Genomic DNA, 254,389 nt, shown 5'->3' with positions numbered 1-254,389 from the left:
ACTGAAATATCCAGGTACTCACATTGGGACTAATCAGGGAAACAACCCACAGAAAACAGGGAAAAGCAAGGCAGGACAACAACTAACCTATGGGTGACACAGAGCCAAGGGAATCTCTCCTACCTAGGGAAGGTGTGAGTAAATGTATGACCCTGGGAACTCGTGCTTTCTCACAGATCTTTGCAACCCTCAGGTCAGGAGATCCACTCGTGGACCCACTCCAGGCCTTCAGTCTGACACATAGAGATATGTGGAGACCCGGCAAAGCAGCCCACAGGCATGTGCAGAGACCCAGGATCCCTAGATACTCGGGCTTTCCAGGATCCCCAGCCAAAGTAGCGGCAACTCTGGCAAAGCAGGAGGTTAGACCCACGTACATACCCCTAGGAAACAGGCCATATACGAGGGTTTGAGCAGCAACACTCTGCAGGCCCCACTTCCAAAGCACCTCACAGGATAAAACCACCTTCTTTGGAATTCCAGCTAGTTACCAGTCCTTGGTTTTACAGGGGGCATATTAGCAAAGTATTTTTGGTGTAGATTTCTCTATCTCTCATCCGGTAGGTACTGCTTAAGCATAATGACCAGTAGATAGGCTCTTGCTCAGTCATGTGGTTCCTCTGTATTTACTCATGATTGCAGCTTTGCTCCCTCTCATTGCTCTGAAATTGTGGGCTCCTCTCTCACATGCTGGCAGCAGATTTTGGTGTAGCACTTTCAGGCTGTACACCATAGCTCTGGGGCAATATCAGGCTTAATGTTCCCTTCCTAGCTTGGAGGCATGAAGGGAAGGGACCTTAGAAGTGATTGTGGCAGCAGTCCTTTTACTGGTCTCTTGGAGCTCCACCTTAGGGACATGCAAAGGCATTATTACTTAGTATGATTGAATGGTGTGGCTACACTGTGAGCCTAGCTGGGGGTGCCTTGCCTGGTGGTAAATGGTGGGATTGGTATCCAGGGGAGACAGATTAGCATCTTATTCTTAATGGCAACTGAAGCTTGTTGAAGGTATGGTTAAAACACTTTGGGTCTTTGCTGCTTTCCTTGTTTGAGGGGAGCAACTGCAAGAGCAAGAGGTAATTAATTCCCTAATTAATTAGGGAATGCAGGGGAGCACTCAGTTATCTCTTGGAGTTGGACTTCAGAGAAATGCAGCACTGTTGTTACTGGAAATATTCAGCTATGGGGTGTGGCAGTTGCTTTGCTGGCCCAGGCTGTGGTCTCCACTTATTAAAGAGTGAGGGTTCAAGAGCTCACATGAGTAAGAAACTGGGGTGTTCTCCATATAGTTACTGTGGTGTGCTGGAAGCTTGGGTGAAGGCCCCAGGCTCTTTGTTTCTTCTTCAGACTGAGTGCAGGAGGGGCAAAATCATTATTATAGCAGTAGTAGAAGGACTGTCAGTTGCTTCTGGAAGCCCATTCCCAGGGAAACAGAGAGCCACTACCAGTTTGTATGCTCATCCATGGGTAGAGTGGCTCTTCTGCAGTCCTGAGCCAGGGGTCTTGCTTTGTGAAGGATTCAGGGTGGAGGTTCTCAGGGAAGCAAGGCTGGACTCCTCTCCTTATGCTGGAGCAGTGTCCTTGAGGTGCCAGCAGATCATATACACCCTTTGCTGTTTCCCCTGACTAAAGGTGGTTACACTGGTACCACTGCAGCTACAATGGTACAGGATATGGTAGTTATGACTTATGTCTTGAATTTCCTTCTCAGAGAAACATACTGTCATCTCTTGCTGAAGTGCTCAGGTGGGTGCAGGGTAGTTGTGCTGGAGTCCCAGGTGGGGAGACCCCACCCAGTGAGAAAAGTGGGAATGGCAACCCACATGGGAACACTCCAGCCACTTATCCATGGGGTGGCTATGCTGTGCTGGAGATCCACACCACTCCCTAATCACCATGTACAATCTAGAGCCTGAAGACTAGTGGCAAAGGCTGTGACACAGTGAAAAAGGTGGCTGGCCTCTCCATCTGGGAACTTCATCCCCAGAAAGTGCAGACCTTCTACCAGCCTGAGAGCCCCAGTGAGGGGTGGCTCGAGTCCTAGTTTTGAGGATCCCACCCAATGAGAAAAAGTAGGATCAGGGACCCATATACAAAAAATATAAAACATCTGACCCCTTTTCAGTGAGATGGCTGTGCTGTATAGGGGATCTGTGACATTCCCTAATTACCTCTTGCTCTCCAAAGCCTGAAAGCTATAGCAGTGGAGTATGTGATGCCACAAAAATGGTGGCCATTCTGGCTCTCTGGGATCTTCTTCCCAGGGAAGTGCTACCAACACAAGAGCTTCCATGAGGGTGGCTGGAGTCCCAGATCATGGTGTCCTGCTCCATGAGGAGATGTTGAACATTTGCACCACTCTCTAATTACTGCTAGACCCTGAAGGCTATAGCAGCAGTGGCTGTGAGACATGAAAAATGAAGCTTAGTTTGGTTGGATATAAAGTTCTTGGTTGAAAATTATTTTCTTTAAGAATGCTGAATATAGGTCCTTATTCTCTCCTGTCTTGTAGGGGTTTTTTGCTGAAAGGTATTCTGTTAACCTGATGGGATTTCCTTTGTATTTCACCTGCCCCCTCTTCTCTAGTTACCTTTAACATTTTTTCTTTCATTTCAACCTTGAACAATTTGATGACTATGTGTCTTGGGGATGATTTACTTATGTGGTATTTCATAGGGGTTTCTGAATTTGAATGTTGGCCTCTCTCATGAGGTTGAAGAAATGTTAATGGATAGTGTCCTGAAATATGTTTTTCGAGTTGCTTGCTTTTTCTCCTTTTCTTTCAGGGATGCCAATGAGTCATAGATTTAGTCTCTTTACATAAGCCCATGATTCTCAGAGATTTTGTTCATTCTTCTTTACTGTTTTTTCTATATTTTTGTCTGAGTTACTTTGAAAAACAGGTCTTCGGCCAGGTGCAGTGGCACACATCTCTAATGCCAGCATTTTGGGAGGCCAAGGCAGAAGTATCAGGAGGCCTGGAGATTGACGCCATCCTGTGCAACATAGTGAAACCTCATCTCTACTAAAAATACAAAAATTATCTGGGTGTGGTGACATGCACCTGTAGTCCCAGTTACCTGGGAGGCTGAGGCAGGAGAATCACTTGAACCCAGGAGGTGGAGGTTGCAGTGAACCAAAATCACACCACTGTACTTCAACCTGGCAGCAGAGCAAGCCTCTGTCTTAAAAAAAAGAAAGAAAGGAAGAAAGAAAGAAAAGAAAAGAAGGAAAAAAGAAAAAAGAAAGAAAAACGGGTTTTGAGCTCTGAGATTCTTTCCTCACCTTGGTCAATTCTGCTGTTAATGGTTGTGATTGTGTACTGAAACTTTTGAAATGAGTTTTTCAGTTCTATTAGCTTAGTTTGGTTCTTTCTTAAAATGACAATTTTGTCTTTGAGCTCCTGTATTGTTTTATTGTATTCCTTAGAAAGATTCCATTGGGTTTTTACTTTCTTGTGAATTCAGTAATCTTTATTTCTGTTCATATTCTGGATTCCATTTCTGTTATTTCACCCACCTCAGCCTGGTTAAGAACCATTGCTGGGGAACTAGTGTGATTGTCTAGAGGTAATAAGACATTCTGGATTTTTGAGTAGCCAGAGTCCTTGCACTGGCTCTTTCTCATCTTTGTTGGGTGATGTTCTTTCAGTCCTTAAAGTTGCTGTCCTTTGGATGGGTTTTATTTTATAGTTTTACCTTCTTTGATGCCATTGCAGGTTTGATTGTGGTACAAGTTAGATTCAGCTGACTGCCTTCATTTCTGGTAGATTGGGGCTGGGTGGGGGGCGACTGAGACTCAGGCAGCACTCCTGAGCTGTATGCTCTAACTCTGAGGGGATGATATCAGGTCCCCAGCTTTGTTATCTGTCCCCTCAGGTTTAGGAACCTGATGCATCCGATGAGTAAAGATGTTCCTGGGCTGCCGGTCACAACTCTTCTAAGCTTGGTGTCAGCCAAAGTGTTTCTTTGGGTGGTGGAAGCAAGATCTATTCTCATTTGCATGTGCCAGCACCACTGACAGCATACTGAAGTGCACACTAGTCAGTTGGGGTCGGGCACTGGAGTGTCTGGGGCTGCCAGCCTCCACATGAACACTGGCAACAACAGTGGAGACAGCATAGGGAGGAGGGCATGGAGGGAATAAAGGGGGATGAGATCACAGACATGTTCACAGCCTACACATATGAGAAAGCTGAAACTCAAGACATCGGGCAACTCTACCTCTATGGCTTTTCTGAGCTTATTTCACACTTCAGTTCTACCAGAATGGTTTTGCATGCTTCCATTGGCTCCACAGTTCTGGGATGTTGAGGGTGGCTCTGGCTCTGACCCCACTTTATGTTCAGCCTTGCCCTTGTGGGAGGTCTGAGTAGTGGTTCTGTCCTGAGACAAGCCTCTCCCTGGGCCCCCCAGATTTTCAGTACATTCTTTGAAATCTAGGTGCAGGCTATTATGGCCCCACAGCTCTTGCATTCTGCACTCTAAAATGTTAGCACCACGTGGACATAGCCTAGGGTTATCTCTTGCACCCTGTTGAGATGTATTTGGGTCCACTTGTGCCATATCATAGTGCCACAGAGATTTATGGCTTGTATCCTTTAGATCAGCAAGTTGAGTTGTACCTGAGGCCACATGAACCACAGCAGGGGCTGCTGAACAATGCTATGCCAGGATACATGAAGTAGAGTCCCGAGTCATCCCTGGGAAACAGAGATGGAGAGTGAAGAGTGTTCTGAGATCATCTCATAAAATCTTTCTGTCCTCCTAGGCCTCTGGGCCTAGGATAAAATGGACAGCCTCAAAAATCTCTAAAATGCCTTCAGGGCCATTTTCTTGTTGTCTTGATGATTAGCACCTAGCTCCCTGCTATTCATGCTAATCTCTACTGAGCCACACCTTTCTTTTGTTCTCATGTACATCCCGTTTTCCTCCTTACATGGCCAGGCTATGAATTTTTCAAATCTTTCTGTTTGGCATCCATTTCAATTATTTATTCTGTCCATAAATTATTCTTTTGCTCCAGCATCTCATTGTAAGTGGCCAAAAGTCAGTATGCAGCAGGCTGAATGCTTTACTGCTTAGACATTTCTTCTGTCAGATATCCTAGTTCATTTTTAATATCAGTCTACCACAAAGTCCTTAAACACAGACAAAATTCTTTCAAGTTGTTTGTTACTATATAACAAGGATAGCTTTACTCCAGTTTCCAATACCTTGTGCCTCATTTCCATCTGAGACCTTCTAAGAATAGACTTTACTGTCCACATTTCTATCAGCATTCGGGTTATGACTCTTTGAGTAATCTCTATGAAGATTCAGACTTTCTCCAGTCTCTCATAACCTGAACTTCTATCAAGATTACCCTTAATGTTCTATTTATGGCAACCCAGGTTTTTTTCTAATATGTTTCTTCAAATTCTTTCAGTTTCTACCCATTATCTAGTTCCAAAGCTCTTTTACATCTTCAGGTATTTATTTTTATTTTAAGTTCTGGGGCACTTGTGGAGGATGTCCAGGTTTGTTACATAGGTAAACGTGTGCCATGGTGATTTGTTGCACCTGTCAACCCATCACCTAGGTATTGAGCCCAGAATGAATTAGTTATTTTTCCTAAAGCTCTCTCTCCCCCAACCCCAACCCACAGTGTGTGTTGCTCCCCTCCCTGTGTCCAGGTGTTCTCATTGTTCAGCTCCCACTTATAAGCAAGATCATATGGTGCTTGATTTTCTGTTCATGCATTAGTTTTCTTATGATAATGGCTTCTGGCTTCATCTATGTCCCTGCAATGTTCATGATCTCATTCCTTTTTTTGGCTGCATAGCATTTTATGGTGTATATGTACCACATTTTGTTTATGCAGTATTTTTTTATTAACGACAGCCCCACATCCTGGTATCAGTTTTCTGTTCTAATCAATTTTCTGTAGCTGTAACAAATACCCAAGACAAGGGAATTTGTGTTTAAAAGGTTTATTTTAACTCACAGTTCTGGAGGCTGGGAAGTCCAAGATTGAACAGTTTCATCTACTGGACTACTGGTGAAGGCCTCATACTGTGTGATAACATGGTGGAAGGAATTATAGGATGAGAAAAGTGCACTGAGAAGCAAACTGAACTTTATATTAGACTAATTCTTATGATAACTAATCTACTTCTGCAATAACTCATTAATTGATTAATCCATGAATGGATTAATCCATTCATGATGGCAGAGACTTCATGGCCCAATCACTTTCCCATGACACTACTCCCCAGCCCTATTACATTTGGGAATAAATTTCAACTGTGAGTTTCGTAGGGGACAAATATTCAGGTTCTAGCAGGTGGAGTTTAGGCATTCAAATTTATTCTTTTGCATGTCAATATCCAGTTGTTCCAATACCAAAATGGCAGTTAAAATGCTGTGCTTTGCCTATTAAATTCTCTTGGCATCCATGTTAAAAATCATTTGACAATATATTCAAGAGTTATTATCTGGGCTTTTCATTGTATTTCATTGGTCTACATGTCTGTCTTTATATTTTTATGCCTATATGTTTTGATTACTGTAGTTTTATAGTAAGTTTTGAAGTCAAGAAGTATGAGTCTTTTCAATATTTTGGTTTTTTTTTTTCAATATTGTTTTTGCTATCTGGATTCCTTAAGTTTTGATATTAATTTTAGGATGAATTTTTGTATTTCTGGAATAAAACATCATTGAGCATTTCATAGAAATTGCACTGAATCTGTAGATAACCTTATATTGTAAGTAGTATTGACATCTTAATAATATTGCTTCCAATCTATAAAAATGGGATATCTTTTAATCTCCTTATGTTTTCTTTAACTTCTCCAGTAATGTTTTGCAACTTTCATTGTAAAAGTCTTTGTCTCCTTGATTAAGTTTAGTCCTAAGTATTTTATTGATATTTATGTGAAATTGTTTTCTTAATTTCCTTTCCAGACTGGAAATTGCTAGTTTATAAAAATATCTTCTGACTTTTTTATATGATGATCTGGTATCGTGCACCTTTGCAGAATTCATTTTTAGCTTTAATAGTCTTTCTATGAATTCCTTAGTATTTTATATATATATATATATATATATATATATATATATATATATGATTATGTCATCTGCAAATATACCTCCTTTTTTTCCCCATTTTTAATGTCTTTTATTTTTCTTCCTTAATTGTTCTTGCTAGAATGTCCATCACAATGGTGAGTAGCAGTGGTATAAGCTGTCATCTCCATCCTGCTCTTGATTGTTCATTGTCCATTTTTACAATTAAGCATAATTAGCCATTGATGTGTGAATGCTCAATATCAGTTTCAAGAAATTTCCTTCTGTTTTTATCTTTTGGGTGTTTTTGATGAAAGAGTATTGGCCTTTGTCATATACATTTTCTGCATCAATTGAAATTATTCTTTTTTTTCTTTTCTATTATTAAGGGGGTGCATTATAATGATTGAATTTTGTATGTTGAACTATTTTTACCCTTAGATAATTTCCACTTCTTCATAATGTGTAATTGTTCCATAGATTGCTACACTCAACCTATTATAAATTATTTTTAGGTTGTTTAGTAGCATTTTCCCATCAGTTTCTGCATTTTTTCCATTGGAAGGTTTTTAATTGTTTATCTGCTTTTTAAAGCTGTTTATAGATGTGTTCAGATTTTAAAAAAAATTCTTCCTGAATCAATTGTGGTAGTTTGTACTTCTAGAAATTTGTTCATCTTATCTTGGATACATAATTAATTGGTATAAATTTCTTATACTATTCTTCTTTTACAAAACAAATTTGTGTGCATTTGTGATTTACAAGTAATGTTTTGAGATACATGTGCCAGCATACCTAATTTTATTGCACTTTGCAGATATTGCACTTTTTACAAGTTGAAAGTTTGTGGCTATTCTTCATCAAGCAAGTCTTCCCATATTTGAGTGCTACTGCAAGTAGAACTATTTTGTCATTTTGTTTTCCAGTTGTTTGCTGATAATACTTAAGAATATAATTAATTTGTGTATATTGAATTTATAATATGCAACATTGTTAAATTCTATAAGTTCTAGTCTTAGTTTCATAGGTTCCTGGGTATTTTATTGGTAATGATCATAATATCTGCAAATGAAACAGTTATACTTCTTTCATGTGTGACATTCTTTTATATTTCTTGTCTTTTCCTCTTTCAAGTGTCTTTCTCTTTTTTTCTTTTTTTTTCTTGTTTGATTAAACAGTCTAGAAAGTCAAGTAAAACATTAAATAGAAGTTACGAGAAAAGGCTTCCTAGCCTTGGTCCTAACCTCAGGGGAAAAACCCTCAGTCTTTCATTAATTATCATGTTTTCTGTAGGATTTTGGTAGATGCCCATCAATATTTGTAATATTTATTCTTTCTTTGGTGAATTTTTTTCATGAATATGTACTGAGTTTTATCATATAAATTTTTGGCATCTATTGAAGTAATCATGTGCTTTTTCTTTTTTAGCTTGTTAATATTATTAATCACAATGTTTAAATTTCAAATGTTAAAACAAACTTGCATTTCTCGAGTAAACTCAAGTATATATTATCATTTTTATATCTTGTGAAATACAGTTTCATATAATTTTCTACTTTAAAAATGTTCATGATTATTTTGTTATTAATTTCAAGCTATACAGATGTGATAAACATGTTTTACAGATATGCTTCTAAAAATTTTTATGTGTCTCAAAATAAATATGTCTTAGGCTTTAAAATATTATTGCATCCAGTGTTTGTAACAGGTGGTTACTACTTAAAAAGAACATTCTTTCTAAAGGGCAGGATGCACACATATCATAAAATTCCCTCAACATTTTGAAAATATCTTGCAATAATTTTTTTATGATAGCTTCATTGAGCTATGTCACATATTGTAAACTAATCCATTAAAATGCACAATACTGTTTTGTATTAAGTACAATCACAGGATTGTACAATCAGTACTGTAACCTGATTTTACAATATTTTGGCTCCCCATAAAGGAAAGCTTACATCCATTGAGAGTCACACCCTATTTCTCCTTCAACACTCACACACTTACCACCAATCAAGCCCTAGGCAATGACTAATATAATTTCTCTATCTACATATTTGATTTTTCTATATATTTTATACAGATAGAATAGTACAACGTGTTCTTTTGTGATTTATTTCCTTTATTTTACATAAAGTTTTTAAGGTTCAACCAAGTTATATCAGTAATAAATTAATCTCTATTGATTACCTGTATTGAATAATATTGTTTTACTATATTTTGTTTATGCATTCATCAGTTGATGGACACTTTTTTGGCCACTATAAATAATGCTGATATTAATATTTGTGTAGAAGTTTTCATGTGAACGTATGACTTCATACCTATTGGGTCTATACCCGAGTGGAATTTCAGGTGATACTATAATGATATGTTTCAATTTTTAAAGAACTGCCAAGTAGTTGTCTAAACCGACTGCAGCATTTTATGTTGCTACCAGCAGTGCAAGTGGGTTCTACTTTCTTCCCATCCATCCCATCACTGGGTATTGTATTTCTTTTTGTTATGGCCATCCAAATGAGTGTAAAGTGGTATTGCATTGTGATTTCCATTTGTATTTCTTTGGTATGTAGTAATTTTGAGATTTTTTTCTTTGTAAAGATTTTTATATCTTCTTTTTAGATATGTCCATATGGATCTCTGTACATTTAAATATTTGGTAGTTTATATTGCAATTATTGAGTTCTAATCATTTTTATATATTCCTGACACAAGTCCCCATATATTATACACACACACACACACACACACACACATATACACACACATACATACATATATATATAATTTGCAAATGTTTTCTTTCATTCTAATGGGTGCCATTTTACTTTTATGATAATTCCCTTTGTTGGACACAGGTCACTAATTTTTGTGAAATCATATATATCTAATTATCTTCAGAGTTTCTCTTCTATTGGATTTTAGCACCTTATCTATAAACCTATTCCTTACTCAAATAACACAAAATTCACAACTTTGATAATTTAAAAGAGTTTTATAGTTTTAGCCCTTACATACATGCCCATGTTCCATTTTCACTAAAAGCATATATGTGGTATCAGGTAAGGGCTCAACTTCATTCATTTGCATATAGATACCTAGTTTCACTAGCACCATTTTTAAAAAACTACTCCCCCCAACCCGGACTAGATTGTCTTCAGAGCATTTAGAATATTAATCGACTGGAATGGGAAAGCTTATATTTGGACATTCGATTATATTCTGTTTACTTAAGTTACATCTTGTCTTTGTTACTGTAGCTTTGAAGTAGTTTTGAAATCAGAATATTGAGTGGGTACTCAAACTTTGCTTTTTCTCAAGCTTATTTTTGCTATTTTGGTGCCCTTAAAATTCCATGTAAATTTTAGGATCAGCTTGCCAATTTCTGCAAAGAAGCAATGTGAAATTTTATTAGGGATTGTTTCAAGTCTGTATATCCTTGTAGGGTGAATCGCCATCTTGAAAATATTGACTCTTCCAATAAATGAATATAAAGTGTCTTTGCATTTGTTTAGGTATTTTTATTCCTGTAAACATTAGTTTGTGGTTTCCAGATGATTGGTTTTTAAGTTCTTTTGTTACATTTATTCCTAAGTATTTTATTTATTTTGATTGTGCTGTAAATGAAACTGCTTTCCTTAATTCAATTTCTGGATTGTTTGTTGCAACTGTATAGACATACACTAGAATATTTAATGTTGAACTTACATTCTACAACCTTAAAAAATTCATTTATTATATCTAAGAGCTCTTTAGTCAATTTTTTATGGTTTCCTGCATGACAGATTCTGTCATTATAAATTAGAGAAGATATAGTTTTAGTTTTCCCTTTCCAATTGGCATGCCTTTTATTTCACATTTCTACAAATTTATCTTAGTACAGACACTAGTATAATGTAAAATAGAAATAATGAAAGCAGACATCCTTGTCCTGTTCCTGAATTTAAAGTAAAACATTCAGTTTTTTTTTTATCATTAATGATGTTAGCCATGAGTTCTCTGTATGTGAAGAATGACAATAGTCATTTCTATTTGTACTATGATGGCTAATTTTATAATGAAGGGGTTTGGATATTGTTATAAGTCTTGCCTACATGCGTTTAGAGGCACATTTGGGGTTTTTTTTGTTGTTATTCTATTGCTATGATGTATTACATGAATTAATTATCAGATATTCAGCAAAAATTCATTTGGCATTTTATATGCTGCTGGATTCAGTTTGTTAGCATTAAGTTGATGATTTGTGCATCTGTATTCAGATGAGATACACATTTGAACATTTGATGTAATAACTGATTGGTTTTAGTACCTGTTTACTATGGGGCTCAGGATGAATTCAGAAGTCTTCCTTTCTCTTCTAAATTTTGGACAACTTCTTGAAGATTTTTCTGTTAATTCTTCACGTGTTTGGTAGAATTCCCCAGAGATGCAATCATAAACTGGGTTTTTCTTTATGGAAAAGTTCTTGAGTACTGATGAAATCTCTTTATCTCTTATAGGTATATTCAAATTTTGTACTTCTTAAGTTAGATTCAGCAACTCGTGTTTTTCCAGGAATTTGTTAATTTTATCTACATTATCTAATTTGTTGACATACAATTGTTTTTAGTTTTCCCATATAATCAGTTTTATCTTTCTATGGTCTATAATATGTTGTCAATTTTGATCTTTTTAAAGAACCAACAATTGCCTCTGATCTTATTATCATTATTATTATTATTATTTTGAGATGGAATCTTGCTTTGGTGCCCAGACTGGAGTGCAGTGGCTCAGTATAACTTCCAACTCCAATGTTCAAGTCATTCTCCTGCCTCAGCCTTTTGAGTACCTGGGATTACAGGTGCTTGCCACCATGCCTGGCTAATTGTTGCATTTTTAGTAAAAAATGGAGGTTTCACCATGTTGGCCAGGCTTGTCTCAAACTCCTGACCTCAAGTCTTCTCACTGTCTTGGTCTCCCAAAGTGCTGGGATTACAGGCATGAGCCACTGCACCCAGAAGCTCTGATGATTTTATTTATTGTTTTTGTAATCTCTGTTTTATCTATATATTCTCTAGTCTATATTTTCTGCTTTATGTTTAATTAAGATTTACTTAGCTCTACTTTTAGTGCCTCAAGGTGTAAAGTTAGATTATTAACACGACATTTTTCTTCTTTCTTAATGTAGTAATTTAAAGGTATAAATTTTCCTCTGAGCTCCTAAAATTTTAATTCTACACCTTTTTTTATGTGGTAATTGTTATACATTACATTTTCATAGATTGTACACCCAATAACATCCATTTATATTTATTTTATATCCATCTGTCCCTAAAATTATTCAGAAAAAAATGTAAAACTGGAGTTACAAAATAAAAATACAATATCAACTTTATTTTTGCTCATATATTTACCTTTACTAGAAAATTTTATGTTTTCACATGAATTTGATTTATTGTCTAGAATTCTTTCATTTTAATATGAAGGACTCTCTTCAGCATTTTACATAGGGCAAGTGCAATGGTAATGACCTAGTTCAGCTTTTGTTTTTCTGTGAATGTCTTAATTTCTTTCATTTTTTTGAAGGATAGTCTTACTGAACATAGAATACTTAGTTGATTATTTTCTTTTCTTTCAGCACATTAAATATATCATTCCACTGCCTTCTCAACTTCAAGGTTTCTGCAGAGAAATAAGCTAGTTATCTTATTTAAGATCCATTTACATGATGAGTCTCTTCTATTTAGCTCCTTTAAAGATTCTTTTATTGACTTTACATGTTTTGATTATAATATGTCTCATGGTGTTTATTTGAGTTTATTTTATTTGGATTTTTGAGGTTCTTAAATTCATTGATTCATGTCTTTCATCAAATTTGGCAAGTTTTTGGCTGTTTCTTCAAATATTCCTTTGCCCATCTCTCTGTTCTCTTGTTATAATTCTCATAATGAATATGTTGGTCTGCTTGATGGCATCCTACAAGCCTCTTAGGTTCTGTTCACTTTTCTTCATCTTTTTCTGTCTACTCCTCAAACTCAATTTCAATTGTCCTATTTCAAGTTCACTGATTATGCTTGTTTAAATCTACTTTGAATAACTTTCTTTCATTTATGGCAGTTTTTTTGCTTCACAATTTTTATCTGTTTTTATAGTATCTATCATCATTGATATTCTAATTTGGGTCATACAATATTTCTCTAATTTTATGTAGTTATTTTTCCACATACTTATATAGCTCTTTATGCACATTTAATAGAGTTATTTTAAGTCTTTTTTTAGTAGATCTACTGTTGACTGCCTCAAAGATAAATTTTCTCAATTTGTGGTGTTCACTTGGATAAAGAAAATGTGTCACATATACGCCATGGAATACCATGCAGCTATGAAAAAGAATGAGTTCATGTCCTTTGCTGGGACATGGATGAAGCTGGAAGCCATGATTCTCAGCAAACTGACACAGGAACAGAAAATCAGACACCTCATGTTCTCACTCATAAATGGGAGTCGAACAATGAGAACACATGGACACAGAGAGGAGAACATCACACCCTGGGGCCTGTCAGGAGGTGGGGGCCAAGGGGAGGTAGAGCATTAGGTCAAACACCTAATGCATGATGGGCTTAAAACCTAGATGATGGGTTGATAGGTGCAGCAAACCACCATGGCACATGTATACCAATGTAACAAACCTGCACGTTCTGCACATGTATCCCAGAATGTAAAGTAAAATTTTAAAATATTTAAATCTACAAAACTATTACAGCCCCAATTCTTCTGTTAGATCTAGCTAAAAAAATGTAGTATATACATACATTATTTCTTTCTGGTTTTTAATTTTTATCTGATTACTAGCTTAGTGAATCTTTTATACCTCTTTCAAAAGGTGATAATCTCTTCCCTTGACCACCTTGCTATCAGTCACACATAGATAACTATCTAGGTATAATAGGCAAACATCTCCTTTAGGACCACTCCTGCACTACATGGTACCTACTTATTGTAGAAATTATTACACCCTCAGGATATCAGGTAAATAAAGTCTTTAGTTAATACCTACTACATGCCTTAGTGGCGGTCTTGGGGTCTTTCTTTGCAGAAACCAGTATAGGTTTAAACAAGCTTGGGATTGTTTTACAAATTGTTAAATATAAGTATGGTAATTTTTTTCATTATGTTTATATTCAATGTGTTTCTCACTGAAAATTTTGATGTCTAAGGTTTTGCAAATTAATCTTGTATGTAAAACAACATGAAGTAGAGACTAATGTAGTAATAATCGGGTATTTTATGTGATTAGTCATTTTTATAACTTTTGGAACAAACTGCTCATGAAAATTATTTTTTAAATGACTAATTTGTAGTTGATTAATCTGGAGCAAATTGTTTTGAGCAGAATCTTGCAAAGTTTTAAATAAATATTATCTAAATGTGTTCAGATAGAAAGCCAAATCAGCTGTGTAAACTTGCCTGTACTCTGTACAGGTGAGAATACAGATTAATAAGACTACTATAAAAATACTCAAAATAACACGTGACAGTCTGAAGATAATTCATCCATGGTTGGTGTGGTGACTCCACAATTACAGACTTGAAATCCTTTTATCTTGTTGCTGAAATGTCTATTTTAAGTACTTAACCCTGTCATTATATTGTAAAGGTAGCCACAGGCGATATACAAATGAATGAGTGTGTTTGTATTCCAATAAAACTTTATTTTTGAAAATTTAAATTTAAATTTTATATAATTTTTAAATGTTATGAAATATTGGTTTCTTAACTTTTTTAACCACTTATATATGTAAAAATAATTATTTGCTCTCTGATCGAACAAAAACAGATAGTAGACAAGCTTTGACACTTGAGCCGTAGTTCACTGGCCCCAGCTCCAACTCTAATAGCTCAGGTTATCATCTTAGGTTGGATTCCACTTTATGTTGTCAGTATACTTGTTCTAGATTTCTGAGGGTTCATCCTTGTTTTCCAAGGACATTGCAATCTTATCAACTTCACAATACTGTCATTGCATGAGATTTTCTTATCTGAAATACCTTGATGAGGTCTCTGGCAGTGGGCATGTATTTCATGTACTTTAGGCTGAGACTGCAGTTTCATGTGGGTTTACCTTTTAATTCTTCCATCATTTTTGTCTCTTGTTACCAGTTTTAATCAATATTTATATGCCAGTCGTTGTAATTTTATTTAATACGCAATTTTCTCACAACAATGAGAATAGTATGAAATTGGTACTATTATCTCTATTTTGCCTATGGGGAAACTGAGGCACAGAAGAGTTAAATAACTTGAGTTAATAATGCAGACCTAGGATCTAAATCTAGGCTGCCTGGATCCAGAGTCCCTCTGCCTTTCTAAACAACCTTGGTGTGTTGTTTTCCTAAATAAGAAATGTAAGAGTATTACCCTCCAAATCCTGAAATATTTATGTCAGCCACACAGGACACCTCCTTCCTGTACAGCTAAATTAGTATCACCATTGTTTTTGGAGACCTAAGATTCCTGATTGAGGTATTCCTATGCTGCAATGTCTGTGTCCCATATTTAATTAATTAATTTATTTATCAAACAGGTCTTCTCATTGCCAGACATTGTTTTAAATGCATTATACATATTGACTTGCTTAATGTAACCTTTACAACAAGCAATTAACAGAGGTAAAAGGTCTCAAATTTGTAAAGGGCAGAGCCATATTCCAGCCAAGGTAGCATGTCTTTGGTCGCTGTTCTTGATCTTTCTGCAAGATCTGAGTCTCTTTATTTTTTATTGACATAGATTTCTGTGTGTCTTGCTTCAGGGACTTTATGACTCGTCACAAGAAATTCTTGACCTTGGTTGGTTCTGACATGGCTACAACATGCTCTTTCTGACGGGAATGCACAGCAGAATATCAGGTTCTCCTAAGCCCTGTGACAATCATAGAGCACGTAAAGCATAGGTTTTGTTTTTAAAAAATCTCTTTTGGTGTGTATATTCTTCTTGTTTAAAGTTCTGAATTGATATTTGCACAGTGCTATAATCTCTCTCATGAAACAATACCTATTTTCAAGGCTACAAGGTAGTGTTGTAATCATAAGGTTTTATTTTATACACAATTCCTTTTTAATTATTAATTATTATTTTCCTGTTGTTTAATTATAAAAACAACACGTACTCATTTTAAGAATTCTAATAATACAGATCTGTGTGTAGTTGTTGGTGAAAAGTCTCCAGTTTCTTTCATCCCTTTACTTCATAATATCCAGCATAATGCCATATAAATAGACGAAACACTCAGCAGGCTTATTCGTCATTCACTGGCCATGGTGATTTGAGGGTTAACTCTAAGAAGCACTCTGTCCTTTTCAGCGGACTGCTACATCCGGGAGAAAAGCCCCATTGCCTGGGAAACTAAGTCACGTGAGGACCTGGGGACGCTAGGTGCCGGAAACTGACCTGAGCTGGGGCTTGTGCTTTCAGTGGCTGTTGGGGCGCCTGGTATGCTGACATCAGGTAAGCGGACTGCCTCGGGAAAGGCTTAAGGACATGAGACCAGCAGCCTGAACTGGCTGGGGCGTCAGAAAGGCTTAGATCTTGTGGCCAAGAGTTCAGACCGAGGCAAAGTGGAGAGTGACCTGCAGTTGGATGGCGGTGACTGCGTGGTAAGTTGTATTTGAACACCTGGCAGGAGACAAGAAGTGGGGATGAGTTAGGACTCATCCTCCCTTTATTTAATAATTTGCCTTTTTCCGGAAGGAAGAAAGACCAGCTAGCATGACGCCAGGGGTAGGAGTGCAGGAATGAGAATAGGTGTCTGGAACAGAGCAAAGCGGGAGGGGGACCCTGAGGTGCGAATTCTGTTTCCTTGGATAGCTTTTCCTTATCGTTTTTCTCTTTCTCTCACCCTTTATGTCCCCATTATTCTGGCTCTTTCTCTTCCTGGTTACGCATTTTCATTGCTCCAGATCCTTAATTTGAATGTAAACATTTTGGCCCCCGATCCAGTTCTCTGTTAACTTTCCTGGTATTTGTGATTTCGTATTTGGTAGTGTAATAGAACAACTATAGTTAACAATAATATATGATATATTTCAAAGTAATTAAAGGCAGAATTGGAATGATTCTAACACAAAGAAATGATAAATGTTTGAGGTGATGGATATACGAACCACTCAGATTTGATTATTACACGTTTTATGTTCTAATCAAAATATCACATGTACCCCATAAATATGTACAATTCTTATGTATCCATAATAATTAAAACTTCAAAAACGTTAAAAAAAGGCAAAAAATCAAAAGAAGCTATTCAAGCATGGTGAGTAAACGTTAAAAAAAAGTCGCCGCTTCACTAATAAATGCACATGAGAAAACAGAATAGCAGATTATGATTGACAAGGTGATAAAAAGATTGTTTATGCCCAGTGTTGTGCAGAGTTTGGGGAAACTAGCACTAAATTACAGTATTGTTAAGTGTGTAAATTAGTATAATCATTTATTGTTAGGCTATTTGGCATATGTAACAAACTTGAAAACCTGTCACGCTTTGACCTAGAAATTCTACCCTTGGGAATTTTTTTCAACACAATTACTACTGAAAATACACACAGGCATGCACAAATGCACATAATGTGTCAATTGCAGCATTACTTGTAATAGAAAACTTTGGAAATAATCTAAATGCTCATCAATAGTGAATTGGTAAAATAAACTGTGGTATAACAATATGATTGGATAGAATACACGCCTTTTAAATGGCACTGACTTGGTGCCTGCAAAATAAGTTACAAAATAGGTTTTCTACTAGTAGTCATAATATTGTCAAATGTTTCTTTACAGTATATGTTCATACATACTTCTATATGAACAGAAAAAAATAGGAAATTATGAACAAAACAACTAGCAATGGAAATATCTGGGTAGTGGAATTGTAGCATCTGTTTTTCCTCCTCTCTTTGGCTTTCCTTCTTACCGTCCTTCCCCAACTTTCTATCTTCTTTATCTTATAGATCCATGTACATTTATTTCAACATTAATTTTTGTACTCCAGATACTATTTACTTTCTTTTTTAAAGTTTTAAATATTAAGCAAAACACAAAGCTGTAAAGAAAAATTCAAACAATACCATTGTAGCCTTAGCTCAGTTTAAAAAGTAAGAATTTGATCAATGCAACTGAAATGTCCTGGATAGCCATCCTTAATTCCATTACTACAGTCATGAACTTAGTGTTTATTTTTTCTATGAATAATTTTTAAAAATTTTTTACCACATGTACATTTATATCTCAGAAATATATAGGATCATTTTACTTCCTTTAAAATATAAATGGTATGCTGTATATATTCTCAACTTGTTTTTGGTCAAAATATGGTTGTTAGCTTTATCTATGTTGATTACTTTTAATAACAGTTAATTTATTTTCCCTGATGTATTGTTTCTAATGTGTAATTATACCACAATTTATTTTCCAATTTTATGAATGACTGCTTTGGTTGTTTCAGTTTATAATACATGTATTTATGTTAATGGACATTGTAATGCATTTCCTTGCTCTATGAATTATTTAATGAATTACTTTGCAAAACTTATTTCACTATTTTTGAGGCAAGGTCTCACTCTGTTGCCCAGGCTGACGTGCAGTGGCACAATCTCTGTTCACTTCAACCTCTGCCTCCAGGGCTCAAGCAATCCTACCACCTCAGCCTCCTGAGTAGCTGGGACTACAGCATCTGCCACCACACCCAACTAATTTTTGTATGTTTTTCTAGGTACAGGATTTCACCATGCTGCCAAGGCTAGTCTCAAAATTCTGAGCTCAAGTGATCCATCTGCATTGGCCTCCCAAAGTGCTGTGATTAAGTGGCATAAGCCACCGTGCCAGGCCCAGCAGTACTTCTATTTTATCAGTTATAAAATGGGAATAGTGGCTGCCTAATTCTCAGGATATTGTGAGGCATGAATGAGGAAGCTATGTAAAGGGTTTGAACAAATTAACTTTCAACGATTGCACTCCTTTCCCATCTTCCTGTCATAAAAGAGATGACTTTGGCCTAAATTGAAAAGCATAACTAGCATATATATTTTTATTTTTTTAATTTTGATTTTTTTTTTTTGAGACAAAGTCTCCCTGTTGCCCAGGCTGGAGTGCAGTGGCGGGATCTCAGTTCGCTGCAGCCTCCGCCTCCTGGGTTCTAGTGACTCTCCTGCCTCAGCCTCCTGAGTAGCTGGGATTACAGGCACCAGGCACGCACCACCATGCCTGGCTAATTTTTTTTTTTTTTTGTATTTTTAGTAGAAACAGGGTTTCACCATGTTGGTCAGGCTGGTCTCGAGCACCAACCTTGTGATCCGCCTGCCTCTGCTTTTCAAAGTGCTGGGATTACAGGCATGAGCCACCACGCATAGCATGATTTTTATTTTTATGTATACCTACTAGTTGTATGTATTTATGAGGAAAGTTTGATATTTTGATACAAGCATGCAATGAATAATGATAAAATCTGGGTAACTGGGATATCCATCACTTCAAACAACTATTTTTTTATGTGTTGGGAGCATTCCAATCTACTGCTTATTTTGAAATGTACAATAAATTATTGTTAACTATAGCGGCCCTATTGTACTACTGAACACTAGACTAGATCTTCCTTCTATCTATCTGTATTTTTGTTCTCAGTAACCACCTGTCTTTATCTCCCCCACCCAACTACCATTCCCAGCCTCTGGTAGCCACCATTCTATTCATTACCTCCATAAGATGAATTATTTTAGTTTCCATATATGTGTGAAAACATGTGACATTTGTCTCTGTTTGCTTGGTTTATTTCACTTAACATAATGTCCTCCAGTTCCAGCTATGCTGTTGCAAATGACAGGATTCCATGATTTTTTGTGGCTCAATAACATTTCATTGTATACATATACCATATTATCTATATCCATTTATTCATTGATGAACATCTAGGTTGATTACCTATCTTAGGTATCATGTATAGTGCTGCAATAAACCTGGGAGTGCAACTATCTGTTCAATAACAAGCATAAAGATCTATTAGAAAAGTAACAGCAAGAAACAGCACGTACCCAATGATGTTATTTATGGGCTTCAGTGTTTTATGCAGTGAATTGTAGTACCTGGTTTACTACATGTTAGCAGATGAAATATAATAGTAACTTATTTTTGAGGTAGCGTATATGTGGTGGCACACATAGAAAATGTTTTTCTTTACACTTTTCTTCATCTTAAAAATACATCTTTAAGGTACATAATAAACTGTTTTAAAAAATTCTAGGTTGGCAGTCACAAGGTGCCTTTTAGTGAGGTATACAATACCTTTTATGAAATATTCTTACCAGAAAGTTCATTGAAATCTGGTCAAGTCTGTAAATTTAATAATTTATGGGAAATGCAAAGTACAGAATTACATGACAAATGACATCATTGGATCCAGTCATAAAAATCCAGCCTGTGGGAAACTCTGCAAGGCAGATATGGATTTTTAGACAAATACATTTAAATAAAAAGACAGGGATTGAAGTAGTTCAGCACATCTACAGATTAAAAGAGAATTAAGAAGTGTATCAACCACTTGCAATGTATAAAAGCTTATCTGTATCCTGATTTAAGCAAGCATATTGTTAAAGACAGATAAGACATTGCTAGTGGCAATGTAAGCTAGTATAATGCTTTCAAAAGCATTGCTTCTTGGTCCTCTAAGTGAACAAAGCTAATAAACATACATATTTATACACCCACAAAAATATCCACATCTACATTTATTTCTATATCTATCATATCTATGACTAACAAATAATACGGCTTTATCTTTTGGCTTACCAATACCATTTCTAAAAATTTTCCCTGTAGATATACTTTCTATATATATATATATATACTTTAAGTTCTCGGGTGCATGTGCAGAATATGCAAGTTTGTTACATACGTAAACTCATGCCATGGTGGTTTGATGCCCCCATCAACCTGTCATCTACATTAGGTATTTCTCCTAATACTATCACTCTCCTTGCCTCCCAACCTTCGACAGGCCTCAGTGTGTGATGATCCCCTCCCTGTGTCTGCTTGTTCTCATTGTTCAACTCCCAATTATGAGTGAGAACATGTGATGTTTGTTTTCTGTTTTTGTGTCAGTTTGCTTGGTATGATGGTTTCCAACTTCATCCATGTCCCTGCAAAGGACATGACCTCATCCTCTTTTATGGCTGCATAGTATTCCATGGTGTATATATGACACATTTTCTTTAACCAGTCTATCATTGATGAGCATTTGGGTTGATTCCAAGTCTTTGCTATTGTGAACAGTGCCACAATAAACATATAGGTGCATGTGTCTTTATAGCAGAGTGATTTATAATCCTTTGGGTATATACCCAGTATATATTAGGTCAAGTGGTATTTCTACTTCTAGATCCTTGAGGAATCACCACACTGTCTTCTACAATGGTTGAGGTAATTTACACTCCCACCATCAGTGTAAAAGCATTCCGATTTCTCTACATCCTCTCCAGCATTTGTTGTCTCCTGACTTTTTAATCATTGCCATTTTTACTGGTGTGAGATGGTATCTCAGTGTGGTTTTGATTTGCTTTTCTCTAATGATCAGTAATGAGAAATGCATATCAAACCTTTTTTTCATACATTTGTTGACTGCACAAATGTCCTTTTTTAACAAATGTTCATATCCTTTGCCCACTTTTTGATGGGGTTGTTTTTTTTTTTCTTGTATATTTGTTTCTTTGTAGATTCTAGATATTAGCCTTTGTCAGATGGATATAGTGCAAAAATTTTCTCACATTATGTAGGTTGCCTGTCCACACTGATAATAGTCTCTTTTGCTATGCAGAAGCTCTTTAGTTTAATTAGATACCATTTGTCAATTTTGGGTTTTGTTGCCATTGCTTTTGGTGTTTTACTCATCAAGCCTTTGCCCATGCCTATGTCCTGAATGGTATTGTCTAGGTTTTCTTCTAGGTATTTTATGGTTTTAGGTTTTATGTTTAAGTTTGTAATCCATCTTGAGATAATTTTTGTATAAGTTGTAAGGAAGGGGTCCGGTTTCAGTTTTCTGCATATGGCTAGCCAGTTTTCCCAACACCATTTATTAAATAGGGAGTCCTTTCCCCATGGCTTGTTTTTATCTGGTCTGTCAAAGATCAGATAGTTGTAGATGTGTGATGTTATTTCTGAGGTCTCTGTTCTCTGTTCTCTCTTCTGTTCCATTGGTCTATATCTCTGTTTTGATACCAGTGCCATGCTGTTTTGGTTATTGTAGCCTTGTAATATAGTTTGAAATCAGGTAGCGTGATGCCTCTAGTTTTGTTCTTTTTGCTTAGGATTGTCTTCACTATGCAGGCTCTTTTTTGGTTCCATACGAAATTTAAAGTAGATTTTCCAATTCTGTGAAGAAAGTCAGTAGTAGCTTGATGGGGATTGCATTGAATCTGTAAATTACTTTGAGCAGTATGGCTATTTTCACACTAATCATTCTTTCTATTTATGAGCATGGAATGTTTTTTCATTTGTTTGTGTCATTTCTTATTTCCTTGAGCAGTGGTTTGTAGTTCTCCCTGAAGAGGTCCTTTAGATCCTTTATAAGTTGTATTTCTAGGTATTTTATTCTCTTTGTAGCAATTGTGAATGGGAGTTCGCTCATGATTTGGCTCCTTGTCTGTTACTGGTGTATAGGAATGCTTGTGATTTTTGCACATTTCCCAGAATGAATCTGGTTTTATTGTGGTGGATAAGCTCTTTGATGTGCTGCTGGATTTGGTTTACTGATATTTTATTAAGGATTTTCACATCGATGTTCATCAGAGATACTGGCCTGAAATCATTTTTTATTGTGTCCCTGGCAGCTTTTGGTATCAGGATGATGCTGGCCTCATAAAATAAGTTAGGGGGATTTCCTCTTTTTCTATAGTTTGGAATAGTTTCAGAAGAAATGGTACCAGCTTCTCTCTGTACCTCTGGTAGAATTCAGCTGTGTATCCATCAGGTCCTGGACTTTTTTTAGTTAGTTGACTGTTAATTGCTGCCTCAACTTCAGAGCTTGTTTTTGGTCTACTCAGGGATTCAACTTCTTCCTGTTTCAATCTTGGGAGGGTGTATGTGTCCAGGAATTTATCCATTTATTCTAGATTTTCTAGTTTATTTGCATAGACATGTTTATAGTATTCTCTGATGGTAGTTTGTATTTCTGTGGGATCAGTGATAATATCCACTTCATCATTTTTTATTGTGTCTATTTGATTCTTCTCTCTTTTCTTCTTTCTTAGTCTGGCTAGTGGTCTATTTTGTTGATCTTTTCAAAAAACGAGCTCCTGGATTCACTGATATTTTGAAGGGTTTTTCATGTCTCTATCTCCTTCAGTTCTCCTCAGCTTAGTTATTTCTTGTGTTTTGCGAGCTTTTGAATTTGTTTGCTCTTGCTTCTCTAGTTATGTTAATTGTGATGTTAGGGTGTTGATTTTAGATCGATCCTGCTTTCTCCTGTGCACATTTAGTGCAATAAATTGCCTTTTACACACTGCTTTAAATGTGTCTGAGAGATTCTTTTGCGTTGTAGCTTTGTTCTCATTGGTTTCAAAGAACATCTTTATTTCTGTCTCATAGGATCAGGTTGTTCACTTTCCATGTAGTTGTGCAATTTTGCATGAGTTTCCTAATCTTGAGTTGTAATTTGATTGCACTGTGGTCTGAGAGACTGTTGGTTAAGATTTCCATTCTTTTGCATTTGCTAAGGAATGTTTTACTTCCAATTATGTGGTCAATTTTAAAATAAGTGCAATGTGATGCTGAGAAGACTGTATATTCTGTTGATTTGGGGTGGAGAGTTCTGTAGATGTCTGTTAGGTCTGCTTGATCCAGATCTGAGTTCAAGTCCTGGATATCCTTGTTAATTTTCTGTCCCATTTATCTGTCTAATGTTTACAGTGGGCTGTTAAAAGTCTTCCACTATTATTGTGTTGGAGTCTAAGTCTCTTTGTTGGCCTCTAAGAAATTGCTTTATGAATCTGGATGCTCCTGTACTGGGTACATATATATTTAGGAAGTTAGCTCTTCCTGTTGCATTGATCCCCTTACCATTATGCAATGCCTTTTTTTGTCTCTTTTGATCTTTTTTTATTTAAAGTCTGTTTTATCAGAGAGTAGGACTCCAACCCCTGCTTTTTTTCTTCTTCTTCTTTCCATCTGCTTGGCAAATCATCCTCCATCTCTTTAGTTTGAGCCTATGTGTGTCTTTGCATGTGAGAAGGGTCTCCTGAATACAGCACACTGACGAATCTTGACTTTTTATCCAATTTGCCAGTCTGTGTCTTTTAATTGGGGCATTCAATCCATTTACATTTAAGGTTAATATTGTTATGTGTGAATTTGATTCTAACATATGATACTAGCTGGTTATTTTGTCCATTAGTTGATGTAGTTTTTTCATAGCATTGATGGCATTTATAATTTGGTATGCTTTTGCAGTGGCTGGTACTGGTCATTCCTTTCGATATTTAGTGCTTCTTTAAGGAGCTGTTGTAAGGCAGGCCTGTTATTGACAAAACATCTTAGCATTTTTTTTTTTTTTTTCTGTAAAAGCTTTTTTTCTCCTTTACTTATGAGGTTTAGTTTGGCTGGATATGAAATTTCAGGTTGAAAATTCTTTTCTTTAAGAATGTTGAATATTGGCCTCCACTTTCTTCTGGCTTCTAGGGTTTCTGCAGAGAGTTCCACTGTTAATCTGATGGGCTTCCCTTTGTGGGTAAGCTGACATTTCTCTATGGCTGCCTTAATATTTTTTCCTTCATTTCAACCTTAGTGAATCTGACAATCATGTGTCTTGGCGTTGCTCTTCTCAAGGAGTATATTTGTGGTGTTCTTTGTATTTCCTTAATTTGAATGTTTGCCTGCCTTGCTAGGTTGAAAAGTTCTCCTGGATATATCTTCAAGAATGCTTTTCAACTTGGTTCCATTCTTCCCATCACTTTTAGGTACACCAGTGAAACATAATGTTTGGTCTTCCACATAGTTCCCTGTGTTTTTGAGGCTTTGTTCATTAATTTTCACTCTTTGTTCTCTAATCTTGTCTTCTCACTTTATTTTATTGAGTTGATCTTCTATCTCTGATATCCTTTCTTTGCCTTGATTGATTCAGCTATTGATACTTGTATATGCTTCACAAAGTTCTCGTGCTATGTTTTTCAGCTCCATCAGGTCGTTTTTCTTCTTCTCTAAACTGGTTATTACAGCTAGCAATTCGTCTAACCTTTTTCTTTTTCTTTTTTTTTTTTTTTGAGACGGAGTTTTGCTCTTGTTACCCAGGCTGGAGTGCAATGGCGCGATCTCGGCTCACCACAACCTCCGCCTCCTGGGTTCAGGCAATTCTCCTGCCTCAGCCTCCTGAGTAGCTGGGATTACAGGCACGCACCACCATGCCCAGCTAATTTTTAGTATTTTTAGTAGAGACGGGGTTTCACCATGTTGACCAGGATGGTCTCGATCTCTTGACCTCGTGATCCACCCACCTCGGCCTCCCAAAGTGCTGGGATTACAGGCTTGAGCCACCGCGCCCAGCCTATCTAACCTTTTTCAAGGCTCTTATCTCTCCTGCATTATGTTAGAACATACTCCTTTAGGTCAGAGGAGTTTCTTATTATCCACCTTCTGAAGCCTACTTTTGTTATGCCGTCAAACTCATTCTCCTTCCAGTTTTGTTCCCTTGCTGTCAAGGAGCTGTGATCCTTTGAAGGAGAAGAGGCATTCTGGTTTTTGCAATTTTCAGCCTTTTTGCACTGGTTTCTCATCTTTGTGGATTTATCTACATTTGGTCTTTGATGAGGATGACCTTCGGATGGGGTCTCTTGAGTGGACATCTTTTTTGTTGAGGTGAATATTGTTCCTTTCTGGTTGTGTTTTCTTTCTAACAGGCCCCTCTGCTGCAGATCTGCTGGAGTTTGCTGGAGGTCCACTCCAGACCCTGTTTGCTTGGGTATCACCAGTGGAAGCTGCAGATCACAATGATTGCTGCCTTTTCTTTCCTCTGGAAGCTTCATCCCAGAGGGGCACCCACCAGATGCTAGCCAGAGCTCTCCTGTATGAGATATTTTTCAGCTCCTACTGGGAGTTGTTTCCAAGTCAGGAGACATGGGGTCAGGTCCTACTTGAAGAGGCAGTCTGTCCCTTAGCAGAGCTTGAACACTGTGCTGGGAGATCTGCTGTTCTCTTCAGAGACATCAGGCAGGGATGTTTAAGTCTGCTGAAGCTGTGCTCACAACCACCGCTTCCCCTACATGCTCTGTCCCAGGGAGTTGGGGGGTTTATGTATAAGCCCCTCATTGGGGCTACTGCCTTTTTTTCTGAGATGCACTGGCCAGAGAGGAGGAATTTAGAAAGACAGTCTGGCCACAGAGGCCTTGCTGAGCTGTGGTGGGCTCCGTCCAGTTTGAACTTTCTGGTGGCTTTGTTTACACTATGAGGGGAAAACTGCCTCACCCCACCGAGATCAACCATCCCAGGTTAACCTCAGACTGCTGTGCTGGTAGCGAGAATTTCAAGCCAGTAAATTTTAGCTTGCTGTTCTCTGTGGGGGTGGGACCAGCAGATCCAGACCACTTGACTCCCTGGCTTCTGCTCCGCTTCCAGCGAAGTGAAGGGTTCTGTCTCACTGGCATTCCAGGTGCCACTGGGGTATGAAAACAAACAAAGTCCTGCCACTAGCTTGGTGTTTGCCCAAATGGCTACCCAGTTTTGTGCTTGAAACCTAGGGCCCTGGTGGCATAGGGACCAGAGGGAATTTCCTGGCCTGTCCTCTGTGTAGACCATGGGAAAAGCACATTATCTGGGCCAGAATGCACCATTCTACCCAGTACAGCCTCTCACAGCTTCCCTTGGCTAAGGGAGAGAAATCCCCTGACCCCTTGCACTTCCTGGGTGAGGCGACTCCACCCTGCTTTGGCTTGCCCTCCATGAGCTGCACCCACTGTCCAACCAGTCCCAATGATACAAACCAGGTACCTCAATTGGAAATGCAGAAATCACCTGCCCTCTGCATCAGTCTTGCTGGGAGCTGCAGACCAGAGCTGTTTGTATTCGGTCATCTTGCCAGTGACCTCTGTAGATACACTTTCAACAATACAAAAATGAATATGCACATAGTTATTCAGTGAATATGCAACATTGTTTATAATTGCAAAATGTTGGAAACAACATAAATACCTGTATACACTGTGACACATTCATATAGTAGAGTGACATGTAGCTGTAAAAAAGAAAATGGAAGATCATTATGAACTGGTATGAAGTGATATCTAGAACATATCATTAAAAGTGTTGAAGGCAAAAGAATATCTGTAATATATTACCCTTCATGTGATAAAGGAGGTGTAAAAATAAACACATATACCTGCTTAATGTGCAAAAGACATACAGGAAGCTAGAGACTTAATGAGAGGTTACCAGTAGTTAGTGTGTATGGGGTGCAAAGAATGAGAGAATGAGAATGGGGTGGTAGAAAATAGGGGGAGCAACAGCTCTGTGAATATACTTTTTTGGTGTAGCTGTACCACATAGAGCCATGAGAATGTTTCCCATACCCTCCAAAAATAAATAATTAAAATAAATCATGATTTAGGAAGAACCAAAAGTCCAATGCAATTACAATTGAACCTAGCTATGTTACAAATGAGTAATAAAACCACACTGAAGGGAGTGGGGAAGAAAAAAAATTTAACTTAAGTAACTGTGGAAAATATTATTAAGAATGCATATTGGAGGCGGGTGGATCACCAGGTCAAGAGATCAAGACCATCCTGGTCAACATGGTGAAACCCCGTCTCTACTAAAAATACAAAAACATTAGCTGGGCATGGTGGCGCGTGCCTGTAATCCCAGCTACTCAGGAGGCTGAGGCAGGAGAATTGCTTGAACCCAGGAGGTGGAGGTTGCGGTGAGCCGAGATCGCGCCATTGCACTCCAGCCTGGGTAACAAGAGTGAAACTCCGTCTCAAAAAAAAAAAAAAAAAAAAAAAAAAGAATGCATATTGTAAGGCTAAAGACAATAATAAATGTACACAGCAATTGTACTCTACTGAAGAAAGTTTTTTACAGTGGTGTGTGTTAACAATTTTATAATTACTTAATGGGCATATTAGGACTGAACAAATGTTGTGAGTAATAAGATTCTTCTTACTATTAAAGAAAGGAGTTACAAACAAGGGAAAGGGCAAAGGCTAAAATGAACTATGTGAATTAGAATCAGAGATATCAGTATAAATGTGTGTGTATATATATGTATATGTTGTATGTATCTATATATAAATATAAATGTAAGAACACTATCAATATATAAATATGTATATATTAATGTATATATAAATAAATGTAGATGTGGCTATTTGCGTGGGTGTATACATACATATATTTCCTAGCTTTGTTCACTGAGAGGATCTAGAAACAATGACATAACATTATCTTTGATCATACTTAAGGCCTGGATTGTGGTTTCTAAATATATTTTTTTTTACGATAAAAGGAATTAGGGCTTTTTGGAGTCATGGTTGATTTCAAGCCTGGGGCAGTGGGAAAACTAGTGAAATTCTAATAAGATCTGTAGATTTGTTAATAGTACTCTTTCAATGTTAACTTCCTGATTTAAGTTATATTTTAAATTATGATCCTACAGATAATATTAGGAGAAACAGAAAAGGATATTCAATAAATTTCTGCACTATTTTTTACAAAATTTTTGCAGTTTTCACCTAAGACAAGTTATCTCAACATTAAAAGATTTAAAAATGACTATTGGGTATATCTGAACACTGGCTATGTGATGATATTAAATAATTACTGTTAATTAATTTTTACTGGTGATAATAGGATTGTGGTTTTTAGAAATTATTGTCTTTAGAGATTAATTCAGAAATATTTACATATGGAATTATATGAAGCATGAAATTTGCTTGGAAATAATCAGTGTTGCCTAATGGGTCCAGGGATAGATGAATTCATAACTGTGAAGTTCAATAATGAGTATATGGGGGAGTTTGTGATTATTATTCTCTCTAGTTTTGTATGAGTTAAGGATTTCCTTTAATAAGTTAAAAAACTAATTTAATGTAGAAAACTGGAAAATTGCAGAAGAGTGTAAGTAAATAAAAACCATCTATAAATTCTCTAAATATATATAATCAGTGCTACATTTTGATGTGTGTTGGTGTATGCATGGGGGGTTGGTGCTCAACATTTGTTCTACCTTCTTACTATAACTTCAGGCACTTCAGGAAAAAGAGTTGAAAGTACAAACTCAAGTCAGATTGCCCGGGTGACAGTCCCATTATTGCCATTTACTAGATGCTTGATGTTAAATAGAGTACTTAACTTCTCTGAATCTTAGTTTCCTCACTTATGAAATGAGAGTAATACTGTATGCTGTCACAACCAGTAAATACTGGTTGAGTATCCCTTATCTGAAATGCCTGGGACTAGAACTGTTTGAGTTTTGGATTTTTTTTTCTCAAATTTTGAAGTATTTGCATTATACTTACCTATTCAGCATCCCTAATCCAAAAATCTTAAAAGGTGTGAATCTTAGAATTGAGGAAAAATGGCAGCACCTACCTCACAGGTTTTTTTTTTTTTTTTTTTTTTTTTTATGACAAGTAAATAAGTTTATAAATGCAAAGTGCCAGGCATGTGAGTATTCAGGAATTATATTACCATTATCATCCTCATTACCATCATCATAATCATTAATATGCTACTGAAGAGTGCTCATGCAGGCCTGTCTGCATTTTTGTCACTTTCAAGAAAGAAAACAAAATTATATGGACCTTGTTGGGGATTTAATAGCCATTACTTTCAGGAGATAGATATTTTTATAATATTCTATGTTGATAACATATAAGTATGTTCATTGCAGCATGGTTGGTAGAAGCAAAAATATGTGACATAGCCTAAATGCCCACCAACAGGAAATAGTCAAATACACTGTGGAGATATTCCCACTGCAATACTATACAATGTTGCAAGAGAATGAGGGAAGAATAAGTAATAGTAGTGTAGTGACATGGAAATATGTCTGTTATATTGACTAGTAAAGAAAGCAAGTCATAGAACCAAATGTATAGTCTGGTATCACTCAAGTAGGATAAAGCTCATTTATTTGTGTGTATGTTCAGACAGATAGATAAATATGTTCCAAAAGTTTAAAAGTGGTTGCCTCTGAGGGATAGGATTCAAATCAGAGGGAGTTGAAATGAGACTTTAAGTTTTTCCCCTTGTATATCTAGGTATGATTTGATTTTTATACTATGCATTATTTTGTATTTAAAATACAATTTTTAAAAGTTGGGCATGGCATTTTTTGAGAGTATGTAAATGTACTCAATACATTTCCTTCTAAGTAATATCTGTTCTTTTAGCATCTTATTATAGGCATGTTCCATGAAAATTAAGAAGGAAAAAATAAAGTTTAAACACTATATTTTTGTCCTTTACAAATTGTGAAGTCCTTGTAGCCAGCACATTGTTGTTGGTTTTCATAGCTGTTAGGCCTGCTTACAATGGCCCAAGCATACTATTAATGTAGCAATATATTACTGTCATTACTTTTAATTCCATTTGTCTCAATGCAGGATTTGATAAAGCATGCCATAAAAATTAGGGTCTTCTACATTAAAGTGGAAAAACAAAATTCATTTCTAGTGATAGGGATTTATGACAATTTACAAGTTACATATGACCCACAGAATAGTTTTTAAAATGTCTTTTCAAATAATTCATTGTGAAATTTGAGCTCCCTATATTCCCATTCCTTTAAGTTTATGACTCCCATATGCCTCACAGGTATATATCTCAAAAGTATAGTTTGTACCATCAGAGAATACTGTAAACACCTCTACATAAATAAGCTAGAAAGTCTAGAAGAAATGGATATATTTCTGGACACATACACCCAAAGGGCTAATATCCAGAATCTACAAAGAACTTAAACAAATTTACAAGAAAAAAAAAAACAAACAACCTATCAAAAAGTGGGAGAAGGATATGAACAGACACTTTTCAAAAGAAGACATTTGTGCAGCCAACAAACATGAAAAGAAAGCTCATCATCACTGGTCATTAGAGAAATGCAAACCAAAACCACAGTGAGATATCATCTCACACCAGTTAGAATGGTGATCATTAAAATGTCAGGAAATAACAGATGCTGAAGAGCAGGTGGAGAAATACAAACGCTTTTACACTGTTGGTGGGAGTATAAATTAGTTCAACCATTGTAGAAGACAGTGTGGCAATTTCTCAAGGATCTGGAACTGGAAGTACGATTTGATCCAGCAATCCCATTACTGGGTATATACCCAAAGGATTATAAATCATTCTACTATAAAGACACATGCACACATATGTTTATTGCAGCACTATTCACAATAGCAAAGACTTGGAATCAACCCAAATGCTCATCATTGATAGACTGGATAAAGAAAACATGGCAATATGTAACCATAAGAAGGATGAGTTCATGTTCTTTGCAGGAACATGGATGAAACTGGAAGCCATCTTCTCAGAAAACTCACACAGGAATGGGAAGCCAAACACCACATGTTCTCATAAGTGGGAGTTGAACAATAAGAACACATGGACACAGGGAGGGGAACATTACATCCTGGGGCTTTTGGGGAGGCTGGAGGATTAGGGGAGGTATGTTAATAATAATTTTAAAAGTGTATTTTGGTATGAAGTCTTTTTCTAGTCATCTCAACCTGAAGTGGGACTTTACAATCTCCCTCATGCCCACACATGAAGCAGATAATTTTTATGTATTTTAAATCTAAACTTGAACAGTCTGTTCTTTCAGTTCTCAATATGAATGTAATACATAATTTCTAAATATATTCTAAAATAAGTATTCCATGATTAGTATTATGGTATTCATTTTCGTTATTTTATGCTTTGAGAACAAATAGCCCCCAAAGCTCAGTGATTTACAACAACAAAGATTTGTTTTTTACACACATTACTTTTTAGCTCTGGAGGTGTTCCATGTATCATTTTCTTTTCAGGATCTAGTTTGGAGGAGTCCACCAGTCTGAGACAAGCTATTTGTATAATAAAAAGAGAAATGATGGAATCGGGCAATGTCTCTTAAAACTTAAACATGACATATGTCAATATCAAGCTTGACATCCACAGGGCAAGAAACTATAATCCTTTTATGGGGAGAGGTGACAAATAATTGGGAACATTAACACAATATACTGCAATGATATTGCCACATTATAATAATTTTGAAACCCAATATTTTAAATATATATGCCTTAATATAATATGAATATATAAATAATAAAAATCATTCCAGAGAATTATATAGTATTTCAAAAGGAACTGTATGTTAGAAAAGTACCAATCAAATATATTTTGTCTATAAATTTTATAGACTGACTTAATTAACATGATATAGTAATTATTATTGAGTATTAGTAATTATCATTACTCAGATCAGTTAAATGAAGATGATAATTCAGCCATTTTTCAAAATATATTTCAGATATTTTTATCTCCTATTTATCTCTGAACTAAAATTATTCCTGTGTATTAATATCTATTTAATGGGGTTTGAGGACAAGAATAATTACTCAAGAAACACCATGTTAAGAGCAGGGACCTTGTTTTTAGTTTTTTTTTTTTTTTTTTTTTTTTGGAATATTTCAAATTTACAGAAAAGCCAAAAGGAATAATACAAAGAATATGTTCAACAGATTATACCATGCACCAATGAACATACTCATCATGGGATACTACTTACCAGTTGCACATTGCTAATCTGGTTAGTCTTGGCTAATCCACCCAAAGGTTTTCTGAACATATATATGGCCTTCCCTTTTTGGAAAATGTAGAATTTTCTTCATCTGAAAATTCCTCATCATGCATTATTCAGAAAGAAGAACTTTTTTTAATGTTTACTTTAGGTTTAGGGGTACATGTGCAAGTTTGCTATATACATAAATTACATGTCATGGAGGTTTGGTGTACAAATTATTTTGTCCCCCAGATAATAAGCATAGTACCCAATAGGTAGTTTTTCAATACTTACCCTCCTTTCACCCTCCACCCACAAGTAGGCCTTAGTGTCTATTCCCTTTTTTGTGTCCATGTCTGCTCAGTGATTAGCTCCGACTTACAAGTAAGAGTATGTAGTTTCGGGTTTTGTGTTCCTGTGTTAGTTTCCTTAGGAAAAGAGCCTTCAGATCCATCCATGTTCCTGAAAAGGATATGATCTCATTCTTTTTTATGGCTGCATAGTGTTCCATGGTGTACATATACAACATTGTCTTCATCCAGTCTAGTACTGATGGGTATTTAGGTTGATTTCTTGTCTTTGCCATTGTGAATAGTGCTGCTGTGAACATATGCATACATGTGTCTTTCTAGTAGCGTGAATTATTCTTTGGGGGGATATATACCCAATAATGGTGATTGTTGGGTCAAACGCTAATTCTGTTTCAAGTTTTTTGAGAAATTTCCAAACTGCTTTCCACACTGGCTGAACTAGTTTACATTCCTAGCAGCAGTGGATAAGTGTTTCCTTTTCTCCACAACCTTACCAGCATCTGCTATTTTTTGACATTTACTTATAGCCATTCAACACAGCATGTTCTCACTCATAAGTGGGTGTTGAACAAGGAGAGCATATGGACACAGGGAGGGGAACATCATACAGTGGTGCCTGTTGGGGGGTGCGGGACTAGGGAAGGATAGCAGTGGGGTGGCGTGCTAGGGGAGGGATAGGATTAGGAGAAACACCTAATGTAGATGGTGGGGTGATGGATGCAGCAAAGCACCATGGCATGTGTATTACCCATGTAACAGACCTGCAGTTTCTGCACATGTACCCCAGAACTTAAAGTATAGTACAAAAAAAAATTATAGCCATTCCAACTGGTGTGAGATGGTATCTCATTGTGATTTTGATTAGCATTTTCCTAATGATAGTGATATTGAGCATTTTTTATATGCTTGTTAGCCACATGAATGTCTTCTTTTGTAAAGTGTCTGCTCATGTACTTTGCCCACTTTTTAAATGAGGTTAATTGCTTTTTTGCAAATTTGTTTAAGTTTCTAATAGATGCTGGATATTATTATAAATGCTGGATATTATACTTTGCAAATATTTTCTCCTATTCTGTAGGTTGTTTGCTATGTTGATAGTTCATTTTGCTGTGCACAAACTCTTTAACTTAATTAGGTATCTTATTATTTTTTTGTTGTTGTTTTTGTTGCAGTTGCTTTTGGCATCTTTGTCATGAAGGCTTTGCTGGGTCCTATGTCCAGAATGTCCAGAATGGCACTTCCTAGGTTATCTTTCAGAGTTTTTCTAGTATTGAGTTATACATTTAGGTTTTGTCAAAAGCCTTCTCTGCATCAATCGAGATAATCATGTGGTTTTTGTCTTTGGTTCTGTTTATGTGGTGAATTACGTTTATGGATTTGCGTATGTTGAACCAGCCTTGCATCCCCAGGATGAATCCTACTTGATCCTGGTGGATGAGCTTTTTGATATGCTGTTGCAATCGGTTTGCCAGTAATTTATTGAAGATTTTTGCATCTATGTTCATCATGGATATTGGCCTGAAATTTTCTTTTCTTGTTGAGTCTCTGCCGGGTTTTGGTATCAGGATGATGTTTGTCTCGTAAAATGATTTGGGAAGGATTCCCTCTTTTTGGATTGTCTGGAATAGTTTCAGAAGGAATGGTATCAGCTCCTCTTTGTATGTCTGGTAGAATTCAACTGTGAACCCATCTGGACCTGGGCTTTTTTTGGGTGGTAGGCTCTTAATTGCTGCCTTGACTTCAGACCATGTTACTGGTCTGTTCAGGGTTTCGGCTTGGGAGGATGCAGGTGTCCAGGAATTTATCCATTTCTTCCAGGTTTACTAGTTTATATGCATAGAGTTGTTTGTAATAATCTCTGATGATGGTTTGGATTTCTGTGGAATCTGTAGTGATATCCCCTTTATCGTTTTTTATTGCATCAATTTGGTTATTCTCTCTTTTCTTTTTTATTAATCTGGCTAGTGGTCTGTCTATTTTGTTGATCTTTTCAAAAAACCAGCTCCTGGATTTATTGATTTTTTGAAGAGTTTTTTGTGTCTCTATTACCTTCAGTTCTGCTCGGATCTTCGTTATTTCCTGTCTTCTGCTAGGTTTTGAGTTTTTTTGATCTTGCTCCTCTAGCTCTTTCAATTTTGATGATAGGGGTGTCAATTTTAGATCTCTCCTTTCTTCTCATATGGGCACTCATTGCTATATATTTTCCTCTAGAGACTGCTTTAAATGTGTCCCAGAGATTCTGGTATGTTGTGTCTTCATTCTCATTGGTTTCGAAGAACATCTTTATTTCTGCCTTCATTTCATTGTTTATCCAGTCAACATTCAAGAGCAAGTTGTTCAGTTTCCATGAAGCTGTGCGGTTCTGAGTTAGTTTCTGCATTCTGAGTTCTAACTCGATTGCACAGTGGTCTGAGAGACTGTTTGTTATGATTTCTGTTCTTTTGCATTTGCTGAGGAGTGATTTATTGCCAATTATGTGGTCAATTTTAGAGTAGGTGTGATGTGGTGCTGAGAAGAATGTATATTCTGTGGATTTGGGGTGGAGAGTTCTGTAAATGTCTATTAGGTTTGCTTGTTCCAGGTGTGAGTTCAGGTCCTGGATATCCTTGTTGATTTTCTGTCTGGTTGATCTGTCTAATATTGACAATGGGGTATTAAAGTCTCCCACTGTTATTGTGTGGGAGTCTAAGTCTCTTTGTAAGTCATTAAGAACTTGCCTTATGTATCTGGGTGCTCCTGTATTGGGTGCGTATATATTTAGGATCGTTAGCTCTTCTTGTTGCAGTGATCCTTTTACCATTATGTAATGTCCTTCTTTGTCTCTTTTGATCTTTGTTGCTTTAAAGTCTATTTTATCAGAGATGAGAATTGCAACTCCTGCTTTTTTTTGCTCTCCATTTGCTTGGTAGATCTTCCTCCATCCCTTTATTTTGAGCCTTTGTGTATCCTTGCATGTAAGATGGGTTTCCTGGATACAGCACACTGATGGGTTTTGGCTTTTTATCCAATTTGCCAGTCTGTGTCTTTTGATTGGGGCATTTAGTCCATTGACATTTAGGGATAGTATTGTTATGTGTGAATTTGATACTGTCATTTTGATGCTACCTGGCTGTTTTGTTGGTTAGTCGATGCAGCTTCTTGATTGTGTTGATGCTTTTTTACCATTTGGTGTGTTTTTGGAGTGGCTGGTACTGGTTGTTCCTTTATATGTGTAGAGCCTCTTTCAGGAATTCTTGTAGAGCAGGTTTGGTGGTGATGAAATCTCTGAGTGCTTGCTTGTTCACAAAGGATTTTATTTTTCCTTCACTTATGAAGCTTAGTTTGGCTGGATCGGAGATTCTGGGTTGAAAGTTCTTTTCTTTAAGGATGTTGAATATTGGCCCCCAATCTCTTCTGGCTTGTAGGGTTTCTGCTGAGAGATCTGCTGTAGTCTAATGGGCTTCCCTTTGTGGGTAACCCGACCTTTCTCTCTGGCTGCCCTTAGCATTTTCTCTTTCATTTCAACCCTGGTGAATCTGACGATTATGTGCCTTGGGGTTGCTCTTCTTGAGGAATATCTTTGTGGTGTTCTCTGTATTTCCTGGATTTGAATATTGGTCTGCCTTGCTAGGTTGGGGAAGTTTTCCTGGATAATATCCTGAAGAGTATTTTCCAGCTTGGAGTCATTCTCTTCATCACATTCAGGTACACATATCAAACGTAGATTAGGTCTTTTCACATAGTCCCACATTTCTTGAAGATTTTGTTCATTCCTTTTTGCGCTTTTTTCTCTGTTCTTGCCTTCTCTTTTTATTTCATTGAGTTGATCTTTGGCCTCTGATATCCTTTCTTCTGCTTGGTCAATTCGGCTGTTGAAGCTTGTGCATGCTTCACGAAGTTCTCGTGTTGTATTTTTCAGCTCCATCAATTCACTTATATTCCTCTCTATGCTGTCCATTCTCATTAGCATTTCATCCAATCTTTTTTCAAGGTTCCTATTTTCTTTGCGTTGGGTTAGAACATGTTCTTTTAGCTCACTGTAGTTTCTTACTACCCACCTTCTGAAGTCTGATTCTGTCATTTCATCACCCTCCTTCTCCATCTGGTCTGGTTCCCTTGCTGGTGAGGAGTTGTGATCCCTTTTATGAGGAGAGGTGTTCTGGTTTTGGGAGTTTTCATCCTTTTTGCACTGGTTTCTTCCCATTTTTGTGGGTTTATCCACCTGTTGTCTTTGTAATTACTGTCTTTCAGATTGGGTCTCTGAGTGAGCTTCTAGTTCGTGGATGCTGAAGTTACTTCTTTGTTTTTTTTTTTTTTTTTTTTTTTTTTTTTTTTTTTTTTTTTTAAGCTTTCCTTCTAACAGTCTGGCCCCTTTGTTGTAGGACTGCTGAGGTCCTCTCCGGGCCCTGCTTGCTTGGGGATCACCTGCAGCAGCTGCAGAACAGTAAGGGTTGCTGCCAGTTTCCTCTTCTGCTATCTTTGTCCCAGAAGGATGCTCGCCTACTGTCAGTTCGTTCTCTCCTTTATTAGGTGAGTCTTTGGATCTATGGGGGTCAGGGAGCTACTTGAGGAGACAGTCTATCTTTTATTGGGGCTTAAGTCCTGAGTTGTGAGCTCCGTCGTTCATTCAGAGCTGCTGGGCAGTTACGTTTAGGTCTGCTGCAGCTGAACTCATAAAGCACTTTTTGTTCCCAGGTGCTCTGTCCTAAGAAGTTGGAGCTTTATGAGTTTCCGTTGCACTACTGCCTTTTTTGATTTTTCTTTCAGGTCTGACCCGCCCAGCTAGCAGCATGCCTAGCCACTGCCTGCCCACAGGGGCTTTGCTGAGCTGCTGTGGGCTCTGCCCAGCTGCCCTGAGCTCTTCCCTGCAGTCCTGTTTATATGGGCGTCGTTAGAACTGTCTCGGCAACGGTGGCCCCGCCTCTATTATGGCGGACTCTTTCTGTTGTGGCAGGTTGTCTCGGCAACGGTGGGTTGCCTCGGCAATGGCGGCCTGCCTCCGTAGTGGTGGAGAGTTTCAGTAATGGGGGAAGCCCCTCCCCCACTGAGCCGGACCATCCTGGTTCAGCTGTGCTTGGTTTGAAGGGCTCAACCCAGAGGGTTTCCAATTACTGTTTTTGTTTTCGTTGTTGTTGGGAGTGGAGGGGTGGGACCAACCGAGCCTGATCACCTGGCTCCCTGACTCAGAGTCTTTTCTTTTAGGTTGAACGACCCCGCATTCCAGTTGCTTGTTGAAAAGGTGCCGGGATCTCCCATGCTGCGACTCACTGAGTCGGCTCAAACTGCGGCGCCGGCTCCTGGCGGATTTTTTGCCTAGGAATCTCCTGGCCTGGCTCGCTATTTCAGCTGAATGGGCAACTCTGCCGTCTCAGGGCTCTGATCGCCAGCTAAGAGGGCTCCCAGACCAGTGGCTTTTGTATGGAGAACCGCAGCAACAGGGTGTGGTCACAGCAGCCGCGCGGGCCAAATCAGCCCCATGGGGGCCAAAACAGCCGCACCAGCTGGGACTGCGACGCTGGCAACCCCTCTGCCTGGGTATCTCCTGGTCTGTGGGCAATAAGAGTTCGTCTGTAAATGCGGTGTCCACTCACCCTCTGCACTTTCACTGGGAGCTGAAGTCCTGAGCTGTTCTTAGGCGGCCATCTTCCCAGCATCGCAATTAGCTATTTACATTCAGAATGCTGTGATTAATGTATTTGGAGTTTTTTTTTTTTTTTTTTTTGCTATTTTGTATTATATTGAAAGAATTATTTTGTTAATTCTTTTCAGTACACAGAGAAGACAAATACTTGGTAATCTTTAGGAGGACAGGATGGATGGCCATCTTTCTGATCAATCTATCCTTAGGGCCAAGAATAATATCTGATTCATGATAAATAGTATCTGACTCAGGAAGTATTGTTGTACTGAACAAATGAATAAGTATTTATGCATTTTGCCTTTAATCTATAATTCAGCAATTTAGAACAGTAGTGAAATGCTCAGTTTAGTACAATAAGTGCATCTTATAATGCTTTTTAGTACAGAAGGTTTTAACAGTTTTGAGTCACTGAAGCAAACTTTTAGCAAAATACTATCTAGTGTAAGTTTCGTTGAACCAACCTGAACAGGCCATCAGACTAAGCTCTGAATAGCAAGTTATTTATATATTAGCAAATTTTTAAATATTATAAAATATTGAAAATCTCTAAACCTTGTGGATATTTTAAATTTTAATTTATTTAAGAAATACAACATCTGTGGGCTGGCTAGGCACTGCAGATAAAGATGAGTAATCTGAATAAGCTAATGATGTAGCGAGATCAGACATTCAGTACCAGGTAATAGGTGCTACAACTGAGGTTTGAACTTAGAGATGTCAACCCTTGGAGCTGGGTTATGAAGGATAGCTAAGATTTAGTCACTAAAATGAGGGAAGATGTCACAGGCAGAAAAAATAATATTTTATTAGCCCTGACTTGAGAGAAAGAATGACATATTTTATAAACAACAAGCATTTGTATAGCTGGATTTTAGATGACAGGCAACTGTAAAAGAGAATTAATTAGACTTAATATATTATGTTCAGGCATTTGGATTTTATTTATCAGAGCTTAGTGAAAATAACTCTACCTTTGTCTGGTATATATATTGGGTTACCATCACAGATTATTAAAACATCAAAGTCCCATAAAATTACTATCTAATTTTACTCCATTAATTTTGTGGATGTGAAAAAAGATGATCAGAGCAGCTAAGTGACTTTCTGAATATAACACAGTGAAATCAAGCCTAGAGCCCAAGGAACTGAATTTTAAAGAATCCTCTGTATGCACTTTCAGAATAGAGAAGGTAAACTCTAATTGAAGTGAAATTATTCCCAAGCTGATTTCATACAAGACTTTGAATTGGTAAGGTTTTATTGTTTAGAAGCATAGAAAATTTGACTATGTTTTCTTACCTTATGCAGATATAACCGTTTGAAATTGTAAGACATAAAATATTTTAAACTTGGGCTCCTGGCATTTTCTCCCTGCTTTAAATTTGTCTTTCCAGGGGAGCTGAAGGAGATGTTGAAGACATCGTGAGTTCAATTAGCTAACTGGATCCTTCTGTGATTAGTTCACTTCATTTTCTGTCTGAGGCTCTGACTGTCCCCTTGACATTGTATTGACACAGTCTCCATTATATCATATCTCAGGCTCAATAAATTGAACAAAAATACCATTTTATTGGTGGATTTATAGGAATAATCAACATATCCCAGAATCATTAGAAAATACTTACAGTTGGAATTGTAAAGGATTGATATTTTACAGAAGACTTTGTTTACTGTCTCTCTGGGTATTAGGAAAAATCCCTTAAAATGGATAGTTTGTCCTGTCTAAAACCTTTGCTTTGTTTTCCCCTGTGACTAATTTCTTGAGGTCATTTTAGAAGGCCTGATCCTTATAATTGTTAATGAAATATTTTCAATGTATATGTAATTGTGTATTGATAAGAGTTAAATATACATATGGAATGCCAATTTTTGCTAAGAAACTTTGAGATTAACTGGTAACAGCAGATGTTAGGAGTGCTTGCCTGTAGGTAAAATGTGAATGTTTTAAAGTACTCAAATTTACTGTTAGCATGAGTATCTAAAATATGTAAAAGTGATTGGCTCCCTGCTTCCCTGGATCCATATTTTTTCCTAAATGTTAAAATGTAAGCTGCCACTGTGCTTCAGTTAAAATGGGGGCAGTCACTTTAACAGAGCCTTGTGTCCTGATTGCAGTGACATGTGACTGATGTACTCCAGCTGGTGGGGCCCTTGCCGTCTCACGCAGGGAAACATAACCCAGAGGCTAGAGGTTCTGGATACACATTCTCCTTGTTCTCTACCTACTGTGCCAACATTCAGGATTAAAAGTGTGTGGTGGTGTGTTTCCTTCTAAAATTCTCTATCTCTTCTTTGGGAGTCTGGAACTTAAAGATGGCAAGTATTAGAAAAATAGAGTATATTTGCTTTCATCCACTCAAGATTTAATACAGAGGAAACTTAATCTTTATACATTTAGCTTGCAAGTAACTCTAAATGGATTCCTTTGAGCTAGAATTGGCAGCTGTGTACTGATATGTAATGGAAGCATATGTACCTTAAAGAGGATTTAGAAAATAATCAGATTATATGAGAAATATGTCCATTAAACAAAGTGAAATTTAACCATACATCCTGGGTAGTATTTCATGAAGTAGAAAGAAAACATTGTTGAGAGGAGACCAATATAGTAGCATAACATCTTTTACAGAGTAAACTTTTTAGGTAATTATTATAATCACTCTTACTAAGGAAGAGTAATCAGACTTAACGTTCTCTTATTACTCTTAAGTAAATTCTAGTGACAGCACTAAGGCCAATGGCGAACAAGGCAAAAAATACCTAGTATTGCAATATATTTTTTTTTTCTTATCCTTTCTTCTCTTCATTCCATGAATCTGAGCTACATTGATCTTATGGAATAACATGATGGAGTAATGAGGGTCATTATGGAAGCCACAATTTATTGCTTAAATCAACTTAGAGCAGAATCATTGCAGGATTTGCCAATGTCAATATCCATGTCTTTAGTTACTGTATATTAAGTTACAGTATCAGTGTCTTTATTTCAAGTATGGAAGAAAATTCAGCTGCAATTGGCTAGAAAACGAGTTGTATTGGAAAGAAACTGTAGTGACAGGCAAATGGAAGAAGTTTCTCTGCCCCCACAGATACCAGCTGAAAAGTGTTAGCATGAGCAAACGCTCCTATCTGATATTATATGTTTTCCTTTGCTCCCAGGTGAGGCCCTGCTGTTTTGAAAAAGTTCTTTTCTCACCCTTGTCTTGCATACATAAAAAAACACTGCCTTTTTTTCTTGACTGTCCAGAATTATTGATACTGTTTTTAAAAGGCTCCTTGTCCCCTTAGTTTTATCTTTAAAGGCTTTCAAGCTATTGGCAACTATACCAAATTTCCTATTAACTGGTAGTATAAGATATTGTTCTGTAATGCAGTTTTTTTGCAAAAAGAAAGAAGTTTAATCTTTGTGGAACTGAGACATTGATTAAATGTTCCTGAAGACATTTATGATACAGATATCCAAAAGTAATACTCAGATTAAAAGCAACTCACCACTAATGAAATCTGGATCGAATGTTTAGTTTGTTTTCAATTTAGAATTAATATTAATGTCGCTGCTGCTTCTCTCTAGATATTTTTTGGTCAATTAAAATTACATTTGTTTTGCCTTTCTCACTTTTTAAATTAGGGAATATCCCTCAAATGGGTATGTGCCAAGGTGAATATGATCATGTTTGCAAATAATCAGGGCAGTTGTTTTTAAATTATTGCATAATATGATCTAGAAAATTTCTTTATCGGTACAAAAATATATACTTGGTCTAGAAAACATTGTCAAATTCATTGTTGTTCTCAACTGTCAAAGAGTCTAAGTTCTACTGAATTCTGCTGTGTATGTCTGGATCTACACATAGCAAAACTAGCTTAAACAGGATATACTATTCTTGTTTCATCTTACATTTCTTTGGTTTCCACACAGGAAAAATAATTTTTATATGTTCTTTGATAACTACCTTCCGTCGGCAAATCAACTTCTGTTAAGTTATTTTCCATTGCTCTAGCAGCCCTTATTGACATTCAGATATTCTGTTGTGCCAACCATTTTTTAGGAAGCCTCCAATTGTATGCTATAATTAGCAAAAAAAGAAAATGCTCCCTTAGAACTTACAATTGTCATGTTAAAAGAATAAACTGAGATTCCAGTTTGTAAATTAACTTTGTGGATAGGGTGTACATGAATACATTTGGGGTTTGATCACAATAGCTTGAACAAAAACACAAAAAAGTTTGTTTGTTTTGTTTTGTTTTTTACAATGCAAAGCTGAGGACAAAATTAAAAATTAGAAAATCAGTATCTATGTAGTTAAGCCAACCCAGTTAAATTTTGCTTATCTTGGGTGATTGTGTGTCATACATACTATACGTCCAATACTGCTAAATACCGAGGGTGCTCTGGAAGTACAGAACTTCTGTCTCATGGTGTTTATATTCTAGTTAGGAAGTTTAAGCACTTAGACACAGCAACTAAATGCTAATATATGTGATAAATAAGAACTATAGGAATGTAGAGAAGTGAAAAACTCCACCTGAACTTTAAAAATTGTACAATCTAAATGCTCATTTTATGCTTAGAAACATTGAGGCCCAGAACTGTTAAGGGACATAGCCAGGGTCACACAGTTTTTTAGCCTCACAAAAGAAACTGGAATCCAGATCTCCTGGCTCATTCCAGGCTTCTTTAAACTAGAGACATCTCCTAATTTAAGTCTCAGTTATTTCTTTGACAATGATTTTTCAAGTCAAACCTTAAGCGAGATGCTTATTTCTTGAAGGACTAAGTAATATTTTGACATAAAATTGCTAGAAACCCATTTAACACAGTGAAATATCAAACTAGATAATGAAAATTAAATAAGACATCTATAGTCATTTACAGATAATTATTAAATACACAAAATCAATTAGTGTAGAAAAGCTGCTTATGTTTCTTTTCTTAAAAGGCCTGGTTTGACTAGCCAGTTGTTGAGGTGCAAATTAATAATCTTTGTGGCATTAGTTGTGTCTTTTTTTGTGAATCATTTTAGAAAGTTGGTCTGAAATCTTACTAATTCATGGGTTTATAACTTATTCATGCAGTTAAGAACCTGGTGTCTTTTAACTAAGGTAACCAAGTCCTCATTTAAGCAATTGAAGAAAGTATAGTTTATAAGAATATTGTTCTGGTAATCTCGGAGGCTAGTGTCAACCATTTAGGAATATCGTTTAAAGTTTATCTCATTACCATTCAAAATAACTACAGATTCATCTGTCCTTTGAGTACATTGCTCAACTCTCCTCCAATACACATTTTTCTTTTTTTTTAAGGAAAGGCCTGGGGAATGGCATCATGGAGAGACTCGAATAAAATGTCGATCCTTTCATGGTCTGCTTCAGTCTGCTTTTGAAAATCCTCTAAAGGATTATTTCAGTTTGCCTTTTTTACCAACCCAGTGGCCTTGCCTTCTGACACCAGCATGTGAATTATTGATATAGGTCAGAATATGCAGGCTCATAAGTTCAAAGAGTCAGATCATATTCTTTTGCAAACCTTACAGAATCTTAAAACTGGTCAGGGAAGCCTTTGATAACACTCTTAAAATCAGTTTTTGCCCAGGCCAGGCGTGGTGGCTCATGCCTGTAATCTCAGCACTTTGGGAGGCCGAGGCGGGCGGATCATCTGAGGTCAGGAGTTCAAGACCAGCCTGGCCAACATGGTGAAACCCCATCTCTTAAAAAAAAAAAAAAATCAGTTTTTGCCCAAGGGGTATTATTACACTAACCTCTTCCTGTATATTACACCTTGAAAGAGGCTGCCAGAATAGAAGTTTCAGGGAGAGGATCAGAGACATGGAAAGTTTCTTCAGGTACTAGTGCTAGAAGAAGAGCTAACTCAGAACAGGAAGGTTCAGATAAAGGAGAATGTGAAGATGCAGGAGTAGGAGAAGAAGGAGCACTTAGAGGTGAAATGGAAAATGTGTTTCTAAAGGCAATTGTTTCTTAAAAGAGACTTCAGAGTTTGAAGCTTGATTTCCCATAATTTAGGAGCTTTTCAAAAGTGACCAAGGTCGTATGTTTTGTTTGAAGTATGCTTCTTATGAACATCACTCCTCTAGATGTCACCCAAGAGTTATGAATAACTTTCTTATGTATCCTGGACTGTTTCTAACTGCCGGGTGGCAGCAGAGTACTCAACATATGTGGGCCGGTCCCTCATATTATATCCTAATGGAAGAGTGAAAAAGGAGTGCATAAAGAAGTTCTTCTGATGGAGACGGCCCCACGAGGCTACTTCTTGTTGCGTCATGGTTAGTGACCCTGACACCTTCATGTAGTCCTCAGTCACCTGAAGCCCACAGATGGGTCAGAGAAAGAAAATCACCTTTATTCTTTCGGGTAAGAGAACTCACCCTCTACACTTTTCCATTAGGAACTAACAGGAATTTGTCACAAATGAAAAGGTAGATCTGCATTTATAAGCAACGGCTGCAATATTTAAAAGCATGCTATTAAAATAAAACCACCAGTGCCCATCTTTCAATACCTTGACCCAGACCTCACTTCGTGGGAGGTAGAAAACGCTGAAGTTCTCTGGAGAGCTCTTGCCTGACTATGTCCCAGACCTATCATGAGTCAGAGGCAGAATAGTCAGTTTTGTTTTTGTTTTGCGTGTAACCCAAATATCTTACGTTTAGGGTAAAGATGGAAAAACTCAATTTTACAAAGTGAGGGCTGGAAAGAACACCTCAAGCAAAGTCCAGATCTTCCACCAAAATGTGGGAAGGACCAGATTTCAGTAGGCCTCAACACTTCACATTCAATAATTTCTCAGTCAAAACAAATCAAGAGGTTCAGAGCTAACCAAATGCTGAGACTAGGAGGAATGTCAGATGGTCAGGGGTGTGTTGCTCTGAATCCTACTACCAGCACCAGATATGTCACCCTAAAAGAAAGAGGATGAAGAACAAAATAATATTGAAAGAGATAATTTCTGACAAAGTAAGGACAACTGCCAGGAAAACTCAGACCCAAATAACCTTGAATATGAGCTCCATTTAGCCTTTGTTACAAGCAGGTTTCTAAAGGCAAAGAAGAGGGACTGGAAATTCGCTGATACAAAGCTGTTTGTCAGGAATTCTCTTTGTTTTACAGACATAACATTGATTAGTGATTGGTGATACATTGTTAAGCTATAGGGCATAGGATATAGTGTATAGTGCCACATTATTAGGGTAATTCATAGCTACTTGTGGCAATACCAAGCAGTTTTAATAGATGAATACATGGCTCAAAAGGGGGGAGTAGGATGTGATTGTTGTATTACTTTAACGCCTCTTTGAGTCTGATAATTTGAAAGAGCTACATTCTTTTACAAAAGTGCTCTCCTTCAGTGGGCAGGAGCATATTGATGAGCAGATGGTGGGCAGGGTTCATGTAAAGAATAGTGATGCTTGGTGTTACTGTGTTTTATTTCTCTCCATTCCCACTCCTATGTCAAATTCTTTGATTATGATCATTGAAATTAAACATAATTCTTTCAGTAGGATTGTAGGTCTTTCAGAATTTCTCTGCGTTATATAGAGCTTGGTCTGATCTTTAACTCCACCCCTGCTTCCCTTTCTGAGATAGCATGAGGTCTTTAAGGGCTATTTCTTATTCCTTACTATGCCTAAGAAGTTCCTAGAATAGGCAGTTGCATAAAGTTAGGGCCCCATCAGTGTTTGTTGAAATGATTTACATGTTTTCCACGAGGATAAAGCAAGGTGTGAAAAAAATAGGAAAGTAATAATGGAAAGGTGGTCAGTGAACAAACATCTACAGGAATAATGGCATTAGAGTGAAGCTGGTTTTGAGAAAATTGAAATAGTAACAGAGATTAGAGAAAATTATCAAGGGAAAGAAAAAAGAAACTGAAGAGTCTGAAATCAGTTGTGGAAGATCTGTGAGAGTAAGGATTCATTGATTGTATGTGATGCATAATTTCAGCTTTTTTCATTTTTTTTAAAAAATTGGCAGTTACAATTTAATATTAAATATTCACAGAATAATCAGCTGTGGATTGTAACATATGTAAAAGTATCTTTCAGGCTGGGCATGGTTGCTCATGCCTGTAATCCCACCACTTGGGGCAGCCGAGACCGGTGAGTCACCTGAGGTCAGGAACAAGACCAGCCTCACCAACAGAGTGAAACACCAACTCCACTAAAAATACAGGACGTGGTGGCACATTCCTGTAATCCTAACTAATCGGGAGTCTGAGACAGGAGAATCACTTGAGCCCGGGAGACGGAAGTTACAGGGAGCCGAGATGGTGCCACTGATCTCCAGCTCAGGCAACTTAGCAAGACTCCCTCTCAAAAAAAAAAAAAAAAGTATCTTTCAAATGCAAATTTTAGGAGAAAAAATATTTTTCTACACAAAAAATAGACAGATTGCAATTATTGGTGTTTAATTTTTTATAAGACTATTAAAATAACTATATTCAATGATGTGGTATGCCTTTAACATATTTTACATGAGTTTCAGAAAATGATTTATGGTTTGTAGTAGAACAAATAATGACTTCCAAAGATATCTAGGCCCTAATCCCTGGAATCCGTGCATGTTCCCTTGTAAAGTAACTGAGACTTTGCAGATGTGATTAATTAAAGGATCTTGAGTTGGTGAGATTATTCTGAATTTTCTGAGTGGGCCCTGAGTAAAATTATAAGTGTCCTTATAAGAGGAAGGCAGAGGGACATTTGAGACAGAAGGCAGTGTGTTGCCAGTAAGACAAGATATTATTCTGCAGGCTTTGAAGACAAAGGAAGGGCTTACTAGCTAAGGAATGCAAGGAATGCAGCTCTGAAAGCTGCAAAGGCAATGACTTTTATCCCCTAAACCCTCTAGGGAAAGTGTGGTTCTGCCTACATTTTGATTTCACTCCAGTAAAGCTGATTTCAGACTTCTAACTTTCAAAACTGGAGGAGAATAAATGTGGATAGTTTAAGTCACTGAGTTTGTGTTAAATTATTAGAGCAGCCATAGAAAACTAATACATAGTCCTTTTAGTTACTGTTTCAATTATCCCAGAATCTCTGAGATATTCTTTGAAAGTGGCTTTACTATAGAAATACATTATCTATCTATAGCTTGCTATTAAAATCTTAAATATAATTCCTCAAAAATTCTGTGAAATACATACTTTTTAGACTTATGTAATCTCTTTGAAAACATAATTTATTCTTCTATTTTCAATCTTAAATATCTTGAATATGTAAAGATTATCAGTGACTTTTATTACTTTTTACCACATTTTAAAATTAATAAAAAATACAAGCATAACAGTTTATATGTAATAAAATGTATCGAAACTTAATTTGTGTGAATACTATAATACCATTACCTAATCTGAAGAGTCCTCTCTCTCCAACTTCAATTTGTCCTTACAGAAAGGCACTAATTTAAGAAAGAAAGAAGAAAAAAAAACTTTGTGTCAATGTATGTAATGAACTGTGGTAGAGAAACAGGAAAATAGAATGAGAATAAAGAGTAAGGATGTTAAAGTAGCTGCAGTTTTTTAAAAGATAATTTTTAGGCCGATCGCAGTGGCTCACGCCTATAATCCCAGCACTTTGAAAGGCAGAGGCTGGCAGATCACAAGGTCAGGAGTTTGAGACAAGCCTAACCAAAGTGGATAAACCCAGTCTCTACTAAAAATATGAAAATTAGCCAGGTGTGATGGTAAGCACCTGTAATCCCAGCTACTTGGGAGAGGCTGAGGCAGGAGAATCCCTTGAACCCTGGAGTCAGAGGTTGCAGTGAGCCCAGATCGTGCCACTGCACTCCAGCCTGGGTGACAGAGTGAAACTCCATCTCAAAAAAGAAAAAGAAAAATAGGCCTCTTGCGGTGGCTGACGCCTGTAATTCCAGCACTTCAGAGGCCCAGGTGGGTGGATCATGAGGTCAAGAGATTGAGACCATCCTGACTAACATGGTGAAAGCCCATCTCTATTAAAAATACAACCATTTAGCCGGATGTGGTGGCACACACCTGTAATACCAGCTATTCGGGAGGCTGAGGCAGGAGAATCACTTGAACCCAGGAGGTGGAGGTTGCAGTGAGCCGAGATCATGCCACTGCACTCCAGCCTGGCAACAGAGCAAGACTCTGTCTCAAAATAATAATAATAATAATAATAATAAAATTAATTAATAATAACAATTTAAAAAACTTATTTTTGAGGATGCCTCACAATGAATCATGGATATAAATAAGGATAAAGTTTCCAAAAAGGTGAATTACATTTTGATAGGTCAAATTTTAGCTATTATCTATTTACATTATGTAATTGGAAGTGCATACTTGTTTTTAGTAAAGTATTTAGTAAAAGATGGAAATAAACATTAGTTACCTCATATTTTCTCATGACTAATTGAGAATACTTCTCCCAACTCTTTACACCTTAAGCCATGCTCTTGGAAATAGAGCAAGAAAATTTCACCCAATTTCTTCTTTTAAAATTTTCTAAGACCTTTATCTCCATAGTAACAGATAAATTTATGAACTTTTAATTTTTTATTGACAAATAAAAATTGAATATGTAGTATACAACATGAACTCTTGTTCATAGTGGAATGGCTCAATTGAACTTATGTATATATAAATAAAACCAGATGTATCTATATACATCTAATTATTTTTTGTGATGAGAACACTGAAAATCTACTATATTAACAATTTTTAAGAAAACATTAAGGCCATGTTAACCACTTTATATAATAGATCTCTTGAACTTATTCCCCCATCAAGTTGAAATTTTGTATCCTTTGAAAAACATTCCCCCAACACCCAGTCCCAGTAACCACTCCAAGTCTCAGGTAATCATCATTCTACTCACTACCTACATGCATTCAACTCTTTTGAATTCTACATATGAGTAAGATAATGCAGTATTTGTCTTTCTGTGCCTGCCTTATTTCACTTTATATAATGTCATCTGGGTTGATCCATGTTGTCGCAAAAGAAATAATTTCCCCTTTTTTAAGGCTGAATAGTATGCCACTGTGTGTGTGTGTGTGTGTGTGTGTGTGTGTGTGTGTGTGTGTAATACATTCTAATATATATAACATATTCTTCATTCATTTCTCAACAGATACTTAGATTGATTTCATGTCTTGGCTGTTATGAATAATACTGCAATGAACATGAGGATACAGACATCCTTTTGAAATATTGATTTCATTTCCTTTGTATATACCCAGAAGTGAGACTTCTGGATCATAAAGTAGTTTTATTTTAAATTTATTGAGGAACTGATTTCCATAATGACTGTACTAATTTATATCTCCACCAACAGTGTGCAGAGGTTATTCTCCACATCCTTGTGAACAATTCTTTCACTTTTTGATAAGACATTCTAAAAAATGAGAGGACATATGTAATTGTGGTTTTAATTTGCACTGCTATGAGGACTAGTGATGTAGAACATTTTTTTCATATGCATGTTGGCCATTTATATCTCTTCATTTGAGAAATGTCTCTTCAGGACCTTGTACCATTTTTTATTTACTGTTACTTTACTTTTTAAATTTATTTATGTTTGTGTGTACATAGTAGGTGAATATATTTCTGTGGCACATGAGATATTTTGATACAAACAAACAGTGCATAATTATCACAGCAGGGTAAATGGGATATGAATCATTTAGGTATTTATATTTTCTTTATATTACAAACAATCCAATTATACTCTTTTAGTTCTTAGAAAATGTACAATAAATTATTGTAGACTGTAGTTACCATGTTGTGACATCAAATACTAGATCCTACTCATTTTATTTAGCTTTTTTTTGTAACCATTAACTTTTGCACCACACTACTCTTTCTGTCTTTCTGTACTGATTGTTCTACTCTCTATCTTCATGAGTTCAATTGTTTTAATTTTTAGCTCCCACAAGTAAGTAAGAACACAAGAAGTTTGTCTTTTTGTGCCTGGTTTATTTCACTTAACATAATGATGTCCAGTTCAATCTAGGTTATTGAAAAGGACAGAATCTTAATGTTTTTATGGCTGAATAGTACTCCATTGTGTATATTTACCACATTGTCTTTATATATTAGTCTGCTGATGGACACATAGATTGCTTCCAAATCTTGCCTATTGTGAATAATGGTACAATAGGCATAGGAGTGCAGGTATTTTTTCAATATACTGATTCACATTCCTTTGGGTATATACCTTACAACAGGATTGATGGAACATATGGTAGCTCTACTTTTAGTATTTTGAGAAAATTCCAAATTGTTCTCCATAGCTCTGTACCAATTTATATTCCCATCAACAGTGTATAAGTGTTCCCTGTTCTCCACATCCTCATCAGCATTTGTTATTACCTGTCTTTTGGCTATAAAGCATTTTAACTGGGGTGAGATGATATCTCATTGTAGTTTTGATTTGCATTTCTCTGATGAGCTGTTATGTTGAGGACCTTCTCATATACCTCCTTACCATTTGTATATCTTCTTTTGAAAAATTCAGATCTTTTGCCCATTTTTTAGTCAGATTATTAGATTTTTTCCAGTAGAGTTGTTTGAACCCCTTGGATATTTTGATTATTAATCCCTTGTCAGGTGGAGAGATTGCAAACATTTTTTTTCTCCAACCTGGGTTGTTTCTTCACTTTGCTGATTGTTTCCTTTGCTCTGCAGAAACTTTTTTATTTTAACGTGATCCCTTTTGTCCGTTTTTGGTTTGGTTGCCTGTGCTTATAGGGTGTTACTCAAGAAATCTTTGCCTATTCCAATATACTGGATAGTTTATCCAAGGTTTTCTTTCAGTAGTTTCATAGTATAAGGTTTCAGATTTAAGTTTTTAATACATATTTATTTGATTTTTGCATATGGTGAGCTATAGGAATCAAGTTTCATTCTTCTGCATATAGAAGTACAGTTTTGCCAGTAACATTTACTGAACAGACTGTTCTTTGCAAAACATGTATTCTTGGCACTATTGTTGAAAATGAGTTCACTGCAGATGTCTGGATTTACTACTAGGTCCTCTGTTCTGTTCCATTAATTTATGTGTCTGTTTTTATGTCAGTATTATGCTGTTTGGGTTATTGCAGCTCTGTAGTATAATTTGAAGTCAGGTAATATGATTCCTTCAGTTTTGTTCTTTTTGCTCAGAACAGTTTTTAATATTCTGGGTTTTTGGTGGTTCCATACAAATTTTAGGGTTGGTCGTTCTATTACTGTGAATAATGTCATTGATATTTTGATAGGGATTACATTGAATTTATAGATGGCTTCTGGTAGTATAGACATTTTAACAATATTGATTCTTTTAATCCATGAACATTGAATATATTTACTTTTCTGTATACTCTTCATTCCTTTCATCAGTTTTATAGTTTTTATTGAAGAGATCTTTCATTTCTTCAGTTAAGTTTATTTCAGTGTTTTTAATTTTATTTGCAGCTATTGTAAATGTGATTACTTTCTTGGTGTCTTTTTCACATTGTTCACTGTTTGCATGTGGAGATGTTACTGATTTTTATATGTTGACATTGTATTCTGCAACTTTGCTGAATTTGTTTATTAGTTTCAATAATTTTTTTTGTAGAGACTTTAGGTTCTGCCAAATATAAGATCATATTATTAGATCATATATTATCATCATATTATCATTAAATGAGGGTGATTTGACTTACTTCTTTCCAACTTGGATGCCCTTTATCTCTTTCTTTCTTTTTTTTTCTGATTGCTCTAACTAGGACTTTCAGTATTATGTTGAATAAGAGTGGTGAAAGTTGGCATCCTCATCATGTTCCAGATTTCAGAGGAAAGGCTTTGTTTTTCCTCATGCCGTATGATACTAGCTATGCGTCTGTCATTTATGGCTTTTACTGTCTTTAGTTATGTTGCTTCTATGCCTATTTTTGAGAGGGTTTTTTTTTTTCTCATAAAGGGATGTTGAATTTTGCCAAATGTTATTTCCTGCATCAATTGAAATGATCATATGTGTTTTTTTTTCCTTTATTCTGTTCATATGATGTAACACAATGATTGATTACCATATGCGGATTTATCCTTGCAACTCTTGGATATATCTCACTTGGTCACGATGAATAATGTTTTTAATATGTTGCTGAATTTGATATCTTAGTATTTTGTTGAGGATTTTGGCATTAATGTTTGTCATATATTGGCCTGTAGTTTTCTTTCTTTGATGTGTCTTTTTCTGGTTTTGATAGCAGGATAATACTAGTTTCACAGAACAAGTTTGGAAGTATTTACTCCTTGTTTCAGAACAGTTTGAGTAAGATTGGTATTAGCTCTTCTTTAAGTGTTTGGTAAAATTGAACAGTGAAGCCATCAGGTCCTGGCCTTTTCTTTGGTGGAAGACTATTTATTTTGGCTTCTGTCTTGTTACTTCTCAGTGATAGGCTTACATTTTGGATTTCTTCATGGTTCAGTCTTGGTAGGTTGTAAGCATTTTGAAATTTATCAATTTCTTCCTCAGTTTTAATTTTTTTTTTTTGTCACTGATTTTGTTTATTTGGACCTTCTTTCCCTTTTTCTGCATCTGGGTAAAGGTTTGTCAATTTTGTTTATCTTTTCTAGAAACCAACTTTTCATTTGATTGAGTTTTTATTCATTTCAATTATATTTCTGCTTTGATCCTTATTATTGACTTTTTTCTTCCAATTTTGAGTTTTGATTGCTCTTGCTTTCCTAGTTCTTTAAGATACCTCATTAGATTATTTATAGTTTTTCTACTTTTTTGGTATAGGTACTTATAGCTATATATTTTCTTATTTGTACTGTTTTCATTGTATCCCATAAGTTTTGGTATCTTGTGTTATCATTGGTTTTAAGAAATTTTTCAATTTTCTTCTTAATTTCTTCATTGACTCACCAGTCATTCAGGAACATATTGTTTAATTTCCATGTGTTTTTATAGTTTCCAAAATTTCTCTTGGTATTGATATCTGGGTTTTTTTCGTGTTGGTCGGAGAAGATACTTGACATAATTTTAATTTTTTATATATTTTAAGAATTGTTTTGCAACCTAACATATGTTCTATCCTTGAGAATGATATATGTGCTGAGGAGAAGAATGTGTTTTCTGTAGCCGTTGGATCAAATGTTCTGTATATATCTATTAAGTCTATTTAGTCTGTGGTACAGATTAAGTCCAATGTTTTTTCATTGATTTTCTGTCTTTATGACAATATACTGAAAATAAGCTGTTGAAATCTCCAGCTATTGTATTGGAGTCTATCTCTCTTTAGGCCTAATAATATTTTCCTTATATAACTGGGTGCTTCTGTGTTGGGTGCATATATATTTATTCTTATATCCTCTTGCTGAATTAATTGACCCTTTTCTCATTGTAGAGTGTCCTTCTTTGTCTCTTGTAGTTTTTGCCTTAAAATCTATTTTGTCTAAGTATGGCAATTTGTGCTCTTTTTTGGTTTTCATTGCCATGGAATACTTTTCATCCCTTTATTTTCAGTCTCTGTGTGTTTTATATGTAAAGTGTGTCTTTTGTGGGCAAGGGATCATTGGGTCTTGTTTATTTTTTCATTTAGCCACTCCATATATTTTGATTGAAAAGATGAGCACAGTTGCAGCAATGTTGTTATTGATAAGTCAGGGCTTACTCTTGTCATTTTGTTATTTGTTTCTGGTTGTTTTGTGGTCCTCTTTACCTTCCTTCCTTCCTTTCTGTCTTTCTTTAGTGAAAGTGATTTTCTTTGGTGATTTATTTTAATTTCTTGCTTTTTTATGTATCATATACATTTTTTTAATTTAAGGTTACCTTATAATAGTGTCTTATAACCTGTTACTTTAAACTGATGACAACTTAACAGTGATTACATGAACAAACAAGCAAACAAACAAGCAAAAGAAAATTAATAAAAACTCTATTCTTTAACATTTTTCTTCCACTTGTTAACTTTGTGTTGTTTTCATTTATATCTTGCTGTACTGGCTCTCTTGAAACGTTGTTGTGTTTATTATTTTTGATATTTTAGTCTTTCTACTAAGGTGTAAGTAGTTTACACACCATAATTACAGTGTTATAATATTGTGTATTTTTCTGTGTACCTACTATTACCAGTGAGTTTTACACTGTCAGGTGATTTCTGATTGCTCATTAATTTTGTTCTGTTTCAGAATGAAAACCTCTTCAGCATTTCTTGTAGGACAAGTTTGGTGTTAATGAAATCCTTCTAGTTTTTATGGCTGGGACAGTATTTCTCCTTCATGTTTGACCTTGGTGGATAAAATATTTTTGGGTAAAAAGGGTTTTCTTGTTTGTTTTCCTTCAGCACATTACGTATGTCACATCACTCTCTTGGCCTATAAGGTTTTCATTGAAAAGTCTAATGCCAGAAATATTGGAGCTGCATTGTATATTACTTGTTTTTGTATATTACTTGTTTCTTTTATCTTGCTGCCTTTAGGATCCTTTTTTTATCCTTGACTTTTGGGAGTTTGATTATTAAATACCTTGATGTAGTCTTCTTTGCATTAAATCTGCTTGGTGTTCTGTAACCTTCTTGCACTTGAATGTTGATCTTTTTCTCTAGTTTTGGGAAGTTATCTCTTATTATTTCTTTGAGTAAACTTTCTACCCCTATCTCTTTCTCTATGATCTACTTAATGCCAATCACTCTTAGAATTGCTTTTTTGGGGCTATTTTTTAGATCTTACAGGCTTGCTTCTTCTTTTTTATTCTTTTTCTATTTGCTCCCTGACTTTATTTTCAAATAGTCTATCTTGAAGCTCACTAAATTTTTCTTTCTCCTTGATCAGGTCTGCTGGTGAGAGACTCTGATATATTCTTCAGTATGTCAATTGTATTTTTTCAACTCAAAATTCTGTTTCATTCTATTTAATTATTTTAATCTCTGTTAAATTTATCTATTAGGATTGCTAACTTCTTTTCTGTATTACCTTGAATTTAGTTGAGAATCCTCAAAACAGCTATTTTGAAATCTCTGTCTGAAAGGTAATGTATATCTGTCTCTGCAGGATTAGTTCTTGGTCCTTTATTTAGTTCATTTGGTGAGGTCATATTTTCCTGGGTGGTCATATGGATGTTAATCAGTGTCTGGATAATAAAGAGTTAAGTATTTATTGTAGTCTTTACAGTCTGGGCTTGTTTGTACCCATCCTTCTTGAGAAGGCTTTTCAGGTATTCAAACAGACTTGAGTGTTGTTATCTAAGTTTTTGTTTTCTGCAGCCATATCTACATTAGGAGGCACCCCAAGCCCAGGTAAGCTGTGGCTCTTATGGACTTGAAGAGGTATTGCCTTGGTATTCTTAGATAATATTCAGAAGAATTCTCTGGATTACCAGGCATGGACTCTTGTTCTCTTCCCTTACTTTCTCACAAACAAATAGAGTCTCTCTCTCTCTCTCTCTCTCTCTCTCTCTCTCTCTCTCTCTGTGTGTGTGTGTGTGTGTGTGTGTGTGTGTGTGTGTGTGTGATTAGCCACCTGGACTGGGTGAGGGGTGACACAAACACTACTGTGGCCCCAGTCACTGGGACTGTGATGGATCAGATCTGAAGCCAGCATGGTACTTGGTCTCTCTCAGGGCATGGGGTAACCACTGCCTTGTTAACACAAGGTACTAGGCCTCTGCAATCACAAGGTTGCAAAGCCAACCAGGCTTGTCTTTCCATTAAGGTTGGCAAGTTCCTTGCAGCCCAAAACAGGTCCAGAGATGCCATTAGGGAGCCAAGTCCTACAATAAGAAAGTTTATGAATCTAGCCAGTGTTCTTTCTACTGCAGCTGAACTGGCACCAAAAAGGCCCAAAGGCCTTCAGCTTGTGATGAGTGCTACCAGGCCTGGAATTCTCCATTCAAGGCAATGGACTCCCCTTTGCCCAGAGGCAGGTCCAGAAATGTTATCCAGGAGCCAAGGACTGAAATTGGAGACCCCAAGCCTCTGCTTAATCTTCAAGTTCATGGCCCCTAGGCACTTTGTCTTGTACCTATGCTGCAAGACAAAGTCCCCTTCTCTCTTCCCTCTTCTTTTCTCAAGCAGAAGGAGTCTCTCTCTGTAACCACCACAGCTGGGAGTATACTGGGATACACCTGAAGCCAGCATTTCTCTAAGTCTCACCCAAGGCCCAGAGCAAGTATTGCCTGAATATCACTGCTGATTAGTCAAAGCCCAAGAGCTCTTTAGTCAGGAAGTGATGAATCCTGCCAAAACTAGGACTATGTAAGGCAGTGGGTTCCTGTCTAGCCTAGAATGTGTCTAAAAATGTCCTCCACAAGCTAGGACCTCAGGACTCTACTTGATACCCTGTCCTACCGTGGCTGAGCTGGTATCCAAGTTGCAAGACAAAGTCCTCTTTATTCTTCCTTCTCCTCTCCTCAAGCAGAGAGAATGAGTTTCTCATGGAGCTGCTATTTGTGCTTCCTGGGATTAGGGTAGGGGTGGCACAAGCACTCCAATGGCAACCCAAGTGGTGTCTCACTAGGTCATAGTCTTCTCAAGTCCACAGGCTCTGAGACAAGCACAGAACCAGGACTTGCCCAAGAATTGCAATTATTGTGGCCTAGACTGCCTTTCAAGTTTATTTAGGGCTCCAGAGCATTTTATCCCATGGTGAGAGTCTTGCTGGAACTCAGGTTCCTACTGCTGGGATCTGTGATTTCTAGAGCTGGTCTAATTTCTTTCTCTGTGGACACAAGCCGAGTTCTGCCAGGTGCTGCTTCCTGCTGTGACAGGGCAGCACTGAGTTGCAATGCAAATTTCCACAATCAGTGTTCTCCCTCCCCCAGATGCACAGATTCTAAGTGCCACACAGCTGCTCTGATGACATGAAAAGATGATATCAAATGATGTTTCAAATTACAGTTTGAAATTAATCTTCAATTTTTTGTGATATTTCATAATCCTCTAAGAATTTTATATCTTTGTCCTTGCAAAGCTAATCACTGAGACAATGTACAGAGACATTTGACAACATTTTATATACAGAACACTATGTAAAATAAGTTTTGGAATATAAATTATTAATGTAACTTATTAAGCATGTTCTATCAGTATCAATTAGAAATGAAATATCTCTAGTTTGGCCTAGTATAAAGGGAAAAATGCAATGTTTATTTGTCACCACACATACAATTGTTAGATGTATTCTGATTATTGAATCAAGGGCAAACTAGACAAAAACATTTATTTTTATGCTGTTAGTTGAAGGAATGCCACTGTAACTAAATCATACAATATAATGTAAAATAATAAACTATATATCTGATTTTATTTTTCTCTTTACCACTTTCATCAGTTACTGGACAGTCTGTTTGTCTGTCTTATAGCCACAAATGAGGTACTTTCAGACTCCTCCTACAATTAAGATGCATTGCTAATCAACACTGTGCTTCTCTTGAGGGCAATGCTTGTCATAGAATTCAGAAAAGAGTCTGGGTGTCTGGGAAGTTTGATAAGGATGATATAGGGGTCTTGACCCATAGCTACTGCTTGCACCACAGCCATATCTGTTTTTTCTGCGTTTTAACATATATTGGAAATTCTCCAATTAAAAAAAATTATATGTTTGTTGGCCACATAAATGTCTTCTTTTTAAAAGTGTCTGTTGATATCCTTCACCCACTTTTTGATTGGGTTATTTGTTTTTTCTTGTAAATTTGTTTTAGTTTTTTTGTAGGTTCTGGATATTAGCCCTTTGTCAGATAGGTGGCTTGCAAAAATTTTTTCCCATTCTATTGGTTGCCACTTCACTCTAATGATTGCTTCTTTCACTCTGCAGAAGCTCTTAAATTTAATTAGATCCCATTTGTCTATTTTGACTTTTGTTGCCATCACTTTTGGTGTTTTAGCCATGAAGTCCTTGCCTGTGCTTATGTCCTGAATGGTATTGCCTAGGTTTTCTTCTAGAGTTTTTTATGGGAATCGGTCCAGTTACAGCTTTCTGCACATGGCTAGCCAGTTTTCCCAACATAATTTATTGTTATTTTTGTGTAGGATTGTCCTGGATATGTGGGCTGAGATGATGAAGTCTTCTAAATATGCAATCACATCATCTGCAAATAGAGAGAATTTGACTTCCTCTTTTCCTAATTGAATACTCTTTATTCCTTTTTCTTGCATGATTGCTCTGGACAGAGCTTCCAATACTATGTTGAATAGGAGTGGTGAGAGAGAGCACCCTTGTCTAGTGCCAGTTTCCAAAGGAAATACTTCCAGTTTTTGCCCATTCAGTATGATATTGGCTGTGGGTTTGTCATAAATGGTTTCTATTATTTTGAGATATGTTCCATACCTAGTCTATTGAGAATTTTTAGCATAAAGGGCTGTTGAATTTTGTTGAAGGCCTTCTCTGCATCTAATGAGATAATCAGGTGGCTTTTGTCTTTGGTTCTATTTATGTTATTGATTACATTTATAAAGTTGCATATGTTGAACCAGGCTTGCATTCCCAGGATTAAGCTGATTTAATCATGCTGCATAATCTTTTTCATGTGCTGTTGCATTCGCTTTGCCAGTATTTTATTGAATATTTTTGCATCGATGTTCATCATGGATATTGGCCTGAAATTTTCGTTTTTAATTGTGTCTCTGCTAGGTTTTGGTATCAGGATGATGTTGGTCTCATAAAATGAGTTAGGGAGAATTCTCTCCTTTTGTATTGTTTGGAATAGTTTCAGAAGGAATGGTACCAGCTCCTCTTTATACATCTGTTAGAATTCGGCTGTGAACCCATCTGGACCTGGACTTTTTGGTTGGTAGGCTATTAATTGCTGCCTCAACTTCAGACTTTGTTATTGTTCTATTCAGGGATTCAACTTCTTCCTGGTTTAGTCTTGGAAGGGTGTAAGTGTCCAGGAATGTATCCATTTCTTCTAGATTTACTGGTTTATGTGCATAGAGGTGTTTGTAGCAATCTCTGTTGGTTAAATATATTTCTGTGGGATCGGTTGTGATATCCCCTTTATTATTTTTTATTGCATCTATTTGATTCCTCTCTCTTTTCTTTTTTATTAGTCTGGCTAGTGGTCTGTCTATTTTGTTAATCTTTTCAAAAAACCACCTTCTGGTTTTATTGATTTTTTGAAGGATTTTTTGAGTCTCTATCTCCTTCAGTTCTGCTCTAATCTTAGTTATTTCTTGTCTTCTGCTAGCTTTTGAATTTGCTTGAACTTGTTCCTCCAGTTCTTTTAATTGTGACAAGAGAGTGTCAATTTTATAACTTTCCTCACTTCTCTTGTGGGCATTTAGTGCTATGAATTTCCCTCTAGACACTGCTTTAAATGTGTCCCAGAGAATCTGGTACATTGTGTCTTCATTCCCATTGGTTTCGAAGAACATCTTTATTTCTCCCTGCATTTCATTATTTATCCAGTGGTAATTCAAAATCAGATTGTTCAGTTTCCATGTACTTGTGTGATTTTGAGTGAGTTTCTTAATCCTGAGTTCTAATTTGATTGCACTGTGATCTGAGAGACTGTTTGTTATGATTTCTGTTCTTTTGCATTTGCTGAGAAGTGATTTACTTCTAACTATGTGGTCGATTTTAGCTTAAGTGCAATGTGGAACTGAAAAGAATGTATATTCTGTGGATTTGGGATGGAGATTTCCGTAGATGTCGATTTGGTCCACTTGGTCCAGATCTGAGTTCAAGTCCTGGATATCCTTGTTAATTTTTCTGTCTGATTGATATGTCTCATATAGACAGTGGAGTGTTAATATCTCCCACTATTATTATATGGAGTCTAGGTCTCTTTGTAGGTTGTTACGAACTTGCTTTATGTACCTGGGTGCTCCTATATTGGGTGCATATATATTTAGGATCGTTAGCTATTGTTGCATTGATCCCTTTACCATTATATAAGGCTGTTCTTTGTCTCTTTTGATCTTTGTTGGTTTAAAGTCTGTTTTATCAGAGACTAGGATTGCAACCCCTGCTTTTTGTTTGTTTGGTTTTGTTTGTTTGTTTGTTTGTTTGTTTGTTTTTGTTTTAGGACTTTTTTTTTTCTTTGCTCTCTATTTGCTTGGTAAATGTTCCTCCATCTCTTTATTTTGAGTCTATTTGTGTTTTTGCACATGAGATAGGTCTCCTGAATACAGCACACCAATGGATCTTGATTCTTATCCAATTTGCCAGACTGTGTCTTTTGATTAGGGCATTTAGCCCATATACATTTAAGGTTAATGTTGTTACATGTGAATTTGATCCCATCATTTTGATACTAGCTGGTTGTTTTGCCCATTAGTTGATGCAGTTCCTTCATTGTGTTGATAGTCTTTACCATTCGGTACATTTTTTCAGTGACTGGTACTGGTTTTTCCTTTCCATGTTTATTGCTTTTTTTCTGGAGCTCTTGTAAGGCGGGCCTTGTGGTGACAAAATCTCTCAGCAATTGCTTGTTCATAAAGGATTTTATTTCTCCTTCATTTATGAAGCTTAGTTTGGCTGGATATGAAATTTTGGGTTGAAAGTTCTTTTTTTTTATGGATGTTGAATATTGGCCCCTACTCTTTTCTGGCTTATAGGGTTTCTGCCAAGAGATCAGCTGTAAGTCTGATGGGCTTCCCTTTGTGGGTAACCACTATGGGCTTTCCCTTAGTATTTTGTTTTTCATCATTTCAACCCTGGTGAATCTGACAATTATGTGCCTTGGGGTTGCTCTTCTTAAGGAATATCTTGTGGTGTTTTCTATATTTTCTGTATTTGAATGTTGGCCTCCCTTGCTAGGTTGGGTAAGTTCTTCTGGATAATACCCTGAAGAGTGTTTTTCAGCTTGGATTCGTTCTCCCTGTCCCATTCAGGTACACTGATCAAAGGTAGATTCGGTCTTTTCACATAATCTCATATTTCTTGGAGGTTTTTATTCATTTCTTTTCATCCTTTTTTCTCTTATCTTGACTTCTCATTTTATTTCATTGAATTGATCTCCAATCTCTGATATCCTTTCTTCTGCTTGATTAATTTGGCCATTGAAACTTGTGTATGCTTCACGAAATTCTCGTGCTGTGTTTTTCAGCCCCATCAAGTCATTTATGTTCTTCTCTAAGCTGGTTATTCTAGTTAGCATTTTGTCTAACCTTTTTTAAGGTTCTTAGTTTCTTTGCATTGGTTTAGAACATGTTCCTTTAGCTCAGAGAGGTTTGTTATTACCCACCTTCTGAAGCCTGCTTCTGTCAGTTCATCAAACTCATTCTCCATCCAGTTTTGTTCCCTTGCTGGTAAGGAGTTGTGATCCCTTGGATGAGGAGAGGTGTTCTGGTTTTTGGTGATTTCATCTTTTTTTCACCGGGTTCTTTGCATCTTTGTGGATTTATTTACCTTTGGTATTTAAGTTGACTTTTGGATGGGGTCTCTGAGTGGACTTCCTTTCTGTTGATGTTGAAGCTATTTCTTTCTGTTTTTTAGTTTTTCTTCTTACAGGCCTTTGCTGCAGGACTGCCTGAAGTCCACTCCAGATGCTGCTTGCCTGGGGATCACCCATAGGGGCTGCAAAACATCAAGGATTGCCTCCTGTTCCTTCCTCTGGTAGCTTTGTTTCAAAAGGGTACCCACCAGATGTCAGCCAGAGCTCTCCTGTACCAGGTGCCTCTTTGGATATATGGGGGTCTGTTGATGTTTGAGGCCACTTGAGGAGGCAGTCTGTTTCTTATCAGAGCTCAAGTGCAGTGCTGGGAGCTCTGTGTCTCCCTTTGGAGCTACTGGACAGGGACATTTAAGTCTGCTGCAGCAGAACTCACAACCACCCCTTTTCCCAGGAGCTCTGTACTGGGAATGTGGGGCTTTAATTTGTAAATCCCTGACAGGCTGCTGACATTTTTCAGATGTCCTGCCCAGCAAGGAGGGAGTAGAGTCACAGTCTGCCTGCAGAGGTGTTGCTGTGCTGTCACAAGCTCCACCCTGCTGCTGTGTAAACTTCCTGGGATTTTGTTTACACAGGCAAGGTTAGAACCGCCTCGGTAATGATGGACGCCTGTCCGCCCACCAAGTTTAACCTTCCCAGATCGAGCTCAAACTGTTGTGCTGACTGTGCAAATCTCAAGCCAGTGAGTTTCAAATTGCTGGTCTTTGTTGGGGTGGGACCCGCCAAGTCAGGTCGCTTGGCTTCCTGTCTTCAGCCCCCTTTATTAGGGGAATGGGCAGTTATATCTCACAGGCATTCCAGGCATGGCTAAAACAGCCACCCAGTTTTGTGCTGTAAACTCGAGGTGCCAGCTATAACAGCTGCCCAGTTTTGTGCTGAAAATCTGTGGTGCTGGTATTGTTGGCACCAGCAGGAATCTCCTGGTCTGTAGGTTTTAAAGCCTGTGGGAAAAGCACAGTGTCTTAGCTGAAGTTCTGGAGCGCCTGGAATAGTCCCTGATGGCCTCCCTTTGGTAGGGGGTGGTCTCTGGCCCCTTGCCCTTCTCAGGTGAGGCCCCTCCCTGCCTCAGTTTGCCCTCCTTGGGCTGCACTCACTGTCCAACCTGTACCACTGAGATGAACCTTGTACCTCAGTTGGAAATGTGGATATTACTTGCCTTCCTCGTCACTCTCGCTGGGAACTGTGCTCTGGAGCTGTTCCTTTTCAGCCATCTTGGTGGAAGTCCCCCAATTTTCAAAATTTTATCCTCAAAAAAAGAAAAGCAAATCCATCAGTTTGATTTGAAATTTTTCTTATCTGTAAATATTATATCAGAATGTTAGCATACCTCAGAGAGAGATGGTCCCCTGTTCAAATTGGCTACAAGGATTATTTGTTCAACTGGACAGCCATAGTGTGTTCACTTAGAATGAGGATATTTATCTATATTTCTGCCAATGCCAATTTGTAAAGAGGACATGATCAGATAGATTTGTGAATTATTTCCAGTAAACGAGATGTGAACCATATAAGATAACAATTAACTGACTTCGGCCTGCAGATAAGATTCCATGGAACAGTAAAAATGTCCAGAGTTCTCTATGTGAGTAAACGGCAAATCATTGGAAACCCAAGACCTGACATGTGACATACAATTTCAAACTTGTACCATAACTGCTAATCTTATTCTCAATTTGTTTTAAATGTAATCACTTTATCTCTTTGATCAAGCCCTGACAGAGGCAAGTCTTCCCTGGGACTTTGCAGTTAAGGGAGACAAATTTTGATCTTTTTGGTCAGGTGAGGGGGCTCACACCTGTAATCCCAGCACTTTGGGAGGCTGAGGCATGTTGATCACTTGAGGTCAGCAGTTCAAGACCAGCCTGGCCAACATGGTGAAACCTTGTCTCTACTAAAAATACAAAAATTAGCCTGGCATGGCAGCATATACCTGTGGTCCCAACTACTTGGGACGCTGAGGCACAAGAATTACTTGAACCTGGGATGCTGAGGTTGCAGTGAGCTAAGATTGTGCCACTGCACTCCAGCCTGGGCAACAGAGCAAGACTCTGTCTCAAAAAAACAAAACAAAACAAAACCATATATATATATATTTAGCTCACTTGTGATTAGGTTTCCTGTCATTTGAAATCAAAATAATCATAGGTAATACAAAAAGAAAGACAATTATTTTTTTCAATTTTTATTTTAGAATCAGTAGAAACATGTGCAGGTGTATTACAAAGGTTTATTGCATGATGCTGAGCTTTGGGATATGACAGAACTCATCACCCAGGTAGAGAATATACTATCAAATAGATAGTTGTTCAGCCGTCCCCCTCCCCCTTCTCTCACAACTTAGTAGTCTCCAGTGTTTATTGTTCCCATCTTTAGGTCCTTGTGTACCTAATGTTTAGCTCTCACTTATAAATTATAAGTAATAGCATTACTTAGTTTTCTGTTTCTGCATTGGTTTGCTTAGGATAATGGCCTCTCATCGCATCCATGTTGCTGCAAAGGAAATTATTTCATTTTTTTTAAGACTATGTAGTATTTCATGGTGTATATGTATTATGATTTTCTTATACAATCCACCATTGATGAGGATCTGGGTTGATTCCATGTTTCTGCTATTGTGACTAGAGCTGTGATTAACATACAGGTACATGCATCCTTTGGGTAAAATGATTTATTTCCCTTTGGATATATACCCAGTAATGTGATTGCTGAGTGGAATGGTAGCATAAATCTTCGGTGTTTGAGAAATCTCCAATGTGCTCTCCACAATGGCTAAATTAATTTACATTTCACCAAGATTGTATGTGACACCGTTTCTCCACAGCCTTGCCAATGTATTATGTTTTTAGGTTTTCACCAAAAAAAAAAAAAAAAGTTCTGACTGGTTTGAGATGGCATATCATTGTGGTTTGATTTGCATTTCTGATGATTAGTGATGACATATTTTCATATGTTTGTTTGCCAATTGTGTGTCTTCTTTTGAGAAATGTCTGTTCAAGTCCTTTACCCAATTTAAAATGGGGTGGTTTTTTGCTTATTGATCTGTTTAGTTTCTTTATAGATTCTGCATATTAGACCTTTGTTGGGTACATAGTTTGGGAGTATTTTCTCCCTTTCTATGGGCTCTCTGTTTACTTCCTTGATAGTTTCTTTTGATATGCAGAAGCTCTTTATTTTTGTTGCAATTGATTTTGAGGACTTAACCATAAATTAGTTGCCAAGGCCAGTATCAAGAAGGGCATGTTCTAGGTTTTCTTCCAGGATTTTCATAAGTTGAAGTCTTACATTTAAGTCCTTAATCCTTCTCAAGCTAATTTTTATATGTGGTGGTAGGTAATGGTCCAGTTTCATTTTTCTGCATATGGATAACCAGTTCTCACAGCACCATTTATTGAATAGGGCATCATTTTCCTATTGTTTGTTTTTCTTAAGTTTGTTGAAGATTAGATGGTGGTAGATTTGAGCCTTTACTTCTGGGTTCTGTTTTATCTTCCCTTGGTATATGTGTTTTTTGTTTTTTTTGTTTGTTTGTTTGTTTTTTGTGGGTTTTTTTTTTTTTGTACTAGTACAATGCTGTTTTGATTACTGTAGCCTTGTAACATGGTTTGAAGTCAGAAAGTGTGCTTCTTTTTTTTTTTTTTTTTTTTTTTTTTTGCTTAGGGTTGCTCTGATTATCTAGATCCTTTATTTGGTTCCAAATTAATTTTTGAAGTTTTTTTTTTTCTAATTCTGTGAAAAATAATGTTGGTAGTTTAATAGGAGTGGCATTGAATCTGTCAATTATTTTGGGTTCTATGGTCATTTTAACAATATAAAATCTTCCAAACATGAGCATGGAATCTTTGTTCATTTATGTCATACCTAATTTCTTTCAGCAGTGTTTTTTAAGTCTTCTTGTAGTAATCTTTCACCTCCTTGGTTAGCTGTATTCGTAGGTATTTTATTTTCTTTGTGACTCTTGTAAATGGGATTTAATTGACATTCTTGAATTGACTTTCAGCTAGAATACTATTATTACCTAGTAATGGTACTGATTTTTGTTCATTAATTTTGTATGTTGAAACCCTATCGAAGTCATTTTTTGGTTCTAGGAGCTTTTTGGCAGAATCTTTAGGGTTTTCTAGGTATATACTCATATTGTCAGCAAAGAGAGTTAACTTCTTTTCCTATTTGGATGCCTCTTATTTCTTTCTCTTGTTTGATTGCTCTGGTGAGGACTTCTAGTACTATGTTGAATAGGAGTGGTGGGGGTAAGAATCTTGTTCCAGTTTTGTCTTGTTCTGGCTTTCAAGGGGTATGATTTCAGCTTTTGCCCATTTGTTATAATATTGGCAGTGGGTTTGTCATATATTGCAAACATAATTTTCAGGTATGTTTCTGTGATGTCTGTTGATGTTAGTTGATGTCTATTAGGTTCAATAGGTCACATAGTGAGTAAAAGTCCAGTACTTCTTTGTAAGTTTTCTGCCTCAGTGATCCATCTAACACTGCCAGTGGGCTATTTAAATTCTTCACTATTATTGTGTGGTTGTCTGAGCCTTTCCATATGTCAAGAAGAGCTTGTTTTATGAATCTGGGTGCTTCAATCATGGTTACATATGTGTTTAAGACAGTTAAGTCTTCTTGCTGAATTGAACCCTTTGTCGTTATGTAATGCCATTCTTCATCCTTTATGGTTGTTGTTGGTTTAAAGTCTGTTTTATCTGATATAAGCATAGTGGCTCCTGCTTTGTTTTTGTTTTCTGTTTGTAGGGTAGATCATTTTCTATCATTTTACTTTGAGCTTGTTTGTGTTGTTACATGTGAGATGGGTCTCTTGATGACAGAAGAATGTTGGGTCTTGCCTTTTTTTATCCAACTTGTTACTCTATGCCTCTTAAGTGGGGAGTGTAGAATATTTACATTCAAGATTAGTATTGATATTTGAGGTTTTGATCCTGTCACCATGTTGTTAGCTGGCTCTTTGTAGACTTGATTGTATAGTTGCTTTATGGTCCGTGTGGAGTATGTGCTTGTTTTTTTTGTTGTTGTTGTTGTTGTTTATTTGTTTTGTTTTGTTTTGCAGGCATTATCCTCTCATTTCCATGTTTAGCACTCCCTTAAAGAGCTCTTATAAGGTTGGTCTAGTGGTAGCAAATGTCTTCAGCATTTGCTTATCTGAAAAGAATTTCATTCCTCCTTTACTTATTAAGCTTAGTTTGACAGGATATGAAATTACTTTTGGAATTTATTTTTCTTAACAATGCTGAAAATAGACATCCAATCTTCTCTGGCTTGTAAGGCTTCTGGTGAGAGGTCTGCTGATGAGACTCCCTTTGTAGATGACTTGACCCTTCTTCCTAGCTGCCTTTAAGGTTTTTTTTTTTTTTTTTTTTTCATGTGGACCTTGTTAAATCAGATGATCATGTGCCTTTTAGATGATCATCTATTATAATATCTCACAGGAGTCCTCTGTGTTTCTTGAATTTGCATGTCAGCCTCTCTAGTGATATTAGGGGAATTTTCCTCAAATCTGTTTTACATATGTTTCCCAAATTGCTTACTCTCTCACTCTCCATCTTTCTCATGATACCAATGAGTTGTAGGTTTGGTCTCTACATAATCCAACGTTTTTCAGATGTTTTTATTCATTTAAAAAATTCCTTTTTTAAAAAAATTTTTGGCTGAGTTTATTGGAAGAACTGATCTTCAAGCTGTGAGATTCTTTTCTTAGCTTTGTCTATTCTACAGTTGTTAATACTTCCAACTGTATTAGGAATTTTTTTGTGACTGTTACAATTATAGAAACCCAATTCTAAGTTTGGTTGTTTTCTAAAATGATTATTTTGTCTTTCACCTCTTGGATAATTTTACTGTAGTCTTTGGATTAGCTTCTAACTTTCTAGTAAATCTTGACGAAGTTCTTTGCCATCCATATTTTGAATTCTGTGACTGTCATTTCAGTCATTTCAGCCTGGTTAAGAACCATTGCTGGTGAGGTATTGTGCTCATCTGGAGGTGAGGGGACACTCTGGCTTTTTGAATTGCCGGAGTTCTTGTGCTAATTATTTCTTATCTGAGACGGTTAGTGTTCCTTTGTCTTTCGTAATTGTCATTGGATAGGGCTTTTGTTTTCACGTAGTTTATTTCCCCTGATAATTTAACTGTGAGGTAAGTTGAGTATAAGTTGCAGCAGTATGCTGCCACAGGTGCCCATCTCCCAAGGCAGTTGGCTCTGGGTGCTTTCAAGGGTCAAGGGCTCTGTACATGGTCTTTATTTGTGACTAAATTCCTGTCCTGTGTTTCATCCAAGATGTATCATGGCAGAATATATTTGGTGTAATTTGGGCTGCCATCAGTTGGTGGCATTTAAGTTTAATGGCTGGAATATAGGCTCTTAGCCACACAGCTCTTTTGTATTTCAGCATATTCACAGCGGTGCTCTATGGTGGGGATGGAGATACATGATCTTCTCACCAGCTCCACTCCCACGCCTTAAAGGAGCACCCTTCTATCACTGGCACTATGTCCACAGTTCCTTTGTTAGGTATTGGCCTTGGAGCTCTCTCAAGAAGAGCTCATGACTGGCAGATACGTAACATCCTTACCAGACCAGCCCTGCAAAGGGAGGTATACCCCACTCCCATGCCAGGCCACGAATTCATGCATCTCATCCCTCTCAGCGTTCTGAGAGTGAGGGCTCTTCCTCACCTCAAGCACTGGTCACAGATCTCAGTTGGCACTTCATGCTGCATATTGCAACCCTGGGGCATTTGGACAAGACACATAGTTCTGTACTCTGGCCCCTCAGGGTTGGGCACCAAGAGCAGTGGGGGATCCGAAGTGCTCCCAAGCCCTTGAGAAAGCACTCAGATGTGGTTGCTAGCCAAACATCCAGGCTAAGCTGTGCACATGCTCCTGCAGGAGTGGCCAAGCAGAGAACTTGGGAGGGACTGGTGGACTAGAGGGTCTACAGAACAGACATGCTCCAGTCCTGCAGTGAAGTAGACCCTGCTTTTTCTTGGCCTAGTGGTCAACTGGGGTTAGATCTACTCAGAGAAAGACAGGGAGCCTTGGGAGATGGGCACCTGTGGCAGCACACTGCTGCAGCTTCCCTGAATGGAGAAGCCCCTGGGCTCCATGCAGGCTGGAGCTCTGCCTATGCTTTCTCTCCAGGAATATTCTCCTTCCAGTTCAAATGTCCATGAGGGTCATGACATCTCTTGTAGCAAAACTCCCAGGTGTCCAGAGCATGTGTGAGCTACCCCACAATCCTTTCACCTACCCCTTCCTAAGGAGCCATCCAGGACCAGGAAATATTTCTGGTGTTTGGCAACCCTGCATAGGGTTCCCTGCTTTCTTTCTCTTCAGCCCCTGTGTCTTTGTCTCCTCTCTCTCAACTTTTGATGTTTTATCTGAAGATCTACTCAAAGTATTTCAGCTTACTTGATATTTTTGTCTCTGTCAGTGGAAGTGATTCTTTCTTTGTAGATCTTGTTGACCACCTTCATGTCTCTCACTTTAAATCAAAACCTAGAAATGATTAAGCTTAGCAAGGAGGGCATGTGAAAAGCAAAGATAGAGTGAAAGCTAGGCATTCTATGCCAAACAGTTAACCAACTTGTTCATGCACAAAAAAAGTTATGGAAGGAAATTAAAAGTGATACTCCAATGAACACATGAGTTGTAAGAAAGCAAAACAGCCTTATTGGTGATCTGGAAAAATCTCAGTGGTCTGAATAGAAGATCAAATATGTCACAACGTTCTCTCCAGTCAAAGCCTAACACAGAGCAAGGCCTTAACTTTCCCATATTTTATGAAAACAGAGAGAGTTGAGAAAGCAGCAGAAGAAAAGCTGAAAGCTAGCACAATTTGATGGATGAGAATTAAGAAAATAAGCCATCTTCATAACTTAAAAATGCAAGGTAAAGTAGCAAACCAACATTTATTTACCATTCCAAAAATCCTAGAGCCCTTAAAATTATGATAAATCTACTGTACTTGTACTTTATAAGTGAAACAATAAAGCCTGGATGACAGTACTTCTGATTACCACATGGTTTATGATTATATTTAGCCTACTATTGAGGCTTCTGCTTAGAGAAAAATATTTGTTTGAATATATTATTGCTCATTGACAACGTACTTGGTCACCCAAGAGCTTTAATGAAGGTGTACAAAGAGGTGAATGTTGTTTTATGCCTGCTAACACAATACCTATTCTACAGCCTATGTATCAAGGAGTTATTTTGAATTCCAAGTATTATTAAGAAATAGTTTTCCTGAAGCGATGGTTGCCATCATCAATATGAATTTCTCTGATGGATCTGGGCAAACAAATAGAAACTCTATAGCAATGGATTCCATTAAGGCCTTTTTTTTTTTTTTTTTTTTTTTTTTTTTTTTTTTTTTTTTGAGACAGAGTCTCACTCTGTCTCTCAGGCTGGAGTGCAGTGGCACAATCTTGGCTTACTTCATCCTCCGCCTCCTGGGTTCAATCAATTCTCCTGCCTCAGCTTCCTGAATATCTGGGATTACAGGCGTGTGCCACCATGCCCAACTAATTTTTGTATTTTTAGTAGAGACGAGGTTTTGCCCTGTTGGCCAGGCTGGTCTTGAACCCCTGACCTCAGGTGAGCCACTCACTTTGGCTTCCTAAACTGCTAGGATTACAGGTGTGAGCCAGCACGCCCGGCCCATTAAGGACGTTCTTGATTCAAGGGAGGAGATTAAAATATCTGCATTAACAGGAGTTCAAAAAATACTGATTTTAAACCTCATAAATGATTTTGAGGAGTTCAAGACTTCAGTGGAAGAAGTAACTGAAGTGTAGTAGCAATAGCAAGATAACTAGAATTAGAAGTGGAGCCCAAAGATGTGACCGAATTACTGCAATCTCATGATAAGACTTTGATGAATGAGAAATTGTTTCTTATAGATGAGCATATAAAGTGGTTTCTTGATTTGGAATTTACTTCTGGTGAAGATTCTGCAGACTTTGTTGAAATGACAATAAATTATTTAGAATATTACATAAAATTGGTTGATAAAGCAGGGGCAGGTTTTAAGAGGACTCAAATTTTGAAAGAAGTTCTGCTGTGGGTAAAATGCTATCAAACGGCATCACTTTCTATAGAGATACATTTCAAGAAAGAAAGACTTGATGTGGCAAATTTTATTGGTGTCTTATTTTGAGAAATTGCCACAGACATTAATTTTCAGTAGCCACCATGCCGATCAGTCAGCAGCCATCAACATCAGTGCAAGACTCTCCGCCAACAAAAAGATTGTGACTCAACCAAAGGCTTAGATAATCATGAGAAGAAAGTATTTTTAAATTACAGTGTATACATTGCTTTTTAAACATAATGATATTGCACTCTTAATATGCTATGGTATAATGTAAACATAACGTTTATATGCACTGGGAAACCTTGTGTAATTCACTTTATTGTGATATTCCCTTTATTGCAGTGGTCTGAAACTGAGCCCATTATATCTCTAATGTACTAAACAAAATGGCAGTTTTGCGGATTACCTCTACCTCTAATCTGATACTTAAAAGCTTAGTATTGATGAAATGGAACTCTGATGGATCAAGGGGCTTATTTGTAAGGCCTTTCAATTTTAGAGGAGTATACTGATGATTTAAAAATTAACCTCAAGGCATATTGCAGTGGTCAAGTTTGGCCAGAGTAAGAATGTTTTCCTTAAAAAATAAGTAAAATGGTGCATATAAATAAATTCAAGATTTATTAAAGTAACACTACTTGGCTAGAGGGTTAAGACAGAACCTCAATAATATTCTATATCTTAATGGTTGTGTTGAAATTCAGAGTTTTTAAGGTTATGCACTGCATGAGTTATTGACTTACATGCATCTGTAATCTCCATGTAACTATGTTAGTTTCATTGTGGAAGAAGATAATGGATGCATTCTGCTAAAACCGGAAGGAAGCTGTCTATGTGTTGCAAGTAAAGGGAGACAGGGGAAAGGAACTGTTACATAGTAAACATTGAATATTTGTTCAAAATCCATGGCTATTCTGTAAAGGTTAAGTCATTGCTATTTCGGGCTTTTAAGACAGTTTTCAGAGGTTGTAAACATTTATGGAGTAAACATTCAAGCCATTTTTTATTGTTATGGAACAAAATCTGAATAACATTTTAAGGTAGGGAATCGAAGGATTTTGAAAATTTGGATAGCGCTTTCATGCTTAGATATTTTCTAATATACTTTATATTAAAAGTATATGAGATATTTCTCATATACTTTTTCTGACTTAATGTTCTTGTGCACTTATTCAGCTTAGAGACAGAAGACCATTTTAAAATTAGTAGACAATAAAACACTTTATTCAGATTTTCTTCATTTTTACAGATTTACCATTTTGTAGTTCTATCAGTTTTGAAGGGGAATGTTGAATTCCCCAACTACTTTCTTTTCTACTTTATCACTTGTGCTGCATGTATCCTGAGGCTCTGGTTTTGGTGTGTACAAATATAGGATCATTATTTCTTTTTGTTGAGTTGACTACTTTATCATTAGGTAATATCTCACTTTGTCTCTGCCAACATTCTTTTTCTGATGTCTGCATTGTTGGATATCAGTACAGAAATTTCTGAATTTTTTTATCTTTGTGTTGTATATATTTTCATCATTTGACTTTCAACCTATTCATGTGAAGTCAGTTTCCTGTACAAAGCATATAGTTGAATTACGTATTTTTAAAATCTACTATATTAACCTCTGTTTTTTAATTGGTGTTTTGACATTTTACTAGTAACATAATTATTGATGTTAGAATTCACATCTAACATTATATTATTTGTTTATTATTTATTTCTTCTCTTTCTAAATTAGTCTGTTTCTGTTTTCATACTTTTCTTTGGATTATTTGGTTACTGGAAGAGGTTCTCTTTATTTATTTATATTTTTGTATAGTTTTCTTAGTGGATGCTGTGAGCATTACAATATACATATAAAACATATCACAATTGACCAGTATCAGCATCTTACCACTGCAGGTGAAATGTGAAAATCTTCTTTCCATTTAGATCTTTATACTTCTCTCACTTTAAAATATCAGTGTTTGAATATCAATTGGTGTTGTAATTATTCTTTTTTTTTCAAAGTCCATTTGATATATTTATGTTATATAGGGGATGTAAATTTGCTAGAGAGAAAATTATTTGCTTATAATCAGTTATTCTCAGTGTCCTACTGCTAGTGTCCTCATACTCTATTATCTCTTTTAGGAGGTTTATTATCATTATTATTATTATCATCATTATACTTTAAGTTCTGGTCTACATGTGCAGATCTTGCAGGATTGTTACATAGATATACATATGCTGTGGTGGTTTGCTGCCTCCATCCCACCATCACCTACGTTAGGTATTTCTCCTAATGTTATCCCTCCCCAATCTCCCCACACCCTGCTATCTCTCCCCTAGCCCTCCACGCACTAAACCCCAGTGTGTGATGTTCCCCTCCCTGTGTCCGTGTGATCTCATGGTTCAATACCCACTTATGAGTGAGAACATGCAGTGTTTGGTTTTCTGTTCTTGTGTCGGTTTGCTGAGAATGATGGTTTCCAACTTCATTCATGTCCCAGCAAAGGACATGAAGTCATCCTTTTTTATGGTTGCATAGTATTCCATGGTGTATACGTGCTGCATTTTCTTTATCCAGTCTATCTTTGATGGGCATTTGGGTTGGTTCCAAGTCTTTGCTATTGTACATGGTGCCACAATGATCATACATGTGCATGTGTCTTTATAATAGAATGATTTATAATCCTTTGGTTATACACCCAGTAATGGGATTGCTGGGTCAAATGGTATTTCTATTTCTAGATCCTTGAGGAATCACCACATTGTCTTTCACAGTGGTTGAATTAATTTCCACTCCCACCAGTAGTGTAACAGCTTTCCTATTTCTCCACATCCTCTCCAGCATCTGTTGTCTCTAGATTTTTTAATGATTGCCATTCTAACTGACATGAGATGGCATCTCAATGTGGGTTTGATTTGCATATGTCTAGTGACCAGTGATGATAAGTATTCTTTCATATGTTTGTTGGTAATTATTCTTTTAATTATCAAATATTTATAGAATTCATTAGAACTATCTTTGTACACATATCACTTCTCTATTTTCTTCTTTTTTTGATAATTTCAAACTTATTTTTAATCATTTATTTTTACTTGAAAAACGTACTTTATTCTTTTATTAGGGTAGGTGTGCTAGCACCAGGTTCTTTCCATTATTATTATTTTTTATTGTTAGAATATACTTATTTCCTTTTCATTTCTGTAAGTATACTTTCACTTGATATGGATTTGGTATTTTTTAGTTCTTTTCTCTCAGTACTTGAAAACTGTTTTGCCACTGGCAGCCCTGGCCAATTCCTTGATTGCTTGTTAGAGACCGTGAACCAGAAGCACTAAGCTAAGCTGCACCCAGATACTTGACTCACAGAAACTTTGAAATAAAATGCTTTTACACTGTTGGAGGGAGTGTAAATTAGTTCAACCAGTTTGAAAGACAGTGTGGCAATTCCTCAAAGATCGAGAACCAGAAATACCATTTGACCCAGCAATCCCATTACTGGGTATATACCAAAGGATTATAAATTATTCTACTATAAAGACACATGCACACGTATGTCTATTGAAGCACTATTTACAATAGCAAAGACCTGGAACCAACCCAAATGCCTATCAAAATTATTTTTTATCACTTGTACATATTTTAAAGTGACTCTAATTATTTTGAAGACTTTTTTTGCTTTACTTTTCAGGAGTTTAATTACAGTGTATTTTTGTGAGGGTTTCTTTAAGCTTACTTTTGTTTGTTTAGGGTTCTCTCACTTTCTTGTATCTGTAAGTTTGTGTTTTCCCTAAGTTATGGAGTTTTCAGCCATTATTTCTTTTAATAATTTTTTCAACCCCAATTTTTTTTCTCTCTTTTTGGGGCAGTGATGGTTTAAATGTTGTGTCTTTGTTATTTCCCCACAGGTCCTTGAGTTTCTCTTTTTATTATATTTGTTTCTGGGTCTGTTTTTTGTTTTTAGACAGAGTTTCACTCTTGTCACCCAGCTGAAATGCAATGGTGCAATCTCAGTCTCCTGGGTTCAAGCAATTCTCCTGCCTCAACCTGGACAACAGAGTAAGATCTTGTCTCAAAAAAAAAAAAATTGACCTATTTTGTTGATCTTTCTTCAGGATCACTGATTCTATATTTTATCATTCTCCTTCATTTATTCTATCTGTCCAGTAAAGTTTATTTTTATTTTCTTATTGTATTTTTTAGTTCCATAGTTTACATTTGGTTCTTCTTAACATCTATTTATTTGCTGTATTTTAATTTTTTTGTTCTTTCAAAATAACTTATAATTGCTTTTTAAAATATTTGATAAAGGCTGATTTAAACTCTTTGCCAATTAATTCTAGCATCCAATTTCTCTCAGTGTTGGAGTGTGTTGATTGTTCTCATTCAAGTTGTTATTTTTCTGCTATTTGCTGTGATGTGTAGTTTTCTATTTTATTATAGATATTTGGGATAGTATGATAGGAAACATATGGTCACATTTAGATTTTTAATTTTAAATTATTCTTTTTTGGTGTAGCATACAGGTTCTGGCATACTTTTATAAACTTGTTTGCTAGTACCTGTGGGGGTGGAAAGAGTTTCCTCAGGTCAGGCTGTCAGGTATCTCTAGGTGGAGAAAAGGAGTCTCTGGTTTTGGAGGATGAAGAGATTTACTAGACTAGGCAACTTATAGGCCCAGTATTCCCTTTTCCAAATCAGCCTTGTTGCCAACTTTCTCTTCATGTGAGAAGGGAATCTCAGGTCTGTGACAACAAGAGGTTTTTCAGTCCAGTTCACTTGTTGAGGTAGGGTACTCTTTCCTGATATCACCTGTCTACCTGCTGCATATCAGTGAGGCAGGAAGTTTCAATCCCAGTTGGAAAGAACAATTCTACTGACTACTTATTCTCAGTGGTTGTTTTGATGAATTTCTTTCTTTCTTTTTTTCTTTTTTTCTTTTTTTTGCCAGTACTATTGGCATTACTAGTGTTGTCAGCTGATAATTTGCTTTATCAGATGGAGAGATGAGCCTCCTTCTCAGATACCTTCTATTGCTTATTGAAATGTCAGACAATGCTAGTCTTGAGTCACCTTCTTTGGGTTAGAGATTGTAAAATACCCAATTATGTTGCTATTTCAGTACATGGGTCTCTAACCAGTTTGCCTTTGTCTTTACACCTCTCAGGTTTTTTCAGTGTTTTTTTTTTTTTTTTTTTTTTTTTTTGGTTCCTATTCATGTTAATTCAAAAGTTTCTCAATGTACATTTTGGAGAGAAGCAGCAAGAAAGGAATCCATGCAATCTTGTCTGCAACAAAGATTCAAACAATTTTAAAGTATATTTAATTTAATTACTCTGCTGAAAGTCCCTGTTTCCCTTTTTGCCCAATAAATTTAATTTTTCTCACACCTTCAAAGTGTTTTCAAACCTTATCTCTCATGGTCATAGGACAAGAACCCAGCTTTTAGCTGAACTAAATGGAAAGCTCTACAACAGCTTTGGTGCCCAACGTAGGGCTCAAGAGGGATGAATGAGATGCAAACCCAGAAATCTCTTTCCTCTCGTTTTTAAGCCTTTTTATCTTCAGACTTCTGAGGGTAAGGCAAACTGCCCCCACCCTGTTGCTCCCAGGGGTCAGGGGCCTTTCCATGGCCTTTTCTCTTTTTCAGGACAGATAGGTAAGCAGTGGCTCCTCACCATACTCTTCTCCTTTCTGGGGCTGGGACAGATTGCCCAAAGCACACTGGTGGGTGGCTTCCTAGCATTCCCTGCTACATGCCTATGGAGTCTCTCCATCTCCAAGCCAGGGTGTTCAACTCCTTCCCACAGCAGTTAAGCTTTTCTTTCTGGTGGAGGAACCAGTTGCATGAGAACAGGAGGTTCTCCTGCTAGCCCTAGGCATCCTTTTTCTTCTCCACATTGTCAGCAGTTAACTTTTAAATAAGTTTTTTTTTTTTTTTTAAAGATGTTTTACTAGGCTAGGAATGATAAGAATCACTGTTTATATTATCTGTAAAGTTTTGGTTGTGCAAAAGGATCTTGTGGAAATTGGGTTTTCTCCAGCCTATGTAGTTACATATGTGTTATGTGTGTAATAGATATAAAAAGAGCTCTAATTCACTGGCCTAAAAAAGACAAGCACTTGCATAAAATATTCCTTAAAGGGAAGGTAAAAGCTGTAGTATCTTTCAGTTCACATGACTTTAATCTTTGAGAAATAAAAGCAGGCTTCAAGATTATTGTAACAAGCAGATGCCATCAAAATATAAATAGATGGACTAAATCATGCAGGTTAGGTACTAGGCTGTCCATATGTTTTAAGATTGTAAGCTTCCCTTGGGGTTTTAAGAACTATTTAACTCACCAGCTTCACAATTGGTAAGGCCTGGGGACATATGGAACTAACCATGCTCTTAATTATGCCAGAAGGCGTCAAATCTTGGCTGCACCTAGCACACAATTAAAACAATTTACCATGTCTTACATTAAAGGTTAAAAATTGCTAGGACTTTCCATTATGACATGTAATTAAGATTGCTGGAAATAGATTTATATATGAGGTTTGCAAGAACAGTAAAATACGTTATTTAGTTAAAGATTGTAAGAAGGCATACAAATGTAAATTTTTGCCTAGGGTTAAAGAATTCTTTTGAATTAGAAAGGATAAAGCTAAAAGTTTTAACAAGTGCTGGAAGAATTGTAAAAATCTTGCAAAATACTGTGTGTGAACATACTGACTAAATTCAAAGGGGTATGGTTTTTATGTAAATTGAGCATTAAAACAAAAGGTTATTTGCTTCTTTAAAGTTTCTGAGTCATTTTGGCAAAACAAATAATTTATAGTAATCTGGAATTTTATTTCAGAACATCAAGTGTTTCAAACCTCTAACATATTTAACAGGCTCCTCAAAATCAAACTTCAGTTTCAAAATTTTCTTTCCTGACACCTGGCTTTTTGGTGCTCCAGAAGGGCCACTGGAGTGTCCAGAAAAGAGAGGTAAACAGGATTATTTAACATGTTTACATGCATGGGAATGCCAAAATGGTGTTCAATCTTCTTTCTGTTATATTTTGGTGAATAATACTAATATATGTTGCAGAATTGTATGGGATTTCTAAAATTCTGATATCTAAGTATCTCTTATCAATCATAGTTAAGATTGTAATGTTAAGTTACTGTAAACCACTGAGATAACCAAACTACTTTGTCAATTGTATTTCCAACTGTAACGACTCTGGACATTTTGTTATATACAGACAATTGCTGTCTTGTTTTAATCCCTTTCAAAAGATGGTTTATAATAAGCAACAAGACTCTGATAGGTGCTCTCAAATACAGGTTTCTGATCTTTGGAGACTGTGACATTGGAATAAAGGAAAATGTAAAGCCCTCATGGAGAGCTGAAATGTTCACAAATATTAAGCAAAATAAGAGTTAACTAAATGGAGTGAACTCAGGAAGCTGAACCAAACCTTTCTAACTTTTGCTTAGAATATTGCTGATCTTTGCTTTGTTTTTCAGTCAAGGAAACTTATTTTGAACTATTTATGACCTTTAATAATTGAGTAAGGTATACTCCTGTGAACAAAATTTAGAGCATGTTTGTTTCTCTCTGCCTGATTCCTTTTAGTTTGGAAACTATCTGTGAGTATTTTTAACTTATAGCAATAGAGTTGTTTGTATCAGTGCAATAATAATCCATTTTTCTTTTGCAACAAGACACAATTGGAGAAACTGGTTATTTTATCAAGGCTTTGACTGGAAGCATATGCTTCCCTTTAAGGAATCAATCTTGACTTGCAGAGTCAGTAAAAGCCCTATGTTAGAACTTACATCATGCCCTTGCCTACAAAGTCCCTATACAGATTTCCTAACCTGTGGTCAGTAACAAATGTCACTTTCTAACAGGCCTAGGAGCTCCACTTTATCTTGGTGCCTTAAGAGGGGAGGATCACTTAACTCACAGGTATGTGAGGGTATAGATCCATGATTGGGTTCAGTTTTAAAAGTTTTTGTCTGAGACTCCTTGTGGAACAGTTTCTTCAAAGCCAACCTAAAAGGCTTATGTAGAAATAATTATTCTTGCTGCACTTTATGCAAATAATTAGGCCAAATATAAGACTAAAGTTTGTTTTTGCAAACAACTTAGCCCTATCATGATTTGATTTTTTTAAACAAAATTAGGGCTAGATATAAAGAAATTATGTTTCAAAACTTACATTTGTCATTAAATTCTAAACTCACTAGTTGATTTTAAGTTTCCACCTACATTTTAGACCAACCCTGCTTATTCCTATGAACCAATCAGCAATCTCTGACTGCAGCTCAGAAAGAACAAGAGGGATAGGTAATGTAAAAATCTTAATCAGTACTCAAGTTCTGAACAGTTATCCTGCAAACCTTGCCAAGTGATGAAAACAGATAGAATGTCCATCACTGAGAACAGAGGTTCCCTTCTGGGGAAAGTAAGACCAATGGAGCCAACCAAATACATGCAGACTGCATCCAAAATTATCAGACATAACTATAGCCACTAGTTATCTGGTCATGTCACAAGACATCTTTTTGTCTCCCTTACTGAAGGAGGACTCAATTCTACAGCTTCAACTTAGCATTCGGCTTTTGATAAGGGGTCCATCCAAACCCCCAAGATGCATTTTTCTCCCAAATTCAATTCTAAGCTTCAGGTCAAAGGCTTAGGAAGAAAACTGGACCTAAGGGATCTGGAGACAGATGACAATGGAGGTTAAAATGTGCAGCACCATGTTAGCATTGCTAATTCCTGACAATCAAGCCAAACCTCTTGTTTCATTGATAAAAGTCATGCTAATATCCCTGGCATAAATGAGGTCCAGGGAACTTCAAAGCCACTAACAGTAGTTAGGATAGAGACATAGATGACAGCAGATAATTCATATTCTCTAGACCCTCCCTGCTTCATGGGTGCAAGACACTTTGGCACCTATGGGTGGTGCCTGCCAAGGTCACCAGAACTTGGGGATGCAAGGACAGGAAAAGGAAAGAGGATGTTATTTCTTCTCTTCCTCATGTATTCTGAGTATCTGCTAGGAAGAGAAGGGAACCAGGAATGCCTCCTCCCCTCTTTCTAGATGGGTAGCTATTTATCTTTAGTCTGTATCCTTTTCAAATGCATCCTGAACCTTTGGGACTCCTTTGAAAAGCTCTTTCTTTTTTCCTGTCCTCCCTTCACTGATTGGTAATTGTGTCTCCATACTATGGGACACTACCCTCAGATGCTTCCTCCAAACTGGAAAGAGTTAATTTCCCAATCCTTAAACTGGTTGGCTTAGGATGGCCTCAGGGGGAGGGAACCCAGAAGCCCAGGCCAACATGCTAGCAAAGGGTAAAAGGGTTTTTGGGTTGTCGTTTTTTTCTTTCCAAGTGGGATTTTGGCCTTCCTCTCTCTGTGCCAACTGGTAAAGGCCTCAGGATTTTTAAGTTTTCCTTACCCCTCCCCTTGTTTCATTTTGATATGTGTTTTTTAAATAATTTGGTTTGTCTGTTCTTGGCTTTAGGCCACAAAACTACAAACAGTCATGCTGGAGCCTCAGAGGATGGTCCCTTTTGCTGGGAATCCTTAGATAGGCCTTTAAGGGAGGTCTGACTGCAGTCGCCCCTGTCAGCAGGAAGCAGTTAAGATTGGTCTTTGTTCTTATCTTTTTTTTTTTTTTATTGTACTTTGGACTCTGGGGTACTTGTGTACATCCTGCATCCTGCAGGATTGCTCCATAGGTACATACATCCCATGGTGATTTGCTGTCTCCATCCACCTGCCCCCATGGCACCTACATCAGGCATTTCTCCCCATGTTAAGGGCAGTTAGATATACTTCCTTAGAATGGGGGAGTGAGACATCCAAGTGTAATAGGATCCCTAGAGAACCTCTGACTGGCCTGCACACTGGGAGGTAAGTGCACTGGGGTGCATCACTCTTTTCCGTCTTGGGTTTTTTTGTTTTTTTTTTTTGTGCAAGAAAAAAAAAATTACCAGAAAAACATTTATGAAAAATCAATAACACAGCAGAAGTGTAGTCATGTATGCAGCTAAAGACTTTTGAAAATCTACTACAATTTATGTCAGTAAAATGGTAGACTAGGGACTTTGATGGCCAAAAGCAAGAAAAAAAAAAAAAAAAAGAAGAAGAAAATCTTTCAAAATCAACACTTTTGGAACTCCCTAAATTAATCAAATGTATATAGAAATCTAGAGAATAAAATCGAGAAAAAATGGCTGAATATCATTAAGAATAGGGAGCTTCTTTCATTTGAACTTGTATTGATAGTATTTCCTATATTCCAGCTTGTTTGAACCCTTGGAAAATAACAGTTCACCTCATTGATACTAATGAGAGCATGTCAGTGGTTCTAAATCTTTCAAAGCCACATTCCCAAAGAATAGTCAGTATTTAACATGCTTTGTTGTCCTTGGAACACCCAACTTGAAAATCTAGTCTTATTTTGCCTGATTTAGAACTCAGTGTTAAAAACTACTTTCTGTGGACATGACCCAAAAACATTTAAATACAATTGTTTTAGTTGCTGCTGCCTGAAATGATAAATATTAGGCAAACAATAGATTGTCCAACAAACTTAAGAGAAAAAGATGAGGAGTGAAAAATACTTATGAGCTTCGAAATGTTTCAACCAATTTGGGGGATACTAAAAATACAAATGCATGCATAGAAATGTGTGCATGCCAAAGACAGATATGAACAGGCCCTAAGGTATCACTTCTGGCTGATTTTGAGTATCTGGATAAACAGAAAGTGAAGCCTAAGAAACAGGTGCAGACCACCTGGCTGAGTATTGAAGTCTTGCCCCAGCATTCAAACTGAGCCTCTTGGTAAAAGGGGATTTTACTACTAACCATAAAGGAATAAAATGGGTTATAAAAGACTAGAGTGAGCAGTTGTATGACAAATTGAATAACAAAAATGAGATGGACAAACTCCTAGAATGACAGAAACTGCTGTAAATTACTCAAAAAGAAATAGAAAATACGAATATATCTGTAAGACATAAAGAAATTTAGTTGGTATTGTAAAAACTTCCAACAAACAAAAGCCCATATTAGATGGAGTCACTCAAAAAAAAATCACCATGGCATTCATGTCCCTATGCAACAATCCTGCAGGGTGCAGGATGTGCACATGTGCCCCAGAGCCCAAAGTACAATAAAAAGAAAAAGAAAAAAAAAACCTTTTTGTTATTAGTGAAATTAAACAGTTTTTCTTATGTTAAAAAAAGATATTACCTAATGTTTAGAGGATGAATGGCACTATCCCTCAAACTACTCTAAAAGATAGAATTAAAGGGTCAATTCTTAGCATCTACTATGGAGTCAGTATTGCCACAATGCCAATGTTAGACAACGAAGTCACAAGAAAAGAAATCTTCAGTACAATAGCCATTATGAATACAGATGTAAAAATATTCAACAAAATACTATCAGACAAAATCAAGTAGCATATAAAAATATTATACTCCATGACCAAGTGGGATTAATCTAATAATTAGATTATTATCATTATTATATCAATCTAATAATTAGATTACTATCATTCTACTAATCTATGGAATGCAAAGTTGATTCAACATTTTGTTAAATTAGATTTAGACTAAAGCTGTCACCTTACATATTTTAAATTTTGGCCTAAGTGTTCCTTTGTACATAGTGAACTGTAACCTAACTGAGTTGTAAATAGACTGTAACCTACTCTTGTGCCAAACACAAAGTTTAGTTAATCACAGTTGTCCAACTGTTTAAACCATGTTCCAATAAGACAAACACTGAGCTATAACCAGTCCGGCTATTTCTGTATCTCATTACCATTTTGTATATGTCACTTTCATTTTTTCTGTTCATAAATATTATCTGATCATACAGCAGCCCGAGTCACACTAAATCTATTCTGACTTAGGAGAACTGCCTGATTCATGAATTGATTTTTGATCAATTAAACTCTGTTAAATTTAATTTGTCTCTGTTTTTTTTTTTTTAACAGATGGTGTTAGAAGTGGGATCAAAATTAATGCTTCCAGTGATCCTTAGGATCATAAAGTGACAAAATGAGGTGGCCACCAGGCCCATTGTGTCCATTACTCGCTCACAACTACTAGGGATCATGGACAAGTTTTCTCTCAGATTATAAAGTTTCATGCATTTGGGTTTGAGCTATCCAACACTGTTTAGCAAATTTTTTATCTGAACTGTGTTCAAAAGTTGAGAAAGAGACTAATGGCCTGGGTTCAAGGTCAGATTGGATTTAATAATTAACTGGATAGTATCAAATTAGAGGCCTTGGATGTCTGACTTGATCAGAGAGAAACTGGCGGTAAATGGCAATACTGCGGGGGTTGCAAACTCTGGCTTTCAAATATTAACTGGGATTTTTGTTTTATTCTTTTCCCTTCTTTTCCTTGCATGCTTAGGTAGGGGAAAATCACTGGCTAAATTGATGAAGAATATCTGAGAGTCAACACCAAGAGTCCATACAAAAACCGATATTGTTAATTTTTGAAAAATTGGTACTCCACCTTCTGGCTATGCCTACATTTATTTGTATAATTATTAGGCCCTGGAAGCAGCAAATGCTTACAAAAATGACAAAATTTTACTGAAGATAATTTAAAGCTACAGTGGAACTTTCCAAATGAACAGCACTGCACTTTAAGAAGCATGTGTAAAAATGAGGGCTTCCAATTAGATTAACTTGGAAATACCTATTGATATGCATAAGATTCTAAATAGATTTCAATATTTTTACTCTCTTTTAAAAGGTTCTTTTAAAAAGAAATAAAAAAGCTTCAGTACCCAATGGATAAGAAAAACTGAGCCCCCTATTGCTTTGGCTTAGTGACTATTCTGCTTTGAATGTGAAAATAAAGCCAAGTGATGTGTTTATAAAAAGCAGGTCTTCTGGTAATATAGGCTTGTTTCTTTTTCAGAGCTAGCCATGCTGAATGCAGGCATAGATAATTCTTTCTTTGTCCTATTCCTTAATTGGCTTGACCCTGAACTCAGTAAATTTATCTATGAAACAGCAGATAAATTTTAAAAAGCATCTATTGAACTAAATTGCCCTCCAAAATATACATGTCTGGCATTTAGCTAGCTATTTTGAAATTTCTATTTGTAGGAGTGTCTGACTTTGTTCACTGGGAGGGAAGACTGACTTACTAAAAACTCTTGTCATTGGTTTAAATTTACACAATAGCTCTCAATTTTGTTTAAGGTTCTTTTACTGGCTGTTTTTTTTCTTAAGAGGACCTATACCTAAACCCTCTTTTAGGTGGGGAGAAGTTGAGAAAATGATGTTACAGTATTTAAGCTTTAAGTCTTAGCTCTGTGCTTTTGAAGTATAAATTTTCTACATTGCTTTTACCTAAGAATCATCCCTTTAAAAGTGCATATTTAGGATTGCATAGTAACAGTTGCTTAGGGCAATGCAACAGATGATTGAAGGTCTATAGTCTGAATGGAGTAAATAAAAACTATTTGGAAGCTGACAAATGAAAAATCATAGTGAAAGCTACAAATATTTGCTTGTATGTCTATATATGTTATGTGATAAAATATTTGGCAAATAAAGCTAGTTTTTAAATTGCTAGTAAAATAAAAGGAATATTTCCAGAATCATCATTATTAAACATATTTCAGATGTTTTTTGCCTGGGTCTACTGGGTCAGGCAGATTTATGCTGTCTCTGCTACATGTTTTAAGGTCATAACATTGTTCATTTTGTAAATTTTTTATGATTGCTTGGTTTGTTTATGAGCTAAAGCTGTAAAGTCTGGCTTCTGAGCTCCCCCAAAGCCTTGTACACATCTTACTATGAGCTATGTATTTGGTTTGAGCCTCTGTATCCTGGGGTCTGCATAGGTGGCCATGGTGAGGTCTGTGGATATGTGTATGTCCTCAGAACCTGGTCTATCAACTGCAAGGCTGAGCTAACTGAATCTACTGAATTATCTTGGTTAAAGATGTTTCAGACTGATGACAATGAGATCCACTTCCAATGGAAAACATACACTGATCCTTTATGAAATAGTCACTGGAAGACCTCTCTTCACAGTAGTATAACCTCATGTATCTTCCACTCCAAAACTCTGATTTGAATAGATGCTTCAAGGCTTTAATACATTATGCCAAAATGTATTTTCAACAGGTAAAGGAAGCTTTCCATGATTCTCCAACTGAGAGCAATCTTACTTTTCTAATCTAGAACTCAAACATTATGTCTTCGATAAATCCATCAGAGTGACTGCTTTTGCCACCCACACATTGCACCCACTTTCACTCACCTGCAGCAAAACTTTAGGACGATGAACTTCTAGTTCATCATCTTACAACTCAGAAGGGCCCCTCCAGACTTTTAGAAATGAACATTCATCAAAGAACTTAAGGTAAAGCTAACTGGGAATGTTTTTCCTCAGAAGCAGATGGTATCCTGGACGTGGACAGTTTTCCCAAGATCACAGAATAATACTTCTTTGCAATCATCAGAATCTTACCTCTCTTAATTTTTTTCCTGCTTGTGTCTCTATGAAAAAAATAAAATGAGAAAAAGAGCCTATGCGGCTCATTCTTTGACCTATTTGATTTTAATTGGAGTGGTTCATCGGGACCCTGGCTAGGAAACATACTTTATTCTTGTGTTGTTATTCTCGTGATAGTCATAATAGTAGTCTGGTGGTACATGTATTATCTCAAATTTTTAAAATGTATGCATGCAGTCACCTACAGGATATCAAATATTGCTTTCACTGGATCAACAAAAACCGAAAATGCATAATCATATAGTTGCCATAAGCTATAAATGATGTGCAAAGACCAGAAATTCAAAATGGTGGTAACCAGGAGTAGTACTAAAGCCCCAAGTTTTGGTCACACTCTCATCTAAGTGAGAACTTGACAAAAAGGGAGGAATTATTGAACAAAAGTTTGGGAGGCCATTATTCTGAACTGAGCTCTTGCACTAGGCCCCAAGAGAACAAACCAAAGTGGGGGTCACTTGTGCTAAATATGATGTAATAAAACTGAAACTTTAAGAAAGAAGATAGATCCCAAAAGATACCAGTGTTTTGTTGTTGTTTGTTTGTTGTTGTCGCTGCTGCTGTTATTGTTCTCCTTAAAACAGGAGATTCTGTCATAAGTAATCCCCTCTGCTTTAACCCTTACAAAAAGGTAACCAGAGGTAGTCATTTTTTTCTATTGTATTGTTTTCTTGTTCTCACCTTACAAAACCCATTATTCTATTTCTCAGTAGGATTTGAGATCAAATAAGTCTACTTATGATGGTGACAATTATATTAACACCTAAAGATGTAGTCAATTTCTCAAAATTGAGAAGTTGACCAAAAGGGGATACTTGTTAAAATTGCGTCTAGCTGAACACTGCCTCCTTATATATTTTAAGCTTGTCCTAAGTGTTTCTCTGTACGTGTTGAACTATATCCTAACTGGAGGTGTAAATAGACTGTAACCTACTATTATACCAGTCATAGAGTTTCAACCAATCATAGAGAGACAACTGTTCAAGCCATGCTCAAACACCAAGCTGTAAACAATCAAGCTATTTTTGGACCTAACTTCCCTTTTCTATGTCATTTTTCTTTTTTCTTTTTCCATTATTTTGTGTCTATTAATTTAATCACGTGGCTTTTGTTCTAATTTGGTTTATATGATAAATTACATTTATAGATAGCATGTGTTGAACCAACCTTGTATCACAGAAATAAAGCCACTTGTTCATGGTGAATTGGCATTTTGACATGTTGCTGGATTTGGTTTGCTGGTATTTTGTTGAGTATTTCTCAATCTATGTTTGTCAGGATTATTACCCTGAACTTTTACTTTACTTTTGTGGCTCTGCCCAGTTTTTGTATCAAAATGATTCTGGTCTCATAAAATGAGTTAGGAAAGAGATACTCCTCAATTTTTAAAATAGTTTCAGTAGGATTGCTACAGATCTTGCTTATACATTTTATAAAATTAGGTTGTGAATCTGTCTGGTCCAGGGCATTTTGGCACTGGTAGGCTTTGTATTATTGGTTCAATTTCAGAACTTGTTATTGCTCTGTTCAGGTTTTCAGTTTCTTCCTGGTTCAATCTTGGGAGATTGTATGTTTCCAGTAATTCATTCATTTCTTCTAGGTTTTCAAGTTTGTGTACATAGAGGTGTTTGTACTAGTCTCTTAGGGTTTTTTATATTTATTTTGGGTTGATAGTAATGGCCCTTTTGTCATTTGTGACTGTGTTTATTTGTATCTCTCTCTCTCTCTTTTTTTTTTTTTGTTTTTTTAATTTTGTTTTTGGTTCTTTTTTTATTTTATTTTATTTTTTTTATTGCATTTTAGGTTTTGGGGTACATGTGATGAACATGCAAGATTGTTGCATAGGTACACACATAGCAGTGTGCTTTGCTGCCTTCCGTCCCCTCACCTGTATCTGTCATTTCTCCCCATGCGATCTCTTCCCACCTCCCTACCCCCCGCCCCTCCCCCATTTTCCCCCAACGGACCCCAGTGTGTAGTGCTCCCCTCCCTGTGTCCATATGTTCTCATTGTTCAACACCCGCCTATGAGTGAGAATATACGGTGTTTGATTTTCTGCTCTTGTGTCAGTTTGCTGAGAATGATGGTTTCCAGGTTCATCCATGTCCCTACAAAGGACGTGAACTCATCGTTTTTGGTGGCTGTGTAATATTCCATGGTGTATATGTACCACATTTTTCCTATCCAGTCTATCATCGTTGGGCATTTGGGTTGGTTCCAGGTCTTTGCTATTGTAAACAGTGCTGCAATGAACATTCGTGTGCACGTGTCCTTGTAGTAGAATGATTTATAATCCTTTGGATATATACCCAGTAATGGGATTGCTGGGTCAAATGGGATTTCTATTTTTAGGTCCTTGAGGAATCGCCACACTGTCTTCCACAATGGTTGAATTAATTTACATTCCCACCAACAGTGTAAAAGTGTTCCTATTTCTCCACATCCTCTCCAGCATCTGTTGTTTCCCGATTTTTTAATGATCGCCATTCTAACTGGTGTGAGATGGTATCTCAATGTGGTTTTGATTTGCATTTCTCTGATGACCAGTGATGATGAACATTTTTTCATATGTTTGTTGGCCTCCTGTATGTCTTCTTTTGTAAAGTATCTGTTCATATCCTTCGCCCATTTTTGAATGGGCTTGTTTGTTTTTTTCTTGTAGATCTGTTTTAGTTCTTTGTAAATTCTGGATATCAGCCCCTTGTCAGATGGGTAGGCTGCAAAATTTTTTTCCCATTCTGTTGGTTGCCGATTCACTCTACTGACTGTTTCTTTTGCCGTGCAGAAGCTGTGGAGTTTGATTAGGTCCCATTTGTCTATTTTGGCTTTTGCTGCCATTGCTTTTGGCGTTTTGGTCATGAAGTCCTTGCCTACACCTATGTCCTGAATGGTTTTGCCTAGATTTTCTTCTAAGGTTTTTATGGTATTAGGTCTGATGTTTAAGTCTTTAATCCATCTGGAGTTAATTTTGGTGTAAGGTGTCAGGAAGGGGTCCTGTTTCTGCTTTCTGCACATGGCTAGCCAGTTTTCCCAACACCATTTATTAAACAGGGAGTCCTTTCCCCATTGCTTGTTTTTGTCAGGTTTGTCAAAGATCAGATGGCTGTAGGTATGTTGTATTTCCTCTGAGGCCTCTGTTCTGTTCCATTGGTCTATATCTCTGTTTTGGTACCAGTACCATGCTGTTTTGATTACTGCAGCCTTGTAGTATAGTTTGAAGTCCGGTAGTGTGATGCCTCCTGCTTTGTTCTTTTTGCTTAGAACTGACTTGGCTATGCGGGCTCTCTTTTGGTTCCATATGAAGTTTAAGGTGTTTTTTTCCAGTTCTGTGAAGAAGGTCATTGGTAGCTTGATGGGAATAGTGTTGAATCTGTAAATTACTTTGGGCAGTATGGCCATTTTCACGATGTTGATTCTTCCTAACCATGAACATGGAAAGTTTTTCCATCTGTTTGTGTCCGCTCTTATTTCGTTGAGCAATGGCTTGTAGTTCTCCTTGAAGAGGTCCTTTACGTTCCTTGTTAGTTGTATTCCTATGTACTTTATTCTCTTTGTAGCAATTGTGAATGGCAGTTCATTCTTGATTTGGCTCTCTTTAAGTCTATTTTTGGTGTATAGGAATGCTTCTGATTTTTGCACGTTGATTTTATATCCTGAGACTTTGCTGAAGTTGTTTATCAGTTTCAGGAGACTTTGGGCTGAGATGATGGGGTCTTCCAGATATACAATCATGTCATCTGCAAATAGAGACAATTTGATTTCCTCCTTTCCAGTTTGGATACCCTTTATTTCTTTTTCTTGCCTGATTGCTCTGGCTAGAACTTCCAGTACTATATTGAATAGGAGTGGTGAGAGAGGGCATCCTTGTCTAGTGCCAGATTTCAAAGGGAATGCTTCCAGTTTTGCCCATTCAGTATGATATTGGCTGTTGGTTTGTCATAAATAGCTTTTATTGTTTTGAGATATGTTCTATCAATACCTAGTTTATTGAGGGTTTTTAGCATAAAGGGTTGTTGAATTTTGTCAAAAGCCTTCTCTGCATCAATCGAGATAATCATGTGGTTTTTGTCTTTTGTTCTGTTTATGTAGTGAATTACGTTTATGGACTTGCGTATGTTGAACCAGCCTTGCATCCCCGGGATGAATCCTACTTGATCATGGTGGATGAGCTTTTTGATATGCTGTTGCAATCAGTTTGCCAGTATTTTATTGAAGATTTTTGCATCTATGTTCATCATGGATATTGGCCTGAAATTTTCTTTTCTTGTTGAGTCTCTGCCAGGTTTTGGTATCAGGATGATGTTTGTCTCGTAAAATGATTTGGGAAGGATTCCCTCTTTTTGGATTGTCTGGAATAGTTTCAGAAGGAATGGTATCAGCTCATCTTTGTATGTCTGGTAGAATTCAGCTGTGAACCCATCTGGACCTGGGCTTTTTTTGGGTGGTAGGCTCTTTATTGCTGCCTCGACTTCAGACCATGTTATTGGTCTATTCAGGGTTTCGGCTTCTTCCAGGTTTAGGCTTGGGAGGATGCAGGTGTCCAGGAATTTATCCATTTCTTCCAGGTTTACTAGTTTATGTGCATAGAGTTGTTTGTAATAATCTCTGATGATGGTTTGGATTTCTGTGGAATCTGTGGTGATATCCCCTTTATCGTTTTTTATTGCATCAATTTGGTTATTCTCTCTTTTCTTTTTTATTAATCTGGCTAGTGGTCAGTCTATTTTGTTGATCTTTTCAAAAAACCAGCTCCTGGATTTATTGATTTTTTTGAAGAGTTTTTTGTGTCTCTATTTCCTTCAGTTCTCCTCTGATCTTAGTTATTTCCTGTCTTCTGCTAGGTTTTGAGTTTTTTTGATCTTGCTCCTCTAGCTCTTTCAATGTTGATGATAGGGTGTCAATTTTAGATCTCTCCTTTCTTCTCATGTGGGCACTCATTGCTATATATTTTCCTCTAGAGACTGCTTTAAATGTGTCCCAGAGATTCTGGTATGTTGTGTCTTCATTCTCATTGGTTTCGAAGAACATCTTTATTTCTGCCTTCATTTCGTTGTTTATCCAGTCAACCTTCAAGAGCAAGTTATTCATTTTCCATGAAGCTGTGTGGTTCTGAGTTAGTTTCTGCATTCTGAGTTCTAACTCGATTGCACTGTGGTCTGAGAGACTGTTTGTTATGATTTCTGTCCTTTTGCATTTGCTGAGGAGTGATTTATTGCCAATTATGTGGTCAATTTTAGAGTAGGTGTGATGTGGTGCTGAGAAGAATGTATATTCTGTGCATTTGGGGTGGAGAGTTCTGTAAATGTCTATTAGGTTTGCTTGTTCGAGGTCTGTATTCAGGTCCTGGATATCCTTGTTGATTTTCTGTCTGGTTGATCTGTCTAATATTGACAATGGGGTGTTAAAATCTCCCACTATTATTGTGTGGGAGTCTAAGTCTCTTTGTAAGTCATTAAGAACTTGCCTTATGTATCTGGGTGCTCCTGTATTGGGTGCATATATATTTAGGATCGTTAGCTCTTCTTGTTGCAGTGATCCCTTTACCATTATGTAATGTCCTTCTTTGTCTCTTTTGATCTTTGTTGCTTTAAAGTCTATTTTATCAGAGATGAGAATTGCAACTCCTGCCTTTTTTTGCTCTCCATTTGCTTGGTAGATCTTCCTCCATCCCTTTATTTTGAGCGTTTGTGTATCCTTGCATGTAAGATGGGTTTCCTGGATACAGCACAGTGATGGGTTTTGGCTTTTTATCCAATTTGCCAGTCTGTGTCTTTTGATTGGGGCATTTAGTCCATTGACATTTGGGGATAGTATTGTTATGTGTGAATTTGATACTGTCATTTTGATGCTACCTGGCTGTTTTGTTGGTTAGTTGATGCAGATTCTTGATTGTGTTGATGCTCTTTTACCATTTGGTGTGTTTTTGGAGTGGCTGGTACTGGTTGTTCCTTTATATGTGTAGAGCCTCTTTCAGGAGTTCTTGTAGGGCAGGTTTGGTGGTGATGAAATCTCTGAGTGCTTGCTTGTTCACAAAGGATTTTATTTTTCCTTCACTTATGAAGCTTAGTTTGGCTGGATAGGGGATTCTGGGTTGAAAGTTCTTTTCTTTAAGGATGTTGAATATTGGCCCCCAATCTCTTCTGGCTTGTAGGGTTTCTGCTGAGAGATCTGCTGTGAGTCTAATGTGCTTCCCTTTGTGGGTAACCCGACCTTTCTCTCTGGCTGCCCTTAGCATTTTCTCTTTCATTTCAACCCTGGTGAATCTGACGATTATGTGCCTTGGGGTTGCTCTTCTTGAGGAATATCTTTGTGGTGTTCTCTGTATTTCCTGGATTTGAATATTGGTCTGCCTTGCTAGGTTGGGGAAGTTTTCCTGGATAATATCCTAAAGAGTATTTTCCAGCTTGGATTCATTCTCTTCATCACATTCAGGTACACATATCAAACGTAGATTAGGTCTTTTCACATAGTCCCACATTTCTTGAAGATTTTGTTCATTCCTTTTTGCGCTTTTTTCTGTGGTCTTGCCTTCTTTTTTTATTTCATTGAGTTGATCTTCGACCTCTGATATCCTTTTTTCTGCTTGGTCAATTCGGCTGTTGAAGCTTGTGCATGCTTCACGAAGTTCTTGTGTTGTGTTTTTCAGCTCCATCAATTCACTTATACTCCTCTCTATGCTGTCCATTCTCGTCAGCAGTTCGTCCAATCTTTTTTCAAAGTTCCTCTTTTCTTTGCGTTTGGTTAGAACATGTTCTTTTAGCTCACTGTAGTTTCTTACTACCCACCTTCTGAAGTCTGATTCTGTCATTTCATCACCCTCCTTCTCCATCCAGTCTGGTTCCCTTGCTGGTGAGGAGTTGTGATCCCTTTTAGGAGGAGAGGTGTTCTGGTTTTGGGAGTTTTCATCCTTTTTGCACTGGTTTCTTCCCATTTTTGTGGGTTTATCCACCTGTTGTCTGTCTCTGTCCCAGGGAGTTGGAGCTTTATGAGTTTCCGTTGCACTACTGCCTTTTTTGATTTTTCTTTCAGGTCTGACCCGCCCAGCTAGCAGCACGCCTAGCCACTGCCTGCCCGCAGGGGCTTTGCTGAGCTGCTGTGGGCTCTGCCCAGCTGCCCTGAGCTCTTCCCTGTAGTCCTTTTTATATGGGCGTAGTTAGAACTGTCTGGGCAATGGTGGCCCCGCCTCTGTTATGGTGGACTCTCTCTGTTGTGGTAGGTTGCCTTGGCAACGGCGGGTTGCCTCGGCAACGGCAGCCTGCCTCCCTAGCGGTGGAGAGTCTCAGTAATGGCGGAAGCCCCTCCCCCACGGAGCCGGACCGTCCCGGTTCAGCTGTGCTTGGTTTGAAGGGCTCAACCCAGAGGGTTTCCAATTACTGTTTTTGTTTTCGTTGTTGTTGGGGGTGGAGGGGTGGGACCAACCGAGCCTGATCACCTGGCTCCCTGACTCAGAGTCTTTTCTTTTAAGTTGAAGGACCCCGCGTTCCGGTCGCTTGTTGAAAAGACGCCGGTATCTCCCGTGCTGCGACTCACGGAGTCGGCTTGAACTGCGGCCCCGGCTCCTGGCGGATTTTTTGCCTAGGAATCTCCTGCCCTGGCTCGCTATTTCAGATGAATGGGCAACTCTGCCGTCTCAGGGCTCTGCTCGCCAGCTAAGAGGGCTCCCAGACCAGTGGCTTTTGTACGGAGAACCGCAGCAACAGGGCGTGGTCACAGCAGCCGCGCGGGCAGAATCAGCCCCGAGGTGGCCAAAACAGCCGCACAGGCTGAGACTGCGACGCTGGCGACCCCTCTGCCTGGGTATCTCCTGGTCTGTGGGCAATAAGAGTTCGTCTGGAAATGCGGCGTCCACTCACCCTCTGCACTTTCACTGGGAGCTGAAGTCCTGCGCTGTTCTTATGCGGCCATCTTCCCAGCATTCCCCTCTCTCTCTCTCTTTTTTTAATGACTCTAGCTAGTGGTCTACAAATCTTCTTTATTCTATCTAAGAACCAACTTTTGTTTCAGTGGATGTGTTGTCCTCTTTTGTCATTATTGGTTTTAAGTCTGTTTATCTGAAATTAGAATAGCAACCTCTGCTAGGTTTTATTTTTCATTTGCTTGGTAGATTTCTCTCTATCCATTTACTTTGAGCCTATGGGTATCATTGTATGTGAGATGTGTCTCTCAAAGACAGCATATAGTTGGATTTTGTTTCTTTGACAACTTGCCACTCTGTGTCTTTTATGTGGGATGTTTAACCCGTTTATATTAAAGATTAATATTGATATGTACAAAGTTGATCCTGTCATCATGATTTTAGCTGGTACTTATGCAGACTTGATTGTGTGGTTGCTTTATAGTGTTTATGGGCTATATGCTTAAGGTGTTTTTGTATTAGCAGGTGTGATTTTTTTATGACCATGTTTAGAACTTTCTTAAAGACCATTTATCAGGCAGATCTGGTGGTAGTGAATTTCCTTCGCACATGCTTGTCTGAATTTTTTTAGTACATACATGCTTGTCTTAAAAGGATATTATTTCTCCTTCACTTATGAAGGCTAGATACGAAATTTTTGGTTGGAATTTCTTTTCTTTAAATATTCTTAATATACGGTCCCAATATTTTCTAGTTTGTAGTGTTTCTGTTGAAAATCTGCTATTAGCTTGATGGGTGGTATGGTTAGGCTTTGTGTCCACACCCAAATCTCATCTTGAATTGTAATCCCCATAATTCCCATAATACCCAGGTGTCAAGCGATAGACCAGGTGGAAGTAATTGAATCATGAGGGCAGTTTCCCCCATGCTGTTCTCATGATAGTGAGTTCTCATGAGATATGATGGTTTTATAAGGGGCTCTTACCGCTTTTCTCAGCACTTCTCCTTTCTGCTGCCTTGTGAAGAAGTTACTTTGCTTACCCTTCACCTCCTGCCATGATTTAAAATTTCCTGAGGCTTCTCTAGCCAGACAACTGTGAGCCAATTAAACTTCTTTCCTTTATAAATTACCCAGTCTCGAGCAGTTCTTTATAACAGTGTGAAAATGAACTAATACAATGGGATTTCCTTTTTGGTCACCTACCCCATCTCTCTGCCTGCCCTGAATATTTTTTCTTTTACATTGATCTTGGAGAATGTGATGACTGTGTATCTTAGGAATTGTCGTCTTTCATAGTGTCTCACAGGAGTTTTCCTTATTTTCTGAATTTAATATTGACCTCTCTAGTGAGGTTCAGTTATTTTTGCACACAATATCTTCTAATATGTTTTGAAGTTGCTTGATCTCTCTCTTCCTCTCTCTCAGGGATGCCAATGAGTTGTCAGTTTGGTCTCTTTACATAATCCCACATTTCTTGTAGGTTTTGTTTAGTCTTCATTATTCTTTCTTCTTTGCTTTTACCTCACTGAGTTGATTCAAAGCACGTCTTTGGTCTCTGATATTATTTTCTCAGCTTGATCTATTTTACCTTTAATAATTCCAATTGTATTATAAAATTTCCATAGTGAGTTTTTCACCTCTATTAGATAGTATGGTTTTCTTAAAATGGCTATTTTACCTTTCAGCTCTTGTGTTGCTTTGTTGGATTCACTAGATGTTTTTGATTTGGTTTCAACTTTTCCAGAATCTCAGTGGTCTTCATTGCTATTCAGATACTGGATTCTATATCTGCCATTCCAACAATTTCAGCATGGTTAAGAACAATTTTAGGAAAGCCAGTACAGTCATTTGGAGATAGTATACATGCTAGTTTTTGGGATACCTGAGTTATTGTGCTGTATTTTTTTTTCTCATCTGGGTAGGCTAATCTTTTTTTAATCATTGAAGTTTTTATCTTTTGGATAGGCATTTTACTTTCTTTGATGCCCTGGTGAGTTTGTCTGTGTTTTAAGTTGAGTTCAGTTGACTAACTTTGATGACTGTAGGGGGCAAGGCTCAACTCAGCACTCCTGGGCATTGTGCTGTAACTCTGGTGGCCTGGGTCTGGGAACATTGCATTATTCTCCAGCCCCTCACAGTTAAGAGCCATCTGCATTGGATGCTCTTAAGTTTCTCTCAATCTGCTGACAATAACATTCTCATGGGGAGTGCCAGCAAAAGCACTTCATTTTAGCAGTGGCAGTGGTATCTGCATTCACAGGCACTTGCCTACAGTGGTGGAATGGTAGGATTTGTGTGTGCATACTTGTGCTGGAGAAGCAATGCATTGGCATCCATGCATGTGCATTCACCAGCAACAGTGCAGTAGGGTCAATGCATACATGCTTGTCATGGTGATGATATGGCAGACTCCTCACATGTGTTTGTATTTGTGGCAGCAGCAATACAATGGGGTCTATGCACATGCTCTGGTGGTGGCAGGGTTGTGATGGTGGTGTACACATATGCGTGCACCAGTGGCAGAAAGGCTGTAAGTTTCAGGCTGGTGTGCACACCAGCAATGCAAGGCAGAGGTTGGTGTCTGCTAGTGAGTGTGCACCAACAAGTAGTAAAGGGAAGCTGTAGGTAAATGTGCTTGCAATGTGGTTGGGGAATGCTTTGGGTGGGTACGTTGACAGGAGCCCATCTGCTGAAACTCTCTGACAGACAGAGTCTGCTGGTGGATGAAGCTATGGAAGTAGCCACTGGGATGCACCCAAGTTGGCCATCCAAGACGTTTCTACCATCAGGCACAACCAGGAGGGGATCTTGGAAGAGGCAGGCAAACGGGGGGTTCTCAGATCAAATTTTCTCCATCCCACAGGCACGACAGTCCTGGTCTATCCAGGTCCAACAGTCAACAAATACCAAAGCCTCCTAGAGGAGCATGCCAAGCCTTGGGAGATGGGTATCACTGGCTGTGCAGCCCGTCCTGTGTCAAATTCTTTGAGCTTCACACAGACTGGAATCTTGTCTCTGCCACCTCTCCAGGCAGCTCTCCTTGCCCGCCCAAATGTCCATGGGAGTCATGAAATCTCTGGGAGTTTGGATTCTGGAGAGCTATGGTGAGATTGGGCCACTCCTTGGCTATTTAACATACCACTTCCCCATGATTCCCCATGCCACTGGAATCATGAATGAGTCCTGGTGCTTGCCAGCCCTGTTAGGGTTTCCAGCTTCCTTTGCCTTCAGCTCAAGATCTTTATCCTTCATCTTTCCACTCTCAATGCCTTTCTTCTGAAGAACTGTTTAGAGTGTGCCAGTCTTCTTAATGGTCTGGTTTCTTGGTGAGAAATGCTCTTCCTGGCTGCATTTTTGGCCATCTTGGATCTTCTTGGTTCTTCTTATAATAAATTGGTAAATGTACAGGTTTCCTAAGTTTCACAAGCTGTCCTAACCAATTAAACCTAAGTTAGGGGCTATGGGAATTCTGATTTATAACTGGGCACTCGGAAGTACAGGTGACAACTTACTACTTTAAATTATTGTTGAAGCGAGGACATTCCTGTGAGATAGAGATCTCAACCTGTGAGGGCTCCATTTCACAAGATTTAGCACACTAGAATTTGTGAAATGTGATCTTGTGATATCTCACAAGATCTGACACTATCTAACCCAACTAAATACTGTCAGAATTGAATTGAATAATAGAATATCCAGTTGATGTCCAATGGAGAATTGCTTGATATGTGAGGAGATAATCCTCAATTATTACTAATAGAAGAGTAGTGTTCTGTGCTGTGTTAGGTGAGCATAGAGGTGAAAAAAAAGTTAGTTTTTTTCTCTAAGTTTCTGTAAAATCCTTTTCAAAACTGCAGCAGTCTTTTTTGCAGAAACATACAAGCTGATCATAAAATTGGAAAATTGAGGCTCAGTATTGCCAGAACAATCTTGACAGAGCAGAGGAAATTGGAGAACTACACTTCCTGTTTTCACAAATTAAAAGAAAGCTACAGCAGTCAAGACAATGTGCTACTGTCATAAGGGTAGACCTATATAAGACAATATAATAGAATTCAGAGTCCAGAAATTAATCCTTGTGTTTATATTCAATTGATCTTAAAAAGAAGTGCCAGGACGATTTAATGGGGAAGGAATAACCTTTTCAACAAATTGTTCTGGACCAAATGGATATGCACACACAAAATAATGGAGTCACATTCATACTTCACATGTATAAAAATTAACTAAAAATAGATGAAAGACTTGAAAGTAAGAGATAAAAGTATAAATTTTTAGATAAAAATAAAAATTTTAATGACGTAGTAATAGGCACCTTTTTTTACATATCACACTTAAAGATCAAGCAAGAAATGACAAAACAGATAACTTTGACTTCAAAATTTATTTTATGCATTGAAGGACACTATCATGAAAAGGTAACCTACAGAATTGGAAAAAATATTTTCAAACCACCAATATATCTTATTAGAGTCTAGTGTATATAACATATAAAAAACACTTAACAATAAAAAGAGAAAAACAAAAATAATTTGGTCAATTAATAACCAAATTATTTGAATAGATACTTCTCTAAAAAGACATATACATTACAAATGAGCACACGAAAAGATTTTCAACTTCATTAATCATTAAGGAAATGCAAACCAATAAGATATTCTTTATATATACTGGGATGGCTATAAATATTTTAATAAGGAAATAAATGACATTGGTGATTTGTCAGAATTAGAATTGTTATATATTGAAGGAGCGAATGTAAATTAGTGCAGCTGCTGTGGAAAATACTTTCACAGTTTATAAAGGAATTCAATGTAGTATGCCAATGTGACCTATCAATTCTAATCCTAATTCTACAACCACAAGAATTGAAACCATATGTTCAAACAAAATCTTGTACACAAAAATGTATAGTCAAATCGTTCATAAGAGTCAAAAGCAGAAACATTCAAAATGTCCATCAATGGTTAAACAAAATGTGATATATCAAAACAATAATATACTATTTTGCCATAAAAATAAACTAAATGCTGATATGTGCTCCAAAATGGATGAATGTTGAAAAGATGCTCTCTGGAAGAAAAAGGATGTCAAGAATAGGCAATTTCATTAAGATAGAAAGTAGATAAATGTTTGCCAAGGACTTAGAGATGAAGGTGATGGAGAGTGCATGTTAATGAACATGGGAGTATGGAGATGTTCTCTAATTAGATAGTGGTAATAGTTGCACAATGTTGTGAATATACTGAAAACTGCTGAAGTACATACTTTAAAATAATATACTTTAATATATTTCACCTTGCACATGCATACCAGTAGGCTTTATGACTGTATTTATTTTATTTTATTTGTATAAATTTATGGGATACAAGTGTAATAATGTTATGTGTATATATTGTATAGCAGTGAAGTCTGGGCTTTTAGTATATCCATCACCAGAATGATGTACATTGTATCCATTAATATTTCATCTTCCAAATCCCCATCTTTGAGTCTACATTGTGTATTATTCTACACTCTAAGTCCATGTTTACAATTCATTTATCTTATACATATAAATGTGAACATGAAGTATTTGTCTTCTTATATCTTACTTCCTGGGTCTCTGGAGACAGCATAGTCTTAGGTCTTGTTTCTTTTTTTGGGATGGGGGATTTTGAGAAACAAAACTTTATTAATTTTTCATAATGTACAAAAATACTTTTATTCACTGAAGAAGCTAAAAAGCAATCCTCAAAAGAAGCAAAACCACAATATTGCATTGAGGGAATCCAAATATGGTATAAAAAACCTGTTTGATGTTTACTTTATATTTTATTTTCAGTGTTAGACTTTATCTACCTAAAGTTCACTGTAAATGATTATTTATTATTGTTATTATTATTATATTTTAAGTTCTGGGGTACATGTGCATATCTTGCAGGATTGTTACATAAGTATACACATGCCATGGTGGTTTGGTGCCTCCATCCCCTCATCACCTACATTAGGTATTTCTCCTGTTATCCCTCCTCAATGTCCCATCCCCTGCTAACCCTTCCCTAGCCCCCATCCCCCAACGGACCCCAATGTGTGATGTTCCCCTCTCTGTGTCCATGTGTTCTCATTGTTCAACACCTACTTATGAGAGAGAACATGTGGTGTTTGGTTTTCTGTTCTTGTGTCAGTTTCCTGAGAATGAAGGTTTCCAGATTCATCCATGTCCCTGCAAAGCACATGAACTCATCTTTTTTATGGCTGCCTAGTACTCCATCGTGTATATATGCCACATTTTCTTTATCCAGTCTATCTTTGATGGGTATTTGGGTTGGTTCCAAGTCTTTGCTATTGTAAATAGTACCACAGTGAACATACATGTGCATTTGTCTTTATAACAGAACTATTTATAATTCTTTGGGTATACACCCAGTAATGGAATTGCTGGCTCAAATGGTATTTATATTTCTAGATCCTTGAGGAATCACCACATGGTCTTCCACAATGGTTGCATCTAATTTACACTCCCACCAACAATGTAACAGCATTCCTATTTCTCCACATCCTCTCCAGCATTTGTTGTCTCCTGATTTTTTAATGATCACAATTCTAACTAATGTGAAATGGTATCTCAATGTGGTTTTGGTTTGTATTTCTCTAATGACCAGTGATGAGCATTTTTCATATGTTTGTTGGCTGCATAAATGTCTTCTTTTGAAAACTGTCTGTTCATATCCTTTGCTCACTTTTTGATGTTTTGTTTTGTTGTTGTTTTTTTTTTAATTGTAAATTTGTTTTAGTTCTCTGTAGATTCTGGATATTATTCCTTGGTCAGATGGGTAGTTTGCAAAAAATTTTTCCCATTCTGTTGGTTGTCAATTCACTCTAATGATTGTTTCTTTTGCTCTGCAGAAGCTTTTAAGTTTAATTAGATCCCATTTGTCTATTTTGGCTTTTGTTGCCATTGCTTTTGGTGTTTTAGTCATGAAGTCCTTGACTATGCCTATGTCCTGAATGGTGTTGTCTAGGTTTTCTTCTAGGATTTTTTTTTGGTGCTAGATCATATGTTTAAATCTTTAATCCATCTGGAGTTATTTTTTGTATAAGATATAAGGAATGGGTCCAGTTTCAGCTTATTGCACATGATTAGACAGTTTTCCCAACACCATTTATGAAACAGGGAATCCTTTCCTCATTGCTTGTTTTTGTCAGGATTGTCAAAGATCAGATGGTTGTGTGTGGGTGTGTGGCATTACTTCTGAGGTCTATGCTCTCTTCCATTGGTCTATATCTTGGTTTGGTACAAGTACCATTCTGTTTTGATTAGTGTAGCCTTATAGTATAGTTTGAAGTCAGATAGTGTGATGCCTCTAGCTTTGTTCCTTTTGCGTAGGATTGTCTTCACTATATGGGCTCTATTTTGGTACCATATGAAGTTTAAGGTGTTTTTTCCAGTTCGATGAAGAAGGTCAATGGTAGCATGATGGGGATGGTATTGAATCTATAAATTACTCTGGACAGTATGGCCATTTTTGTGATATTGATTCTTCCTAACCATAAGCATGGAGTGTGTTTCCATCTGTTTGTGTCCTCTCTTATTTCCTTGAGCAGTGGTTTTTAGTTCTTCTTGAAGGGGTCCTTCACATCCTTTGTTAGTAGTATTCTTAGGTATTTTATTCTCATTGTAGCAATAGTGAATGGCAGTTCTTTCATGCTTTGGCTTTCTGTTGGTCTGTTATTGGTGTATAGGAGTGCTTGTGATTTTTGCACATTGATTTTGTATCCTGAGACTTACTGAAGTTTCTTATCATCTTAAGGCGATTTTGTGTTGAGGCGATGGTGTCTTCTAAATATATAATCACGTTATCTGCAAATAGAGATAATTTCATCACTTCCTCTTTTCCTAATTAAATATCCTTTATTTCTTTTTCTTGCCTGATTGCTCTGGCTAGAACTTCCAATACTATGTGGAATATGAATGGTTAGAGAGAGCACCCTTGTTTAGTGCCAGTTTTCAAAGGAAAAGCTTCCAGCTTTTATTCATTCAGTACGATGTTGGCTGTGGGTTTCTCATAGATAGCTTTTATTATTTTGAGATATGTTCCACTGATACCTAGTTCATTAAGAGTTTTTAGCATAAAAGGATGTAGAATTTTGTCGAAGGCCTTCTCTGCATCTATTGAGATAATCATGTGGTTTTTGTCTTTGGTTCTTTTATGTGATGGAGTACATTTATACATTTGCATGTGTTGAATCAACCTTGCATCCCCAGGATGAGGCCTACTTGATTGTGTTGGATAAGGTTTTGGATGGGCTGTTGCATTTGGTTTGCCAGTATTTTATTGAAGATTTTTGCATCAATGTTCATCATGGATATTGGCCTGAAATTTTCTTTTTTAGTTGTATCTCTGCCAGATTTTTGTGTCAGGATGATGTTGATCTCATAAAATGACATAGGAAGGGTTCCCTCTTTTTGTATTGGTTGGAGTGATTTCAGAAGGAATGGTCCCAGTTCCTCTTTATAATATGTCTGGTAGAATTCGGCTGTGAACTCGTCTGAACCTGGACTTCTTTTGTTTGGTAGGCCACTAATTGCTGCCTCAACTTCTGACCTTGTTATTATTCTAATGTTCAACTTCTTCATGGTTTAGTCTTGGGAGTGTGTAAGTGTCCAGGAATTTATCTGTTTCTTCTAGATTTGCGGGTTTATGTGCATAGAGGTGTTTGTAGTAAATTCTGTTGGTAGTTTGTATTTCTGTGGAGTTGGTGGTGATATTCTCCATCATTTTCTATTGCATCTATTCGATTCCTCTCTCTTTTCTTTTTTATTAGTCTGGCTAGCAGTCTATCTATTTTGTTGATATTTTCAAAAAACCAGCTCCTTGATTTACTGATTTTTTGAAGAGTCTTTTTATGCCTCTATGCCCTTCAGTTCTGCTCTGATCTTAGTTATTTCTTGTCATCCACTAGCTTTTGAATTTCTTTGATATTACCACTCCAGTTCTTTTAATTTTGACAATACAGTGTTGATTTTGGATCTTTCCTTGTTTCTCATGTGGGCATTTAGTGATATAAATTTCCTCTAGACACTGCTTTAAATGTGTCCCAGAGATTCTGGTACATTGTGTCTTCATTCTCATTCATTTCAAAGAACATTTTTATTGCTGCCTCCATGTCATTATTCATCCAGTAGTCATTCAGGAGCAGGTTGTTCAGTTTCAGTACTTGTGTGGTTTTGCATGAGTTTTTAAATCCTGAGTTCTAATTTGATTGCATTGTTGTATGAGAGACTGGTTGTTATGATTTCTGTTCTTTTGATTTACTGAGAAGTGATTTACTTCCAATTATGTGGTCAGTTTTAAAATAAGTGCAATGTGGTGCTGAGAAGAATGTATATTCTGTGGATTTGAAATGGAGAGATCTGTAGCTGTCTATTAGATCTGCTTGGTCCAGGTCTGAGTTCAAGTCCTGGGTATCCTTGTTAATTTTCTGTCTCACCGATCTTTCTAATATTGACAGTGGAGTGTTAAAGTCTCCCACTATTATTGTGTGGGATTCTAAGTCTATTTGCAGGTTGTTAAGAACTTGCTTTATGTACCTGGATGCTCCCGTATTGGGTGCATATATATTTAGGATAATTAGTTATTCTTGTTGAATTGATCCCTTTGCCATTACGTAATGCCCTTCTTTGTCTCTTTTGATCTTTGTTGGTTTAAAGTTTGTTTTATCAAAGACTGTGATTGCAGTCCCTTCCTTTTTTGCTTTTCATTTTTTTTTTATAAATCTTTGTCCACACCTTTATTTTGAGTCTATGTGTACCTGCACATGACATGGGTCTCCTGAATACAGCACACCAATGGGGCTTGACTTTCCATCCAATTTGCCAGTCTGTATCTTTTGATTGGGGCATTTAGCACATTTACCTTTAAGGTTAATACTGTTATGTGTGAATTTGATCCTGCCATTTCAATACTAGCTGGTTGTTATAGTTTATGCAGTTTCTTTATTGTGTTGACAGTCATTACTATTTGGTATTTTTCTGTAGTGGCTGGTACTGGTTGTTCATTTCCATGTTTAGTGCTTCCTTCAGGAGCTCTTGTAAGGCAGGCCTAGTGGTTACCAAATTTCTCAGCAATTGCTTGTCCATAAAGGATTTTATTTCTCCTTTACTTACAAAGCTTAGTTTGGCTGGATATGAAATTCTGGGTTGAAAGTTCTTTTCTTTAAGGATATTGAATATTGGTCCCCAGTCTCTTCTGGCTGGTAGGGTTTCTTCTGAGACATCCACTGTGAGTCTGATGGGCTTCCCTTTGTTCCCTTTGTGCGTATCCCAACCTTTCTCTCTGGCTGCCCATAGCATTTTTCCTTCATTTCAACCCTGGTGAATCTGGTGATTATATGCCTCAGGGTTGCTCTTTTTGAGGAATATCTTTGTGGTGTTCTCTGTATTTCCTGGATTTGAATGTTGGCCTGCATTGCTAGGTTGAGTAAGTTCTTCTGGATAATATCCTGAAGAGTGTTTTCCAGCTTGGATTCATTCTCCCTGTCACATTCAGGTACACCGATCAAACATAGATTAGGTCTTTTCACATTATCTCATATTTCTTGGAGGCTTTGTTTCACTTTTTTTCTCTAATCTTGCCTTCTCATTTTATTTCATTGAGTTGATCTTCAATCTCTGATATCCTTTCTTCTGTTTGATTGATTCAGCTATTGAAACTTGTATATGCTTTGTGAAGTTCTCATGCTGTGTTTTTCAGCTCCATCAAGACTTTTATGTTCTTCCCTAACCTGATGATAATTAGCATTTTATCTAACCTTTTATCAAGGTTCTTAATTTCTTTGCATTGGGTTAGAACATGTTCCTTTGCTCAGAAGTTTGTTATTACCCACCTTCTGAAGCCTGCTTCTGTCAATTTGTCAAACTCATTCTCCATCCAGTTTTGTTCCCTCACTGATGAGGAGTTGTGATCCCTTGGAAAAGGAGAGGCATTCTTGTTTTTGGTGTTTTCATCATTTTTGTGCTGGTTTCTTCCCCTCTTCATGGATTCGTCTACCTTTGGTATTTGAAGTTAGTAACTTTTGGATGGGGTCTCTGAGTGGATGTCCTTTTTGTTGATGTTGAGGCTATTTCTTTCTGTTTTTTAGTTTTCCTGCTAACAGTCAAGCCCCTCTGCCGCAGGACTGCCTGAGGTTTACTCTCAACACTGCTTGCCTGGGAATCACCCATGGGGGCTGCAAAACAGCAAAGATTGCTGCCTGTTTCTTCCTCTGGTACCTTCATCTTAGAAATGTACCCGTCAGATATCAGCCAGAGCTCTCCTGTATGAGGTGACTCTTTGGATATAGAGGGGTCAGGATGCTGCTTGAGGAGGCAGTCTGTCTTTTATCAGAGCTCAAGTGCTGTACTTGGAGCTCCATTGCTCCCTTCAGAGCTGCTGGGCAGGGATGTTTAAGTCTGCAGCAGTGGAACTCACAACCACCTTTTTTCCCAAGTGCTCTGTCCCAGGAAGGTTTGGCTTTATTTATAAGTCCCTGACAGGCTGCATCCTTTTTTCAGAGGTGCCCTGCCCAGCAAGAAGGGAGTCTAGTCACAGTCTGCTGGCAGAGGTGTTGTTGAGTTGCCACAGGCTCCGCCTAGCTGCTGTGTAAACATCTTTGTGCTTTTGTTTACACAGGTAAGGTAACAGTTGCCTTGGTAATGGCAGACACCCCTCCCCACACTGTGCTCAACCAGCTCAGGTAGAGCTCAAACTGCTCTGCTGGCTGTGAAAATCCCAAGCCAGTGGGATTTAGTTTGCTGGTCTCTATAGGGGTGGGACCTGCCGAGCCAGATCACCTGGCTCCTCGCCTTCATCCCCCTTTCTCTCTGGAGTATGGACAGTTCTGTCTCACAGGGACTCCAGGCGCCAGTCAAAATGGCAGCTCAGAATTGTGCTAGAAACTTGAGGCCTGTGGCAGAGGCTGAATTGGCCAACCAGATTTCCCTGGAAACCCGTGGTGCCTGTCAGCAGGTGGTTATCTCCCAGTCTGTGGGCTGCAAAGACCATGGGAGAAGCACATCATTGGAACCGGAGCTGCAGAGTGGCTGGAAAAGTTTCTGATGGCTTCCATTGGGTAGGAGGGAGGGCCATCCAGCCCATTGCACTTCCCTGGTGAGGCAGTGCCCCATCCTGCTTCGGTTTGCCCTCCTTGGGCTACATCCACCGTCCAACTAATCCCATTCAGAGGAACCTTGTACCTCAGTTGGAAATGCAGAGATCACTCATCTTCTGCATCGCTCTCTTTGGGAACTGTGCTCTACAGTTGTTCCTATTCGACCATCTAGGCAGAAGTCTCAGGTCTTCTTTCTTTATTTACATTGCCACTCTGTGACTTTTAATTGGGGCATTTAGCACATTTACATTCAAGGTTAGTATTGATGTGTGGATTTGATCCTGTCATGATATTAGCTGGTTATTTTACAGACTCGTTTATGTGTTTGCTTTATAGTGTCACTGGTCTGTGTATGTCAGTGTGTTTTTTTAGTGGCTGGTAATGGTCTTTCTTTTCTATATTTAGTGCTTCCTTCAGGAGCTCTTATAAGGTAGATCTGCTGATAACAAACTACCTCTGCATTTGTTTGTCTGAAAAGGATATTATTTCTCCTTCATTTATGAAGCATAGTTTGGATGAATATGAAATTCTGGGTTTGGAATTTTTTTTCTTTTAAGAATGTTGTATATTGGTCCTCAATCTCTTCTGGATTTTAGGGTTTCTGCTGAGAGATATGCTGTTAGTCTAATGGACTTTTTTTTTGTAGGTGACCTGACCTTTCTCTCTAGCTGCCATTAACATTTTTTTTTTTTTTTTAATTTTGAACTTGGAGAATTCAGTGATTATGTGTCTTGGGGATGATCTTGTAAAGTATCTAACTGTGGTTCTCTGCATTTCCTGAATTTAAGTGTTGGCCTTTCTATCTAAGTTGTGGATGTTCTCATGGATGATAGCTTGAAATATGTTTTCCAAGTGATCCCTGGCTCTTTCTGGTATACCACTGAATCATAGATTTGGTCTCTTTACATAATCCCATATTTCCCAAATATTTTGTTTATTACTTTGCATTCTTTTTGGTCTGTTCCTGTTTTCCTGTCTAATTGCAAAAAGATAGGCTTCAAGTTCTGAGATTCGTTACTTCTACTTGGTCTATTCTGCCATTGATACTTATGATTTCATTGTGAAGTTGTCATAGTGTGTTTTTCATCTCTATCAGGACAGTAATGTTCTTTCCTATACTGGCTATTTTGTCTGTCTACTTCTGAATTGTTTTATCATGATTTTTAGCTTCCTTTGATTAGGTTTCAGTGTACTCCTGGAGCTCAATGATCTGCATTCCTATTCATATTCTGAATTATATTTTTGTTTTTTTAACATCTCATCCTGGTTCACAACTCTTGCAGGAGAGGAGATGTGGTCATTTGGAGGAAAGAAGATACCCAGGCTTTTTGAGTTGTCAGGATCTTGGGTTAATTCTTTCTCGTCTTTCTGTGCTTATCTTCCAACAATCTTTTTGGTTGCTTACTTTTTTCTATCCTATCTAATTACTTTGAGGGTTTGATTGTGGTATAAGTTGGATGCAGCTGTTGATGAAGAGTCAAACTCTGTAAAATATTTGAAGAGATTTGTTCTGAGCCCAATATGAGTGACCATGGCTGTGATACAAACCTCAAGAGGTCCTGAGAACATGTGTTGGGGTGCAGCTTGGTTTTGTACATTTTAGGAAGGCATGAAACATCAATCAAATGCATTTAAGACATAAATTGGTTTAGTCGAGAAAGACAGGACCATTAAAAGCAGGGCTTCCAGACTATAGGTAAATTTAAACATTTTCTTGTTTACTATTGGTTGAGTTTGTCAAAAGACCTGGGATTAATAGAAATGAAATGTTCAGGTTAAGATAAAAGATTGTGGAGACCAAGGTTTCTGAAGTCTCATAGTGGCTGCCCTTAGAGACAATAGATGACAAATGTTTCCTATTCAGATCTTTAAAAGGTGCTGGGTCTCAGTTAATATCTTCAGGATTGGGAGGGCCTGGAAGAAAAAGATCTAGCTATCTTATTAGAGAGTCTTTACATATGCAAATTTTCCCCCCACAAAGGACAGCTTTAAAAGACCATTTCAAATTACGACAAAGAAACATGTTTTTGGGTAAAATATTTTGTTTTTCATCTTTGTCACATAATGTTATGCCGGAGTCAGATTAGAAAGTAAGTCACAATATATAGGGTTAAATAAAACTCATCTGATGATAATTTATAGTTTGTAGGGCATGACTCCTCAGATCCCTTGGTTAGGAATTTGGGCAAGATAAAAAAAAAAAAAATCAGATCTCAGTCCACACAGTCAATTGGTTTCTTTTCTGGAAGATTTTAGGTGGTGAACACTTACCTCCCAACATTTGGACTGCATTCCCTAACTGTGGGGAACTTGCATTGTGTCTCAACTTTGCTCTTTGCCTCCTTGAATTTAGCAATTTACTGCACTGTGAGGGCCAAGGTGCTCTTGGACTGCTGTTCACTACACTCTAATGGATATTGTCAGCCAAAACATTTTATAGTGCATTGACAGCCAGATCCTTCCACATTCACACATGCCAGCAGCAGCAGTAGCAGCAGCTGCAGCAGTGTGCTAAGTTGGTGCCAGGGTACCTGCCTCCCTGCAAATGTTTACCACAGTGGTGAAGGCAATGCAAGGTGGGAGGGAGGCACAGGCAGCCCCTGCTGGTGACTGTGGTCATGCTGGTGATGGTGTTGGCTCAGGTGTTGGCTCATGGGGCGAGTGGTCATGCTGGAGATGGTGCTGGCTCAAGGGTGGGCTTCTGGCAGATACAGGTGTGGGTGCCTTCTCAGTGCTTCACAATCAGGAGTAGCTGCTCAGGACAGGGAAGTATCCACTGTTTTCTGTTCAGTGTTAGTGAAAGAGTGGGCAACCTGCAAGGGTCGGACTGGCTGGCTCTGTGTCTGCCAAGGTTCTATTTACAATGGTGTTCAGTGACTGGAGGGGGTCACGCTGCACTCCTGCCCACTGAGAGGGTAAAGAAAGCTGTGCAGAAGCTTTTCAGTTTAAGTGCCATTTGTCTATTTTTTGTTTTTATTGCCCATCCTGTTGATGTCTTAATCATGAATTATTTGCCTAAACTAATATCCAGAAGAGTTTTTCCTGGATTCCCTTCTGGTATGTAATAATTTCATTCATGTCTCTTACTTAAGTATTTTTCTTTCTTGCTTTCTTTCTTTTTTTTTTTTTTTTTTTACAGAGTCTCACTCTGTTGCCCATGCAATACAGTGGAGCAAGTTTGGCTTGCTGCAAACTTGACCTCAAGGGTTCACATAATCCTTCCACTGCAGCCACCCAGGTAACTGGGACTACAGGTGTGCACCAACATGCCTGGCTTTTGTATCTTTTTTGTAGAAATTGAGTTTTGCCATGTTGCCCAAGCTGATCTCAAACTCATGGACTAAAGCAATCCTCCTGCCTCAGCCTCCCAAAGTGCTAAGATTACAGGCATGAACCACTGGGTCTTCTATTCTGATACATTAACATGTGTGTCTATTTTCATACCAGTTTCATGCTGTTTGGGTATAGCCTTGTAGTATAATTTGAAGTCAGGTAATGTGATGCCTCCACCTTTGTTCTTTTCACTTAGGATTGCTTTGGCCATTTACACACTTTTATTGTTTTGTGTGAATTACACTATTGTTCTGCTAATTATGTGAAAAATAATATTTATATTTTGATAGATGGGTTGAACCTCTAGATTGTTTTGGTCAGTATGGTCATTTTAACTATATTAATTTTTGCAATTCATGAGCATGAGATGTTTCTTCATTTGTATTACTATAATTTATTTTGTTAGTGTTTTGCAGTTTTTCTTTCACTCTCTTGGTTAAATATATACTTAAATATTTATTGTAGATATTTTAAATGGAATTTCCTTCTTGATTTTGTTCTCAGCTAATATTATTATTTTATAAATAGGCTACTGATTTTTAGTCCTTTATTTTGTATCCTAAATTTGTATTAAACTCATTTATCAAATCTAGGAAATCTTTGGTTGAATCCTTAGGATTGTCTATATATGTGAGCATAACATCTGCAAATGGCAATAATATTACTTCCTCTTGTCCAACCTAGATGGCTTTTATTTTTTCCACTTTCCTGAATGCTCTGGCTAGGACTTTTATTACTATGTTTAATATGAGTGGTGAAAGCTGCATTCTTGTCTTATTTCAGTTCTTAGAGGAAAAAGTTTTCAACTTTTCTCTATTGACTATGATGTTGGTTTGGGGTTTCTTGTATATGGTCTTTGTTATTTTGAGTTATGTTCTTTTTATACCTAGTTTATTGAAGGTTTTATCATGAAGGGATGCTGAATTCTATAAAAAGTTTTCTCTGTGTATATTGAGATGATCATATGATTTTTGTTCTCAATTATTTTTACACAATTTATCATATACATTGATGTGTGTATATTGAACCATCCTTTCATCTATGATATATAACCAACTTGATCATTGTGTAGAATCTTTGTGATGTGCTGTTTGATTTGAATTACTAGTATTTTGTTGAGGATTTTTGCTTCTATGTTCATCAGTGCTATTTGTCTGTACTTTTTCTGGTTTTTATTTTCTTTGTTTGGTTTTTATGTCAGGATGATACTGGCTTCATGGAATGAGTTAGAGGAAATTCCCTCCTCCTCAAATTTTTGGAACAATTTCAGGAGTATTGGTATTAATTCTTCTTTGGAGGTTAAGTAGAATTCAACTATGAATCTGTATAGGTATGGATTTTTTGTTGTTGGGTTTTTTAAATTATTACTGTTCCAATCACCTTCTTCATTGTTGGTCTGTTCTGGATTGCTATTTCTTTGTTTACAGTTTTTGGGAGGTTAGTTGTGTCCCAAAATGTATCTATTTTCTTTAGGTTTTTAAGTTTGTGAGCATTTAGTTGTTTAAAATAGTATCAGATGATCATTTTTATGTGTGTGGTATGAATTGTAGTGATTAACCTAGCTAGTGGTTTATCAATTCTGTTGATCAATTCTGTTTCTTTTCTGTTTTGAATAACCAGTTTTTTTGTTTTATGGATTCCTTTGTATTGGTTTGGTTTTTGATGTAGTTTACTTAGTTCTGCTTTGATTGATTGATTGATTTTCTTCTGCTAACTTTGGATTTGGTTTGTTCTTGGTTTGTTGGTTTCTTGAAGTGTGACATTAGGTTGTTATTTTTTTATTGCTCTACTTTGTTGATGTAGCCATTTACGGGTATAAACTTTCTTCTTAGCACTGGCTTTGCTATATCTCAGAAGTTCTGGTATATTGTATTTCCATTTTTATTCATTTCAAAGGTTTTCTTAAATTTCTGTCTTAACTTTATTGACCTAAATATTCAGGAGTGTGTTGTTTAATTCCCGTGCACTTGTATATTTTCAATGTTTCCTCTTGGTATATATTTCTGTTTTTTCCATGTGATCTGAGAAGATACAATTGATATTATTACAATTTTTAAAAATGTGTTAAGACTTGTTTTATAGCCTAACATATGGTTTGTCTTGGAGAATGTTCCATGTCCAATGAGAAGAATGAATGTATATTCTGCAGTTGTGGTAGAATGCTTTATAAATGCATGTTAGGTCCATTTGGTCTAAAATAAAACATAAATCCAAAGTTTCTTTGTTGATATTTTTTGTATCATTGATCTCTCTAGCGCTGTAAGTGGGGCACTGAGGTCCCCCACTATTAATGAATTGCTGTATATCTTTTTCTTTAGGTCTAGTAATATATGTTTATGAATGTAAGAGCTTTGGTGTTTGGTGCATATAAATTTAAAACTGTTATATCCTCTTACTGAACTGATTACTTAGTCATTATATTTTTTATAATATGATGATCATATTTGTCTTTTTTTTACTGTTTTTGATTTAGAGACTGCTTTATCTGATATAGATATAGTGACTCCTGCCTTCTGTTTCTATTTGCACGTAATACATTTTTTTCATCCTTTGCTTTAGGTCTAAAGGTATCTTTAGAGGTAAAGTGAGTTTCTTATATGCTTCATAGGGTTGGATCATGGTTTTCTAAATCAATTTCGTTAAACTATGTCTTTTAAGTGGACCAGTTAATCCATTTACATTTAGGGTTAATAATGATATATTACATTTAGTAACTGTCATTTTGTTAAAAAGTAAAAATGTGTAAAAGTATTATCCAGCTGTTTTATAAATTATTTTTCTCTGTTAGTCTTTGGAGTTTGGTGATACTATATTGAATCAACATTTGATTTACTTATCTTCATCATTTGTGTGATTGTTTTACAATACCTGTGAAGTTTGTTTTTCTGGTTGTTTCCATGATGGTGGATATTGACCTTTCATTTCCATGTTTAGGATTCCTTTGGGCATTTCTTATAAGTCAGTGCAGTGGTGATGCATTTCCTCAGCATTTGCTTCTCTGGAAATTATTTATCCATCTTTGAAGCTTAATCTAGCTGTATATAAAATTCTTGATTGCAGCTTTTTTTTAACATTTGATAACACTGTCTCATTTTGTTCTGACTTTTAAGTTTTCTGCTAATATGTCTTCACTTAGTCTGATAGGGTTTCCTTATGGGTCCTCAGACACTTTTCTCTTGATAATTTTACAATTCTTTTTTTCACATTTTTTAGACAATCTGATGAGAGTATATTGTAGTGAATTCCTTTTTATAATGTATTTTCCAAGAGACTATTGGGCCCCCTGAAAGTGTACATGTCTTTGTATAATCTGAAAGCTTTCATCAATTATTTCTTTAAATAGTTTCTCTCTAATTTTAAAATTTTTATTCCTTTTGGGAATACAAATAATTTGAAAATTAAGTAGATCTTAGTCTCATGAGTCTTGAAGGCCTTTCTCATTCTCTTTTATTCTTTTTTAAAGTTTTTGTCTTAGTGGACTATTTTAACACACCTGTCTTCAAGTTCTGAGATTCTTTATTTTGCTTGTTTTGGTATATTGTTGAAATTTTGACATTTTTTTACAGGTATTTATATTCTTAATAAGTTGATTATATTCTGGATTGATTTTTTATTTCTTTGTATTGGTTTCATTTTTTTTGCATTTCATTGAGATTTTTAAAGATCAATGTTCGACTTATTTGGCATTTTGAGGATTTTTTTGTTAGAATCTATTGCTAGAGAATTATTGTGATCCTTTGAAAGTGTCATAATGCCTTGATTTTTCAGGATCCTTTATCTTTACATTGATCTCTGAATATCTGGAATATCAGTCTTTTTTTATTATTTTTTAATTTACTTTCTTGAGGGAGCCTATTCTTGACGTGACTCTGGTGTATCTTGTGTGAGGCTGTTTGGCTGTGTGCAGTGGCAAAGATCGTATGATTTCTTTGGTTATAAATACCCTTAATGTGATCTTTCTCAAATGCCAGGTGTACGAAATGGGTGAGTGCTCTCATGACTTCCTGAACTGAACAGCTAGGGTGGCATGCATCATGCAGGTAGCAGTGGTCATAAAAACATTTTCTCATTCCTGAGTGTTGTACTCTTATGTCAGCTGTTATTGTAATGTCCTGTGCAAGTTCACCTCCATGCCAGTAGTTGGTGCTTGCAGGTTAGAGCCAACTAAAGTGGTGTCGGAAGTGTTTATGCCCAACCTCTTCATCTGGGAAAATTGCTCAAGTGTCCCAGGTGGTGATTAGGCCATGGGATGTTCAGGGGCATGAGTCTCATGTTCTGCCTTGGGTTGGAGTTGAAACTAAGCAGAACTAGTCACGGGAACCTTACAGTCAGGATCTACAACGGTGGATTAAAGCATCAGCCCTGTTGGGGTGGGAAAATGGTACTCAGGCCTCTGGAAAAATGCATGGGTGAGGGGCAACTGTTTTTGCATCAAGGTATCAGCACAGAGAGGGAGAGGTGGTCCCAGTGCCACATTTTTAGCCAGTGAAAGTGAAACGTGCTTCCCCCTCACACCTCAGAACTGACATCATTCACTCTCCTGTACCAAATGTGGCAAGCAGTTTGGATATTTGGCTAGTCACTGCAATTTTCTTCTAGTTTGCAACAAAACCCCTAGTATTAGAAGTCACTGACTTGGTCAATACCATGCCTCCCAGGCAATTCTTCTCCTGCTCTGGCCCTGGAAGAGAAGCTCAGTTCTGGTACCAGCAGCTGGAGTCCACACTACACTCATATCTCTGTGCTAGTTGTGGGAGCTCCTCCCCAGTTGAGGCCTAGTTTTCCATGCTTCAGTGCAAGTCTCTCTAATGACAGAGATTGCCACTGCTGTAAGCTCCCTTAACCCCACAGAGCTTGCTAAGAGCTAAACTCTAGAATGTCATTTTTCTTTAGGTACCCTGGGAAAGTACATGGAACACTTTCCAGAGCTGTTCTTTCTTATAGTCTCCCGGCCATTCCCCAAGTTTAGATCTAAGGATTCAGAGACTTTAGGTGCTGTCCTGTGGCCTGGATTTCACCATTCCCCAGTGGAAAAGTGGACTTCAGAGAAGCACTCAGTCATGCTCTCCCATATTGGAGATTCATACCCATACCCAGTATTTAGCTGGTTCCAGCCAAGAGAGCTTCATGCCCTCCTTCTCGTTCTCAGATTCAGAATTTTCTTTTGACTTTCTGCTTAACTGCTTTGTTCCTTGTTATATAATTTCCAGAAAAGAACCACTATTTTTGTTCTTCTAAGTGGATTAGACATGTTGGAAAAACTTCTAGTCAGTAATCTTCAGGAAAATAAAGTTTGAGTATATTTCTTATAATCATTTTCTATATTGTATTTAAAATAGACTTTTTGAAATACTGTTTTTAGTGCCTAACTTTTAATTTAATTATTTTTTCATTTTTATTTCTGTGTATTGGCAGTATTTGTGTATTTTCCTTGTTTCGTTTTCATTTAAATGAATTGCATGCTAGTATCAAAATTTTACCACACATATTTGTTGTTCCAATTTGAGAAGTTTTATTTCATCCTATCATTGATTCATATAACACAAACAACTGCTGAGTTAGAAATAATCATTTTGTTGTATCATTTGCTCATTTCATTTCAAAAACTGATCACTGTAATTATTTTACTCAAATATTTTATTAAAAAATATTTAAACATTCCGAAATGTTAAATGAATTAGGTTTGGAATATCCAACTATTCATAACCAACCTTCTAATATTAACATTTTACTATAATTGATTTATTATTTATCATATTTATTTATTTCTATCCCTATAAGTTTATTAATATACCTTTTTATCTTTGCAAAATAATATTTAACATTAATAATGAAATATTTCCAACAGGTACAATAGTAAAGGGATTAACATAAATTCCTAAATGCATACCATCCAACTATTAAATTCTAACATTTTTATACTTGTTTTAGCTTCTCTTTAAAAAATAATTCATTACAAATAAAATTAAAATATTTTTGTATTATAATGTGATCCTATTTCCCTCTCTTTCTTGTGTTTATCTTTCCATGTATTATTATCCTAGTACATATTTTAATATATATAAATAACATTTGAGTTGTTTTGCATGTTTTCAGTATTTACCAAAGCAATTTCATTTTGTGTATTATCTTCGGGTGCTCTGCCCAATATTTTGTCTGTGAAAGTGATGCAAGTTGGCAGTGTTAGCCCAAGCCACACCATTTTGCAGACCCCCCACCATTTTACAAACTCTGGTCAGAGTGGAAAATTCCACCAGGGCCTGGGCTGTGAGAAACATCCTGTTGGAAAGGTCCCAGGCCTAACCCCTGAGGGCAATAAATTCATCCCGTCAGACAGGCTCCAGGCTTAACCCCTGACCGCAGTAAATTTCTTCCTTTATCAGCAGCCAAACACACGGCCCCCACCCCATTTTTGCAACAATCCCCGACCTCTCCTGCCCAGGACTAGAACTGCCCCAGCCTGTAAGCGGGACTGGGGCTCTGACGCTAGCTTGTACCCACTATCTGCAGGCCCTTCTCCTAATGCACTGTGTTGTCCTTGAGCCGCCTCTGCTCAATTCCTTTCTCCCTTTCGTACATTTGGTGTCAAAACCTGGGATGGGGTCTGGATCCCACAATAGAGAGGTACTTTCTTGCAACCTGGGAAGGAAGAGGCAGCGGCAGCTCGCCCCAGGCTAATTCCCAAATCCTGGTTGGCCTCCCTTTCCCAGCCCTGTCCAGTTTCCTCTTTCTACGGTGGAATCCTTTCTCTCGGCCCCATCCTCCCAGCGCTTTCTCCTTCCTCTTCTTTCCTCTCAGTGGCTCTGGCAAGGACCACTCCCATTGCTGGACTTCGCATCCAACACCAGCCTCCAATTTGTGGGTGAGTTTCCCTTTCCACCCTCTGATTCCTCTTATATTTCTGCCTGTTAGAAAACCCCAGCGCCAGTTAAGAGGATTCCCCAGTCACCACTGAGTGACCCTGGCCTGCCTTCTCAGGGGATGCACTCTGAACGCCCACGCTCTGGCCACTCCAGTTTCTGGGGGACCTCGAAGAGCTGTGGTGACACCCCGGCTCTTCTCCATCCCTTCTCATGGTTGAAATGAGGATACTCACTCCCCTCCTCCACATTTTTCACCCTCCCAGCCACTCATATGGGGCAGGGCTCCTTGGAATCCCCTCAAGACACCCCTCTCAGATGTCTCATCTGGAACCTCCGAGCACCAGCCTTGGCAGACTGCATTAAAACCAAATGCCTTATTTTCCTTTGTAATGTGGCCTGGACCCAGTATAAGCTGGAAAATGATGGCCGCTGGCCTGAATGGAACTTTTGACTTCCAAATTCAACATGATTTCAAAAATTTCCTCCAGCACAATGGCTAGTGGTCTGAGATGCCCTATATCCAGGATTTTGCCAATTCCCTCTGTCAGTCCTATTCACCTTACCGGATCCTCCTCTTAAATAAGAAACCTGACAAAATTCCTCACCTTCCAGACAAGCCCTCCTCCTCCTCCGATTTTGACCCAGCAGACGAATCCCCACCACCCCTCAGCCCCACTCCCACCACCGTCTCCTCCTCCTGCCCCTTTGGCTCCCCCATCCCCTTATCCTTGTTCCCCATCTCCTCTTCCCTCTCCCCACCATACCTGATCTCATGCCCAGCCCCCTTCTGCTGCTGAAAACCAGGCACAGGGCCAGAAGCCCTCTAAAGTCCTCCCCTTGGGGGAAGTTGTGAGGACTGTCCTCAATAGTCCGAGTTCATGTTCCCTTCTCTATAGCTAACCTCTCTCATCTTGAAAAGAGACTTGGCTCCTTTTCCACAGACCCCACGTCCTTCCACAAGGAATTTATCTATATCACTCAATCTTATGATCTTACCTGGCATGACATTTATGTCATCCTCTCCTCCTCCCTCACTCTGGAGAACAGGGAACGTATCTGGATAAGGCTCATGCAGACACCCTCCATTGAGAAGAAGCTGCCCATAACCCAATCAGAACCTTAGCTGTTCCCAGAACTAACCCCAATTGGAATTATCAGTCAACTTCTGCAGACAGACAGAAACTAGGCCATATGAAAACATGCCTCCTAGCTGGCATGAAAAAGCCACCCTTAAGGCTATCAAGTATGAAAAGATAAATAAATCACTCAAGGCCCCCGACAAAACCCTGTTCTTTTTTTCTCCCGCCTTTCAGAAGTCATGATTAAATATACCACCTTAAGTCCTGACACTGAGGAGGACAGAATCTACCTCCACTTACACTTTTTTTCCCAGTCAGCCCCCGACATCGAAAAGAAACTCCAAAGACTGGAGGATGGCCCTTAAACTTCCCAAGGAGACTTAAAGTAGCCATCAAGGTCTTTAACAATAGAGAGGAAGAGCTAAAAACCCAAAAGCTTGAAAGAGATCAAACTAAATACCAGATGCTGGCAGCTGTCATACAACAAGATTTCCCAACGTACCCCAAAATCCTCAACTCAACCTCATGGAAGTTCTCACCAAGAGCCTATTTTAAGTGTAGCCAACAGGGTCACTGGGCAAGGGCCTGCCCCAATCTCGGGCCACCCTCAAAATCTTGCTCCATCTGTGGTATCAAGGGACAGTCTTCACCCGACTTGACCACCTCTAACTCAAACAGGTCCTCCAGCCCAGGTTCCAGTCTGTCAAGTATTCTAGACCTGGCTGCTGAAGACTGACGGGGCCTAGGGCCTGCCATCCCCACCGCCATCACCACATCGGAACCCAGGGTAACGCTGTCAGTCTCTGGTAAGCCTGTGTCCTTCCTTTTTCATCTTGGAACTAGTTACTCAGTTTTACCAGAATATTCTTCACCCCTCCTCAGTTCTTCTTTCTATTGTGAAAGTCAATAGAATCCCCTCCAGGCACAGACTGGTCCCCTGTTATGCAACATATTCAATACCCCCTTCAACCACTCCTTCCTAGTTATCCCTTAGTGCCCTACCACTATCTTGGGGTGGATCATACTGAGTAAATTCCAGGCCTCCATAGAACTAGCCTCCCCCAATTTTACCCCTTTTATTTTACTCTGCTGCCCAGATGTTTCCCTCTCTTCTTCCTCATCTTTGCTATCCTCCCTGTTACTTTCTATCAATCCGAAAGTGTGGAACATCTCTAAAACCACAATAGTCACACATCATATCCTAGTCAAAATAACCTTCCAAGACCCTTCCATTTTCCTTTATCAGCTTCAATATCCCCTTGGCCCAGCTGGCCTCAGGGGCCTCAAACCTATTACATGTAAACTTTTACAAGCTCAGATTCTCAAGTCTGTTAACTCTCCCCTAAACACCCTTATCCTGGCTGTCAAAAAAACAGATTTTACCACTTGGTCCAAGATCTCCATGTCATTAACCAAGCAGAGGTACCAGCCTATCCAGTGGTCCCCAAGCCCTATATTCTACTGTCCCATATTCCCCCATCTACCACACACTTCTCTGTGTTGGATCTCACATTCGCCCACCTAACAGATTGCATTCCCACAGGGGTTCCAGCATAACCCCCGCCTATTTGGACAGGCTCTCACCAAGGATTTAACCACGCTTTTCCTTGTTCCAACACCCTCCTTCAATACATCAATGACCTCCTTCTCTGTAGTCTCTCTTTTGATCTATCCATCCAACACATCACTCAACTTTTAAATTTCCTCCGTGGCCATGGATATCAGGTTTCACCTACAAAGGCTCAAGTAGCTCAAACACAAGTCACTTACGTTCAACTCACCTTAACCCCTAATTCTTGAGCCATGCTAGCCCGATGGAAGGAACTAATAAGGTATGTACCCCTTCCCTACACCAAGAAGGACCTTTCTTTTTTGGGTCTTGTGGGGTACTTCCAGCTGTGGATCATTATGGCCTATTGGCCAAACCACTCTGCATGGCATCATGCGGGTCCACCCTAGAACGTTTGGACCCAGCTTGCCCATAACTCCAACTTCCAAAAACTGGAAGATGCCCTTTTAATGGCCCGACACTAGGACTACCCAACCCCAGTAAACCCTTTACCCTACATGTTCATTCTAATCAAGTCCTTGCCCTTAGACTTCTGTGCCAAACCCATGGCAACTTTCCACAAGCTATTGCATACTTCTCAAAACAACTGGACTCTGTCGTCCAAGGCTGGCCTCCATGCTTGACAGTTCTAGGTGCAGCTACATTGCTGGCCCCAGAGACACAAAAACTCACTCTCTACCAGCACATGACTATTGCATTTTCCCATAACTTATAGGACCTCATGAGCAATCGATCTCTTCTTTTCCTCTCACCATTCTGCTTACAGCAATCCTTTAACACCTTCCAGAGATGTAAAATTCTAAACTCAGCCACCCTCCTCCCTGTAAGTACTGCAATTCTGAATCCCCTCACTCTTGCCTGGACCTCTTTAGACTCCCTCTTCTCCCCTTTCCAACACATTTTCAGAAGCCCCTTTGCAGGGGAAACCCACGTGGTTCATTGATGGAAGCTCCTTTAAGGAACCATATCTGGCAGCTGGCTATGCCATCATTGCCAAAAAATACAAACTCCTAGAATCTAGTGCTCTCTCACCCCATATCACCTCACAACAAGCGGAACTAGTTGCTCTAACCAGGGACCTCACTGTAGCAAAGCAAAAGAGGGTTAACATTTATGCCAATTCCAAATATGCATACCACACCTTACATTTTCTTACTGTACTCTAGCAGGAAAGGAGTTTTCTAACTTCAAAAAGAACCCCCATAATGAAAGGCAAACTCATACACAATCTGCTGGAGCCAGCTAAACTACCACTAGAGGCCGCCATTATCCATTGCAAGAGACACCAAAAGGCTACAGATGTCACAACCAAGGGAAACTTCTTAGCAAATTTGGCAGCCTGGCAGGCAGCGCTTAGACCACCATTGTTATTGCCCATTTTCCCCAGCATACACTCAAGAAGAAAAAGGTACACTTGCTGGCTCCAGGGCTGTTCATAAGGAAGGCTAATTTTACTTAGACTACAAACTCATCCTACCCAAGATGCAGTAACTTTCTGTCCTGGCCCACATCCATAACCAATTCCACATGGGTTATTGCCCCCTGCTCCAATTTCTAAAAACCTGTATACATTCCCGTACTATGGCTGTCAGCATGGACAACTCACTAAAGGTTGCTCTGCCTGCAGTCAGACTTCCCCTCAAGGAGCTCTTAAACTACCTCCTTTTCCCTCCCATCAGGCCCAAAGGCCAGTTGCCAGGACAGGATTGGCAAATTGACTTCACGCATACACCCCACCATAAAGAAAGTCTGATATCTCCTCACAATGGTAGATACCTTTTCAGGTGGATAGAAGCCTTTCTTACTACCACCGAAAAGGTACACACTGTTGTCTCTACCTTCCTCACACACATCATCACTTGATTCAGCCACCCCTCATCTATATATTTGGACAATTGACCAGTGTTTATCTCTCAAGTCACTCAACAGCTTTCTAAGGCTTTTCACATTCTCTATCACCCCCAATCTTAAGGTAAAGTTGATCAGATGAATGCCGTCTTAAAACAACAGTTAACCAAACTTTCCCTAGAGATCAAAATGAAAACTGAATATCACTTCTTCCCTTGGCCCTCATGTGACTCAGGATTTTCCCCGGAAAATCTCTAAATGTAAGTCCTTTCGAACTTATGTATGGAAGCCCTTTCGTCCCACAGAACTTTGCCCCATCCCCTCCCTTACAGGACACTTGGCCAACACTGCACCTCCCTCAACACTTAGTGAGACAGTACAGTATGCTGACATTCACCTCCCCAAACCTGAGGATTCTTCCCAACTCACTTTCTTACCCTTACAGTCAAAAGACTGGGTCTGGGTGACAGAACCCACTTCCCCTCTCCAGCAAAATGGAAGGGTTCTTATCAGGTTATATTAACCATCCCCGCTGCTGCAAAGTTAACATACTTTCACTATTATATACACCATTACAAATGTAAAAAGGCACCTGACCCACACCCCAGTCTCCTCACCCCAGAAATATTCTTCCTTTCCTACAGGACCAACCTCGCTGTGCCTAACAAGAATTCCAGAAGTCACCCATCCGAAAGGCTCTGGCCCATGACACTCTCCACTTCCAATCTTAAATCTTTTACTTCATACCTTATCTCAGATCTCTCCTGGTACCCCTTTCCCACTCCCTTAGATAATCCATCTCAATTCCTCATGTTAATCGAGGAGCTATGGCTACAAGGCACCTTCCAAGATTTCACACCTACACAAATCTCCTTTTTCTCCTTTTGCCTTCTCTGTTTATGGGACATTCTGAGTCCCCACCCCCAATCACTGAACGCTGGGCCCCCTTCGTCAACCTCACACACCACCTCTTAAGTCAGTCACAATCTCCCCCTCTCCTCCAACTGTTGGATTTGTCTTTCTATACGCAACCATTGATTCATGCCTCTTTCTGCCGAACTACTTACGTGGACACAGTCCGACATGAGTTTACACATTTCTTACTCGGCTATGGCATTCTTGACTGATCCATGCCCGAAACTGGTTCATAAGCTGGAAACACAGCTAAAGACCTTTCCTTCAAACTCAGCTCTCTAAGCATAGTTTCGGGAGGGCTGTTGCCCTCCTTCCCCTAATAGATTCTGGACTAACATCCACACAAACCAACACAACATCATCTAAACCACCAATATGGGGGTCCCATTTCTACTCGAACTTTTTTCATATCCCCGCCCCTTTTATGTCTCAGCTGAACCTACTCTAACCCAAACCATGCCACAGTGGCGGGACAGGTTCCCCAGTCCCTATGTGGTCTTATTCTTACCCTCACACCCTCTATAGATTGTCAATTCTACACCTTAATTACAAAATCATGTCCACCTCTGCCTGGCAGTAGCTGTTATGCTATTCTGGCTCACCTACCATCCAAACATCCCTGAACCTCACCTCTGATCCTCTCTTCTTTTCTACCATCCAATTCCCAGCTCCCTCCATGTAAACTCTGTTCTTTATGTCACTGGTTTAAAGGTGCCCCCTGGAAAAAATGTAACAATTCCCTCACTTGCGACTGGTACCTTACAGCCACCACACCAGGGCAGCAGTGGTTAATGGTTGACAAAGACAATTTCTTTCTGTATCTCCAAAACCAAACACCTTCACCAAATCCCCAGCCAACACTCCCTATCAGGCCCTTACAGGTGCCATTCTGGCTGGCAGTTACTCAATTTGGGAGAATGAAAACACCCTTTCATGGCTAGCTACCTTCACCTACAACTTCTGCCTGCCCACCCCGGCCTCTTCTTTTTGTGTGGTACAAACTGATATATTTGCCTACCAGCCAACTGGTCAGGAACTTGCACCCTGGTCTTTCAAGCTCCAACTGTCAACATCCTACCCCCTAACCAAACTTCTAATTTCTCTAGAAGCCTCTATCTCCTCTTCACCCATACGAAGTAAATGGTCTTTACACCTCATCACCCTGCTAACAGGATTAGGCGCCACTGCTGTACTCGGCGCTGGAATAGCAGGCATAACCACCTCAATCACCTTATACCAAAGGCTATTCGCAACCCTTTATAGCACCCTAGAAGATATGCACACCTCCATTACCAGTCTCCAACAACAAATAGACTTCCTCACAGGAGTCATCCTTCAAAACTGGACAGCCCTGGACCTACTAACTGCTGAGAAAGGGGGTACCTGAATATACCCCCAGGAAGAATGCTGTTTCTGTATTAATGAATCCGGCATTGTTCACAATGCAGTTTGCAGGCTTCGTGACAGGGCTGCAGAGCTCTGACATCAAGTCTGTGACTCCCGGTGACAAGGGTCATCCCTTCTAAGATAGATACCCTGGGTTGCCCCTGTCCTAGCACCCCTGATCTTCCTTCTCCTATTACTAATGATTGGGTCATGTGTATTTAACCTTATATCCTGCTTCATTTCCCAAAGGCTGAGTTATTTTATCTGGGCAAGCATGCAAAAACACATTGATAATATCCTTTTCCTTTGCCAAGTCCAATACCAGAGCCTACGAGGAAGCCATTCTGAAGCTCCAGAACCCGGGCCCTAATCACAACGCCCCTATCCAGCAGGAAGCAGCCAGATGATGAACGACGCCCTTCTTCCTTTCTTTTTTTTTAAGACAGTTTTGCTCTTGTTGTCCAGGCTGGAGTGTGCAATGCCGCGATCTCGGCTCACTGCAACCTCTGCATCCCGGGTTCTAGCGATTCTCCTGCGTTAGTCCCCCAAGTGGCTGGGATTATAGGCATGCGCCAGCACGCCTGGCTAATTTTGTACTTTTAGTAGAAACGGGGTTTCTCCATGTTGGTCAGGTTGGTTTCAAACTCCCGACCTCAAGTGATCCGCCCGCCTCGGCCTGCCAAAGTACTGGAATTACAGGCATGGGCCACTGCACCCGGCCCCTTCTTCCTTTTGATACTAAAGTAAGAAATAGGAATGTTAGCCTAAGCTGCACCATTTTGCAGACCCCCACCATTTTACAAACTCTCGTCAGAGCGGAAAATTTCACCAGGGCCTGAGCCATGAGAAACATCTTGTCAGGTCCCAGGCCTAACTTCTGGCTGCACTAAATTTCTTCATTATTGGCAGCCAAACACATTTCCCCCACCCCATTTGCACAAAAATCCCACACATCTCCTGCCTAGACCTATAACTGCCCCAGCCTGTAAGCGGGAAGGGGACCCTGGCGCTAGCTGGTACCCCCTCTCCGCAGGTCTTTCTCCCAATAAATCTGTGTTGCATTGAGACGCTTCTGCTCCGTTCCTTTCTCCCTTTCATTCTAACAGCTCAAACTACTTTATTCAGTTCTGACTGTAGTGTAAATATTCCATTGTATGAAAATAATATACTTATTTAATCCATTTTACTTTAGTTTTATGCCATTTTACAGAAGCCTCTTAAAGACAAAGACTAAATATTATTTTCATTGTAGATAACATACCAGAATGTATGTTCAAAAAAGGTTCTTAAATATTTTTTGTAATTGAAAATTTAATTATGAAAATAATGACATCAGCATATAGTCGAGTCTGCAATCAAGCCTTCCTGTTCCCACAAAGAACCAACAATTCGTTGTGAATAAAACTAAATGAAAGAGCTTAGGAGCCCACTTAAGAGCCTCAGAAATACAGTGAAAAAAAACCTGAGAGGGACCACACAAAAAGTATAAAAAGAATCATTTCATTTCACCTGCATTAACCCATTCCTCAACCTGGCACTTCTCAGCATGGAGTGGGAAGTCTCTGGCTTGTCTGCCCCCCTTGCACGGAAAAGAAGAGGAGGATATAAAACCAGCTTCCTCGGGCTTTTGGAATGTTGCCCAAATGACCAGCTTTGGTTTCACTCAACCCAGATAAGCGGGGGAACTGGTATGGTGAGGCATCTGGAGATGGCAAGGAAAAAGAAGGGGGGCAGGCTCAATCAGTATCAACCATGTGAATAGTCTCAGAGTGAACCCTAGTGGTCTGCTCAGCACGGGATTCTAGCAGACATCTCCATCGAGTACAGTAACTACCCCTTCTGGTGGCTGTGCAGCTCCTGCAGCAATCGTTGCACAGACCACTCCATGTTCTTGATCACTAACACCATTGGCTTTCTCTAAAGAGGAGCTTAGCAGTTTTCACCAGTGAGGAAAACAACTGCCAACAAAAGAGCAGGAAACCCTCTGTAGTTTTTGCTACCAAAGGCCCTACAGTATTTTTCTTCACAATCTCCATGTGCCTCAGACATTCCCTATTTTTGGAGTCACCCAGAGTCAAAACTGCTGCTGCTGCAGTCACACTGGCCCAGGGACCCATCAAACAACGTTGACAGTCACCAGATACCTGACCAGATGATGTTCTCTCTCTCTCTCTTTCTCTTCCCTCCAATCCCCTCCCTAGAGCCACTTGAGCTGCTCCCGCCATGGTTAGCCCAACTAGGTGACTCACTACAGTATCCGTTGGCGTTTTCCAGGTGACTAAACCATGACTCTTCCTTTATGGAGTCACCCCAACTGCTGCCTCTGCAGGTGGTTTGTCCCAGAGACCCAGTGCAGCTACTGTGCTTGTGCCCAAAAACAGTCCCAGGTCTCCTGCTGAAGGCTGTAGCCCCACCATCTTCCACACCCAAGGCTGGCCACTGAAGCTGGGCTGTTGCATACTGCCAGTCCAGCCCCATGGTTGAGCTTGAATAAGCATCTTGCCATGCCTCTTGTCTCCTCCCTCCAACATACTGACTACACACACAGCTGACTCCTGCAGCTGCACACGTGTGCGCACTTCCAGCTTATTCCTGAAGCTGCCCATGCACGCACAGATGACTTCATCTTATTGCTGAACCTCAGATGACCTATGCAATCACTCATGTGCGAGCCAACAGCAAGCACTGCCACATGTGCACTCATACTCAGCCTCAGCACATACTTCTGAACACAGCCCTCATGACACGGTGGCCTGTGCTGGAACATTTATGATTACAACTAACTTCTGCAGTAAAACATGTACACATCACTGGCTACAGCCTTCATGATTGCCAGCCCTAGAGCCTAGTTACTGGACAGAGAGACACAGATGAGTTTACTGACACCCCTCACAGACACTGAAGATCTCCCACAGGTCTTGCCAACAAGGATCATTCCAGTCCCAATATCAAGGTCTGGTAGATAACTACACAGCAAAAATGTATATTAGACATACAAAAGAAAAAGATAAAAGAATTCAAGCCTAATATTACAGAAAACCATCAAATCACAGAGGAAGACAGTAAGAGAGGAAATAGGAAAAAAAGGATCCACAAACAACCAGAAAAGAACAGAATGGCAGCAGTAAGTTCTTACTATCAATAATTACCTTGAATATAAATAAATTTTCCCATCAAAAGACATACAGCAAGCTTGAATGGATTAAACAATAAAACACCTAACTATCTTGCTTAAAAGAGGCTAGTTTGACTTTAAGAACACACATAGACTTAAAGTTAAGTGATGAAAAATGTATTCCGTGGACATTGAAACCAAAGAGAGCAGTGATAGCTACTTATATCAGACAAAATAGGCATTAAGTAAAAGATTATAAAAATTTTAAAAGGAGAGCTGGGTGTGGTGGCTCACTCCTATAATCCCAGCACTTTAGAAGGCCAAAGGAAGTGGCTCACAAGGTCGGAGTTCAAGACCAGCCTGGCCAACATGGTGAAACCCCATCTTTACTAAAAATACAAAAAAAAAAAAAAAATAGCTGGGTGTAGTGGTGGGTGCCTGTAATCCTAGCTACTCAGGAGGCTAAGCCAGGAGAATTGCTTGAACCTGGGAGGAGAAGGCTTCAATGAGCCGAGATCACGCCACTGCACTCCAACCTGGGTAACAGAGTGACACTCCATCTCAAAAAAAAAAAAAAAAAAAAAGTAAAAGAAAAAGAAATTTGCAAAGGTCAATATAAATTAAAAGTCAATTAATCGAGTTGATATAACAACTGTAAATATAGATACAACCAATTTCACAGTAATATATATGTAAAGCAAATATTAGTAAATCTTAAGGGAGACAAAGACTGCAATACAATAATTGTAAGGGAATTAAATATCACACTTGTAACAACAGGTAGATTATTGAAACATGAAATGAAAAAGGAGCCACTGTACTTGAACTCTGTTGTAGACCAAATGGACTTAGCTGTCATGTACAGAATTTTGACAAAATTTTACATCTTTTCGTGATAAAACTTCTCAACAAATTAGGTACAGAATAAACGTAACAACACAATAAAGACCGTATGTTACAACACATAGCTAACATCATACTCAATAATGATAAGTCGATTTTTTCTTAAAATCAAGAACATGACAAGGAAGTCTAATAACCACTTCTATTTACAATAGTATTTGAAGTACAAGCCAGAGCAGTTAGGCAAAATAAATGAATAAAAGCCATCAAAATTGGAAAGAAGAAAGTTAACTTTTCCTTGTGTGCTGATGACATGATTATATATATAGAAAATTCTAAAGGCTCCATCAAAAAACTAGTAGAAATAATAAACAGATTCAGTAAATTTACAGGATACAAAATCAATATGCAAAATCTGCAGCATTTTTTTCGTTTTTTGGGAAGAAGTCTCACACTATCACAAGGCTGGAATTCAGTGGCGCAATCTCAGCTCACTGCAAACTCCACCTCCTGGTTTCAAGCGATTCTCCTGCCTCTGCCTCTCAAGTAGCTGCCACCACGCCTGGCTAATTTTTGTATTTTTAGTGGAGACAGAGGTTTCACCATATTGGCCAAGATGGTCTCCATCTCTTGACCTCGTGATCCACCTGCCTTAGCCTCCCAAAGTGCTCGGATTACAGGCATGAGCCACCGCACCTGGCAGTATCATTTTTATATAGTGATGATGAAAAATCTGAAAAAGAAATTAAGAATAGAATTCCAGGATGGGCGCAGTGGCTCACACCTGTAATCCCAACACTTTGGAAGACCTAGGCTGGCGAATCACCTGAGGTCCAGAGTTCAAGACCAGCCTAATCAACATGGATAAACCCTGTCTATACTAAAAATGCAAAATTAGCTGGGCGTAGTGGTGCATGCCTGTAATCCCAGCTACTCAAGAGGCTGAGGCAGGAGAATCACTTGAACCAGGCAGGCAGAGGTTGCAGTGAGCCAAGATTACACCATTGCACTCCAGCTTGGGCAACAAGAGTGAAACTCAGTCTCAAAAAAAAAAAAAAAAAAAAAAAAAAAAAAAAAAATTCAATTCCATTTACATTCAAATAAAAATAAAATACTTAGGAATAAATTTTACGAAGGCTGTGAAATATTTGTATACTCAACACTACAAAACATTAATGAATAAAATTGGAGAAAGTAATATATATAAAATGAGAAAGAAATGAGACATTTTCAAACAAACAAAACCAAGAAAACATATGACCACTAGAAGTACCCTACAAGGGACATGGGTAAATCTAGAAACCATCATTCTCAACAAACTGACACAAGAACAGAAAGTTAAACACCACATGTTCTTACTCATAGATGGGTGTTAAACAACGAGAACACAGGGACACAGGGAGAGGAACATAACACACTGGGGTCTGTTCGGGGGGGCAAGGGAGGGACAGCGGGGGCGTGGGGAGGTTGGGGAGGCATAACACAGGGAGAAATGTCAGATGTAGGTGATGGGAGGATGGAGGCAGCAAACCACATTGTCATGTGTGTACCTATGCAACAATCCTGCATGAGCTGCACATGTACCCCAGAACTTAAAGTACAATAAAAAAAGAAGTACCCTACAAGAAATGTTGAACAGAATTCTTTATATTCTAATTAAAAGATGCTAGACAGTAACTAAAAGATATATGAAGATATAGCATTTGTAAAGGTAAATACATAGGCAAATATGAGTATACAAACATATAAATAGTATATACATTATATGCATAAAGTCTATTTCTATGTATACATATAAATAGGATATGTAATTAATATCAATCTATGTAATATTGTAATGTTGGGTTATACCTTACATTTTTGGTAGAGTTTTAAAAGAAACATGCAAACAATTATGAATGCTTTGATAGGTACACTATACATAAGGATGTAATTTGTGACATCAAGAACATAAACTGGGAAGGGTAAGGAGCTATAAAAGAGAAGAATTTTTGTATGTAATTAATTTAATATTAATTTAAGAGGATTGTTATAACATTAAAATGTTATATGTAATCCTTATGGTAAACATAAATATATAAACATAATATTTATTAAAAAATTAAAAAAGCAAAGACATCACTATAAAATTTTGTTAACATGAAAGAAGGCTGCAATAGAAAAAGAAGCAAACAGTATAAGACATATAAAAAACGAATAGCAAATTAACACTTCTCACTTTAAATGTCAAACGATTCAACTCTCTAATAAAAGTTCAAACTCATGACACTTGCAAGAGAATTAAATAATTCTCAAATAACAAATTTCAATAAAAAAATAAATTTATGAAATGTCAAAATAATTCAAAATCATGTTTTATGAGAGATACAAGAAGACATATTAAACACAAAAAATTGAAAATCAATTCATGATATGAATGAGAAATTCAACAAAGGGATAGATATTATATATTTAAAAATAAGCAAACAGTAACCCTTTAATAATTGAATTATTAAAGAATTCAATAAATGCAAATTATACATTTGATGGCTTCACAGTTAGACTGGATCAACCAGAAGAATGAATTTTAGAACCTGAAAACAGATCTTTTGAAATTAGGCACCAAAAAAAAAATGCGTAAAAAATAAAAATTAAATAAAGCATATTTGACATATAGGATACCATAAAGTAATCAAATATTCCGATTTTGAGTGTTCCACAGGTGAAGAGAAAGCCAAAGGCATAGAAAGCCTATTTAACAAAAGAATACCTAAAAACTTCTGAAGTCTAAAAAGAGATTTATACATCCATATATAGGTAACTCAGAGATCCCCACAAAGATGCACCTCAAAAAGTTTGTTTTCAAGTCACATTATAGTCACACTGTCAAAAGTCAAAAACAGAGATTCCTAAAAACAGCAAGATAAAGGTAACTACTCACATATAAAGGAATTCTCCTCAGACACACTGAATTTTTCAGGAGGAACCTATGCAGGTCAGGAGCAACTGAGATGACATATTTAAACTGCTGAAAGAAAAAGCTAAAAAGCAAAACAAAACAAAACAAAACCCTTCTAGCCAAGAATAGTATGCTCATCAAAGTCACAGAAGAAATAAATTACTTGCAAGACAAGGAAAAATTAAAGGAATTCATTACCACTACACCAGCCCTACATGAAATGCTTAATGAAGTACTATATCTGGTAGAAAAAGAAAATCTATCATCATTAAAACACAATGAAGTATTAAACACACTGATAGAACACATGCAAATAAAGAAGAGGAAGGGCTCAAGTGCTACCACTTACCATAAACCACCAAATCAAAATCATAAATAGTAAGAGAGAAATTAAGAGGAAAAGAATATTCAAAACAACCAGAAAACAATCAACAAAATGACAAGAATAAGTCCCCCCATATCAGTAATAACCTTGAATTTTAAACTGATTAATTTTAATTAAAAGATATAAATTGGCTGAATATCTGCAATAATATTACCCAACTATATGGTACCTATACAAAACTCACTTCATCTGTAAAAACACATATACACTGAAAGTACAGGAATTGAAAAATAAATTACGCACAAATGGAAAGCAAAAGGATGCAGTAGTAGCTATCTTCATGTCAAATAAAGTAGACTTTAAGTCAAAATAGTAAAACGAGGCAAAAAAGGTCTTTATACAATTATAAAGGGATCAATATTGAAAGCATTTATAAAAATTATATATGTGTCTGTGTGTGTGTGTGTATATATATATATATATATATATATATATATATATGTACACCCAACACTAGAGCAGCAAAATACATAAGGCAAATACTACTAGATCTAAGTGGAGACATAGACTCAAATAGTAGTCAGAGACTTCATCACCACACTCTCAGCATTAGACAGATTATCTAGTCAGAAAATTAACAAAATGCTTTGCATTCGAAGTACACTTTAGGCCAAATAGACATTTAGAGAATATTGTATTCAACAACAGCACCTGCTGCTGTTTATTTTGACACGTGGAACATCTTCAAGAGAGAGCATATATTAGGCCAAAAAACACATCTCAACAAATTTTTTCTTAATTCAGTCATAAAAAGTATGTTTACAGGCCAGGTGCTGTAGCTCAAGCCTGTAATCCCAGCAATTTGGGAGGCCAAGGTGGGCGGATCACAAGGTCAAGAGATAGAGACCATCCTGGCCAACATGGTGAAACCCCGTCTCTACTAAAAATACAAAAAAATTAGCTGGGCGTGGTGGTTTGCACCTGTAGTCCCAGCTGTCCAGGAGGCTGAGGCAGAAGAATTGCTTGAACCCAGGAGGTGGAGGTTGCAGTGAGCCAAAATCATGCCACTGCACTCCAATCTGGCACTTGGCAACAGAGCCACTGTCTCAAAAAAAAAAAAAAAAAAAAAAAAGTTTACAGATGATAATGAATTAAAACTAGAAATCAATTACAAGAACGTTGGAAATTAAACAGTATACTCCTGAATGACTATTGGGTCAATGAACAAACTAAGACAGAAATCAAAAAGATATTTTAAACATAAAAATGCAAATATGGAATATCAAAGCTAAGGGATGCAGAAAAACCAGTGCGCAGCATTAATATCAACACAGATCTTAAGTCTGATAAATAAGATTTACAATCTATTCTCGTATGAAGCCTGCTAGCTGGAGGCTTTATCTGCATGATAAAACTTTGGTTTCTACAATGTCTTATTGTGACCCAGACATTCTTTTCTATTGATGGCTAATTAGAAAAATTTTAAATCCACCTATAACCTGGAAGACCCCACTTTTAGTTGTCCTGCCTTTCTGGACCTAGCCAATGTATTTCTCAAATGTATTTGATTGAAGTTTCATGTCTCCCTAAAATGTATAAAATCAAGCTATGTCCCGACTGCCTTAGGCACAAGTTCTTAGGATCTCCTAAAGGCTGTGTCATGGCCGTGGTCACTCAATTTGGCTCCAAATAAATCTGTTTAAATGTTTTACAGAGTTTGACTCTTTTCATCAGCATTGGAGACTATTATGAACAACTATATTATAGCAAACTGGAAAACAGAAAATGTATAAATTCCTGGAGACACACAACCCACAAGTCTGAATGAGTAAAAAAATAGGAAATGTGAACAAATAGTGAGTCACAAGCTTGAATAAGTATTAGAAAGACTTTCAACAAAGAAAAACCCTGGACTGTATAGCTTTGATACCAAATTCTACCACACTTATAAAAAATAACTGAGACCTATTTTCCTCAAATTATTCAAAAATATTAAAGATTAGCAATTTCTCCATAACTGATTCTATGAGCCGGAATTACTCTTATACTAAAACTAGACATAAACACAAAAACTATAGCCCAATATCTCTGATAAATATAGACAAATGAAATCCTCAACAAAATACTAGCAAAGGGAATTCAACAGCTATTAGAAAGATAACACAACAAGATCAAATAAAATTTATTCCAGGTGGGCAAGGATGGTTTATCATACAAATTAATAAATGTGGTAAATTACTTCAACAGAATGAATGACAAAAAACATATAATCATCGCAATAGGTACAAAAAATATTTGAATTAATTAACCATCCCTTTATGATAATAACTTTCAATAAAATCGGCATAGAAGGAACATATTGTGACATAATAAAGGCCATATATGGCAAATTTACAGTTAACATCACCTTGAATGGAAAAAAAGTGGACAAATTTTTTTCTTTCTAAGAAATTGAAAATGACAAGGAAGCCCACTTAACCAGTTCTATTCAATATGTTCCTAAAGTTATACCCAAGCAATCAGGCAAGAGAAATAAAAACCTTCCCAATTGTAAAAGATGAGGTTAAATTTACCCTCTCTGTAGATGACAAAATGTTATATATAGAAAAACCTAATGACTTCATAAAAAATACTTTGATCTGATTAATAAATTTAGTAAAGGTTCGGAATAAAAATCACCATATAAAAGCCAATAGTGTTTTTATACACCAATAATGAACTAGCTATAAAAAAGAAATCAAGAAGACGATACCATTTTCAATAGCTACAAAATATATACTATTAAATAAAAAGTATCCAAGACAAGTCTGAATCAATTTAGATGTTCATTTTGCCAAGATTAAGAAACATGCTTATGACCCAGCCTCAGGAGGTCCTGACAATATATCCCCAAGGTGGTCAGGCTATAACTTGATTTTATACATTTTATGGAGACATAAGCCATCAATCAATACATAAAGATATACATTGGTTTGGTCCCGAAATGTGGAACTACTCAAAGTTGGGGTTTCCGAGTCATAGAGGGATTCAAAGATTTTCTTTTCTTTTCCTTTTTCTTTTCTTTCTTTCTTTCTTTTTTTTTTTTTTTTGATCAAAGATTTTCTAATTGGCAACTGGTTGGAAAAGTTTATCTAAAGACCAAGAACCATTAGAAAGTAATGCCTTGGTTAAGATAAGAAGTGGGAGACCAAAGAGCTTATTACACAAATGAAGCCTCCAGTTAGTAGGCTTCAGAGACATTAGACTGTAAATGTTTCTTGTCAGATTTAAAATGCCTGTTATGGCAGTCTTAAGGTGTCTGTTTTAATGTTAATGCTGGTCAGTTGTGCCTAAATTTAAAAAGGGAAGAAAGTATAAGGCCTGTAGGCTTACTTGGGAATGACTTTGGCTGAGAGAAAGGGTACATTCAGTTAGATGGGGATCTCAGAATAATTTTTTTGTTGTTGTTTATAGTATGCAGGAAGGAATAAACTTATTTAAGGAGATAAAGTACTTCTACAGCAAAAATTACAGAACAGTGATTTTAAAAAAAAATTAGAGAGGACACAAACGATTATAAAGTCACCCAGTCTCATGGATCAGAATAAGTAATACTGTTAAATAGCCATATTTCTTAAAGCAGTCTTCAGAGTCAATGCAATTCTTATGAAAATACCGATGACATTTGTCACAGAAATAGAAAAAAAGTGTTTAAATGTATATGTAATAAAAAATACCTAGAATAGCCAAAGCAATCTTGAGCAAAAAGAACAAAGCTGAAGATGTCATACAACCTGACTTCAAAATATATGACAAGGTAATTTCTACGGTTTGGATATTTAATCCCTCCATATATCACATTAAAAATTAATCCCCAGTGTTGAAGATGGTACCTAACTGGAGGTGTTTGACTAATGGGAGTGTATGCCTCACGAAGGATTTGGTTTCATACTCACAGTAATGAGAATGTTCTTGCTTTATTAATTTCAGTAAAGGTTGTCCCAAGAGCTGTTTGTTAAAAAGAGCCTGGCACCTCCCTTCAACTCTCTAATGCTTTCTTTCTCATCGTGTGATCTCCACACACTGGCTCTTTTTTGCTTTCTGCCATTAGTGGAAGCAGCCTGAGGCTCTTAATGGAAGCAGATGTTGGCTCCATGTTTTGTTTGTAACCCACAGAACTGTGTGATAAATAAACAATTTTGCTTTAAAAACTATCCAGCCTCAGATATTACTTTATTGCAGCACAACCTGACTAAAACAGCTATAGATGACCCAGAAATAAATCTATGTATATATAGCCAAGTAACTTTTGAAGAAGATGCCAAGAGCCAAAACTAAGGAAAGAACACCCTTTCCAATAAACGGTGCTAAAAAACAAACAAACAAACAAACAAAAAAACTGTATGTCCATAGGCAGAAGAATGAAACTAGACCCCTATCAGTCATTATATTAAAAAAGCTTAAAGGCATAAACATAAAACTTATGAAACTTCTAAAAGGAATGTAGGAAAAACACACTAGAATATGAATCCATGCAAAGATTTTATAGCTTAGCTACAGAAGCACCAGCAACAAAAAACACACATAGAAAATTGAAATAAACTGAAAAGCTTTTGCACAACAAATAAAACAATCAAGAAAGTGAACAAACAACTTGGTAAGTGGAAAAAAATATTTGCAATCTATTTATCTGACAAGAGACTAATATCCAGAATACACAAAGAACTTACCTCTACATCAAGAAATCAAATAAACTCATTAGAAAATGGTAAAAAAAAAAAAAAAAAAAAAAAAAAAAAGACATTTCTCAAAAGAAGTCATGCAAATAACTGTCAGGTATTGGAAAAATGCTCAACATCACTAATCAACATAAAAATGCGTAACTAAACCATCACAAGATATCACCTAATCCCAATTATAATGACTACTATGAAAATAAAAATAAAACTGCACGATGGCTTACACCTGTAATCCCAGCATTTTGGGAGGCCAAGGCAGATGCATCACGAGGTCAGGAGTTCAAAACCAGCCTGACTAACATGGTGAAACTCTGTCTCTACTAAAAATACAAAAATTAGCTGAGCAGGTCAGTGTGTGCCTGTAATTCCAGCTACTCAGGAGGCTGAAGCAGAATTGCTTGAACCTGGAATGTGGAAGTTGCAGTGAGCCAAGATCACACCACTGCACTGCAGCCTGGGTGACAGAGTAAGACTCCGTTTCAAAAAAATAAATAAAAATTAAAAAAAATAAATAACAGATGCTGCTGAAGATGCAGAGAGAGGGGAATTCTTTTTTCATTTTCTTTTATTATACTTTAAGTTCTGTGGAAAATGTGCAGAATGTGCAGGTTTGTTACATAGGTATACACATGCCATGGTGGTTTGCTGAATCTATGCCCCTATCAGCTACACTAGGTATTTCTTCAAATGTTAGCGCTCCCGAAGCCCCCACCCCCTGCAATCCGTCCCCTAGTCCCCACACTTCCTGACAGGACCTGCTGTGTGATGTTCCCCTCCGTGTGTTTGGTGTTTGGTTTTCTGCTCTGTGTCAGTTTGCTGAGAATGAGGGATTCCAGCTTCATCCATGTCCCTGCAAAGGACATGAACTTATCCTTTTTTATGGCTGCATAGCATTCCATGGTGTATATGTGCCACATTTTCTTTATCCAGTCTGTCATTGATGGACATTTGGGTTGGTTGCAAGTCTTTGCTAGTAAAAACAGTGCCAGAGTGAACATACATGGGCATGTGTCTTCATAGTTGAATGTTTTATAATCCTTTGGGTATATACCTCACAATGGGATTGTTGGGTCAAATGGTATTTCTAGTTCTATATCCTTGAGGAACCGCCACACTGTCTTCCACAATTGTTATAGTAATTTATACTCCCATCAACAGTGTAAAAGCATTCCTATTTCTCCACATGCTCTCCAACATCTGTTGTCTCCTGATTTTTTAATAATCACCATTCTAACTGGCATGAGATGGTATCTCAATATGGTTTCAATTTGCATTTCTCTAGTGACCAGTGATGATTAGCTTTTTACATTTGTTTGTTGGCTGCACAAATATCTTCTTTTGAAAAGTGCCTGTTCATATCCTTCACCCACTTTTTGATGGGGTTGTTTGTTTGTTTCCTTGTAAATTTGTTCAAGTTCTTTGTAGATTCTGGTTATTAGCCCTTTGTCAGATGGATAGCTTGCAATTTTTCCCCCCATTCTGTTGGTTACTGGTTCACTCTAATGATAAATTCTTTTGCTGTACAGAAGCTCTTTAGTTTAATTAGATCCCATTTGCCTATTTTTTGGTGTTTTAGTCAGGAAGTCCTTGCCTATGCCTATGTCCTAAATGATATTGCCTAGGTTTTCTTCTAGGGTTTTTATGGTGTTAGGTCTTATGTTTAAATCTTTAATCCATCTGGAGTTAATTTTTCTATAAGGTATAAAGAAAGTGTCCAGTTTCAGCTTTCTACATATGGCTAGCCAGTTTTCCCAACACCATTTATTAAATAGGGAATCATTTTCCTATTGCTTGTTTTTGTCAAGTTTGTCAAAGATCAGATGGCTGTAGATGTGTGCTGTTACTTCTTAGGCTTCTGTCCTCTTCCATTAGTCTATATGTCTGTTTTGGTATCAGTACCATGCTGTTTTGATTACTGTAGCTTTGTAGTATAGTTGGAAGTCAAGTAGCATGATGCCTCCAGCTTTGCATTTTGCTTAGGATTTTCTTGGCTATTCAAGCTCTCTTTTGGTTCCATATGAAGTTTAAGGTGATTTTTTTTTTTTTTCAATTCTGTGAAGAAAGTCAATAGTAGCTTGATGGGGATAGCATTGAATCTCTAAATTACTTTGGGCAATATGGCCATTTTCATGATATTGTTTCTTCCTAACCATGTGCATGAAGTGATTTTCCATCTGTTTGTGTCCCGTCTTGTTTCCTTGAGCAGTGGTTTGTAGTTCTTCTTGAAGAGGTTTTTCACATCCCTTGTATTGTATTCCTAGGCATTTCATTCTCTTTGCAGCAGTTGTGAATGGGAGTTCACTCATGATTTGGCTCTCTTTTTGTCTGTTATTGTTGTATAGGAATGCTTGTGATTTTTGCACATTGATTTTGTATCTTGAGACTTTGCTGAAGTTGCTTATCAGCTTAAGGAGATTTTAGGCCAAGATGATAAGGTCTTCTAAATATACAATCATGTCATCTGCAAATAGAGACAATTTGACTGCCTCTTTTCCTAATTGAATACCCTTTATTTATTTTTCTTCCCTGATTGCCCTGAGCAGAACTTCCAGAGAAAGGAATTCTTTTACACTGTTGGCAGGAATGTAAGTTAGTACCTCCACTATGGTAAAGAGTACAGATATATCTCAAACAAGTAAAAATAGGACTACCATATGATCTAACAATCCTACTACTGGGTATTTTTCCAAAGTAAAATAACTCAGTATATCAAAGAGATTCCATTACTTCTATGTTTATTGTAGCACTATTTAAAACAAAGATAAGAAATCAGTCTGCATAGATTCACAAATAAATGGATAAAGAAAATGCACTATGTATACACTATGGAATACTATTTGTACAGAACAAAGAATGAAATTCCGTCTTTTGCAGCAATATGGATTAAACTGAAAGTCATTCTGCAAAGTAAAATAAGCCAAGCAGAGGGAAAAAAAAAAAAAAAAGTCTCATGTACTCACTCATTTGTGAGAGCTACAAAAGTTGACCTCATGGAGTTAGAGAAAATGATTATTACGAAAGGCTGGGATTGGTGTGCTTGAGGAGGATATGTAGAGAGTTTGGTTAATGGGTAAATACAATTAGGTGGATGGGATAAATTTGAATGTTTGATAGCAGTGTGGGGTAGCTATAATAAACAGCAATGTATTGTATATCTTAAAATAGCTGTAAAAAAAAAAAAAAAAAAAAAACTTGAAATGTTCCCAAAACCTAAGAATGATGTGGAGGTGAAATAATATTCTGAATTCTGATCATTGCTCACTTTATTTGTGTACCAAAATATTACATATGCCCCATAAATATGTAAAATATGTAGCAATTGAATTTTAAAAGTTTCAGAGATATAAATGGACTTTAAAAAATACTGGATCTAGCTATCTGTGGTCTACATGAGGCTCATGTTAGTAATAAGGTTGCACATAGGTTAAAAGTGAAAGAATGAACAACAATCTTTCATATAAATAGTTATCTAAGGAGAGCACAGCTGGCTGTACTAACATCAGACAAAATAGAATCTTAGTCAGCATGTGCTATGGGACTCAAATAAGGGCATTATCTATTGATACATGGGTAAATTCACCAAGAAGGTAAAACAATTAAAAATATACATGCACAAAATATCAAAGCTCCAAAAAAGAAAGATCTTATATCTATAATCCAAATGTACATCTTAAGAAAATAAGAAATAAAACAAAGTTGAAAGCTAATAAGATGAAATAATAAAATACTAAAACACAAGAAATTAAAATCAAAAATGAAAAAGCAATAGAAAAAAATCAATGAAACCAAAGTTTCATTCTTTCAAAATTTAACAAAATTGACAGATACTTAGCTAGATTAAGAAAAAATAGAGAGGAATAAAACTGCTAGAATCATAAATGAAGGGGGAGACTTGACAACAAATTTTATGGGAATAAAAAAGATTATAAGGTATCACTATGAAGAATTGTACACCAATAAATTGGTTAATCTAAATAAAATAGACAAATTCCTAGAAGCACACAAATTACATTAGCTACTTAGAAAACACAGGAAATTTTAATAGACCTATAATGACTAGGGATTGAATTATTTATTTAAAACTCCACAAAGAAAAATTCTTGAACCAGATTTCTTTACTGGTCAATTCTATTTGACATTTAAAGAAATAACATCAATCTTTTTTTTTTTTTTTTTTTTTTTTTTTTTTTGAGATGGAGTCTTGCTCTGTCACCTAGGCTGGAGTGCAGTGGCACTATCCCAGCTCACTGCAACCTCCATCTCCAGGGTTCAAGCAATTCTCCTGGCTCAGCCTCCTTGGTAGTTAGGACTACAGATGCATATCACTATGCCCAGCTAATGTTTTCATATTTTTAGTAGGGATGGGGTTTCACCGTGCTAGCCAGGATGGTCTCAATCTTCTGACCTCGTGATCCACTCACCTTGGCCTAAAGTGTTGGAATTACAGTTGTGAGCCACCATGCTTGGCGGAAATAACATCATTCTTTCTCAAACAACAATGTGTAGAGGAGGGAATATTTTCTAACTCATTCTAGGAAGCCAAGATTGCTCTCAGAACAAAGCAAGATAAAAATACTACAAGAGAAAAAAACTTCAGACTAATATTCCTTATAAATGTTGATGCAGAAATCCTCAATAAAATACTAGCAAACCCAATTCAGCAGCATATTGAAAGCATATACAGCATGACTAACTGGGATTTATTTCTTGGATGCAAAAATGCTTCAACAAAAAATCAGTTAAGGAAATACCACATGGATAGTGTTAAGAGAAAAGAAGCACATGATTATCTTCATCAGTGTAGAAAAAATTTGACAAAGTTAAAAACCATTTCATGATAAAAGCACTCAGCAAACTAAGAATAGAAGAAAACTACCTCAAAATAATAAAACTCACATAGGAAAATCCCACCACTAAAATTATACTTAATGTTAAAAATATATATATTTTTTTCTTTGAGATCAAAAATAAGACAAGGATGCTTGGTTTTTCCACTCCTGTCTAACAAAGCTTTGAAAATCTAGTAAGAGCAACCAGACATAAAAAATCATCACATATATATATGTATAGTAACATGATCTCTTTTCATGAACAACAAATCTTATTTGTAGGAAACTCTAAAGATTGTGGACACACACAAAAATCTGTCAGAATTCATTCACCAAATCAGCAGAGTTGCAGGCTATAAAATTATTAAACAGACTGCTGGGAAGATGGCCGCCTAAGAACAGCTCAGGACTTCAGCTCCCAGTGAAAGTGCAGAGGGTGAGTGGATGCCACATTTCCAGACGAATTTTTATTGCCCACAGACCAGGAGATACCCAGGCAGAGGGGTCGCCAGCACCGCAGTTCCGGCCGGTGCAGCTGTTTTGGCCCCCGCAGGGCTGATTCAGCCTGTGCAGCTGCTTTGACCACGCCCTGTTGCAGTGGTTCTCCATACAAAAGCCACTGGTCTGGGAGCCCTCTTAGCTGGCGATCGGAGCCGTGAGACAGCAGAGTTGCCCATTCACCTGAAATAGTGAGTCAGGCCAGGAGATTTCTAGGCAAAAAATCCTCCAGGTGCCGGCTCCGCTGTTTGAGCCGACTCAGTGAGTTGCAGCACAGGTGATCCTAGCGCCTTTTCAACAAGCGACTGAAATGTGGGGTCATTCAACTTAAAAGAAAAGACTCTGAGTCAGGGAGCCAAGTGATCAGGCTCGGTTGGTCCCAGCCCCACACCCCCAACAACAACGAAAACAAAAACAGTAATTGGAAACCCTCTGGGTTGAGCCCTTCAAACCAAGCACAGCTGAACCCAGGACGGTCCCGCTCGGTGGGGGAGGGGCGTCTGCCATTACTGAGACTCTCCACCGCTACGGAGGCAGGCCGCTGTTGCCGAGGTAACCCGTCATTGCCGAGGCAACCTACCACAACAGAGAGAGTCCACCATAATAGAGGCGGGGCCACCATTGCCGAGACAGTTCTAACTACGCCCATATAAACAGGACTGCAGGGAAGAGCACAGGGCGCTGGGCGGAACCCACAGCAGCTCAGCAAAGCCTCTGCAGGCAGGCAGTGGCTAGGCGTGCTGCCAGCTGGGCGGGTCAGACCTGAAAGAAAAATCAAAAAAGGCAGTAGTGCAATGGAAACTCATAAAGCCCCATCTCCCCGGAACAGAGCACCTGGGAACAAAAAGTGCTTTATGAGTTCAGCTGCAGCAGACCTAAACGTACCTGCCCAGCAGCTCTGAACGAAAAACGGAGCTCACAACTCAGGCCTTAAGCCCCAATAAAAGATAGACTGTCTCCTCAAGTAGCTCCTTGACCCTCATAGATCCAAAGACTCGCCTCAAAAAGGAGAGAACGGACTGACAGTAGGCGAGCATCCTTCTGGGACAAAGATAGCGGAAGAGGAAACTGGCAGCAACCCTTACTGTTCTGCAGCTGCTGCAGGTGATCCTCAGGCAAGCAGGGCCCGGAGAGGACCTCAGCAGTCCTACAGCAGAGGGGCCAGACTGTTAGAAGGAAAGCTTAAAAAAAAAAAAAAGAAGTAACTTCAGCATCCACGAACTAGAAGCTCACTCAGAGACCCAATCTGAAAGACAGTAATTAGAAAGACAACAGGTGGATAAACCCACAAAAATGGGAAGAAACCAGCGCGAAAAGGATAAAAACTCCCGAAAGCAGAACACCTCTCCTCCTAAAAGGGATCACAACTCCTCACCAGCAAGGGAACCAGACCGGATGGAAAAGGAGGGTGATGAAATGACAGAATCAGACTTCAGAAGGTGGGTAGTAAGAAACTACAGTGAGCTAAAAGAACATGTTCTAACCCAACGCAAAGAAAATAGGAACCTTGAAAAAAGATTGGACGAACTGCTGATGAGAGTGGACAGCATAGAGAGGAGTATAAGTGAATTGTTGGAGCTGAAAAATGCAACACGAGAACTTCGTGAAGCATGCACAAGCTTCAACAGCCGAATTGACCAAGCAGAAGAAAGGATATCAGAGGTCGAAGATCAACTCAATGAAATAAAAAGAGAAGGCAAGAACAGAGAAAAAAGCGCAAAAAGGAATGAACAAAATCTTCAAGAAATGTGGGACTATGTGAAAAGACCTAATCTACGTCTGATAGGTGTACCTGAATGTGATGAAGAGAATGAATCCAAGCTGGAAAATACTCTTCAGGATATTATCCAGGAAAACTTCCCCAACCTAGCAAGGCAGACCAATATTCAAATCCAGGAAATACAGAGAACACCACAAAGATATTCCTCAAGAAGAGCAACCCCAAGGCACATAATCGTCAGATTCACCAGGGTTGAAATGAAAGAGAAAATGCTAAGGGCAGCCAGAGAGAAAGGTCGGGTTACCCACAAAGGGAAGCCCATTAGACTCACAGCAGATCTCTCAGCAGAAAACCTACAAGCCAGAAGAGATTGGGGGCCAATATTCAACATCCTTAAAGAAAAGAACTTTCAACCCAGAATCTCCTATCCAGCCAAACTAAGCTTCATAAGTGAAGGAAAAATAAAATCCTTTGTGAACAGGCAAGCACTCAGAGATTTCATCACCACCAAACCTGCTCTACAAGAACTCCTGAAAGATGCTCTACACGTATAAAGGAACAACCAGTACCAGCCACTCCAAAAACACACCAAATGGTAAAAGAGCATCAACACAATCAAGAATCTGCATCAACTAACCAACAAAACAGCCAGGTAGCATCAAAATGACAGTATCAAATTCACACATAACAATACTATCCCTAAATGTCAATGGACTAAATGCCCCAATCAAAAGACACAGACTGGCAAATTGGATAAAAAGCCAAAACCCATCAGTGTGCTGTATCCAGGAAACCCATCTTACATGCAAGGATACACAAAGGCTCAAAATAAAGGGATGGAGGAAGATCTACCAAGCAAATGGAGAGCAAAAAAAAGCAAGAGTTGCAATTCTCATCTCTGATATAACAGACTTTAAAGCAACAAAGATCAAAAGAGACAAAGAAGGACATTACATAATGGTAAAAGGATCACTGCAACAAGAAAAGCTAACGATCCTAAATTTATACGCACCCAATACAGGAGCACCCAGATACATAAGGCAAGTTCTTAATGACTTACAAAGAGACTTAGACTCCCACACAATAATAGTGGGAGACTTTAACACCCCATTGTCAATATTAGACAGATCAACCAGACAGAAAATCAACAAGGATATCCAGGACCTGAACTCAGACCTGGAACAAGCAAACCTAATAGACATTTACAGAACTCTCCACCCCAAATCCACAGAATATACATTCTTCTCAGCACCACATCACACCTACTCTAAAATTGACCACATAATTGGCAATAAATCACTCCTCAGCAAATGCAAAAGAACGGAAATCATAACAAACAGTCTCTCAGACCACAGTGCAATCGAGTTAGAACTCAGAATGCAGAAACTAACTCAGAACCGCACAGCCTCATGGAAACTGAACAACTTGCTCTTGAATGTTGACTGGGATAAACAATGAAATGAAGGCAGAAATAAAGATGTTCTTCGAAACCAATGAGAACGGAGACACAACATACCAGAATCTCTGGGACACATTTAAAGCAGTCTCTAGGGACACAAAAAACTCTTCAAAAAATCAATAAATCCAGGAGCTGGTTTTTCGAAAAGATCAACAAAATAGACAGACCACTAACCAGATTAATTAAAAAGAAAAGAGAGAATAACCAAATTGATGCAATAAAAAACAATAAAGGGGATATCACCACCGATTCCACAGAAATCCAAACTATCATCAGACATTATTACAAACAACTCTATGCACACAAACTAGCAAACCTGGAAGACATGGATAAATTCCTGGACACCTGCATCCTCCCAAGCCGAAACCCTGAACAGACCAGTAACATGGTCTGAAGTCAAGGCAGCAATTAAGAGCCTACCACCCAAAAAAAGCCCAGGTCCAGATGGGTTCACAGTTGAATTCTACCAGACATACAAAGAGGAGCTGATACCATTCCTTCTGAAACTATTCCAGACAATCCAAAAAGAGGGAATCCTTCCCAAATCATTTTACGAGACAAACATCATCCTGATACCAAAACCCGGCAGAGACTCAACAAGAAAAGAAAATTTCAGGCCAATATCCATGATGAACATAGATGCAAAAATCTTCAATAAATTACTGGCAAACCGATTGCAACAGCATATCAAAAAGCTCATCCACCAGGATCAAGTAGGATTCATCCTGGGGATGCAAGGCTGGTTCAACATACGCAAGTCCATAAATGTAATTCACAACGTAAACAGAACCAAAGACAAAAACCACATGATTATCTCAATTGATGCAGAGAAGGCCTTTGACAAAATTCAACAACCCTTTATGCTAAAAACCCTCAATAAACTAGGTATTGATGGAATGTATCTCAAAACAATAAAAGCTATTTACGACAAACCAACAGCCAATATCATACTGAATGGGCAAAAACTGGAAGCATTCCCTTTGAAATCTGGCACTAGACAAGGATGCCCTCTCTCACCACTCCTATTCAATATAGTACTGGAAGTTCTAGCCAGAGCAATCAGGCAAGAAAAAGAAATTAAGGGTATTCGAATTGGAAAGGAGGAAATCAAATTGTCTCTATTGCAGATGACATGATTGTATATCTAGAAGACCCCATCATCTCAGCCCAAAATCTCCTGAAACTGATAAACAACTTCAGCAAAGTCTCAGGATACAAAATCAATGTGCAAAAATCACAAGCATTCCTATACACCAGTAACAGACTTCAAGAGAGCCAAATCAAGAACGAACTGCCATTCACAATTGCTACAAAGAGAATAAAATACCTAGGAATACAACTAACAAGGAACGTAAAGGACCTCTTCAAGGAGAACTACAAACCACTGCTCAACGAAATAAGAGAGGACACAAACAGATGGAGAAACTTTCCATGTTCATGGTTAGGAAGAATCAACATCGTGAAAATGGCCATACTGCCCAAAGTAATTTACAGATTCAATGCTATTCCCATGAAGCTACCAATGACCTTCTTCACAGAACTGGAAAAAAACAGCTTAAACTCCATATGGAACCAAAAGAGAGCCCACATAGCCAAGTCAATTCTAAGCAAAAAGAACAAAGCAGGAGTCATCACACTACCGGACTTCAAACTATACTACAAGGCTACAGTAATCAAAACAGCATGGTACTGGTACCAAAACAGAGATATAGACCAAAGAAACAGAACAGAGGCCTCAGAGGAAATACAGCATACCCACAACCATCTGATCTTCGACAAACCTGACAAAAACAAGCAATGGGGAAAGGATTCCCTGTTTAATAAATGGTGTTGGGAAAACTGGCTAGCCATGTGCAGAAAGCAGAAACTGGACCCCTTCCTGACACCTTACACCAAAATTAACTCCAGATGGATTAAAGACTTAAACATCAGACCTAACACCATAAAAACCCTAGAAGAAAATCTAGGCAAAACCACTCAGGACATAGGCGTAGGCAAGGACTTCATGACCAAAACACCAAAAGCAATGGCAACAAAAGCCAAAATAGACAAATGGGACCTAATCAAACTCCACAGCTTCCGCAGGGCAAAAGAAACAGTCAGTAGAGTGAATCGGCAACCAACAGAATGGGAAAAAATTTTTGCAGTCTACCCATCTGACAAGGGGCTGATATCCAGAATCTATAAAGAACTAAAACAGATCTACAAGAGAAAAACAAACAAGCCCATTCAAAAATGGGCGAAGAATATGAACAGATACTTTACAAAAGAAGACATACAGGAGGCCAACAAACATATGAAAAAATGCTCATCATCACTGGTCATTAGAGAAATGCAAATCAAAACCACATTGAGATACCATCTCACACCAGTTAGAATGGTGATCATTAAAAAATCTGGAAGCAACAGATGCTGGAGAGGATGTGGAGAATTAGGAACACTTTTACACGGTTGGTGGGAATGTAAATTAATTCAACCATTGTGGAAGACAGTGTGGCAATTCCTCAAGGACCTAAAAATAGAAATCCCATTTGACCCAGTAATCCCATTACTGGGTATATATCCAAAGGATTATAAATCATTCTACTATAAGGACACGTGCACACGAATGTTCATAGCAGCACTGTTTACAATAGCAAAGACCTGGAACCAACCCAAATGCCCAATGATGATAGACTGGATAGGGAAAATGTGGTACATATACACCATGGAATATTACTCAGCCATCAAAAACAATGAGTTCACGTCCTTTGTAGGGACATGGATGAACCTGGAAACCATTACTCTCAGCAAACTGACACAAGAGCAGAAAATCAAACACCACATATTCTCACTCATAGGCGGGTGTTTAACAACGAGAACACATGGACACAGGGAGGGGAGCACTACACACTGGGGTCCGTTGGGGGGAAATGGGGGAGGGACGGGGGTGGGGAGGTGGGAAGAGATAGCATCGGGAGAAATGACAGATACAGGCAAGGGGACAGAAGGCAGAAAACCACACTGCCATGTGTGTACCTGTGCAACAATCTTGCATGTTCTTCACATGTACCCCAAAACCTAAAATGCAATAAAAATAAATAATAATAAAAATAAAATAAAATAAAAAAATAAAATAAAATAAAATAATTAAACAATATCAGTGGCATTTCTTTACATTAACATAAACAATCCACCTCCAAAAAAGCTACCAGAATAATTCCATCCTCAATTGGAAAAGAAAAAAAAAACTTAGGAATTGATACAGTTATATACGGTTTTTGTTCACCAAAAATCATTCTGGAATTTGATCTTCAATATGACAGTATTGGGAAGTGGGACCTAGTGAGAGGAGTTTGGGGTTTCGGTCATGGAGGTAGATTCCATATGAATAGATCAATGTCTTTCTGTGGGGTCAAATAAGTGCTCCCTCTCACAGAAATGGTTTAATTCCCAAATGAATAAGTTGTTGAAAAGAATATGACTCTTTAATTGTCTCTATTCTTTGCTCTTTCCCAAAGTGAAACCTCTGCATGCATCTGCTCCTGTTCTCTTTTCTGCTATGAGGGAAAGCTGCCTGAGGCCCTGACCAGATGCAGCTGCACGATCTTGGACTTCTCAGACACCAGAATTGTTAGCCAAATAAACTTTTTTTTCTTATAAAATATCCCACTCTAACTACTCTGTTACAGCAAGACAAAGTGAACTACAAAAGTTAGTACTGAGGAGTGGAGTATACCTCCACAGATACCTGAAAATGTGGAAGTCGCTTTGAACTAAGTGACATGCAGGGGCTGAATGAATTTAGAAGAGCATAGTGAAAAAAAACCTATATTGCAGTGAATAGAGCACTAATGGAGGTTCCAGTCATAGCTTAGAAAATGAGCGGGGACTTCTAGATAATTATTAAGTGATTGTGACCAAAATGCTGCTGGAAGTGTAGACAGTGAAAGCCATTTTGACAAGGACTCAAATGGAAATAAGGAGAAACTTACTGGAAACCAGAGAAAAAGTCACCTTTATTATACCTTACCAATTGACTGCATTACTCATGGCCAAGAACATGGTGGAAGGCCAATTTATGAGTGATGAATATTTGGCAGGATAAATTTCTATGCAGAAAAGCAGTCAGACAGCTACTTTTTTACTTTTAACTTCAAATAGTTAAAATTTGAGAGCAAAGGCATGACCTAAAGTTATCATTTATATGGATTTGAAATATTCCAAGCCTGGACATGTGGTAGAAAATGAAAAAGAATTTTCAGGAAAGTAATCCAAGATTGTGGCAGAGCAACCACTTAATAAAGAGATTAACAAAGAGAAGGAACCTAAGTGTTAATGCTCAAAACAATGAAGAAGAGGCCCTGGAGTCATTTCAGAAATCTTTGTGGTTGCAGAGGCCCAGAGGCCTAGAAAGACAGAACTGTTTCAAGGGACAAATTAAGATGCTACTGCCCTGTGCTCCCATGAGACTCCATTCCCCACATTTCGACCACACTAACTGAAACAGCTGTGGTTGATGTTGATGAAAAGAGTCAAACTCTGTAAAATATTTGAATAGAGTTATTCTGAGCCAAATATGAGTGACCATGGCTGATGACACAGCCCTTAGGAGGCCCTGAGAACATATGTCCAAGGTGGTTGGGGTACAGCCTGGTTTTATATATTTTAGGGAGGCATGGGATACCAACCAAATACATTTAAAAAATACATTGATTTGGTTCAGAAACGCAGGACAACTCACAGTGGGGGCTTCCAGGGTATAGGTAAATTTAAACATTTTCTGGTTGACAATTGGTTAAGTTTATCTGAAGACCTGGGATGAAAGGAAATATTCTGGTTAAAATAAAGGATTGTGGAGATCAAATTTTATTGTGTAGCGAAAGCTCTCAGATAGCAGACTTCAGAGACAGCAGGTTGTAAAATGTTTCTTTTCAGACTTAAAAGGGTACCTGGCTCTTAGTTAATTATCTCCTGGATCTGGAAAGGAAGGAAGGAAAATCAAGAGGAAGGGGATCTCTATAGAACATGGATTTTTCTGACAAAAGATTTTGCAGGGAAATTCCAAGGTATGGCAAGAAAATATATTTTGGGTTCAAACATCTTGATTTTTTCCCTTGTATGCTAGAGTTAGTTTGGAAAGTGAATCACAATACGGGTTAAATAAAACCCATATGATGAGAATTTATGTTTTGTAGGGCATGACTCCCCAGACCCTTTAGAAAGGAATTTGGGAAACATTTGAAAAAAAAAAATCAGAGCTTAGTTCTCACTTATATGACTCCAGGAACCACTTGGGTTATTTCTCCGAAGGGTTCAAGGTCTAAGTCTTGGCAGCATTCATGCATATATGGTGTTAATTCCGCTGGATAGAATGCAAGAGTTATGAGGGTGTGGAGGTGATGTAGAATTTTGCTCTTTAGTTCAGCTAAAACTGGGTTCTTGTCACATCATCAGGAAGAATTAGGAATGCAGACACGTTGAAGGGTGAGGGGAACAGTATTTATTGGGCAAAAAAGGAAAAAAAGAAAAAAAATCTCCCAGTAAAGCATGAGGATTAATTCTAGGAAGCACAGAGGAACTGGAGACCAGAATCCTCCCCACTGCACACAGCAAAAACTTCTGTGGCTCCACCCCATTTTCCTAGTGTGCAGGCAGGTCAGAGATTCTCTGGGGACTCTCCCCGTTATATGCCTCCTGCATCTATCAGAGGATTGATATTCTCCATTGAGATTAAAAAGCATGGATGGAAATGCATGTGGCGGATGAAAAAGCATGTATAGAAATGCCCAGGCAGAGACTTTTCACAGGTGTGAAGCCAAAACAGAGAGCTTCTACTGGGACAATACCAAGCAAAAATGTGGGGCCTGTTAGATCATATTTTGCCTAAAGCTGCCTCCTTACATATTTTAAGTTTGGTCTGCATGTTTCTGTGTATATCATGAACTATAGCCTACTCGTGTCAATCATCAAGTTTTGATCAATCAAATGTGGCCAGATGTTTCAACTATGATTTTAACCAATCCAGCTGTTTTTGTACCTCATCTTCATTTTCTATACATTACTTTCTCATTTCTGTCCATAAATCTTCTTTTACCATGTAGCTGCACTGGAGTTTTTTAGCCTACTCTGGCTCAGGAGGCTGCCTGATTGACAAACCATTCGTTGCTGAATTCAACTTTTAAAATTTAATTCAGTTGAAGTCTTTTGTTCATTTGTTGTTTTTGTTATAACAGAGGACATCAGAACTGGGATCCAAATTAGAGCTTCTAATGACCCCCCAGCAGTGCTGAGTGACTAGGCAAGGTATCTGCCAGACCTGTTACATTCATTGCTCCCTTGGAACACCTGGTGATCATGGTAAATTCTCTTTCAAATTCAGAAGATCCACCGATTTGTGTTTTGAGTTCTCCAAGTTTCTATGAGCCCATTTATAACCCATACTATGTTTGGAAGTCATGACAGGCACTGGACTGGGTCCAGAATCAAATTAGATCTGGTAAATAAGTGGCTTGGATCCAGTTAGAGGACGCTTACATCTGACTGGGTCAGAAGAAAACCAGTAGTAAATGGCAATAATTTAAGGATAAAATTTGGATTTCTCTCTTGAACAAGATATTCATGTAATATTAAAGAATAACGAAATATTTTTGTTTGTCTTTTGAGTAAACTACAGAGAAAAAAGGAAAAAAAGAGAAAAGATTGTTTGGAAACCTAAGCATTTCCTCTATTAATGAGTAAATGTTTTTGTCTTTAAAAAATTTTTGAACTATCATTTTTGTTAAACAGGCCGGGCATGGTGGCTCACGCCTATAATCCCAGCACTTTGGGAGGCTGAAGGGGGTGGATCATGAGGTCAAGAGATCGAGACCATCCTGGTCAACATGGTGAAACCCCGTCTCTACTAAAAATACAAAAATTAGCTGGACATGGTGGTGCACGCCTGTAGTCCCAGCTACTCTGGAGGCTGAGGCAGAAGAATTGCTTGAACCCAGGAGGCGGAGGTTGCCATGAGCCGAGATCGTGCCATTGCACTCCAGCCTGGGTAACAAGAGTGAAACTCTGTCTCAAAACAAAAAAACAAAAAGAGGTAAACAGAATTATTTGACATGTTAAATTATTTGACCTGTTAAATTATAAAAGAGAAGCATTTTCAAAATAAGAAATAATGTTTAATCTTCAGGTTATATTTCAGTAAATGTTATTAATATATGTCACAAAATTGTATGTGATTTATTAAATTCTAATATGTCTGAGTATATGCTATCAATTGTGATTATGATTATTATGTTGTTATTGTAGACCATACGAATAACCAAATTTTCTTGTCATTTGTGTCTTTAACTATAATCATTTAAAGTCATTTTTACAGTTAATTGCTTAATGCTGATGCAGTTTCTGAAAACTTCACAAGCATACAGAACCCTAGAATATGGTGTCTTTTAGAAGGTTTCTGAAAAGATGGAAAGGACCATGAAAAGCAATCTAGAATACGCGTTTCTGAAAACTTTAGAATCATATAATTTGGACTCAGTAAGAATTCCTGGAACTTGGATAAAAAGACTGGTTTGGCCGGGCACGGTGGCTCAAGCCTGTAATCCCAGCACTTTGGGAGGCCGAGGCGGGTGGATCACGAGGTCAAGAGATCGAGACCATCCTGGTCAACATGGTGAAACCCCATCTCTACTAAAAATACGAAAAATTAGCTGGGCATGGTGGTGTGTGCCTGTAATCCCAGCTACTCGGGAGGCTGAGGCAAGAGAATTGCCTGAACCCAGGAGGCGGAGGTTGCGGTGAGCCGAGATCGCGCCATTGCACTCCAGCCTGGGTAACAAGAGCGAAACTCTGTCTCAAAAAAAAAAAAAAAAAAAAAAAAAAGACTGGTTTATAGGCTGGGCATGGTGGCTCACACCTAAAATCCCAGCACTTTAGGAGGCCGAGGCGGGTAGATCATGAAGTCAAAAGATCGAGACCATCCTGGTAAACATGGTGAAACCCCGTCTCTACTGAAAATACAAAAATTAGCTGGCCATGGTGGCACGCTCCCATAGTCCCATCTACTCGAGAGGCTGAGGCAGAAGAATTGCTTGAATCCAGGAGGCGGAGATTGCAGTGAGCCGAAATCGAGCCACTGCACTTCAGCCTGGGTAACAAGAGCGAAACTCTGTCTCAAAAAAAAAAAAAAAAGAAAGAAAAAGAAAAGAAAAAAGACTGGTTTATAAAACTGCCAACCCAAGCAGTGCAAAAATTAATTGAATACCAAGAAAATACTTTGCTAGATTTTCATGCTAAATGAGAAAATACTGAAATTGAACACCATGGTGTAAGTCAAATTACCTGTGATAACACATCAGCTATCAGTGCTATGAACCTAAATTGAAAAATCAACTGGTATTCAAGAGAACATAAGTCCAATGTTAAGCATGGACTTTGGAGAACCAGGACAGTTGCTTTGTCCTTCCTGAGATCTTAAAGTTTATGTTTTTAAAAATTATGCATTTTATGACATATTGTGAAAAATATACAATGATCCAAATTAAATATATATTGGTGTGCTGACTTCTCAATTGCTAAAATAGTTCATGACCAATGTTTGGTTTGTCAAACCCACGTTGCTGGGAAGACAAAGCTTCAGGTACACTCTGTTACCTGAAGGGCCACTGAAACATTTATAGAAGGATTTTATTTAATTGTCGTTTCCATTGCTTGTTTTCTGGTTTTATGAAAGCTTTCCAATGCAAGAGGGCTAATTTTACAACAGAATCTTGTTATGCCACAGTGTATTTTACCAGATAAAGAAAGCTTTTCATGGCTCCCTCACTGAGAACATTAAACCTCTTCTTAATCGAGAAGCTAAACATTGGATCTTCTGAGAACATCAGAAAAAGACTGCCCTCGCCATCCACACTGCAGCAAAACTTCAGGACCTTGAATGCTGGGTTCATAATTTCACAACTGAGAAGAGTCCCTCCACATCCACACTCTTGGAACTGTACACCCAGACCAAACCAAAATAGAGTCATTCTTGCTAAATGTAACATAATCAAACTAAGACTTTAAGGAAACAAGCAAATCCTAGAAAAGACCAGGTTTTGGTATTTTTTTCTCTTGTAAATAGGATGCTCCAACATAAGGAGGTACCCTCTACTCTAACACTTAAACACACACACACACACAAGCCTAAAGTCCTTGTTTTCACCTTACAAAACTTACTGTTTGGCTATTTCTCAGTGAATTACAAGAGGAAATAAGTACTTTTACAATGGTGATAGTGAAATCAATCGCTAAAGTTTTGGTCAGTCTCCCATAATTTAGAGAATGACCAAAAGGAGGAAATACTTACATCAAGTTTATCCTAAATTGATGAGATTAATCATACTCCAAACCTTAACTTCGCACAATCTAGCCATGTAACAAACCTACACATCCATCTCCTGAAATCTAAAATAAAGGTTGAAATTCTGAAAAATAACATTATTCTGGAGCTTTAAGACTCAATACCTCTCTGCTGGGTTTTATACTTGCTTAGAACTTCTTACTTCTTTCATTATTTGGTTTATTTCTCCCTTTTGGAATGGAAATATCCATGCTATGTGCATTCCACCATTTTATGTCAGAACTAAGTAAGTTTTTTTATAGGCTCATAGCTGGACTTTGGCCTTTTGAGTTGGTGCTGAAACAAGACTTTAGGGGCCGGGCACCATGGCTCATGCCTGTAATCCCAGCACTTTGGGAGGTTAAGGCAGGTGGATCAACTGAGGTCAGGAGTTCCAGACCAGCCTGACCAATGTGGAGAAACACTGTCTCTACTAAAAACACAAAATTAGCCATGGTGGTGCATGCCTATAATCCCAGCTACTTGGGAGACTGAGACAGGAGTATCATTTGAACTTGGGAGGCAGAGGATGTGGTGAGCCGAGATCATGCCATTGCACTCTAGCCTGGGCAACAAGAGCAGAACTCAAAAAAAAAAAAAAAAAAAGAAAAGAAAAGAAAAGAAAGAAAAAGACTTTGGGGACTGATGGAATGATTGTATTTTGCATTTGAAAAGAACATGAGTTTTAAGGGGCCAGGAACAGAATGCTATGGTTTGAGTATAGTTTGTTCTGTTGAAACTCATGTTGAAATTTGCTCCCCAATGTGGCACTGCTGGAGAGTGTATTCTAGTAAGAGACATTTGAGCCATGCTAGTGAATCCCTCATTAATAGATTAATGCCTTTCCGTGGTGATGAATGTGTTCTCTCTCTCATGGGAATGGACTAGTTTCTAAGAGATTGTGTTGTTAAAATATCTGGCTTCTTTAGTTTATGTATCTTGCTTCCTCTGTTGCCATGTGCTTTCTGCACACACCCTCTCCTGTGCCTCTTTCTGCCATGAGTGCTAGTCATACTTTTCCTATTTCTTTCCTCCTATATCCTGTCTTGGCATACCTCAAGTCTGAAACTTCCATCAGATACAGCTGTCCAATCTTGAACTCTCAGCCACTAGAATTATGAAGCAAATAAACTTATTTTCTTTATAAATTGTCCAACCTCAAGTGTTCTGTTAAAGCAACACAAAATGAACTAAGACTATAAACTAAATCAAGGTGCTTAAAAATCTTACACAGTAAAAACCATATAAAATTGCTTTTTCAAAAAATCAAAGAACAGAAAATAAATGAAATGACATCCAGAGTTCATGGATTGGAAGACTTAATATTGTTAAGACGCTAATACTACCCAAAGTGATTTACAGATCCAATGCAATTTCTATCAAAATGTCAACTTGTTTTTGGAAAAATACAAAAATCCATTCAATAATTCATCTGGAATCTTCAAGGATTCCAACTGTCAAACTATCTTGAAAAACAAAAACAAAATTTGCTGGGCACAGTAGCTCACACATGTAATCCCAGCATTTTGGGAGACTGCGGCAAGAGGATCTTGAGCCTAGTAGTTCAAGACCAGCCTGGACAACATAGCAAGAATCCATCTCTACAAAAAAATAAAGAAATTAACCTATCATGGTGGCATGTGTCTGTAGTCCCAGCTACTTAAAAGTCTGAGGTGGAAGGCTTTCATGAGCCCAGTAGGTTAAGGCTACAGTATGTCGTGTTCATGCCACTGCACTCCAGCCTAGGTGACAGAATGAGACACCATCTCCAAAAATAACATAAAATAAAAATAAATATAAAATTTTAGGTCTTACACTTCCTAATTACAAAAATTGTTACAATAATCAGAACAGTGTGGTACTGGCATAAATACAAAAAATACAGACAAATGGAATAGAATAGAGAGCCAAGAAATAAATCCTTTTATATGTTTTAAAAGGACTTTCAATATGGATGCCAAGATTATTCAATTGGAAAATGACTGTCTTTTTAAAAATTGGTGCTGAGAATAGTAGATATATACATACAAAAGGCTAATGCTGAATTCTCATTTTATAAAATATATTACATTTAACTGAATTTTGATCAAAGACCTAAGCACCAGAGATAAAAGTATAAATATCTTGTTTAAAAAAAAAAATGGAAAAAACTTCATGCCATTGGAATCAGCAGTGTTTTCTTGGATTTGACAACAGAAAACACAGGCAACAAAGAAATAATAGATATATTAGATTTCATCAAAATTCAAAACTTTTGTGCACCAAAGACCAGTATTAATAAAATGAGAAAGCCAACAACATAATGGCAGAAAATATTTTGAAATCATATAAGAGATTATATGCAGAATACGTAAAGAACACTTAAAACTCAACAAAGAAAGAACTCAGTTTAGAAATAAGTGAAAGACTTAAATAGACATTTCTCCAGATAATATATGCATATGGGTGATAAGTACATAAAAAGATACTCTACAGCATTAAATGTTATGTAAATGCAAGTCAAAAATCACAGCGGAATAACATTTTCACAAATTAGTCATTTGGATGGCTGTAAAGTAAACCAAAAATAATTTATTTTACTCCAAAATATAGTGGGGTTTTTTGACATGTTTTGAGGTGGCTATTCAGAGAGCCTTCAGCTAGAAATAGCCCTGAAAAGCTGCTTTTTGTGTGGGACATTTGCATCTGTAAATAAAATCTACATTTGTAAAATAAACAGGTAGGCTTTCTGTGAGGCCTCCCTCCCTGGTCTGAATCTAAGAAAGATAAATGTCACTATAGGCTACTATCCTTTCAGAGTTGCTATCTGAAGTTTCGTCTGCATAACAATACCACCTCTGCTAGCCATAACTTTCCTAGTCTCTTCCTCCTATAACCTGTCTTGCCATGCCTCAAGCCTGTCTCCTTTCTGTAACCAGAAGTGAATATAAAATATCAACAATCTGGCCCCTACTCTGAGTTGTTCATATTTTGTATGACTTCCATGGACATGTATGCACATTAATAAATTTTGTACACATTTTCTCCCATTAACCTTTCTTTTGTTAGTTGACTTTTAGTGAACCTTTGGAAGACAAAGTGGAAGTTTTCTTTTGGCCTCTATAGCTATAATTTAAAAAATCAGAAAATAATTGTGGGTGATGATATATAGAAATTGGAACTCTTGTGCTTTGCTGTTGGAAATGTAAATTGGTGGATCCACTATGGAAAACCATATGGTGGTTATTCAAAAATAATAAACATAGAATTACCATATGGCCCAGCAATTCCACTTCTAGGTATATACACATCTCAAAGAACTAAAAACAGAGACTCAAACAAATATTTATATAGCATTGTTCATGGCAGCATTATTCACAATAGCTGAAAGGTTGAAGCAATCCAAATACCCAAGGACAGATAAATGGATAAACAAAATGTGCTATATATATATATAATGAATATTATTTAGCCTTCAAAAGAACGTGAAGTTTTATGTTACAATATGGATTAACCTTGAAAATATTACGCTAAGTGAAAAAAGCCAGACACAAAAGGACAGTGTTTTGTTTCACACATATGTGGTTCCTAATGTAGTCAAATTCACAGAATAAAAATGTGTAAAGTTTGTTTCCAAGGTCTAAAAGGAGGGATAAATGGGAAGTTTTTGATTAGTGGTACAGGGTTGCAGTTTGGGGATATAAAAATCTTCCTGAGACGGATGGTTGTGATAGTTGCACAATGATATGCAAGTACTTAATGCAGCTAAACTGATCATTGAGAAACAGTTAAAATAATACAAGTTATGTATATTCTATAGTAACTTTTTGAAGATATTAAGAGAATACTCTATAGAAAATGTTATGACAATTAATTTGACAACTTAGATAAAATGGTTAAATTACTTGAAATACAGAAACTAGTAAACTTACTCAAAAAGAAATACATTATATGAATAAACATAGCTATTTAATAAATTAAAATTGTACTGAAAAATCTTACCAAGAAAACACTGAGTCAAACACTGATGGATTTTACCAAATATTTAATACCAATTATACTTGAACTTGTCCAAATAATGAATCAGAGGAAGTACTTCTCCAACCATTTTATGAGAAGAGCATCACCCTGTCAACCTAAAGGGAAGAAGCTGGAGAAAAATTAATGTAAGGAGAGAGTTTATTTGGGCCAAAGTTGAACATTGCAACCCTGGAGCATAGATTAAAGTTGCCGAATATGCACTCTGATTAACAGCAGTAACACTTGGCTTTTTAAAGACAAAAAATGGGTGACAGGGAATAGGCTGATATTGTTTTTCAGGAATTCTCAGTGGTTACAGAGAGAACACTGATTAGCAATTGGCTATACACTGCTAAACTATAGAGTGTGGGTTACAATGTCCTAGGTGAATTTATAGCTACTTGTGATAGTAGTAAGCACTTTCAAGTAGTGAATACACAGTTTCAAGGGGAAAGTAAAACATGATTTCAGTTACATTATAATGTCTCTCTGGACTTGTTAACTAAAAGAATTCGCATTCCTCAGATAGAAGTTATCTTATTTCCTCAATCCTGACACCAAAATTAACCAGAGGCATTATAAGAAAAAAAAAAAAAAAATTAAAAAAATAATACAGATAGATACCCCATAAGAATGCTGATATAAAATTATTTTAAAAATTAGCAAATTGAATGCAACAATATTTTGCTCTTCCCTTCAATTCAGCATTAAATTAGAAATTCTGGGCAGTGGCATATAACAAGACACATAAATAAAGGACACCTATATTTAGAAGAAATAGGTAAAACTTTTTTTCTCAGACAACATGATCATATATTTTAAAAATCTAATGGAATATACTAATATATGTGTTTAGTAAAGTTGCAGGGTGCAAGATTGATTGATATACATTAAACTGTATTTGAGTATACTAACAATGAAATGAGATACTGAAATTTTAAAAATTACTATTCATAGTGGAATCAAAAATATAAAATACTTAAAAGTAAATCTGACAAAATATGTGAGAGACATATACATTTAAAACTACTGCACCGGCCGGGCGCAGTGTCTCACACCTGTAATCCCAGCACTTTGGAAGGCCAAGGCTGGTGGATCACAGGTCACCCGTTTCAATATAGTGAAACTCCGTCTCTACTAAAGATACAGAAACCAGTCAGGCATGGTGACGAGTGCCTATAAACCTAGTTTCTTGGTAGGCTGAAGCAGGAGAATCACTTGAACCCAGGAGGCAGAAGTAGCAGTGAGGCCACTGCACTCCTGGGTGAAAGAGTGAGACTGTCTAAAACAAACAAACAAACAAAACTACTGAAACATGATAAAGAAAAGAAATAAGACTTAAATAAATTGAGAAATACATTTTGTTAACTAGTCAGATGTTTTAATACTGTTAAGATTAATTTCTTTTTAAATTTATGTATAACTTCAATGCAATCCAAGTTAAATTTCTAACATGTTTTTACAGAAGTCGACAAACTGATTATACAATTTATATGGAAATGTAAAGCCCCTATGATAATTGAATAAATTTTGAAAAAAAAGCAAAGTTGGAGGGCTAAATCTACTTAACTTCAATAATTATTCTAAAGCTATGGTTATCAAAACACCATGGTATTAGCCTAATGACAGAGAAATAGATCCATGGAACAAAAAAAAGTCTCGAAATGAACCCACACCTATAGAGACAACTGATTTTTACAAAGGTTTAAAGTCAATTACCCATCGAATGGAGGAAACATAGTTTTGTAAACAAATGAGGATGGAGTAATTGGATATCTCTATGTAAATATTATAAACTTAAAAAAATTTTAATTTTGGGGGTACTGAGTAGTATATATATATATATATATATATATATATATATATATATATATGGGGTACATGAGTTGTTTTGATACAAGCATACAATATATAGTATTCACATCATGGAAACTGAGGTATCAATCCCCTCAAGCATTTATGCTTTGTGTTACAAACAATCCAATTATATTGTTACGGTTATTTAAAATGTACAATTAAATTATTATTGACTATAGTCACCCTGCTGTGCTATCAGATAGTTAAGTCTTACAGATATTAGGTCTTACGGAGTACTATTCATCCATAAAAAAAATGTGATCCTGTCATTTGCAAATGTTATAAACTTTGAGCCACTCTCACACCATGTACCAAAATTCCTCTAAAACAGTCTACAGATTTAAATGTAAATCCTAAAACTAGAAAACTTTAGAAAACAAAAATCTTTTCAACCTTGAGTTACAAAAAGATTTTTAATTCCTCACAAAAAATACAATATATAAAACACAAATTAATATATTTGAGTTTATCAGAATTTAAAAGTGTTGCTTTTTGAAAGACACAATTAAGAAAATTAAAAGAAAAGCCACAGACTAAGAAAAGATCTTTGAAAATTATATAATTGATGAAGGTCTTATATCTAGAATACATACAACAATAAGAAAACAAATAATCTCATAAAAAGCCAGCAAAATATTTGAATAAATACTTTACCTAAAAATATACATAAATGGCAAACAAACACCTAAAAAAAATACAACATCATTAGGCATAGTGAAAATGCAAATTAAATTGCAATGACATAACACTGAAAACTTACTAGAATAGCTAACATTGAAAAAAACTGACCATATATATCAAGTGTTGTTAAAGATGTGTGCAGAAACGTGAACTCTAAATTATTGCCTATCAGAATATAAAATGATACAACCCTTTTAGAAAATAGTTTTGTTACCAGAAACAGGTCCTGATCCTGATCCCAAAAGAAGCCTCTTGGATCTTGTACAACGAATAATTCAGGGTGAGTCTATAGAATAAAGTGAAAGCAAGTTTATTAAGAAAACAAAGGAATGAAAGAATGGTTACTGCATAGGTGGAGCAGCAGCATGGGTTGCTCAACTGAGTATACTTACAGCTATTTCTTTATTATATGCTAAATAAGGGGTGGATTATTCATGAGTTTTCCAAGAAAAGTGGGAGCAATTCCTGGAATTGAGGGTTCCTTTCCCTTTTAGACCATAAAGGGTAACTTCCTGGTGTTCCCAGGACATCAGTAACCTGTCATGGTGCTGGTGGAAGTGTCTTTTAGCATGTTAATGCCTTATAATTAGCATATAATGAGCAGTGAAGATGACCAGACTTTTGTCCTTTTTTTTATTTTCATGAGTTTTGGTCAGCTTCTTTACCACAACCTGTTTTATCAACACAGTCTTTGTGACCTGTATATTGTGCTGATCTTCTATCTCATCCTGTCATTAGAATGCCTAACTTCTTGAAAATGCAGCCCAGTAGGTCTCAGCCTTATTTCACCCAGCCCCTATTCAAGATGGAGTCACTCTGGTTCAAACACCTCTGACAGTTTCACAATTTCTTATAAATTTAAACATATAGTTAACATCTGATCCAACTATTCTACTCCTAGATATTGACCTAAAGAAAAATGAAATATCAGTCCATAAAAATACATGTACATGAATATTCATAGCACTTTTGCATGTAAAAGCCAAAAACTAAAAATAATTTAATTGTCTATGAAGACATGCATAGATAAACAAATTGTGGTGTATTCATAGGATGGAATAATACTCAGCCATAAAGAAAAATAAATTGCCAATGATGTGGATGAATATAAAAACTATCTGGAATGAATAAAGCCTAAAAATAAAGAGTATATATTATATAATTCCATTAATATAAACCTCTAGAAAATTCAAACTAATCTATAATTACATAAAGTACATTCCTTTTTTTCTTGGGGAGCAAGGCTGGAGAGAGGGATTGCAAAGGGCTATGAGGAATCTTTTGGAGGTGATGTATATCTTTACTCTTCTGACAGTGGTGATGACTTCTCAAATTGTAAGAACCATTGAAACTGTACATATGAAATATTTTAACTATATCTGAAACAACTCTATGTACAATAATTTTTGCAAAGATCTTTAGAAAAATAATCTCTTGTAAAAAAACAAAAATTTTATAGTATAGATAATATAGAAAACCCAGTCATGAAATATCTAGATGCCTCTCAACTTTTCACATTAGTAGTAGAGAATTCACATTTTAAAAAAGTTTTATAAAAGAGTGAATAACTGAAAAGTAAAATCCATTTGTAGTTTGAATAATTTTTTAGAAATTATATTAGAATTTTAGTAAATGTAAAATGTTAAGATTTCAAAACATTTCAAGTACCGTCATACATCTTTCATGAAGTATAAAGTTATGACTCAATGAAACTTCATCTCTAAAATTTCTGCCTGGCTAATTTATATTTCCTCAGAGAAACAAACTATTTGTTTATAAGGGCTTTCTTGGCAATCTAATTGAGTTGTTACAGGTGCAAATTTAAATTTGTAAGTGTTATTAGGACAACCAAAGTTTAGCTGATAGCTAATAAATCAGTTAAGCCTTATATTCAAATTTTACTAAATAGCATATATATTGAGAATACAGGGAAAGACAAACTAAAAAGTGAATTATTTCCAAATAGAGATGAAGGGTGAGGGGAGAGGTTATATTTACTAAATGTCAGGATAAAACTTTGAGGTCTTTTTCTTTTCTTCCTAGTTCTGGTATCTTCGATGCAGAAACAATAGAAACTCTCCTCTGAAGTAATGCATGCAAAATTCCTCAGCAACTGCGGACTGTTAAGTAAAGCAGTCAATTGGTTGCTTCCTGAGACAAAACAGCCGGGATGAGCCACCATGATAAACAGGAAGATCTTTTATACTAGTATCCCAAAGGGTGAGAGTAAACTGGCAGAAAGTAATCTCGGCCCCAGACAAATATCAACTATTTTAGTTACTAGAGAATATTTTTAAAGAGTCTATGTGTAAGACTAAATTTTTATATTTGTTATTAGATTAGCAAAAATGTCAAGGAAGTATATTTATTCAAAAGGTATTGTATCATTTTAAAATATAAGTTTTAATATTAAGTTCAGAAGTTATTGGAGTCTTTTCTTTGGAGGATTTTTGAAGGGGAATATACACTTATATTATCAGATATACTTTATATTATCTTTACATTATCCGATATACTTGAATTAATATGTAGAGTGGACCTTGTAGCCAAAGAAGCACAACCAGTGGAAATGTGAAAAAAAAATTTGTTGACTTAGGAATGTTTGTTATTGGAGTTATTGCCTCACTTCCTTTTTTGTTTGTTTTCTTCTCCCTCTGGGTGTAGGAAGGTAGAGATAGGAGTTAATATCAATAGCTTCTTCCTGACACAAAACAACAAGAAATTGGAATATGAAAGGAATTGATTTGAGTTAGGAGAGGGAGTTGTGAGAATGAAAATTCCAAAGTTAATAGGGTCTGATTTTGAACACATGTCCTTCCTTTCAATGCACCAAATATTTATAGAACTTGCAGTATCCCTTAAGAGAAAGATCAGAGTGAACGATTAGGTAGCTGACATCATGCATTGCCAAGATTCAGAGTGGGAATTGCAATTTTGAGTAAACTGTATATATATCAAACAAGATCAGGCCAAAAGAAAATAATTGTTTTAATCTGATAGGGCAATCTGAGGACTTGATATAGCCAATTTAAAGTTTCTTCTAGTCTCTATCATAAAATTATGAGAAAAATAGTAGAATATAATGAGGGCTATATTGTTTTGAAAATTAGATAGTATTATCATGGGTTTGCTTTGGAATTTTACTCCCTTACCACTCTCGTTTCTTTTTTTTTTTTATTTCCTAATATTTATCCAACCCCTACAATTTTCCATTTTATCAGGTTTGGGTAATTTTAATTTCTCTGTTATCTTTTTCTTCCACATCACAGCTGCTAGCCTTGAGACCAGGTTTGTTGTTTTCCTTCTCTTTCTCAGAGAAGTACTTTTTTTTTTCTTTTAAATTGAGAAATTTAATTTTTTTGCAAGGGCAAGATAGAATAAAAAGAAACAAAAATAAATAATAAAGTAGAAAAATATTTACAATGCATATGACAGGCAAAGGGTAAGCCAGTAATCGTGTTTAATGACTTGTTTAATATACAGAGAGAACTGTATAGTTATAGGTACATATGCTCAAAAACTATTCTTGTTAAATATATGCATATTCACACATAATATTATATAAGAGGTGTTTGAACCAAAGCAACTTCATCCTAAATAGGGTCTGGGTAAAATGAAGCTGAGACCTACTGGGCTGCATTTCCAGGGGCTTAGGCATTCTAAGTCACAAGATGGGATAGGAGGTTAGCACAAGGTGCAGGTCACAAATACCTTGCTGATAAAAACAGGTTGTGGTAAAGAAGCCAGCCAAAACCCACCAAAACCAAGATGACAATAAAAGTGACCTCTGTTCGTCCTCACTGCTCATTATACACTAATTATAATACATTAGCATGCTAAAAGACACTCTCACCAGCACTCCCTTGACAGTTTACAGATTATGGCAATGCCAGGAAGTTACCCTATATGGTATAAAAGGGGGAGGAAGCCTCAGTTCTGAGAATTGCCCACCCCTTTCCCAGAAAATTTACAAATAACCCACCGTTTATTTAGCACATAAGAAACAGCCATAAAAATAGCCAATCGGCAGCCCAGCTGCTGTTTGGCCTGCGGAGTAACCATCCTTTATTCCTTCACTTTTTTAATAAACTTGCTTTCACTTTATAAATTTGCCTTGAATTATTTCTGATACAAGAACCTTCTCTTGGCGTCTGGATTGGGATCCTTTTCTGGTAACAACTAAAATGTTCAAACATTCAAATCACACATTTACAAAAATTTGATAATGTTCACTTCGATCAACAAAGCCTTTTACACTGTCAATGGCATTTGTAAATTGTTATAAATTCTTTGGAATTAAATTTGGCAAGTTTATATGTATCAGATTTAAAAATGCACAAATCTTTTGATCCACTGTTTTAAGTTCTGGGCATTTTAATCAGAAAACTGTTTTTTTTTTTTTTCACTAAATCTGTAGTTAATTATTTCCTGTTTGACAGCTTCAAGTCGATCTTCTCTCTTCCCTTCATCCTGAGCCAGACTTAAGTGCATATCACCTCATCAGATTTAATCAGCAGTTTCCAGTTAATTTTGAAAACAGAGTTTGAGCATATATTTAATTCATTTAATTTCTTCTTCTTTGCATGATTTGACAGTTGTGAATAAATAAAAATCTCATCCAAAAACTTAAGTTTTTGTTCAGAAATAACTACTAAGGGTAGCAACATGTCCATGAGAATTGCATTTTCCTGTCTTGAATGAACACATATGAATGGTTTATGTTAAAATATGCTGTCTAGTCTCTTACAGATTTAGCACAAAAGGGGACAAATATGTTAACTGTCATGGAATTTTTTAAAAAAAAGTGTTTTAGGGAAACTTCAAATTCATGAGCTAACAATAACTTAAAATATTATAAGGATTGAGTGCCTGAGTTAATGAAGAAAAAAAAAAACCTCAAGTAACCTTTGTGGAAAATAAGTTAGGACAGCTTAACTTTAAAAAATCCTTTGCATAAATTTCATGGATATCTCTTTGTCAAAACCAAGGTTTTGATTAAAACCAAGAAGAAATATTCTGACACTAAGCAGAGTGTGAAGTCAGGCAACTGACGTTTTTCTCCTCCATGATTTGGTTCAATCCTAACTCTTGCTCTTGACTGATTTTTTTAGGTTGTCATCAGAATGCATCTGTGACAATTTTCTAGTTCTAGGAAAATACTTAAATTGGAAACCATGTGGTTTATTTGGCAAATGTGCTCCTTGCTTGCATATAGCATTGATTAGTACACACAATTATTTAATACAATATGTTCAGTGTGAGCTCATTCAAAATCACATTTTCTTCATTCATCTTGAAAATCCAGTAGACAACTCTATGATATACTTTTTTTTTAATTGTTAAAGAAAAATTATTTTGTCACTTGTTAAAATGGTAAGGAAGACTATGTTCAAGACTATTGTATTAACTGTCATGATTATCCTTATAGAGAAGAGGAATCAGGCTCAACTACTAACACAGTAAAATTATTTGGGAACTTATAGAACAGAAAGAAGTGGTCAGTAGATGAAAAAATATTAAGAAGACATCAAGAGTACAGATTATTCTTGCTACACTGATTTAACAGGTCAGATTGATAAGATAGAAAAGGTAGAGAATTCTCTCTGTAAAAAGAAAAACCAAAGAAAAATTTACAAATCAGGAAACCCTTTACAATCAGAATAGGTTCAGAAAACTCCAGTATAGCCACATGGTCATATAACATTTATGGTCAGAAAAAGGAAAGTGATGTAAAGAAAATGGAAGTGAGCTACAGAAGCAGCTGGATTGGGTACAGCTGGGCATTAACCTGTTTCAATCTGGTTTGAACAATTGGCTCTCTGTGCTTGAGTGAAGTTCAGCTGTTGTGACTGGCTGAGCCTTGGCTAGTTTTTACAAGGGAGGGTTACGGTGTATTTATAAAAGTTAGGTTATAGTTCATTGTGTACAGAGAAACATTTAGGCCAAACTTAAAAAATTTAAGGAGTTAGCTTTAGGCCAAACTTAATTTAACATCTCTAGACTAACTTAGTAAAATTATTGCTACAACCGCACTAAGCAGGTTGAAGACAGGGCCCAGTGATGAGGCTAAGTTGAAAAGATGGCGTGGCTCAGAGAAGCCTATTTAAGGTTTGGTCAGGGAGAGAATCTTTGTCAATCTTGTTCTTGTTAAAGGAAGAGTACAAGGATATAAAAAGAAGAGTTCAAGGATATAATTTCATTATTCTTTTGGTCACCTTTGCTTCATTAGGGACCAACAAAAGTTTAGTTACTAAATCATCTATTGGAATGTGGCAGTTGCTGGTAAAAGCCAACAGGCATTTAAATGAGAAAAGTTATATGAAAATAAAATAGCAATGATTAATAGTTGGAGCAGACTAGAAGCCCAGTGTCTGAGTCCAGAGAACAGCCAGTCTAGAAGATTTCTTGATGTTGGGCAAACGCTCTTAGATATTGGGATTAAAGCATATTTAGATCTTTAGACGATAAAATGAGGACAGCAGGAACCATCTGATAGGTTTCCCGGTCCGCAGTATGAATGTCTCTGGTGGTGTTATAAACATCAGTGTCACAGTCATGGCTATTTTCCTAGAGCAGAGCACAGAAACATCCAGCTTTTGCTAGCAGGGCTTTTTTAGATAGTCTTAATCTGAGCAGTAAGATTTTGATTCTTAGTGACTCTAAGTCAGGAAAGCAGAAGAAAAAAAGAAAGCATTAGTTTTGAGGGTTGTAGTCAGATATTAGAGAAAATTAGAAGAATTGACAAGTTGATAAGAACTAATTAAGTGTGGAAGATTGAAAGATCCAGTACAGTTTGTAGGTTAGTAATAAAACCTCAAAGACAATTTAATTAGGACTCAAATCTAATAACATACAAAGATGTGTTACAGTTTTCCATTGAATCATAAAGTTTCCCTCTTTATGTTTTCCCAGTCTTTTTGATTCTTCTTTAGTTAATAAGTCTGGACTTACTAGGTTTGGCTTGATTAATTATGTAATAGTAATAAAAATGGTAATTGACCACATAAGTCTTTTTAAGTCTGCATTGCTGGAACTTTTCACAAGGCATCTCTGATTAAACTTTCAAAATCTTCTCCAGGATAGAAATCCAAACCCAGAATACACCACCAGATTTAACCTGCCAGATTTAACCATTAGATCTAGAAGTCCTCTCCTTTTGAAATATCTCAAATATTTGAAGGTTCAAAGGCCTGCCAAGAGGCTGGAAACTCTGTAAGCCAGAAGCCAGGCTGGATTATCCAAGAAAGTTTTGTAAGGACTGGCTCCATGACATCGACCTTAGTTTGTTAAAACTGTCGGGTCATATCTGACTCTATGCACATCTTTCTCAAATATGACATTCCAGTCAAACCCTTGGTTATGTAATCAACGTTTCCAATTATGTCTTTTTACAAGTGGAACTTATTCTTATTTACTTTATGAAAATAATTATATTACAATAAAAATGAGATCACTCAGTAAGAATTTCAAAAATCTGGAGAGAACAGACAGGGAAAAAGATAAATGTTGCATTTCTGTTTACAAATATATAATTTACTAATTGTTAATATTAGAAATAATTTAAGAGAAAAGAGAAACAGCTTCCTCATAACCAAAACATTGGCATTAAACAACCAGCCAGTTTCCAATAAAAAAGCCATAATAAATTATAAGCATTCTTTATAAATTTATCCAATCCCATGAAATTACTTCCTATTATGCTCAACCTTGGGTTAGCAGTTTGATGAACTCATCATCTTCTCTACTAAAATTGTGGAAATCCTCATGCAGTCCAGTAATATGGTTTCCAAGTTATTTAAGCAATGCCTTCAGAGCCTGTACCCTGTAATACTAGTCATAGTCCTTTCTGAGTCTTTTTGATACTCCCTCTCTGTTAAAATCCTTTCTGTCTCCCGCCCTTTTATTTATTTGTTATTTATTTTTGAGGCAGAGTCTTGCTCTGTCATCCAGGATGGAGTGCAGTGGCCTGATCTCAGCTCACTGTAACCTCCATCTTCTGGGTTCAAGTGATTCTCATGCTTCAGCATCCCAAGTAGCTGGGACTACAGGCAAGTGCCACCATGCTTGGCTAATTTTTGTATTTAGAGTAGAGACAGGATTTTGCCATATTGGCCAGGTTGGTCTCAGACTCCTGACCTCAGGTGGCCTTGACCTCCCAAAGTGCTGGCATTACAGGGATGATCCACCATGTCTGATCTAATATATTTATAACATTTGTCCATACATTGATAACCTGGGGGAGTATAAGCATCTTTTCTTATTTGACAATGCTTTTGTGCAATTCAACATATTAAATAAACCTAATTATCTGTAACATCTCTTTAAATAAGGAAAATAACATTATTTGAGATTTTTCAGGGCCCCCCTGGGAAATATCAAGGTCAATTAGAGACCAAGGATTCATTTAGCATTTAATTTTGGAAGGGCAACATATCTAAAGTTGTGAAAAATATCAAAAGGTTTGAATATTTGACTAAGTAGGAACGTAGCTCACTGTAAAACAGTACTTACCTACCTATTAAACAAAATGACAGTAAAATAATTCAAAAGTAACTATAGGAGATAACATGGTTATAAAAACTTTTTTTTTTGTAAAGTGAAAAGACTTAGTAGAATAAATCACAGAAAATTATTCTAATAACACACAGATCTTGGTTTCCTAAGAAGACTACTAAAAAAGGTAAAGACAGCCAGGTATGGTGGCTCAGGTCTGTAAGTCCAGCACTTTGGGAGGCCAAGGTGGGTAAATCACATGAGGTTAGGAGTCTGAGACCAGCCTGACCAACATGGTGAAACCCAGTCTCTACTAAAAACTACAAGAACTAGAGCTTCAGCAGACATAAAGTCCCGCCTGGAAGCCCTGAAGAGAGCAGCAGATCTTCTAGGACAGTGCATGAGCTCTGATAAGCGATAGATTGCCTCTTCATGTGGTTTCCTGACACAGGTGTATCCTGACTGGGAGACATTTCCCAGTAGGGGCAGACAGACACCTCATAGAGGAGAGCTCTGGCTGGCATCTGCTGGATACCCTTCTAGGATGAAGATACCAGTGGAAGAAACAGGCAGTAATCTTTGCTGTTCTGCAGTCACCAATGGTGATTCCCAGGCAAGCAGGGTCTGGAGTGGACCTTCAGCAAACTCCATCAGACCTGCAGCAGAAGGCACTTACTGTTAGAAGAAAAACTTAAAAACATAAAGAAATAGTTTCAGCATCAACAAAAAGATGTCCACTCAGAGACCCATCCAAAGGTCACCAACCTCAAAGACCAAAGGTAGATAAATCCATGAAGATGGAAAAAAACTAGAGCAAAAAGGCTGAACATTCCAAAAACCAGAATGCCTCTTCTTCTCCAAGAGATCACAACTCCTCACCAGAAAGGAAACAAAACTGGATGGAGAATAAGTTTGATGAATTGACAGAAGCAGGCTTCATAAGGTGGGGAGTAACAAATTTCTCTGAGCTAAAGGAACATGTTCTAACCCAAGGCAAAAAAGATAATAACCTTGAAAAAAGGTTAGATGAAATGCTAACTAGAATAACCAGTTAAGAGAAGAACATAAATGACCTGATGGAGCTGAAAAATACAGCATGAGAACTTCGTGAAGCATACACAAATTTAAATAGCCAAAATCAATCAAATGGAAGAAAAAATATCAAAGACTGAAGATCAACTCAATGTAATAAAGTGAGAAGACAAGATTAGAGAAAAAAAAGAGTGAAAAGAAATGAACAAAGGCTCCAAGAAATATGGGATTATGTAAAAACACCAAATCTACATTTGATTGGTGTATCTGAAAGTGACTGGGAGAATAAAACCAAGTTGGAAAATGCTTCAGGATACTATCTAGAAGAACTTCCCAACCTAGCAAGGCAAGCCAACATTCAAATTCAGGAAATACAGAGAAAAACACAAAGATACTCCTCGAGAAGAGCACCCAAAGAAACATAATTGTCAGATTCACCAGGGTTATAATAAAAGAAAAAATGCTAAGGGAAGCTAGAGAAAGGTCAAGTCACCCACAAAAAGAAGTCCAGCAGACTCACAGTGGATGTCTTGGCAGAAACCTTACAAGCCAGAAGAGAGTGGGGGCCATTATTCAACATTGTTAAAGAAAAGAATTTTCAACCCAGAATTTCATATCGAGGGAAACTAAGCTTCATAAGCAAATGAGAAATAAAATCCTTCACAAACAAGAAAATGCTGAAAGATTTTGTCCCCACCAGGCCTGCCTTACAAGAGATCCTGAAGGAAGCACTAAACATGGAAAGGAACAACCAGTACCAGCCACTACAAAAACATACCAAATTTAAAGACCATTGACACTATGAAGAAACTGCATCAACTAATGGCCAAAACAACCAGCTAGCATCAAAATGGCAGGATCAAATTCACACATAGCAATATTGACCTTAAATATAAATGGGCTAAATGCCCCAATTAAAAGACACAGACTGGTAAATTGGATAAAAAGCCAAGACCTATTGATGTACTATATTCAGGAGACCAATCTCATATGCAAAGACATGTACAGGCTCAAAATACAGGCATGGAGGAAGATTTGCCAAGAAAATGTAAAGCAAAAAAAGCAGGGTTGCAATCCTAGTCTCTGATAAAACAGACTTTAAACCAACGAAGATCAAAAGAGACAAAGAAGGGTATTACATAACGGTAAAGGGATCAATGCAATAACAAGAGCTAACTATCCTAAATATATATGCACCCAATACAGGAGCACCCAGATACACAGAGCAAGTTCTTAGTAACCTACAAAGAGATCTAGACTCCGACACAATAATAGTGGGAGATTTTTAACACTCCACTGTCAATATTAGATAGATCAACAGGACAGAAAATTAACAAGAATGTCCAGAACTTGAACCCAGATCTAGACCAAGGGGACTCAATTGACATCTAAATAACTCTGCACCCCAAATCCACAGAATATACATTCGTCTCAGCACCATGTCATGCTTATTCTAAAATAGACCACATAATTGTAAGTGAAAGACTCCTCAGCAAATGCAAAAGGATGAGAATCATAACAAACAGTCTCTATGTACCAGAAGCTCTGGGACACATATAAAGCAGTGCCTAGAGGGAAAATTATGGCACTAAATGCCCACAAGAGAAAAGAGGAAAGATATAGAATCCATACCCTAAAGTCACAATTACAAGAACTAGATGAGAAAGATCAAACAAATTTAAAAGCTAGCAGAAAACAAGAAATAACTAAGATAAGAGCAGAACTGAAGGAGATAAATACACACACACACACACACACACACACACACACACACACACACAAAACCCTTCAAAAATTCAATTAATCCAGAAGCTGGTTCTTTGAAAAGATCAACAAAATAGATAAAGTTATAACTAGACCAATAAAGAATAAAAGAGAGAAGAATCAAATAGAAGCAATAAAAAATGATAAAGGGGCTATCACCACTAAGCCCACAGTTGTATAAACTACCATCAGAGAATATTATAAACACCTTTATGCAAATAAACCAGAAAATCTAGAAGAAATATATAAACACCTAGACACTTACACCCTCCCAAGACTAAACCAGGAAGAAGTTGAATCCCTGAATAGAACCATAACAAAGTCTGCAGTTGAGGCAGCAATTAATAGCCCACCAAACAAAAAAAGTCCAGGACCAGAAGGGTTCACAGCCGAATTCTACCGGAGGTAAAAAGAGGAGCTGATACTATTCCTTCTGAAACTATTCCAAACAATAAAAAAGAGGGAATCCTCCCTAACCCATTTTATTAGACCAACATCCTCCTGATACCAAAACCTGAAAGAGGCACAACTAAAAAAGAAAATTGCAGGCCAGTATCCATGATGAACATCAATAAGAAAATCCTCAAAAAAAAAAAATACTGGCAAATCGAATCCAACAGCACATCAAAAAGCTTATTCATCACAACCAAGTTGGCTTCATCCCTGGGATGCAAGACTGACTCAACATAAGCAAATCAGTAAATGTAATCCATCACATAAACAGAATCAATGACAAAAATCACATGATTATCTCAATAGATGCAGAGAAAGCCTTGGACAAAATTGAACAGCCTTTAAACTAAAAACTCTAAATATGCTAGGTATTGATGAAATGTGTCTCAAAATTATAAGAGCTATATATGACAAACCCACAGCCAATATCATAGTGAATGGGCAAAAACTGGAAGGATTCCCTTTCAAAACTGACACAAGACAAGGATGCCCTCTCTCACCACTCCTATTCAACATAGTATTGGAAGTTCTGGGCAGAGCAATCAGGAAAGAAAATGAAATAAATGTTATTCAATTAGGAAAAAAGGAAGTCAAATTGTATTCAATTGCAGGTGACATGATTATATATTTAGAAAACCCCATCATCTCAGCCCCAAATCTCCTTAGGCTGATAAGCAGCTTCAGCAAAATCTCAGGATACAAAATCGATGTGCAAAAATCACAAGCATTCCTATACACCACTAACAAATAGACTGCCAAACCATGAGTGAAGTCCCATTCACAATTGCTACAAAGAGATTAAAATACCTAGGAATAAAACTAACAAGAGATGTGAAGGATCTCTTCAAGGAGAACTACAAACCACTGCTCCAGGAAATAAGAAAGGACACAAAAAGATGGGAAAATATTCCATGCTCATGGTTAGTAAGAATCAATATCATAAAAATGTTCGTAATGCCTAAAGTACTCTAGATTCAATGCGATCCTCATTGCGCTACCAGTGACTTTCTTCACAGAATTGGAGAAAACCACCTTAAATTTTATATTGAACCAAAAAAGAGCCCGCATAGCAAAGAAAATCCTAAAGAAAAAAAAAAAAAAAAGCTGGAGGCATCACACTACCTTACTTCAAACTATACTGCAAGGCTATGGTAATCAAAGCAGCATGGTACTGGTACCAAAACAGAGTTATAGACCAATGGAAGAGAGCAGAAGCCTCGGAAGTAACACCACACACCTACAACCATCTGATCTTTGACAAATTTGACAAAAACAAGCAATGGGGAAAGGATTCCCTATTTAATAAATGAGATTGGGAAAACTGGCTAGCCATATGCAGGAAGCTGAAACTGGTTACCTTCCTAACACCTTATAGAAAAGTTAACTCCAGGTGGATTAAAGATTGAAACCTAAGACCTAAAACCATAAAAACCCTGGAAGAAATCCTAGGCAATACCATTCAGCACATAGGCATGGGCAAGGACCTCATGACTAAAATACCAAAAGCAAAGACAACAAAAGCCAAAATAGACAAATGGGATCTAATTAAACTAAAGAGCTTCTGCACAGCAAAAGAAAGTATCATCAGAGCGAACAAGCAACCTATAGAATGGGAGAAAATTTTTGCAATCGACCCATCTGACAAAGGGCTCAAATCCAGAATCTACAAGAACCTAAACAGATCTACAATTAAAAAATAAACAACCCCATCAAAAAGTGTGTGAAGGATATAAAAAGACACTTTACAAAAAGAAACGTTTATGCAGCCAACAAACATGAAAAAAAGCTCATCATCACTGGTCATTAGAGAAATGCAAATCAAAACTACAATGCGATATCATCTCAGGCCAGTTACAATGGTGATCATTAAAATGTCAGGAGACAACAGATGCCGGAGAGGATGTGGAGAAATGGGAATGCTTTTACACTGTTTGTAGGAGTGTAAATCAGTTCAATCATTGTGGAAGACAGGGTGATGATTCCTCAAGGATCTAGAACCAGAAACAAAATTTGACCCAGCAATCCAATTACTGGGTATACACCCAAAGAATTATAAATCATTCTATTATAAGGATACATGCACACATATATTTATTGTGGCACTGCTCACCTTAGCAAAGTCTTGAAACCAACCCAAATGCTCATCAATGATAGACTGGATAAAGGAAACGTAGCACATATACACCATGGAATACTATGCAGCCATAAAAAAGGATGAGTTCATGTCCTTTGCAGGGACATGGATGAAGCTGGAAACCATCCTTCTCAGCAAACTAACAGAAGAACAGAAAACCAAATACCACATGTTCTTACTTATAAGTGGGAGTTGAACAATAAGAACACATGGACATATGGAGTGGAACATCACACACTGGGGCCTGTCGGTGGGTGGAGGACTAGGGGAGGGATAACATTAGGAAATATACCTAAAATACCTAATGTAGATGACAGGGTGATGGATGTAGCAAACCACCATGTCACACATATAAATATGTAACAAACTTGCATGTCCTCAACATGTACCCCCAAACTTAAAGTATAAAAAAAAATTACAAAAATTAGCTGGGTGTGGTAGTGGGTTCTTGTAATCCCAGCCTCTTGGGCAGCTGAGGCAGGAGAATCGCTTGATCCTGGTAGGCGAAGGTTGTGCCGCTGCACTCCAACCTGGGCAACAGAGGGAAACAACTGTGTCTCAAAAAAAAAAAAAAAAAAAAAAAAAAAAAAAAAAAAAAAAGTAAAGAAAAAACCCTTGCTCCAATACACATTTTACTAGGGATAAAATTACTGTATATTTTTCCTTAACAAAAACACATTCTTCATGTTTTGTATTGCTTATACACGTAAACACATTCTATTTTTCTTGTATACTTAGCAAAAAAGCTTATTTTCTTTGATTCTTATAGTTTCTAGTAGGTTTAGTTTCACATATTGCTTATAATTTTTTTACCATTAGTAATGTATTTTTTTACAGAGAAAACTAGGAAGTAGACAATTATAAATTGTCTGCTGTATAACAGGATTCTGCAGCAGACTAGCAAATTTTACAAACATATCATTTTACAATTCTATAGGCATATGATTTCTCATACTACAATTTTTCAAATTGACAATAAAAACATTTTAATAGAAGACTTAAATACAGTAATTTGTTTGTATTATATAAAATTAAGAGGCCAAACATATACAGACTTAAACTTACAAATACTTATGTATTTTATCTTACTTAGAATTGATCTAAATGTTTAATTAATGTTACTTAACTTAGCATAACTTTAAGTTTGCAAATTACCAAAATGATTTTAAAAATTAGTTTTATGCAAATGTATTATTACGTTAAACAAAGCTAGTCATCATCCCAAATTGTTTTCCTGTGTATATATACATATATAATTGCAATTTAGGTTCTGGGCTACATGTGAAGAACATGCAGGATTGTTGCATAGGTACATACATGACAATGTGGTTTGCTGCCTCCAACTCCATCACCAATATCTGGCATTTCTCCCCATGTTATCTTTCCCCAACTCCCTACCCCCCATCCCTGCCCTAGTCCCCCGCAACAGACCCCAGTGTGTGACGCTCCCCTCTCTGTGTCCACGTGTTCTCATCTGTTAACTATTTTTACAGCACTTGTATGTTAGACACGTATCACAAAGTAAAAACCAAAATACTTACATACTTTTTTCTTTTTTTACTGCTTTTACTTGTAGGTCTGTTCTTAGGTTGAATCTATATTTTTTATAATCTTGAACATCTAGTAACCAAGTCCAATGGTTGTAGCACTCACTTCATGATAGGCAGTAAGTTGGTAGACAAGGTATTTGGACAAGGAAAGCAACTTTATTCAGAGCCAGCAAACTGAAAATGTAGCAGAATTTGTTTCCTAAAGAATCATCTTTAGGTAATATGAATTTTAGGCTCCTCCTCTGAGGAGAGAGGAGGAAGTGGGAGGTGAGGGCAAGAGCTGACCAATGACCACAGTCATCTGGGCAGCAGCAATCATTGTATGTACACACTTTCTTATTTCTTTGGGGGGTTAACATTGGAAAAGATGTTATTATTATCCTTGCTTTAAAGTTGAACTATACGAGAGAGTGGAAAGATAGCCAAATAGGAACAGCTCCAGTGTGCAGCTCCTAGTGAGACTGATACAGAAGGCAGGTGATCTCTGCATTTCCAAGTAAGGTACCTGGTTCATGTCAATCGCACTGGTTAGACAATGAGAGAAGCCCAAGGAGGGTGAGCTGAAGCAGGGTGTGGTATCACCTCAGCTGGGAAGTGCAAACCACTGGAAAACTCCCTCTCCTAACCAAGGGAAGCCATTAGGGACTTTTCCTGGCACTCTGGCACTCTGGCTCACATACTGCACTTTTCCCACAGTCTTCACAACCCACAGATAAGGAGATTCCTTCTGGTGCCTACAACACCAGCACCCTGGGTTTCCAACACAAAACTGGGCAACTGTTTTGGAAGACACTGAGCTAGCCACAGCAGCTTTTATTTTTTTTCATACCACATTGGCACCTGGAACACAAGGAAGAACTCCTCATTCCCCTGAAAAAGGGAGCTGAAGATAGGGAGCCAAGTGATCTGGTTTGGTGGGTCCCACTCCCATGAAGAACAGCAAGCTAAGATCCACTGGCTTGAAATTCTTGCAGTCAGCACAGCAGTCTGAGCTCGACCTGGGATGTTTGAGCTCTGTGGAGGGACAGGCTTCTGCCATTGCTGAGGCTCACCTGTCTAAACAAAGTTGCCAGGAAGTTTACACAGTGACTTCGTGGAGCTCATGGCAGCTCAGCAAGGCCACTGCATGCAGACTGTGTCACTAGACTGCCTCCTTGCTTGGAAGGGCATCTCTGAAAAAAGGCAGCAGCCCATCAGGGACTTACAAATAAAGCCCCCACCTTCCTGGGAAAGAACACCTGGGAAAGGGGACAGTTGCGGGTGCAGCTTCAGCAGAATTAAATGTACCTGCCTGGCAGCTGTGAAGGGAGAAGTGGAGCTCCCAGCAAAGCACTTGAGCTCTGATAAGAGACTGACTGCCTCAAGTGGCTCCCTGACCACCGTGTATCCTGACTAGGAGACATCTCCCAGAAAAGGCTAACAGACACCTCATACAGGAAAGCTCTGGCTGCATCTGGCAGGTACCCTTCTGAGACAAAGATACCAGAGAAAGGAAAAGGCAGCAATCTTTGCTGTTCTGCAGCCCTTGCTGGTGATTTCCAGGCAAGCAGGGTCTGGAGTGAACCTCCAGCAAACTCCATCAGACCTATAGCAGAGGGCACTGACTGTTAGAAGGAAAACTAACAAACAGAAAGAAATAGTTTCAACATCAACAGACAGGACATCCACTCAGAGACACCATTCAAAGGCCACCGACTTCAAAGACCAAAGTTAGATAAATCCACAAAGATGGGAAGAAACCAGCACAAAAAGGTTGAAAACTCCAAAAACCAGAATGTGTCTTATGCTCCAAGGGATTGCAACTCCTCAAAAGTAAGGGAACAAAACTGGATGGAGAGTGAGTTTGACGAATTGACAGAAGCAGGCTTAAGAAAGTGGGTAATAACAAACTTCTCCTAGCTAAAGCAGCATGTTCTAACCCTATGCAAGGAAGCTAAGGACCTTGTTTAAAAGGTTAGACAAAAGTCTAACTAAAATAACCAGCATAGAGAAGAACGTAAACAACTTGACGGAGCTGAAACACATAGCATGAGAACTTCGTGAAGCATACACAAGTTTAAATAGCTGAATTGATCAAGTGGAAGAAAGGGTAGCAGAGATAGAAGATCAGCTGAATGAAATAAAGTGAGAAGACAAGATTAGAGAAAAAGAGTGAAAATAAATAAACAATGCCTCCAAGAAACATAGAATTATGTGAAGAGACCAAATCTACGTTTGATCGGTGTACCTGAAAGTGACAGGGAGAATGAAGCAAAGTTGGAAAACACTCTTCAGGATATTATCCAGAAGAACTTCCCCAACCTAGCAAGGGAGGCCAACATTCAAATTCAGAAAATACAGAGAACACCATAAAGATACTCCTAGAGAAGACCAACCGCAAGAGACATAATTGTCAGATTCACCAGGGTTGAAATGAAAGAAAAAATGTTAAGGGCAGCCAGAGAGAAAGGTCAGCTTATGCACAAGGGAAGCCCATCAGACTCAGCAGATCTCTCATGCCACCTTGTCATGTTAACTCTTTTAAGCTAAAGGAACTTGAGAAATGTGAGGAAGGATTCCCTGACCATCCTCTGCCCTTCTCCAATAATGTATATAATGATAGACTTACATAAGAGGTTCTCTCCCACTACCCATAGGAAAGAAGCATCCTCATCTCTCAAGATGGAGGGACAGTGAGAGGAATTTGAATTCCTGTTAAGATCCTTTCGGTTTACTACACTTAGCTCATACTCTTTGTCTTATGACATCCTTCCAAAACTTTCCACTCTTCATCAAACATATCATAAAAACACTCACGTTTAATTATTTCTTCAGGTGTTAATTTCATTATGCATGGTTTCATATCTCATAAAACTAATACTAAACGCATTTTTATGCTTTTATCTGTCAAATATTCTGTTGTTAGAGCCCTACCTAAGAACTTCAAAGGGTAGAAAGTCATGACATTTTTCTTCCCCTATGTACTTAATTCTGATAACTCAGAAGGCATATCCATATTAGTTAAACCAATAATATCAAACTAGTCGTATTTACCAATAATTACGTAAGTTACATATACTTGAAAAACATTTTGATTAGTTTCTATATTTCTGGGAGTTTAAGGAATGTTTAATTTATGTATGTGATTATCTTTAAGCCAATCAGAAAGGACTATATGATTTTAGAAATTAATTTGGTAATGCTATTTGGAAATTAAAAATATTGCATATAGATAACATACACACATACCCAAACATACAGACAAGTACAAATAGAGACTATAGCTTTTATTCTGAAATGTCGGTCATGAGTCTGATAAATATAGTAATATAAAACTCACTGGTTTACTTAAAATATCTGGTTCTCATCTTCTCTCTGCTTCATATTTTTATCTGAATTGTATTGCTGGTGATATCAAAGTTACCTTCTCAATATTTCTTTTTAACAGTATTCATGGAGGAGACTTTTAAGATTTTCTTTTTTTCCAATATGTAGTTGGAAAAAGCTCCCCAATACCTTGATAGCCCCAAGTGGGGGAGGAGGGGCCTAAAGTTCAAGTGAGTATAAAAAATTTAGGAGCTTGAATGGGAAGGGAAAAGGTTGGCAATGATGGACAGAGGGGTGAAGGAGGTAGATTGTTGTGAGGGAAGACATTTCAAAGAGTTCAAGGAAACTGAAGGGAAGATGGAAGGTGGTAAAAGAAGGAGGGAGGAGGAGAAGTTATCGGAATGGAGAGGTCATAGATGAGCAAGTTTGGATACATTTAAATTTTCTGAAGAAGCCAATGGAGTTCCAATTTGTTCTTAGTAAAATCATGCCAACAAGGTAGAAAGTAGGCAGTTAGCACCACAGTGAAAGAACGTAGTTATAAAGGGTTCAACAAAGGGAAGTTCAGTTGACTGAAAATTTCCTATGGGAGAGGCAGGATCAAATAGAACAGAGGTCTCACAAGTAGCCAAGAAAAAAAAAAGAAATCGAATCCAGGAGTAAGTAAGTGAATATCTACTTAAAATTCAATGCCAGCAGGAGCTTCCAGCCCAGGAATTACCTTTCAAGATATCTAACTGAGCTTCACAGAATGTACTCAGAATCCTAGGAATAAAAATCTGTCCTTAAAATGCTTCAGCAGACTGTCATCCAGAGCAATGGCTCAGGAGTTGGACTCACCAATGGATCTCTGATCAATAACTAAGGAGTGAAGACAAAGGCTTCAATGGCATATACCTAGGGTCTTGGGTGAGAGGGCTGGGGGTCCAACGATACATCTGATGCTAAGTTGTAGCCCCATAATTGTTGAAAAATTATTCTTATGCTTGTTAAAATGGTAAGGAAAACTTGATTCAAGACTATTGGAGTAGATATCAGGACTATCACAATAGAGGTGAGAGATTGGGTTCAACTCTGCAAAAAGCAAAGACACCTGGGAATTTATAGTCAATGAGCAGACTGACAGGTTCAGTAGATGTAATTACTAAGAGGAGAATTCACATTTGGGACAATTCTTGCTAAACCAACGTAACAGTATTCTTGCTGATGGCAGTCTAAGGTGATCAGATATCAAGGGTGAGAAATGAGGTATTTGATCAGAAATGAGGATAATCAGATATCAAGGGTGGGGAATTCTCTGTAAACAAAATTAGTGAGATTCTTGTTAAACTAGGCAAATAGGCTGAAGACAAGGACCAAAGATGAGACCTAGTAAAAAATAGGACTAAGAGGAACCTGCATGAAGTTTAGTCAGGGAGATAGTCTTTGCCTCAGTTTTGCCAATACTTTAATGAGACAAAGGTCACCCTAATTTTTGATTTTATGCTTCCAAAACTAAAATGGGAGAAAATTCACTCCATGTTGAATATGGCTTACTATAATTTTCTTTCTTATATTTTCTTGCTTTCTGATTTCAAATACACATACATGAGCATAAACAAAGACCTAGAGAAATGAAACAATTAAGCACTTTAGTTATGGAAGGCAAGTACTTGCCCCCCCCCACCCTCTCTGTCACATACATACATACACACACACACACACACACACACACACACACACACCTGTATCTCTTAAGATCTGAACTACTCTAATGATTGGCAGCAATACCAAGAGCCGATTGTTAAATGTTGGGAATGCTGGGAAGATGGCCGCCTAAGAACAGCTCAGGACTTCAGCTCCCAGTGAAAGTGCAGAGGGTGAGTGGACGCCGCATTTCCAGATGAACTCTAATTGCCCACAGACTAGGAGATACCCAGGCAGAGGGGTCGCCAGTATCGCAGTCCCAGCCGGTGCGGCCGTTTTGGCACCCATGGGGCTGATTCGGCCCGCCCGGCTGCTTTGACCACGCCCTGTTGCTGCGGTTCTCCGTACAAAAGCCACTGGTCTGGGAGCCCTCTTAGCTGGCGATCAGAGCCCTGAGACCGCAGAGTTGCCCATTCAGCTGAAATAGCGAGCCAGGCCAGGAGATTCCTAGGCAAAAAATCCGCCAGGAGCCAGCGCTGCATTTCGAGCCGACTCAGTGAGTCGCAGCACGGGAGATCCCGGCGCCTTTTCAACAAGCGACTGGAACGCGGGGTCGTTCAACTTAAAAGAAAAGACTCTGAGTCAGGGAGCCAGGTGATGAGGTTCGGTTGGTCCCACCCCTCCACCCTCAACAACAATGAAAACAAAAACAGTAATTGGAAACCCTCTGGGTTGAGCCCTTCAAACCAAGCATAGCTGAACCCGGGACGGTCCCTCTCGGTGGGGGAGGGGCTTCCGCCATTACTGAGACTCTCCACCGCTACCGAGGCAGGCTGCCATTGCCGAGGTAACCCACTGTTGCCGAGGCAACCTGCCACAACAGAGAGAGTCCACGATAACAGAGGCGGGGCCACCATTGCCAAGACAGTTCTAACTATGCCCATATAAACAGGACTGCAGGGAAGAGCTCAGGGCAGCTGGGCAGAGCCCACAACAGCTCAGCAAAGCCCCTGCGGGCAGGCAGTGGCTAGGCGTGCTGCTAGCTGGGCGGGTCAGACATGAAAGAAAAATCAAAAAAGGTAGTAGTGCAATGGAAACTCATAAAGCTCCAACTCCCTGGGACAGAGACAGACAACAGGTGGATAAACACACAAAAATGGGAAGAAACCAGCGCATAAAGGATGAAAACTCCCAAAACCAGAACACCTGTCCTCCTAAAAGGGATCACAACTCACCAGAAAGGGAACCAGATTGGTTGGAGAAGGAGGGTGATGAAATGACAGAATCAGACTTCAGAAGGTGGGTAGTAAGAAAGAACATGTTCTAACCGAACGCAAAGAAAATAGGAACCTTGAAAAAAGATTGGACGAACTGCTGATGAGAGTGGACAGCATAGAGAGGAGTATTAAGTGAATTGTTGGAGCTGAAAAATGCAACACGAGAACTTCGTGAAGCATGCACAAGCTTCAACAGCCGAATTGACCAAGCAGAAGAAAGGATATCAGAGGTCGAAGATCAACTCAATGAAATAAAAAGAGAAGGCAAGAACAGAGAAAAAAGCGCAAAAAGGAATGAACAAAATCTTCAAGAAATGTGGGACTATGTGAAAAGACCTAATCTACGTCTGATAGGTGTACCTGAATGTGATGAAGAGAATGAATCCAAGCTGGAAAATACTCTTCAGGATATTATCCAGGAAAACTTCCCCAACCTAGCAAGGCAGACCAATATTCAAATCCAGGAAATACAGAGAACACCACAAAGATATTCCTCAAGAAGAGCAACCCCAAGGCACATAATCGTCAGATTCACCAGGGTTGAAATGAAAGAGAAAATGCTAAGGGCAGCCAGAGAGAAAGGTCGGGTTACCCACAAAGGGAAGCCCATTAGACTCACAGCAGATCTCTCAGCAGAAACCCTACAAGCCAGAAGAGATTGGGGGCCAATATTCAACATCCTTAAAGAAAAGAACTTTCAACCCAGAATCTCCGATCCAGCCAAACTAAGCTTCATAAGTGAAGGAAAAATAAAATCCTTTGTGAACAGGCAAGCACTCAGAGATTTCATCACCACCAAACCTGCTCTACAAGAACTCCTGAAAGAGGCTCTACACGTATAAAGGAACAACCAGTACCAGCCACTCCAAAAACACACCAAATGGTAAAAGAGCATCAACACAATCAAGAATCTGCATCAACTAAACAACAAAACAGCCAGGTAGCATCAAAATGACAGTATCAAATTCACACATAACAATACTATCCCTAAATCTCAATGGACTAAATGCCCCAATCAAAAGACACAGACTGGCAAATTGGATAAAAAGCCAAAACCCATCAGTGTGCTGTATCCAGGAAACCCATCTTACATGCAAGGATACACAAACGCTCAAAATAAAGGGATGGAGGAAGATCTACCAAGCAAATGGAGAGCAAAAAAAAGGCAGGAGTTGCAATTCTCATCTCTGATAAAATAGATTTTAAAGCAACAAAGATCAAAAGAGACAAAGAAGGACATTACATAATGGTAAAAGGATCACTGCAACAAGAAGAGCTAACGATCCTAAATATATATGCACCCAATACAGGAGCACCCAGATACATAAGGCAAGTTCTTACTGACTTACAAAGAGACTTAGACTCCCACACAATAATAGTGGGAGACTTTAACACCCCATTGTCAATATTAGACAGATCAACCAGACAGAAAATCAACAAGGATATCCAGGATCTGAATACAGAACCGGAACAAGCAAACCTAATAGACATTTACAGAACTCTCCACCCCAAATCCACAGAATATACATTCTTCTCAGCACCACATCACACCTACTCTAAAATTGACCACATAATTGGCAATAAATCACTCCTCAGCAAATGCAAAAGAACCGAAATCATAACAAACAGTCTCTCAGACCACAGTGCAATCGAGTTAGAACTCAGAATGCAGAAACTAACTCAGAATCGCACAGTTTCGTGGAAACTAAACAACTTGCTCTTGAATGTTGACTGGATAAACAATGAAATGAAGGCAGAAATAAAGATGTTCTTCAAAACCAATGAGAACGGAGACACAACATACCAGAATCTCTGGGACACATTTAAAGCAGTCTCTAGAGGAAAATATATAGCAATGAGTGCCCACATGGGAAGAAAGGAGAGATCTAAAATTGATGCCCTATCATCAATATTGAAAGAGCTAGAGTAGCAAGATCAAAAAAAAACTCAAAACCTAGCAGAAGACAGGAAATAACTAAGATCAGAGCAGAACTGAAGGAAATAGAGACATAAAAAACTCTTCAAAAAATCAATAAATCCAGGAGCTGGTTTTTTGAAAAGATCAACAAAATAGACCACTAGCCAGATTAATAAAAAAGAAAAGAGAGAATAACCAAATTGATGCAATAAAAAACGATAAAGGGGATATCACCACAGATTCCACAGAAATTCAAACCATCATCAGAGATTATTACAAACAACTCTATGCACATAAACTAGTAAACCTGGAAGAAATGGATAAATTCCTGGACACCTGCATCCTCCCAAGCCTAAACCTGGAAGAAGCCGAAACCCTGAATAGACCAATAACATGGTCTGAAGTCGAGGCAGCAATAAAGAGCCTACCACCCAAAAAAAGCCCAGGTCCAGATGGGTTCACAGCTGAATTCTACCAGACATACAAAGATGAGCTGATACCATTTCTTCTGAAACTATTCCAGACAATTCAAAAAGAGGGAATCCTTCCCAAATCATTTTACAAGATAAACATCATCCTGATACCGAAATCCGGCAGAGACTCAACAAGAAAAGAAAATTTCAGGCCAATATCCATGATGAACATAGATGCAAAAATCTTCAATAAAATACTGGCAAACCGAATGCAACAGCATATCAAAAAGCTCATCCACCATGATCAAGTAGGATTCATCCCGGGGATGCAAGGCTGGTTGAACATACGCAAGTCCATAAACGTAATTCACCACATAAACAGAACCAAAGACAAAAACCACATGATTATCTCAATTGATGCAGAGAAGGCTTTTGACAAAATTCAACAATGCTTTATGCTAAAAACCCTCAATAAACTAGGTATTGATGGAACGTATCTCAAAACAATAAAAGCTATTTATGACAAACCAACAGCCAATATCATACTGAATTGGCAAAAACTGGAAGCATTCCCTTTGAAATCTGGCACTAGGCAAGGATGCCCTCTCTCACCACTCCTATTCAATATAGTACTGGAAGTTCTAGTCAGAGCAACCAGGCAAGAAAAAGAAATAAAGGGTATCCAAATTGGAAAGGAGGAAATCAAATTGTCTCTATTTGCAGATGACATGATTGTATATCTGGAAGACCCCATCATCTCAGCCCAAAGTCTCCTGAAACTGATAAACAACTTCAGCAAAGTCTCAGGATACAAAATCAACATGCAAAAATCACAAGCATTCCTATACACCAGTAATATAGACTTAAAGAGAGCCAAATCAAGAACGAACTGCCATTCACAATTGCTACAAAGAGAATAAAATACCTAGGAATACAACTAACAAGGAATGTAAAGGACCTCTTCAAGGAGAACTACAAGCCATTGCTCAACGAAATAAGAGAGGATACAAACAGATGGAGAAACATTCCATGTTCATGGTTAGGAAGAATCAACATCGTGAAAATGGCCATACTGCCCAAAGTAACTTACAGATTCAACGCTATTCCCATCAAGCTACCAATGACCTTCTTCACAGAACTGGAAAAAAAACAGCTTAAACTTCATATGGAACCAAAAGAGAGCCCGCATAGCCAAGTCAATTCTAAGCAAAAAGAACAAAGCAGGAGGCATCACACTACCCGACTTCAAACTATACTACAAGGCTACAGTAATCAAAACAGCATGGTACTGGTACCAAAACAGAGATATAGACCAATGGAACAGAACAGAGGCCTCAGAGGAAATACAACATACCTACAGCCATCTGATCTTTGACAAACCTGACAAAAACAAGCAATGGGGAAAGGATTCCCTGTTTAATAAATGGTGTTGGGAAAACTGGCTACCCATGTGAGAGAGCAGAAACTGGACCCCTTCCTGACACCTTACACCAAAATTAACTCCAGATGGATTAAAGACTTAAACATCAGACCTAACACCATAAAAACCCTAGAAAAAAATCTAGGCAAAACCATTCAGGACATAGGTGTAGGCAAGGACTTCATGACCAAAACGCCAAAAGCAATGGCAACAAAAGCCAAAATAGACAAATGGGACCTAATCAAACTCCACAGCTTCTGCACGGCGAAAGAAACAGTCAGTAGAGTGAATTGGCAACCAACAGAATGGGAAAAAAATTTTTGCAGTCTACCCATCTGACAAGGGGCTGATATCCAGAATCTACAAAGAACTAAAGCAGGTCTACAAGAAAAAAACAAACGAGCCCATTCAAAAATCGGAGAAGGATATGAACAGATACTTTACAAAAGAAGACATACAGGAGGCCAATAAACATATGAAAAAATGGTCATCATCACTGGTCATCAGAGAAATGCAAATCAAAATCACATTGAGATACCATCTCACACCAGTTAGAATGGTGATCATTAAAAAATCGGGCAACAACAGATGCTGGAGAGGATGTGGAGAAATAGGAACACTTTTATACTGTTGATGGGAATGTAAATTAAGTCAACCATTGTGGAAGACAGTGTGGCGATTCCTCAAGGACCTAAAAATAGAAATCCCATTTGACCCAGCAATCCCATTACTGGGTATATATCCAAAGGATTATAAATCATTCTACTACAAGGACACGTGCACACGAATGTTCATTGCAGCACTGTTTACAATAGCAAAGACCTGGAACCAACCCAAATGCCCAACGACAATAGACTGGATAGGGAAAATGTGGTACATATACACCATGGAATATTACGCAGCCATCAAAAACGATGAGTTCACGTCCTTTGTAGGGACATGGATGAACCTGGAAACCATCATTCTCAGCAAACTGACACAAGAGCAGAAAATCAAACACTGTATATTCTCACTCATAGGTGGGTGTTGAACAATGAGAACACATGGACACAGGGAGGAAAGCACTACACACTGGGGTCCGTTGGGGGTAATGGGGGAGGGGTGGGGGAGTGGGGAGGTGGGAAGGGATAGCATGGGGAGAAATGACAGATACAGGTGAGGGGATGGAAGACAGCAAACCACACTGCCATGTGTGTACCTATGCAACAATCTTGCATGTTCATCACATGTACCCCAAAACCTAAAATGCAATTTAAAATAAATAAATAAATAAATAAAAATAAAAACTGTTGTTAGGTGAATAAAAGTTTGGAATATGCCAAAAAAAAAATGTTCAGAAATTTGGTTGTTGTTAAACAGTCTGTATCTTGAAATTGGCCAACGTGGGAATATTTATACCATGAAACTGGCAACCACTGCAAATTAAGTCCCTGCCCCTCCTACCAAAGAGTAGGTTTACCAGCACACCTCTGGATGTAAGCAGCAATCTATTTAGGAGATCTCTCTGGTTGTATAAAATAATTTTCTATGGCTGATCTTTCATTTTTCTTTATTTTCTATCTTTAATTTTTGGGCTTCTTTGCCACTTTTTAAAGGGGACCAGAAGGTAAGTATACCCTAAAGATGTGTTATCCTCCCAATGATCCTGATTTCTCTCTCCTCCTGTAAAGTGTGCGGTCACCATTAGTGGTTCTTGAGAGCTTTTCAAGCTTTCTATTGTTTTCTACATTTAGCGTGATCCTAAACAGCGATCTGCTTAAAACTTTTTGAGTTTCAGAAAACTCACTAGCAAGCGCTATCAGCCACACAAAATCATTTATAAGTTTCAGGAACCTATTTTCTCAGTTCAAAAAGACAGTAAAGCAAACTATAAAGATAGGGATACATTTTATAAAATACTATGCTATTACTGGTAAGTTTTTGTTTCCCATTGATTTTCTGGATTATAAATCATGTCCACATATCCTTAGTTTTATTCCATGCCCCTTAATTCATTTCTTCCTTATTTTACAATAAAAAGATGTTTTTATTTACTAGCTTTGCACTTTCTAGCTATAGCTTTGCATTTTCTAACAAGGAACTTGTCACATATGACTATTTAAATTTAAGTTAACTAAAACTAAATAAAAATAAGAATTCAATTTCCCTGTCAAACTAGCCACATTTCAAGTGCTCAATATTCAATTGTAACTTGTGCCTACTATATCGCTGACCAATTTGCTGACAGGATTAGTAAAGTTTTTCTGCAAAAGTTCATTTGGAAAATATTTCAGGCTTTCTGAGCCATCTAGTTTCTGTAATAACTGCTCTACTCTGCCTGCCCTTGTAGCAGGCAAGCAGTCATAGACAATACCTAAACATACATGTGATTGTGTTGCAATAAAATTTTATTTACAAAATGAATAAAGAATGATTTGCCTAGAACATGAATTGACTCAAACAAATGGAGAAGGCTTAAACACCTTATCCTTTCCTGAGTATATGGGAAATAAACTTGTTTGTTTGTTTGTTTTGGACATGGAGTTGCACTTTGTCACCCAGGTTGGAGTGCTGTGGTGCAATCTTGGCTCACTGCAACCTCTTTCTCTCAGTTTCAAGCAATTCTCCTGCATCAGCCTTCTGATCTCCTGAGTAGCTGGGATTACAGGTGTGCACCACCCCGCCCAGCTAAGTTTTGTTGGCCAGGCTGGTGTCGAACTCCTGACCTCAGATGATCCGAGTGCCTTGTCCTCCCAAAGTGCTGGGATTACAGGCATGAGATGAAAATAAGCTTTTAAATTACTAGATATGATAGACTGGAAGAGATAACAACTGGTCGTATATGTCTGTATTGTAGCTTTATATATTCCTATTCTTAACTGAAACAAAATACTGTCTGATAAAAACCTATGTTAAATAAGCACAAAACTACAAGAACTTTCAATTAATAAGATTTTTTTTTGTTATTCAACTTTTAGAAAATCTCATAATAAGCTATAATTACTCCCAAGGGATGTGTGTGTGTGTGTGTGTTTATCCTGGATATTGTCTGATTTCTGGTTCCTACAGTTTCATATGTAATCCCAGGGAACCAAGAAATAATGATGAAGATGCTCTTATATAGGGGTGTCCAATTTTTTGGCTTCCCTGGGCTACATTGGAAGATAAAGAATTGTCTTGGGCCACACATAAAATACACTAACACTAAAAACAACTGATGAACTAAAAGAAATGCAAAAAAAAAAAAAGCATGATGTTTTAAGAAAGTTTACAAATTTGTGTTGGGCCACCTTCAAAGTTGTCTTGGGCTGCACGCTGCCCATGCCCAAGGCACTGGCTGGACAAGCTTGCTCTAACATATGACCTGGAGGCTGAGTTCATTATGTTATTGTGCTTAGGAAAAAAAAGTGATCTTGGATATATTATGTTTTGATTTAAAGTTTTTGTTTTTTTTTTTAATTGTAAAAGTAATATATAAAATCAGAAAAATAAAGAAATATGGAAGAATGAAAAAAATATAGCTCTCCTCACAGGTCACCATTAATATTAAATTTAAATCCATTGTACTGACTTCCATTATTTTAAGCACTTAATAGATTCTCCCCTTTGCATAATTATGATTATAATATACATGCAAACTTGTCTTAGTTTTCAATTTCCCAGGTTAATATTAACTCTTTTTCAACATTATATTAATGACCATATGATATTATATTGAGTGAATATACATACCAGAATTTATTTCAGAATTGTCCTATTGTATATTTAGGATGTGTTGTTTGTTTACTGTTTCTCATAATAGTGATTGTCAATCTGTAATATGACTGGTTTTTTGTGCATTGTGTTAAAAGAAATTTAAAATCACTTCATTATTAACATGAGGCACAGTCCCCCCTGCAGAGAGAAATTATGGCAAACTTATCACAAAAATTAGAGTTATAAGAGAGAGAAAATTATTTTACTGTTGAGTTATTAGGTTTGAAATATTAAAGGCCAAACTCTAATGAAAAGTTTGAGGTACACATATACTTCATTCAATTAACATCACTTAACGGAGGAAAAATGTTATGTACGGTTAAGCCACTTTGAGAAAGGCATTTCTGAAAACAAAAACAAAAACAAAATTAAAAGACATAAGACTATATTAGTGGCTAACATCTTCTTTCCTTTAAATACTTTGAGAATGCTATCTCTAGCCTGTATCAAAATCCTTTTACATCTACTATAACTTCAGTTACTTAAGCCATTTGATATTCACCATCTAGAGAGACTTCTAAGATAATTAACTATCCATTTATTTGTTTATTTATAGTCTATTTCGTTACATAAAGGGCCTTTAAATAGACTGCCCTAGGCCTCTGTTCTGCCAGACTTATGCAGCTGGCTAATCAAAGTGCTATGCTTGCTAGGTAAACCTAAAGAAACTAAAATCTTTGAGCCAGTAATTTTTATCTTAAGTCAATAACTGAAAAGTACATATACACAAAGCAATGGATAGAGCATTAATAGACCATAGATGGTGGCCTGCATTAGATCATTTAAAATTGTGAAGAATGCACTTGGATGCCCAAGTTAACTTTATTAAAGATGATTTATTGTAAAGTTTCACAAAAAATTGAGGCAGCAAGAGAGGAACCACCTAGTCACCCTAGGTTTCAACAGTTATAAGACTAAGTTTCCTAGAGGGTGAGGGTTACAGCAACAGCTCATTATGATTCATAATACATATATATTCCAGTGACTGGCAGTTGGATACCTGTGTTCACCTTCCTAAGAGAGAATATAAGAGGATTGATTCTTTATGATTTCATGCTGTGCAGTTTCACATCAAGCCACCTTGATGGAATGAGGGACTCCCTCATGTCCATCAACTCAGATAACAATTCCTTGTTATCAGTATTGACCAAGGAGCAGGATTGGTTTCATTTTTTTTTTACACACATGGCACAAGCCTACAAGGCCCTCCTTGTAGGCCCTTCAATGCCTATTGACTCTATATCATAATATTCTCCCTTTTGCTTAATCTATTCTAGCTATTTAGATATTTCTTTTCTTTAAAATATCAAATTCACACATGTCCGAGAGCTTTTGTATTTGCTGTCGCGATTGCCTGGGATACATTTCTACTAGATTTTCCCATGACGGATTTCATCACTTTAAACATCATTTATTTTTTGTAATATTGACCACCCCATTGTCAGACCACCCCATTATCATGTCTTTGTTTATTCTGTTACCTCTTTTATTTTTTTCTAGTCCTTATAATAACCTAATTATATCATATGATATTAATTTGTTTATTAGTTTATCCTTTCACCAGAATATGAACTTTTTGAGAGCAGGGATTCTGTCTATTTGGTTCACTGCTTAGTTCGCAGAAGATCTGTGAAACAAAGGATTATTAATCATTTGAAGTAGTTTACCAAATTAAAATACTTGCTGATGCTGAGGTTATTCAAATGAAATATATATTTATCTACAAGCACTCTGACAGGAAGTTTTTCCTTGACTAAACTCTAGCCAGGCTCCTCTGAGCCCTCTTCTTACTAGGCCTCAACCTTGACTTATAAAGACTTTAACAAACACTAATGTAGTTTCTAACAGCTCAAATCCACATCCTTAGGAAGATGCTAGCCTCTCTTAAAGTGCTCTCTTTTGGTTCCATATGAAATTTAAGGTGTTTTTTTCCACTTCTGTGAAGAAGGTCATTGGTAGTTTGATGGAGATTGCGTTGAATCTGTAAATTACTTTGGGCAGTATCGCCATTTTCACAATATTTTTTCTTCCTAATGATGAACATGGAATGTTTCTCCATCTGTTTGTGTCCTCTCTTATTTCATTGAGCAGTGGCTTGTAGTTTTCCTTGAAGAGGTCCTTTACTTTCCTTGTTAGTTGTATTCCTAGGTATTTTATTCTCTTTGTAGCAATTGTGAATGGCAGTTCGTTCTTGATTTGGCTCTCTTTAAGTCTGTTATTGGTGTATAGAAATGCTTCTGATTTTTGCACATTGATTTTGTATCCAGAGATTTTGCTGAAGTTGTTTATCAGTTTCAGGAGATTTTTGGCTGAGACAATGGGGTCTTCTATACAATCATGTCATCTGCAAATAGAGACAATTTAACTTACTCCTTTCCTATTTAAGTACCCTTTATTTCTTTTTCACGCCTGATTGCTCTGTCTAGAACTTCCAGTACTATATTGAATAGGAGTGGTGAGAGAGGGCATCCTTGTCTAGTGCCAGATTTCAAAAGGAATGCTTCCAGTTTTTGCTCATTCAGCATGATATTAGCTGTTGGTTTGTCATAAATAACTTTTATTATTTTGTGATACTTTCCATCAATACCAAGTTTATTGAGGGTTTTTAGTATAAAGGGCTGTTGAATTTTGTCAAAGGCCTTAACTGCATCAATTGAGATAATCATGTGGTTTTTGTCTTTGGTTCTGTTTATGTGGTAAATTACGTTTATAGACTTGCGTATGTTGAACCACCCTTGTATCCTCGGAATGAATCCTACTTAATCCTGGTGGATAAGCTTTTTGATATGCTTTTGCAATGAGCTTGCCAGTATTTTATGGAAGATTTTTGCATCTATGTTCATCATGGATATTAGCCTGAAGTATTCTTTTCTTGCTAAGTCTCTGCCGGATTTTGGTATCAGGATGATGTTTGTCTCTTAAAATGATTTGGGAGGGATTCCTTCTTTTGGTATTATTTGGAATAGTTTCAGAAGGAATGGTACTAGCTCCTCTTTGTATGCCTGGTAGAATTTGGCTGTGTACCCATCCGGACCTGGGCTTCTTATGGGTGGTAGGCTTTTAATGGCTGCCGCAACTTCAGACCTTGTTATTGGTCTATTCAGGGTTTTGACTTCTTCCTGGTTTAGGTTTGGGATGATGCAAGTGTCCAGGAATTCATTCATTTCTTCCAGGTTTACTAGTTTATGTGCATAGAGTTGTTTGTAATAATCTCTGATGATGGTTTCGATTTCTGTGGAATCTGTGGTAATATCTCCCTTATCGTTTTTTATTGCATCAATTTTGTTATTCTCTCTTTTCTTATTTATTTATTTATTTATTTTTTATTGCATTTTAGGTTTTGGGGTACATGTGAAGAACATGCAAGATTGTTGCATACGTACACACATGGCAGTGTGGTTTGCTGTCTTCCGTCCCCTCACCTGTATCTGTCATTTCTCCCCATGCTATCTCTTCCCACTTCCCCACCCCCCCGTCCCTCCCCCATTTCCCCTCAATGGACCCCAGTGTGTAGTGTTCCCCGCCCTGTGACCATGTGTTCTCATTGTTCAACACCCGCCTATGAGTGAGAATATACGGTGTTTGATTTTCTGCTCTTGTGTCAGTTTGCTGAGAATGATGGTTTCCAGGTTCATCCATGTCCCTACAAAGGACGTGAACTCATCGTTTTTTGTGGCTGCGTAATATTCCATGGTGTATATGTAACACATTTTCCCTATCAAGTGTATCATCTTTGGGCATTTGGGTTGGTTCCAGGTCTTTGCTATTGTAAACAGTGCTGCAATGAACATTTGTGTGCACGTGTCCTTATAGTAGAATGATTTATAATCTTTTGGATATATACCCAGTAATGGGATTGCTGGGTCAAATGGGATTTCTATTTTTAGGTCCTTGAGGAATCGCCACACTGTCTTCCACAATGGTTGAATTAATTTACATTCCCACCAATAGTGTAAAAGTGTTCCTATTTCTCCACATCCTCTCCAGCATCTGTTGTTTCCAGATTTTTTAATGATCGCCATTCTAACTGGTGTGAGATGGTATCTCAATGTGGCTTTGATTTGCATTTCTCTGATGACCAGTGATGATGAGCATTTTTTCATATGTTTGTTGGCCTCCTGTAGGTCTTCTTTTGTAAAGTATCTGTTCATATCCTTCGCCCATTTTTGAATGGGCTTGTTTGTTTTTTCCTTGTAGATCTGCTTTAGTTCTTTGCAAATTCTGGATATCAGCCCCTTGTCAGATGAGTAGACTGCAAAATTTTTTTCCATTCTGTTGGTTGCCGATTCACTCTACTGACTGTTTCTTTTGCCGTGCAGAAGCTGTGGAGTTTGATTAGGTCCCATTTGTCTATTTTGGCTTTTGTTGCACTTGCTCTTGGCGTTTTGGTCATGAAGTCCTTGACTACACCTATGTCCTGAATGGTTTTGCCTAGATTTTCTTCTAGGGTTTTTATGGTGTTAGGTCTGATGTTTAAGTCTTTAATCCATCTGGAGTTAATTTTGGTGTAAGGTGTCAGGAAGGGGTCCAGTTAATGCTCTCTCACATGGGTAGCCAGTTTTCCCAACACCATTTATTAAACAGGGAGTCCTTTCCCCATTGCTTGTTTTTGTCAGGTTTGTCGAAGATCAGATGGTTGTGGGTATGTTGTATTTCCTGTGAGGCCTCTGTTCTGTTCCATTGGTCTATATCTCTGTTTTGGTACCAGTACCAGGCTGTTTTGATTACTGTAGCCTTGTAGTATAGTTTGATGTCCGGTAGCGTGATGCCTCCTGCTTTGTTCTTTTTGCTTAGAATTGACTTGGCTATGCGGGCTTTCTTTTGGTTCCATATGAAGTTTAAGGTGTTCTTTTCCAGTTCTGTGAAGAAGGTCATTGGTAGCTTGATGGGAATAGCATTGAATCTCTAAATTACTTTGGGCAGTATGGCCATTTTCACGATGTTGATTCTTCCTAACCATGACCATCGAATGTTTCTCCATCTGTTTGTATCCTCTCTTATTCCATTGAGCAATGGCTTGTAGTTCTCCTTGAAGAGGTCCTTTACGTTCCTTGTTAGTTGTATTCCTAGGTATTTTATTCTCTTTGTAGCAATTGTGAATGGCAGTTCGTTCTTGATTTGGCTCTCTTGAAGTCTGTTACTGATGTATAGGAATGCTTGTGATTTTTGCACATTGATTTTGTACCCTGAGACTTTGCTGAAGTTGTTTATCAGTTTCAGGAGACTTTGGGCTGAGATGATGGGGTCTTCCAGATATACAATCATGTCATCTGCAAATAGAGACAATTTGATTTCCTCCTTTCCAATTTGGATACCCTTTATTTCCTTTTCTTGCCTGATTGCTCTGACTAGAACTTCCAGTACTATATGGAATAGGAGTGGTGAGAGAGGGCATCCTTGTCTAGTGCCAGATTTCAAAGGGAATGCTTCCAGTTTTTGCCCATTCAGTATGATATTGGCGGTTGGTTTGTCGTAAATAGCTTTTATTGTTTTGAGATACGTTCCGTCAATACCTAGTTTATTGAGGGTTTTTAGCATAAAGGGCTGTTGAATTTTGTCAAAAGCCTTCTCTGCATCAATTGAGATAATCATGTGGTTTTTGTCTTTGGTTCTGTTTATGTGGTGAATTACGTTTATGGACTTGCGTATGTTGAACCAGCCTTGCATCCCTGGCATGAATTCTACTTGATCATGGTGGATGAGATTTTTGATATGCTGTTGCAATCGGTTTGCCAGTATTTTATTGAAGATTTTTGCATCTATGTTCATCATGGATATTGGCCTGAAATTTTCTTTTCTTGTTGAGTCTCTGCCGGGTTTTGGTATCAGGATGATGTTTGTCTCATAAAATGATTTGGGAAGGATTCCCTCTTTTTGGATTGTCTGGAATAGTTTCAGAAGGAATGGTATCAGCTCCTCTCTGTATGTCTGGTAGAATTCAGCTGTGAACCCATCTGGACCTGGGCTTTTTTTGGGTGGTAGGTTCTTTATTGCTGCCTCAACTTCAGACCATGTTATTAGTCTATTCAGGGTTTCGGCTTCTTCCAGGTTTAGGCTTGGGAGGATGCAGGTGTCCAGGAATTTATCCATTTCTTCCAGGTTTACTAGTTTATGTGCATAGAGTTGTTTGTAATAATCTCTGATGATGGTTTGAATTTCTGTGGAATCTGTGGTGATATCCCCTTTATCGTTTTTTATTGCATCAATTTGGTTATTCTCTCTTTTCTTTTTTATTAATCTGGCTAGTGGTCTGTTTATTTTGTTGATCTTTTCAAAAAACCAGCTCCTGGATTTATTGATTTCTTGAAGAGATTTTTGTGTCTCTATTTCCTTCAGTTCTGCTCCGATCTTAGTTATTTCCTGTCTTCTGCTAGGTTTTGAGTTTTTTTTTTTTTTTTTTTTAATATTATTGCTCTTTTATTATCCTTTTTTTTTAATTGCATTTTAGGTTTTGGGGTACATGTGATGAACATGCAAGATTGTTGTACAGGTACACACTTGGCAGTGTGGTTTGATGCCTTCCGTCCCCCCACCTGTATCTGTCATTTCTCCCCATGCTATCCCTTCCCACATCCCCACCCCCCCACCCGTCCCCCATTTCCACCCAACGGACCCCAGTGTGTAGTGTTCCCCTCCCTGAGTCCATGTGTTCTCATTGTTCAACACCCACCTATGAGTGAGAATATACGGTGTTTGATTTTCTGCTCTTGTGTCAGTTTGCTGAGAATGATGGTTTCCAGGTTCATCCATGTCCCTACAAAGGACGTGAACTCATCGTTTTTGATGGCTGCGTAATATTCCATGGTGTATATGTACCACATTTTCCCTATCCAGTCTATCATCGTTGGGCATTTGGGTTGGTTCCAGGTCTTTGCTATTGTAAACAGTGCTGCAATGAACATTCGTGTGCATGTGTCCTTGTAGTAGAATGATTTATAATCCTTTGGATATATACCCAGTAATGGGATTGCTGGGTCAAATGGGATTTCTATTTTTAGGTCCTTGAGGAATCGCCACACTGTCTTCCACAATGGTTGAATTAATTTACATTCCCACCAACAGTGTAAAAGTGTTCCTATTTCTCCACATCCTCTCCAGCATCTGTTGTTTCCCGATTTTTTAATGATCGCCATTCTAATTGGTGTGGGATGGTATCTCAATGTGGTTTTGATTTGCATTTCTCTGATGACCAGTGATGATGAGCATTTTTTCATATGTTTGTTGGCCTCCCATATGTCTCCTTTTGTAAAGTATCTGTTCATATCCTTTGCCCATTTTTGAATGGGCTTGTTTGTTTTTTTCTTGTAGATCTGCTTTAGTTCTTTGTAAATTCTGGATATCAGCCCCTTGTCAGATGGGTAGGCTGCAAAAATTTTTTCCCATTCTGTTGGTTGCCGATTCACTCTACTGACTGTTTCTTTTGCCGTGCAGAAGCTGTGGAGTTTGATTAGGTCCCATTTGTCTATTTTGGCTTTTGTTGCCATTGCTTTTGGCGTTTTGGTCATGAAGTCCTTGCCTACACCTATGTCCTGAATGGTTTTGCCTAGATTTTCTTCTAAGGTTTTTATGGTATTAGGTCTGATGTTTAAGCCTTTAATCCATCTGGAGTTAATTTTGCTGTAAAGTGTCAGGAAGGGGTCCTGTTTCTGCTTTCTGCACATGGCTAGCCAGTTTTCCCAACACCATTTATTAAACAGGGAGTCCTTTCCCCATTGCTTGTTTTTGTCAGGTTTGTCGAAGATCAGATGGTTGTGGGTATGTTGTATTTCCTGTGAGGCCTCTGTTCTGTTCCATTGGTCTATATCTCTGTTTTGGTACCAGTACCATGCTGTTTTCATTACTGTAGCCTTGTAGTATAGTTTGAAGTCCGGTAGTGTGATGCCTCCTGCTTTGTTCTTTTTGCTTAGAATTGACTTGGCTATGTGGGCTTTCTTTTGGTTCCATATGAAGTTTAAGGTGTTCTTTTCCAGTTCTGTGAAGAAGGTCATTGGTAGCTTGATGGGAATAGCATTGAATCTGTAAATTACTTTGGGCCATATGGCCATTTTCACGATGTTGATTCTTCCTAACCATGACCATCGAATGTTTCTCCATCTGTTTGTATCCTCTCTTATTTCGTTGAGCAATGGCTTGTAGTTCTCCTTGAAGAGGTCTAGTGCCAGATTTCAAAGGGAATGCTTCCAGTTTTTGCCCATTCAGTATGATATTGGCTGTAGGTTTTTCGTAAATAGCTTTTATTGTTTTGAGATACGTTCCGTCAATACCTAGTTTATTGAGGGTTTTTAGCATAAAGCGTTGTTGAATTTTGTCAAAAGCCTTCTCTGCATCAATTGAGATAATCATGTGGTTTTTGTGTTTTGTTCTGTTTATGTGGTGAATTACGTTTATGGACTTGCGTATGTTGAACCAGCCTTGCGTCCCCGGGATGAATCCTACTTGATCATGGTGGATGAGCTTTTTGATATGCTGTTGCAATCGGTTTGCCAGTATTTTATTGAAGATTTTTGTATCTATGTTCATCATGGATATTGGCCTGAAATTTTCTTTTCTTGTTGAGTCTCTGCTGGGTTTTGGTATCACGATGATGTTTGTCTTGTAAGATGATTTGGGAAGAATTCCCTCTTTTTGGATTGTCTGGAATAGTTTCAGAAGGAATGGTGTCAGCTCCTCTTTGTATGTCTGGTAGAATTCAGCTGTGAACCCATCTGGACCTGGGCTTTTTTTGGGTGGTAGGCTCTTTATTGCTGCCTCGACTTCAGACCATGTTATTGGTCTATTCAGGGTTTCGGCTTCTTCCAGGTTTAGGCTTGGGAGGATGCAGGTGTCCAGGAATTTATCCATTTCTTCCAGGTTTACTAGTTTATATGCATAGAGTTGTTTGTAATAATCTCTGATGATGGTTTGGATTTCTGTGGAATCTGTGGTGATATCCCCTTTATCGTTTTTTATTGCATCAATTTGGTTATTCTCTCTTTTCTTTTTTATTAATCTGGCTAGTGGTCTGTCTATTTTGTTGATCTTTTGAAAAAACCAGCTCCTGGATTTATTGATTTTTTGAAGAGTTTTTTATGTCTCTATTTCCTTCAGTTCTGCTCTGATCTTAGTTAATTACGGTCTTCTGCTAGGTTTTGAGTTTTTTTGATCTTGCTTCTCTAGCTCTTTCAATTTTGATGATAGGGTGTCAATTTTCGATCTCTCCTTTCTTCTCATGTGGGCACTCATTGCTATATATTTTCCTCTAGACACTGCTTTAAATGTGTCCCAGAGATTCTGGTATGTTGTGTCTTCATTCTCATTGGTTTCGAAGAACATCTTTATTTCTGCCTTCATTTCATTGTTTATCCAGTCAACATTCAAGAGCAAGTTGTTCAGTTTCCATGAAGCTGTGCGGTTCTGAGTAGTTTCTGTATTCCGAGTTCCAACTCGATTGCACTGTGGTCTGAGAGACTGTTTGTTATGATTTCTGTTCTTTTGCATTTGCTGAGGAGTGATTTATTGCCAATTATGTGGTCAATTTTAGAGTAGGTGTGATGTGGTGCTGAGAAGAATGTATATTCTGTGGATTTGGGGTGGAGAGTTCTGTAAATGTCTATTAGGTTTGCTTGCTCCAGGTCTCTATTCAGGTCCTGGATATCCTTGTTGATTTTCTGCCTGGATGATCTGTCTAATATAGACAATGTGGTGTTAAAGTCTCCCACTATTATTGTGTGGGAGTCTGTCTCTCTGTAAGTCATTAAGAACTTGCCCTATGTATCTGGGTGCTCCTGTATTGGGTGCGTATATATTTAGGATCGTTAGCTTTTCTTGTTGCAGTGATCCTTTTACCATTATGTAATGTCCTTCTTTGTCTCTTTTGATCTTTGTTGCTTTGAAGTCTATTTTATCAGAGATGAGAATTGCAACTCCTGCTTTTCTTTGCTCTCCATTTGCTTGGTAGATCTTCCTCCATCCCTTTATTTTGAGCCTTTGTGTATCCTTGCATGTAAGATGGGTTTCCTGGATACAGCACACTGATGGGTTTTGGCTTTTTATCCAATTTGCCAGTCTGTGTCTTTTGATTGGGGCATTTAGTCCATTGACATTTAGGGATAGTCTTGTTATGTGTGAATTTGATACTGTCATTTTGATGCTACCTGGCTGTTTTGTTGGTTAGTTGATGCAGATTCTTGATTGTGTTGATGCTCTTTCACCATTTGGTGTGTTTTTGGAGTGGCTGGTACTGGTTGTTCCTTTATATGTGTAGGGCCTCTTTCAGGATTTCTTGTAGAGCAGGTTTGGTGGTGATGAAATCTCTGAGTGCTTGCTTGTTCACAAAGGATTTTATTTTTCCATCACTTATGAAGCTGAGTTTGGCTGGATAGGAGATTCTGGGTTGAAAGTTCTTTTCTTTGAGGATGTTGAATATTGGCCCCCAATCTCTTCTGGCTTGTAGGGTTTCTGCTGAGAGATCTGCTGTGAGTCTAATGGGCTTCCCTTTGTGGGTAACCCGACCTTTGTCTCTGGCTGCCCTTAGCATTTTCTCTTTCATTTCAACCCTGGTGAATCTGACGATTATGTGCCTTGGGGTTGCTCTTCTTGAGGATTATCTTTGTGGTGTTCTCTGTATTTCCTGGATTTGAATATTGGTCTGCCTTGCTAGGTTGGGGAAGTTTTCCTGGATAATATCCTGAAGAGTATTTTCCAGCTTGGATTCATTCTCTTCATCACATTCAGGTACACCTATCAGACGTAGATTAGGTCTTTTCACATAGTCCCACATTTCTTGAAGATTTTGTTCATTCCTTTTTGCCCTTTTTTCCCTGTTCTTGCCTTCTCTTTTTATTTCATTTAGTTGATCTTCGACCTCTGATATCCTTTCTTCTGCTTGGTCAATTCGGCTGTTGAAGCTTGTGCATGCTTCACGAAATTCTCGTGTTGCGTTTTTCAGCTCCATCAATTCACTTATACTCCTCTCTATGCTGTCCATTCTTGTCAGCAGTTCGTCCAATCTTTTTTCAAGGTTCCTATTTTCTTTGCGTTGGGTTAGAACATGTTCTTTTAGCTCACTGTAGTTTCTTACTACCCACCTTCTGAAGTCTGATTCTGTCATTTCATCACCCTCCTTCTCCATCCGGTCTGGTTCCCTTGCTGGTGAGGAGTTGTGATCCCTTTTAGGAGGAGAGGTGTTCTGGTTTCGGGAGTTTTCATCCTTTTTGCGCTGGTTTCTTCCCATTTTTATGGGTTTATCCACCTGTTGTCCTTGTAATTACTGTCTTTCAGATTGGGTCTCTGAGTGAGCTTCTAGTTTGTGGATGCTGAAGTTACTTCTTCTTTTTTTTTTTTTTTTTAAGCTTTCCTTCCAACAGTCTGGCCCCTCTGCTGCAGGGCTGCTGAGGTCCTCTCCAGGCCCTGCTTGCCTGGGGGTCACCTGCAGCAGCTGCAGAACAGTAAGGGTTGCTGCCAGTTTCCTCTTTTGCTATCTTTGTCTCAGAAGGATGTTCGCCTACTGTCAGTCCGTTCTCTCCTTTATGAGGTGCGTCTTTGGATCTATGGGGGTCTGGGAGCTACTTGAGGAGACAGTCTATCTTTTATTGGGGTTTAAGGCCTGAGTTGTGAGCTCTGTTGTTTGTTCAGAGCTGCTGGGCAGGTATGTTTAGGTCTGCTGCAGCTGTACTCATAAAGCACTTTTTGTTCCCAGGTGCTCTGTCTCAGGGAGTTGGAGCTTTATGAGTTTCCGTTGCACTACTGCCTTTTTTGATTTTTCTTTCAAGTCTGACCTGCCCAGCTAGCAGCATGCCTAGCCACTGCCTGCCCACAGGGGCTTTGCTGTGCTGCTGTGGGCTCCGCCCAGCTGCCCTGAGCTCTTCCCTGCAGTCCTGTTTATATGGACGTAGTTAGAACTGTCTCTGCAATAGTGGCCCCGCCTCTGTTATGTTGGACTCTCTCTGTTGTGGCAGGTTGTCTCGGCAACAGTGGGTTGCCTTGGCAACGGGGGTCTGCCTCCATAGCGGTGGAGAGTCTCAGTAATGGCGGAAGCCCTTCCTCCGCTGAGCCCGACCTTCCCGGTTCAGCTGTGCTTGGTTTGAAGGGCTCAACCCAGAGGGTTTCCAATTACTGTTTTTGTTTTTGTTGTTGTTTGGGGTGGAGGGGTGGGACCAACCGAGCCTGATCACCTGGCTCCCTGACTCAGAGTCTTTTCTTTTAAGTTGAACGACCCCGCGTTCCAGTTGCTTGTTGAAAAGGCGCCGGGATCTCCCATGCTGCGACTCACTGAGTCAGCTCGAACTGTGGCGCCGGCTCCTGGCGGATTTTTTGCCTAGGAATCTCCTAGCCTGGCTCGCTATTTCAGACGGCAACTCTGCCGTCTCAGGGCTCTGCTCGCCAGGTAAGAGGGCTCCCAGACCAGTGGCTTTTGTACAGAGAACCGCAGCAACAGGGCGTGGTCACAGCAGCTGCGCGGGCCGAATCAGCCCCACGGGGTCCAAAACGGCCGCACCGGCTTGGACTGCGATGCTGGCGACCCCTCTGCCTGAGTATCTCCTGGTCTGTGAGCAATAAGAGTTCGTCTGGAAATGCGGCGTCCACTCACCCTCTGAACTTTCACTGGGAGCTGAAGTCCTGAGCTGTTCTTAGGCGGCCATCTTCCCAGCATTCCCCCTCTTTTCTTATTTATTAATCTGGCTAGTGGTCTGTTTGTTTTGTTGATCTTGTTGAAAAAACAGCTCCTAGATTTATTGATTTTTTGAAGGGTTTCTTGTGTCTCTATCTCCTTTAGCTCTGTTCTGATCTTAGTTATTTCTTGTCTTCTGCTAGGTTTTGAGTATTTTTTGTCTTGCTCCTCTAGCTCTTTCAATTTTGATGATAGGGTGTCAATTTTCTATCTCTCTTTGCTTCTCATGTGGGCCCTTATTACTATGTATTTTCCTCTAGAGACTGCTTTAAATTTGTTTCAGAGATTCCGGCATGTTGTGTCTTCGTTCTCATTGGTTTCAAAGAACATCTTTATTTCTGCCTTCATTTCATTGTTTATCCAGTCAACGTTCAAGAGCAAGTTATTCAGTTTACATGAAGCTGTGCGGTTCTGAGTTAGTTTCTGAATTCTGAGTTCCAACTCGATTGCACTGTGGTCTGAGAGACTGTTTGTTATGATTTCCGTTCTTTTGCATTTCCTGAGGAGTGATTTACTTTCAATTATGTGGTCAGTTTTAGGGTAGGTGCAGTGTGGTGCTCAGAAGAATGTTTATTTTGTGGATTTGGCATGGAGAGTTCTGTAAATGTCTATTAGGTTTGCTTGGTCCAGGTCTGAGTTCAAGTCCTGGATAGGCATTTTGATGCTAGCTGGCTGTTTTGCCCATTCGTTGGTGCTGTTTCTTCATTGTGTTGATGCTCTTTACCATTTGGTATGTTTTCAGAGTGGATGGTATTGGTTGTTCCTTTCTATGTTTCATGACTGTTTCAGGAGCTCTTGTAAAGCAGGCCTGGTGTTTATGAAATCTCTGAGTACTTGCTTGTTTGCAAAGGATTTTATATTTCTTTCACTTATGAAGCTTAGTTTGGCTGGATATGAAATTCTGGGTTGAAAGTTCTTTTCTTTAAGGATGTTGAATATTGGCCCCTGCTCTCTTCTGGCTTGTAGGATTTCTGCTGAGAGATCTGCTGTGATTCTGATGGGCTTCCCTTTGTGGGTAACCCGACCTTTCTCTCTGGCTGCCCTTATCATTTTCTCCTTCATTTCAACCCTGATGAATCTGATGATTATGTGCCTTGGGGTTGCTCTTCTTGAGGAATATCTTTGTGGTGTTCTCTGCATTTCCTGGACTTGAATATTGGCTTACCTTGCTAGGTTGGGGAAATTTTCCTGGATAGTATCCTGAAGAATATTTTCCAGCTTGTATTCATTCTCTCTATCACTTTCAGGTACACCTATCAAAGGTAGATTAGGTCTTTTCACATAGTCCTATATGTCTTGGAGACTTTGTTCATTCCTTTTTACCCTTTTTTCTCTAATCTTGCTTTCTCATTTTATTTCATTGAGTTGATCTTCGACCTCTGATATCTTTTCTTATGCTTGGTCAATTCAGCTGTTGAAACTTGTGTATGTTTCACAAAGTTCTAGTGTTGTGTTTTTCAGCTTCCTCAATTCACCTGTATTCCTCTCTACATTATCTATTCTCAGCATTTCATAAAATCTTTTTTCAACTTTCTTTGTTTTTTTGCATTTGGTTAGAACATGTTCTTTTAGCTCCTAGATGTTTCTTATTACCCACCTTCTGACGCCTCATTCCATCAATTCATCACACTCTTTCTCCATCCAGCCTTGTTCCCTTGCTGTTGAGGAATTGTGATCCCTTGTAGGAGGAGAGGTGTTCTGATTTCGGGTGTTTTAATCCTTTGTGAGCTGGTTTCTTCCCATCTTTGTGGATTTATGCACCTTTCATCTTTGCAGTTCTTGACTTTCTGATTGGATCTCTGAGTGGATGTACAGTTTGTTGATGATGAAGTTATTTCTTTCTGTTTCTTAGTTTTCCTACTACCAGTCAGGCCCCTCTGCTATAGGACTGCTGAGGTCCACTCCAGGCTCTGCTTGTCTGAGGATCACCTGCAGCAGCTGCAGAACAGTAAGGGTTGCTGCCGGTTTCTTCTGCTATCTTTGTTCCTGAAGGATACACATCTGATGTCAGTCTGAATTCTCCTTTATGAGGTGACTGTTTGGATACACAGGGGCCAGGGAGCTGCTTGAGGAGACAGTCTGTCCTTTATAGGAGCTCAAGTGCTGAGCTGTGAGCTCCATTGTTCATTCAGAGTTGCTGGGCAGGTACATTTAAGTCTGTTGCAGCTGAACCCACAAGCTCCTTTTTTTTTTATCCCCCAGGTGCTCTCTCCCAGGGCGTTAGGGTTTTATTTATGAGTTTCTGTTGTGCTGCTGGCTTTTTTCAGGGCTGCCCTGCCCAGCGAGGATGCTGCTTAGTCACTGTCTGCCTGCAGAGGCTTTGCTGAGCTTCTGTGGGCTCTGCCCACTTGCCTTGTGTACTTCCCTGCAGTCTTGTTTATACAGGTTTAGTTAGAACTGCCTCAGAATTGGCAGCCCACCTCTGTAATGGCAGACTTTCTCTGTACTGGTGGGCTGCCTCAGCAATGGCAGACTACCTCTGTAGTGGTGGAGTGCCTCGGTAATGGTGGATGCCCCTTCCCCACAGAGCTGGACCTTCCTGGGTTTAGCTGTGCTTGCTGTGAAACTCAATCCAGAGCTTTTCAGATTGCTGTTTTTTTTGTGGGGGTGGGACCAGCCCAGCCTGATCACCTGGTTCCCTGTCTCAGAGCCTTCTTTTTCGTCTCCCAGGTGTTCCATTTGCCTGTTGAAAAGGTGCTGGGATCTGTGTGATTTTGTGTGCTGCAAACCACTGTGCCTGCGCTGGCTGAAACAGCTGCACTGAGATTTGTGGTGCTTTTTTGCCCAGGAATCTCCTGGCCTGGCTCCGTTTCAGTCCTGTTTTCTATCAGTTGAATGGGTGACTCTGTCTTCCTCGAGCTCCAATTGCCAGCTAAAACAGTGCCCAGACCCATGTATTTTTTATGGAAAACCGCTGCACTGGGGCACCAGCCAAACCAGTCGCTCTGGCCGAAACAGCTGCACCAGCCAAAACAGCCACATTGGCAACCCGTGGGGCTCCTCTGCCTGGGAATCTCCTGGTCTGCGGGCAATAAAAATCCTTCTGGAAATGCGGCATCCATTCACCCTCCGCACTTTTGCTGGGCACTGCAATCCTAAGCTGCTCCTAATCGTCCATCTTGGATCCGTGATTGTATCTCACTTTTCAGCAAGACTGGGAAAGCTGCCAAGGCTTGAACTGTGGAATAGTTGTTTTAGTGTTAACTCAATTTTTCTTTACTTTGGGATGTATCTAGCTTTGGCCCAATTTGTCTAGTTTTCTCCAAACTGACCTCTCAGTCACATATGTACAATTATAACACAGTCCAAAACACTGACAAAATTCTCTTATGGTTTGTCAAGTCCAGCAAGAGGAAGATTTTATTGTAACCAATCCCATCAGTGTGTTAAAATGCATACTATGAAATGTTTATGTATATAACTGTATGTATATCCCAGTTTGAAACCATTTTAAAGATAGATTTATTTTTCTGCTTTCGTAAAGGTCAACAGTAACTACTTTAAGCCAAACCATAGTCACTGTCTGAACATTTTTTTTTCTACAGCTAATACTAGTGACCAAGAAACTGAGATTATGGAGGGTATGAGCTAGAGTTGATGTGACTAATTCCTTGTTTAAGTAAGGACATGTGACATAAATGGAGAGATAGATGAGAGCTCTGTGTAAAATATACAGTAGCTGTCATTGGTATAGACACAAACAGAAGAAGCCTGATTACTATATTAGGCTTGATTTATTGAGCAAATATGGAGTTTACATTAAGAATTACTGACTAGGTAAAGTGGTAATAGTGGGTTTGGCAGCTCTAAAAGGAGGGATGAATTGGAAATTACGTTTCTTGTTATGTTTTATTATATTTAGATGTTCCTATACTCTTTTGACTTAAAAATGTAATTTCAACCCTCTTAATGATATGTTAAATCATCATCAATTTTTCAAAAATATGATTTTAAACATTTTTCATGATGTGATATATTTTTACATATAATAAAGAGAACTATTGTAACCAATTGAGAGTTGAGAACATTATTTTCCCACACAAAGGGATAATGCTGAAGTTGTAATTTTCTTTATCTGGCATTACTACATATATGACTTATGAAATGATAATGACCTTTTAAGTAAATAGAAAACCTAAAACATAGTTAAATTATTGACACATATTAAATCTTAGTCTTCTGGCTCACATAAAGCATATTTACACCAAGCCCTTGAGATCAGAAGCACAAGGAAATGGATTCAAGTGGCTTGCTCTACAGCAGTGATTCTCAAAGTAGGGTCTGAGGAGCTTGTAAAACAAGCATATTTACAAAGCCTATTACAAACCACAGGAATCAGAGTCTCTGGGGATGGGACCGGAAATCTCCTTGTTTTACAAGCTTCTGAGAAATTTCCAATGCCCAGTGAAAGTTGGAGACCCACTGCCTTAAAGAGTGATCTTTGGTTCCACTCCAGGATGGTCCTAAGCCAGACCTTTTCAGCCTGTATTACAAGAAATTTGCAAAAGTTCTTGAGAATGAAGAGTGGGTCTTTGTGGGCAGATGTGAATTCAGGTACTCTGAATCTCTTTAAACAGGTGCACATACCAATTTATTTTACTTTATTTGTATGGGCTTAGATTGGTCAGAGAAAACTGAATGTGGCATTCCCTTGAATAAACATGATGAGTTTCCACTGCTTTTTTAAAAAGTGTGTTCTTTTCCAAAGCACATACAGGTGTTATAATTTTGCTCCTATGTGAAGAATTCTAACACAAAGTCCTAAATGACATAGTAATATAAAGTGATTGCCATTTATCCTATAAAACATGTATAGGTGATGAGATTTGGGGTGATTTCTTATTTTTGTTGTTGTTCATCTTTACCCTTTTATATATAGCTCAAGCTTCTTATAATAAGCTTGTATATCCCTTTCTACACCTAGCATTTAGAAGGTTGCATGGGCTAAAGTTTTTATCTCAACTATAGGATTGGGAACCAATTTCTCAGTGATCATTTTTGAAGCTGTCAGTTCTGTTGTGCCCAGTATAACTTTCACAGACAGACCAACAAAATTTTTTTTATTAATATCATAATAATCCATGCATTCATTTTAAAAGATTTTTTAAGCCACTTAAAGAGTTATGGTGGGGTTCTATTGTGTTACTGTTTTTTTAATGAAAGAAAAAGTATGTATCAAGGGAAGAAAAAAAATCCAAGGTCTAGTCTCTAAGGTAGTTCTCATTAGTCACAGAATCTGTTGCTATCAAAATATTTTTTCTCAGAAAAATCATATTAAAAATAAAAGTTTCATTTTATAATTTACCATAAATTAAACTTTAGAATGGTAATAGATTTGTGATATATTACATAGAAAATAGAATTATATTCATGATTTCATAGTGTTTGAACCTAATTTTGTAATAAATAAAGACTTTTTGAAAAAGCAGCGGTGAAATTAATTACTCTTAGTGACTCAGTAGAATAAGTTTTGAAATTCTAGTTTGGAAGGTCATTTTTAAAAGTTCATTTGATATTTCTTTATATTTTAAAAAATTAGATGATCCTATATTTACATCATATTTTCCCTTAAGTGGCTTAAATCATTAACCATCACTTTTTATATAGTTAAATAGGATATTATTTTCTGAAAAGTAGTAGGTACATTGTATTATCCTTGTTTATATATTCTAAACTATGGCAAGAAGGTATGAATAATACAACAGGTTAGTAAAAGAACCAAATAGTAAATCCCAACATGTTTAGTGTTGGTTTATTACCTGTCATAAAACCTCCATGAGGATTTTTTGTCTGCGCAGTGATTTCAGCCAACTCTTTGTAGCCTTAAATAGCTATTTTGTGAGCCATACCACAGATGAGCCCATGCCCATGCTGCTCAGAGGATACATAGTTATGCATGGGCTGAAGTGATTTTATGCACTACACCCAATTCAACATTTGCACAACAAGTTAAAGTATTTTAAATAAGAATTTCTGAGGAGTTATGGAGAAAATGCTAAATATCTAAGGGAAGTGTGAAAGACTCAGGAACTAGACTTTTTTTGAGCTAGGTCGCTAAATGTTTCCTGTTGAAATTGATTCCTAATGACTTGTAATTAAGATTAAAGTCCATGAAAATTAAATTAAAAAAAAAAAAAGAAAAACAACAGAAAAGTCATCTATATACATTAGCTTTGTTTTGAAATGTGCATAAAATCTTGAATTTGGTGGGTTGACAAGATGGCTGAATAGAGACAGCTTTGGTAGACAAAACCCAGTGAGAGAGATGCAGAAAGTGAGAGATCTAATGCCAACTGAGGTACCATGTTCATTTCAACAGGCCTGTCAGATGGTGAGTATAGCCCAGGCAGGGCAGTTCAAGATGGGATGGGGTGCTAATTCACCCAGAAAGTGCATCTGACCAGAGAATCATGGGCTCATTCCTGGCACCCTAGTCCAGATATGGCACTTCTCTCAAAGCCTCAGCAATCCACAGAACAGGGGACCTTCACTGGTCAAGCACCAGGAATTGCAAGCATAGAGTTGAATAATAATCTGAGCCAGTGCCATGGAATAATAATCCGGGCTGATGTCATGGGCCAGTAGCACAGATCCAAGAAAACGCATAAGCGGACCAAGTTGCTGCCCCCTCCCCCCTGACGGGAGAGAAAGGAAGCTGAAAGTGGGGAGAGAGATGGTGTGGCTGGGTGAGTTCCTCCACCACAAACCCCAGTGGGATGAAGCACTAACACCTGGGGGTTTTACAGCCAGTGCCTCAGTCCAATCTGAACCCTGAATGATCCAGCTCCATGGAGGAAAGGATGTCTGTCATTAAAGAGCTGGGCCTATTCTTCATATGTAAATGAAAAACACAGGAAGCCTAGGTAGCAACCAGACGCAGTCTTGACAACCCAGCAATACCTCCAAGTCAGCAGAAGGAGGGGTACACACCATTAAAGAGGCAGGCCTAACCACCCTGTGTAAACAAAAAGTCACAGAAAGCCTATGTAGCAACCAGATGGAGTCCCTGGCAATGCAGCAGCACCTGGACAGGCAGACAAGCGACTGCATCAAGCAGGACCCTAAAATCAAAGCTAGACAAATCCATAAACGTAGGGAGAAACAAGAACAAAAAGGATGAAACCATCAAAGACCAGAATGCCTCTTCTCCTTCAAGGGATCACAATTTCTCATCAACAAGGGAACAAAACACCATGGAGAATGAGTCTGATGAATTGACAGAAACAGGCTTCAGAAGGTGGGTAATAACAAACTTCTCTGAGATTAAAAAAAAAAAAAAAAAAAAAAAAAAAAAAAAAAAAAAACATGTTTTACCCCAATGCAAAGAAACTAAAAATCTTGAAAGAAAGGTTAGACAAAATGCTAACTAGAATAACCAGATTAAAGAAGAACATAAAGGACTTGATGGAGCTGAAAATCGCAGCACAAGAACAACTCAAAGCAAACACAAGTTTCAGTAGCTGAATCAATCAAGCAGAAGAAAGAATATCAGAGATTGAAGATGAACTCAATGAAATAAAAAGAGAAGGCAAGACAAGGGAAAAAAGAGTGAAAAGAAATGAACAAAACCTCCAAAAAATATGGGATTACATGAAAAGACCTAATCTGCACTTGATTGGTGTACCTGAATGTGATGGGGAGAATGAATCCAAGCTGGAAAATACTCTCCAGGATATCATCCAGGAGAACTTCCCCAGCTTAGCAAGGCAGGCCAACATTCAAATGCAAGAAATACAGAGAACTCCACAAAGATATTAGTCAAGAAGAGCAACCCCAAGGCACATAATAGTCAGATTCACCAGGGTTGAAGTGAAGGTAAAAATGTTAAGGCAGTCAGAGAGAAAGGTCAGGTAACCCACAAAGGGAAGACCATCAGACTCACAGCAGATCTCTTGGCAGAAACCCTGCAAGCCAGAAGAGAGTGAGGGCCAATATTCAACATCTTTAAAGTAAAGAACTTTCAACCCAGAATTTTATATCCAGCCAAATTAAGCTTCATAAGTGAAGGAGAAATAAAATCCTTTACAGACAAGCAGTTCCTGAGAGATTTCATCACCACCAGACCTGCCTTACAAGAGCTCCTCATGGAAACACTAACCACGGAAAGGAGCAACAAGTAGCAGCCACTGCAAAAACATACCAAATGGTGAAGACCAATAACACAATAAAGAAACCAAGTAAACTAAAGTGCAAACAACCCAGCCAGTAACAAAATGGCAGAATCAAATTCACATGTAACAATATTAATGTTGAATGTAAACTGCCTAAATGCCCCAATTAAAAGGCACAGACTGGCAAACTGGATAAAAAGTCAAGACCCATCTGTGTGCTTTATTCAGGAAATCCTTCTCATGTGCAAAGACACATGTAGACTCAAAAGAAAGATGGAAGAAGATTTACCAAGCAAATGCAGAACAAAAGAAAAGCAAAGGTTGTAATTGTAGCTTCTGATAAAAAGAATTTTAAACCAACATAGATAAAAGGAGACAAAGAAGAGCATTACATAATAGTAAAAGGATCAATCCAGCAAGAAGAGCTAACTATCCTAAATATATATGCACTCAACACAGGAGCACCCAGATACATAAAGCAAGTTCTTAACATCTTAAAATGAGATTTAGATTTTCACACAATAATAATGGGAGACTTTAACACTCCATTGTAAATATTAGACAGATCAATGAGAAAGAAAATTAACAAGGACATCTAGGACTTGAACAGAGATCTGGAGCAAGCAGATCTAATAGACATCTACAGAACACTCCACCCCAAATTCACAGAATATACATTCTTCTCACCACTACATCGCACTTACTCTAAAATTGACCATATAATTGGAAGTAAATCACTCCTTAGCAAATTCAAAAGAATGGGAATTATTACTAACAGTCTATCAGACCACAGCACAATCAAATTAGAACTCAGAATTAAGAAACTCACTCAAAAATGAGTGAGGTTTTTTTTTTTTTTTTTTTTTTTTTTTTCCCAAAATTGAGTAGTTTTTTGTAGCACAACTACATGGAAACTGAATGACTTGCTTCTGAGTATTGACTGGATAAACAATGAAATAAAGGCAGAAATAAAGATGTTCTTCAAAACCAATGAGAACAAAGACACAACATATCAGAATCTCTGGGACATATTTAAGCCACTGTCTGGAGGGAAATTTATAGCAATAAATGCCCACATGAAAAAACAAGGAAAGAGCTAAAAATGATACCCTATAATCAAAATGGAAAGAGCTAGAAGAGCATGATCTAAAAAATGCAAAAGCTAGCAGAAGACAAGAAATAACTAAAATCAGAACAAAATTGAAGGAGATCAAGACATAAACCCTTCAAAAAAATCAATAAATCAAGGAGTTGGTTTTTTTAAAAGATCAACAAAATATACAGACCGCTAGCCAGACTAATAAAAAAGATGAGAGAATAATCAAATAGATGCAATGAAAAACAATAAAGAAGATTTCACCACTGATCCCACAGAAATACAAACTACCATCAGAGATTACTACAAACAACTCTATGCACACAAATCGGTAAATCTGGAAGAAATGGATAAACTCCTTTGGACTTGTACTCTCCCAAGACTAAACCAGGAAGAAATTGAAACCCTGAATAGAACAATAAAAATGGCTGAAGTTGAGGCACCAATTAAAGCCTACCAACCAAAAAAAGTCCAAGTCCAATGGGTTCAGAGCTGAATTCTACCAGATATACAAGGAGGAGTTGCTACCATTCCTTCTGAGACTATTCCAAACAATTCAAAAAAAGGGAATTCTCCTTAACTCATTTTAAGAAATCAACATCATCCTGATACCAAAACCCAGCAGAGACTCAATAAAAAAGAAAACTTCGGGCAAATATCCATTATGAACATCAATGCAGAAATCTTCAATAAAATACTGGCAAACCAAATGCAACAGCACATCAAAAAGCTTATTCATAACCATCAAGTAGGCTTCATCCTGGGGATGCAAGGCTGGTTCAACATACACAAGTCTATAAACATAATCCACCACGTAAACAGAACCAAAGACAAAAACCACATGATTATCTAAATAGATGCAGAGAAGATTTTGACAAAATTCAACAGCCCTTCATGCTAAAAACCCTCAATAAACTAGGTATTAATGGAACATATCACAAAATAATAAAAGCTATTTAAAACAAATCCACAGCTAATCTCATACTGAATGGGCAAAAACTGGAAGCATTCCCTTTGAAATCTGGCACTGGACAAAGATGCCCTCTCTCACCACTCCTATTCAATATAGTATTGGAAGTTCTAGCCAGAGTAGACAAGAAAGAGAAATAAAGCATGTTCAATTAGAAAACGAGAAAGTCAAATTGTCTCTACTTGCAGACGACATGATTGTATGTTTAGAAAACACCATCATCTCAGCCCAAAATCTCCTGAAAGTAATAAGCAACTTCAGCAAAGTCTCAGGATACAAAAATCAATGTACAGAAATCACAAGCATTCCTATATACCAATAACAACAAACAGAGAGTGAAATCGAGAGCGAACTCCCATTCACAATTGCTACAAAGAGAATAAAATACCTAGGAATACAACTCACAATGGATATAAAGGACTTCTCCAAGGAGAACTACAAACCACTGCTCAAGTAAATAAGAGAGGACACAAACAGATGGAAAAACATTCCATGCTTATGGTTAGGAAGAATCAATATCATGAAAATGGCCATACTGCTCAATGTAATTTAGAGATTCAGTGCTTTCCCCATCAAGTTACCAATGACCTTATTCACAGAACTGGAAAAAATCACCTTTAACTTCATAAGGAACCAAAAGAGAGCCCGCATAGCCAAGACAATCCTACAAAAAAAGAACAAAGCCGGAAGCAGCATGCTGCCTGACTTCAAACTATACTACAAGGCTACAGTATTCAAAACAGCATGGTACTGGTAATAAAACAGAGATATAGACCAATGGAACAGAACAGAGGCCTTGGAGGCAAGGCCACACATCTACAACCATCTGATCTTTGACAAACCTGAAAAAAACAAGCAATGGGGAAAGGATTCCCTGTTTAATAAATGGTGTTGGGGAAACTGGCTGGCAATGTGCAGAAAGCACAAACTAGACCCCTTTCTGTTACCTCACACTAAAATTAACTCCAGATGGATTAAAGATTTAAACAAAGGACCTAACACCATGAAAACTGTAGGAGAAAACCTAGGCAAAACAATCCAGGACATAGGCATAGGCAAGGAATTCATGACTAAAACACCAAAAGCACTGGCAACAAAAGCCAAAATAAATGGAATCTATTTAAACTTCAGAGCTTCTGTATAGCAAAAGAAACAATCATTAGAGTGAACCAGCAACCAACAGAATGGCAAAAAATTTTTGCAATCTGCCCATCTGACAAATGTCTAATACCCAGGATCTACGAAGAACTAAAACAGATTTACAAGAAAAAACAAACAAACAAACCCATTCAAAAGTGGACAAAGGATATGAACAGACACATCTCAAAAGAAGAAATCTATGAGACCAGCAAACATATGAAAAAATGTTCATCTTCACTGGTCCTTAGAGGAATGCAAATCAAAAGCACATTGAGATATTATCTCACACCAGTTAGAATGGGGATCATTAAAAAATCTGGAGATGACAGATGCTGTAGAGGATGTGGAGAAATAAGAAAACTTTTACACTGTTGGTGGGAGTGTAAATTAGTCCAACAATGGTGAACGACAGTGTGGTGATTCCTCAAGCATCTAGAAATAAAAATTTCCTTTGACCCAGCAATCCCATTACTGGGTATACTTCCAAGGGATTATAAATCTTTCTATTGTAAAGACACATGCACATGTATGTTCATCACAACACAGTTTACAATAGCAAAGACCTTGACAAAGAAAATGTGGCACATATATACCATGGAATACTATGCAACCATAAAAAACAATGAGTTTGTGTCCTTCATAGGGACATGGATGAATCTGGAAACCATCATTCTCAGCAAACTGTCACAAGAATAGAAAATCAAACACTGCATGTTCTCACTCATAGGTGGGTGTTGAACAGTGAGAACACATGGACACAGGGATGGGAACATCACACAATGGGGTCAGTTGGGGGGGCTAGGAGAGGGACAGTGGTGGTTGGGGAGGGATAACATGGGGAGAAATGCCAGATATAGATGATGGGGGAAGGGAGGCAGCAAACCACCTTGCCAAGTATATACCTATGCAACAACCCTGCAGAATCTGCACATGTATCCCAGAACCTAAAGTACAATTTTTGAACAAAAGGAAGAAGAAGAAGAAAGCATTAAAAAAATAGGTACTTTGCAAAAGAAGAAAGAGTATACATTATATACAAAAAGCAATAAATTAACAAAAAATTTGATTGTTATTTAATTACTGGTCTCTATTTTCAATCCAATGTTAAAAATAAATCTTTTTTCTTTCTTTTTTTATTTTTTTGAGACATAGTCTCTCTCTATCAACTAGACTGGAGTGCAGTGGTCTGATCTCAGCTCACCGTAGCCTCTGCCTCCTAGGTTCAAATGATTCTCATGCCTCAGCCTCCCGAGTAGCTTGGATTACAGATGTGCACCACCATACCCAGCTAATTTTTGTATTTTTAGTAGAGACAGAATTTCACCATGTTGGCCAGGTGGGTATTGAACTCCTGACGATCCCAGCTGAATAAATCTTTAATATTTAGGTGGAACATGTCTCCTCAGGAGTGCAATATATGGTTAAAAATGACCAAGTCACCCAATTTTACTTTTCTCATTAGCTCTCACATTCAACCATGCTCAAATGCTACAGGAAAATTAGATTTTTGGCCAGGCGCGGTGGCTCAAGCCTGTAATCCCAGCACTTTGGGAGGCCGAGGTGGGTGGATCACGAGGTCAAGAGATCGAAACCATCCTGGTCAACATGGTGAAACCCCGCCTCTACTAAAAATACAAAAAAAAAAAAAAAAAAAAAAAAAAAAATTAGCTGGGCATGGTGGCGCGTACCTGTAGTCCCAGCTACTCAGGCAGCTGAGGCAGGAGAATTGCCCGAACCCAGGAGTTGAAGGTGGCGGTGAGCCGAGATCGCGCCATTGCACTCCAGCCTGGGTAACAAGAGCGAAACTCCATCTCAAAAAAAAAAAAAAAAAAAAAGAAAGAAAGAAAGAAAGAAAGAAAGAAAATTAGATTTTTACAAGCAATTAAACAGCTCCACAAATCTCTACTTTTCTGAATTACCTAACAGTGAAAACAAAAATTTCAATCTGTAGGTGTTAAAATGCTCTGTCACTTTGTCCTCAGCTTAACTAATGGTGTTTTCTCCATATATGCAATTTCCACTTATGGGTTAATTGATTAATTTCATCTCACATCCATTTTTTTCTGCCTCTCTTTTCCAGCTGTGTATTTTCATTGACTCAGAATTTTTGAGAAAGAAGTTACTTTACAGATTAATTATTCTACATATTTTTGATGAAATTGAAGCACAGGGAGATTCAATTACTGCCAAAAGTTGAATAATTAATTTTCCTGTACATAAAATATTTATTGTTATTTGCTTTTGCAAGAAATATTATAGAATTATATATAATTTCCAACAGGCTATTTGTTACTCAGAAATATACGTATACTTTATTGCATATTACAGTTTTACTGTATTTTGAGATAATTGTGAATTGTCATGCAGTTATAAGAAATTATACAGAAAGATCCCATGTACTTTTTACACAATTTTTCTAATGGTAGCATCTGGCATTACTATAGTACAGTAGTGTAACAGAAAATTGACATTGATAAAATCTATCAAACATTCACATTTCACCACTTATACATGAATTCATTTACGTGCATGTGTATTTAGTACTCTCCAATTTTATCATGTGTATAGACGAGTGTGACAACTACCATGGTTGACAAAAAGAAGAATTTCATTTCAGGGATTCCCTATGCTACCCATTATAGCTTCAGCCACCTCCTCCTCAACCGAGCATACTAATTTGAAACCACTAAAATATAATTTTGTCACTTCAAGAATGCTAAGGAAATACGATAATACACTATGTTACATTTAGAGATCAGTGCTTTTTAAAAAACTCAGCATAATTACCTTCAGATTCATCCAAATTGTGAAATACATCAATAGTTTGTTTCTTTTCATTTCTGAATAGCACTCTTACTTTCTTAAATTTTATTTTTGGTTATGGGGTACATGTGCAGAATGTGCAGATTTGTTACATCAGTAAATGTGTGCCATGGTGGTTTGCTGCACTGATGAATTCCTCAACTAGGTATTAAGCCCAGCATCCATTAAATATCCTTCCTTATGCTTGTTTTTGTCAGGTTTGTCAAAGATCAGATGGTCGTAGGTGTGTGGTGTTATTTCTGAGGCCTCTGTTTTCTGTTTTATTAGTCTATATATCTGCTTTGATACCAGTATCATGCTGTTATGGTTACTGTAGACTTGTAGTATAGTATGAAGTCAGGTAGCATGATACCTCCAGCTTTGTTCTTTCTGCTTAGGATTGTCTTGGCTATATGGGATCTTTTTTGGTTCCATATGAAATTTAAAGTAGTTTTTTTCTAATTACGTGAAGAAAGTAAATGGAAGCTTGATGAGGATAGCGTTGAATCTATAAGTTACTTTGGGCAATATGGTCATTTTTATAATATTGATTCTTCCTATTCATGAGCATGGAATATTTTTCCATTTGTTTGTGTCCTCTCTTATTTCCTTGAGCGATGGTTTGTATTTCTCCTTAAGGAGGTCCTTCACATCCCTTGTAAGTTTTATTCTTAGGTATTTTATTCTTGTGGTGGCAATTGTGAATGGGAGTTCACTCATGATTTGGCTATTTGTCTATTATTGTTATATAGGAATGCTTGTGATTTTTGCACATTAATTTTGTATCTTGAGACTTTGCTGAAGTTGCTTATCAGCTTAAGGAGATTTTGGAATGAGATGATGGATTCTCTAAATGTACAATCATGTCTTGTGCAAATAGAGACAATTATACATCTTCTATTCATATTTGAAAACCCTTCATTTCTTTCTCTTGCCTTAGTGTCCTAGCCAGAACTTTCATTACTATGTTGAATAGGAGTGGTGAGAGAGGGCACCCTTGTCTTGTGCCAATTTTCAAAGGGAATGCTTTCAGCTTTTGCCCATTCAATGTTATTGGCTGTGGGTTTGTCATAAATAGCTCTTATTATTTTGAGATACATTCCATCAATTTCTAGTTTATTGAGAGTTTTTATCATGAAGTGGTGTTGAATTTTGTTGAAGACCTTTTCTGCATCTGCTGAGATAATCATGTGGTTGTTGTCATTGGTTCTGTTTATGTGATAGATTATGTTTATCGATTTGCATGTGTTGAATCAGCCTTGCATCCCTGGGATGAAGCCGATGTGATTGTGATGGATAAGCTTTTTGATGTGTTGCTGGATTCAGTTTGCCAGTATTTTATCGAGGATTTTTGCATCAATGTTCATCAGGGATAATGGTCTGAAATTTTATTTTATTTTTTAGTGTCTCTGCCAGGTTTTTGTATCAGAATGACGCTTGTATCATAAAAGGAAAGAGTCCCTCTTTTTCTATTGTATGGAATAGTTTCAGAAGAAAGGCTACCAGCTCATCTTTGTACTTCTGGTAAAATTCGGCTGTGAATTCATCTGATCCTGGGCTTTTCTTTGTTAGTAGGTTATTAATTACTGCCTCAATGTTAGAACTTGTTATTGGTCTATTCAGGGATTTTTCTTCCTTGTTTAGCCTTGGGAGGGTGTATATGTCCAGAAATTTATTCATTTTTTTCTAGATTTTCTAGTTTATTTGCATAGAGGTGTTTATACTGTTACGTGATGGTAGTTTCTATTTCTGCGGGATCAGTGGTGATATCTCCTTTATAATTTTTTATTGTGTCTATTTGATCCTGTCTTTTGATTTCTTTATTAGTCTGCTTGGAGATCTATCTATTTTTTTAAACTTTTAAAAATCCAGCTCCTGGATTCACTGAGTTTTTTGAAGGGTTTTTCATGTCTCCACCTCCTCCAGTTCTGCTCTGATATTAGTTACTTCTTGTCTTCTGTTAGCTTTTGAATTTGTTTGTTCTTGCATCTCTAGTTCTTTTAATTGTGATCTTAGAATGTTGATTCTAGATCTTTCCTGCTTTCTCTTTGGGGATTTAGTGATATAAATTTTTCTATTTATTTTCTTTTCAATTTTTTTTTGGTATTGCATTTTAGGTTTTGGGGTACATGTGAAGAACATGCAAAATTGTTGCATAGGTACACACATGGCAGTGTGATTTGATGCCTTCCTCCCCATCACCTATAACTGGCATTTCCCCCATGCTATATCTCCCCAAATCTCCGGCCTTCACTGTCCCTCCCCTATTTTCCCCCAACACATCCCAGTGTGTGATGCTCCCCTCCCTGTCTCCATGTGTTCTCATTGTTCAACACCCACCTATAAGTGAGAACATGTGGTGTTTGATTTTCTGTTCTTGTGTCAGTTTGCTGAGAACGACGGTTTCCAGGTTCATCCATGTCCCTACAAAGGACACAAACTCATGGTTTTTGACGGCTGCAGAGTATTCCATGGTGTATATATGCCACATGTTCCTTGTGCAGTCTATCATTGATGGGTATTTGGGTTGGTTCCAGGTCTTTGCTATTGTGAACAGTGTTGCAATGAACATTCGTGTGCATGTGTCCTTATAGTTGAACAATTTATAATCCTTTGGATATATATCCAGTAATGGGATTGCTGGGTCAAATGAAATTTCTATTTTCAGGTCCTTGAGGAATCACCACACTGTCTTCCACAATGGTTGAACTAATTTACATTCCCACCAACAGTGTAAAAGTGTTCCTATTTCTCCACATCCTCTCCAGCATCTGTTGTCTCCAGATTTTTTAATGATCCCCATTCTAACTGGTGTCAGGTGGTATCTCATGTAGTTTTGATTTGCATTTCTCTAATGACCAGTGATGATGAGCATTTTTTCATGTTTGTTGGCCTCATGTATGTCTTCTTTGGTAAAGTGTCTGTTCATGTCCTTTGCCCACTTTTGAATGAGATTGTTTGTTTTTTTCTTGTAAAATGTTTTAGTTCTTTGTAAATTCTGGATATCAGTCCTCTGTCAGATGGACAGATTGCAAAAATTTTTTCCTATTCTGATCATTGCCGATTCACTCCAATGACTGTTTCTTTTGCTGAGCAGAAGCTGTGAGGTTTAATTAGGTCCCATTTGTCGATTTGGGCTTTTGTGGCCAATGCTTTTTGTGTTTTGGTCATGAAGTGTTTGCCTACACCTATGTCCTGAATGGTTTTGCCTAGATTTTCTTCTAGGGTTTTTATGGTGTTAGGTCTTATGTTTAAGTCTTTAATTCATCTGGAGTTAATTTTAGTGTAAGGTGTCAGGAAGGGGTCCAGTTTCTGATTTCTGCACATGGCTAGCCAGTTTTCCCAACAATTATTAAACAGGGACTCCTTTACCCATTTTTTTTTTGTCAGGTTTGTCAAAGATCAGATTGTTGTAGATGTGTGGCATTGCCTCCGAGGCCTCTATTCTGTTCCATTGGTCTATATCTCTGTTTTGGTACCCGTACCATCCTGCTTTGATTACTGTAGGCTTGTAGTATAGCTTGAAGTCCAGTAGTATGATTTCTCCTGCTTTGATCTTTTTGCTTAGAATTGACTTGGCTATACAGGTGCTTTTTTGGTTCCATATGAAGTTAAAGGTGGTTTTTTCAGTTCTGTGAAGAAGGTCACTGGTAGCTTAATGGGGATAGCACTGAATCTGTTAATTACTTTGGGCAGTTTGGCCATTTTCACAATATTGATGAACATGGAATGTTCCTCCATCTGTTTGTGTCCTCTCTTATTTCGTTGAGCAGTGGTTTGTAGTTCTCCTTGAAGAGGTTCTTTACATCCCTTGTTAGTTGTATTCCCAGGTATTTTATTCTCTTTGTAGCAATTGTGAATGGCAGTTCATCCTTGATTTGGCTCTCTTTAAGTCTGTTATTGGAGTATAGGAATGCTTGTGATTTTTGCACATTGATTTTGTATCCAGAGATTTTGCTGAAGTTACTTATCGGTTTCAGGAGATTTGAGGCTGAGACAATGGGATCTTCTAGATATACAATCATGTCATCTGCAAATAGAGACAATTTGACTTCCTCCTTTCCTATTTGAATACCCCTTATTTCTATTTCTTGCCTGATTCCTCTGGTACGAATTTCCAATACTATATTGAATAGGAGTGGTGAGAGAGGGCACCCTTGTCTAGTGCCAGATTTCAAAGGGAATGCTTCCAGTTTTTGTCCATTCAGTATGATATTGGCTGTTGGTTTGTCATAAATAGTTTTTATTATTTTGAGATACATTCTGTCAATACCTAGTTTATTGAGGGTTTTTAGCATAAAGGGCTGTTGAATTTTGTCAAAGGCCTTCTCTGCATCAATTGAGATAATCATGTGGTTTTTGTCTTTGGTTCTGTTTATGTGGTGAATTATGTTTATAGACTTGTGTATGTTAAACCAGCCTTGCATCCCCGAGATGAAGCCTACTTGATGATGATGGATAAGCTTTTGAATGTGCTGTTGGAATAAGCTTGCCAGTATTTTATTGAAGATTTTTGCATCTATGTTCATCATGGATATTGGCCTGAAGATTTCTTTTCTTGCTGAGTCTCTGCCGGGTTTTGGTATCAGGATGATGTTGGTATCAAAATGATTTGGGATGGATTCCCTCTTTTGGAATTGTTTGGAATAGTTTCAGAAAAAATGATTCCAGCTCCTCTTTGTATGACTGGTAGAATTCGGCTGTGATCTCATTTGGACCTGGGCTTTTTTTTGGGTGGTAGGCTCTTAATGGCTGCCTCAACTTCAGACCTTGTTATTCGTCTATTCAGGGTTTTGACTTCTTCCTGGTTTAGGCTTGGGAGGATGCAAGTGTCCAAAAATTTATTCATTTCTTCCAGATTTACTAGTTTATGTGCATAGAGATGTTTGTAATAATCTCTGATGATGGTTTGAATTTCTGTGGAATCTGTGGTGATATCCCCTTTATTGTTTTTTATTGCATCTATTTGATTATTCTCTCTTTTCTTTTTTATTAATCTGGCTAGTGGTCTGTCTATTTTGTTGATCTTGTTGAAAAACCAGCTCCTGGATTTATTGATTTTTTTGAAGGGTTTTTGTGTCTCTTGCTCCCACAGCTCTGCTGTGATCTTAGTTATTTCCTGTCTTCTGCTAGGTTTTCAGTTTTTTGGTCTTGCACCTCTAGCTCTTTCAATTTTGATGATAGGGTGTCAATTTTAGATCTTTCCTTGCTTCTCATGTGGGCATTTATTGCTATATATTCTCCTTTAGAGAGTGAATTAAATGTGTCCTAGAGATTCTGGTATGCTGTGTCTTCATTCTCATTGGTTTTGATGAACATCTTTATTTCTACCTTCATTTCATTGTTTATCCAGTTAACATTCAACAGCCAATTGTTCAGTTTCCATGAAGCTGTGCGGTTCTGAGTTAGTTTCTGCATTCTGAGTTCTAACTCGATTGCACTGTGGTCTGAGAGACTGTTTGTTATGATTTCCGTTCTTTTGCATTTGCTTAGGAGTGATTTACTTCCAATTATGTTGTCAATTTTAGAGTAGATGCGATGTGGTGCTGAGAAGAATGTATTTGGGGCGGAGAGTTCTGTAAATGTCTATTAGGTTTGCTTGTTCCAGGTCTGAGTTCAAGTCCTGGATATCCTTGTTATTTTTCTGTCTCTTTGATCTGTCTAATATTGACAATGGGGCGTTAAAGTCTCCCACTATTATTGTGTGAGAGTCTAAGTCTCTTTGTAAGTCATTAAGAACTTGCCTTATGTATCTGGGTGCTCCTGTATTGGGTGCATATATATTTAGGATAGTTAGGTCTTCTTGTTGCATTGGTCCTTTTACAATTTTGTAATGTCCTTCTTTGTCTCTTTTAATCTTTGTTCGTTTGAAGTCTATTTTATCTGAGATGAGAATTGCAACTCCTGCTTTTTTTTTTTTTTTTTTCTCTCCATTTGCTTGGTAAATCTTCCTCTATCCCTTTATTTTGAGCCTTTTTGTAACCTTGCCTGTGAGATGGGTTTCCTGGATACAGCACACTGATGGGTTTTGGCTTTTTATCCAATTAGCCAGTCTGTGTCTTTTCATTGGGGCATTCAGTCCATTTACATTTAGGATTAATATTGTTATGTGTGAGTTTGATACTGCCATTTTGATGCTAGCTGGCTCTTTTGACTGTTAGTTGGTGCAGTTTCTTCATTGTGTTGAAGCTCTTTACCATTTGGTATCTTTTTGGAGTGGCTGGTACTGGGTGTTTCTTTCTATGTTTAGTGTCTCTTTCAGGAGCTCTTGTAAAGCAGGCCTGGTGGTGATGAAGTCTCTGAGTACTTGTTTGTTTGCAAAGGATTTTATTTTTTCTTCACTTATGAAGCTTAGTTTGGCTCAATATGAAATTCTGGGTTGAACATTCTTTTCTTTTATTTATTTATTTATTTATTTATTTATTTATTTATTTTGAGACGGAGTTTCACTCTTGTTACCCAGGCTGGAGTGCAATGGCACGATCTCAGCTCACTGCAACCTCCGCCTCCTGGGTTCAGGCAATTATTCTGACTCAGCCTCCTGAATAGTTGGGATTACAGGCACGCACCACGATGCCCAGCTAATTTTTTGTATTTTTAGTAGAGATCAGGTTTCACCATGTTGACCAGGATCGTCTCAATCTCTTGACCTCGTGATCCACCCACTTCGGCCTCCCAAAGTGCTGGGATTACAGACTTGAGCCACCGTGCTTGACTTGAAAGTTCTTTTCTTCAAGGATGTTGAATATTGGACCCCACTCTCTTCTGGCTTGTAGGGATCTGCTGTGAGTTTGATGGGCTTCCCTTTGTGGGCGACCCAACCTTTCTTTCTGGCTGCCTTTAGCATTTTCTCCTTCATTTCAGCCCTGGTGAATCTGATGATTATGTGCCTTGGGGTTGCTCTTCTTGAGGAATATCTTTGTGGTGTTCTCTGTATTTTCTGGACTTGAATATTGGCCTTACTTGCTAGGTTGGGGAAGTTTTCCTGGATAATATCCTGAAGAGTATTTTCCAGCTTGGATTCATTCTCTCCATCACCTTTAGGTACACATATCAAACATAGATGAGGTCTTTTCACATAGTCCTATATAGCTTGGAGACTTTGTCCATTCCTTTTTACCCTTTTTTCTCTAATCTTCCCTTCTCATTTTATTTCATTGAGTTGATCTTCGACCTCTGATATCTTTTCTTCTGCTTGGTCAATTCGGCTGTTGAAACTTGTGTATGCTTTGCAAAGTTCTCGTGTTGTGTTTTTCAGCTCCATCAATTCACTTATATTCCTAAGTTGTCTATTATCATTAGCATTTCATCAAATCTTTTTTCAATGTTCTTTGTTTTTTTTTTTTTTTTTTTTTTTTTTTTTTTTGCATTGGGTTAGAACATGTTCTTTTAGCACACAGAAGTTTCTTATTACCCACCTTCTGAAGTCTGATTCTGTCATTTCATCACACTCATTCTCCATCCAGCCTTGTTCCCTTGCTGTTGAGGAGTTGTGATCCCTTGTAGGAGGAGAGGTGTTCTGATTTCAGGTGTTTTCATCCTTTGTGCACTGGTTTCTTCCCATCTTTGTGGATTTATGCACCTGTCATCTTTGTTGTTGTTGACTTTCTGATTCGGTCTCTGAGTGGATGTCCAGTTTTTTGATGATGAAGTTATTTCTTTCTGTTTCTTAGTTTTTCTTCTACCAGTCTGGCCCCTCTGCTGTAGGACTACTGATGTCCACTACAGGCTTTGCTTGCCTGGGGATCACCTGCAGCATCTATCAAACAGTAAGGGTTGCTGCCAGTTTCTTCTGCTATCTTTGTCCCTGAAAAATACTCATCTGATGTCAGTCTGAGTTCTCCTTTATGAGGTGACTTTGGATATACAGGGGTCAGGGAGCTGCTTGAAGAGATACTCTGTCCTTTATGGGAGCTCAAGTGCTGAACTGTGAGCTCCATTGTTCATTCAGAGTTGCTGGGCAGGTGCATTTAAATCTGCTGCAGCTGAACTCATAAATTCCCTCCCCCCTTTTTTTTCCAAGTGCTCTGTCCCAGGGTGTTAGGGCTTTATTTATGAGTTTCTGTTGTGCTGCTGGCTTTTTTCAGGGCTGCCCTGCTTAGCGAGGAGGCAGCCTAGTCACTGTCTGCCTGCAGAGGCTTTGCTGAGCTGTTATGGGCTCCACCCAGCTGCCGTTTGAACTTCCCTGCAGTCCTGTTTATATGGCTGTAGTTAGAACTGACTCAGCAAAGCCAGCCCACCTCTGTAGTGGCGGACACTCTCTGTAATTGAGAGCTGCCTCGGCAACAGCAGGGTGCCTCTGCAATGCAGACTACTTCTGCAGAGGTGGAGTGCCTCAGTAATGGCAGACGCCCCTCCCCTACAGAGCTGGACCATCCCAGGTTCAGCTGTGCTTGCTGTGAAACTCCCAATCCAGAGCATTTAAGATTGCTGGGTTTTTTTTTGTCAGGTGGGACCTGCCAAGCTTGATCACCTGTCTCCCTGTCTCAGAGCCTTTTTTTTTTTTGTCTCCCAGCTGTTCTAGTCACCTGTTGAAAAGGTGCTGGGATCTGTGTGATTTCCTGTGCGGAGACCCACTGCACCAGCTGAAACAGCTGTGCTGAGATTCATGGAGCTTTTTTGCCCAGGAATCTTCTGGCCTGGCTCCCTGTTTCAGTCCCCTTTAGTATCAGTTGAATGGGTGACTCTGTCTTCCCTGAGCTCCAATCACCAGCTGAAATGGTGCCTGGACCTATGTATTTTGTATGGAGAACTGCCTAGCCGGGGCACCGGCCAATACAGCCTCTCCAGCCAAAACAGCCGTCCTGGCCAAAACAGCTGCGTTGGTGACCCAATGGGCTCCTCCGCCTGGGAATCTTCTGGTCTGTGGGGAATAAAAATCCATCTGGAAATGTGGCGTCCACTTATTTTCTGCGCTTTTGCTGGGAGCTGCAATCCTGAGCTGCTCCTAATTGGCCATCTTGGATCTGTCGGGGCGGGGCATGATATAAATGTTTTGATAAACACTGCTGTAGGCTGGGTGTGGTGGCTCACGCCTGTAATTCAACACTTTGGGAGGCCAAAACAGGTGGATCTCCTGAGGTTGAGAGTCCGAGACCAGACTGACCAACATGGAGAAACCCCTTCTCTACTAAAAACACAAAATTAGCAGGTTATGGTGGCCCATGTCTGTAATCCCAGCTACTCAGGAGGTTGAGGCAGGTGAATCACTTGAATCCGGGAGGTGGAGGTTGTGGTGAGCCAAAATCATGCCATTGCACTCCAGCCTGCACAACAAAAGTGAAACTCTATCTCAAAAAAAATAAAGAAAAGAAAAAAAACACTGCTGTAGCTGTGTCCCAGAGATTCTGGTATGTTGTGTCTTTATTCTCATTTGTTTGAAGAACTTATTTATTTCTACCATAATTTTGTAATGTACCCAGTAGTCATTCAGGAGCAGGTTGTTCAGTTTCCATATAATTTTGCAGTTTTGAGTGAGTTTCTTAATCCTGAGTTCTTATTTGATTGCACTGTGGTCTGAGAAACTGTTATTATTTCCATTATTTTGCATTTGCTGAGTAGTGTTTTACTTTCAATTATGTGGTCAATTTTAAAATAAGTACTATGTGATACTGAGAAGAATGTACATTCTGTTGATTTGGGGTGGAGAGTTTTGTAGATGTCCTTTAGGTTACTTGATCCAGAGCTGAGTTCAAGTCCTGAATATCATTGTTAATTTTCTGTCTCTGATATGTGTAATATTGAGAGTGGGATGTTAGTCTCCCACTATTATTGTGTGGGAGTCTAAGTCTGTTTGTAGGTCTCTAAGAACTTACTTTATAAATCTGGGTGCTCCTGTATTGGGTACATATATATTTAGGAAAGTTAGCTCTTCTTGTTGCCTTGACCTCTTTACCAATATGTAATATTCTACTTTGTCTTTTTTGATATTTCTTGGTTTGAAGTCTGTTTTATCAGAGATTAGGATTGCAACCCCTGCTTTTTTTTCTTTCCATTTGCTTGTTAAAGCTTTCTTCATCCCTTTGTTTTGAGCCTACGTGTGTCCTTGCATGTGAGGTGGGTCTCCTGTATACAGCATACAGATGGGTTTTGGCTCTATCCGATTTGTCAGCCTGTGTCTTTTAATTGGGGCATTTAGCATGTTTACATTTAAGACTAATATTGTTATGTGTGAATTTTATCCTTTCATTATGATGCTAGCTGTTTGATCATTAGTTGATGCAGTTTCTTCATAGTGTCAATGGTCGTTACAATTTGGTATATTTTTGCAGTTGCTAGTACTGATTTTTTCTTTCGATATTTAGTACTTTTTTCAGGAGCTCTTGTAAGGCAGGCCTGGTAGTGACAAAATCTCTCAGCATTTGCTTGTCTGTAAAGGATTTTATTTCTCCTTCACTTATGAAACATAGTTTGGCTAAATATTTAATTCTGGTTGAAAATTATTTTATTTAAGAATGTTCAGTATTGGCCCTTGCTTTCTTCTGGCTTGTAGGGTTATGAATGTCTTCTTTTGAGCAGTCTCTGTTCATGTCCTTTGCCAAATTTTTTAATGGTATTGTTTGCTTCTTGTAAATTTGTTTAAGTTCTTTGTGTTCTTGGGATATTGGCCACAAGGAACCAGATGGATAGATTTCAAAACTTTTCATTAATTCTACAGGTTGTCTGTTCACTCTGATGACATTTTTGTTTTGTTTTGTTCTGTTTTGTTTTGCTATACAGAAACTTTTTAGTTTAATTAGATATCATTTGTCAATGTTTTTGTTTTGGTGTAATTGCTTTTGGCATTTTTATTGTGAAATCTTTGCCAGAGCCTATGTCCTGAATGGTATTGCTTAGATTTTCTTCTAGGATTTTTATAATATTGGGTTTTACATTTAAGGTGCTAATCCATCTTCAGATAATTTCTTGTATAAAATATAATTTAGGAGTTCAGTTTAAACTTTTTATACATAGCTAGCCAGCACCATTTATTAAATAGGGAATCCTGACAACATTAAAAAGGTCTTGTTTGTACCTCTTGTAAAATTCAGTTGTAAATCCATCTGGTCCAGTGGTTGGTTTGTTTGGTTGGTTCGTTTGTTGGTTAGTATGCTATTTATTATGCCTCAATTTCAGGACTCATTACTCATCTATTCTGGGGTTCAATATTTTCCTGATTCAGTGTTTGAAGGTGTATGCATCCAGGAATTTATCCATTTCTTCTAGATTTTCTACTTTATGTGCATAGAATTGTTTATAATATTCCTTATGGTTGCTTGTATGGTGTCCATTTAATTCTTTTTTTCTTCTTTATTAATCTAGCCAGTGTTCTATCTTCTTCTTCTTATTATTATTTTCAATAAAACAGATACTGGATTCGTTGATTTTTTTGAAGGTATTTTTAATGTCCTTATCTTATTCAGTTATTCTCTGAGCCTGGTTATTTCTTGTCTTCTGCTAGCCTTAGGGTTTGCTGTTGGCTCTCTAGTTCTTTTAGTTGTGATGTTAGGTTGTCGATTTGAGATCTTTCTAGCTTTTTGATGTGGGCATTTAGTGCTATAAGTTTCCCTCTTACACTGCTTTAGCTGTGTCCCAGAGCGTCTGGTACATTGTCTTTTTTTTCCTATTAGTTTCAAACAATTTCTTTATTTCTGCCTTAATTTCATTTTTTACCCAGAAGTCATTAAGGAGCAGGTTGGTCATTTTCCACGTAGTTCTGTGGCTTTGTGTGTTTCTTAATCTTGAGTTCTAATTTGTTTGTGCTGTGGTCTGGGAGACTGTTATGATTTCAGTTCTTCTGGATTTGCTGAAGATTGTTTTACTATTGCATTTTCTCTAAGAAATGTGATCAATTCCGAGGCAGGCAGATCACGAGGTAAAGAGATCGAGACTATCCTGGTCAACATGGTGAAACCCCGTCTCTACTAAAAATACAAAACATTAGCTGGGCATGGTGGCACATGCCTGTAATTCCAGCTTCTCAGGAGGCTGAGGCAGGAGAATCACCTGAACCCAGGAGGCAGAGGTTGCGGTGAGCCGAGATCGCGCCATTGCACTCCAGCCTGGGTAACAAGAGCGAAACTCCGTCTCAAACAACAAACAAACAAACAAACAAAAAGTGATCAATTTTAAAGTAAGTGCCCTATCATGATGAGAAGAATGTATATTTTGTTGTTGATGAGTGGAGAGTTCTGTAGATGTCTATCAGATACACTTGATCCAGACCTGTGTTTGAGTCCTGATTGTCTTTGTTAATCTTCCGTTTCAATAATCTGTCTGATACTGTCAGTGGGTTGTTTAAGTTTCCCACTATTATTGTGAAGTTTCTCTTTGTAGGTCTCTAAGAGCCTGCTTTATGGATGTGGGTGCTCCCATATTGGGTGCATATATGTTTAGGATAGTTAGTGCTTCTTGTTGAATTGAACCTTTTACTATTATGTAATGCCCTTCTTTGTCTTTTTTGATCTTTGTTGGTTTAAAATCTGCTTTGTCAGATACTAGGATTGCAGTCCATCTTTTTTTTTCCCCCTGTTTTTCATTTGCTTTTTAAATGTTCCTCCATCTCTTTACTTTGAGCCTGTGTGTGTCCTTGCACGTGAGATCAGTCTATTGAATACACTCTACCGTTGGGTCTTGACTCTTCATCCAGCTTGCCATTCTGTGTCTTTTAATAGGGGCATTCAGTCCATTTACATTTAAAATTAATGTTGTTATGTGTGATGTTGATTCTGTCATCATGATGCTAACTAGTTGTTTTTCAGACTTGTGTATAAAGTTGTTTCATAATGTCACTAGTCTGTGAACTTCAGTGTGTTTTTGTAGTGGTTGGTAATGTTTTTTTGTTTTGTTTTGTTTTGTTTTTTGTTTTTTTCCTCTCCATATTTAGTGCTTCCTTCAGGAGCTCTTGCAAAGCCAGCCTGGTGGTAATAAATTTCCTCAGCATTTTCTTGTCTGAAAAGTATCTCATTTTTCCTTTGCTTATAAAACTTAGTTTGGTCAGATATAAAATTCTTGCTTAAAAATTCTTTTCACTATGAATGTTGAAGATTGGACTCCAATCTCTTCTGTCTTGTAGGGTTTTTGCTTAGAGGTCTGCTGTTAGTCTGATGGGCTTTCCTTTGTAGGTGACCTAGACTTTCTGTCTAACTGCCATTAACATTTTGTTTTCATTTCAACCTTGGATAATCTGATGATTATATGTCTTGGGTTGATCTTCTTGTGGAGTATCTTACTGAGGTTCTCTGGATTTCTTGAATTTGAATGTTGACTTAGGTTAGGGAAATTCTTCTGGGTAATATCATAAAGTATTTTTTCCAACTTGGTTCCATTGTCACCGTCTCTTTCAGGTATACCAATCAGTTGTAGGTTCAGTCTTTTTACGTAATTCCACATTCTTAGAAGGTTTTTTTTGTTGTTGTTCCTTTTTATTGTTTTTTTTTTCCTCCATTTTTGTCTGTCTGTCTTTTTTTCTGAACGATAGTCTTCAAGCTCTGTGATTCTTTCCTCTTCTTGGTCTATTGGCTATTGATATTTGTGATTGCATTGTGAAGTTTTGTGTTGTTTTTTCAGCTCCATCAGATCATTTATGTTACTCTCTAATCTGGCTGTTCTGGTTGTCAGTCCCTGTAAAGTTTTATCATGTTTCTTAGCTTTTTTGCATTGGGTTAGAACATGCTCCTTTAGCTCAGCAAAATTTGCTATTACCCACCTTCTGGAGCTTACTTCTGTCAGTTCAGCCATCACAGCCTAAGCCTAGTTTAGTGCCCTTGCTAAAGACATGTTGTAATCATTTGGAGGGGAAGAAGCACTCTGGCTCTTTTAATTTTCTGCATTTTTTGCATTGATTTTTTTCTCATCTTTGTGTGCTTATCTACCATTGATCTTTCAGGCTGCTGACATTTGAATGTTTTTTTTTTTTGTGGAGTATTTTTTGTTGATGTTGTTTTTGCTTTCTGTTTGTTTTTTTAACAGTCAGGTGCCTCTTTTATAAGGTTCTTGTGATTTGCTGGGGGACCCTAATCACCTGGGTCCCTCCCACACCTGGAGGTATCACTAGTGAAGGTTGCAAAATAGTAGAGATGTTGGCCTGCTAATTCCTCTGGAAGCTCCATCCCAGAGGAGCACTGATCTGATGCCAGCTCAAACACTGCTGTAGGAGATATCTGAAGACCACTGTTGGGAAGTCTCACCTAGTCACAAGGAACGGGATCAGAAACCACCTGAAGAAGCAGTCTGGTTGCCCCTTGATGGAGCAAGTGTGCTATGACGGAGGGAACTTCCCTTGTCCAGACTGCCAAGATGCACCAGAGACAGCAGGCAGAAAAGGCTAAGTCAGTTGAACATCAGAGACTGCCCCTCCCCATGTGACATCCATCCCAGGGATATTCGAGTTTTGTCCACAAAACCCTGGCTGGAGCAGTCGAAATAGTTTTTTGGTATCTTGGCCAGCATTTTATATTGTTACTGTTTTCTATTTTAGCTGTTTTAATAGATGCATAGTGATAACTAATTGTGATCCTAATTTACAATTACTTAATGGCTTATGATTTCTTAATGTGCTCATTTGCTATCTGTATATCCTCCTTGGTGAACAGTTTGATCATGTCTTTTGTCATTTTCTGATTGTATTGTTGAATATTTTACAATTGAATTTTTAGAGTTAATTGTATTTTTGAGATACAAAGCTTTTGTTGGGCTGGGCATGGTGGTTCATGCCTGTAATCTCAGAACTTTGGGATGCCAAAGTGGGCAGAACACCTAAGGTCAGGAGTTGGAGACCAGCCTGGCCAATATGGCAAAAATGTCTCTACTAATAATACAAAAATTAGCTGGGTGTGGTGGCAGATTCCTGTAATCCCACCTACTCAGGAGGTTGAGTCAGTAGAATCACTTGAATCTGGGAGGCAGAGGTTGAAGTAAACTGAGATCATCCATTGCACTTCAGCCCCATAGACAGAGTAAGACAGTGTTTCAAAAGAGCAACAACAACAATAAAAACAAAACAAAACAAATAAAGCTTTTGTTGTATATATAGTTTTCAAATATATTTTTTTTTCTTTCTGAAGCTTGCTATTAATCCTCTTAAGAGGCTCTTTCACAGAGCAATTTGTTTTATTTTTATGAGGTTAAATTTACCAAATTTATCAATTATTTCTTTTAAAAATTCTGCTTTTGATGTTCAGTGTATGAACCCTTCATCTGAAACAAAATCTGAAATACTTTCTCATACAAATTTTGTAGTTTTGGGAGACCTAGGCAAGCAGATCACCTTAGGTCGAGGGTTCAAGTCCAGCCTGACCAACATAGAGAAACTCGTCTCTACTAAAAATACAAAATTTGCCCAACATAGTGGTGCATGCCTGTATTCCCACCTACTAGGGAGACTGAGGCAGGACAATCTCTTGAATCCAAAAGGAGGAGTTTGCAGTGACACAGATCGCATCATTGCACTCCGGCCTGAGCAACAAGAGCAACACTCGGTCTTAAAAAAAAAAAAAAAAAAAAATTAGCTATACATTTCAGCCAGTTTTCCATTTTGAGTTAATATATATATAAGAGGTTCATGTCTAAGGTTTTTAATTCTTAAATTTTAAATTGAAGTATAATAATTGTACACATTTATATTGTACAGTGTAATAGTTTGTAGGAATTTAATTTTTCTGATGTGTGTCCAATTCCTCCATTTGTTGCTATTTGTTGAATAAACTGTCTTTTCTTCATTGAATTGCTTTTGCACCTCTGTCAAAAATTAGTTGGACATATTTGTGTGAGGATATTTCTGGGTTATCTCTGTCATTCTGCAATGTACTTTCTTGATTATTATTGCTATACTGTAAGCTTTAACATTGGGTAGAATGATTTTTTCACCCATATATTTCACTTTTAAAATTATTTTAGCTAGGCCGGGCACGGTGGCTCATGCCTGTAATCCCAGCACTTTGGGAGGCCGAGGCGGGTGGATCACGAGGTCAAGACATCGAGACCATCCTGGTCAACATGGTGAAACCCCGTCTCTACTAAAAATACAAAACATTAGCTGGGCATGGTGGTGCGTGCCTGTAATCCCAGCTACTCCGGAGGCTGAGGCAGGAGAATTGCTGGAACCCAGGAAGCGGAGGTTGCGGTGAGCCGAGATCGCGCCATTGCACTCCAGCCTGGGTAACAAGAGCGAAACTCCGTCTCAAAAAAAAAAAAAAAAAAAAAAAAAAAAAAATTATTTTAGCTATTCTAGATGTTGTGCATTTGCATATAAATCTAAGATGAACATTATATATGTCTATAAAAAACTTGCTCAAATTTTCGTAAATGTTACATGAAACCTATAGACCAAATAGGAGAGTTGACATCTTTACCAATACTTTACATGTTTTGACAGATTTTACTTAAGAATTTAACTTTATTTGATGTAATTATAAATTTTAGCTCTTTTACTATTGTTTCACAGGTTCCTGAGACAGTTCATTATTTCTCTCAGTCTATATTCTCTCTGTTGTTCATTCAATGTAAATTCTATTTTTCTGTCCTCAAGTTTGTTGATTCTATCTTCTGTTATGTCTAGTCTGACACGGACCATTTCCACATGTGGTTTTTATTTTTGTTATTTCATTTTCCAGTTCTAAGAATTTCCATATCTTTCTTTATACATCATTCTATTTCTTTACAAATATTTTTAATTTGTTTTAAACTAATTAATTTCTTATTGAAGCTTTCTTCTTTTCTGTTAAGTAATTTTAAAATGTATAATTGGAACAAAATAATTGTACATATTTATGGGATACAGTGTGATGTTCCAATATAGGTATGCATTGTATAATGATCAAATCTTGGTAATGACCATATCTATCACTTCAACCATTTTTCAATTCTAGCTATCCTGAAATATACATTACATTCTTATTTGCTATACTCACCCTACCATGTAATAGATATTCTTCCTGTCTCACAGCTGGTGACACTGTCTGCTTTCCACATCCCAGTCTCTAGTAAACACTATTCTGTTCTCTACTTCTATGAAATCAACATTTTTAGATTCCAAATTGACATATTAATTTTATTTTTTGTGGATATATATCCAGTGGTGGAATTGCTGGATAATATAGTAACTCTATTTTTAATTTTTTGAGGAAACACCATGCTGTTTTCAAAATAATTTACATTCCTGCCAACAGAGCATTAGAATTCCCCTTTCTCCACATCCTCACCAGCATTTATTACATTTTTTTGTCTTTTTGATAATATCTTTTCTAATTAGGGTGCAAAGATATATCATTTTGGTTTCAATTTGCATTTCTCTGATGATTAGTGGTGTTGAGCATTTTTCCATATATCTGTTGGTCATTTGTGTGTCTTTTTTTTTTTTTTTTTTTTTTTTTTTTTTTTGAAACAGTCTTACTCTATCCCCTAGGCTGTAGTGCAGTGGCACGATCTTGGTTTACTGCAACCTCTGCTTCCTGAATTCTCCTGCCTCAGCCTCCTGAGTAACTGGGACTACAGGCACACCACCACACCCAGTTAATGTTTTTGTATGTTTAGTGAGACAGGATTTTACCATGTTTGCCAGGATGGTCTCGATCTTCTGACCTCATGATCCACCCAGCTTGGCCTCCCAAAGTGCTAGGATTACAGGCGTGAGCAATCACACCCAGCTGTGTGTCTTCTTTTGAGAAATACCTATTCAGGTCTTTTGCACATTCATTAATTGGCTTGTTTCATTGCATCTCTCTGTGTGTGCTTGTGTGTGTGTGTGTGTGTGTGTGTGTGTGTGTTTTCTTTTTCAAACTGCTATTGAGTTGTTTTAGTTTCTTATGTATTCTGGTTACTAACTCCTTGTCAGATGCATATTTTGCAAATACCTTCTACCATTCTGTAGGTTGTCCTTTTACCCTGTTTCCATTGCTGTTCAGAAGCTTTCTGGTTTAATAAAATTTTATTTTTCTTACCTATACTTTTTAGGTCTTATTCAAAAACACTTTCCCCAGTCCAATTTCGTGAAGCACTTCCCCCATGTTTTCTTCCAGTAGTTTTTTATAGTTGAAGGACTTATATTTAAGTCTTTATTTAGAGTTGATAATTTGATGTCTTGAGAAAGAGCATATAGTCTCATTCTTTTGCATGTGGATATAAAGTTGTTCGGGCACCACTTACTAAAAAGCTTTCTTTTCCTCAATGTGCATTCTTCGTGCCTTTGTTGAAAATTGGTGGTAAATGCACCAATTTATTTCTGGGTTCTACATTCTGTTCCATTGGTCTATGGGTTTTTTTGTTCGTTTGTTTGTTTGTTTGTTTGTTTGTGTTTTTTGTGTTTGTTTTTTTTTTTTGAGATGGAGTTTCGCTGTTGTTACCCAGGCTGGAGTGCAATGGCGCGATCTCGGCTCACCGCAACCTCCTCCTCCTGGGTTCAGGCAATTCTCCTGCCTCAGCCTCCTGAGCAGCTTGGATTACAGGCACGTGCCACCATGCCCAGCTAATTTTTTGTATTTTTAGTAGAGACGGGGTTTCACCATGTTGACCAGGATGGTCTCGATCTCTTGACCTCGTGATCGACCTGCCTCAGCCTCCCAAAGTGCTGGGATTACAGGCTTGAGCCACCACGCCCAGCCTGGTCTATGGGTTTTTATGCCAGTTACATATTGTCATGGTTACTATAGCTTTGTGGTATATTTTGAAGTCTAAGTGTGTTGCCTCTAGGTTAGTTATTTATTATCAAGATAGCTTTAGCTTTGGGTTTTTTTTTGTTTGTTTTGTTTTTTTGTTTGTTTTTTTTTTGTTTTTTTTTTTTTTTTTTCATTTCCAAACTATCTGAAGTATCTATTTCTATTTTATCTGTATCTATTTGGAAATATCTGTGTCTATTTTATCAATTTCTATGAAGAATGCCATTAGTATTTTGATTGGGATTGCATAGAATCTGTAGATTTTTATGGGTAATACAAACACATTAACACAAATCTTCCCAATTCATAAATAAGGAATATCTTTCCATTTATTTATATTATCTTCAAATTTTTTCACCAGTATTTAATATTTTTAATTGTACAGAATTTTATCTCCTTGGTTAAGTTTATTTCTAGGTATATTTTTTGTAGCATTTTTAAGAAATAATTGTGTCTTTGATTCCTTTAAAGACAATTTGCTATGGGCATATAGAGAAACTACTGATTTTTAAATGTTGACCTTGTATCCTGCAACTTTACCAAACATATGTACTCTAACAATTTTTGATGGAGTTTACAAGGTTAAATAAATAAATAAGAACATGTGGCCGGGCGCGGTGGCTCAAGCCAGTAATCCCAGCACTTTGGGAGGCCGAGGTGGGTGGATCACGAGGTCAAGAGATCGACACCATCCTGGTCAACATGGTGAAACCCCGTCTCTACTAAAAATACAAAAAATTAGCTGGGCATGGTGGCACGTGCCTGTAATCCCAGCTACTCAGGAGGCTGAGGCAGGAGAATTGCCTGAACCCAGGAGGCGGAGGTTGCGGTGAGCCGAGATGGCGCCATTGCACTCCAGCCTGGGTAACAAGAGTGAAACTCCGTCTCAAAAAAAAAAAAAAAAAAAAAAAAAAAAAAAAAGAACATGTATTCTGCAAGCTGAAAAAAAAATCACATCCTATTCCCCAATTTCAATGTCCTTAAGTTATTTCACTTGTCCAATTGCTTTAGCTAAAAATTCCAGTGTATGTTGAATAAAATTAGTGAAAGTAGACATCCTTGTTCCAGTTTTTAGAGAAACTTTCTCCCATTCGACTTGCTCTCATTCACTGCAATGTTGACTGTAGATTTTTCATATATGCTCTTTACTGTGTTGAAGTACATTTTTTCAATACCAAATTTCATGAGAGTTTTTTTTATCATAAAAGGACGTAGATAAAATACTTTTTTACTAAATGCTTTTTCATCATGTACTGAAATGATCATATGGTTTTTGTCCTCTATTCTGTTAACATGATGTATTATGTTTATTTATTTGCATATATTGAACCGTCCACGCATGCCAGGGATATAAGCCCACTTGATCATATTGAACATATATATATATATATATATATATATATATATATATATATATATATATTTGCATTTTAGGTTCTGGGGTACATGTAAAGAACATGCAGGATTGGTGCACAGGTACATACATGGCAATGTGGTTGCTGCCTCCATCCCTGTCACCTATATCTGGTGTTTCTCCCCATTTCCGTACCCCACGGCCCTCCCCTTGTTCCCCCCACAGACCTCAGTGTGTGATGCTCCCCTCCCTGTGTCAATGTGTTCTCATTGCTCAACACCCGCCTATGAGTGAGAACATGCAGTGTTTTTTATTTTCTGTTCTTGTGTCAGTTTGCTGAGAATGATGGTGTCCAGGGTCATCCATGTCCCTAAAAAGACAGAAACTCATCGTTTTTGATGGCTGCATAGTATTCCATGATGTATATGTACCACATTTTTCCTGTCCAGTCTATCATAGATGGGGATTTGGGTTGGTTCCAAGTCTTTGGTATTATAAACAATGTTGCAATAAACATTCGTGTGCACGTGTCCTTATAATAGAATGATTTATAATCCTTTGAACATATACCCAGTAATGAGATTGCTGGGTCAAATGGAATTTCTATTTCTAGGTCCTTGAAGAATCACCACACTGTCTTCCACAATGGTTGAAGTAATTTACACTTTCACCAACAGTGTAAAAGTGTTCCTATTTCTCCACATCCTCTCCAGGATCTTTTGTCTCCAGATTTTTTAATGTTCACCATTTTAACTGGCATGAGATGGCATCTCAATGTAGTTTTGATTTGCATTTCTCTAATGACCAGTGATGATGAGCATTTTTTCATATGTTTGTTGATCTCATATATGTTTTCTTTTGAAAACTATCTGTTCATATCCTTTGTCCACTTTTGAATGAGCTTGCTTGGTTTTTTCTTGTAAATCTGCTTTAGTTATTTGTAGATTTTGGATATAAGTCCTTTGCCAGATGGGCAGATTGCAAAAATGTTTTCCTATTGTGTTGGTTGCCGGTTCACTCTAATGATTTTTTTTTTTTTTTTTTTGCTATGCAGAAGCTCTGGAGTTTAACTAGATCCCACTTGTCTATTTTGACGTTTGTTGCCAATGTTCTTGGTGTTTTAGTCATGAAGTCCTTGCCTATGTCTATGTCCTAAATGGTTTTGCCTAGGTTTTTTTCTAAGGATTTTATGGTGTTAGGTCTTATATTTAAGTCTTTAATCCATCTGGAGTTAATTTTAATGAAGGTGTCAGGAGTTAATTTTAGTGTAAGGTGTCAGGAAGGTGTCCAGTTTTTGCTTTCTGGACGTGGCTAGCCAGTTTTCCCACCACCATTTATTAAACAGGGAATGCTTTCCCCATTGCTTGTTTTTTGTCACGTTTGTCAAAGATCAGATAGTTGTAGATGTTGTAGATGTGTGGCATTGCCTCCAAGGCCTCTGTTCTGTTCCATTGGTCTATATCTCTGTTTTGGTACCAGTACCATGCTGTTTTGATTACTGTAGCCTTTTAGTATAGTTTGAAGTCTGGTAGCATGATGCCTCCAGCTTTCTTTTTTTTATTTAGGATTGTTTTGTTATGCGGGCTCTCTTTTGGTTCCATATAAAGTTTAAGGTGATTTTTTCCCATTCTATGAAGAAGGTCATTGGTAGCTTGATAGGAACAGCATTGAATTTACGAATTACTTTGGGCAGTATGGCCATTTTCACGATATTGATTCTTCCTAATCATAAACATGGAATGTTTCTCCATCATTTGTGTCCTCTTACTTCATTGAGCAGTGGCTTGTGGTTCTCCTTGAAGAGGTCCTTTACATACTTTGTTAGTTGTATTCCTAGGTATTTTATTCTCTTTGTAGCAATTGTGAATGGCAGTTCGTTCTTGATTTGGCTCTGTTTAAGTCTGTTATTGGTGTATAAGAATGCTTGTGATTTTTGTTCTTTGATTTTGTATCCTGAGACTTTGCTGAAGTTGCTTATCAGTTTCAGGAGATTTTGGACTGAGATCATAGGGTCTTCTAGATATACAATCATGTCATCTGCAAATAGAGACAATTTGATTTCCTCCTTTCCTGATTGAATACACTTTATTTCTTTTTCTTGCCTGATTGCTCTGGCTAGAACTTCCAATACTGTATTGAATAGGAGTGGTGAGAGAGGGCATCCTTGTCTAGTGCCAGATTTCAAAGGGAATGCTTCCAGTTTTTGCCCATTCAGCATGATATTGGCTGTTAGTTTGTCATAAATAACTTTTATTATTTTGAGATACATTTCATCAATACCTAGTTTATTGAGGGTTTTTAGCATAAAGAGCTGTTGAAGTTTGTCAAGGACATTCTCTGCATCTATTGAGATAATCACATGGTTTTTGTCTTTGGTTCTGTTTATGTGGTGCATTACATTTGTAGACTTGCATATGTTGAACCAGCCTTGCATCCCCGGGATGAAGCCTACTTGATTGTGATGGATAAGCTTTTTGATGTGTTGTTGCAATCAGTTTGCCAGTATTTTATGGAAGATTTTTGCATCTATATTCATCATGGATATTGGCCTGAAGTTTTCTTTTCTTGATGAGTCTCTGCCAGGTTTTGGTATCAGGATGATGTTGGTCTCATAAAATGATTTGGAGAGGAATCCTTCTTTTTGGATTGTTTGGAATAGTTTCAGAAGGAGTGATACCAGCTCCTCTTTGTATGTGTGGTAGAATTCGGCTGTGAACCCATCTGGACCTGGGCTTTTTTGGTTGGTAAGCTATTAATTGCTCTCTCAACTTCAGCCCTTGTTATTTGTCTATTTAGGTTTTTTGCGTCCAGGAATTTATCCATTTCTCCTGGTTTACTGGTTTATGTGCATAGAGTGCTTTGTAATAATCTCTGATTGTAGTTTATGTTTGTGTGAAATCTGTGGTGATATTCCCTTTATCGTTTTTATGGCATCTATTTGATTATTCTCTTTTGCTTTTTATTTATCTGGCTAGTGATCAGTCTACTTTGATCTTTTCAAAAAAAACCAGCTCCTGAATTAATTTTTTGAAGGTTTTTTTTGTGTTTCTAGCTTCTTCAGTTCTGCTCTGATCTTAATTATTTCTTGTCTTCTGCTAGCTTTTGAGTTTTTTCAAACTTGCTCCTCTAGCTCTTTCAATTTTGATGATAGGGTGCTGATTTTAGATCTTTCCTTGCTTCTTATGTGGACATTTGTTAAATTGCAAATATAATTCTATGAACATTTTCATACAACATACTGCAAAATCCCTTAAAAAGTACAGACACTATTTTCTTTTTCTTTTTCTTTCTTTTTTTTTTTTCAGATGGAATCTCGCTGTTTCCTAGGCTGGAATGCAGTGACATCATTTCAGCTCAGTGCAATCTCTGCCTTCCTGGTGTAAGAGATTGTCCTGCCTCAGCCACCCTAGTAACTGGGACTCCAGGCACGCCTGGCTAAGTTTTGTATTTTTAGTAGAGATGCAATTTCACCATGTTGGCCAGGCTGGTCTTGAACTCCTGATCTCAAGTGATCTGCTCACCTCAGCCTCCCAAAGTTCTGGAATGACAGGCATGAGACACCCTGCTCAGCTAAACACAAAATTTTGGAAAGATTTTATTTAATGTGATAGGTGTAGGTGTTCCATTCAGGATCACATGAAGAAAATGCTACCCTCATGCCTGGTGCACTATTGAGCCTATTTCTTTTCTTTGTCTTTAATCTTGTCAAGATTGAAAATCCTAGTTCACACAAACAAGTACTTGTGAATGGTAGTAAAAGCAATATACTCTTCTTACTTAGCAGTGGAAATTCATCTTTAATCTTAATCCAAAATGCTGATAAACTTAATGTCTTATAATAATTCTTTAGTGTGAAAGATGAACTGAGCTGCAATAATTCATTCTCTTCTTCAGTCTCCAAGTTTAACTCAATTATTGATTCTGGGTTGTGAAAAGCAAATGGATCTTTCATCCAAATATTTTTCTTTAATGATTCAAATTTCCTTTCTGGAAAGTAATAATTAAACGTTTGAGACAAAAAAAGTGAGATGAAATAATATCTCTAACTTTATTTCTTTTAAACAGTCTTCGTTAATAATATTCTCTTAGATGTGTTGCAATAATGTTGGAAACATATAGTAGCTGGGGCAATTACTTTTAAGTCTTGCTTGACACAGCAATAATTTTTTTGGAATCCTAGAATATGTTCAAGATACTGACATATATCATTGTTTTTCCCCTGTATTTTCAGGTTTAATTCATTAAGAATGCAAAAAATGTCACTTAAATATGCCAATTTTGTTACCCAGATATCATCTTCAAAAGTGCTTGCCAAATGAGATTGCTTTTCAATGAGAAAAATGTAAATCTCGTTCCTGAGTTCATATACTAGCCTCAATACTTTTCCTTGAGAAAGCCAAAAAACTTCGGTATGAAACAATAAGTGGGTATGGTTAACTCCAATCTCTGAACAAAATACTTCAAGAAGTCGGCTATTCAGTGAACTTCCTTTAATAAAATTAACAATTTTCACAGCATTTTTAAATACATCCATTAGACTTGGTGAAATTTCTTTGAATACCAAAGCTTCTCGATGAATAAAACAGTGATTCCAAAGAGCATTGTTGTGGGTTGCTTCTAACAGTTTTTCAGTAAGTCTGCTATGTTTTCCAGTCATATTTGCTGCTCCATCACTTGAAATTCCTTTACAATGTTTCCAGTTTAATTTATACTGACCAACAATGCATTTCTCTAATTCAGTAAATAAATCCAATCCAGTTATGTGTGAATTTAAGTTTAAACAACATAAGAGATCCTCTACAAAATCATCTTGCCACACATATCTAACATAAACCAACAGTGTTGGACCACTTGCCATATCAGTGCTCTCATCAAGTTGGATGGCAAAGTCTACACCAGATTGCAGCCATCTAATAAGCATTGCTTCCAAATGTTTTGCAATCGTACAGATTCGACAAGATATTGTATTATCACTAAGAAGTATAGTTCTTAGCTTATGAGCTGATTTATCATCAAAAATTGTATGTACCATATCCATACATGCTAAAAGGATAATTTTTTTCAGCTGCAGTGTGACCATTTTCTCTTTTGCCACGCTACATGCAACTAAATATGATAATAATAAGGCTCTTTCATCCATTGATGTAGAGCGACTGAGAACTTGTGGTGATGACTCTACTTTTTTTTTTTTTTTCCTTTTGAAAATGGTTTTCTTCCTCTTCCTTCTTCACCTTCATAATCACAATGCCTTTCATCTCCTGGGTACCCCATGGAGACAAATGTATAGTATCCCTTGATTCAAGAGTCATTATTCAGGTTCCAAGAACTGACTTACCTGATCCAAATAGCGTCTGTTTTGCAGGGCTGTGCTTTGTGACCTGGGTTTTATAAGATCAGGTTTTGCTATACTCTATCCAGCAATGCCTCTGCTGGGAGACAGCACTTGCCACTGCCGAGGCTGCCATGACCCACTTTCACTTTGTCCAGGGTGGTCATGGCGAGGGGATTTCAGGACACAGCAGTGCACGTCTAGCTCTGTCCCCACCTGGAGAAGTCTGGGGTCTTGGGATAGAAAGGGTTGTGACTTTGGGGACTGGTAGCACTACATTTATTGTTATACATTTTCCTCCAGACACTGCTTTAAATGTGTCCCAGGGATTCTGGAATGTTGTATCTTTGTTCTTATTGGTTTCAAAGAACATCTTTATTTCTGCCTTCATTTCATTGTTTATCCAGTCAACATTCAAGAGCCAGTTGTTCAGTTTCCATGACGTTGTGTGGTTCTGAGTTAGTTTCTGATTTCTGAGTTCTAATTTTATTGCACTGTGGTCTGAGAGACTGTTATGATTTTCATTCTTTTGCATTAGCTGAGAAGTGATTTACTTCTAATTATGTGGTCAATTTTAGAGTAGGTGTGATGTGGTGCTGAGAAGAATGTATATTCTGTGGATTTGGGGTGGATATTTCTCTAGATGTCTATTAGGTTTGCTTGGTCCAGGTCTGAGTTCAAGTCCTGGATATCCTTGTTAATTTTCTGTCTCATTGATCTGTCCAATATTGAAGGTGGAGTGTTAAAGTCTCCCACTATTATGGGAGTCTAAGTCTTTGTAAGTCACTAAGAACTTGCTTTATGTATCTGGGTGCTGCTGTATTTGGTGCATATATATTTAGGATCATTAGCTCTTCTTGTTGCATTGATCCTTTTACCATTATGTAATGCCATTCTTTGTCTCTTTTGATCTTTGTTGGTTTAAAGTCAATTTTATCAGAGACTAGAATTACAACTGCTGTTATTTTTCTCTCCGTTTCTTGGTAGATCTTCCTCCATCCCTTTATTTTGAGCCCATGTGTATCCTTGCATGTGAGGCAGGTTTCCTTGATACAGCACACTGATGGGTTTTGACGTTGTATCCAGTTTGCCATTCTGTGTCTTTTGATTGGGGCACTTAGCCCATTTACATTTAAGGTTAATATTGTTATGTGTGAATTTGATCCTGCCATTTTCATGCTATCTGGTTGTTTTGCCCATTAGTTGATGCAGTTTCTTCATTGTGTCAATGCTCTCTACCATTTGATATGTTTTTGGAGTGGCTGGTACTGGTTGTTCCTTTTTATGTTTAGTCCTTCTTTCAGGAGCTCTTGTAAAGCATGCCTAGCGGTGATGAAATCTCTGAGAAATTGTTTGCTTATAAAGGATTTTATTTCTCCTTCACTTATGAAGCTTAGTTTGTCTGGATATGAAATTCTAGGTTGAAAGTTCTTTTTTTTTTTTTGAAAGTTCTTTTCTTTAAGAATGTTAAATATTGGCCCCCACTCTCTTCTGGCTTGTAGGGTTTCTGCTGAGAGATCTGCTGTGAGTCTGATGGACTTCCCTTTGTGGGTAACCCGACCTTTCTCTCTGGCTGCCCTTAGCATTTTCTCCTTCATTTTAGCCCTGGTGAATCTGACGATTATGTGCCTTGGGGTTGCTCTTCTTGAGGAATATCTTTGTTGTGTTCTCTGTATTTCCTGGACTTGAATGTTGTCCTGCCTTGCTAGGTTGGGGAAATTTTCCTGGATAATATCCTGAAGAATATTTTCCAGCTTGGATTCATTCTCTCTATCACATTCAGGTACACCTATCCAACGTAGATTAGGTCTTTTCACATAATCCCAATTTTCCTGGAGGCCTTATTCATTTCTTTTTACTCCTTTTTCTCTAATCTTGCCTTCTTGTTTTATTTCATTGAGTTGATATTCAGCCTCTGATATCCTTTCTTCTGCTTGGTAGATTTGGCTATTGAAACTTTTGTATGCTTCATGAAGTTCTTGTGTTGTGTTTTTCAGCTCCATCAATGCATTTATATTCCTCTCTAAGCTGTTTGCTCTCATTAGTATTTCATCAAACCATTTTTCAAGGTTTGCAGTTTCTTTGCATTGGGTTAGAACATCATCTTTTAGCTTAGAGCAGTTTGTTATTACCCACCTTCTGAAGCCTGGTTCTGTCAATTCATCAGATTCATTTTCCATCCAGCCTTGTTCCCTTCCTGGTGAGGAGTTGTGATCCCTTGGAGCAGGAAAGGCATTCTGGTTTTAGGTATTTTCATCCTTTTTGTGCTGGTTTCTTTCCATCTTTGTGGATTTATCTACCTCTGGCCTTTGTGGTTGGTTACTTTCAGATGGGGTCTCTGAGTGGACCTCCTTTTTGATGCTGATGAAGTTATTTCCTTCTGTTTCTTTGTGTTTCTTCTAACAGGCCCCCTGCTGTAGGACTGCTGGAGGTCCACTCCTGACCCTGCTTGCTGGGGTATCACCAGCAGAGGTTGCAGAACAGTAGGGGTTGCTTACAGTTTCTTCTGCTGTTATCTTTGTCCCAGAAGAATACCAGCCAGATGTCAGCCTAAGCTCTCCTTTATGAGGTGTCTTTGGTTTTATGTGGCTCAGGGAGATGCTTGAGGATTCAGTCTGTCCCTTATAGGAGCTCAAGTGCTGAGCTGTGAGGTCCATTGTTCTGTTCAGAGCTGCTGGGCAGGTACATTTAAGTCTGCTGCATCAAAACTCGTAAGAGCCTTTCTTTCCCAGGCACTCTGTCCCAGGGAGATGGGGCTTTATTTTTAAGTTCCTGTCATTCTGCTCCCTTTTTTCAGAGATGCCCTGCCCAACAAGGAGGTAGCCTAGTCACAGTCTGCCAGCAGAGGTGTTACTGAGCTGCCATGGGCTCTGCCCAGCTGCTGTGTGAACTTCCTTGCAGTTTTGTTTATAGGGGTATAGTTAGAAGTGCCTCAGTAATGTCAGACTGTCTCTGTAATGGCAGTCTGCCCAGTAATGGTGGACTGCCTTGGTAATGGTGGACTGCCTCAATAAGGGTGGACTGACTCAGCAATGGCAGACACCCTTCCCCCTACAGAGCTGTACCATCCTGAGTCAAGTTGTATGTGCTGCGAAACTCACAATCCAGAGCATTCCAGATTGCTGGTCTTTTGGGGATGGGACCAGCTGAGCCAGATTACCTGGCTCCCTGTTTCAGCCCCCCTTTTTTTTTTCAGTTGAATGGGCAGTTTTGTCTCCCAGGCATTCCAGCCTCCAGTTGAAATGGCACCTGGATTTGTGTGAGTTTATGTGCGGAAACCCACTGCACCAGCAGAAACAGCCATGTTGGAGACTCACAGTGCTTTTCCACCCAGGAATCTCCTGGTCTGTGGGCAGTAAAATTTCATCTGGACATGCAGTGATCACTCACTCCCTTTTTTTCCCCTGGGAACTGCAATCTAGAGCTGTTGCTATTTGACCATCTTGAATCTCCTGAATTTTTCTTTAATGTGCTGGCACATTTAGTTTGTTAGTGTTTTTCTGAGAATCTTCGCATCTATGTTCATAAAGAATATTGGCCTAGAGTTTCCTTTCTTTATTGCACTCGTCTGGTTTAAGAATCATAGCAATGCTGGCCTTGTAGAATTAATTTAGAAATGTTCCCTTCTCTTCATTAAAAAAAAAAAAAAAAAAAAAACCTTCATTAAGACTGCTGGTGGTTCTTCTTTAAATGTTTGATAGAATTCTGCAATAAAGCTATCAGGGCCTGTGTGCTACCTTGATGGCAAACTTTTTATTAGTGTTGCTATTGTATTATTCATTACTGGTCTTCTCGGGATTTTTATTTTTTCAAGATTCAATCATCACAGGGTGTTTGTGCCCTGGAATTTATTCTTCTAGGTTTTCCAATTTTGTGGCATAGTTCATAGTTGTCATTTGTTATCCTATTTCTGTGCTATCAGTTATAATGTCTTCCTTTAATTTCTGACTGAGATTTCTCTCTTTTTTCTTAGTGTATTGAAAGGTTTGTTGATTCTGTTTGTCTTTAAAAAATCAGTTCTTTGTTTTGTTGAACTTCTGTATATTTTTATGTTTCTATTTTATTTCTGATCTGATATTTGTTGTTAATTTTTTTCTACTTGTTTTTGGTTTAGATTGTTTTTGTTTTTCTGTTTCCTTGAGGTTTAACATTGGGTTGCTTATTTGACATCTCTTTGCACATTTTCTGTAGGCATTTATTTGTATATACTTCCCTTTTAGAACTGCTTTTGTTGTATCCCATATGATTCACTATGTTGTGCTTCTATTTTCATTTGCATCAATGAATTTTTAAATTTCCCTTTAAACTTCTTCATTGACTCATAGGTTGTTTATAAACATTTTGTTTAATTCTGTATATTTATATAATTTTCAGTGTTTCTCCTGTTATTTACTTATAGCTTTATTCTATTATGGTCAGAAAACGTATTTGATATTATTTCAATTAAAAAAAAATCTTTACACATGTTTTGTGGTCCAACATATGGTTTCTCATGGAGAATGTTCTATTGTGCTCTTGAGAAGAATGTGTATTCTGCAGCTGTTGGGTGAAATGTTCTTTAAAATATCTGTTAGGAACATTTAGTCTAGAGTGCAGTTTGACTTCAGTATCTCTTTGTTGATTTTCTATCTGGATATTCTGTTTGTTGCTGAAAGTGTGTATTGATGCACCCTAATATTATTGCATTGCATTCTAGCTATCCTTTTAGGATGGTTAATGTTCGCTTTATGTATCCGAGTTTTCCATTGTTCAGCCATATATGTTTACAGTTTTCATATCCTCCTGCTCTATTGACTCCTTTTCTATGTATGTTTTCTATGTATGTAACAGCCTTATCTTTTATTACTGTTTTTGATTTAACATCTATCTTTTGTCATTTCCATGTGCATGAAATATCTTTTTCGATACTTTCCTCTTTAGTTATGTGTGTCATGATAGGTCAAGAGAATTTATTGTAGGCAGCATACAGCTGAGTCTTTTAAAATTTATTCAACCACTCTGTGTCTTTTAATTAGACAATTTAGTCAATTTATATTTAATGCTATTATTGGACTTACTACTTTCATTTTGCTACTTGTTTTCTGGTTGTTTTGCAACTCATTTCTCCCTTTCTTATTGTACTCCTTTGTGGTTAAGTGATTTTCTCTGATAGTATGTTTTAATTCCATGCTTTCTATTTTTTGTGTATCTGCTACAGGTTCTTGCATTGTGGTTACCATTAGGCTTTAAAAAAATCGTATAACAAACTATTTAAAACTGATGACAACTTTAACCACAAAGAAAAGAAGCAAAAACAAATATATGAAAAAATTCTAAACTTTAACATCATCCATGCCTCATTTTTACTTTTTTGTCATTTCACCTTACATCTTTTTATATTGCCTAATTTTAACCAAATTGTTGTAGTTGTTATTATTTTCAATGGATTTGTCTTTTTTGCTCCACTCTATAGGTATGAGTGGTTTACATACTACAATTACATATTAGAGTATGCTGAATTTGTCTGTGTACTTACAATTACAAATGAGTTTTTTAAACCTTCAAGTGTTTTTTTTTTTGTTGTTGTTGCTGCATATCAGTGTCTTTTATAGATTAAAAAACTATAGCAAATCTTCTCGATGAGTCAGATGGCAATGAATTTCTTCAGATTTGTATGTGAAAGTCTTTATCTCTCCTTTCTCTTTAAAGGATTGCTTTGCTAACTACACTATTCTTAGTTGGCAGGTTTTTTTTACTTTACCGCTTTGAATATGTCATACCACTCCCTCCTGGCCCAAAAAGTTTCTGTTGAGAAACCTGCAGCTAGATGTATCAGAGGTCCTTTATATGTTATTTACTTTTTACCCACTGCTTTTAGAATCTTTGTCCTTGTCTTTTAAGTATTTGATTATAAGGTGCCTTACAATAGCAGTAGTAGGTCGAATCTGCCTGGTGATCTCTGATCTTGCTGGACCTAAATATTTGTGTCTTGCCCTATGTTTGGAATGTTTTTTATTATTATTTTCTTGCATCGTCTTTCTACCCCTTTCTCTTTCTATATGCCCTCTTTAAGGCCAGTGGCTTTTACATTTGGTCTTTTGAGGCTGTCTCATAGGTTTCATAAGCATTTTTCAATGCTTTTAATTCTTTTTTTTCATTACCTCTGACTGGGTATTTTTAATAGTTTGTCTTTGAGCTCACTGATTATTTCTTTGCTTGATCAAATCTAGTGTTGTAATATCATAAGGCTTTCCATCCATTATATTTTTCACCTATATAATTTGATTTTTTAATTATTTCAATCTCTTTGTTATATTTCTCTTATAAATTTCTTAATTGCTTCTCCATGAAGTTTACTGAGTTTCTTTAAAACAGCTATCTTGAATTATCTGCCTGAGAGGTCACACAAATCCATCTTTCCAGGGTTGGTTACTGGCATCTTCTTCAGTTAGTTTGGTGAGGCCATTTATCCCTGAATGCTCTTGATACTTAAAGGCATTCATCAATGCCTGGGTTTATTGAATCATTCTTTTTTTTAATAATGGCTGCTTTACAATTTATTTCAGATATTTCCAACATTAATTTTTATCTCAGCTTTGGACATCAGTTAATTGTCTTGTGTCTTTTAAGTTGTGATTTCCTTTGTTCCTTGTATGATTTTTCATTGCATCCTAGTCACTTTTTAATTTTATATCATGAGACTCTGTGTTCTCTGTGATATTTTTATTTGCTAGAGAGCCCTATTGTTTTGTAGCTGAAGAGCTACTTTTCTATGTATGTTCAGCTTCTTCTGTTAGGTTCCCCTGACACAACCTTTGAAAAAGTGTAGCACTAATTCACACTGCCTCATTGCACATGGGCAGTATGGAAGTTTAGCTCCCATCCCAAATTTGCTAATGCCTTCATGGTAAACATGTGTTACTGGCTCATACCATCTTATTATCCCAAAGTGGGAGTGGAGACTCATCTGAACTCTGTGCCCCATTGACACAAAAGTTTTAGGGAAAGTTGAGTACCATCTTCTCCCATCATGTTTCCCTTTGTTCTGTCTCACTGACTGTGGATGAGGATGGAAGCTCAGCTACTCACTGATTTTCACTGACATTAGGGGTATAGGAAACCAGAGAGCTGACTAGTCCTTCCATGTTCTACTCTATTCAATCTCATTGCTGTCGGGTTTATATGGGGCGTGTGGGTGAGGGTGTATCATAACAATTACTTGTACTACTAGATGAATGTGGTGGAGCAACTTACTATTAGACCTTGCTGACGCTATCCTGGCAAGGGAATCAGAGCACCACTTACTTCTGCCAGGGGGGTAATCTATCAGCTCTCTGTTCAGCATCATTAATATTTATCTTCCAGCGGAATAAAAACACTGCCTACTTCTGTCATATGAAGCATAGAAGATCAGCTCTCTACTTGGTAATGCCAACACCACACTTTCAGGGGAATTGGAATGTCAGCTACTTCCACCAACAGTGGATGAAATACTACTTGTCACCTTTGAGGTTTTTAACTTTGTTCCACACCACAGACTACACAACAAACTCTTTGCTCTTGTCACAAACTCCTGACTAGTTTGTCAGATGTCCAATAACCATGCATGTTTCTGTGTATTTCCTTGAGCTCTTTGAAAAGACCTCACTATTCTCTCACCCTCTGAATATCTTCTTTTATTGTTATTTTAAACATTCAAGTAGTCTTCATTGATCTCCCCAGCCATAACAAATCACTACCTCCTTTGGGTCCCCTAGTGCTTCAGTTGTACCTCTTTTATAGCATGCACTATAATCTTCTGTGCATACTGGAATTAACAATAGTTATAGCTAACTCTACCACCCCTCCAATTATAAATTAACACTAAGTATCCTAAATTAATTTTCAATAATATTGATTAAGAAGCCAGTCTTCCAGAAGCTTCCAGTATTTGAAATACTGCTCTGAAATTGGATATAAGGAACAAATCATGCCATAGTTCTCCTTGATTAACACTTAAGCTTTGGCAAAAAGGGCTTGTGTACAAAATAGAGGAAAGGTTTTAAAAGTTATAAAAGTTATAAAAGTATAAAATATGCTTGCAATTTTATAAAATACAAGCACAGGTTTATTAACAGGAGAAAAAGCAGCATTATTGACACTTTGGTGCAGTCTGGATGGCAAAATTAATGGTAGTTTTTTCTTTCATTTAACTGAATTTTTGAAGATCTCCACAATGTCAGTACATGACATTTACATTTTGACAAATAAAAATAAAAAATATAATTACCAGAAATGATCAGGTAGAAAATATAAAAGATTTTGGATTAAGATGGTGGACTGTGAATTTTACACAGGCTTTTTATTCTCATCTTAAATATCTTAAACTGAAAGAAAATAATTTGTATGCACAAACTCTGTGTGTGCGTGTGTCTTACTTTTTTTTTTTTTTTTTTTAAGTGAGGAATTCCTGGAAGATAGAAAGCAGATGGAGCCACTGTGTAGGAGGCTGGCGGGCAGCAGACCGCCAGAAAGGAGGAGGAGGGGAGTCGGCCTGTCTGGCTAGGGTTTGAGGAAAACGGTCGAGGGGCGGAGGAGGAAATGAGAGAGCGCGTGTGTCAATACAAACTGAACGCGGGCACGCGCGCTGACCAGCCAGGCTGCAGCCCGCGGAGCGGAAGGCGGGATGGCCGGGGGTGGAGCCGAGGAGCAGGCGGGCTCGGAGGGGGCGGGTTCCCAGGGCGGCAAAAACCCGGTCGCCAGAGTGAAGCCAAGCCAAGCCAACTAGCGCAGCGAAGCCCAGGCCGCGCTGACTCCTCAGAGACGTGCCGCCGCCTCCGCCTTTGCCGCTTCAGCCATCCCTTTTACGCCTTGTCTGTCTTCCCCGTCGTCTCCTCTGTCGCCCTGCCGCAGCCGCACCAGCATCGACAACAGCTAAGTGGCCGATTCCGGGACTTGGTGTCGGGGTTGGGGAGGGCGCAAGGCACGAACAGCACTCGCGAGCCCGCCATCTCTTGCAGCAGCCGCCACTGCTGCAGTAACCCTTCTAAGGGCGAGAGAGGAAAGCGCTGTGGAGAGGCACACGCTGTCCCAGTGCTCACGGTTAGAGTTCGAGCGTTTCTGCCAAAACCTTGTTGAGAGCCGTGCACTTGGAGAAGGGAGCACAGACCAGGTCTTTGAGATCGCGAAAAAATACATATCACATTGCATACTGTTGACTTTTTGTCAGTTTAATCGACCAGGGCAGCAGCTTTCTCCAAGCCCTCTTAATCCCTGAGCTATGTCTCCTCCGACTGTGCCTCCGATAGGGGTAGATGGTGTGTCTGCATACCTGATGAAGAAAAGGCACACCCACAGGAAGCAACGGCGCAAGCCCACTTTCCTCACTCGTAGGAACATCGTGGGCTGCCGCATTCAACACGGCTGGAAGGAAGGCAACGAGCCAGTGGAGCAGTGGAAGGGCACTGTGCTCGAGCAGGTTTCCGTGAAGCCCACTCTCTATATCATTAAATACGATGGCAAAGATAGTGTGTATGGACTAGAACTGCACCGCGATAAGAGAGTTTTAGCGCTAGAGATACTTCCTGAGAGAGTGCCAACTCCTCGAATCGATTCACGACTGGCAGATTCCCTGATTGGCAAGGCCGTGGGGCATGTGTTTGAAGGTGAGCATGGTACAAAGGATGAATGGAAGGGTATGGTCCTGGCGCGAGCTCCTGTGATGGATACTTGGTTTTACATCACCTACGAGAAAGATCCTGTTCTCTATATGTACACGCTGCTTGATGACTACAAAGATGGTGACCTACGCATCATTCCAGATTCCAACTACTATTTCCCTACAGCAGAACGGGAGCCTGGAGAGGTGCTCGACAGTCTCGTGGGCAAGCAGGTGGAGCATGCCAAAGATGACGGGTCCAAGAGAACTGGCATTTTTATACATCAAGTGGTGGCAAAGCCATCTGTCTACTTCATTAAGTTTGATGATGATATTCACATTTATGTCTATGGTTTGGTGAAAACTCCCTAAATTCTTTGTGCTCTTTACAGAAGTTGTGGAACTTTTATACGTAAATTATTTTGTGTCCTCATAATTGTGAACGTAGAGAACAGGTTAGGTGTCAGAAATTTAGGAAAGTGGAACATTTTATTGTGCCTCCAAATCTTACGTTGACTAGTTTCACAATTTTGCCTCAAGTGTACTTTGGTACTTTTGATATTGCCTAGTTCTGTAATTTAACATTTAATTTGGGTGCCAACAGAAAATTGAAAAGTGTTTGCAACCATTGAAACAATGCAAAAATCGATTAAGAAAAATTAATGGTGTAAACCCACGCCCTGTCCTTCCCACTTCCTTTCTTTACTTTGTTTCTTCCCAGGTAACAAGTGTTGAGGACGTGACATTTTTTTCATCCTTCTACCTGTTTTCCCCATCTTCTTACAGAAAGTATGTTCTAATAGTTTCTGTAAAATGGCAAGCCACATGCTTTTCTCTCTTGACATGTAGATGATATCTCTTCTGATCAGTAGCTTCAGTCTTTCCTGCTCCTCTGGCTCTCTCTGGCCCTTACTCTCACTCTCTTGCACTCTTGCTCTCCCCTCATGCCCTTCCTTTAACAGCTGAATACACAGTACATGTTGATATGCCAAAGGGGCATTCAAGCACTTCATTATTGATCGTCTTTTATTTCCTTTTTTTTCAAAATAACGCTGCTGTAATACGTACTGGTGCTTTTATTTCTATAGGTTGGGTTCCCAGAAATGCTATGTAGGCGTATGTTTCAGAAATGTTACAAGATTACTATCCAAAATGAAAGTGCTCATTCCAGCATCTTCTCCAGCACTCTTCAATGCTTGGAAATATGAAAAGCTAAAAATTACATTGTATTGCTTGTTACTTTAATTGCCTTTTATCTGACTTCAAAGAGGTTTGTTGTTGTTGTTGTTGTCCTTGTTTCTATTTGGATTTTTCTCTGATTCAGCTGTTCTTATCCTTTGCTCATGTATCTATCGATGTTTTTCATTATATTTGTAGGAATTCTTACTACACAGTGCATATTAATCATTTATAGCTCTAATGTTTTATGATTTTTTTCATCTTATTGTTAATCTTGACTTTATTGATGATATCTTTTCCTTTATAATTTTAAAACTTTTTAGGTGGACCACTATCCCTCTTATAGATTTTTGTTTCCTTTCTTTATCACATGGATGCCCCCACCTAAAGTCATCCAAATATTCAGCTACATTTTCTTCTAATAACTTTATTGTTTTTAACGTTTAAATGTTTGATCCATCTGAAATTTATTTTTGTATATGGTGTAAGATGGGGATCCAGCTATAACATTTTGTTGACATTGGATACCTGATTGTGACATTTATTTAAAATATTACTCATTTTCAAATTTCTGGGCCAATGTCATGATTTATTTATAGTGGCTTCACCGTAGGTTTTAGAATCTGGTGAAGCAAGTCCCACTTAATTAGTTTTGTTTTTTTCTTTTATATAGTCTGTCCTAGACATTCATTCTTTCACGTGAAAAAATGAAATGCAGGATTTTAATATAATTCCAATTATGATGGCTGACGTCACAATTAGAATTATATTATATTAAAATCTCGCATTTTTGTTTAGAGAATTCTTTAATAATATTAAACTTTAGCACTTAAGAGTTTTAGTACATCAAATCTTTTGGTCTTGTTATTGTAATACTCTTCACGTAAGTCCACCATAACTAATGGAATTTATTTCTAAGTATTTTTACAGTTTGATTTCGTATTTTGACATTGTGAATGGATTATTTTTTCTCCTAATTTGTAACTTGCTATTTTTGGCAATATAGACAGCCTATAGATTTTGTATTTTTATCTTCTATCTAATAAGCTTAATTAATTATTGGAATTACAGTGGATTTTTAAGAATATATATTTTGGGTTTTCTAGATATGAAATTGCTTCACCTGCAAATATAGATCATTTTATTTCCTCTAATGTTTATTCTGATTACTATTACATTAGCTGGACTTTCCAAAGCAATGTTGAATAGTGATGATGACAGACATGACTGTCTTGTTCTTAATTTTCATGGAAATGTAAGAATGCAAAATATTAATAGAGAATAGCATTCCCTATTAGTATGACATTTACTTTTGATTATTAGTAGATAGTCATTAACATGTTTAAGAGTTTCTGCTATTCCTGTTTTACACTGTTATTACTAGAAGTGGCTCCTGGATTTTATAAAATGTCTTTTCAGCATCTATTGATAAAATTGTGTGATTTTTGTTTTCTCTTTAATTTGTTGATGTAATGAATTAGAATGGTAGGTATTCGATGTGGAGCCAAACTTGTATTTCTGGAATAAATACTACTTGGTCATGCTGAAATAATCATTTGCTACATTACTGGATTTTATTTACCAGAATTTGATATAGAATTATTACATTTGCATTCCAAAGTAAAATTGTATTTTGTCTTTCTTATACTATCTTTATCAAGTTTTGTTACTGAAAGATTGTGCTAGCTTTAAAAAATACAAATTTGTGAGTTTTCAATTTTTTTTTTCCTGTGGTGTGGCATAGTTTAAATAGCATTAGGATTATTTGTTTGTTAAAAGTTAGCTACGACAAAAATGTAAAACAGTCTAATCCTGATGACACTTTTGATGGTAGATTTTTAATCAGCTTTGTGATTTCTTCAATAGTTATTGGTTTATTCAAGCTTTTTATTAAAAAGGTATATACATTCTCTGTGACATACAAAGTTAAAAGTTTTCTCTCTCATTGCTGATTGTACTGGTTGTTGCTTGTTGATTGTACTATTCAGATGCTTTATGCTTTTGTATACTTTATATTACCTAGACCTGTCTAATTCTGAAAACAATGTAATAAAATCATCAGCTATAGTGATGTTTTCCATTATCTTTGTATTTTATTTATCTTTCAAAATTAAATCAAAGTATAGGAAACCATGAAAGCTATGACAAACATTTGCTCATCTCCACCCAAAATTAGCAAGTATCAACATTTTGGCCTATTTGATTTACACATAGATTTATATTATTAAACAATCAGAACATTACAAATAATAAATCTCTTCCCAGTACCATCCCACTTCCATTCTTTGAACAGGCAAACACTGTAATTAATTTGATATGATTATTGCCCATATTTTATATATGTATATATTATATATTTACTATAAATGTCATCATAACTGATAATAGTATTGATTTTTAAGTGGTTTTTAAAATTCTCCTGTGAATGATGAACTTTAAACCATGTGGAGATTATTTTGTGTTTTGTTGTAAGTATCTTTTTCCAGTTGGAAAATAGATTATAACAACACAACCAATAAGACTGACCTTAGAATGCTAGTTACTGTTTAGGCACTTTACCATTCTATACTCAGAGAGTCTTGGCCATAACTGAGACCCTGAGATTTTAATTAAAATAAAAATGACACAAATCTCAGTTCTCAAAGAGCTTGATTCCTGGTTATGGGAGGCATATACCCACCACCCATCCCTAACGTTTAGGCCAGACATAGGCCTTATGCTGTCTTACGGTGATTTTGGTGTTATCTCACATTCTGACACTCAGAGGGAGGCTAGCCCTAATCCTGCCATAGTTTCAAGTGTTTGGGGCATAGCAGGAGATCAAACAAAAATCTTCCTTTCTTAGACAATGATAACAAAAACATAGATAAATATTATTGCTTCCTAGTTCCTGTTCTCACACTAGACCCTAAGTCCTAAACCATGCATTATATTGTTCCCATGGTGACAGGGCTTGGAGATAGAACAGTGAACTATCTAGACGAAATCACTGCTGCCTTAGAGCAGACATCCTAAAGGAGAAAGGAAGACAGCCATCACCATTCTTACATCCCTGACCCTTAGGTTTTATATTGTCTCATAGTAATTGGATGTCCCACAACGTGTCATTCAAAGCAAGATTTGACCCTAGAGATTACGGATGCTAAAGTGAGCTAGATGAAATCAAAATGAACATTCAAGCCTTCGTAGCTTCAGAATTCCACTGTATGTTCTGAAATGATATGGCAAAAATGTCAGAGACTAGAGCAAAGAATCCTGGCTGGAAGATTACAGGGGTAATTCAGACAGAAATTTTTAAGCTAATAATTTTAGAAATGAATGTTAAGGT

The 254,389-nt window shown here is 37.7% G+C and overlaps 1 protein-coding gene, 1 long non-coding RNA gene and 1 pseudogene across 3 annotated transcripts; 2 read left to right on the top strand and 1 right to left on the bottom strand.

The window, feature by feature from the left end:
• The first annotated feature begins 16,433 nt into the window (after positions 1–16,433).
• LOC120366628 (uncharacterized) lies at positions 16,434–126,450 on the top strand. Of its 2 annotated transcripts, none has more exons than XR_005581221.2 (4): positions 16,434–16,529; positions 115,863–115,926; positions 117,685–117,812; positions 121,069–126,450. It is a non-coding gene; the product is annotated as an uncharacterized LOC120366628 (long non-coding RNA). The 2 variants fall into 2 exon arrangements; XR_012515743.1 differs by having other exon boundaries at positions 16,434–16,678.
• A 112,082-nt stretch (positions 126,451–238,532) lies between these two features.
• LOC141582707 (protein FAM200A-like) lies at positions 238,533–240,246 on the bottom strand (annotated as a pseudogene).
• An 8,683-nt stretch (positions 240,247–248,929) lies between these two features.
• SPIN4 (spindlin family member 4) lies at positions 248,930–253,139 on the top strand. The gene has a single exon (XM_003940958.4). The coding sequence runs from the start codon at positions 249,505–249,507 to the stop codon at positions 250,252–250,254; it is 750 nt and encodes a 249-aa protein (XP_003941007.1). The 5' UTR covers positions 248,930–249,504; the 3' UTR covers positions 250,255–253,139.
• Positions 253,140–254,389: the final 1,250 nt, after the last annotated feature.

The sequence above is a fragment of the Saimiri boliviensis genome, chromosome X (assembly GCF_048565385.1).
Source record: "Saimiri boliviensis isolate mSaiBol1 chromosome X, mSaiBol1.pri, whole genome shotgun sequence".
In the NCBI taxonomy this organism is placed as follows: domain Eukaryota; kingdom Metazoa; phylum Chordata; class Mammalia; order Primates; family Cebidae; genus Saimiri; species Saimiri boliviensis.
Note: the sequence above shows the minus strand (reverse complement) of the source record. Positions and strands in the feature narration are given on the sequence as shown.

Bases quoted from the DNA above. Each gene is read 5' to 3' on its own strand.
- SPIN4 (XM_003940958.4), top strand. From the start codon at position 249,505: ATGTCTCCTCCGACTGTGCCTCCGATAGGGGTAGATGGTGTGTCTGCA.